This window comes from Filicampus tigris, chromosome 5, assembly GCF_054856515.1.
Source record: "Filicampus tigris isolate MCC_2025a chromosome 5, RoL_Ftig_1.0, whole genome shotgun sequence".
NCBI lineage: Eukaryota > Metazoa > Chordata > Actinopteri > Syngnathiformes > Syngnathidae > Filicampus > Filicampus tigris.
This window is the reverse complement of record NC_141221.1, coordinates 1,922,501-2,197,500: the sequence shown is the minus strand read 5'-3', so window position 1 is coordinate 2,197,500 and position 275,000 is coordinate 1,922,501. Positions and strand designations below refer to the sequence as shown.

At 43.1% G+C, this 275,000-nt stretch overlaps 14 protein-coding genes, 1 long non-coding RNA gene, 1 other non-coding gene and 1 pseudogene across 40 annotated transcripts in view; 5 read left to right on the top strand and 12 right to left on the bottom strand.

Moving 5' to 3' along the window:
• The window catches only part of adgra2 (adhesion G protein-coupled receptor A2), a 42,987-nt gene extending 697 nt beyond the window's left edge, over window positions 1-42,290 (bottom strand). Inside the window, exons 1-19 of one of the 2 annotated variants that reach the window (XM_086031785.1) lie at window positions 41,969-42,290; window positions 21,269-21,340; window positions 10,671-10,742; window positions 8,563-8,634; window positions 8,397-8,468; window positions 7,471-7,634; window positions 7,167-7,380; window positions 6,903-7,067; window positions 6,205-6,403; window positions 5,968-6,117; window positions 4,205-4,366; window positions 3,909-4,109; window positions 3,625-3,814; window positions 2,810-3,018; window positions 2,599-2,726; window positions 2,358-2,481; window positions 2,127-2,275; window positions 1,420-1,509; window positions 1-1,277 (exon numbers count right to left, since the gene is read on the bottom strand). The exon at window positions 1-1,277 is cut by the window's left edge and continues 697 nt beyond it. In XM_086031785.1, the coding sequence (XP_085887911.1) occupies window positions 1-1,277; window positions 1,420-1,509; window positions 2,127-2,275; window positions 2,358-2,481; window positions 2,599-2,726; window positions 2,810-3,018; window positions 3,625-3,814; window positions 3,909-4,109; window positions 4,205-4,366; window positions 5,968-6,117; window positions 6,205-6,403; window positions 6,903-7,067; window positions 7,167-7,380; window positions 7,471-7,634; window positions 8,397-8,468; window positions 8,563-8,634; window positions 10,671-10,742; window positions 21,269-21,340; window positions 41,969-42,213 (3,955 nt within the window). In that variant the 5' untranslated portion in view covers window positions 42,214-42,290. Of the gene's footprint in view, window positions 1,278-1,419; window positions 1,510-2,126; window positions 2,276-2,357; window positions 2,482-2,598; window positions 2,727-2,809; window positions 3,019-3,624; window positions 3,815-3,908; window positions 4,110-4,204; window positions 4,367-5,967; window positions 6,118-6,204; window positions 6,404-6,902; window positions 7,068-7,166; window positions 7,381-7,470; window positions 7,635-8,396; window positions 8,469-8,562; window positions 8,635-10,670; window positions 10,743-21,268; window positions 21,341-39,407; window positions 39,534-41,968 lie in introns of those variants that run through there. The other variant, XM_086031786.1, reaches the window with a different exon arrangement.
• A 5,888-nt stretch (window positions 42,291-48,178) lies between these two features.
• On the bottom strand, window positions 48,179-77,485 carry pdlim2 (PDZ and LIM domain 2 (mystique)). 2 transcript variants are annotated; one of them, XM_086031738.1, is made up of 10 exons: window positions 77,106-77,479; window positions 72,262-72,385; window positions 70,066-70,217; window positions 67,045-67,114; window positions 66,572-66,723; window positions 64,646-64,709; window positions 56,260-56,372; window positions 51,438-51,583; window positions 50,739-50,850; window positions 48,179-49,198 (listed from the first exon to the last, which is right to left on the bottom strand). In XM_086031738.1, the coding sequence occupies exons 2-10, from the start codon at window positions 72,352-72,354 to the stop codon at window positions 49,006-49,008; spliced, it is 1,095 nt and encodes a 364-aa protein (XP_085887864.1). In that variant the 5' UTR covers window positions 72,355-72,385; window positions 77,106-77,479; the 3' UTR covers window positions 48,179-49,005. The 2 variants fall into 2 exon arrangements, with proteins under 2 accessions (XP_085887864.1, XP_085887866.1); XM_086031740.1 differs by lacking the exon at window positions 48,179-49,198 and adding an exon at window positions 49,584-49,795 and having other exon boundaries at window positions 77,106-77,485.
• Window positions 77,486-78,146: 661 nt separating this feature from the next.
• sorbs3 (sorbin and SH3 domain containing 3) lies at window positions 78,147-108,504 on the bottom strand. 9 transcript variants are annotated; one of them, XM_086030999.1, is made up of 24 exons: window positions 108,401-108,504; window positions 104,915-105,032; window positions 104,750-104,840; window positions 104,149-104,546; window positions 93,036-93,094; window positions 91,882-92,055; window positions 90,884-90,950; window positions 90,661-90,761; window positions 90,430-90,493; window positions 90,105-90,143; window positions 89,845-89,929; window positions 88,389-88,491; window positions 86,673-86,726; window positions 86,477-86,587; window positions 85,848-85,903; window positions 83,160-83,230; window positions 82,552-82,610; window positions 82,422-82,468; window positions 82,111-82,225; window positions 81,885-82,010; window positions 79,805-80,341; window positions 79,613-79,698; window positions 79,419-79,525; window positions 78,147-78,768 (listed from the first exon to the last, which is right to left on the bottom strand). In XM_086030999.1, the coding sequence occupies exons 5-24, from the start codon at window positions 93,045-93,047 to the stop codon at window positions 78,749-78,751; spliced, it is 2,034 nt and encodes a 677-aa protein (XP_085887125.1). In that variant the 5' UTR covers window positions 93,048-93,094; window positions 104,149-104,546; window positions 104,750-104,840; window positions 104,915-105,032; window positions 108,401-108,504; the 3' UTR covers window positions 78,147-78,748. The 9 variants fall into 9 exon arrangements, 8 of the variants coding, with proteins under 8 accessions (XP_085887125.1, XP_085887127.1, XP_085887121.1 ...); XM_086031001.1 differs by having other exon boundaries at window positions 78,147-79,231; window positions 80,240-80,341; XR_015086837.1 differs by lacking the exon at window positions 78,147-78,768 and adding an exon at window positions 79,203-79,231 and having other exon boundaries at window positions 79,605-79,698.
• Window positions 108,505-109,426: 922 nt separating this feature from the next.
• On the bottom strand, window positions 109,427-114,027 carry LOC147146835 (E3 ubiquitin-protein ligase NEURL3). The gene is made up of 4 exons (XM_086030885.1): window positions 113,585-114,027; window positions 110,425-110,937; window positions 110,049-110,174; window positions 109,427-109,950 (listed from the first exon to the last, which is right to left on the bottom strand). The coding sequence occupies exons 1-4, from the start codon at window positions 113,604-113,606 to the stop codon at window positions 109,760-109,762; spliced, it is 852 nt and encodes a 283-aa protein (XP_085887011.1). The 5' UTR covers window positions 113,607-114,027; the 3' UTR covers window positions 109,427-109,759.
• Window positions 114,028-114,623: 596 nt separating this feature from the next.
• nkx6-3 (NK6 homeobox 3) lies at window positions 114,624-119,800 on the top strand. Its single transcript, XM_086029947.1, has 4 exons — window positions 114,624-115,945; window positions 116,035-116,510; window positions 118,397-118,563; window positions 118,919-119,800. The coding sequence occupies exons 1-4, from the start codon at window positions 115,932-115,934 to the stop codon at window positions 119,144-119,146; spliced, it is 885 nt and encodes a 294-aa protein (XP_085886073.1). The 5' UTR covers window positions 114,624-115,931; the 3' UTR covers window positions 119,147-119,800.
• Window positions 119,801-122,830: 3,030 nt separating this feature from the next.
• On the bottom strand, window positions 122,831-140,606 carry inpp5l (inositol polyphosphate-5-phosphatase L). Of its 2 annotated transcripts, XM_086029944.1 has the most exons (16): window positions 139,872-140,602; window positions 137,210-137,251; window positions 136,716-136,816; window positions 135,947-136,034; window positions 130,833-130,896; window positions 130,283-130,386; window positions 130,055-130,107; window positions 128,855-128,974; window positions 128,380-128,464; window positions 128,199-128,291; window positions 127,135-127,209; window positions 126,639-126,712; window positions 126,424-126,535; window positions 124,997-125,065; window positions 124,864-124,920; window positions 122,831-123,874 (listed from the first exon to the last, which is right to left on the bottom strand). In XM_086029944.1, the coding sequence occupies exons 1-15, from the start codon at window positions 139,929-139,931 to the stop codon at window positions 124,879-124,881; spliced, it is 1,182 nt and encodes a 393-aa protein (XP_085886070.1). In that variant the 5' UTR covers window positions 139,932-140,602; the 3' UTR covers window positions 122,831-123,874; window positions 124,864-124,878. The 2 variants fall into 2 exon arrangements, with proteins under 2 accessions (XP_085886070.1, XP_085886072.1); XM_086029946.1 differs by lacking the exon at window positions 124,864-124,920 and having other exon boundaries at window positions 139,872-140,606.
• A 603-nt stretch (window positions 140,607-141,209) lies between these two features.
• Window positions 141,210-151,764, bottom strand: gpat4 (glycerol-3-phosphate acyltransferase 4). Its single transcript, XM_086029943.1, has 13 exons — window positions 151,615-151,764; window positions 150,446-150,985; window positions 148,561-148,630; window positions 148,174-148,474; window positions 146,236-146,310; window positions 145,954-146,043; window positions 143,486-143,579; window positions 143,259-143,374; window positions 143,079-143,134; window positions 142,884-142,969; window positions 142,664-142,792; window positions 142,510-142,589; window positions 141,210-142,381 (listed from the first exon to the last, which is right to left on the bottom strand). The coding sequence occupies exons 2-13, from the start codon at window positions 150,611-150,613 to the stop codon at window positions 142,273-142,275; spliced, it is 1,374 nt and encodes a 457-aa protein (XP_085886069.1). The 5' UTR covers window positions 150,614-150,985; window positions 151,615-151,764; the 3' UTR covers window positions 141,210-142,272.
• A 1,635-nt stretch (window positions 151,765-153,399) lies between these two features.
• Window positions 153,400-160,603, bottom strand: LOC147146831 (uncharacterized; annotated as a pseudogene).
• ypel1 (yippee-like 1) lies at window positions 155,149-170,268 on the top strand. 2 transcript variants are annotated; one of them, XM_086031111.1, is made up of 6 exons: window positions 155,149-155,827; window positions 157,354-157,669; window positions 160,437-160,718; window positions 163,099-163,142; window positions 164,310-164,418; window positions 165,257-170,268. In XM_086031111.1, the coding sequence occupies exons 3-6, from the start codon at window positions 160,602-160,604 to the stop codon at window positions 165,344-165,346; spliced, it is 360 nt and encodes a 119-aa protein (XP_085887237.1). In that variant the 5' UTR covers window positions 155,149-155,827; window positions 157,354-157,669; window positions 160,437-160,601; the 3' UTR covers window positions 165,347-170,268. The 2 variants fall into 2 exon arrangements, with proteins under 2 accessions (XP_085887237.1, XP_085887236.1); XM_086031110.1 differs by lacking the exons at window positions 155,149-155,827; window positions 157,354-157,669; window positions 160,437-160,718 and having other exon boundaries at window positions 162,405-163,142.
• Window positions 170,269-184,824: 14,556 nt separating this feature from the next.
• Window positions 184,825-197,210, bottom strand: ppil2 (peptidylprolyl isomerase (cyclophilin)-like 2). Its single transcript, XM_086032013.1, has 20 exons — window positions 197,045-197,210; window positions 196,778-196,827; window positions 196,358-196,403; window positions 196,206-196,268; window positions 196,081-196,132; window positions 195,671-195,722; window positions 195,440-195,531; window positions 195,128-195,217; window positions 194,975-195,050; window positions 194,728-194,888; window positions 193,346-193,421; window positions 191,810-191,916; window positions 188,575-188,664; window positions 187,628-187,661; window positions 186,259-186,376; window positions 186,071-186,127; window positions 185,778-185,850; window positions 185,527-185,589; window positions 185,315-185,463; window positions 184,825-185,033 (listed from the first exon to the last, which is right to left on the bottom strand). Exons 1-20 carry the CDS (start codon window positions 197,074-197,076, stop codon window positions 184,934-184,936), a joined length of 1,581 nt encoding a protein of 526 aa, XP_085888139.1. The 5' UTR covers window positions 197,077-197,210; the 3' UTR covers window positions 184,825-184,933.
• A 1,395-nt stretch (window positions 197,211-198,605) lies between these two features.
• Window positions 198,606-205,569, bottom strand: LOC147146828 (STAM-binding protein-like A). Its single transcript, XM_086032105.1, has 10 exons — window positions 205,406-205,569; window positions 203,503-203,719; window positions 203,338-203,413; window positions 203,165-203,260; window positions 202,179-202,545; window positions 201,271-201,395; window positions 200,312-200,449; window positions 199,626-199,738; window positions 199,444-199,543; window positions 198,606-199,229 (listed from the first exon to the last, which is right to left on the bottom strand). The coding sequence occupies exons 2-10, from the start codon at window positions 203,703-203,705 to the stop codon at window positions 199,173-199,175; spliced, it is 1,275 nt and encodes a 424-aa protein (XP_085888231.1). The 5' UTR covers window positions 203,706-203,719; window positions 205,406-205,569; the 3' UTR covers window positions 198,606-199,172.
• A 595-nt stretch (window positions 205,570-206,164) lies between these two features.
• On the top strand, window positions 206,165-206,236 carry trnap-ugg (transfer RNA proline (anticodon UGG)). Its single transcript has one exon. It is a non-coding gene; the product is annotated as a tRNA-Pro (tRNA).
• A 179-nt stretch (window positions 206,237-206,415) lies between these two features.
• Window positions 206,416-225,449, top strand: slc39a14 (solute carrier family 39 member 14). Of its 7 annotated transcripts, none has more exons than XM_086030731.1 (9): window positions 206,416-206,685; window positions 214,439-214,767; window positions 217,454-217,631; window positions 218,202-218,371; window positions 219,888-220,010; window positions 221,377-221,547; window positions 222,097-222,337; window positions 223,109-223,293; window positions 223,395-225,449. In XM_086030731.1, the coding sequence occupies exons 2-9, from the start codon at window positions 214,465-214,467 to the stop codon at window positions 223,545-223,547; spliced, it is 1,524 nt and encodes a 507-aa protein (XP_085886857.1). In that variant the 5' UTR covers window positions 206,416-206,685; window positions 214,439-214,464; the 3' UTR covers window positions 223,548-225,449. The 7 variants fall into 7 exon arrangements, with proteins under 7 accessions (XP_085886857.1, XP_085886855.1, XP_085886851.1 ...); XM_086030729.1 differs by lacking the exon at window positions 218,202-218,371 and adding an exon at window positions 219,118-219,287 and having other exon boundaries at window positions 206,417-206,680; window positions 214,443-214,767; XM_086030725.1 differs by lacking the exon at window positions 218,202-218,371 and adding an exon at window positions 219,118-219,287 and having other exon boundaries at window positions 206,417-206,680.
• On the bottom strand, window positions 206,475-217,303 carry LOC147146826 (uncharacterized). Its single transcript, XR_015086817.1, has 2 exons — window positions 217,165-217,303; window positions 206,475-206,906 (listed from the first exon to the last, which is right to left on the bottom strand). It is a non-coding gene; the product is annotated as an uncharacterized LOC147146826 (long non-coding RNA).
• Window positions 225,450-225,901: 452 nt separating the features above from the next.
• On the top strand, window positions 225,902-233,461 carry ascc2 (activating signal cointegrator 1 complex subunit 2). Its single transcript, XM_086031556.1, has 19 exons — window positions 225,902-226,058; window positions 226,755-226,846; window positions 226,917-227,075; window positions 227,516-227,689; window positions 227,921-228,050; window positions 228,139-228,206; window positions 228,772-228,885; window positions 228,947-229,059; window positions 229,165-229,239; window positions 229,590-229,694; window positions 229,761-229,829; window positions 229,920-229,994; window positions 230,365-230,593; window positions 230,696-230,892; window positions 231,497-231,616; window positions 231,779-232,015; window positions 232,625-232,718; window positions 232,795-232,886; window positions 232,971-233,461. The coding sequence occupies exons 2-19, from the start codon at window positions 226,763-226,765 to the stop codon at window positions 233,140-233,142; spliced, it is 2,307 nt and encodes a 768-aa protein (XP_085887682.1). The 5' UTR covers window positions 225,902-226,058; window positions 226,755-226,762; the 3' UTR covers window positions 233,143-233,461.
• rnf215 (ring finger protein 215) lies at window positions 233,257-236,967 on the bottom strand. 3 transcript variants are annotated; one of them, XM_086031559.1, is made up of 10 exons: window positions 236,227-236,966; window positions 236,013-236,150; window positions 235,396-235,467; window positions 235,229-235,299; window positions 235,117-235,171; window positions 234,927-235,031; window positions 234,618-234,734; window positions 234,428-234,556; window positions 234,243-234,345; window positions 233,257-233,731 (listed from the first exon to the last, which is right to left on the bottom strand). In XM_086031559.1, the coding sequence occupies exons 1-10, from the start codon at window positions 236,437-236,439 to the stop codon at window positions 233,709-233,711; spliced, it is 1,026 nt and encodes a 341-aa protein (XP_085887685.1). In that variant the 5' UTR covers window positions 236,440-236,966; the 3' UTR covers window positions 233,257-233,708. The 3 variants fall into 3 exon arrangements, with proteins under 3 accessions (XP_085887685.1, XP_085887684.1, XP_085887683.1); XM_086031558.1 differs by having other exon boundaries at window positions 235,229-235,314; window positions 236,227-236,964; XM_086031557.1 differs by having other exon boundaries at window positions 235,229-235,467; window positions 236,227-236,967.
• A 691-nt stretch (window positions 236,968-237,658) lies between these two features.
• The window catches only part of LOC147146822 (uncharacterized), a 69,469-nt gene continuing 32,127 nt past the window's right edge, over window positions 237,659-275,000 (bottom strand). Inside the window, exons 10-50 of one of the 5 annotated variants that reach the window (XM_086031821.1) lie at window positions 274,868-275,000; window positions 274,494-274,581; window positions 263,853-263,896; window positions 263,687-263,762; window positions 262,298-262,372; window positions 261,903-262,122; window positions 261,600-261,827; window positions 259,980-260,121; window positions 259,737-259,906; window positions 259,392-259,507; window positions 259,154-259,317; window positions 258,003-258,156; window positions 255,524-255,592; window positions 254,968-255,057; window positions 254,329-254,469; window positions 253,668-253,900; window positions 252,296-252,381; window positions 250,933-251,059; window positions 250,758-250,854; window positions 249,581-249,724; window positions 248,738-248,815; window positions 248,566-248,643; window positions 248,419-248,439; window positions 247,883-247,918; window positions 247,722-247,766; window positions 247,594-247,620; window positions 247,425-247,451; window positions 247,275-247,289; window positions 247,112-247,132; window positions 246,965-246,982; window positions 246,255-246,281; window positions 245,865-245,953; window positions 245,107-245,244; window positions 244,917-245,040; window positions 243,727-243,771; window positions 243,581-243,661; window positions 242,704-242,851; window positions 242,566-242,622; window positions 241,675-241,755; window positions 241,439-241,598; window positions 237,659-240,146 (exon numbers count right to left, since the gene is read on the bottom strand). The exon at window positions 274,868-275,000 is cut by the window's right edge and continues 122 nt beyond it. In XM_086031821.1, the coding sequence (XP_085887947.1) occupies window positions 239,864-240,146; window positions 241,439-241,598; window positions 241,675-241,755; window positions 242,566-242,622; window positions 242,704-242,851; window positions 243,581-243,661; window positions 243,727-243,771; window positions 244,917-245,040; window positions 245,107-245,244; window positions 245,865-245,953; window positions 246,255-246,281; window positions 246,965-246,982; window positions 247,112-247,132; window positions 247,275-247,289; window positions 247,425-247,451; window positions 247,594-247,620; window positions 247,722-247,766; window positions 247,883-247,918; window positions 248,419-248,439; window positions 248,566-248,643; window positions 248,738-248,815; window positions 249,581-249,724; window positions 250,758-250,854; window positions 250,933-251,059; window positions 252,296-252,381; window positions 253,668-253,900; window positions 254,329-254,469; window positions 254,968-255,057; window positions 255,524-255,592; window positions 258,003-258,156; window positions 259,154-259,317; window positions 259,392-259,507; window positions 259,737-259,906; window positions 259,980-260,121; window positions 261,600-261,827; window positions 261,903-262,122; window positions 262,298-262,372; window positions 263,687-263,762; window positions 263,853-263,896; window positions 274,494-274,581; window positions 274,868-275,000 (4,196 nt within the window). In that variant the 3' untranslated portion in view covers window positions 237,659-239,863. The remainder of the gene's footprint in view (window positions 240,147-241,438; window positions 241,599-241,674; window positions 241,756-242,565; window positions 242,623-242,703; window positions 242,852-243,580; window positions 243,662-243,726; window positions 243,772-244,916; window positions 245,041-245,106; window positions 245,245-245,864; window positions 245,954-246,254; window positions 246,282-246,964; window positions 246,983-247,111; window positions 247,133-247,274; window positions 247,290-247,424; window positions 247,452-247,593; window positions 247,621-247,721; window positions 247,767-247,882; window positions 247,919-248,418; window positions 248,440-248,565; window positions 248,644-248,737; window positions 248,816-249,580; window positions 249,725-250,757; window positions 250,855-250,932; window positions 251,060-252,295; window positions 252,382-253,667; window positions 253,901-254,328; window positions 254,470-254,967; window positions 255,058-255,523; window positions 255,593-258,002; window positions 258,157-259,153; window positions 259,318-259,391; window positions 259,508-259,736; window positions 259,907-259,979; window positions 260,122-261,599; window positions 261,828-261,902; window positions 262,123-262,297; window positions 262,373-263,686; window positions 263,763-263,852; window positions 263,897-274,493; window positions 274,582-274,867) is intronic. The other 4 variants (XM_086031823.1, XM_086031824.1, XM_086031825.1 and 1 more) reach the window with 4 other exon arrangements.

Sequence of the window (275,000 nt, the reverse complement as noted above, 5' to 3'; positions counted from 1 at the left end):
CTGCGGCAGCGGCGGCGGCCAGTTTCAAATTGTCCCTGCTGGTGCATCGTCTGTGCGGGCCGTTCACGGCCGCCCTGCTGGCCACCGAGGGGAGCAGAGGGTAGGGCTTGCGGCCGCCGCTGCTCCCCCCGTCGCTGCCTTCTGAGGGGCTGGTGGCCACCGACTGACCGGCGCGCTTTCCGTTTGCCAGCGGGCCTGTGTGGCTTTCTGGAAGGCTGTGATGGATGCTGCCATTCTCACTGGCGCCTTGTTTATGGACCGCATGCGGTGAGCCCAGGTGCTCCGAGCCCGTGGGACCCAAAGCTCCGAGGCTGCCCCCGCCTCCTGCTGTCCTTAAAGCTTTGAGACGATAGTGACCTCTGCCGTCGCCCCGATGGTGGTACTGGCTACTGCCTTGTTTAGTCCTGCTATTCACTTTCCTTCTCTGAGGATGCACTGGCACTGAAGCGTTCATGCTGGGAAAAACATTGTTTGAGGGCTTGCTGACATTGTCGGTACTGGTGCCAGTGTTGATACCAGCAGCAGCAGCAGCAGCAGAAGCAGCAGCAGCAGCAGCAGCAGCAGCAGCAGCGGCCCGAGAGGTGTTACTCGGAGTGTCTTGCGCCACCTGGAGTAAGTTGGTGAGCTTGCAGGGCCCGTGTCCGACACTGCTGACGCCACTCGGCGTGGATGACGACCGCGTCGATGAAGAGTTGTGCGAGTCACCGGCTTGGTGGCAGTTGATGTAGAGTTGGGATCCCTGCTCAGAGGCTTGGGCGCCGCTTCCTGTTGCGCAGGTGTGCGCGTAGCTAGCGGCCGGATGGGCGCCGCTGTGACCCGGGCAGCACGGCAGCCACGAGGCCTGCACATCCGCACGTCGGAAGCAGTGGTGCGCCACCAGGAGCACCCCCAGGGCTATGGCCACCATCCCATAAAGGGAACTAAACCACAAGCTAGCGTGCCCAGTCAGGAACACCGCCATGGCGCCGCACCACCACAGCACCACAAACAGGAAGTGGGTGGCCACCAAAATGAAAAACTGCGTCTTCAGCGAGTACTGGTCCTCGTTGGAATTCGCAGGAGCCACGACTGAGTCTGTAGACAGGAGGCCCATGCTTCCTGCCAACGCGGGCTGAACCTCGCTCACGGGAGAAGACGGTGTGGTTCCCACGCATTCTTTGGCCGCGCGGTGCCTCAGGCACAGCACAGTGCACAGGAAGTAGATCCAGGTCACCAACACCACCAGGCCCGCTGGGACAAAGAAAGCCCCCAGGCTGGGGCGCCACACCAGCCAGCAGCTGCGAGAGGCAGGGAAGAATCCGTGAAGGCTCGTTGCACAACAAGGACATCATTGTGAATGTGACCAATCACGCGAGGCTCACTCACGTTGCCGCTCAACCCAACAAAATCGAGTCAAGGATGAAGAAGTCTAGTACTCACTAAGGGCTGTTGTCGCCATAGTTGCTGACATTGACAGCTGCGGTGATCCCACAAATGATGAGAGGAACTCCACCGGCTATCAAATAGAACCTTGAATGAGAGTTAAAGCACATGGGTTTGACCTTTGGCTGCGACATTTTTAATGTATGCAAGCCTGTGTCATAAACGTCGCCGGCTGTAATATGAATAGAGCTGTGTGATCCTTTATTTTCCGAGCGGACGGAGGTCAGCAAGGCTGCAATTTATTGCGGAGTGGTGAAATATATCTGAGTGGGCAACAAAGAGGCTCCGGAGGAGCAGCACTGCGTGTGATCTTTGTGGCGGGTTCACGGGGGCAAGACGAGGCCAAGGAGAGGAGAAGCACAAGGGATTATTTGGGAGGAAAGTGCACCCGCTGAATCGCCATTCAGATTTGCCGCGACCCCTCCCTGCCCTGTTATGCTGGAGTCATACATTCGTCTCCCCTACTTCTCCTTTTTTTTCCTTATTGCGTCTTACAGAAAAAGCCTTCGAGCTTTCGTCCAAAAAAAAAAAACAAAAAAAAAACAGAGGGACTTTGGTTGTTGGGCACAATGGCGCCTTTAACGCTGCACAGTCCGGGCGGTCGGGCACGAGAACATCTGCGTCGGTCGAGAACATAAACCGTATTGACACCTAACGACAATCTTATGGAACGAGAGGAGGTGAAGGTGAGTTCTCGCTCTGACCTGAGCATAGGTCGCTGAGTAGGCGGAAGAGAGGAATCCCCTTCTGGTGGCAGCGGCATTCTCCACATAGCTTCTTTATAGATGACCCTGGCGCTGACGCCGATCCACAGCAGGGTTGACAGTGAGGAGTAGTGCAGGGCGATGCCCACCTGTTGCACAATGCGCACACGTCAGGCCCGCGCAGTCCTAATAAGAGCATCCTAATAAGAATTCAATTGGAAAAGCACTTACTGCTTGACAAACAATTGGGTAGCTGGTCAAACTTATGCCCCCTACGTAGATGGCCGTTGTCATGGCGATGTGGAAGCATGTATTCAGCAACGTGTGCCAGCTTTTTCGTGAAATGTGAATGGAACTGATAAGGGGGGCCGGGGGGGAGAGAAAACATATGCAATTGCAATTTCTTATTTAATCCATTCAACTGCACGAGCAAGTGTGTCCAAACATAATTTGCCGCATGTATACGGAGTACCTGTGGTGTAGGATGTGAGTGATGATGATGGTGAAGAGGCAAAGGAGCAGCAGTGCAGTACAGGCATACGCCACAGGGTGGAGCACCCTCACGGAGATGGGTGAAGAGTTGGGGAAGTCTGGCACCTCCTGGTGAACCAATAGAAATACTGGAGAGTCCCAAGATGGTCTCGTGAGCATTGTGCAGGGTCAAAGTGTGTCATGATTCGTACCTGCAGCACAGCATAGTTGCTAAGCTGAGAGCAGCGCATTGTGGAGGTTCTGCTGTCGCTGTGGACCAGCTGGCAACCCTCTGGGCTCCAGCCTCCATGTTTGTTCAGTGTATTCGGACTCCACTGGGCCGCCACAGCATCACTCCCTGGGGACAAGTGTCGGAGTGACACCCACACGGGCTCTGAGTGGTTCCACATATTGCAACCATCTGCGTCACGGGAAGGAAGGAAAACCAATGGTTGAGTCATGTCCATGGATTTAACCATGAGCAAAAGTGACGGAATTTTTCTGTGTGTTAAAGCGGAAGTCAACCCAAAGATATTTTTTTTTTCAAGAATATGTTCCCAGCAGTCCCACTAGTTGAAACGCGGCATTCTGATTCATTTTGCATTTGCGGAATAAGTGTTAATCCATTCGTTTTTAGCCATTTCCGCGGGCGGACATTTTTTCACTTCTGTCGACTGAAAATGACATCACAACTGCTCACAACGACCAACCACGGCTGGCCTGTTTTCCGAACCAGAGCCGTGATTGGTCGTGGTGAGCAGTTGTGATGTTATTTTCAGTCCGCAGAAGACAAAATGGCCGCCCCCGGAGATGGCTTACGACGAGTGCATTAACACTTATCCCACAAACGCAAAATTAATCAGAATGCCGTGTGTGGGCCTGCTGAGTTGACCTCCGCTTTGAGAAAAGTGCATTATGATTAGAACCTCATTGTTTTGAGTTTTCTTCACGGAAAGAAAATGGTAAGAAAGATTATTCAAAAGGTGATGAAATTAGGGGCACGGAGGTAGAGTTCATTCTTCCTCACCCAGGCCCACATAGATGACCGGAGTGTTGACACTGCGCCTTCGGGAGTGTCCTGCACTGTTACTTGAATTCCCAGTCAGAGGGAAAAAGCTTCCAGTTCGGAAGGCCACAAACTGCAGCTTGCAGTCCGGAGGCGCATCAGAAGGAAACAACGTCGCAGGGAGCGTCACAGAGGCCACGGCTACTGAATTCTAGAGAAAAGAAAACAAAACAAGCGTGCGATGTTGACGTTGACACGCACAAGTTGGAATAAATACGGATGCGCGGATAACGCCCGAAGCTCACCTTGAGGGGAAAATTGCTCAGAGATGTGTTACGGGAACCTGTGCTGCAGCGAAAACGAAGTTGTTGTTCATGTGTGAACTCTGGCATTTCCATTCCCACAGCGGCTGTCGAGAGCTCACGGCGCTCGTACGCAGTGCACGTTATGCCAGTGAAGTGGGCTGGCCGAATCAGATGAGCTTCCATAACGATGTTCCTTGAAACCTGTACATAGGCTCAACGTTAGACTCTGATCCGAAACGAAAGCTACAATGAGATCCCCCCCCCCCCAAAAAAACTGTTCAGATGAGAAATCCTACCATGGAAAAGTCCTGAGCATGGCTGTGCAGCTGAGGCCAGGCCAGAGACTCCAGAGAGCCCACTATGGAACTGCAGGCTCTCTTCTCTCTCTGGGCCAGAGCAAGGATCTGGTCATCCACCTGCATCAGGTTACTGCCCATCTCTACCAACACCCCTGGCAACTGGGGCAAATATACACACACAACACATGTTACAATACCTTTATGTATGTATACAGTGCACCCGCTGGGCACTTTTGCTGGCTCAGTCTAAGGCAGGGGTGTCAAACTCATTTCGCATTGTGGGCCACATACGGCCTCGGTAGATGTCAAGTGGGCCGGACCATTCAATTGATACCGTACTCTGCTATAAATAATCGAATTATCATGTATTTCCTCTGTTTTGGTGTAAAGGAGCACAAGAACGTGAGGAAAATGTTGACATTTAGTGAACATTCCTTTTACAAAACATTTCATGAAACACCTTAGATTTCCTTAGACAAAATGTGCAATTTACTTTTACCATTCACATACATGCATTGCAACTGATCCCACTGATTGTACAAAGGCACAAAACTTGAACACGTAATTAGTATTGAAAAATATAGTAATGCACTTAGCAAAGATTAAATGAGATTTATAAAGAGAGGACTTTTTAAACAATGTTGTCTTCTACTCTGATCAAAACAGTGTGCCCCCTATCGGGTAATTCATGAATTGCATCGTATTCAAATATTAATTCTGTGTCTTTTATGCATTTTTTCACATTGAAATGATCCCGCGGGCCTGATCGAACCTCCTTGGGGGGGTCGGTTCCGGCCCGCGGGCCGTATGTTTGACACCAATGGTCTAAGGTAACACGTGAATGCATTGTAAGGGATCATCGGGTGTGCCAATTATTAAATTGTGGCCTATTTGTTACAAACAATGCATCTTTCTTTGTCTGAAAATCTAAAATGCTCTGACATAAAGTGGCATGCAGAAAGATGAAAGGTTCTGCCACAAGATGGCAGAAGGTACAATCAACCTTTGTATCCAGGGTGTGCGCCTCTCCCAAAAAAAGGACAATTTGTTGGATACAATTGCTACGCCCTTACACATGGGCTACGATACGTTTCAAGAACGGTACAATTTCCAGTGGAGCGAGTCGGTTCGATTTTGCCATGTTCATTAATATGGAACAAAGTCCAATCAATTAAAGTTAACTAACTTAAAAGAAACAACAAATCATCAGCAACAACAAACCGGTTTATACTGACCTTTAACTTATTGATCGGCCGGTTCAAGCTATATTGAGACCGATTCATTGCTCCGCGTACCGTATGGCGCGCATCTCTCGAGTGAAAGACGATTTTACCATACGATTCGTGGAGTGCGATATGATTCAAGGAATGTACATTTGAAAGTGTTACGAATCGATTCAACTCCACAAGCATCCGCCTGTTGCCATCCATACGCGAGAATAATAGCTCATGTTCAACTAAAGAGGCCAAGATTTCACTCTGCATAAGAACACTTGTGAGTCGATTAAGGATGAAATGTTTGTAAAATATAATGCAATAAATGTGTTCAATAAAGGATGGGAACCACTAAAGTGAGCCTGACACCACCTCTAACTGTTTCATTCGGTTACGTGCGCTATAAACCACAGACCAATTCGATTTGAAATAATAAAAATACATTTGACAAAGTGACTTATAGCAGCCGTCATCTTTATGTAATGGTGATAATAAAATGAAAAAGGCCATGGGCATGCATTTGACATTGTAGTAAAAATGTCAAACCTCTTCCAGCTGTCTGACAAATTCCATAAACTTCTCCATCATCTGTGCAACATAGAGCACATCCACTGAGTCAGTGAAGCCCGCAGCCTCCAGGGTGTATTTGCGCACTTGGTGGGCCAATGTGACAGCGTTTGATGTATTGATGGGCCGCTGCAGTCCAAGTGTTTGGAAAACACATTTCAGTTGACCAGGTTTAACATGCGGGACACGTTCAGCACAGACGGCAGCACCACTGACCAGGATGAAGGTATGCAGGACCCGGGTGATGCCATTTGTATAGTGACAGTTGGTGTAGTTGCCCTCCTGCCACTTCCCATAGCGGTCGCATAGGCGAGAGGCCTTTTTCTGCTCCACATCCCCCTCTACGGGCAGGGTTGGGTAACGCAGCTGCAGGCAGTACTGATGAGAGGTGATGCCTGCCAGAGTTCTCGGCCACCTGGAGTTTCCGCCAGAGAAGAAAATGAACGATGCACATTTAAAGAGGAAGTCAAACCAAACATATTTTTTTCAAGAAGGTGTTCTATGCAAGCCCGCTAGTCGAAACACGGAATTCTGTGGAATAAGAGTGACTCCACCCCTTTTTAGCCATCTCCGGGGGCGGCCATTTTGAAAATGATATCACAACTGCTCGGGGCTCAGGTAACGACCAATCGCGGCTGACCTGTTTTCTCAAGCTGAGCCGTGATCGGTCGCTACCCGAGCCCTGAGCAGTTGTGATGTCATTTTCAGTCGACAGAAGTGACAAAAATGGCCACCCCTGAGATGGCTAAAAAGGGGTGGCTCTTGCTGCTTAGCTCATATCCCACAAACGTGATATTCATCAGAATGCCGCTTTTCAACTCGTGTGCCTGCTGGGAACATATTCTTGAAAAAAAAAAATGTTTTGGGTTGATTTTCCCCTTCAAACATTTAGCGTTAATATGTCTGTAACTTACCTGAACTCGCCCCGGTTGTTAACAACTTTATCCTCCGGGCAGAAGGAGGCGCTGTTCTCTAGCACCACTATTTCAACAGCGCGGGACGTGTTTCCCCTGCCGGTTGTAACCACACACTCCCACTCTCCACTGGCCTCCACATGTACGTTGAATAGAATAAGCTCACTGGATATCAAGCATACACAACGTATGGCAGGCTTTAGTGCACCGCGTCACCCAAAACGTTTGAAGATGGCCTGAAAGCACCCGAAGCAGCTTCTTCACCTGGTAATGAAGGTGCAGTCATGCACCACATTGCTCTCCAACTGGACACCCTTGTCTGGGTCAGAGGTCACCGGCTGGCCATTGTGATGCCAGTGCAATGCAGTGACTTTGTCCACCAGGGCGGCAGTACAGTGGAATGGCAGCCGATCCCCCTTGAAGACCACCTGGCGCTGAGAGGGCAGCAGTGTCAGGGTGTGCAGGTCCAGAGGGCCGTCTGGCGCAATGGAAAAGACAACGTCTGAGATCGGCCCACATCACGGCGAATGTGGTGGCTCGCTAGGCGAGCGAGGGAGCAAATTCTCACCGCAATTCAACTGGCTTTCCCGAAGTCCCCGTAGGGGCTTTCCCCTCAAGCTTCTGGGATAAGCGCACAAGGTTTCATCCCCCAGGCGAGCTGAGCTGCTGCGAAAGAAGCCCGGGATCCAGTGCAGCCCGCAGTCGCATGAGAGGTATTCCGAGTTGAAGTTGCTGGTGACAAAAAAAATCAATGTCATGATGCGTGTTTCCGAGAGACGAGACTTCATCGTCATGCCGCGTTGCCAAAACATGCATGTTAGATTAATTTATCTTCAAGTGGACAAGTCATCCCCCATAAAAATCTTGACAAAAACACGAGCCTCCACTCGTCAAAATATGACATTCTGATTAATATTGCATTTGCATAATATGAGTTAAACAGCAAAATTCAGCCATTTTTAGCCATCTCAGGGGGCGGCCATTTTGTCACTTCTGTCAACTGAAAATGACATCACAGCTGCTCAGGTAACGACCAATCACGACTCACCTGTTTTCTGAAGCTGGGTCGTGATTGGTCGTTGCCGGAGCCCTGAGCAACTGTGTCATTTTCAGTCAACAGCAAGAAAATGGCAAAATGGACAAAAACGGCAGGGGGGGGGGGGGGTTACCGTATTTCATATTTCCACAAATGCAATATCAATCAGAATGCCATGCTTTGACTAGTGGAGGCTCATACAACATGTTTTGGTAAAGACATTTTTTGGGTGTCAGGTGAAAATGTATAAATATATAAATATACAGTAATATAATAATGTCTTCACCAAAGAAGCCCTTCAATTCAATTTTTTGGAAGTTTGGCTTAAGGCTTTGCATTTACAGTACACACAGTTTATGAGAGAATTGCAATTCCTGATCAACATCTGTCTACAGTAAGTCTGCAATTAATATGGCTATTGAGCATTGACCAAAAAAAAAAAAAAAAAAAAGACTCACACAAGCTTGAGGGATGACAGCTCCTTAAACACGCCTGGATTCAAGGTTGATATGATGTTCCCGGATAAGTTCCTAACCAAGCACAAAATGGATAAACAAGATATGTCGATAGTTTTCCCAAGACGCAGAAAATGCGGAAAAGTACACCATTTGAACTTTCTCTTACAATTTAGTGAGATTAGTCAGCCCTTGGAACATGTCTGAAGTCAGGCAGCCAATGCGGTTGTTGGATAGGTCACTGAAAGAGGGGAAAAGACCAAGAAATGGACTTGGTTACTTTTGATCCATTAGATGCGTCTCAGCGATCAATGATATCGGGGCTCCTTCGCGTTCTATTTCTGTGACGTCGGATTGAAGTAGCCCGCGTTTAAAGGACGGCCTCCTTTTGAACTCTGCCTCGATCATCAGCATATTAGCTCCCGTCCTTTTGAGCCAACGGAAGGCCTGCAAAGTTGGATCTAAAGGAAATGGGTCTGAAGTCTCCGCCTCGCTTATCTTTACTCCATGGCCCCATGGAACACCCGTAAATGTTTATCGGCAAAGGCAGGGCCCCTGGCTCGAGTGTGATGCATTGCCACAGCCAGAGAGATGTGCTCTGGTGCTACTCTGACACGACCCGACAGAGCACCGTCCAAAGCATGTGTTTATCTCCTCCTGTTTGTTTTGAGAAGCCCCAGACCTTGCAGGGAAAACACAAGCAGGGGGCGGAGGGAAGGCGAGTCACGCGGGGGCAGCGCAGATGACAGCAGCTCCGACCGGCCTCTCAACTCACAAGTAAAGCAAACTTGACTTGTTCTCGGCTGTGGAGCCTTTCTTGGGCGCCTTGAAGATGACTGACGAAATTGTGGATGTCAGTAACTTCAAAAATATGAGAAACCGAGACTGTTTCTCAAACCACTCAAATTGAAATTGGCATTGGCTGCTCGATAATGTCAGCATTTTCTGTCCCCTGATTGGATGGTCAGAGCAAAACATCAGCATTTCTGGTGAGTGCGACGTATATTATTGAAGTTGTTATTGCTGTTGTCTTGTATTATGACAGATATTAAGTGTGGCTATCAAATGAACATCCTGCCACTGAGTGTGAGTCATGATGGAACCATGACCTCCACTCCAGAATGCAAAAGGTGTGGTCTTGTCTGTCAATTCCTAATGACAAAAAAAATAAGTAAATCGTAAAAATTCCCCACAATGGAAGATATGCATTTTCTCTTCAGCTCGTTTTGAGTCATGATGGAAATTAAACGTAACATAATATGATGCGGTCCTACGCCATCTTCCATGAACCAGAATTGCCATTCAGATGGACACAAATGCAGCGCTCCTATTATTTTGGACCCTTGGAGTGACATTCCACAGTATTTTGCTCTGCCAAACGTAAAAATGAGAGCGGTGTTGTTTTGAGAATCATTTGTTGGTTTGTATGTGAATTTACTTTCTTTTTTTTTTTTGAGTAGGAATGGAACTTTCTCCTGCCCCAAAATGAACCCTTTAAAATTACCTGGATTTCTGATCATAAAATGACATCTGATCTCCATCGAAGCCAAAACAATAGACAACAATGGACACAGTCCCAGTAAACACAAACAATTGTGTTTTCATGTTTGTTATTGAACACCATGGCCAAAACAAAAAAGAGGAAGTATGCCAAGCCCTCTCGCCTAGGCCACGTACAGAAGATCAAACACTTGGACCTGTGGGCCGCAACCGTTTGATATAAAATGGTTGGCATGAAACTGGCCCTCTGAGTGAGTGCTGGAAAGCTGTTGACATATCGCCGCTGTCATGTGAAAAACACTTATCTCCATTTTTTTTTTCATTTTCCTATTTTTACATGAATCACGTTTCCTCGTAACAGACGTCGCGATAAAGTGAAAATTTAAAAAAAGTTTCCAAAATTGGGGATAAGTCTTTTTCACAGGACAGCGACGATATGCTGATTTTACCGCTCTTGATGACACATTCTTAATATTTATTAATGAAGATCAGATCACATACTATGAGCAATTTCTCCAGGTACTTCCAAAGGGTTCACATCCTTTTTCTTGCAACTGTATATATATATATATATTTTTTTTTTACATTCCCTGTCATGGCCCGCAAGATGAATCACTATGATGAGCATCACATTTGCTATGCACTGCCAGACCAAACCTGCGCCATTTAAAAAAAAAAAAAAAAAAAAGACAGATAACACCTTGTCTTTTAACAGCTGCAAAATTCTTCTTATTGCATTTGCTGCTGTGAAATGGAAGGTGAAGCACATCCACTTACAGTTTGCGGAGCTCAGAAAGGCCTTGGAAGGCTCCGGGCTTGATGGTGCTGATTAAATTGTGCTTGAGATCCCTGCGGAGAGAGAAAATATCAAATGATATAATACACACAGGGGCAATGTTGACACGTCTTCACAGAGACCCTTCACAGGAACGTCTGATAAAAAACAAGAGAACCACGAGAAAGTGATTCTCATGGCCTAGCCCGGTTCCTCGAGCAGGACACAGCAGGATACTGCGCAGCGATAGGAAATCTTATCCCAGCAGCCACCTGGGCTTGAAGCGAAACATGCCCCTACAAAGACAGGATAAGTCTTCTTCTCCTTTTCCCAACGAGTTCATCCCATGATTTTCTCAGTGACGCCATAAATATTAATTATTTCAGCTGCTTTTGAAGATCTAATTTCGTTCTACCCACTGCACAGTTCTCCACCCGCTTCCCATTCCACATCCACACCCATGTGGTAAAGGATTTAGCAAAACCCTCAACGCTGTCCCGTGTTTGATTTCACATCCAAGTTTTTTTTTGTTTTTTGTTTTTTTTAACTGCTCTTGTGGGAATAGTGAGGTCCAAGCAGGTCAGGAGACTGATAGTTATCTGCAGGACATGGTCGGCGCAAGTTGGAATGTCCTCTTTCTTTCGACATGAAAAATGTCCATTTACATCACACTTTCATCGCACGGATTTCCGCGCACGAGCACACAAGCATTAACAGCAGCCCATACAGGATGTGGCTTTTATCTCTTCCAATTCTATAAAGGATGCCACTGCAGTAGGCACGTCATCGGGGGATTCTCGCTCGCAAAAATCTGTCTTTCCTCACTATTCTCCGCGGTGCTGCCTTACGCCATGTGCAACCTCAGAGCTATTTTTTGATCAAACTCTGCTTTCAGAAAACATATTCCGCAAACAAAAAGGTGTGGTACATCTGGGAGTGGAACTTTTCAAGACAGACACAGACACCAGCAACGCATAAAGTATCCGGTGTAAGTACACTATATTGCCAAAGGTATTCGCTCGCTCGCCTTGACTCACGTATGATCTTAAATAACATCCCATTCCTAATCCATAAGGTTCCAAATGACGTCAGTCCACCCTTTGCGCCCATAACCGCTTCAACTCTTCTGGGAGGCTGTCCGCGAGTGTGTTTATGGGACTGCATTTGTGAGGTCACACACAGATGTTGGCCTATCTCTCAATCTCCACTATTTCATACCGAAGGCGTTCCATCGGATTGAGTTCAGGACGCTGTGCGGGCCAGTCAAGTTCCTCCACACCAGACTCTGTCATGCATGTCTTTATGGAACGTGCTTTGTGCGCTGGTTGCACAGTCATGTTGGAAGAGGAAACTGTACCCACAAATTTGGGGAGCACGGAAATGTCCAAAAACTCTCGCTATGATGAATGCTTCAGCATATCACATTTTCCGGATCCTTTCCAGTGATTTAAAGTGCATCCGTGGTTTTCACTGTTGGACCTTACCGACTTCAATGAGCAAAAGTTCATGAACTCGTTCATATTTTAGGCGAATGTGCACGGAGCGTGGTGTATTTTTGCGTGGTGAACGTTTTTATGAACGAGCTTATTCTGGGGCTAATGAACAATTTTTGAATGGCAATTCATTTTCGTCCAGGAGTGCCAGGTTTTCTCTACAGAAACGTGCTGTAAATTCGTGCCTTCAAAAAGCCCGGCCACCAACAGTCACGCAGCGCTTCCCGCTTCATCAAAATGCGATGCGTGTTTGGAGATTAAAAAAAGATAATAATAAATCAGCACTATGAGCAACCCCACTCCTCGTCTCAGGAAACAATAAGGTATTCTCCTATGGGAGTATTCAAGAATTTTAAAAGAAAGTCAGCGAGGATTAAGGCAGGAAAAAAAAAATTTTTTTTTTTAAGCTATTCCTGCCCAATTTGAAAAAGCAAATACAGACTTCACTTTCATCAACAGCGAACCTGAAACAACACATTGATTTAAAGCATCCTATTAGCCTTTTGAGGTTATGTGCAGGTGACTAAAGAAAATCAAATGTAATAGCAACGGCAAGTCAAAGCGGATCATTTCCCACCCAAAAAACATTAATGGCGCACAATAGTGTCTCTGTTGTCATCTCCCATCTGCAACCGGCAGCCTTCCAGTAAAGTGGAATCCCCGGCTTTCATCAACTTTATTGGCGGGTTACAGCTTGGCTCTTTGGGCAAACACATGAGGGAATGCTATACATTCACAAAAAATTAAAAAGCGACTTAAATAAATATAATGTTACCCAAATGTTTTTTGCACGCTGAATAATGCACTTTGAGGTACATCCTTAATTTCTAATTTTAGCAGATTATGTTTATGTTTGTCCATTCAGTGCCACCTTCCTGTTTTTGTTGTCATTCGTGAAAAAAAAAAAAAGTCAATTCAAGCAACAGTTTTCCCCTCATGTTTGTGATAGCTCCACCCGGCATACTACACTGTAAAAAAAAAAAATCCTTTGGTTTCATTGGATTTAATTCGGACATGGGTTGCACATGATTAAACATAATGGATAAACTCAGAGGCGGGCATTCTGTCTGATTGACGGACCAGTCCGTCTGTCTGTCACCTTTTCTGAAGCTGAGCCGTGATTGGTCGTTACTTAAGCCCTGAGCAACTGTGATGTCATTTTTAGTCGACATAGCAAAATGGCCGCCTCCTGTCATGGACAAAAATGGGTGGGTTTTACTGTTGAACTGATATTCCACAAACGCAATATTAATCAGAATGCCATCTTTCGACTAGTGGGCCCGCATAGAACTGATTCTTGTAAAACACAATTTTGTGTCGTCTTCCACTCAATATAGAAATGTGTCAGTGGGCAGCGCGGCTCTGCACCAATGACTTTACAAGCATAGTCTACATACGATCTAATTCCAAAATAGGAACCATTTAAATGTGACACATCCTTACTCCTAGCACAAATCCCTTTAGCGGCTGCTCGCAAACTCAAAGGTTGATATTTATATAAGTGATGAGTATCAGCGCGCCCTTTTGAGCAGACCCCGAAAAGAACTTCACAGCTCAGTGGCCTCGACTCTTCTAGACTGACAACAGCTGTCAACAAGTAAGGATAATTATCAGACCATAATACACTTCAAAGCTTCATGCATCCTGAGCAAGAAAATGAAAAATGGACCGCGGTTGTAGCTATGTGTTGCTACATCCTTGGGTTGTGTTTGTGACAAGTTCTCTTCTGCTTGACCAATGGAGCCACTTAATCTGATTTTGTACTGTAAAGGCCAAAGACCTGAGAGGTTTCCAATAAGAAGGAATTCCGCCTCGGGCCGTCTCCAGAGGTGGAGAACGCGCTTGGAGGGTGGCGAGAGGCTACTAATGAAGTATACGTAAAGCAGTCCAGACATTTGGAGTTGCCATTCCAAAGAGCAGCGCGTCGGGGACGTGACATTGTTTAGGGCCCGGCCCCGGAGGGAGCTGGAAAAATGACTGAGGCCGGAGAATGGCCGCTGATTATCGCTAGACTGGAATCAGGAATTTCCTGTTCCTGTCATTTTCTTATGGAAAGCCATCGCAATCCTGAGGCAAATTTCGTCACTGTAATTCTAGTTATCTCCCGTTGAAAATCTATCTGCGGGTTGGAAGTATGTTTTGAAAATGGGAGAGCAAGCGTTTACTGGTTCCCAGTTTCCTGACAAAGGTCAGAGGAACCATTTTTGTTCCGCGTGTCATTTCCTGTATGGTTGCCGTCTTAGCAGAGGCCCTCGCTCGTTTATTTTTACAGTTTCCTTTTTCTCCTTTTTCACAAGCTAGCTTTCCCCTCCAGGGAGGGGCAGGTGGTTTGGGGCATTGAGCGCTCAGCAAAATTGTCCCTGTGTATAGTTCAGCCCCCACCTCCGTACTCCTTAACACACTTATTCACAATGGGGTCTCTGTACCGCACCCCCCAAACACACTCCTGCCTTTCCCCTAAAACAGGAAACCGGCATCTGCAGAGCTCTTGTTTTTCTACTAATTTCCTGCTTTGTTACCCATTGCCCTGATTATTTTCTTTCTATTCTCTCTTCCCCTAAGGTTGGATACCTAATCAACCTTCGTCAGTGTTCTTCTGGAAACTGATTGCTTTGTAAATAGTAAAACATAAGCCAGTGAAACAAAGTTATGGTATTGTGCAAGCTCATGATGTCATATTCTCCAAGTTTCCATTTGAGTGATATGCTTAAAATGATTGGAGCAAAAAAAAAAAAAAAAAATGGAGACGTGAAGGGGGGTGGAGGGGTGCACAGGAGTAACACTTTTATTTTGTGCAACATTTCCTGAATTGATTATGTTTTATAGTCTGCAGCAACAGGAGTGTGATGCTATCCTGCCAAGAAAAACTTTATAACCCTCAACTTGTTGTTGACTTCATTTTTGGCATTTGGAAGGACCAAAGAAGCAGACGATTACCGCTTTAGAGCTTGTGTCGGCTTCACTGGATCAACTAGCAAGCACGGTGTCTACATTTAATCGTGTTATAGGTGACAAAACATTGAATGCACTGGGAACAACGGCTTGGACTGGAAATGACCAATGAAGAAGGAGCCTCATTTTTGCAGCTATATCTTTCGCAATAACATGACTTACTACCTACAGTGGTTACCTCTAGAGCCCAATGCCCCAAAGTTAAAGTGGAAGTCAACCCAAACACATTTTTTTCAACAATATGTTCCCAGCAGGCCCACTAGTTGAAACACGGCATTCGGATTCATTTTGCGTATGTGGAATATGAGTTAAGCAGCAAAATGCACTCGTTTTTAGCCATCTCTGGGGGCGGCCATTTTGTCATTTCTGTCGACTGAAAATGACATCACAGCTGCTCAGGGCTCTGGTAACGACAAATCACGGCTGACCTGTTTTCTGAATCGGAGCCGTGATTGGTCGTTGTGAGCAGTTGTGATGTCATTTTCAGTTGACAGAAGACAAAATGGCCACCCCCAAAGCTGGCTAAAAGCCAGTGCATTTTGCTGCTCAACTCATGTTCCACAAACGCAAAATTAATCAAAATGCCGTGTTAGTGGGCCTGCTGGGAACATATTCTTGAAAAAAAATATCTTTGTGTTGACTTCTGCTTTAAGTATAATTTGGAACTAGACCATGGAAAATATTCTGGAAAAAAATGAAGAGGTCCAAAAGCAAGTGATCAAAAGACTTGATGATGACCATAGAACCGAATCCGGAGCATATTGTTATTAATGCGATGCTTGTATAGCAGCAAAAAGCAGTTCATTTACGGCAGGGTTGTCAACAGCAACAAACAAACAAACAAACAAACAAACAAACCGTAATCTCACTCTGCTCCTAGCTGGCGTGATGGAGCAACATCTAGAAACTGCGAGGAAGGCGAAGGTTTTCGGGAAAAATACATTTAAGTTGTGAGTCCCGAGAGATCTTAGCGCTTTTATACCATATCAACCGTTCCCAGGAAGTGCGTAAAATAGATTTAGTGACATAGAAAGCATTCAATTTTGTAATTGGCCTATGAGGTGACTAGCTATGTGTTTCAATAAAGCCCCAGAGCCATGACGGAGCTCGGCCTGTAACACAAACACCCCGCTCCTCCAGTTTATCTGCAAGACACATCTGGAGTCTATCAAGTCCAGCAGCGCCCCCCCTTTCTGTTTCCCCTCTCCGGCACGCTTAACCCTTTCCTCACCCGACCCGCTCCACCCCGGCACGATAAGCACGAGGTTAGCCAAGCCGGACGGCGCAGGGAAATGTGTTGACGTAAACGTTCATTTTTCCGACGTGCGGCATCCACAGTCCTTTTAAAGTGGCGGTCCGGTGTGAACCCAAGACTGGGCTGGACAGAGGGGCTCCGTTATGTTTTTTTTTTTTCTCTACTTTTTTTTTTTTTCTCTATGTGCTGCCCACCTCTTCTTTGTTCCAACTCATCAGCGTCATTCACTTAGCCTCTGTGGAAATCTCTTGCTAAGGAAAACAACCTCACATTTATTTAAGACAAATTGCAGGGGCATGCATTCGCTCTCTCCCTCGCTCGCTCTCTCTCTCCAGCCACCATACCATCTATAGCGTGGCTTCTCCTCCCTTGTGTTGCTAAGCCTGTTTAAGTTGGACAACTTCCTAACCACTAAACGCTCAAGAGTCGCCTGTCTCCCATTTAGCAAAAGACACAAAGTGCGCTCACTTTCATCAATAAACATAAAATGATAATGCCGCCTCGACTATATAGATATATATATATAACATGGATGTGGCCCAAACCGACCCAACATGCGAGCTAAACGTTGCATGATGTGCTCTCGTCCGTGAGGCTCATTTTAGACTTTTTGAGTGGAGGACTGGCTATAATGTTGCCAAGTTTCCTGAGTCGCCGAGCTCACTGCTGCCGTTCAGGCCGGTCCACTGCAGCGTCCTGCTGCTCCTTCATCCATCATCACGGCTGCCCTCTGCTCTCGCGCCCTGCTCGCGCTCTCCTCCCCACGTCAGGGTGAGCAGAGCGGGTAATGAGGGCCCCTTGCGCCTTGCCTGCCTGTCCTGCGTGTCCCAGGGTGCGGCGGGGGCCCAGTTGGACGAGAGCCAGGCAGCCTCGGCCCGCTTCTGCTCATTATTCTCATTACCTCGCCTCAAATCAGCACAGGACAGGCTGCTGGGATCTGTCCACAACTCATAAAGGTCCCGGCTCGCTAGTGGACCTGCCCGCATCGGCTCCCGTCCGAGAGGGTGTCCGCAGGGGTGCAAGGTACTTGTGGCGGCCTGTGCTGTATCTGCATGTCAGCTTTAGATCAATATCATGTACTTTTATCATGTCGCAAATTTGCGCATTCCTAACATCCGCCAAAGTTCTAACGTGAAAAGCACTCCCGTAGTCCGTGCCTTGCTCAAGGGCATCTCAACACGGTATGTTCCCCTTTACCATTGAAGTCATTGTAGAACTGCTCTTCCTCTCCCGGAATTGAGAAAAAAAAAAAAAAAAACAATGGTTATGTTATCCTTGAAGATTGAGAACGTGGCCTGCTAACTAACAAGCACAAAGACAAACAAACACTTACACCGGGACTTGATGGATGTATTTTCTCGTGTTTCCAATTGTGTCTCCGCGGAACCTTTCCCTCCAGCGTCAAAAGTGACTAATTGGCCCCACGATCACGCATTATTTTCCACGAACCAAGGAATAACCGGCTAACATACAGATGAACAAACCAACACAAATATAGTCCTTCACTATTATTTTCATGAACAGCTCAACACTATACCCATCTATGCATGCATCTGATTGTGCGTGTGTGTGTGTGCGTGTGTGTGCGTGAGTAACAACGCTACATATAGCACTTTGGCACATTGTGCCAAAGAAGCCAGGTATGATTCAAGCCCAAAACTGGAAAAGAAATGAGGCATTCCGACATCCGAATGTAGCTGTTGGACGCCGCTGCTATTTAAAAGAGCTGCAATAACACAGTCTCGAAAGCAAAAAAACAAACAAGGCTAAATTGCTCCACTGCACTTGGGTGGTTTGGCCAGTTATGAAGGCATCCGTGGCTTAGAGGAGGTTTGTCCCAATGAAAGGGCCAACTGTGTAGATTTCTGCAAAGTCTGGACGATGGCGGCTGAGCTCTTCGTTTACCCGCCCTGCTAGCAGCAGCGGATCAGATTGCGTTCACGATGAACGCGCCCGGTGTTCGCCTTTGTCTTTACCAGAGCGATTCCAAATGCTCCGACGGGAGCCGAGGGTGCCCGTACTAGGAAGCAGGCTCGGCGGACACAGAGCACTCCGGCGTGGGGGCAGCGGGGGCTCATCTGGAAGGCTTTGAAACCACAATTAACCGTTTAAGCGTCCCGTCCCGTCTGCTTTCTGACTACTGCCGAGGTGCCCTTGAGCAAGGCGACGACTCCCGCACACCACCCAGCTCCCGAAAAATATATATTTTTCGATGCTTGAGTTGAATTTCAACTCAAAGGATTATAATGAGTAAAATAGACGTTAAAAACGGTCAAATGAAACGTTTATGTGTGTGTGTGTGTGTGTGTGTGTGCGCCCAGTCAGTGTTTGTCTCGTTCTAGTAGTGGAAGAGATGCTGCGCATTTCCCTGATGTGTGTTTACTCAGCCCGAGTGGGCTTGTCCTTTGATTATAGTATTGACCACATAATATGACTAACTGTTCACTACTGCTCCAAATGACAAGCATATGGAAATGACATACTGGAAGCAATGAGACGAGCAGGGAAGCGACGGCAGGCCAAAAAAGAAATGAAAGCTACAAAGGAGGAAAATGTAGCATAAATCGCTGCGACGGTGAATTTCAATGTCACATTTCTTACCACCAGACAGCGATTCCCCCCCCCCCCCCATGTGCTCCCATGCAATGACGAGCGGCGCAGCTCAACGAAAGGCTGAGTGAGCGGACCTCCGCTGTTGTGTGTCACAGAGCCAGAAGAGGAATGAAGTGAGGCTTGCAGGATTTTCTATGTGTTCTCCCAACAGCGGACACGCACGACTCCCTATGTGAAAGCCTCCTACGTGTTGTCAACATCTTCCAGTCTCCAAGAAAAACTCCACCCCTGTTGCCTCCCGCTGGTTTCACCACTGCTGCGCGTACAAGGTCGGCCCCGAGTGGCCGAGCTCGGGTTTCCTCGACCCGGCGACCCTTGCGCTTTACGGGGAGCCCGGTCCGCACGTACAAAAACAAGCGCGTCCAGCTCATTTTACATTCAAAATGTTTCTTTGCCATGTTCACATTCGCATCGGTCCTTTCTTCGCCGGCAACTTTTCAACTGTAGCCCCGAGATAAATTGGGTGACAACTTGGCCTAGCTGCCGGCAAGGCTAGCAAACCGATTTGGGTTCTCCACTACATGGGTACAAAGAAGATAATGACAACAGCAAATGACCTCTTCTAACACTTGCGAGATGTTTGCTGAGCTTCCTGGGTGGCAGATCCGAATAGCATGTGGAACTAATATTCCTCTATTGTGCGTTTGCGAAACTGCAGTATCCCGACAGAGAGAGCGTGTTTGTTGTCAGCTACCAGGATGCCGTAAAAGCTTTACTGGCATCATCAGTTATTTGAGTGCGGGGTAAAGGAAACCTCTGATGGAGAGCCAACGACAGAGAGCCAGACGTGCCAACATGTCCCTTGTAAACATTTGGCGCACCTGAGTGATGCCTGTGCAAGGATAACAAGCCTCGCATTTGATTTGGTTTCCACACCCCTTTAAGGAGAAAGCAAATCAATCAAAGACGATAATAGCGCAGTGGGATCACTCAAGCGAGACAAGCCCGAAGTCTTACAATTTTGAGTCTGACCAACATTTTGGCGGAAAATATCGCCTCTGAAGTTATCACATAATGGGAGACTTCAGGCTACCTTACGAGGCCTCGGGTCAAAGAGCCACAAATGATGGACTGAGCGTTTGGATTGTTCTTTCTTTTTTTTCTTGGGCGGGGGTTAAGAGAAGAAGAAAGTACAACCATTTATGGAAGATAAGCAGAGCAGAGCAAAGTTATGATTGAGTACAGTATGTAGTTGTATTCATGTTAGGTTCTCCTTTTTACTCTTGTGTGACAATTAACGTTAAGTTTTTAAAAATTACTGGTGTGTGAGGCAAAGTCACAACATTGCACCATTATCATTATATGTCATTGTGTTAAAGTTTTGACTTTTGGTTGTATTTTTAATGAATAATATCAACTTTTTCAATGGGTTGTTTTTCATGTTGCAGACCGTTCCATTTCCATCGTAATTTAAGGGGAAATAATGAAAACAATGATACTCTACTAATGGAGGATGATGATGATGACGACGATAAATACAATACATGTAAACCTTATAATGATAAGCATGATAGGTCACTGTATCAGTGGGTAAATTATTATTTTTTTTTTTTTCAGGAAAAAAAATGGTAATTTAGTGTATCAAATAATTGTTCACTGTTGACATTAAGATTTTTCCAGTATTTCTTCATGTTTATCTCCAAAGTTATATTTTACATACGTCCCTCTCAAAGAGTGAGGCCCGTTGTGATGCATGCTGAAACTTAACTGTGTGCCTTTCAATTGTTTGCCAAACAGTCCGGTGTGTACTCCGCCTCTCGCCTAACGTCAGATAGAATAGGCTAGATCTCACACATGACCCTATTGAGGTCAGTGCTATAGAAAATGGATGGCTGGCCTACACCAGATTACGACACAACTGTATCCTACCTTGATCCGCTAGAAATGAGTCCGGAGGGTCGGCCCACTCATAGATCGGACAAGCCAATAAAATGTACTGTTTATTCCACCTGCCTATCACCCATCTAACAGCCCATCGAAAGAAGAACGATGCAACTAGCGATGGCTAGCGATGAGGGATTTTCCTGACCGAGAACGATTGAGGTGAAACCATGAGAACTTGTCGGCGGAACGAACACGTATGAAGCCCGAGCGGAGGATCGTCCTCCTTGCTGGGCTCAAGCCCACTGAATGGAAGCACACAAGAGCTGCTCAGTTCTCCTCATATCCCGTCTGATTTGCTCTCCGCAGGCCCCCCAAAGTGAACTAGCAGCTCACACATATGGTGAACGACGCACGCAAAACACATGCCAGCCTGATTATTGATAAAGATTGATGAGCTACTCACAGTTTCTCCAGGGCATTAAGTCCAAAGAAGGAGCCATTGTTCAGGACTCTGATTTTGTTGTGGCTCAGTATCCTGCAAAGAAACACAACGAAAATGTGATGAATATTCATTCCTCAGAGGATACATTGAAATGCATTTTATTCCGCTGACAATTGTTTTCGTGAAAGAGGAGCAAGTCGAGGCTTTCATCAGACGCGCAACGCGACAAGTGACCAGAGGCAACTCACCGTGCGCTTGTTGCGACAGTCCCACGTGACACTACCCTGGCCAGACGGCAGACAAGATGGCTCCGATTAAAGATCGAAAAGAACGTCAAGATTATAAGGGAATCTTGATCATCATTTCGCATGCATTTTGTACATGAAAAGCAAGTCTGTCCGCATCACGCACATGGCAACACGGGCCGCGTTCATTAGGCCTTTTCCCTGGCTGGCCTGCACACGGTATAGTCTCATCACTGCACAGGCACACTGGAAGTGAGACTGAGATAAGTGACAAGGGATCATGGGAAATTGACATTTTAAGTCAACAAGGCTCTTCACTCGTCACAATGTGAGAGTGAAGTCCAAGTGGCAGGCGATGTGACTCGCATGATGCTCTTATCGTGGTGAAGGGAGGAAATGTGGGCGGGCTATATAAACAGGATGTTTGCTTTGGCTTCATTAAGGTAGACAAGACTTAAGCAGCGAAAAAGATCATTTTTGCCCCGTCGCAAGTCGATTTGATCGCGTTTGGGAATTTGGCAGACCACGCTGCGCCAGGCGAGGCGTTTCGGCCGACCCAGGGCATTTTCATTCATTTACACGCCTCAGCACACCCGGTGACTGAAAGTAGGCTGCTCTTTAGACCAGCTAAAAGTGGATATCTTCTTGCCGTTACTTATAAACGTACTTTGCACACATCGATCTAATGCATTGACCCCAACGAGTCAGTTCTTCTTCTGCCATGTAGAATGTGCATGCATCTCTCCCGCAACTTTAAGGGAATGAGAGGAGCTCCTTCCACCCCCACGATATTTGAAACAAAAGACTCAACGTGGCCGGACTAAATACGTCTCCCTTTAGGACCCGTTAGGACCTTTTTGGACCTTCGAGGACCTCGGCTGCGGCCAACGGGAAACGGAAGCCTCACCGCGAAAATAGACGATAGATGATTAGATGGACGGAAAAAGTGGGCTTCCGACTATGTTCAGGCTGACTATTTTTTCCAAGTTTCCCATCGAATGTTTATCGCCTGCAAAATGGGAGTCCGTCTTAGGCGGACGGACGGGCCGGTACGTCATATGGGCGGAATGCCCAGCTCTGATGTGAAGCACTTTGTGTGTGAAATGTGCTATGTAAATAAAGCTGCCTTGACTAGCCTAAACTACAGGTCAAAACAAACAAACACAAAAGTAGTGCTCCTTATTTTATTATTAGGATTTTTTGAGGCGGCACGGTGGACGACTGGTTAGCACGTCCGCCTCACAGTTCAGAGATCGTGGGTTCGATCCCGGCTCCGGCCACCCTGTGTGGAGTTTGCATGTTCTCCCCGTGCCTGCGTGGGTTTTCTCCGGGCACTCCGGTTTCCTCCCACATTCCAAAAACATGCATGGTAAGTTGATTGGATACTCTAAATTGCCCCTAGGTGTGATTGTGAGTGCGGATGTTTGTCTCTGTGTGCCCTGCGATTGGCTGGCAACCAGTTCAGGGTGTCCCCCGCCTACTGCCCAAAGACAGCTGGGATAGGCTCCAGCACGCCCCGCGACCCTTGTGAGGAGAAGCGGTACAGATAATGGATGGATGGATGGATTTTTTGAAGGTATGGTCATCCTTCATGAAGCACACATTATGATGCTCGTTATTGAGTTAAATGTGTTGTTTATGTTTACTTATGTTGCGTTCACACTTAGTACTCCGGTCCGGACAAAAGGAAAAAAAAAAAAAAAGAGATACATGGTGCGTACATTTGATCCGGTTCACGGTTCAAGTCGCAAAATGGCTGTTCCGCTTTTTGAGATGTACTGTTGGATGAAAAGTCAACTAATCCTAACCATGCCAGAGTGATCATTTAGTTTGCATAGCTGCGCACGAGCTTGTTGACAGTTTTTTGGGGTTTACAGCCCAGTACGCTGCCTGGTGGTGTCTCGCCGCAGGACGCCGACCCTAGCGCCATCGTTAACACACCTTTCGGGTTTCACAACATTTTCCCCCGTACCACCTGAAGATTAATGGGGTGTTTGCGACATTAAATGCGCCTTAATCGAGACAGTCGAGGCATGGGTGCACTTTTAAAGGGGGGTTGGCTGTGAACAGTCTGTGAACCCCCCCCCCCACGCCCGCCACCCCACTTGTTTCCTGCTACATCAATAAAAACACTGCCTTCAGCTCGACGCCTTCCAAGTCAGTTAATGACCTGATTAAATCTTCCAGCTATGGTTTACTGGAACAAACCGGCCCAAGCTCACTTCTGCCCTTCCTCAAAAACTCTTTCAGGAAGAAAAGAAAGGCAACACGTAAGCAAAATATCTTTTGCCTGTCAACGTCTTCCAGCAATTATCTTCTTTGACTAGGACATACAGCAAATGTTGTTGCAGAAATGACGAGTGATAGCAAAATGAATGTAGGTTTGATTCAAGCTGCGGTGCTGCTTGCTTCCCAACCACTTGCAGCAATGCTGCTGTAAGGCGAGCAAAATTGAACAACTTTTATTATGGTTGGCAACGGTGTTTAAAACCTATACGAGGGGGAGCAAAAACTGAGTGCGAACAGGTGTTGCTATATGCATCAGTCCAGACAGTACGTGCCTCTCAGACAGACTTCATTTGCAAAAATAAAACGTTAACGTTTCATACGTATGCAATTTGTGACTTAGTTGCCTTCCTAGTCAATTAAAACTAGTTAACTAGAGGCTAGTGACCAGTCCAGGGTGTGTCAGATGGGACAGGCTCCAGCACACCCGTATCCCTAATGACCCTAATATAGTATAAAAACTGGACGGACGGACGGACGTTAATGGTGGATACTCCAATGATGCATTCAGTCAAGCCACCAGTTAGACTTTTTAACTGGAAGGTTGCCAATCCGATCAACGGTAATACTTTGATTTTAAAGCAACGCTTGAATCGTAATCATTTCGGGATCAAAGCTTTTGGTAGGATTACTTTGTCGACTCTTCTTCAGTCACCACAGCGCACAGGACAGGTGCAACCGCTTCGCATGACACAACGGAAAGGTGACTCGGAGTTCAACAAAACGTCACGGCGCCATCGAGAAGTTGACTGAATGACATTTTAACACGGATGAATGATGCAAGTTGTAGACCGAATCTGAACCTCTGACTCTCCACACATGAGGTCTCTCACTTGCGTTTGGGCGCAGTATCATTGCTATAACAGAAAGCAGCCACGACATGAAAGCTATAGACATCCGGAACAGGCGGAATAATTCAAAACAGAAAAGGAGAAAGTCCCATCTGGCGAAGGAACACGCCATTTAATTCAATGCAGACAGTTCAAATACGGATTACTCTTCTTTGACTCAGTTGATTGTGAAACCCCAAAAAAAAAAAAAAAAAAAAACATGAGTCAGAGGACTGACCATATGTTTGGCTCAATACGCATATGTTACCTTTTGTAGCATTCTATCATCTACAACAAAATATGCTTTAAACTGTAAGAATAAGGTTGTAATTTATACCCCGCGCGGGGCTACACCAGGGCTGGGGGGCGGGTATTGCCCATCGGAAATATGTGTAGCCCCAGTTAAGCCGCTTCTGCATTTTATTTGATCATGTAAAAATATATTTAGAAAATATTTTCTTAGCCACGTATCGGTCAAGGCCTCCTTTAGCCCCGGGAAGGAAAAAAAATCCTGGTGCCAGATTCACACCAATTTATAATAGAGATAATTCTTCAAATTAAATGTTTGCACAATTATGTTTGCAAAGTGTGAGACATTTATAATTTGTAGATGTTGGCTTTAAACCTGAAAAAAATGAAAATGAACATTCACATACCAAATAAAATATCATTTTTCCATTATCACGTGCAATGTCAACATATGGCCGTCACCATTAGAAAGTCTTGGCTGCTTAGTACGGTAATTCAACACGGCAAAAGTGACAGGATTTATGGCTCGATCTCGGACGTTCCGGTGTACAGTATATGACCGCGTGTTGCGGACATGTGGAACTTGCATTTATTCGAGTCCAGCAAAGACTGCGAAATCCACCAAAGAAGACCACAAAAATGAGTTATGCCAAACCCTCCACAGACAACAAAAGTAGTAGATTTCCCAAATTTTGGAGCACTTCCAGACTTTGCACCCTTGTGCATGTGTGTGATGTTTAGCTAGACTGAGGACATTGTTCTCTTATAAACAATAAAGGGAGAGCTACTCTGAGAAAGAGAGCGGCCGACCTCTGTAAACAGACAGAAATAGTCTGCGTTCCCATTAGGCTAAACAGGAAACCCAGCCAATTAGCTGTTTATTCAGAAGCCGACTTCCAGGGTCAGGCCTAGGAGAGAGAGCACTTCCCGGACGGCCATTGGGCAGACGGATCGGAGCAGTGTGTGCGAGCAGGTGGCCGCTGACACACACACACACACACAAGGCCGAAGAAGGTAAACACAGCTATGGAAGAAATGTCCTCAAAAGATCTGCCCGGTGGTGAGTCAACCGAGGCTTTGTGACGGATTAGCAGACGGAGTACATTCATCGAATTAGCTATACGACACATGGCAGAGAGACGCTCTAACTCAGTCCAGACCATCTCAGTGCTGTATGTAGCATCTTTGATTCGCTTAAATATCGAGGCCCCGCGTGCTAATTGGGTCCGTGTCATCGATGTGACGAGCGAGGCTTCACGTCAGCCTCGAGAGACTCATTCGATGACCTCTTCTAATCCGTTTACACATCATGCACCGTGAGATCAAAACACTGGACCGAGGCCAGTTCTTCACACGTCGCGGTTAAACTGGTGAACAGCATTGGTCACACATTTCAACCCTTCATCCTTAGACCCTTACATAGTTTCTGCGACTCGACCATTGGAAATTTCAGATTCATAAACTGTAGAACAGTTCATGAAACAAATATTTATTCCCTCCAGCCGACCCCAAAAAAACAAAACAAAGAAATCAAAATAGAGAATCGTTCAGAATCGGAATCGCCCAAATTCAAACAATGCCCAACCCTACTTTTGAGGGATGAAAATTGACTTCCTTCATTCCTCATTCCATCATTTTTAAAAAAATGTCCCGTCATTCGTCAACGGTCAACAGAACGGGCGTCCGTCGGTGACGGACTGAAGGAGCGCTCTGTCCATCAGACGGAATCCTCACGTCTGTCAGGAACAATGACATTTTTGTAGTCCATCTCCATATGTGTCCTGTGATTGACAGACGACCGATCAAGAGTACAATCCACCTTTTGCATGAAGTCATCTAGGATGGGCTGTAGCACTCCGAGACGCTGAACAGGATAAGCGGTTTAGAAAAGGGATGGATAGATGTTCTACATAAGAACAGTATACAGTAAGAAACACTGCATTATGCACAGGAAGTTACTATTGTTGTTTCTAAGGTAGTTTTTTTTTTTTTTTACAGTAGCAACATAAAGGAGCACCGGAAAGAACAACAACAAGTCCAAGCTTAAACTTTGTCGACAGACTAAGGATCGGGGGAAAATTGCGGACAACAAAGGTGAACAACTCAATGTGTTTGAGTCAATGCAATGCGCACCAACCCAACATCTTTGCGGTACCGCCCATCATCAGCCACCATTACTCAGGAAGTAGGCAGCTAGCTAACAAACACAAATATGCCGCTTCAATCATTTCAAGCAGTTGTTGGCAACAGTTGGACATGTGTTTTGCAGCCTGACGTCTCATATAGGGCTAAGCAATATATGCTCCATATTACATTTCTAAAACAGCAAGACTTTTGCAAAATATTGTTTATGTAAGGTTTGGATGTTCTGCACGTCATTGAATCTGTTTCTCAAAGCCAGGTCCTAAGAGACCGAGTTATTCTGCTGCACGGTTCATTTGCACATGTGGTCGATGCTGCATGACCCCCGTGTATGTGTATACCTGTCAGTAGTGTACACTGCAGCTGCCTTTCATTTTTTTTTTTTTTTTTTTTTTTTTTTCTCCACAGCTGCTTTTGGTTGTGGGTCATTATGTGTGTGGTGGAGTTGCGAAGTGTGGTGCACAGCAGCAGCAGCAGCAAGCGAGCGAGCGAGCGAGCGAGCAAGCAGCAGCTCTCCAGATCACAACCAAGTGCAGAAGTGCGGCCCGTCCAAACCGCAACCAGAAGGTCGAAAAGCCAAACGCAAGATGGTCTCCTCCCTGTTGTCACTACAGGTCCGGTGACAAGAGTTATCCATCTTTTTAGTATTTAGAATACAATACATCGACAGGAAATGGTCCATCACGGCTTGCTATTTGTTTCAGGACGTGAATGAGGTGCGTGAGTGTTTAAGTGTGTACTCCAAATTGGCCTGTGTGGCCCTTAAATATTTTTGACATGCTGCACGATAGTTTGTCCCAAGGTGCTCTGCAGCCGAAGGGCTCAGAAGAAAGTTTTTAGTGGGGGATTTGGGATGCTAATTGGGTTGTGAGGGCAGCACAAAACGCTGTAGCGGTTTGGATGTCTGCTTCACAGTTGAGAGGTTCGAGGTTCAAATCTCTGCTTCAAAATTAAAAAAAAAAAAAAAAACAAGCTAGGTTAATTGAAGACTCAATGATTTTTTTTTTTTTTTCCCCCAGAGCTGCCCTGCAGTTGGCTAGCAAGCAGTCCTCCTTGTCACCCAAAATCAGCTGGGGTGGGTTCCATCTCAACCCTAATGAGCCTCTTCAGAAAATGGATGGATGAAATTTATACGCTAAATGAGATATGGTGGTTAAAGCATGAAGGTAATGACACTTAAACACTGCGCCCTAAGAGTTATTTCGGCAGAGACAAAGTGGCGCAGCTTTAGTCTCATAAAGAGTGTCAAAACAAGCCGGCGGGCCACTATGTAAACACCGTTTAACTCCAGATTTGGTCTTTACACTGGAGGACCACACGTGAGGTGAAAGAGCGAAACCCTTGAAAGAGCCGTAAAAGAAGCCTGAATTGGGAGACCAATGGGAGCCGGATAATGAGAGTGATTTTCCATGAGAGTCTCGTGGCTGAATGAAACTTGTTTTAATTAGACGACTGACTCCATGATGCACAACAGCGCCTGTGTCCCACTCCCACCGGTGCTTATGCGCTTGTAAATTAGTTTCCAAAGAGGTGATTCAGGTCTGCTGAAAGCCATTCAGGCCTGCATCGCGTGACTACTTTGATTTGTCTATGTTATGGCTCGGAAGGTTTCTACGGAGCGCCGTCCATGTTTTTACTGCTTTTCTTCTCCTCCCGTCTTATTTCAAGTGCACCGCAGATGAAAAAGATACTCGGTTTTATAAATAGATATACATCACGCACTTTGCGCTCAGAGTAATGAGGACAGACATGGTGGAGCAACAATGCAGGGCTGCCAAACCAAAGATGGATCCAAACGCTCGGTGTTTGTTGGATAAGAAAAATCGTTAGTGAAATACATTTCGCTGGAGCTAAACATTGCAGAATTTATTACCGAGTAAGAGTTGACTGGAAGTACAGTCGAACCTTTCAGGCCAAACACTACTCATTTTAGGACGTCGGTCCACGTCTTGATTATTAATAATTCATTCTTGGGCCAAATTACCACCGTGAAGACTTTAGAAAAGTAAAGGCAACATTTTAGCGTCTTACCCCACAAAATTCTACCATTGTAAAACACAAGTGTAAAAAGAAGTTCATGACAAAACATGTACACACTTTTAACATCATTTAACGATAAGGACATCATGTGAAGATGAGTCATGTGCAGCTTTTAACGTTTTTATTTGCGAACGTGATGACGCAGAGATAGTTTAAAACTGTTTTCAGGTTGTTCTTTTTGTAACGAAGAAGCCAGTAAAAAAAAAAAAAGTTTGATGCTTGCTGACCGCAGCTACGGTGATGTACACTGACATCATACACAGAGGTGGGCACATTACTAAAGTGTGCCAGTCCGTCATCTGTCAGAAGCCTGGACGCCCGTCCGTCTTTGTCAATGAGTCAAAATCCGAAAATTGCGGCTGGAATCGCTGACAGAAGCCCGTTTAAAATCAGAGGCGGACTGACCTATGGACGTGTTTACCCACGTGGGAAGGGTACCGAATAACGGACACTCCATTTTTAGTTAAATGCCCGGCTCTGCTCCCAAACCGACTCTTTCCAAAAAATAGAAATGCAAAACGTAACTCACAAGAACGTCTCTGTAAAACTGTCCCTGTATTCAAAAGTACTTTATTACTTCTTAGCTAATTTATTAGTTAGTCTAAGTCGTGATTCTCTCTTTGGTGCATACCGCCCCCTGCTGTGCATATACGAACAATGCCGTCTGGGTCTCGTTTCTCTCGTCAGCAAAACGGACGTCCGTCAATGATGGACTTTGAGGTCCGTTCGGACTTGATCAGGTTAGTGATGAATACGCAGACAGACGAAAATCCACATTGGTCTGTGTTTAGTCTGTCTTTTTTATATTTTATTTTTCCCATCTATCGTCTAATGTCAGCAAAACGGGTGTCCATCAGCGACGGACGGACGGACCGATCCGTCGGAATGCCCACCTCTGATCATTCCACGAAGAATATTACATCTGTAATGCTGTCTTCATAACGTTTGATTCATGCATAGCGTCGATAGCGCGATGATAAGATGACTTTTTTTTTTTCCCCCACTTGCAGTTTATTCATGTTCATCTGTACGCGACTCAAAGACAAGAAGCAATCTGCTGTTGAATTTAGAAGGAAGATAACATGTTTAATTTTGCCTCTGATGTCTGAGGTTTGGCCAGACATTGTGTGGCTTTTTGGTGATTATAGTTTCGGCTTAGTAAATTGTCATTTTGGGAAACTGTGTGTGAGTTAAGAGTAGAAAAAAAAAAAATGTATAAAAATATCACACTGGCGTTTTTGTGCCAAGCCAGCAAAATGTTGTTGCTTTTATTGCCAGTGGCTATGCCTTACGTGATGCTAATCTCAAAATAAAATGGGAATTTGATCATCCCATTTGATGATGATGTTTACAATGATTGTCTGCAGGCCTCCAAAAAACTGTGTCAGTTGAATCCTCATCCCTCTTACGGACTCTCGCAGAATGGACTAAGTGGGAGCGCGAGCTGGGGATCTCTCTCAGAACTGGGAGTCGACTGTGTCGTCTTTGTTGCAATAAGTACTTTTGAAGAGGCCTCCAGATTGCACTCCACTATTCAGTGCCCGGCTCGTCCAAATTTCTTAACCCTCTGTTGTAAAAATACAACCCGAGCCCCGTGGTCCCGGTGGCCCTCTTCAACCCCGAGCTCATCTTCTGAGAGTCACCGTACTCAATGCAAAAGAGAGACTAAATGCCCGCGGGCACAACAAGCACTTTAGCGGCAAATGCATGTCAAGATTTGAATGTCCTCATTGTCTGCGAGCCATCGGCGGGCTTGTCGCAACCACCAGAGAACACTGCCTGACTACAAGGCCCGTCATGGGAAGGAGCGTCCATGTAATTGCACGCAAAACATTTTTTGTCTTTGTGGACTGTGATCCAGTGAGTCAGTCCTCCGAGTGACCGCGTTGAGGAGTGGAAGAGATTATTGACTCGTATCCTGAAGTGGGGAAAAAAAACAAAACAAAAAAACGACTAGCTTCAAAAGCAAACTAAAAGGCAGACAGTCGAGCAAAAACAACTCAGCCAGCCGAGGTGGAGCTGTTATAGAAATATATACAAATTAAAATCGTGTGCTGTCAGAAGATTAATCGCGATTAATCGCATTTTTCAACTACATTTTTTACAAAGCTAATTTGAACCGTTATTTACTTGAGTAAAATCTAGGAATTCATGTGGAAAAAAGTAGATTTGAATTCAAAGACTGTTCTGATAGCTTTCTTTGATCCTTGAATACAATTCTTTTCCTGTCAAATACAAGAGTATACAACGATACACCAAAGAAGTACAACAAATATGGTATTTGGATTTGGCTGTGCAAAGTGTGCAAATTATTTTGGATTTCTCCAACGAGCCATCAATTAACTTTTTCAGTAAAACGACGTAAAAGTCCGTATTTCCGATTAATCGCGATTAATCTTTTGACAGCCCTAAAAATATCAATGTAGTGCCATACGTTGCTTTGTTGTTTAGCGGGATTACACACCTAGTCTGCTCAAGGACCCATTCCATTGATTTCATTTCCCTTTTTCTGTTGCATTCTACTCGCGCTTGACTTTCCTCGTGTAAACCTTGAGGCTCGCTATAGGGAGCGCGCGCCTGCATTCGATACGTGCCCCCACTTCTTATAAAGCGTGCGGCATTGCGCTGGGCGATATAGGCAGCGAGGCTGTGTGGTTTGTGGTCTGTAGATTTAGATTCATGTGCGACCTATCAAATGTGTAAATATGGAAAGTGTGCAATTTTAACTCCGAGAGGCTGTGCGAGTGTGTGCGCGCGCGAGCGGTCCAAACGCTACCGGTCTAAAATTAAAATCAGGGTTTTAGAAACGTCTCTAATTAAGGTGGGGAGGACCAAACGGCTATTTTGAGAGCTGCGGCCGTGCACGCCCTTTCCACATGAGTGTGTGTGTGTGTGTGTGTGTGTTTGTGAGTGTTCGGGCAAGCTGATGGATGAACCCGCACATGCAAAAACACACAGCGCATACACAATGGGCCTTTTACTTGGCATCGGTTATATCGGACAATGTGTGCGTGCGTGAGGAGTTGGAGTGACCAAAGATGGCCGAGCAGCGAGGCCAAAACAAAATAGCTGCTGTGAATCCCAACAGTCGAAATTGCGCAAAGTGCTTAAAAGTCAAGAGACCGACCAAAGCGGGAAATGTTTATGGCTGGCTCGCACGAACGCAATAGTCATCTTAGCCACAGTGTTGAGGCTTTCTACACCTCTAATGAGGCAATTTGGTGAGTTTAGCGTCTTGAATCAATGAGTGGAATGCGGTGGATGGCTGGTGGCACATTGTCTCATTGTTTGCTCTCATAACCAAGCCTCTGTTTTCTGCTCCTGAGCAAAGGCTCCTGCTGGGAAATGTTGCACGTACAAAAGAGTGGAACAATTTATCCCACTTTCTCTATGAAGCATTTGTCTTCGCATTGTTTCGAGAGTGTGCGATTAGCACAACTAGACAGCAAAGACCCAAAATCAAAGAATTGAAACTCCACAGCAACTTCATCACTTTGACTGATTGAGTCATTCGTTTCGATGCCTTCATAAGGGGAACTGGAAATTCACCATTCCAACCCCATTTATTTTCATTGTATTTCAATATAAATGAAATAATGGTCCTTTAAAGCAGGGGTCCCCAACCACCAGGCCGCTGACGAGGTGCCGGGCCGCAGGCCACTTTGGACCGGGCTGTATAGATGAAAGGAAAAAGAAAAAAGAAAATAAAGTACAGTACTTCCGGTTTATTTATAATATCCGAGGCTGAAAAACATTTTATTTTAAAAAGTGACCGGATTCTCTCTGTTACATCCAGTGGTGTTACCAGGATGCCAGGTGTGGGTGGGCATTAGCCTTACCTGGGGGGGGGCTGTTCGGGGGGGAGGGCCAAAAAAGTACTACAATGCTCAAGTCGGTCAAAATAAAGCGTAGGGCTACTGCACCTTAAAACGCGTTTTGTTTTCTCCTTAATTGTGATAACTGTTGTTGTGATTTGGGCTAAACAAATAAAAGTTGATTTGATTTTTTTATTTTTTTTATTTCCCATTCATCAGAACTACATCCACTTTTCTTCCGCCGGACGGGGAATAGTTCCACGGCCGCGAAGGGTATAGACTTGTATGCGCCGGTCGGGCTCTAACCACTTTTAACATTATGCTCATGTTTTTGGTCAGTGGGACGAAGTGATAAGAAAGTAATGCACGCATGGGAACATCCATACAGTACAATGCAAACGTCTTGACTTATGACCACCATGCTGCTGAAAGAGTAATGGTGAGAGGTGTTCATTTCCGTGGGATTGGAAAACTTTGCAAATGACAAATGAGAGAGCGGAAAAAACATCGGAGATTGCCATGTTGATTTGCATGCAATCAGATCTTTCCAAAAACTGAAATGAAGCTATTTATGATTAAGCAGGTGCTTAAACAATGTATGTTTTCTTTTTCCGGCGATTTTCTTTAAATTGGACGATCCTCGTTGAGATATTTATTTTTCCTGAATCCCTTTGAAACTCCGCTGTTGTAATTAACGAGGCCGTTGGCTCACACGCGGCTTTCAATGTGCAAAATGTAGCCGAACTCGCTGAAAGAAACGTGGTGATCTCACCGCGCATTAAATTCCTCAACAATAGCTCTTTGTTAGTTTCCAAAAATAAATCATTTGTATCGTTCGCCATGTTTCTCCCCCCCCCCCCCCCCCAGGTTGGAGCCTTATACGCCGTGCCTTCAAAAGACTCGTTAGATGCTTTTGCTCAAATGAAAGCATTAAATGTACAGAGTTGTGTTTTACCTGCAATTGCTTGTTATTAATATCTGGCAAGTTGTTAGACGTGCTATTCATGTGAATGAGCAGGATTGCGTTTAAACAAATTGTAAAAAGGAAGCATGCAGACATATGTTATTGTAACGGCAGATGAATGCACCATTGTCATGCATATCTCACGCACGCACACACGCGCGCGCGCGCGCGCACACACGCACACACAATATAGCCACAGGCATTCCCAATATAGACACCCATTATGTCCCTGCGTCTGCATCCATGTGCTTGCAGAGCCAGAACGGGAAATTCGGGGGCCGCTGTGGTCAAAAACAGGGAGAGGGAAGTTAGCACTGGCAAGGAAACGTCAAAGTCAGGCATATTTGGAGTAAGATAAGAAGAGTCTGGAGCGAAAGGAAAAACTAAAACAACACCCCGGCCCAGTCGAGAGGACTACAACGCATCTTTGTGTTCTTGCCAAGGCTCGGAAACATCACAATGTTTTAATCAACATGTATAGCCGAGTGTTGAGGGAATTCATGGTCAAGATATGGCACGGCACAGTAGGTGCGCATCGATGGTGCCGGGTGAGGGAGGGGGGCGGGGTCGCATTACTTTGACCTACAAAATATATATATATATATATATATAAAATCCCACCCCTGTGTAGCATTGGCAGGTGCTCTAATGGGCCGTAAGCTCAGAGTATCCAATGTCGGGCCTTTGTTTGCTTTTTTGATTTATTGCTGACCGCTGTCCCAGCTCACATGTGGGGAGGAGCACCCCCTCCCCCCTCCTCCTCCTCTCAACACCTTTCCCTCCCCCTCCCCGCATAAATAAACTGCAGTGCTGCAGGAATGCCTCGGCCCGCCGCCCCTCCCGCTATCGGGATCCTCCCCGCTGATAAGACGACTGCTCGGGACATCTCGTTGACGTGCGCGCACTCCCGTCTGGACGCTCGCTCGCGCGCTCGGACGCCATCTGCAAGCGCGAGCTCGGGCTCAACAACGGAGCCCGTGAGAAGAAACGTGAGCCCGAGGGCCACGATTGATACAGACGTAGACGATCGAACATTCTGTCAGTCGAGTTGGCTCTGAGTGAACGGAAGCCAACAGATGAAAGTAATAACACGCAGGTGCGGCGTGGATGCGTGGCACCAAGAGGAGAAAAATGATACAAAATTGTACGAGAACAACATCTAAAGTTATTCAATACAGTCTTCCAAACTCAGACAAAAAGTCACATGTACAACGTGTGTTTTGCTTTTCCTTTTCAACACGTAGTCCAACCCGGAAATAGCGGAAAAGACCAGAATGCAGACCACAAAGTCAGATGCATTTAGCTTTTCTGTGAAGACATTCACTTGCACGTGAAATAATCCTCGCCTCTCACTTTGTTGGATGGCATTTTAGATTTATTCCAAACGGCAACAGAGAGGCTACAGATGATGTTGAATCCAAGAGGAGAAAATGCGATTGGCGACAGAACCAAAAAAAAAAAGGCACAGATCACTAAATGGTACAGGCACCTCTGTCATTGCTGCGCCGTACAATACAGCTTTAGATTTAGTCCAAAAATAACAAAAGAAGAACAGAATGTACTGCAAGTCAGAAAGTCAGCTGCATTTAGTCTTCACTTGTACTTGAACTAATCCTCCTTCTCCATTTGTCATCAAAGGTGGGCTTGAACACACATTTTGTGGTTTTTAAAGCGGCACCATTAACAACTTTTACTTGTATGAATTTCAAGAAGGCTAAAAAATTGCTTCAACACTATGTTTGCGACATTTTTCAATGATTTCAAGGGCATGTACAGGTCTCTGTAGGGCTTCAATGCACTAAGTCACAATTTGTTTGTCCAGGCGAGGAGGTCAGGAGTCAAGTTGTGGTTGCTTCCGAATAATGTTTCCTAATGTCCAAATAATGCTTTCAGATAACGCTGAGCTCGAAAAACCTTATCTGGCCGAGGCCTGCTTGCATGCTTAGCTCTTTGTCCACACACACACACACGCGCAAATCCGACTTAAGGCGGCCATCTTGCTTTTAACCCTTGACCTCACCAAGGAGCGCACGCCTCTAAATGCAGTAGCCACACCTGGCCATTGAGGGGCGTACTAAAATAAAATGAGCACATAAAATGTCAAGAATTCAACAACAGAACTTAACTAGAGTACAACAAAAATACAACTTCTACATTAATTCATCTCAACAATAACAAAGCAATTTACTTTCATTCCACGAACAAAAATAAGTGATTTACACAAAAATACAACCGCTTTCAGAGAAAGTGGCGCCAACACACTATGTTTTGAGTTATTCGGGGTTTTCTAATGGCGTCTTGAGGAACGCGTTATTTCCATTATGTCTTTTGGAGTAACTTCACAAATCAGACCACCACAACCGCATTGACTGAGCTGTTGTGTTCAGCTTTAACCGTTCGACTCTATTACAAAAAAATAAATAAATAAAACTTTGTCAGGGTGTACGGCATGCCATTTTCAAACGTTTTAAAAATAATCCTGATGTTATACTCAACAAGTGGGGCCTTAGTTTTTGAACTAAATCATCGCAAGAATCTCACTGCAAACAATATTTGGATTGCACGGTCGAGCCAACGACATTGGCAGTTTTCTGCTGAAGAGCAACCTTGCACTGCAGCTGCCCTGGACGAGGGGGGCATCAGCCAAAGACGACCATGTCGACCTCACAGCATGCGTGTCCTCTAATTTGGGTTGACACCCACCGGGCCGACACCAACAGTCGGAACGATGATGACAGAAGGACGACAAGCACGGGCGGGCATTGAGGCACAAGGTGACTGGAGCGCGCCACGCCCTCTCCTGATCACCAGTCCATCGCACGGAAATTGGGATTACGGCCGCAGGCAAGGAAGGATTTACCGAGGGCTTTTTGATACATCTATTCTCCAAACAGTATACAGTATCGCTTTTTTTCAGGAGGGCCATAAAGGGCCAAGTCAAGTTTACAATTTAAAATGTTCTATGCACCCCCACTGGTCTAAACGGTATTCTGATTAATATCCTGTTTGTGGAATATGAATTAAGCGGAAACATACACCCATTTGATATAGTATAATATAATATAATATATTTATATATATATAGATATATAGATATTTTTTTAATTCAACCATATATATGTGCATATATATATATATATGTGCATATATATATATATATATATATATATATATATATATATGTGCATATATATATATATATATATATATATGTGTGTGTGTATATTTAGCAATTTAGCATTACTTGGAAAGGACAAAGAGGAAGAAAAGGTGAGATGGTGTTTAACTTTCAGGACTGAAATGAACTGTGTTTCATGAACTGTGTTTCATTTCAGAACGCATACATTGCGCATCCATCTTCAAGTTCTTTTTTTTTTTCCACCCCTCCGTCACGCATTAAGGCTAATAATAACAAAGTCCCGGAGAAAATATATGCTGCACTGAAGAGCCCTCTTTCTCGCCGTTTGACAGGGGGTGCGGGGATTTGGACTCCCCAGAGGCACATCCGTCTGAGCCACCAGCCAAACCTCTCTGCTTCCTCCTCTGTTTTCTCTCCTTTTCTCTACCTCATGTTGCACTTTCCCTACTTCTTCCTTGCATGTGCGCCGTCCATCATTTGTCCTCGGTCTGTCCTTCCTGACGAAATGCACTTTTCACTCAGCTTATCTGCCCCCGTCTCTCCTCCTCCCCCAGAGAAGCAGCTCCTCTCTGCAGCCGTGCATAATTAGACCTAAACACAAGCCTACACAGGCTCACATCTGGAAGGAGTTTGGACATGGCAGTTTCCTACCAAGACGCCTAAATATTTAGGTTAAGAGTTACTGCGTGTGGATGAGCCTGTGATAAAGGGGTGGGAAAGGGAGAGAATCGGGGAGCTGGAGATAAAGAAAGAGAGGGAAAGTGCGCCAGATGACTGGAGCGCATGGCTGTCACTTGTGTAACGCGCCCGCTAAAGCCGCGATAAGAGTTTATAGGGAGAAGGGAGGCTGTCTCGCAAGGTGTTCATGCATTTCAAGTAGCGGAGGCGACGTCGAGTCAAAAGGAGGAGGTGAAAATATTGTGGCTCCTTTTGGGCTGGCAAGGAAAACAATCAGCGAGCAAATAGTTTTAATAAACAAATCCACATTGGGATTTCCCAGGAGGGTGAGGGGCCTCAGCTGGAATGTTCACGGGGGCCAGCTGTTGTGCGTTACACGTAGAAGCTGGCCCTGGAAGCCTCTGGACCTGCCGTGGCCCCGCGCTCGCTCGGATAGGAGGGGAGAGGCCTGATGCGGCGCTCGCCCGCCGCACCTGGAATACTCTCCGCATTACTGTGAGCGGATCCAGGAATGTCGGGAATAACATCAATATGGACACGGGATCTCGCATTCCACATCTGGAGCAATTGTCACCAGAGCCCACTGGAGCGTGGCCACCACGCTAACTCACTGAACGCGCAGCACTTTCTAGGAGGGGCTGTGAGTGGCATCCTTCAGGGATTACCTCTCATACGCACGCTATACACTCATACGCAACCAATGTCGCGCGCACAACTAAAGTGCACCCTGTTGAAATGCTCTCATGCGCACTACTGATTATTTTCACTCATACGCGACCAAAATGCTTGCATACACAATAATGAGATATTTGCTCATCTACTTTACTGAAATACAATCATACACACTAACTGAAATCATGTCGTACACACTATTGATTTTTTAAAAATTTATATGCTTTACTGAAATGCTCTCATACACACTACTGGATTATTTTTCCCTCATTTTCACGACTGAAACCCTCTCATACACGATACTAATGATTTTTTTCAATCAAACTCTACTGATTTTCTTTCACTCACAATCATACCTAGGGAGGATTTAGACTGTTCAATTAACCTGCGATGCATGATTTTCTGGACTGTGGGAGTACCCGGAGAAAACCCACGCAGGCACGGGGAGAACATGCAAACTCCACACGGGAAGGCCGGATCCCGGGACCGAACCCTGCACCTCTGTAGTGTGAGGCGGACGTGCTAACCAGTCAACCGCCGTGACGCCCGTGTTGCAGTCGTGTATGAGTTAAAAAAAAAAAAAAAAAAAAAAAATCTGTAGTGCGTATGAGAACATTTCATCAGTTTCCATGAGCACGTTTCATTCGTGAGCGCATGGCAGAAAAAATTTGGGAGTGTGTATGAGAGTGTTTCGGTGGTGTGTATGAGAGCATTTAAGTTGTGTGCATGTAGAGGATTCTGTAATGGGTATGAAAGCATTTCAGGATTGTGTCTCAGAGCATTTCAGTAGTACAGGCAGTCCTCGTATTACGACGTTTGGACTTTACGACGCCCGTGCCTCCTCCTCCTCCTCCTCCTCCTCCTCCTCCATTTTGTCCCCAGCACCAGAGTGACTACGTTTACATGCAGTCAATATTCGGGTTAAAGTCCAAATTACGATTTCTGAAACATTCTGAATAACCCTTTTACATGATTGAGCGGACAGAGGTGCTCCGGCATTTGAATAATACGGCGACGCACTGCGTCGTGACTCAAATGAACGTCATTTCCGCCTGTTACTTTTAACCGTCAATAAAACACTTGATATTCATGTCACTCACCACATGAATGAAGCAGCCAGTTCCCTCCTCGCTCCAAATGTGTGCTTTTGTGCTGCGTCTCCGGAGTTGTTGACCTCTGCTTGTGTATTTGCGATGGGTTTCGCGCCAAACAATGCACTTCCGCATACAAGCGCTTTCTGTACTATAAAGACCAGAATTCCTTGCGGTTGAGCAATGAGCACGCGCAGAGTGTCTCGATCAGTGTCTGTCTGCGCGCCGGCAGTATCTTTGCCTTTTTTGCCTCTCCTCCTTCTCGATCCACTTCTCAGCAGTAATGCTAAGTACAGCATCTTATGCTTTTTATTTTCGTTTTTTTTTATACCAAGCATTTTGATGTAAATTTCGACGTTAACGCTGATATCCGACATACGTTGAAATTCAGGTTACATCGCCAGAGTAAGAAGGCAACTCGTTCGTAAAATGAGGACTCCCTGTATACACTGTATGAGCGGGGAAAAGAAAATCTGTACAATGTATGAGAGCATTTCAGTCGTACAGATGAGAGCATGTCAGTAGTGTGTATGAGAGCATTGCATCGTTTACATGCCATTGTCCATAAAGGAGACGTCAATCTAATCGTCTAATAAAGGGCTTTTTGTCCACAGCTGCATGTTAAGAATTTGTACCAAAATAAGGCAACCATAATGAGTAGGTGTGGCCACAGAAATTATCTTCAATCACCTCAACCACTGCTATTTTTTTTTCCCCTCCTGTTTGCAGCAATGTGTTTACCAGATGTATAATCCTGACTTTATTAAGCCAGAAACATACGGCCCTATAAATGGAGCACTAGCTGACTTGAGCGCTCCCGGGGCACAAATCCACTTACTTTACCTCATGTGTTCACTCCAGTGGAGCCTTTTCTTACAGTGCAGCGACTCTACACACACTGTGGGAACAAAGCGTCTGAGAGCAGCTGTGAAGAAAGTATTACAACTAATTCCTGTTGAGTGTACACCAACACCGCCCAAATATGTGTCACCGATAGATTATGAGCCCATTCATCACGTAAAATTATATGTTTTGGCGCAGTCGGCCGTTCTTTCAACTTTCGTCCAAATGGACCACACAAATGAGTGCATCCCTGTATGAACAAATCCAACTAAACTGGAGTTCAATTCTCATGATGTCACGCCGCTTTCGCAGGCTACATGTTCCTTTCCTCAGCTCAAGTAATTGGGAGCCGTATTTAATGGAATCGGTCAGAGAGTGAAATGTGTTTGTGTTTATTCTCATGCAAGGGGAGGACCGTTTAAAGTGACAGGCTTGTGCGGAAGAGGTGGGGCCACATGAAGCTGTGGTGATGGTGATGATGATGATGATGCAGTTGGCTCAAATTAAGGCCAAAGTAGTTCAAGATGCCCACTTTGGGTCGTCATGTATTCTAATTGTAGCAAATCCTCGATACAAACTCGGTTCAATAGGTCACAGTTGTGAATGGGCCTCGTGCAGAATATGAGGTATACTTGCAAAATCGAATAAGATCCGGTCTGTATAATAATTGTATGGAAAAAAAAACTTGCCTTTGCCAAAGGTAATAATGCTGAGGTAGACAAAGAGGAAGTCATTTAACAGCTGGGTTATTATGGTGGTTGTAGAAATACAGCCTTATGCCACCGCGTTTAGCACTTGAGTAAAAGACAAAATAGCCTGAAACGAACTTTGCCGCCACTTCAATAACCTCAAGAGAAGGTATAATTAAATATGGTCACCATCACACGCAACATATGCCCAAATGTATTGTGTTTTGTCATGCCGAGAGGGTTTTATAATACACTACAGTCTCTTCCAAATTCCCAAAAAGTCTTTGGTGTGCAAAGGATGAGTGCATTTATGTATCACTGCAAACAGCAACAAGATGCTAAATTAAAACCTCTCTGACATTGTCAGCCATTAGTCAATTCATCAATCGTTAAATGAACTGATGGGATACTACACTCTAAAAACATTTGGGTTAAAAATAACACAATTTTGGGTCAAAAAAGGAGCGATCCACTACTTGGGTCAATTTGACCCAACTTTCTGGGTTGTTTTTGCAGGAAACAATCCCCAAAATGAGTAGTTTTGTATGAAACAATCCCAAAAATTGGGCTTTTTTTGTACAAAACAATACAAGAAGTTGGGTCAAGCTGACCCGATTTGTGGGTTGCTCCATTTTTTGACCCAAAATGGTGTTATTTTTAACCCAACTGAATTAAACTATAAGCCAAGAAGACCACCGTACGCGTGGGTGCAAATGGAGTCGTTCAGTTGTTACATTTTAAATTCTTGATTATTGACTGTAGGTTTCTTGACTAGAAATTTGATAATGAGACGATGTATTGGCCGGTGAGTGAGTGAATGAATGTCAAGAATGAATTGTCAAAGATAAAGTACAATAAAAAAAAATAAATAAATAAGCATGCAAATAAAAAAAAAAATAAAAAAACGATGCTCTACCCAATTTCGCCCTCCTCTGTATGTCTAATCAGTATAACACGTATTGTTGAATTTGCAAACACTTAAAGCAAGCAGTGCCTCCGTGCTACAAGTGACAGCAATAAAGTAAGTGTTGAACTCACAAAGTGACGGTTCTGTTGGGCAGCAGGCTGGCATCGGGGGGTTCGGACAGCTCCTCCTTGCCGCAGCTCACCCTCCGCCCAAGGGGTTGGGCTCCGTGCGCCTTGGAGCGCTCCTCCGTGCAGCTGCAGCCGAGCAGCCCGCGGCACGCCCGCGTTGGCCGCGGCCCGAGGGCGGCCAGCGCGAGCAGCAGCATCAGTACCACACCGCCCGGCAGCACAGGGATGCCAAGGCCGGGCGCGCTCATTGTCCTTGGCCTGGATCTCAGCTCAGCCTCAGGTCAACCCATATCTCCGGCATGAAGCCTCCAAAGGGGTGTGTGGGGGGCGGGGGGGGGGGGGTGGTCGGTTGTGTGGAAAGTTATTCTCGATCCCAATATGACAAACGTGGGGGGGGGGGAGAGTTCGCTGTTAAAACGCACCGGCCGGTCCTGTTTTTAAAACATTCAACACTGGTCCCGTTATGAGCGTTCTGTTATGTCATGGCGGGGCGCTTCGTCCTTTTCGCTCCAAATGTTTGGTTTTTTTTTTGCTCCGCTTTTTTATTTTTTTTCAAATTTTAAATCCGATGGAAAATCCAACTTCTGCTTTCTACTTACTGCAAGTCTCCCATCACTCGCGTAGACTTCTCTGAGTGTCCAGATGAGAGTACAGTCCTTTCTCCAATTTAATCCAGCGGTTTTTGAAAATCACGACTCGGCACTGACATCTGTATGAACGAGTGAACCGGGGACGAGAAAAGTTTTGCCCAAACTTTGCTTCGCGTCGTTTAGTCTTTTTTTTTTTTTTTTTCCTTTGCTCTTGCGCAACTCCAGCGAAGGAGAAGGTAGAGAAGTGGCGGTGAGCCGGTGTTGATGGCTCGAGTGTCAAATCCTAATCCAGCGGTTCTTGCCTGCCCGTTTGCCACGCTCCCTTAGTGCGCCGCGAAGTGGTCTCCCGGGTCCTAGCGCTTCCCTACTCTTAGAAATACAATTCACAATCTGTGCAATAGGCTCAAGTAGAAAAGTGCGGATACTAAGTAGAAGATAGCAGAGGTACTGACAACTTTTACTTCATTGGTAAAATAGTATAGACTCTGAAATATACTTAGACACACTTTCTTCACAATAATATCGCTGTGGTTGGGTTGAAACCTTACACAGTAGCTCCAAAGTAGTAATGTTTGTGCAACCATAAAAGGAGCAAGCCATTTTCAACACTTTAGATTAGGCAATAATTAAACAATATAAATAAATAACACACAGACGTGTTGACTGAACATTAGTAGGCTATAGATTTTTGAAAAGGTGTGAAATTGACCAAATTGTCATTTATGAGATTTCAGCCCGACGCCAGTGAAATGTTCTATGCGGCCCAACTCTTAACATGGTACATAGTAAAATTGCTAGAGTTATCTTGACTGAGTCATTGGGTTGTATTAAAATGTTGTTATAAACATATATTAGCATTTTTACTCCTATTAAATACAGATATTCAAACTTGAGATCACTGTAACAAGTACAATATGAAGGTTAATTTTTAGGTTAGGTCAGGTTTAGTCAAATTTCCCATTTGGGGCAATAAAGTTTTTTTTTTTTTTTTTATCTTATCTTATCTTATCAATTGCAGGCACCATTTCCATGATACCGCAACACAACTGAGGCACTTAAACATTTGCGGTTGATATCACGGTAACGAGCTGCTTGGCTAGAGCTACCAATATGACATCCAAGGAGGTATCAATACAAGCAAAGGATTTCATTACCGGGATAAAAAATAATAAATAAATAAAAAACCACCAAAACCAAAGAGTAATAGTAAATCACCTGTTTTCTATACAAAAAAAACATGCACAAAAGTCCCAGATATTTTGGAGCAGGTTGATCATCATATCGAGTGAAGAAATCGTAATGAATGAAAATTCAGTATCGTTTTTTACTTGCACTAAACAACTTTGAGGAGGATGGGAGCAACCCTGGCACACCAAAAAATACAAATGTCCCGAATTGCTTTACGGCATACTCACTTCCTCCTTTCGCAAAAAGGAACTCGAACGTCTACACGCTACTACTGGTGTCATGGCACAAGCCCCAAAACAAAGAAAAAAAAACAAAAGTATTGTTTGAACAAAATTCGATTCATTACCTCATCGCTATTTATCTTTCACATCGCCACTGGAAATAGAAATGCAATTCAGTCCAACTTGCAGGCCAGCGAGAGCTCAGGATTTCACGACTCTACGCGCTGGCCTGGCGCGCAGGGGATATGTGGTTGACGTTTGTCAAAACACTACCACCTTTGTCCACATGGCGCCGCCATAATCAACAAAAACTCGACATATGACACAGTGTTTTTTTTTTTTTTTTTTAAATACAATTTCATCGAACAAATATTAGAATCTAGCTTGTAAATGTAGGCCAGCGTTTCTGAAAGTGCTTTGGCCACGGAAGGCCTTGCGGCCCACCGGTGACCGAAGTTAATCATTTGCTCGCTTTTGTGGCAGGATGATGGTCATTCACTGACTCACATTGAGGTCCTTGTTGACGATCGAAAATGATGAACGACGATGATGGCGGCGGCGACGAAGATATTTGTTATGACCTGACTAGAATGAAATGAATGACTCCATTTTCTACGCTGCCTCGCTGCCATTGTTTTTTGTCGGAAGGCGACGTGAATATTTTTGATAGCATCAGTAAGCGGTGAGCGGACCGCTGGTGAATAAACGCTGAGGTTCTCACTTTGCAGCATATTGTGTGTTTGTACGCACATCAAAGCCTTTGCTTTCAGGCGCAGTGCCGGAGAGGAAGCGCAGACTTGAATTTATGTCGAGACTTCTCATGTGACATGAAAGCTGCGCTATTACATCATGACCACGCGTCACATTTTGTTGATGGTTCCATTTGACGGTTGCTTAAGAACGCTGCTCTGAGACTTTACACAATTGTACTGCGCTGCTTAAGACAGACAATATGTTAGTTTTTACATTTACAGTGCATTGGCCTTTGTAAAAAAAAAAAAAAGACACCAAATTGATTCAAGACATGTTACGGGTGTTTGTACTTTTATTGTGACAGCAAATTGCATTTTCTAACAACTTTCCGCCAAACTGCTAAACCGGCATGTTTTAATACACAATGCAAGTCAGGGGCGGAGCCAGAACGTGGCTAATGGGTGGGTGGGCCTGCAAAAAAATCAGGGTGGGCCTGAATATTTCTATCACTTCGCACAATCCTCCTGTCCCGGACACATCGCATGTTCAAATAAAACCACAAAATTAATAATATGAAGCGCGCATATTCCTTAGCAGCGTTTGTGCGGCTTTCGAAGCACATTCGAGTCTCGACAAGCAACTGCTGCAGTCCAGCGATCTGTTTATTAAACATCAACAAAACCGCGAATTAGTCTTTTGAGAGGGAGCATTTGAGCTCCCATGTTGAAAGGAAAGGCACCGAAGTCACGCGAGCCGGCGGAATACTGTAACGGAAGAGTGTGTTCTGCCTGGCGCAGGTTTATTATTTCTCTCTGCGATAAGTGTACGGCGAGGAGGGCACGGGCGCCTACTCGCTCATGAAACAGAGGGCTGTTTATTCAAGTTGTTAAAAAAGGCTTCTCGTCCAACACGCCAGCGCCGCCAGTCCACAAGGGCCAAATGGCTCTCATCTGAGAGAATGCTGCAGTTTCCATTGGAAATGTCATGTCCCCAACTACACATTACATCAAATTGTACTTAATGGCATCCAGGCAAACTTTAATGCCGTTCCAACAAAGCCCCCCCCCCCCCTTTTTTAAATTTTTTTTTTTTTATGACCAAGCAAGCAGTCAATAGTTCTCTCTCCCAGTTCCACATCTGGGCTTGATTCCAGGTGCGGTGTTGAGAACGTGGAACGCGACGAGCGGAAGAGGTGCAACTGTGAGCGGTGCCGGGAGCTGAGATAATGTCGGGGAGATGCGGTCGAAGTTACGCAACATTTGGGAAACGGGAGAGACAATCTAAGCGAGGACAGATGACACGCCAGACAACAGATGACATGGACGAATGCATCGGTGGGGGTGGAGGGGGGGGGGGGGGGGGGCAAGGGGGGCGTTCTCGTTGGGTTTCTCGTCGGAACAAAAATAGCTTCAATTAAGAATTTGACCTCAAGCACGCTGGCCCTTGACGAACACATGACATCCAGTGGCGTAATCGCACACCCCCTCCCCCCACCAACACACGCACACACACACACACACACACACACGGGCGTCTCTTTACGAGTTGCTTATGCAGCATTTCCTGGCGACATGCTTTTAATTCAGAAAAAGACAAAGCTCCTTAGTGGCATACTTTTAGCAATCAATATTCCCAATTATCGAGAGTTACGAGTGGTAGGGGATGTTGCGAAACAATGGAATCCTAATTGCTACAAGAGTTGAACATCGTGTGTGTGTGTGTTTGCGTGTACAAAAGAAAAAAAATCTGGCATTTGTACTTCTACTGTAGTCCTTCCATCCCTGGAGGTCTTGTCGTCTTTCGGGTTGCCGCCTATCACGTCGCAAGAGAGAGAGGCAGAGTTAGGCTACAACCTGGCCCGGTTTCCACTTCATCACGGGACAAACAAGACAACCAATCGAGTTTTTGTTGTTACGACCCCTCCTCGAGATGGCAACGAGGCGGGATCGAACGTAGGTGTCAGAGTTGGAAGGGGAAAAGGAAAAGTGCACTAACGAGCAAGGCCAACACCAACACATCACACTACAGGACAGTCGCATTTTTTTTTTTTTTTTTTTTTTTTAAGCAGGGTAGTCTAACTAATGAGATAAAAATACAACAGTTGAAGACTAGAACAACAAGCGGTCGTATTTCAGCAGAGGATATTTTACCTGTGTGGCAGGGATCCGAGCAAATCGAACGTCGTCGGAGTTTGGTAGGTTGGCTCCGTTTATTGCAGCAGAGCCATGAGTCGTCTTCTTATTTCACTTTTTTTCTGGGCGTGCGATCACTTTCGGGAGTCTGTCGAATCCTTTTGTGCCTTTCCACCCCCCTCGATTCGTACAGCCAACAACAACAAACGTTAACAAAGTGGTAGAGGAGAATGACGTCCAAAATGGACACGGGCAGTGCATTCTGGGTGACATTTTATTTATTTTTTTAAATTTTTTTTACGGTCTAAATGACCACTGGCCAGGAGACGCAGGTTGACGACAGCAACCAGTGAAAGTGTTACTGTAGTTATGACATTTTTTTCTTTACAGCACTTTAGGCAAGATTTTTATGTACTCTACCAGTAATGTATGGAAGTGAAGTTAGTAAGTTACTTTGTGCGTTGTGTGTGAATAAACATGGCTACAAGTTCCTTGGCAGTATGAGTGCAGCGTGTGTGACGTCAAACTTTGGAGGCTGCTCATACGTGTTTTGTTTTCAGCTGGGAAGTTCTTTTCTCCCCCTTTTCTTTCAGTTTTATACATCAATGTATTCCCTTAGCTAGACAATGCCAAAGGGATTCTGCATTTTTGGGAACGCTGACTATTTGAGAAAGGAATTTAGTTTGGACACATTGGTAAACCTTTTTTGGGGAGAGATATGAGCATTTGCCGGTGAGCCATGTTGTTGCGCTGAAACCGTCCAGATAACTTTTGGCAAAAGCACGCAATGAGAAGGATTTTGGTCGTACTGACTCCAAGCATGTGTGGCGTTTGCAACCTTTTGCTAATGAGCTGTATTATTGCGCAGAACTGTCAGACAGCTTGGGCAAATGATCTTTAGTTTTTAAGAAAGTCATTTTCTGTTTCAAGAAATGAGCCGAACCCACGGAGAAAAACGATTAAGCAATTAGCTTTTAAGGTAGGATCATACATGTCAAAATGATTGCTTTCATGTATTTAAAAGAAACATCTTCCTGGAAGACACGATGCACTTTTAATCCCAAAGTTATAAATAATGAATACCATATACCGTACGTGCACATCAAGTTGCAAATTACCCAATGCTGACCTCTTGTGGTTAACTTGTCACGGTACAGCCGGAAAAGATTGAGTTGAAACTCGGCAACAAGCTAGTACTGCCAGCAGTCTGTTAAATACATTTTGCAGACCTGGGATTTAACCAACATATCAAGAGCCACATCAATTAGCTCCAGAATTAAGAGGGGGGGGGACAAAAACAAAGTTACTATGTTCCACAAGCATGTTGGGCCACAAAGTCGACTATGTGTTGGAGCAAATAAAAAATTTCGCACACACCACACAAGAAGGTTCAAGTTACTTATTTAGTGCCACATGCAGAGTTCACTTATCACTTATTTTCACTCTGCCTTGTGCATACATTATGCATTGAAAATTGTGTGTTTGTATTATATATATATATATATATATAATAGAATACAGTTCAATCACACAAACATCCAAAATCTTTGTATATGGAAAGAATTAATAATCCCTCATTAGCAACGCAACAGCAAAAGAAGTCAGCAAATACATATTTTTGTTGTCTCCTATTAAATTCCATAAACAAAGAGATGTAGACAATGCTGCTGACTAAGCGAGAAAAAAAAAAAAAAAAAAAAAAAAATCAAAATCATTCAAGTCTGCAATCATCAACGTAGCACTTATTTCTCACCCTCTCATTCACGTGCACACGCGCACACACACAAACGTGCAAGCACACATTGCATACTGACTGCGTGGCATGCAGTGCCGGTCAGATTTGGTCCCTTTGTAATTAAGCAAACTATTGTTTTATGAATGAATTACCCAGATCTTGTAGAGTAAAAAGAGTCGTGGCAATGTTAAAGTTTGGCTGTTGTGGTACAGTCACCTCAGCACATGCGTCAAACATGGACTCACGGAGGGTGTATTTGTAGAGCTAACAATCAACAGTGGCCGCGGGCCACACGCAAAACCTCCCCAAATTGTCGGAAAAGAAAGTCAAGTGCGGGCTAATGCAGTATCGCCAAAACGCCGTTAAATGTGTGAGAAAAGAACATTCGTGCCAGGTTGTTGACCCCGTCCCACGTGCCCATTGTCCGTCAGGGGGTCCGATGAGGCGGGGGTGGGTGTCAGGCGGCCAGCGGGGGTGCGGCTCAGTGGCGAGGGGACACGCTGGATGGCGGCGAGCCGGCCGGACCTCGGTAGCGCTGCTTGGCGTGTTTCTCACAGTACATCACGTCGCCCACCCAGAAGTGACCCCTCATGCGGAGGTTCAGGCCGCAGTCTGTGCACGTGTAGCACTCGGGGTGGCGGAAGCGGTCGTCCGCGATGCGCACGGCCTGTGTGCTGCGAGTGGGGAAGATGAGTGGGCGGAGTCAGTGGACAGCACCGTGTGGCAAAAGCATTGCGCGACATCGAACGTCTCCGGATGTGAGATACGTTTTCACCTAGTCCAACGGTGACGACAAAGACATTTTCGGTGGCATCCGTGGCCTTCACATAGTCAGCGAGCGTTTGCGACAGAATAGGGCTGGGCCGAGTGGCATGGAAATAAAATACCCAATTCATGATTATAATTGTTTTTCCCACAAACAACGATATTAGAAACAAGTGCTAAAAAAAAAAATTGTCTCCCTGCCCCTTCCCCGGGATTAATTGTAGTCCTCCTGATATCAAACAAGCATAAAACCTTCCCCCCCCCCACATACCAGCATCAACAATTACAGGAAGCTCAGAAAAATAGTTTTGTTTTTTTTCTTTAGATATGAAAATGAGCACTTGCCCTTGGCAAAATGTAACTTTTCGTCAAAATAAGCACATCAAATGTTCAATAATTTAACAGAAAATGAGCCATCAACACTGCAATAATAACAACTCTGTTCCCCCGCAGCTCTCTTGTGCTCTTTTCTCATTCAGAGTTGGACAGGTGAGGAAAGGCGACACCTGCAAAATATTTGTAGCACTACTTAACGCGGGTCAAAAGCTCCCAACATGGGGAGAAATCACAACTTTTGCAACACACAGTATAAATCTTCGGACATGTTGAGCACAATTGACTCCATGATTGCCTTCCTTTCGAGATACTTTCTTGCTTTCTTGTCATATTGGGGGGGGGGGGGGGGGCTGATTGCATTTTCAGTATGGGGACTGTTGCTTAGTGCTTCTTTTATAAATTTATTTGCATAATTTTTGTCAGCACAAGCATTTAATGTCAGCGAGTACACACTTTGAAGTACATAAGCCAAACATAAATCAATTTAAAAAAAAAAAAAAAATTAAAAAGTCTTGCACGAGAAATTTGAAATAATCAATAAAATTGATTGATAACCCAGCCCTATTTCAAAATATAAAACTATGGTTTTATTTACAATTCGGTCATTGTGGTTGTGGGTTTGACTTCAAGGGGAAGTCAAGCCAAACATTTTTTTTTTTCAAGAATATGTTCCCAGGAGTTGAAACAAGGCATTCTGATCAATATTGCGTTTGTGGAATAAGAGTTAATCCACCCGTTTTTAGCCATCTCCGGGGGCGGCCATTTTGTCACTTCCGTCGACTGAAAATGACATCACAGTTGCACAGGTAACGGCCAATCACGGCTCAGCTTCAGAAAACAGCTGAGCTGTGATTGGTCGTTACCTGAGCAACTGTGATGTCATTTTCAGTCGACAGACGTGACAAAATGGCCGCCCCTGAGTAAGCTAAAAACAGGGTAGATTTCTTATATTCCACAAACGCAATATTTTATTTTATTTTATATTTTATATATTTTATTTATTTTTGAAAAAAAAATGTTTGGGTTGACTTTGTCTTTAAAAAAATAAATAAATAACTGTGATTGCAGTTCTTGGTCTTTCAATAAAGTTAAGGAGAGAAAATGTGACCTTACACAATGCTGGTGCCACACTTCTCACAGGTGTGGTATTTGCTGACTCCTCCCACGGGTGCGCTTGGTTTGGGAACGTTGGGCGCTAACTTTCCCGGGAACTTCAATGCTGCCTCTGGAATAACACACACAGTGAGAGGCGCCAATGCCGAAAGTGGACAGCGATGCGCTCACTGCCATTGACGCTCATTTGTGTCTTTCACTCGTAGTGGCACACTTTGTTTTGCAGGTCATTTTTTTCATGTCATAAAAGAATGTTATTCATCCAAAAATTCATTGGCCTCCACAAGCATTCCACCATCTGCTGTTCACGGAGTAAATTAAACTCCGGTGAGTTTGTCTCCTCAAAGCTGCGCAGATGTTGCCGTCCGTCCATGTGGAAGTATAAGTTGCACGATACATTTGGGGAAAAGGGATTTTTGAAAATGAGAAGATGCCAACAAGCAGCTTCAACAAGTGACGTAAATCTCCTCGCGTTGGACAAAGCGACTGAAGTGCTTCCAGGCCGTGCTGATGTAAACCACGCACGCCGTCAGACCCGCTCCATCGCTCGCCTGCGTGTTTAGTCACTGCTTTCGCATCAGCTTGCGAACATCAAGTTTCAACCGTCCACTGCTCTTCATCATGTTCGCAGTAACCGTTGCAGACAAGGTTTGCTTTTAAAAACAAAGTATACTTTGGTTCAAGCGGTGTCGTTCCAACCTTTCTCGTCGGCCTCCAGAACCTCTTGCAGCATTTTGAAGGTGTTGGACTGACGAGGTGCTGTGCGAGTCTCCTTATTCTCCTGGATCATTTTGTACACCTCGGAGTCCCTGTCAAACTTCTGCATGGCTGCTTCGGAGCTTGAACTGGTGTTTTTAAAAAAAAAAAAAAAAAAAAAACACTATTAGTTTACGATATATATATATAAATTTTTTTCTCCAATTTTTTTTATTAGACGTTTTCATGGTTCACATGTTCAGCAATTTCTTTTCCACAATAATCATGCATAGCGCGGTACATTCCAGCCGTGTCCACACAATTGTTAACTCACAGTACCTTCATTTCTCAGCAATGACTATTCTGTCCTTCCACCATCTTGTTAAAACAACATTTTATAGTAATTAAAAACTCACTGGAACAAGAACCCTGGGGTGCATTCTTAAGTGTCGACAAAAGAACACTAAAGAGAAAAACCAAATTGTCAAAATTCATCTATCGCAGGCCTGTCTGGTTTTAAGCACCTCTTTGTGATGGCCTTCCTGCCTGCAGCACTAAGAATCGGAAAATGATATTTGTCATCTGGGGAAACGTTTCCTGGTGGCAATGCCCCTAGATATAAAGAGAGTTTACGGTATTTAAAAAAAAAAAAAAAATCACTATTAATAATTCACATCCACCAACAATACCAGCACTGCAAGATAAGATTGGTTAAAAAAAAAAAAAATATATATATATTTTCGTGAGTAGTTGCGTGTATGGAATGCAGAGGAGATGAAGAAAGGGGCAACAGCTGGCTTTGGAACTTTGACCTCTCCGCATCCAGTCTAAAGTGCACGCCACAGGCTTGAGACGACATCATTTTCAACACGGGCTGCAGCGCACAAACACGCACAAAGCGGGAGGCCGGCCTCCCTGCCTGCCTGCACGCACGCACGCACGCACGCAGGCCATTCCAAGCGATCACAGCGCCTCTGTGCGGTTACTTGCGCCTAGTCAGCGCACAGCAGGGGTGCGAGTAAGCTTTCAGGCGCACATGGCAGCTCATTAAGGAAGGCCAAGCCACGTGAACAGTAGCGCTGTTTACGAGCGCGTTCTTTGTTCCCGGTGCGGTGGGGAAAAGAAAAACACATTTGCTGGCACTTGCGCGCTTGACATGAACGCACCCCCCCCCCCAAAAAACATGAGTTGAAATCTCAACCGAAAGGCAAGTGTGTGTGTGTGTGTGTGTGTGTGTGGGGAGTGAGCCGGCCAGGGACGGCTGCCACTAGGAACCGGGTCCACCGGTCGAGCCGGCTGCGCGATGAGAACCATCGAATGAATAAGATCCCTTAAATAAGCAGAGGCGCTCGTTTGTTTGTTTTGTCCGGTGCAAACTTCGTTTCAAAAAGGTCCGATACGACAAACAAGCTCAGCGAAACATTTGAAGGATTGACAGAAGCGCAAAGGCCAGTACAAAAAAAAAAAGAAAGGAATCGAGCGGAAGCCTGATTCTCTAAAGGATGATGCGAAAAAGGGGAATCGCTCGTCCACAACGAAGTCTGAATGTACAAGGCCAGATGTAGGAGCCTAAATTTGATCTAAGTTAAATCATTATTTGAATAAGCAATTATTGATGTTTATTCTAATCGGAGACTTTTTGTTGTAAACAAGTTGAAAAAAAAAAAAAATCGCATTTAAGTGTACCTATTTAAGTTCCTGATGCGGCCGGTCAGGCAACACGCAATAGAGCCACACAGTTTTTTGACCTCACTCTCTATATATCTTTCTCAATCTCATTCTCTTAAACCCCCCCCCCCCCTTTATATCGTGGTTATTTTTACATACGCCTAGTTCTTGGTTTTCTATGATCGATTTAGTTGCCAAAGGAAGCGTATGGAGTTTAAGTTCATCGACGAAGTTGTGGACACAAGGAGGTGAGATTGGAGCGTCAAACTAACGCTTTACAAACTACGAACCGACGCCAGACATCACATGTTGTGTAGTGTGCGCGCGCGCGCATGTTGTTCCTACAAGATGAATGTGGCTGAAACCAGAGATGGCAACTGGACAAGACAACAAAAACGGCGCCAAACAAAGCGAAGGCTCAGACGCTTTTTTTGCTCGGTATCCCGGAACACGGCCCAAATCAAAAACAGACCACGCCGGCCCAAACGCCAAGTTCTGCGCGCGCTCGCTGGGCTCCACCCTCAGCAACTCCGTTTCCTTTCCTGCGTCCGTCGCCGTCCCCTCGGACATGCAATCTCGGAGCAAACGCAAACTATTGGTCGGGTGGGAGCAAACCAAATGCCAGCGGATGGCGTCGCGGCCAGAAGCAGGACAAGGCAGGAATGCGTCAAAGACATGGCTTGGGCAAAAAAAAACAAAAAACGTCAGATTGAAATGTGGCCAACGGTTGAAGTTTGAGGGCAGCGTGTTTTCATGCACTCATCCTGCACAGGCAGTTCAACATCACACTTTGGGGAGTGCTGATAAAACTATGAATAGTGCAGGTAAACGTCTCTTAAAGCAGCCGCCTCAAATGATCTTTAGGTGACAACCTCTCCATAAACTAAAAGAGAAAACTTGAAATGGTGGCACTCACCTTGGAGAGAGCAAAAGCTACACAACAACAAGACGCATTCCCGGTGACGTATCATGCATAAAAGAACATTGCAGCGCACACAAACACACACACGCACGCACACACAGCCAGATGCAAAGCTGACACCTCGAGTTTCTAAAGCGGACACGACTGAAAAACAAAAGTTGGACTGAAAGGTGTGTCTCTAGTCTGCAACTCATTGGCCGCCATGCACAAATGGGCGGGTGAATGGCGTCAAAGTGGGCGTGATTGGCTAAGGGGAAACCGAGAGGGGCTTCAAACTGGAGGCCAATTAGGGGAGATCTGATTTTTTTTGGGGGGGGGGGGGGGGGCGTTTTCATTGGATGTTTGCATATGACTGCATTTGTTGACACATCAACTGTGGTTACCCAACCGGGGCAAAAGTCCATCCTGCTCCATTGTGTAAAGACAAGAAACGATGGTCACAAAAGAGAGCAGAAGTGACAAAGTTTCTTCTCAAGCTCTATTTGTTTTCTGACAAGACATTTGGTTGAGCAACACAACGGTCAGCACCAGCACACTGAAAACGAGTCACGTCAGAGCTATCGGAATATAGTGAGGAAAACTATTAGTCGGACAGCCCGTTTGCGATTTCAACACGGGCCTTTGAAACTAGGGCGCAATCGACAATGATACAAAAGGAATATCTGTGCATTTGATTTCAAGCCAGAGGGATTCCGGACATGGGAAACATTAAAAACTCTTTTAAATGAACGATTAGCGATGAGAGCAATTATGCAAAACTGGAATGGGCCGCTGGAGAAAACGCTCCACGGGGTTCGTACACCTTTTTCATGGCCAAACTTAAGCACTTTTTCATTAAGGACTTTGCAGATCAATTTTCCAGTAGTCTTCAAAAGGCAAAAAAAAAAAACATGTGAATCAATCCATAGCCTCGTTGTTTGAGGTCAACAAATGCTGTATGTGGAAAATCTGCAAACACCGAAGCCTCCAAAATCAAGGGGGGGGATTGTGCGTAAGATTTAGGGGGAAAAAAAATAAATTGTCAGATTGCATATATGTTTAACAGTACCAAGTGCTTGTGGAAAAAAAAAAGTGTACTTTCATTCCAATATGATATTTAATGTTACAAAGGTACATTTGATAAAGTGGTGGTTTGGACATAATTCCTCCAAAGAACTAAGGACGGATTATTATGTTCCACACGTTTTGGTGTCGTGGACTTTCGTGTTACTTCATTATTTATATAGTCGGAGCAGAGCCGAGCCTCACATAGTTTCGAGAAGTGCTGGTAAAAACGATTTTCATGAATCACAGAGCATGGCAAGCGCCGCCATTTAAAAGCCGTTATCATATCATATATCATACATCTGTTGCTACCGCACCCGTTTGAAAACAATATGGCTGCAGATTTGGCGTTTTAGATTACAAGCCGTGAATTTGTAATATACCTTGCGCACGCGTAATTATAATATTTATAATTACATGCATTACAAAAGAATTCCTGAGACTAAGTAACCGCTTCCATGCGCGGAAGTATCAGTGGCGTCAGCGCGTGCAGCAGAGAAAGGTCGCCATTTCTGGTTACCCGGATTCCAGGCAACTTTGAAAATTCTTTGCCGTCATAAAATACAAATGAGTATGTGACTAATACTTTTATTGTTGAGCACTGAGCCAATGTATACCACATTGTAACTTGCAATGCGTGTTAAACTAACCTTGCGGCCGAGCCGGAGCTCACGAAAGTGGGTCAGTGGGCAAGGCAATGCTGATTCAAGTGGCCAAAGTTTGCCTGCAGTGTCAACTCTGCACCACTTGAGGGTGCTAATACACTGCAACACGTTCATTGGGAGTTATTGTGACTACAGTTCACAGTTGGATGTCGAATGAAAAAGTATACTTCTTCTTACATGTAATGTATGTCTGTCTTTTTGTATGCACTTAAATGGCACTCCTTTTTGTTGTTTTTTTTTTCTTCTTATTTTATTTTTATGTATTATTTTCTAATATGTTCGAAATAAAGCAATGAAAAAAAAAAGCCTTGTGCGGAAATAGTTGTCTGACCGTGTCCCTTCTTTAGGTGTACCGAATGCCTTCTTCATCCAGGCTGTTGGGTCACTGTACCACCAATGTCAGAGTTTGGTCCGCATTCGGAGCTGAAGTGAACTGACTTGAAATCAACTGGACTATAGATTCGCCTGAGAATAATGGTCAATGCATCGCACAGCCAAAAGCAGGTACAATGTAAACGGTGATTACCTGCGATGAGGAGACATGTCCTGATCAAGGGCGCTATGAGGTGAGTAGCGTCCCGGTGGGGTCGGGGTTCTGCTGGACAAAGAACTGTTTCGGTAGTCTGAAGGAGAGAAGTCCTGTCAACAAGAAGCAGTCAAGAGTGTTAGGCAGCAGCTAAAAATCAAGTAACAGTTATCCGTGACAAAGAGCTTCTGGCCACAAATGTCTACTTGGTGAACAATCACTTCATTACCTCAGGAAAAAAAAAAAAAGAAACGGAACAAAATTGAATTACCAAAACACCTTGACGGTCTTATAGGGGAAGTCGACCCAAATATGTTCTTTATCAGACTACGTTCTATGCAGCCGCACTCGTCTAAACACGACCTTCGGATTATTATTAAGGAGCAAAATCCACCCGTTTTTAGCTTTGAGTTTTTATAAACTCACAATTAGTTGCAATGCTTGAGCAAATGTCCACTTTCACAGATCAGAAGTTGCACTTATAAGGAATATTGGACGAGTCGCACCTCTCAAGTTTTTTTTTTTCCCTTCATGTCATTTGGACAGAAGAGGGCGCCGCAGGGCGTCGAGACAAAAGACACTCAAAACAGCTGAGCTGAGGCGAAATGTTTTTTTTTCTTTTTTTTTCATTTTATTGTAGCTGTAAAAGCAAAAAAACAACAACAATCACCTACAGAGTTACATGAGCAAAGGTTGACTGATTAAGCCATAATTATGGCATCAGCGACTTCATGAGCGAGTTGACAGCCAGCACGCTTGCGCTAAAACTTTGCATGGCACACAACTCACGACTGACACTTGCAGGAAGTCCAACAAATAAAATTCTCAACCACAAAATCTGTTGACCTCATTTGTCTATGATTAGTCCACTGCAGTCACATTTAGACTCGATGCAAATTTTATTTTCAAAACCGTTTCCAGATCCTTGCCCACAGGAATGGAAAGCCACTTTTTTAAAAACGAACAACGAGCAACTAACAAGTGCAGCTTTCATATGACTACCTATCGTAAATTCCCTTGTCAACCTTCAACAGCTGACATGTTAAAAAAAAAAGAGGGTGGCGATTTCACCTTCAAGATTTCCACGCATCAATTTAAGACGGTGGGAGTGCGTGTTCAATGCGCCCACCCGCTTTCAACCCAACAACTCTTTCAACAATGTTTCGATTCTCAAATCGAGAGCACTTTTCTCTCTTCTTTTCCTGTTTGTGAGAGCGCAAATTAGTTGGTGGGGTGAAGTGCCGCGAAGCCTCGACTAAAAACGATGACGGAGGCATCTCCCTGAGATTCCTCCCCGGATAATCCCAACAAAATAACTGCAGGCTCATAAAGTGAGACCACTTACTCCATCAAGCAAAAGTACAATAATGTCGAGGCACCCATGCGCTCCCCTGCTGTGAGCCCCCGAAGGGCCTGCGTATACCCGACAGACACGCATGCTTTAGGCATGCATCCCTTCAGGAAGACCCGATGAAACCAGACGAGTCCTCACTAATGCAAACAAATCGTACGTTATGTAACCGTCTGGCTGCTTAGTACGAATCTTCGTGCTCTCGGCCGGCAGCCGTTTGTTTCTTTGTTCCCCCCCCTTCTCAGTGAAAATCCCAACAGTGATCTATGAGACTCAAGAGGAATGCAGCTCAGTGTAGCAAAAACAAAAAGAATGAGAAGAAAAACAAACCAATGGCCTCTGAAGGCTTTAATTGCAGTGAACGGAGTACAGCTAGTTAGTACTTTAGATTAGACTCAGTAAACCGCTTGGGGGTAAAAAAAAAAAAAAAAAAAAAAAAAAAAAAAATCATTGCTTGGCCCATTGTGCATCAATCAAATATGCATGATCTCAGACCTGCAATGCAACATACCACCATCCGTGCATCATCAATCTTGCGTGTGCGCACGAATGCGCCCAGCTCGTACGCACACGAGCATGGGCGCGTCGGGCTGCCAGACGCTTTTTGGTTTCCGCCAATGACTGCAGGATAAAGTTGGGGTGCTTAACAGAAGTGCATTCAGAACCTATGATGATTTTATGCTGCGGATTTAGTCCCAGGATATGCTCAGCGTATGACAGAACACTTAAGCACAAGCACCGACTTCCCAAATGAGTGAATTACTGGCAAAAAAACGGCGTAGTCCATCCGGCAGTACGATTGGAAACCTTCATTTGTTCAGTGGGCCACTCTTTTCCAATTATGTCTCGATTACAAATAAAGCAACGATCTATTGTAAAAGCAAGGTGTAAATGTAAACCAAAAAAAAAAAGATGTCCACCTAAAACTGTTAATCATATACACAACGCAATCCAGTTGGTTCAACTATTTTCCCAAGTTCTTTTGAAAGGGGGGAATGCAACAAAAAAATGCTTGCAATTGCTCAATGTTGTGAAAATTGAGGAGAATCTGCAATTTTGGTATTTTAGCAAGCAACATGACGTCGACATGATTTGCCTTCGCGGGCCACATAAAATTATTTGGCGGGCCGGAGCTGGCCCCCGGGCCTTGAGTTTGGCACCTTTGAGGATCTGAATGACTGAATAACAAAGCCGAGCTAATTTGTTAAATAAGAAGTACGATTATGAAGAAAGGCCTTATAAGTGAACAGATTTTTGTGTTAAGTGCTAATTAAGGCTTCAATTTGGTTAAAAGTTCTGTTACTGTTACGCATATACTGTAGATAAATTAGACTACTTTTGGTACCAACATTAAAATGATTAATATACAAAGGGAAAAAAAATGGTCTGAAGTAGGGCGGCCAAGATTAGTCAACTAGTCACGACTAGGTCAACGATCAAAATCATCGACAATTAATTTAATAGTGGCTGAGTGTTTATTGTACGTAGTATTTTGTGTTTTAATTTCTTTCTTTCACTTGTTATTGCTGTTTTGTTGTTGTAATGTAAAGGGCTTTGTTACAGCGGTGGCTGTTATAAAAATGCGCTGTAAAAATAAAGTTGTATTGTATCGTATTGTATAAAACACAACAGTTGAACGATACACTAAAGACGTACAACTAATATGGTATCTGAATTTGGCTTTTCAAAGGGTGCAAATTATTTTGGATTTCCCCAATGAGCAACTTTTTAAAGTAAAACTACGTAAGCGTCCGTCTTTGCGACTTTGTGACTCTCCTCCAAGTTTGGCTGCACAGTGAGCAGAGGTCAGCTGCTACAGGAAGTAAATTAAAATGAGTTCCACCCATCCATTATCCAAAGCGCTTCTCCTGACAAGGGTCGCGAACGTGCTGGAGCCTATCCCAGCTGTCTTCGGGCAGTAGGCGGGGGACACCCCGAATCGGTTGCCAGCCAAATGGCAGAGCACACAGAGACAAACAAACATTTGCACTCACAAACACACCGAGGGGCAATTTGGAGTGTCCAATCAAGCCTACCGTGCATGTTTTTGGAATGTGGGAGAAAACCGGAGTACCCGGAGAAAACTTAAGCAGGCACGGGGAGAACATGCAAACTCCACACAGGGAGGCCGGGGCCGGCATCGAACCCACGGCCTCTGAACTGTGAGGCGGCCGTGCTAACCGGTCGCCCGCCGCGCCGCCCTTAAACTGAGTTAACCGAGTTCATTTTTTTTTTTTGTGCATTATCAAATTTGAATTAATCTCCATAGTTAATGCTTTAACTTTGACTGCCCTAAAATAAACAGAATACATTATGACATAATGCGGTATGGCATACAATTTCATTTGAGAGCAGGTGGTAATGATTTGGATTCAAAAGCAAACCAAGTCTCTGATTATTGACCAGCTCAAGAACCAAAAACAGGAAATGGCAAACTGTAGTGAGAGCAGCTGTTTCCGATCACGGCCTACGGACATGCCGGGGACGGGTGCCATGCAGCGGAGGGGCCTTTGGTCTGGCTCCAAGCAATCCAAGCAAGCCGCTCGGCATCATCATTACCACGCTGCGGATTCAATTACAGGGCATGGACCGGCACCGCGCAGTACAGATGCCGAGGAAGATTTATTTTTGGGATAGTTGGCGTTGCCATCAAAAAAGTGCAATATCTGTTCATCCACCGTCTCACCACACAATGTGAATGATGAACAACAATGAGGTACGGCCAACTTACTAGGCCAAACACTAGTACTAATGAAAGTTTGAATGTACAGCGTTTATCATCCACATCTCCTCCAGCCAACGCCCCCGCACAAGACTTGCAGGGCCAGTGCCCCCATGAGCGTGCCACGGGCTGCGCAGTGGGAGCAAATGCCAAGCTCCACAGTTTTCCTGCTCGAGAGCAAAACATTCAAATGAACGAGACAGGCCGATCAATTGCTGGGGTTTGGGGAGAGGAGACGCACGCTGCCTGCAGAGGCTACAGTGGCTCCCCATCTTTTAAGGCTACAGGCTACAAGTCCGTGTGAAAAGGCCTTACGCAGTCCAGTCACAGGGCTCACTGTGCACAGAGGAAGAAAACATCCCTTCAACGTGGCCACTGCCAGCTCAAATTATGACACTGGCTCGGCTTAGGCAGCGCGAGGCTGCCAAATCGGCAGTCTCACTCCAAAAAAACTGAACACGCGTTCCTTCATTCCAGAGTGCGAGCTAAGCTACGCATCATTACAAAGGTGATAATGGTAATTGTATTGGTACGGAGTTATATTATCATCACGTTACCTAAAAGGGGACAGGGAGTGACACTGAAGACTTTCTGAAAAAATATGCACTTGCATAACAAAATAGATGGACACTTGAGGAAAAGACCCTGCTCCATAACTCACAACAGGCTCTCCAAACTCTCAATCAGAACACAAAAAAAAAAAAAAAAAAAAAAGTAACGAATAAAGTGGATCACCATCTCGAGACGGAAGCAAAAGTTGATCTTGTCCTGCCCCCTCCTTGCAATCCAAATCTTTACCTATAAACAACTTGTGTTTATGTATGCAAATGTTCGCTCTCGGGCACAAAGAGCACTTCTTCACTCCAGCAACGTCTTTGACGTCGCAAATTGGTACGGTTTGGCAAAGCGGGCGGACTGCTCGGTTTCCGCAACCGCCCCCCTCTTCCTCCCGGCTCTGGTCACACAAGGACGAGCCTTGTAATGCATCGGGAAAACCAGCAGCGGTCGTACACAGCCCGGACCATCGCAGCCTCAATTGTACACTGAATTTTCCCAGGATACCCGACACCCTGGAAAACGGGGGATCCTGTTGCGCACATCCCACTTTGCTCACTTGAGGGACCCAAAGAGAAGTGTGGAAAAGCCTTTGAAGCACTTTTCAGAACGGGCCGGTCACCTGATCCGGTAGTGGCGCTCACCTCTCCGTCGGGACAGAGGTCCCTGTCAGGGAGCTCTCCACAACTCACATTTACTGAGCCGCAGTGTTCCTGCCAGCCCAAGCAGCATAATACACAGGGCAGCCAAGGCAGGCCTCTTGCCGGCCAGTTCCCCACGGGGCGCTCTGAAAGAATTCAACTCGCTAATCACAGCGCTGCAGCGGGACGCTGATCGTTTTAAAACCTCGCTTGACAACATTCATGGAAAAGGGTCAGCCAAAAGCCCGCAAGTCATCCACCCGGCGAAATGATAGTAGACACTGAAGCCGTCGAGCGCAGTCGGCGCTCAGAAATCGCATTTCATAAATCGGCTTGCGGACGCAAACGCGTGCTGCACGAGGCAAAAATCTCAAATCGCAGGTCAGCTCAAAACTGGGACTCATCGATTGTACAATTCTGGCAAAGTCACAATTTGACTCGGGTTACAAACGAGACGGAAAAAAAAAAATAGATGCCAACTATGATCTATTGACTCTTTGTTTCTGTCAAAGCAACCAACTCAAGTTCAAAGAGGGAAGTGGTGATTTAAGCCAAGTGAAACAACAATTACAAATATGACCAGGTGGAGCTATAAATAAATGACAAACGTGAGCTTGTTCGAGTTCATTCCAACAGGCTGAGTGGAACGGAGTGCGAGTCAGCCGGTTGAGAATTTTGTTACGAGAGTAGATTGAGAAACTTTCAAAAGGAAATGCATTGTGACTTCATTCAAATGGAGGTCAACTACAGCTTGAAGACATTTCATCATGGCATCCAAGTCGAGTTAAAGTCAAACACAAGCAACCAGTACTAATGCCACCAAGGACTCTGCCTAGTCAGAACCACGCCTGACACCGATCGCATTAAATCGACGCACACAGCTTCGTTTTCCTAATGGTATCAACTCCTCAATCGGAGCAGTGAATGGCTATTAGCGACGACTTAAAAAGCCACCGGTCCTTTATATCGCCTTGTTAAAATTCCTGCCTTGCAAAAGTCCATTCTCTTCCGCTAGCCTTAACCCCGGTCAGCTCCGTTTCAAAGCGTCGCCTCGGGCATCGACGGTGAGCGAATATCACTTATCTCACTTGTTTCAACCGTGCCCAGATTCAAGTAACCGCATGGACATGTTAAGTCGTGAATGTCCTAAATCCACTTGAATGTCCGGACGAAGCCTCAAGGCTTCGCACTTGTGTCAAACGTGATATCAGGAGGGATTCCGTATTGTGATTTCTAACGTGTCGTTACTTTCTGACCGGGCACTGCTACAACACAAGTGGCAGTAGACCTCTTTCGAGCCGGCCATCTAAGCCCGCATTTTGGCAACTTTCCGTCCCGTGTGTGAAAGGCACTAAAGCGGGAATTGTCACCGTCACGCTGCGCCTCGTTATCTTATTGGGACACACCCAACCGCTGTTGTAACACGCACTTTAGCAACTTCTCTGCGGAAGGCTCCAGCAAATAAATCTCGCCTCTACTCCCCGATGGGCCGACTTGCGGCGCGCGAAAGCGGCTGCCGCGTCAGGATCCCGTTTCGTTCGTCGAAAACAAAGCAAGCGCTCCAACTCGGGAACACATTTTTCAGACCAACCTTCTTAGCCTCAAGCCTCCTGGAGGGAACAGGCAAATGTTTTGAAGTCCAAACCCGGGCATATTTATCTAACTTTATGAAGTGTCCACAAGAGTTATAAAAAGCTCTGGAATGCATTCGGCCATTACAAGGGGTCTTGTGTATGTTTTTCCTGCTCCGTCGTCTCGCATGTTCAGTCTTTGGCGAAGCCAAGCATGCGCACATAGCTGAAATCATTTACAATGAACTTTCCCACAACATGTTCCCTCCAAAGCTCACTGAAGGCTCAGCGGACGCCCGTTTTGGGTTCGTAGCTGGAACTGTAAATAAGCACAACATTGTTTGCTGGCATTCACATGATAACCCCTTCAAATATATTTGACGGCTTAAGCTCTTCTTGCAAACAACCGAAAGTTAGGGCCATTGATTTTACGACAAATATTTTCCAACTGCCGCCTGGCTTGTATGTGAAATATTTTAAAAAAATGTTTTTAAAAATGTGAAAACTGTTTTTGTATCCTGTCATTGACAGTAAGGTCCTCATATAACACATTGACAGTTTGGCATCATCCACAATGTGCTGCAGTTCAAGAATAAGACATTCTCAAACACTTCTTTCACTCCTAGACCAATTTTTGACCATTGCAGTCAAAATAATTGCATCTCAGAGTGATAATCAAGAGAGACACAAAAGCCTGAGATTGATGTACATGTTATGATGACAAGAATACAGTGGGAGCATGTCCAGCACAATGTACTGTACAAACTTGCACCGCAGCATCAGGCCAAAGATGGGGACAAACGTCAACGTTTGATTCATATCGCGCCTTAATGACGGGCCGCCCACACTCTTTCAACCTGAGAGCTACTTGCGACATGACCGAGTCAAAATGATCCGCCGCCTACTAAAAATGCAAAACTGGCGTGACTGCGTCAACCTATATTGCACAATACAACAACAACAAAAAATGTTTTGTAATTAGCTTACTCTGATGACTTGCACTGAATGGAATCGGCCAGGGACGCATAGTCCGGACAGGAGCTGCTGATAGGCAGCCTCAAGCAGATTTGCAGCAACAACAATCCGCCCATTTGCTCCATTCGGCGCGTATAAAACAAGTCAACTTTTTTTGCACGTGAGGACGGATGATAGGCTGGCGATCGACGTAATGGGCAGCCCTGCCTTAATGGATGAAACGGTATGTTCGGATCACTGAAAACAAACCATCCATTCATCATCTGCCACTTATCCGGTGGAGGGTCAGGGGTGAAATGGAGCCTATCACAGCTGACTTTGTGCGAGGTGGGGAACATCCTGAATTGGCTGCGAGTCATTCGCAGGGCGCATACAGACAAACATGCACGTTGTTTGGAATGCGTGAGGAAGCCGGCGTACCGAGAGAAAACTCAGGGCGAGCTCCAAAGACAAAGGCCGGAGCAAAGATTCAAACCAGGAGCCTTTTGGCTGTGAGGAAGACGCACCGGGCACACAGAAAACTTCAAACGGGACGCAAAAATGTTGACAACAAAAAAAAAAAAAAAACGACCTGTGAAAGTGGCCTGGACAGTCTGTAGCTCTTCTCCTCTGGTGACCATGAGCGCAGCTGGACACTATAACACAAGGAAAGAAACGGGTGCTTGAACATTTAGACACAAATATGGACAAGATATTTCATGTTTGGGTACATATTTTTTACTTTTGGATAAAATTTTGCAAACGAAGAGTGCATGACAGCGAGAATGTCGTTTACGAAGTCAATGTTTGGAGTATTCATATTTGTATGCTGTCCAGTAATATGGTAACCAAAGTGACCATTTCCCCCCCCCTCCTCAATGTATTTATACACATGGCCACCTCAAACATTTGAGAAAATACTCATAATTAATTATGATAAAAGTTAAATGCGTTCGGAAAAAAAGGAAGGGCTCAAAAAGTTGACCTGTGACCTATAAAAATGGTCATGGGGAGTCCACCAATGGCCAGCATACAATAAGTGTGGTGAATGTTCCACATTCTGCTTTTGTTAAAGCGACTGCAAATGGAGGAATGTGATTTCCGATGCATATCCTTTGTCACTACAGTCAAAGCTTGCGGCTCCACTTTGTTATCCTCATACCGATTGACACTGGATGCTGCAGCGTCAAGAGAGCACTTTGTCCACTTTTAATCCTATTCAACTTGTCAAACAACACTTTCCACAAAGACTCAACTAGCGCCAGATGGATACAGCCAAAGGAGCTTTAAATAGACGGACGAGCAACATTCTTTCGGGATAATTATACCTAGATTGCTTGTCATTTTTTGACCATGATCAATTAATTCAGTCCACGTTAAAAAAAATTATGAATTCGGAGAGATCAAATGCACAGCAATTAGTTCACCTTCTCTAAACGCCAGTTGTCCTGCACACAAGATTTAAAAATGCCTTACTTTACCCGGACCCTAATTTCCAGATTTATTTTTTAAAATAAATAAATACAATATTTACGCCATTTGCGGAGGAGTCCGTGAATCATTGCTAACCACCTCAAAAGGGCATTAACCTCCTGCTTAAACCGTGGACACTTGGCAACAAAACCAATTAAAACGACCAATTCATAATTTCATACATTTTGTAGTCAAAATAGAAAGTTTGACTCATTTTCTTTTCCCTTAGTAGCGCCTGACGTCTTGACCATGAAGAGTCACTCCAATCCCATAACATTCAAAAGCAATATAAATGCTATTCAGCAGAGCTGAGAATTTTACTAAAAATTGAGCGTTATTATTTGTCAATTAACATTCGTCATCCGTGTACAGCGCGGGTACCCTTCCGTTGTCCATCATTCGCCTTTTTTTCAGGGGCCTGGGGGGGGGGGGGGGGGGGGATAATAGTAAACTATCTGCCGGTGCGCCTCTGATTTTGAACGAGCTTCCGTCAGTGATTCCGACTGCAAATTTCAATAGCGCACCGCCCACTGGCCGACATTTGAACAGAAAGAGTGACTCACAGTGACTCTGCGCCATGGAAGCCTGTTGACAGTCTGGTCCCTCACTCAAATCTGTCCCCCAAGCAACAACAACAACTGACTATTGTTCCTCGCGGCGAAAAATAGACTAAAGACGGACTACGGACGAAAGACGGATTAAATGCGTGGGTTTCGGACTACGTTTATTCCTGTCGTCTATTTTAAAATTTTACCCAGCCCTGAGAGATTTTGCGTCGGACGTGACAATATCCGTGAATGAATCGGTTGGTGCGTGATGTGTTGACCTTGCCGTGTAGTACGTTCAAAACCGTTATACCCGTGAGTTTTTCTCGTCACGTGTGGAGTCTCTCAGAGTTTGGAAGTCAGCCGACAATTTTGAAATCTTGCCGCGTGAACCAGGTTTAAAATCTGCTTTCTGAGCACAACCTCCATACATCAACGGTGACGCAAGTGCGCTTTAAGATACATGGACACATTAAATTTGGGATTAGGGGATCTACTACCTCTTGTTGGTGGTGGTTGTCGAGCTCTCCCTCTTGCCATCAGGACTGGCCGGAGGTTGTGGTGAATACGGCACAGGTGACAGCGATGCAGGGCTGGATATGCTGTAATCTCGATAGTTCTGGTTTTCGTCTCTGCTTACCATTACTGCTTCCTACAAAAAAAAAAATACCGTTGCAGGGCAGAGCGTAAGTATTGGATTAATATTCTGTAATTTCATTGGTCATCATTGCATTTGGATTTCACAGTTGTTATGCACCCGCAACGACGTCAAAACAGTACTCGATGTGACCGAAATGAAGTGACTAAAGCAGCACCAAAATCAGTTGACCAAAACTCACTCATCGTAATGGCAGGAAACAGTAAATCAAACGGATTTGTGAATGATTGTGGAGATCGAGTTACACATCAGAGTATTGTTTACAAGATAAAAAAATTCCAAACAGACAGATCGCAGAACAAAAATAAACCTGACCTGAAAGCGCCCAGTAAGCTGTTCAGGGGTGCCGATGCCATTTGTCTGCTTTGGACTGGAAAGTTCGGGCCTAGAGAGACAAAAATCCACAGCAGTAATCAATCGAAGAGTAACATATGATTTAACCCATTAAGAACGGAAGCGCATAACCGCGTTCCGACCAATAGAGCGCTGTTGCGTCTTTCTACCTTTAAAGCCGGGAGAGCGGATACGTCGGTGTCATTTTTTAATCCAATTCTCGGTTTCTTAGCCAATATAATCACAATATACATGTGTTGGCGATATTGACGTTTTTGTAACAGAATAGAGGATGGTAATTACCACTCCATTTTTTTTTACATTCAAAATAGTGCTTCTCTTACACTGACACTTTATTTTTACATCTCCAATTGAAACAGTAAAGATGAATAAACTCGGGCCTGTGTGCAAGCCACATGTCTAAGGTCTAAAATTCTTTTGGAATGATGTTTCTGTCTGCAACAGGGGCTGAGATATTCATTATTTTGTCGGTGTTGAATTTCTGGGAAAACTTCAGGTTTTCAAGGGTAATTCCAAGGACGACCGACGGTTTCGGGGAGCTGTTGAGCCAGGCGCTTTAGGCTTTAAAAGCTACCTTTATTTTCAATCCAACAGTTTTTAAGTACATCAATGTTGAAACAATTACTGCCGACTAAAAAAAGTAAAATAATAAAAGGGCGTCAATTCATATCAAACGCTCGCTGATGGGAATATATTGTTTAAAATGACAGTATGGAAAATCTTCGGACTGCTTAGGATAATGCTCAAACAAGTCTGTTGGCATCTGACTCTTTCGAAAACACTCCTCCGATTGCTCTCCTCTTTCCAACTACTGCAGTCACTTTCGCTTTAAAGGAAAACACATTCTGCAAGCAATTTGATGATTCAATTTTGAAGGGGGAAAATGGGCAGCTCAGTGTCCAATTCAAACAGACACACACAGTGCCCCCCTAGCTGCGGGGCTGGAGGACGACTGGCTCTTGGTCAAGCCTGAGGCACTGTAATGAGGCACACAGGAAGGCTCGAACGCCTGTGGTAAATCACGCAGAAACACAGCAGCTCCCATTGCCCAGGCTTGCTATACTGTGTGTAGGAAAGCGATGACAAGACAAGGAAGAAGCACAGAAGCTGAAAAACATTACTTCTCCAGAGGACTAGAAAGGAAAAAAAATAAAATAAAAATCAGTGCTTTGAAATGGGATCTGCATGACTGAGAATTACTCACTTTTTCCCCCCCGTTTACCTTTGCCAGTGTGTGGTGGCCATCAGACAATCGGATGGATTACATCAGTGATGAGCACTGTCCTCTCCATTACAAACATGAATGTAAATGTATGTAAACACAAAAATACTGAGTGTGACTTTCTATGAATTTTTATCAACAGAAATCAGCTCTCATTTGGCTCGTGTAACGTCTTTATAACTGTCATCAAGGGCACCTGCCTAAAGCAGAAAAAAAGGTGAACTTCTTGCACTCATTTTTGTGCAAGAAAAATTGTGGCCCTCTCCAGCATTTAACTCATTGATCGCCAGACATTTTCAGACCGTCTTTTATCCTAATGTTTGAAAAAAAATAAAATACAAAAAAATTCCTGGGATTGAATGGCTGGACTGCGAAAAGACAAGTCAATTCATCAATGGCAATGAATGAGTTAAGTTTCCCGGTCCCGATATAAATCATTTTTTCGTTTGAAGCAGTGGTTAAAATTCAAGCCGATGCAAATCAGCCCATTTTTCCACTACGCAAAATGTAAACGGTTTTAATAATCGTTCACGGTTATTGCAACACAACCAGATCTGCCAGAATTCAGCGCAAACAATACATTTAAAAATGGGCTTGTGAACACACCCTAGGAAGTGCAAACAAAAAGGGCAGCAACCTCTTTAACTCATTCACTCTCTTTTACCCTAGCGTTTGAACAGAATAGAAAAAAAATGTTAATAAATTCCCGGGTTTGAATGGCTGTACTGTGAAAAGACGAGTAAATTCGTCAATGGCAGTGAAAGAGTGACAGTGTCTCCCCAAAAATATATTATTTTTGTGACACAGTCACAATCTATATGACAACCTTGGTATTAATACACTCCAGGATTGACTTCAAAATAAAAAGCCCAGAGACGGTATGTTTCAGAGAGTTGTGTTGCGGGCAAAGAAAATCACCAATTTCAAATGAAGACGCCTCACCCACCTGCTGTGTTGCTGTCAAGGGGGATCTCACAGGTCAAACGGCGGTGTCACTGATTCAGTGGCTAAAATAGTCGGGCATTTTTAACATTTTGCCTCAATTCGCTCACGCTTGGCAGTTATTCAGCTGCAGTTTAGACCGACTATAAAAATCACTCAGAGAATGACATCGATGTCTTAAAAGTTGAATGTTTGTGCTACAGACTACCGCAAACAATGGCATTGTCCCGGGCATGCCACGAGTAAGACGAGTGTGTCTTCTGACACACAGGTTTAAAATGCACTCACATGGACATTGGACATCCAAGGAGGAGACATGTGAAAGCACTGCAAATGTGCGTGACAGCTTTTGAATGTCTGGCTGGAACCAACAAGAAGGCAAGACAATGTTGGAGAAGGATCGGGGGAGACGGTGACTAGAAATGGAATGAAGGGAAGACCCTCCGCTAAATTTCCAGCCAAGAGCAGAACTTACTGAAAGGAAACCTTGTTGGGGTTCCAAACACGTTTGCTGGACACCCAGGGAAAACAACAATGTGGCTCCAATTCACACTGGTATTTCCCCTTGATTGCGATCACTTGTTTTGTTTGTGCAGTGTTTACATGATAACCAAAACACAAAACCATGGAAGGACTGACTGTGGTGATGACATTATGAAGTGAAAAAAAAAAAAAAAAAGAATCCCACTGCATATTATCCATGCATTTGAAATGCTAAAAAAAAAAAAAAAAAAAAAAAAAAAAAAAAAAAAAAAAAAAAAAAAATCAATCAACCACAAGAATGCGGAGATCGCAATCTTTTGATTCATGGCGCATACCTCTCCACCATCAGCTGCAGCTGGGTCTTGGAGTTCTTGATTTTGTTCTGGGCTTCTGCATTTAGCATGTCAGCAGTATTTTCCCCATTGATGGCCAAGATGACATCACCTGGTTTGAGAGCTGCTTGCTCCGCTTTGCTGCCTCCGTTGACCTGTTGGGAGAAAAGAAACACAAAAAAAAAAAAAAAAAAAAAAAAAAGTATTCATCAACAGAGGCCCCATTTACAATATTTACAAAATTTACAATAGGAACAGAAGATAAGCAATGACAAGTTTGGAAACAAAAATGATTAAGATACACGCTACTGGCTCATCTAATGGCCGTATCATCATGATGACGGCGCGCATAAAAAAAATGCAACGTCAGTTAACGCGGAGAACGATTGATCGACATCCTTTTGGGAGAAGTTCTTAGTGTGGCAGACTTGACGGTTTGACCTTTGCAAACTACTGTACACTCCTTCAACATCAAAGCCATTGTCGCACCGCCACATCAGTGGAGATTCCACTTTAAAGGGAGCAAACGTCAGTTTCTGTTTTCAAGCCTCACATACATTTATCTGACAAAAGCTAAGATCGAGGACCTGAGCGTAGGATTCGTCAAATTTGTGGACCGACATTTTCAGCAAAATGTAATCAAAAAAAAAAAAAAAGGGAGAGAGGGAGAGGGAAGAAAACAAGGAATGCGAAACACTATAAAAAGAGCTGGACAGTGTGAGCTTTCAGTCTCCGGAGGAAAAGTGTCCGCATGCAGAGAGAATGCCAGTCAGTCGCTTTAGCCAAGCAAGAGGGCAGAGAGGCCACGCCCGTGGCCCTTCAAGAGACAATTAAGTGTTGCTGCGGTGACCCACAAAGGCGCTTTTGCCTTTTCTGATCAGGACCTGCCTGGATTAACATCAACTACGGGCAGTTGAACAAGTTATTCTCAATTCTTTGCCCAACCGAAACAAGAAATCAATCAACTGCCCGACAGATTCTAAACTGTAAGTAAATGGGGATAACTAGCAAGACCGGCTATTAGCCAAAACCGGACGCTGCCAATCGTTTCGAGTCGGACTACTTCGTGAGACTTCAGAAGAGACGTTTGATATTTTGAGACGAGCAAACGCACTGCTCTTGCCCACTGGGCAGCGGTAACGAAATGCAATGAGAGCACAATACTTATGTAAAGCCACGAAAAACGTTTGGCAAATACATGCTTTCGAAGTCAAAGGAGACTCGGAATGTTGGAAGCATCACCTCAGTCACAAGTTTCTACCAAATTTATACTCTGTGTGCTTGAAGAGCTGCCGGGCATTGTGGGTAAAAGCAACGCCGTGGGAGCAGGATGTTCCCCAAGAATATCTTCTATGCAAGTCCACTAGTTGAAACAGAGCATTCTGATTAATCTTGCGTTTGTGGAATAAGTGTTAATCCATTTGTTTTTAGCCATGTCTGGGGGCGGCCATTTTGTCTTCTGTCGGCCGAAAATGACATCACAACTGCTCACAACGACCAATCACGGCTGACCTGTTCTCTGAATCTGAGCCGTGATTGGTCCTTGTGAGCAGTTGTGATGTCATCTTCGGTCGACAGAAGACAAAATGGCCGCCCCCAGAGACGGCTAAAAAAAACCGAGTGGATTAACACTTATTCCGCAAACAAAATATTGATCAGAATGCCCCGTTTCAACTAGTGGGCCTGCTGGGAACATAATCTTGAAAAAAATTCATTCCCGCTTTTAAGCGGGCAGAGCTGCGTGTGCCAAGAATGCAGACATAGATTTCTGCAAAAAAAAAAAAAAAAGAAGAAGAAAAATAAATAACTTGGTCTGTGAACCAGTCATGTTACGTCAACTACAGGTACATGTGGTACGTGCATCATTGACAGAAAAACATATCCGTATTCAAAACACATTTAAGTGTGCACTCCAGACCAGGAACAACTTCACCTCCCACCTCAACTTCCACTGTAACTGTAATCAGTGGTTTCCTTCTAATGTAATCTACTTCCATTCTATTCGGAATGGGTTTGGCGGGCAAGGAAATAGGTATGAGACGGCCTGTGGATGCAAACAAAGACAAGAAAAGGGACGCAGTGAGGAGGAAATTGACTTTGCATGGCATGCCATTACCGTGCGTGTTTTGACAAAAAACAGAGGATATGGTTTGATAAGGCGAGAAGAGGTTCAGCAGCAGGGCGAGTCTGGACAAATACCTTAGATACAGTTAGGGCCTTTTTGAAGTCCCTTCCTCCAACTATTCTGAAGCCCCATGGCGATGGACCAATCAAGTTCACAGTCAGTGCCATTGATCAGTCTGGCGCGCACACGCTTGAGAACCTTAAATCAAAAACAAAAGACTGTTCATTAAAAGGCATACGTGTGCATGTGTACTTTTTTTTTTTTTTTTTAACCTCGAACATCTGCAGACATTGCTTGACATTAGAGCATCAGGTGAAGACAATGAAACATTGAAATCTGCATTTCATCTCCACTGGACTAAATCCTTTTGACACGAACTGCATACCACATCAAACAGGAATGGAAGGAATCTGGGACTGAACTACGAACACATGACTAACATAATTCAAGAATCTGCAAAGGCAAATAGTTTCAATAAATCATTTGAGACTAGGAAAATAAATGCATGTTGTCAAAGCACTGGAGCATCTTTCACTCTGTAGGGCGACGATATTGCCAATTATTTATTTACGGATTTATTCATCCATAGTATTACATGTGTTGAACCACTAGAGGGCAGACTATGCATGTGCAATGTGACTACTGGGAAGCACATAAAAAGCGTTGAGCGGGCAATTAATGAAAGCGGCTCCGGAGACGAGAACATGCAGTGGTCTTGCTTTTTAAGACAACCCAACACAACACGTTCATCGGTACTTGACCCGGTTAGGGACGAATAGAGGGACGGACGAAAACTCACTTCCGTCCATGCTTAGTCAGTCCTTTTCAAAATAGATTTTTTTTTTTTTTTTTAAAACCCTCGTTGTCCGTCTACAAAATGGGCATCCGTCCGTCTGTTCCGTCCTGGGGACAGAATGCCCAGCTCTGCAAATTTGTGAAAATAAAGTTTAACTCCCCCAGGATTTTGCTTTTTCAGTTTCAATTTGTTAAGCGATTTTAACACAAAATGGCATAACACCAATGACGACAAATGGGAAATTTGAGCCACTTATAATTTCTTTAGGGTAAAATCATTGTATTTTTTATTTTTCCCCCCAAATTGGAGGTTAACCAAAAGCCGGAATAAAAAAAAATTGTTTTGAATGACAGAACAAGAACAAGAGTCCTCTAAACAAGTAATATACCGTAATGATTTGAACATTCATTATAGTGAATTCCCTATGACCGCTAGCCACTTAAATAATTAAAAACAGTACATTATAAAAGATGAGTCATTACACACAGAGTTTGTTGAAGTCCATGTTGCTACTGTGTGTAAAGAGCAGGAGCGAAAAGATGTTGCACAGGTCCCCACTTTGCTCCACTCATGTCACTGGCACATTCGGACTTCCTTAGAAGAATTTCAGTTGAATGAATTTACACTTGCTGTGCGTAAAGTCATTTTGACATAATTATGAGGGATTTGCCCTTCAGGGTAAAACATGGAGGAGGTGCGAGGAGGGAACAGCAGGCTAATGTGAAAGTTGAACTTTTTCTGCTCCAACATGCCGAGAGCCTTCAGGACTCTACAAATAAGGCTACTCCATTAGAAAAATGTGCGCATTCATGGTGACGTCGCTTCATTTGAAAACAGTCAAACAAATCACAACGTTCTGTGTATTATTGTACACGCAATGCTTGGAGGGAATTACTGTATGTCACAGAAGATACAAAAAATGGGTGAGGATGAAAATGCTTTGAATGGTTTGAAAAAAAAAAGGTTTGACACTGATAGTCCTTGTAAGTAATTTTGTTGACACTGATAGCAAATCCAAGTAAGTCACTTTGGCTGATGCTCACAGTAACGCAACACTTAACTTAATAATTTGCTGGAAGGTGTAATGGGTCTAAAATGAGTGAAACCCGCAAGCACAAGTCACTCGGTGAGTGTGTAATTGCCACGAGCGGTCGGGATGATAACCGATTTCTTCAGAATCATTAACATCGATTTGAATGTCACGCATAAAGTGTTTTGGAAACAGCCCAAAAAATAACAATAAACTGCCGTTTGCAGACGAATGTAGCTACACGTGCCGAAGAGGTTTTGACGGATTCTTTTTTGGAGTCATTTTAACAGCCTGTCAAAGAAGATTAGGCGGGTCGGTGCATGCAAATCACCCGTAGTACAAATCCATACCTTAAAGTGGAAATCAAGTCCAACATTTGCCTAACAATAATCTGATCTACGCGCCCCCACTAGTCTGAAGCACAGCAGTCTGATTAACATTGTGTTTGTGGAATATGAATTAAGCAGCAAAAATCCAACTAACAACAGATCATCTTTCATCTGTACGGATCACACGCCAGTTTGGGTAGAACATGGTCCCGGATTGGTAGGTGAAAAAAAAAAAAAAAAAGTGCGTGCTCACGTGAAGGATTAAGCAAACTTTGTCCTCATTTATTTGATCAAACCTCTGCCCAATAATAAAAACATTCCACTCAAAATGTCAAAAATGGCTGTTAGATTTTTACGAACATAACTAATTCCAAAATAAGGCAGGAATTGTTTATAAAATTAAGACAAGTTCTATTTTTCGTGTTTTTTTTTACTGATCCGAAAAACAATCCGATGCGTGACTCAAATCCGTGATGCAATCTGAAGAGTATATTTTTAGCCATTGCGCCACTAGTAACGACCAATCGCGGCTCACCTGTTTTCCCAGTTTGGTCATGTGACATTCTCAAGCTGAGCAATGATTGGTCATTACCCGAGCAACTGTGATGTCATTTTCAGCCGACAGCAAGTAGCAAAATGGCCGCCCTCTGACATGAATGAAAACGGGAGGATATTTCCATTTTCACAAACGCAAAAATAATCAGTATCAAGCTACACTTTATCGATAAACTGAATAGTGGTTTGGGTTGAAAATTGTGAATGAGTATTACACAATGTATCAAATGTATATATTAAAACAGCACTGACATGCGTGCGCTGCTACAAAAAAAAAAAAAACAGAACAGTTAAAAATAGGAGTTGTTGTTGAATTACAATAGATTTGACGCAAAAGGAGAAAGTTCCAGGAAATTCAAATGCAATCCAATAAGCTAATTTGGAAAATAATGGTTTGCAAGGGTACAAGATGGGTTCTGCAAAACAAAAATGACGCAGGGTGATGCAGAGGAAAGTAGACACAGCCAGAGAGTGAACAGCGTTTGAGTGACTTAGCAGACATCCGTATAATATACTCTGCACATTTTAAAACAAGGCAGCCAAAACACAGACACCTACGTCAACACTTTCACCTTCTCAGTCAAGGCAGGGTGTTTGTTTCTTTATGTTTGCACAAAAAAAAAACCCCACTGGGTCAGAATAACCCAACATGGCTGATTAACAAAACAGATGCTTGATCGTCGAGCGCCAGGCCTGTCTGGGCTTTGACAGCGGAGCAATGTGTCGTTGCTGCGCTCCGACAGGTCGAAACCTACCTGCCACTACACACACCCACTGAATAAAACAAGAGGAATGTAACCACAAGCCTCTCCCTGGACTGTGTGAAATAACATTCATTTTATTCATTCATCACACCCCTTTGCTCATATTCAGCGGCAGTCGCCTTGGAGCCCGGAAAATATCAAACACTAACAAATCAAGTCTGAGAAGGTGTTGATTGAGGTGTTTTCTCACACGCTTACTACGGCTTTTATCACTAATGGGTCATGTGTCATCCAGAGCAATCTCAGTCAGGGACAGCTCTATAATTTGTGTGGCCTACGCCCTTGTAAGACAGGGAGCGCATGCTACAAGATGCCATGGTGCAAAATTATCATTGGGCCTGAAGCGCTCCTGCCAGTGTCATTTTTAACCAGACTATGACACATCTTGGCTCGAATGATTGGCACCTTCTTCCCCTCGTTTCCACTCTTCATTGGGCAAACGCGCAGCGCTGTAGCGCTCAGCAATCTGCCTGGTTCACCACATCCTCTGCACGCGCCATCCCTTTGTTCAATACGCGAACCCCTCTCGAATGATCCAGTATCGGAGGGGACACTCGGCCCATTCACTCATGTTTGATGCTGGGTGAGCAAAAAAAAAAAAAAAAAAAAAAAAACGTTGTGAAGCGGTGGAAACATCCTTGGCATTACGCGATGTGTTGTTTCTGGGGAAAAAAAAAGCCGTGTGACGCGGAAGAAAAACAAACCTAAACTGTAGACGGAAAGAAACTTTGATCATTCAATTCTGTACTGATAAGACTGACTTCCTGCTAGTAAAGCTCAAGTTCCACCCAAAGAAAAGCCACAACAACAGGTCTGCTTTGACACTTTTGGAGAGTGATTCTTCACCTGCTGCACACTAACACGGAGATTGTTCATTTTCAAACACGAGCTGCAGTCATGTCTAGACACTTTTTGGTAAGGAATGAGAGAAAGAGAAGCAGGAAGAGGCCACCTGGACTGCCTGCTATTTGAGAGGTCTCACCACCGGTATTATAGGGCGAGGAGAGAACGTACCAGTTAAGTGGTCAAAGTGTCAAATACTGCCATATATAACTCGTGCACCTGGTCCAAACTCCATCCCCTCCACAAATCAATTTGACTGCCTAAAGAGCACAGGTAGCCCTGGTGCTCATCGTTGTGAACTGGAAAAAAGTGGTGGCTGGCAGTCGCACCCTTGCGTGGGCAGAGGTGTTTTATTATTCCGATAAATTACAGCCATTTACCAAAAAAAGACTTCCTTGTTCACAAATTTCGTGCCATGATCTGAACAAATGACACCCTTCGTCGTTAGTAAAAATCAACACTTTATGATTAACAATGACAGCATGCAAACAACACATTGTTATCAAATAAGAACCTAATGGCAAACCGAAATAAATACTTCCGGTACAATGAAGACGTTTAATGACGTAGAGGTTGAGGCATAGGTGTAACGTTTACTCACCTAGATTAAGTGCTGCGTTTCTGTGCGGTGGGTCTTCTCCACCTGTTGACTATTTGCGTAAACAAGCAAGTCTGTTCAACAAAGTGGACTCAGGCGGCGTACAGCTGGCGTAAAAGAGCTGCTGTAACGGAAGTTGTGCAGTGCAATATACGAGGGAACGTCAAGTCGGACTCCACCTGTGGCTGCCTGCGGGACGTTCTCACAGGGATGAGCTCTCACTGCCATGTGCTACGACCAAAATAAAGGCTTTGTCAAAGGCAGCAACCCGGGGCGTGTCGCGCCGCAGGGGCGGGAGGAGACGAGGCTGTCGTCCGGGTGACGATAATTGAGCCATTTCGCCTAAAAAAAAAACTAAAAAAAAACGCCACGTCCGCTTTTCAGCGACCTCGCGCCACCTGCTGACGAAGAACAGAAACGCGCACGTGCTTCCTGAATGACTCACTTCCGGCACGTCATCTAACTGGATGATTGTGTTCACGTGACCCACAGTCACGGTTTGTTTTGGAGAGCGTTCAAGAGGAAGAAAACGTTTTTACTCAATTACATGTAGTAAAAATGACTATGAATAATTGTGACACAGTCATACTGGTCATTGTCAAGTGCCAGTAAGCATGATTATGAATAATTATGACACAGTCCTATTGGTAATTGTCAAGTGCCATAGGAATCATTTCTGATTCTTCCTCTATTGACCCAGTGTTTTAAAACCTGTACTTTTTATTCAGAAAAGGTTAGGGATATATAGGTGACATTTAGGATGAATCTACAATGCACTACTGGTTGATTCCCTCTCAGCATGCCATGGTCATCAGGTCATCAATTAATTTCACTTAATTTGTCAGGACATTATTGTGTGAAGGCGAAGGCACATATCTTATTCTACACCATTCACCTTTCTTCTTCTTCTATTTTATTCCTTGCACTTTTTCGGCGTGCAACTCCTTCCATGTTTTTCAACCGATTCAACTTCAATGTATTGAAAAAAATGTTTTATTTTCTTAATGGCTGTGCACAATAAGATGTACAAGAACAAATGAGTCATTTTGCAACACTCCACATTTTTTTTTAATCGTTTAAAAAAGAAACTAACATACCAACGACACCGTGGATTGAAAAAGCAAATAGTTCTTCAGCAAATATATATTACACTTTGTAATTTTTTTATAAAAGCTGCTTACACGCTGTACAACGACTTTCAGGTTACATGGTTAATTTTACAGCGACAATGTCAAATGTCCGAAGAAAAACCAAAAGTTGTAAAGATGACACATAATTCTACCGCCGGCATGAGGGATGTTTTTATATTGTAGTTCAAAGCAGGAAAGACATTAAGAAACAGCTAATAGCGTGCAAATAATGTGTGCTGTGAGTTTTTAGTGGCAAGACGGACATCTTTTAAAACAGAACTCGTCTATTGGACTACTAGACAGACTTCTTCCAAACAGAAAAAAGTTACAAAACATGAAATAAAAACCAGATAAGACATTTACAATCAACAGGAATAGATCAGTGCATGTGCTATGAAATTTAACTTTTGCTTGTCCAAAAAGCCTTGCGAATGGATATAAAGCTAATAGCACATATTGTCCCTTTCTAACTTATCGGAACCTTTCTAGAGAGTCAAGTTACGTCTTCAAACTTCTTCAAAGATCTGAAAAATAATCTGAGAAAGACATTTTATGGAAGTGTTAGTCATTGATTCCACAAAATATTGGAAATTCATACGAAATTCTTTCAGCGGTTTGTGGTGGCTGAATGCATGACATTATAAGGAACGGTCCTAATTCTGGAAAGAAAAACACATTTGCTGCAGCTGCAAATAATTGTGGGACAAAATCATTCATTCTTTGCATGTCTACAGCATTCGCTCTTTCTTACGCTGGGCTTGTATGAAGCGCAAAGCCAGTGCAACACACTCATGCACTTGTGCAGGGAGGTGAGGGCTTGTCTCGTATGCACGGTCATGGAAAAGGGGTGGACATGCATGCCCGTTGTAAGGTCGGTGCTGGGGTGGTTGTTGAGCTCTTGTGATGCGAATCCATGTGAATGTGATCAAACAAAAAGTCAAACTGGTGTCACATAATTCCCGGGGAAAGTCCCAAAAGCGTGAGTCCTTTCTGACGTACCTGTGGCATACACACAGAACGTGCGTTCATTCCATACCAGAAAAAGTCACGTAAAGCCTCGCTCAAATAAATTCTGTAGTGTTTCATATTGACTGCTAGATGGCAGCGCTGACACACGGATTGCGTTCTAAAACGTTTGCGCTTTTCTACTGTTTCAGAAACAAATAGTCGAGAGTCGACCGCTCACCTACAAACCAGCCATCATCGCATTTCTCCATTACTTGCACAATGTCGCCTTCTCTGAGTTCCAACTCATCTGCATTCTGCGGTTTGTAGTTGTAGACGGCTTTATACCTGGAGGGACATGAAATCACCAATCCTGCACAGTTGGAACGCTGCATTCTTTTATGACGCTGAAATGAAGTCGGTGTACTGTATTACGGTTGATGTTGCGACACTGCGGAGCCAGCGGTGTTTGGCACTTGTGCAGGCGGGAGTGAGTTGGCACTGGGATTGGAGAGAGCCCCCTAGAAAGGAGAACAAATATTTCCCGTCGGCAAAAGGTAAAGAAAAGTACATCGTAATAGACGCGGGCATGCATGTCAGGCTCCACAGGAGGCAGCGAGGGCGAACCTGTGAGGAATCATTGTGTCTGGGAGTGTTCACCGTGGGGGCCCCCCCGCTGTGCACGCATGCGGCCGCAGAAGCAGGAGGTGATGCGGAGCTGAAAGTGTTGTGGTTGGCGGGTGAAGCGGGTGAGGAGGAATTATGCGACCGGCGATTGGCATATTCTTTGGAAAGAGACGTCTGAACGGGTGAGTGCGACTGTGCTGCGGCGGCAAAAGGCGGAGGTGAAGATGGATTGCGGGGGGAGTGCTCTCGTTTGGGGCTGATGCACGTGGGGCTCAAAGGGGACAACGGTGACGGCAGGCAAGGTGAGTGGAGCGGGCGTCCTGGACTCTGGGGTCCAGGAGACATGGGAGACATGGGAGACATGGGAGACATGGGAGACATGGGGCTTGTTGCGTAGTCGTCGGCGCAGTATTTGGTGCGGGGCATTTTGTTGACCTGAACATAGCTGGCAGGGAAAATGCCACTCCGGTTAGTTCCTGAGATTCTCCCCTCCAGCCACTTGTCGTTGACACATCTGGTTATACTGATTACTTCCCCCTAAGGAACAGAATGAACACAGTTGCTTATTAATAAAAATTCCTTACTTAACCTGAAAAATTCCATCTTCAAGTTAATACCATTACAGAGACAACAAAATATCTGAGGGGAAAACTGAAGTTTATACCACAATAAAACTTGTTTTCAGTCATTGTCACATTTTTTTTTTTTTTTTTTACTAACAATTAAATGGACCCACAGGTCTACAGGCCACTGCGATCACAGAGGCTGAATTAGGTGATAAATATCTCTTCAGGCTAACACCACATGGAGCCTTGGCTGACTGGTGAGCTGATTCCCGGTAACGCTCACACATAGCCGAACATATCCTCGTATGCACTGGCGAGCATCTGGTGCTCGCTGGCAATTCTTACAAAACCCAGCTACATAATGTAGCAGCGTGACAGGCAAACTGAATCCACGAGCCCTACACTGGGGGAACTCTTAGCCTGCTTTAAAATGGAAGTCAACGCAAACATTTTTTTTTCAAGAATATGTTCTATGCAGGCCACTAGTTGAAACAGGGCATCCTGATAAATATTGCATTTGTGGAATAAGTGTTAATCCACTTGTTTTTAGCCACCTGTGCGGGCGGCCATTTTGCCTTCTGTCGACTGAAAATGACATCACAACTGCTCAAGACGACCAATCACGGCTCAGATTCAGAAAACAGGTCAGCCGTGGTTAGTCGTTGTGAGCAGTTAGGATGTCATTTTCAGTCGACAGGAGACAAAATGGCCACCCCCAGACATGGCTAAAAACGAGTGCATTTTGCTGCTTAACTTATATTCCACAAACACAAAATGAATTAGAATGCCGTATTTCAACTAGTGGGCTTACTGGAAACATATTCTTGAAAAATATATGTTTGGGTTGACTTCCTCTTAAGGGAAGACAGACAATAAGAATAATTTGTTCCCTGTCTGTTGCGTCCTTGGTTAAATAAATTGCCCTGAATGGCTCTGCTATTCTGCCTAACACTACATAGTGGAAGAATAATGAACTCGTTGGAGTTTGTGCAGGAGATCGCAAAGGCATGTTTATTAGCAATTGCAAGAAGGTCTCCGCTTGCGGATGATGTAAAGGTGGTCGCTGCGAGCTGGGCACGTCCGTCCCACCCCCCCCTGCCCATGCGTATGCGTCTGTGTGTGACAATCTATGGCCTTCAATGTTGTCTGTAAGTTTATGTTTACATGTTCCGATTCAGAGTAACTCATCCATGTAATAATGATTATCACGCTCATCATCATTACCAGGATTCTTATTTATGTATCGTTATAAGTATAATACGTTATTCTTATAATTAATTTAGAGAACAAGATACAGTTTCCAAATCCAAATAACGTGGAAAGTAATGTGTAATATGGTTGACGAATTTCAGTGACTGCCCTCTAACGCTTTAAGATACCTTTCTAACACCAACTACAGTAATTTCGGCCATAACAAAATTTGCCACAAAAACACAAAGACTGTATAATGCCAGTTTAAACAGTAACATGATCAATACTACGTATGTAAAGTCTGTATAGAGTACCGTACTCACTTTTCGAAAGGGAAGCTCAACTGGAAGGTCAGCATTGAAATTATAGAGTGCCACCGCTTCACCGTACTCCAGCACCTGCACACTGGGAGGCTTCACGGGCGTTGGCTTCTCAGATGGAGGCAGGATCTGTGAGGGGAAATGTGAAAAGCTCAGCTCGACTGTGTTGAAAGACAAAGTGACAAAACAGCATGACCTGGGCGCCGCAGTGAACTAAGTCCTTCTTTACCTCCACATATGTGGTGGGGAAGATGCCTGCTCTACCATGATGTTCTCCTTCCAACCAGTTGGCGTCTACTTGCCTGTGGATGTAAACAATGTCGCCTCTGTGCAGTGTGAGCTCCCTGTGTGAGGAATGAATTGAACAAGAAACAAGAGCCCTCATCGGTTACAACGGCAGGGAACAGCGGACATATACTGTACATCTTAATCCTGTTGTCCTACCCAGTTTACCAATTCTGTGTGTGTGTGTGTGTGGTCTTGGCTTTATGAATTATTTGGTGTTTTTTTTTTATCAACCAGATCAATGTAGGAACTCACTTTGGCGACTGAGCCTTGAAATTGAATTTGGCCCGAGCTGCTTTCATCTAAACACAGAAAAACGACTGACTGAAAACAAGATGACAAAAGTTCAAACAGCCAAGTTGAATGACGCGTTTCACAAGGATACCTTCTTTTCTTCTTTCTTAGGAGAGCGTTCCATGGTGTCATTGGAAGCAGAAAGTCGATCTATTGAGCAAAGTGATTATACAGCAGGGTTAGAGGAGCCGAAAAACTCCTCTGTTTACTGTATTATAATTAAAAAAAAAAAAAAGCAAGTGGGATCTTCAGAAAATTGACAGCATACTGGACTTAAGTTATTAGGCTGATCTCATATAAGTAAAAGAGGACAACGAATGCGATAAAACTAATCTCAAACAAGTATTTTAGGCTCTACTTCCTCCTTTCCAAGGTTTCCTCCTCCACACCGTGCACTGTTCAGCCACTTTTTATAATATTTTTTTTTTTTTTTTACAAAGCCACCATTACAACTGAAAGTCTCAGCAGCAAACAAAAGACACACTGGAATACAATCATGGGACCTCATATTAAATTACTGCGCAATTCTAGTCAGAGAGTCACAGGAGAGCTCATTGAGAGTGTGCAGTCTTGTGGTGTGAATTGTTGTCTTAAATCAAACGGCAGACCTTGATCAAACCCAGCAACTGCGATTGGCATCAACACCACATTATACATTGAAACATTTTTTGCAGACTGACATGAAAGAAGATTGTTTACCAAATGTAGGGGCGGAGACCGATGTCGGGCCAACAGAGTGATGGATGGGCTGCTTTGGCGCGGATGAGTGGCTGAAAATAATTGATAAATATGAGGTATTTGTTACTACTGAAGTACATTGTCAGCTATCTATACTTTACTTAAATATATATTTTTCCGACCAAACTATTTTCCCCATCCCAAAATGGCCTTATTTAGGAGAATTGTTCGATGCTGTCGACTACGAGAAGGATTCGGACAAATGTTTTGTGCCAGCCGAAAAACCACAAGCTTCTGGCATTGAAAAATTCACAGTCTAATCTAGAAAAAACAAAACGAATCAAAAACAGACATACAGGTCAGGTTTATGTTTTTCCAGTTGTTATCCCAGACGGAGGCTGAAGGGTACCCAGGCTGCAGACGGATGGCGATTGACGGACCCGCAAATTTGAGTAAAATGCCCACCGCGGCGCTGATCATTCGCTACTTTAGCATTTTTTGCTTGACACTTCACAATGGCCCAATCCCAATACCCACACTTGCATCCTATGCTCTTCGCTGAAGTGCACATGTAGTTGAAGTGGGTGAAGGGTTCGAGAGCGCAGGTTACAAATGTACAAAAATTGCAGAATTTGGGACACTGAGTGTGACATCATCGACTTATGCCCCTGCGTCAGCGAGGCCGGCGGCACGGCTTGTTGCTTTGGCAATTTTGCTGTTTATAATTGTATTGAAACCTCAGTAAAGTAGTAGTAAAGTAAACTCGGGCTCGGTCTTCTACTCGATGGGAGCTATGGCTCCATTATTTGGACTATTTGCGGCTCCTGCACGGTATGTGGCGCATGCGCAGAAAGTTGCTAAGTACGGCAGCTAAACTAGGAGGAAATACAAAGGTAAACGGTAACGGGTAAACGGTGACTTTAAAGCAGGGATTGAAAAACACATATACATATCATAAACTCTATAATAATCGGATATTTACACTTGAAGAGGCTTTTTTTTCGGCACAGGCAGAGGAATTCCACCAAATGCCGTCAGTTTCCCGCTATTTTGGTCAAATCCGCAAAGAATTGTGGGTAATATGCTTCGGTTCAGGGGCCACGGATGCGGGCTAAGCCGAAGTGCGGGCGCACACGAGGGCGCAAAGGGGGCGGGGCGACAGAGCACTTCGCAGAACTGGGTCACCCTACACCAGGGGTGTGCAAACTTTTCGCAAAGAGGGCCAGATTTGGTGACCGTATAAACCGAATAACATGAAGTTCAGATCTTGCTTAGACAACCATAATTAATATTCAATCAAATAAAAAACACAAATAATTTCACAATTTACTAAAAATGTAAAAATCTATATTTTTTCGTGAATCTCATTAGGTGGGCCGTCTGTCAATCTGGGTGGGCCTATGCACACCCAGGGCCACCCATGGCTCCGCCCCTTGGGAGAGCGCGCGCCATTTCCGAAAGCACCTGAGAGGGCAGCCACAGATCTGCTGCCATCTGGTGGTTGAATATAAAACAGCTTTTTTTTTTTTTACATGTGTATTTTCAACTGTGGTCAACACGACTGCCGGGCCACTCTTTATGAATTTTATTCCAGAGGCTGCGGGCCGGTAGAAATTTGAACTCGGGCAGCATTTGGCCCCTGGGCATGCCTGCCCTACACACTCGTACCCTCGGCTGGAATGTGCAAATGAGGGGCACAAGGGTGCAAGTGTGGGTATTGGGATTGGGCCAATGTCAGCAAAACTAAGGGAACACATTGGTTTGGTAGCATGTCCAGTAATTTGTCTGTCTCAGCCCTCGCAAGTTAATAAAAGAATGAAACTATATACCGTAATGTGCAGAGAAGTTTGTGTTGCTGTGCCAAGTTATCAAAACGGCTATTGTATACAGTTGACTTGACAGTCAATCTATGACAATCATTTTGACTTTTTAATTTTGAACTTATGTACATTTCAGTCCGTGCTCTTTTTTTATTTTTCCATAAGTAAAGGAGTTAAATCAGTATTTCTACTTTTACGAGAGTCTTCTATTTTACTACAGAGTATAAAAAACAGACCACTTTTTGTCACTTCGTCTTGTAATTTCACACATCCACAGCAACAGGCTCTTTAAATAATACCACAGAGCCACAAGCTTTAAGAGGTCATTCCCCGCGAACTCGACTCAGCAAACAACAGCAAGAATCTTCCGAGAATGCATTACACGCACGGTTAGAAATGTGGAATGCCGTCTGAAGTAGTAAATGTACTGTACTTCACCCTGTTGAAGTTCTTTCCGAAAAGAATCTTTAAGTGTAATAACGTTGTCTTGACAAATCAGGGAGAGAGAACAAAAAAAGCTAAAAGTGATGAGACTGATTGTTATTGATCCTGGCCTTTGCATTACTCTGGAATTTTTTTTCATTTTCATGTCTGTCACAGGTTGACTCAGGATGAGCAAGACTGAACACAAAAGGCAACATCCAGAACTTTAAGTGTTAGCTAACGATTCATTCCTAAAGACAACAAAACAATTTGAAAATGTAGATGCTAGATGATTTTATCTTTTTTTTTTCAAACATGCATAAAAAAAAGCTGCTATATGTGTAAGTGAATGGCAACATGAATGAATTGGATTGGAATCTGGCAAAGCTTGTTTGGCTCACAATCACAATTTAAAAGTAAATCAATTGTAGTTTTATCTGCTATATTTTTCCAAGTGGTCACAGACCTGTAGTTTGTGTTTCCAGCCCTTGCGGCAGTCACTGGCTCCCTGGCCCTGGTCTCCTGGAAGCAGAATACACTTTTATCAACGTTTGCTCCCCTTGCCGCCTCCACCGTCTGTCTCCCAGCTTGGAGGAATTCTCTGAGCAACACATGCAGGCAACACGGTGGTGCTGACCACTCCCAGGGGGAGTAAGAAATTAACTGGGTCCTAGGCTCCTTGGCTCAGAAACAAGTCCACTCATGATTGCAAAACATTCAGGAACAGGAAGAGCAAGACATCAGCACAAAGAGAGAATCATTCCAAAGAATATTTATAGGACAGTGAATTTGGGCGCTCTACACAAGTACGGCGGGCATGTATAACTTTGCTGAAGTGGGAGCATGAGGTGGAGGGCGGGAGGGGGGTTGCAAGGCAGATGATTTAACAGATGAGTCAACGTGCAAGATGGGGAGGTGATTCTTTAGGTGTCATCCAGGTCAGACAACAACAAACGCAGCCAAAAGTAGCAAGCGGCGAGGCTTGGATATACAGTCGAGATGGGAGGGGGTGGCTGTGTTGTGGGGGTGAACAAGGAGTCTTCAGCTGAGACAGTCAAGGTGGGTTTGGGGCAGGAGGGGGGGGGTGCTCAGTACCTCACCCCAGCCTCGACGCTGCTGCTTCTTCTGCGACAGTCTCTTTTCCAGACCCTGGATATCTGAGTCCAACTCGGCCTCAAAGCGACTCAGCTCAGAGACCAGACTGGCCTGAGGCCAAGTATTGAATCATATCACAGTTGGCATCGGTCGTTTTGGAATTGGGTTCACAAGGTTAAAGAGTGAGATCGCTCACCTCAACGGAAGGAGACTTCGCCTTCTCAGCCTGTTTGTTGGGCGGCCGGTAAGCCTAGAATCAGAAGAAACAGCTGATTGTTGATAATCGAATGCAAGTTTCTCCATTGCGGGACTGTTCATATTTCTTCGAACACAAATTGAGTAAGCTTTGAGTAGTCTGTGCTTCGTGTATGGGTTCCATTATCAAAGAGAAGTATTAAAAAATGCAATTGATTTTGAACTGGGGGGACAGCAGTGCATAAGTAAAAACATTTTTTTTTTGTAAATGTAGATTGTGATTTCTTTTTCAACATTTCTCGCAGAAAAGCTGATGGCTGATGAATCCATTCATTCAGGGAAGGACACAGAGCCACTTGAATTATTTAATGTATACAACATTTATTATTGTTGTCATGTTGTTGTTTGTTGTGACGATTTGGTTAGCAGTCACATCGATTTTGCAGTTACAATATATAAAACAGCATCATTTCATACACTCTAAGAAGAGTTGGGTTAAAAATAACACCATTTTGGGTCAAAAACGGACCCATCCACAAATTGGGTCAATTTGACCCACCTTCTTGCGTTGGTTTGTACAAAACAGGCCAGTTTTGGGGGTTGTTTTGTCCAAAACTACCCATTTTTGTGGTTATTTTGTGGTGTTTTCATGTAGAGGTCTTTTCATCCATATTTAATTGAGAATGAATGTATTTTTTTTCTCTATTTTGCTTCATCATCACTGTCCAATTGTGTAATTGTCAATTTATATCCTAGATTGGCATGAACTATCTCATTATTGGCTTTTAAATAAGCACATGCGTACCTATCTTATTAGGACCCATCCATCCATTGTCATCCATTGCGCGTGTCCTTATTCCGATCACCTGTGAGCTGGAGGCTATCTTAGCCTATTATTTCAACTATGATACATATATACTGTATGTAAAAAAAAACATGTATGCCCATTTTCTCTCACAACGAAAAACGCTGAGTGCTGACTGTGAACCAGATAACGGCACATTTGGTGCTCTCAAAAGTTGTTTATGTTGTGATTAATGAAACTTGCAACCATTTTTACGTTACAAGTGAAAATAACCGAATCTTACTTGCGAACAGTTGGATTTAACGAGGCAAATTTCCATCTGTTTCCAATCCTGTCTATGTGTGACTCTAAATCTTTACTGGCAAAAAAACAGAAACTTCCTTCCTCATTGTATGCCAAGACCTTCCTCTCAGCTGGGCATCGTCTTCATTCCATTCACAGACATGGTCTGTGCACGGTTTGTCTCAGACACTCTTGGCTGTCAATCGAAAACGGGGAGAAATACGCCGCACCTCAAAAGGTTAACGCCATAATACAGATCACAAGACACCTCGGCTCCTGTTGGGGGGTTCGATAAACATTCCTTTTTCCCATGATTCCATACGCAGGGCTTTATATGCACTAAATCTCGAGGATTCGTCTTTTCTAAAGAGCGCAAACTCCCTCCAGTCCTTGCAGAAAAAAAGTCTTATCTGGCACAACGCTGAATATAAACCTTCGTGGAAATGCTAAGATCATGAACGCGTGAATTGAACAAAGCTTACTGGAGCTTTTCAATAAGAGCTGCAGAAAGTTACTCATTAGCTTGTTGTGACACAAAGACAGTAGTGGTAGGCGAAAGAATGTGGCAGAAAACATTTAAAGTGGTAAGCTGGTTACAGAAGCTATTTCTACATGTGTGACGCATTGTACCTGGCTTACAGGAGAAACTTCTTTTGCGGGCTCAAAGTCAAATATGCTCTTGGGTTTAGGTGGCTGCTTCCCTGGATCTGACAGCTCGCTGACATCACGGCTCCTGAAACATAACACCCGAGTGGATGTGTAAAGACACACACACACCATGGGCAGCAATTTAATCATTGCCTTATTGTAAGCGCTGTAACAACAAATCCCAACTTGCAGCCCACCCCACCCCCTAGTCCTGACACGAATGTTTCTTTCACACGAGGCGTGTTACAGAGAAGTCCGAGAGAGTGCCCGCCTTTCGAATTCCACTGAAACTTGCTTGTGAATTCTGAGCCACGAGCTAAATTGCCATAGAAGATGCTGTGAGCAGCAGAGGTGTGGCGTCATACTCAACGAGCTATATTTTGCTCTCACCGAGTTCAAATCTGTTCAGAGTCGTAAGGTACTGCTGATGCGCAGGACAAAAAAAAAAGACATGTAGAAGCAGCATTAGCGAGAAGAAGAGGAAAATTATTCAGGCGGTCAACATCATGGCACTTGAATGCAACATGACTCGTGAGGAATCCTCAGGTCATTTGTCATTTTGTTATTTCAAAGGGACAGTGTGCATTCATGAACATTTACATGTAAATATTCCAAAATAAGACAACGGCTACTTTCCATCTGCAGTCCCAGAAGAAGTAACATTACAATAACAGCAACAATAAGGTGTCCCACGGAAATGTACAAGTAAATTATTATTATTATAATTGGTCTGAAAATGGACTTTGTTCATCTATTTATCACAGTTGAGGTATAGTGACAGGCAGAACAAGTAATTGCTCTTCCACTCGATGGCTGAGGGTACATCATTTAATTTGTGTGCAAATTGAGACGAGAGTTACTCTATTTACTTTTTGTGACATCTTTGTTTGTTTGGTATGATTTTTTTCCCCCATATAAAATATCTACCTTGGCTCAGTAAAGTTTTTTGCCACCGCTGGGGGCGGCCATTTTGTCTTCTGTCGACTGAAAATGACATCACAACCGCTCGGGTAACAACCAATCACGGCTGACCTGTTTTCTGAATCTGAGCCGTGATTGGTCGTCGTGAGCGGTTGTGATGTCATTTTCAGTCGACAGAAGACAAAATGGCCGCCCCCAGAGATGGCTAAAAACAAGTGGATTAACACTTATTCCACAAAGGCAATATTTATCAGAATGCCCTGTTTCAACTAGTGGGCTTTCATAGAACATATTCTTGAAAAACAAATGTTTGCGTTGACTTCCACTTTAAAGCAGGCTAAGAATTGGCCTGCTTCAAAGAGGTCCCCCAGTGTAGGGCTCGTGGATTCAGTTTGCCTGTCACGCTGCGACATTATGTAGATGGGTTTTGTAAGAATTGCCAGCGAGCACCAGATGCTCGCCAGTGCATACGAGGATATGTTCGGCTGTGTGTGAGCGTTATTGGGAATCAGCTCACCAGTCAGGCAAGGCTCCATGTGGTGTTAGCCTGAAGAGATATTTATCACCTTCTTCTGCCTCTGTGCTCGCAGTGGCGTGTAGGCCTGTGGGTCCATTTAATTGTGAGAAAAAAAACAAACATATATATATATAAATATTTATAAATATAATATGTGTAAATATTTTGAGAAGTTACAATGAATTGATTAAATAATGTAGAATTGTCCCCAATGCGGTTGATGAAAATCTGGTCAAAAGCCCATCCCTAGAAAGACTTACGTGCAGCCGACCAGCTGTCGGCTTCGTCCTGCTCACACTCTGCTCAAAAAAAGGGGGGAAAAACAATACATCATTAGTTCCCATCTAAAATCATTTCAAAGACTTCAATTTTGTGCCGTGTGATACATGAGCAGAACTTGTGCTTCATCTTTTTTTTATTTATTAATGGAGCGTATACTTGCCAGAATTGCAGAAGGCAATAATAATAATAATAATAATAATAATAATAACAATAATAATAAAATATGTCATCATATCAGATGTACTGTGTGTCTCTGTGGCACTGTCAAGGGCAAGTGTGTGAAAGGAGGAGGAGCAATCATACCCTCTGGCTTCTTATGGATTTGTTTGAACATGCTCTTGTACCAGTCTCTGGGCTTGTTTACACTCTAGTGGAAGAAAAAAAAAAAAAAGAGGTATGGAGGGTAAACAGATATTTGAGCTTCAGTAAGAGCAGCTAGTGTTTAAAAGGTTCATATCAGAATGAAATGACATAATAAGCAAAAGTATAGCAAAATAAAAAGACGTGTATTTTAGCACGTTTCTTTAGTCTTACAGATCTGGAGGCAATAGGCATCCCCGTTTCATCCACTGGGCCGATTCCTGAGAATTTGATGAATCTTTCCTCCCTTGTGGGAGAACCATTGGTTAGCCCCCCTGGGTGACAATTACCACGTTAGTACTGTATTAAAACTTTCACCCATACTATAATTTCTTCTTGTTTTGTTGAAAATATAGAATTTTGATACGAATGCTCAAAAAATGAAGTTCAAATTTACCATGTGAGGGGCCATAATATGATCCAAAACTGGGAGTAGTTGGGCCACTTCCATTGACATCAGATGCCTTGAGACAGATAGAGATTCGTCAGTGTGAATAAGGGTTTGTGTCATTCCATAACACACACACATTATATATAAATATAAACATATAAACTATGGGCTTGTGCCCTTGAAGATGCTTTTGTGATTAAGGGCTATATAAATAAACTTGACTTGACTTCTGTCAGTTGAATAATCATTGTAGGTGTTCAGTAGAATGCAGTGGTGTTGAGAATAGAATAGAATTGAATAGAAAGGCCAGCAAGACCCTCTCTGCTAGCCTAAACACTGAGCTACATTCACAGCCCAAATTCTATTACCTGCTACATCAAATAGTCATAATTGATTCCCATTTACCAACAGTATATTCTGTTGTTTTTGCGGCGCATTTCTAATCAGATGTCAGATTTCGGCCCTTCTTTGCTGTCATATTGATCTAATAGGCGCAGGCCCTTCAGAATCAATAGCGGTGGCCGGTGTAACCGCTACTCATTTATTATCACTTTTATTACACACACTTTTATAGCTATTACTTTTAACAAGCACATTTACATTTTTTCGTCACAGGTCCAATTGTGTCATAATGTTTCCATCCCATGATTGGTTGCTAGGAACAAAACCCGTTGCAGCCAAGTTTGACTTGCGCAACATGTCTGTAGCGATCTGCACACTTAATCAACATCTGTGGTGAGTGGGATGCATTTCAGTTACATTTTTGTCATGTTATTAGATACAGTAAATGTTGATTATGAAGTGATCCAGATGATGTACATGGCACAGCTCTGTGGTGTTATATTACAGTTTTGTATAAGATTGATGGTTTTAGTTGTGAGATGATAGTGCTGGTATTGAGAGCTATAGCTATTGATAAAAACTGTAATGCTACATTCGTCCACATGGAGGGGCACTTCTCCTGAGAGAAGATAGCTTTCTTGCCATTTCAGGACATACTGTACCTTGAACTCTCCAGATGGAAACCTCGCTGAACGGAGGGGACTGAGTGGAGGAGTCGGCAGTCCAGGGGAGATGACCACCTCTTTAGTCAGATCTGGAGATGTTATGATGTGCTGACCAGAAGGACCCCCAGGCTCCCTGGAGAAGCCATTTGGACAGCCAGCCTCTTCAACAAGCTGCAATAATAACATTCATATTTATAAGATTGAAAAAAAAAACATTTAAAGGGAAATGAGATGGCATGCATGAAGAAGAAGAATGAGAGAAAATTTGCTCCTGTTAGCGCTGGCTGTGGGTAAAAAAAATAAACATTTAAAAAATTAAAAAATAAATAAATAAATAAATGAATAAATTCCATGGGAAGTCATATGGACATGTTTGGAGCGGAACTGTTCCCTCAACAATAATGGAAGAACTACATTGGGTGAAAAGGCCCCTGATTTATTTAAAGCGGGACTAGTGGGCAGTGGAGTTCCACCCACTTCATCATCTCATTCTGCCACAAGTGCAGAAAGAACTCATTGAAGGTGCAGAGCGGGGGCACAGAAACAGGAGAGGACCATTATGAGCCCATTAACTCCCCATTCACCAGGCCGCCCCTCATCCTGCAGCCAAGGGGTGGAGCTCGGCAAGAGGGGTTGAGAAGGGGTCATCGATGTCAACCTCGGTCCAACAAGCTAGCTGTCGTCTTACGGTCGCCATGGCGATCTTTTTACCGCCGCCTAACGATGGTCAGTCCGACTCTACGATTGGAACTTTGGAATCAGGTGGTTTGCTCTCTGTGTGTGGTAGCTGAGGGTCATGGGAAAGCTGCACTGCTTCATCGTAGCGCCATAACTCACTGGCTATAGCATTAGGCACAATGCAATGAGCTCCAATTCAAGAACGCTAACAAAAATGTGCCTTAGGTTATGGCGTTCACTTCTGATTGACACATTCAAAGAGGTATTCATTTGAGAATTTGGTATTCATTTGAGAATTTTTAGGGTGGTTTTTTTTTTTTTTGTATTCTCGTGTTCTTGAGGAGTTGTCAAAGAGCTTGCTTGAGTTTTTTTTTTTTTTCTTTTTTCAAAACATACAGTTCCATTCACAGGTTTGAGCACTTAATCAATGTCTATACTTCAAGAACTGTAACAACAAGTAAGAAACATTTTACCTGCGACTGCATGTGCTCACTTGTCCGTTCTTGTATGGCAGAGTCTCTCCAAAAAGTAGCTGCAGACAAACACAATTTAAAACAAATGTCAATATACATGGGAAAGCATACACTCCCGAACTAAAAAGAGATGCTATCATCGGGCGAGTCTTTTATTTGAGTTTTCCTGTTGGCCGCAGTCCTTTTAGGACCTTTTTGGACTGTTATGGACCTTTGAGGTCCTCGGGGCAAATGATAGTTTAAAATGATAGATGGACCGCCGGCCAACAGGCGATTACTATTTGGTCCGGCGCTGACAAAATGGCAGATGAACGGACGGCGAAAGGGTACCCCGGCTATAGGCGGAAGCTAATAAACGGACTTTGAATTATTAGTAAAATGCCCAGCTCTGATAACGTGTGACATCATCACAGGGCTTCAATCGCCTCAAAGTAATGAACAGAAATAGTTTTAACATTTTCTTCATTGTTATTGCTCCCTCGCGGATAGTGAAATGTCGTTGAGTTGTTACTTCCTTCGGATTTGTCACTTGTGCAGGAGACGTCTGTTCAAGTGATTCACACAGGAACACTGTACATTCGATTTTGTGTACTGATTTTTTGACAGTAGAATCAGGCCTTTTGAACCCTTTAACCTTTTGAATGTGGGGTCATTATAAATCAACTTGTGCATCCAGTCAGAGTTGACAGTGTCCCATTATCTAGCCCCCCCAGTATTCCCACGGAAAGTCAGCATCAGCCACTTTTCTTGTTGCTAGGGAAAAATCCACCCAAAACAGCCAAGCGCGACTCACATCTGTTCCCAGTCATACGGTGGCAGAAAAAGCCGCACTGATGAAGCAGGTCAGCTACTGAAAACATTCAATAGCTTCTTATCAACCGATCCTCTTCAATGTCATATTTCGTCGCATTATCATACGCTGTGGAAATGAAGCAGATGCTCAATCATCCACAATAGCCCATGTGACCCCTGCATGGCAACATTCCTGTCAAATGATGACAACATTCATTTTCAGACTACTCCGGAACTGATGTCAACACAGCGCGGCACACAGGGGGACCCTGTGTAAGCAAGATCAGGAGTGATATTTGGAGTAATACGGACAATTGACAATTTGACTGTTATCGTGTAACTATGCAGAGAAAGAAAGTCCATGTATGTGGGTGGAAACACAACAGGCTGGGGTCTGTCCGACAAAGTTTACACTGATGAGTTTTCCGTATGGAATTAGCAGCTTTTGCAGCTGTGGGGATGGCGGAGCTACAGCCCCGTCAGAAAATCTGTGTAGCCGCAGTTACACCCCTCCAGCATTTTATTTGATATTCTAAAATATATTTATAAATAATTTTCTCGGCCCTCCTATGTATCAGTCAAGCCCCCCCTTTGGCACCAGGTGAGAAAAATCCTGGAGCACGGAACGCATGAGTCCCATGTTTTCTTCTGTATGGACAACAATGCCACTCAGGCTCATCATGTCTTATACACTCTAAAAACAGTTGGGTTAAAGATAACACAATTTGGGCTCAAAAGTGGACCGATCCACTACTTGCGTCAATTTGCTTTGTACAAAACAACCCCAGAAAATGGGCTGCTTTGTACAAAATAACGCAAGAAAGTGGGTCAAACTGACCCAAACAACCCTTAAATGTGGGATGTTTTGTACAAAACAACGCAAGAAAGTGGGTCAAACTGACCCAAATAGTGGATGGGTCCACTTTTGACCCAAAAGTGTGTTGTTTTCAACCCAACTGTTTGTAGAGTGTAATAAATGTGATTACATAACAGCAAAGTTTTGCTTGTCTTTTTCAAATCACATTTCTGCTCGGTGATGGGCATTTCATTGCCAAAAACGATCACAGCCAGCTGATTATCTGTCTGTTCAACAGAAAACAATGCACACAAAACACATCACTTAATCAATTTACAATGTGTTGGACAGTGGAGTGCTGTGTCACTCTCAGCAAACTGCAGCTGAAGGCGCATGACCACATGAGTAATGTACTGCCATTTGCAGAAAATAATGTCTGCACAAGCCTTGCTCAGATCGCAGTCCATCATAGCTTTTGTTTGACCAAAGCAAAAGTAACGTTCATTTTAAACCCATCTAAAATATGTCACTATACCTTTTCGTTTATTGCTCCACGGCTCCCCCTATGATTACGAAGTAACTTATTTCCTCTGTAGCGCCATCCATCCATTTTCTATCGCGCTTATCCTCATTAGATATTATGCCAGGTGACTTTAGATGAGAGGCGGTCTGGTCGCGAGCCATTTGCTGGACAAATATTGACAACAACCATTCACTCACATACAATCTAACAAACCTAACATGTTTTGGGAATGTGGGAAGAAGCCAGAGTACTCTGAGAAAACCCACGCAAAGAGAAAATATTCCAACTCCACATAGGACGGCCAGAGCTGAGATTTGAACCCCTGACCTTAAAACTGTGAGGCAGACATACCATAGCAACCACTACTCTGCCTTAAAGCGGAAGTCAACCCAAACATATTTTTTTCAATATGTTCCCAGCAGAGTGCGGATGTTTGTCTCTGTGTGCCCTGCGATTGGCTGGCAACCAGTTCAGGGTGTCCCCCGCCTACTGCCCAAAGACAGCTGGGATAGGCTCCAGCACGCCCCGCGACCCTTGTGAGGAGAAGCGGTACAGATAATGGATGGATGGATGGATGTTCCCAGCAGGCTTACTAGTTGGAACGCGGCATTCTGATTAATTTTGCGTTTGTGGAATATAAGTTAAGCAATAAAATGCACTCGTTCTCAGCCTATCACAGCCTTTTATTGTTTTTTTTAGTGATTGCATTGTTTGTAAAGTGCTTTGTCACAGTTCTAGCTGTTATGAAATGCGCGATATAAATAAAATTGTATTGTACTGTAATGTATTGTCTCTCTAGGGGGGGGCCATTTTGTCTCCTGTCGACTGAAAATGACATCACGACTGCTCACAACGACCAATCACGGCTCAGATTCAGAAAACAGGTCAGCCGTGATTGGTCGTTGTGAGCAGTCGTGATGTCATTTTCAGTCGACAGAAGACAAAATGGCCGCCCCCAAAGATGGCTAAAAACCAGTGCATTTTGCCGCTTAACTCATATTCCACAAACGCAATATTAATCAGAATGCCATATTTCAACTAGTGGGAACATATACTTGAAAAAAATGTGTTTGGGTTGACTCCCGCTTTAAGATGACACTATGGTAAATACAAACACTAAAAAGTAAAAAAGTTCCCCATAATATACTGTATCCGGTTTAAGGACAATGAGAGACAGTATACAGTACGATATTTGTATTGCTAGGACAACGGAAAAGGTGTTTATTTGAATGAAGGCCATCAAACAAATTTTGAAGTTGGCATGGTAATCTAATCGTATTCCGTATTATTGTTTTGCACATTTTTTCATGCAGGCCAATTGGGCTCCACTGGTGAAAGTCCAAGTAAGCTCATGTGGTAATATTTGCCTCTCATTTCCCCCGGGGCCAGCATCCAGCACAGCATGAGTTTGCCTCTCGAGTAGGAATCGATGCTTCCTAATAAGGAAAAAAACTCAGTTGATATCTTAACAAAACAGCCAAGTGTCTGGTTTTGCCTTTGAATGTGCGGTGAATTCTTACATAACGACTGAGTATCAAGAGCAGATGCAGAGCTGTAGCACGTTAATCCCCCACTATGCGAAATGTCCGTTATCACCCCTGGATCCGTTTTTAGGATGGAAAAGGAAAGCGCCATAAAAGGTCCAGGTGCACCTCAGATGAAGATAGAATAAACCGCTTGAGATAGTCCTTGCAAAGCAGACTTCCTGCTATCTGCAGCTCAGTCAAAGAGCACTCGTGGTTTTTCTTGGCGTTAACACATAGGACATGCAAGATGAGAAACTTGGGAGTATGGTAATGTGATTCTGTCTGCAGGAAACTCATTCTGTTACTGCGAGCAATGGGCCAGATGTTCGGAGAGACTACAAAGGGAGCCTAAGTATGAATCCGCAGTGTTCCGTTCAAGTAGGCAGAACCATTTATCACACATCTGCATTACGACTCACAGGCTAACTGTGAAAACGTCTTGAACCAGAACTTGAAAAGGAACCAGACTATTATTAGAATTTGCTGACTTCAGCAGGTCAGTCGACTTGGCCACACCCATGGGATTCTGGATCTGTTATCACATCACAGCACATTAACGATGTAATGCTCAAAATTATTAATTAATAACACTCGTCAACAGCAGCAAATTTTAAACAGAGATGTGTCCCTAAATGTATTTTTTGGCGATGATTTTAAAAAATGTCTTTACTTCTTTTTTGTAGCACGTTAAGTTTTTGAGATGTTTCCATTTTTTGTTTTGAAAATTAACCTATAAAAGCTTGTGCAGTACAGATTTTACCATGTGTCCTACTTTATAGCAATAACGTTTATGAAAAAAAAATCCCCCTGTTGCTGAACATAACCCTTAAAGTAGATGTCAAGTCATTAATGTTTGGGTTGACTTCCCTTTAATTCTGAAATGTTACTTAATTTATGACTATATTACATTATTATTATTATTTTGAAAACCTGATGTGCTACAAAAGAAATGAGGGCAGACTTGGAATCAGAGTAAAAAAAATCATCTGGAAAAATGTACTTGCATCTCTTGATTAGAGAATTTAGTAAACATTTGCTGACCAATGTAATTAGTAACTACCAAATTACAAAATAAAGCACTTTTTATTTCTTTACTTTGCTTTTCAATGTTTTTAACTCTTTTGTTTGTAAATGCTCTTAAATGTTGTATTTCTAGTTATGAGAAGCACAATGAGTTACCCTGTGAATGAAATGGGCTAAATAAATAAAGTTGCCTTGCCTTATTGAAGACACAAGTGCCATATGCTTGAATTTAGAGTTTGTATTGAATTTCACAGCAAATTAAACACAACGCGCCTCTGTTCCTAAAATCACTTGCTCCTGGAAAAGGATGCAATCACGTCAGCACACAAGTCACTAAATTGCACTAACTTGCAAAGGTGACCGCACAAAGCCCAATGAATGGCATGCGCGGCGGTGACCCCGGAATTTCTCCAACGTGAGGGTGACGCGAATGATTTGTGGTCAGAGGGAGGATCCTGTCATTCATAAATCATCCACACAGTCAAGTGATGTTGTGAGCCGAGACAATGATCTAAGGTGTTTAAGGGGACAAATTAAACTGATACTTGATCACCCATGCACAACCTAAGCCTTGGACCTGCACAAAGTTAATCATTGACTCCGTCGGGTGGACTGACTGCACACAATCTGGTGAGTGGAAATCTTGATCCAGAAAAAGGATACTTCCCAAAACAAACAGTACTTTTCGTAAGGTGGCAATATTATGAATAAACACACCACTTTACTAAACACAAAATTCACATGGATATGTTTATCAAATTGTATTTTGATTTGAATTTGTTTTGGACATGCAGTCCATTCAAAAACAAAAACGAAAACAAAAATCCACAATATAAATATTCCTACCCCAAAAAATACATGCACTGCTAGTCCGAAAGGAGTAGGAAAGAATTCAAGCTTATGATTCACTGATAATGATTAATAGTGAAAGTCAGAGCGCTGTCACATGCACAAGAGGAAAATACACACGATTGAAATTGTTGGCACTCTCCTGTCACAGAAAGCAAAATCCACAATGTTCACCGAAGTAACTTAAAACTGAAAAAAAAAAAGTCACCATAAATAAAAATGGAATGAAAGTTAAACTATTAAAAATCTGTCTTTATGTATGTGGTCCAAAAGAATGATTTCAATGTTTAACTATGTATTCTCCAGATTGCATGTTTCAGCTCTTTTCATATAATAGAAGTGAGATCAGGGCTTTTCAGAACACAGCAATGTAATCCAGTATTTTCTTTGAAGCCATTATTGGGGTTTTTTTTTAGGGGCATGTTTTGGGCCATTATCCAGTTGGAGGACTCATGACCTGCAGCTGAGAGCAATCTTTCCAACACTGGGCGGCATGCTTCACTCCAGAATACTTTGATGGTCTTGGGATTGTATTGTACCATGCACAGATGCAGCGAAACAGCTGGAGAAAGTGAACCTCCCCCTAGTCTTAATTTACTACAATTGGCAACCCAATAGAAAATGTCACGAGACCTCATTTGGGTTTCAACGTAGATTAGGAAAGGCTGATGGGGAACAAAAGAAGATAACGGAATAGAGTGTTGCAGCCATTACGGTTTATTTTTGGGCCTGTGGTGAAGAAGACCCCAATGTCAATGTACACTCTAAAAACAAACAGTTGGGTTGAAAATAACACCATTTTGGGTCAAAAATGGACCAATCCACAAATTGGGTCATTATGACCCACCTTGTGTTGTTTTGTACAAAACTACCCATTTTCTTTGGCAGTTGTCTTCTGCAAAAACAACCCAGAAAGTTGGGTCAAATTGACCCAAGTAGTTGATCGGTCCTTTTTTGACCCCAAATTGTGTTATTTTTAAACCAAATGTTTTTGGAGTGAAACATCTCGGCCAAAAATAAATATTCTGTACATTGTGACATTGTATAAGCTTGTACAAATGAGACCAAAACAAATGCAGGCCATTAATATAAAAGGCTGTCGGGGAGTTTAAATATTTGAATATCTTTCATTTAAAGCGAATCGGGGCGCTGTAATCTTGCTGATGCGGCTGACCTAACATAGCCGTAAGACTGAAGAAAGCCCGCATTTTGAAACTGATGAGATGATAATGAGCCCATTTGGTGACCGCAGCTTACTTCCAAATGTTAGGTGAGTCAGCCTGCAATTATGTGAGAGGTATTCGAGGGCCTGCAGGATTGATCACAAACTGTGCTGCACCAACCCACCGCGACGGAGCCCATACAAGGATCTGCAGCGCATGTTTATGATATGTAGTTATTGGCGGACACGCTCATTTATCAGTAGAGGAATAGTCGCCTCCTTGTATGGTGCTTCTCCAGTGTGAGCGGCAGCGCGACTGGAGTGTTTTTCTTGTCAACGCAAAGGAGCTGTGAGGCACTAAATCAGAAAAACGCGCCCGCCTGAGACGAAACCTGAAAAGCCTTCAAAACGAGTGAAAAAGTGAGCGCGGATAAAACGACAAAAACTGCAGATTTATTCAATGGGTCATTTTCGACTACTTCTCGCGTCCAAGGCGGAGCTGGATCCTACCCCAGCTGGATTGGACAACAGTCCATCACAGAGCAAAATAAACAACCATTTTCTGCCATTTAGTCGTCATTGTTTTTGGAATGTGGGAGGAAGCCACAAGCCCGCAACGGCTCAATTATGAGGCAAACGCACTCACCAAATGCTCCACCATGCGCTAGATTTATTCCCCCTGTTATTTCCCATTAGACGTGATCATTCCATCCATCGATATTGTCCTCTCCTAAATAGAGGAGCGCATTGGGGGCAAACATCCAAAAGCAACTAATCGCTGTAATCTGCTGCTTCCAACTTTCCCGGAACATTTTGAGGAAGGCCCGCATCCTCAACACCTTGAGGAGAATGTCACAAATCCTCTCGGCTGTCATTGCGCATATCTAAAGCCGATGGCGAATTGCCCTCATGTGGGCTGACAAGGGGACCCTCGGTAATACTACAAAGGGAATCAGAAGCGGCAGTGGAAATGGATCTGACAGTTAGGGGAGCCTTGGGAGTGATGCTTTAAGCCCCTGGGGAACCTGGGAAAATATCCTTCTTTTGGAGTTGCCCTTTCAATGTCTACCGGCCAGTCAAGAGCAGATGCAAGGAGTGATGAGACTTGTTTGAAAGTGCACTGTGACCGCATCCCATTGTTTCCTGAGTAGGCTGCTCTAATGCTGCAAGCTCGGAGCAGGCAGACAGGTTTCTCAACATTTAAAAAAAGAAAAAAAAAAAAAAAAGACAGTCTCTAACGACACGCAATGTGTTTGTACGGATTGATCTTTAGGACAAGGAGTGTACTTACCTCCCAAGTGGACTCTGCAAAACTTCCCTGCTCTCGTCAGAATACAAGAGCTCTCTCTCTCTTCTGTCTCTCTCTCTCTCTCTCTCTGTATTTCTCTCTTCCCGCCCCCACCCCATTCTCTCTCCGCCGCTCCCTCCCTCCCAAGATCTCGCCCCGCATGCCTCCGCAGACGACTTCCCAGATGACAAGCATCACCATAGCAACCCCTTCGGCCCTGCCGAAAAAGCACCGTGCTCTTGGCTTGTCAGTTCGGCCCACCTGACCCCGTGAAGAAGGCCTTTTGTTGTGATAAGGTGCTATTTTACGGCCCGGGGTTAACCAAAGGGGAATGAAAATAGTTGATCACCTCCACCTCCCGGACACTGCCCAGTGACTCTGTGACAGCGCCACTTAGTATCTTTATCCGTCTCGTAACTCTGAGTAAAGGCCAAAAGCGCCAGAGGGGAATGGGAGTTCTTTCTCTTCGACTGGCTCATTACTTAACACCACGTCATCCGCTCTCGATAAAGTAGAGTGTCCCATGAGCTCACACAAACACGTGCGCGACAAACAAAGACTGGGTGACAGTTTGTCCTTCGGGTGGCAAGTTGTACATTTGCGCACTCCAAATTCCTGATTCGATTGCGCCTGGTAGGATGCCATTGCCCTTGCGCACAATGCTTGCCCAATTAAAACTTGGCTTTCGAGTTCACCCCACACGTCTACAAAACCTAGAAAATGAGCATGCTGACAGGTTCGACGTTGGTGTCGCAGCCAAGTGATCCGGTTGCATGTCGCAATCTGATTGTTTGTCTTTCTCAGGTGCACTTTCATCTCTGGAGTAATAAACGAAAGGCACGCAAAGGAGAGTTGTGTTTGTTGTAACGTTCTCTGTGTATTATGTTTGGTTCCGGGCAGAAAGTGAACGACTCCGCTATTTTAATAATTCAGTGGTCTGGCTTTGGCGGTGCTTTCCGAGGCACATATCCATTTACTGGGCCAGCCCTCTTGTTTGTTTTTACCAAATAGTTGAGCCTGTGAACCTGAGGGACAAGCATGCGCGGCATCGCCTCTCAAATGTGTGCATCGGGGCAATAACATATATCCCGCCACGAACGGACTTTGTTCCCGCTGTGAGCACATCTATCGCCCTGTCACTACGTGGCAAATCATGCCAGAGGTGATTGACACTTTGACCCCCCGAGCATCATAACACTTCCTAGTTCATGACGTACCTTTTCTGTGTTTTTTTCCTGAACAATGTAAGCAAACGTGTCTTCCACTGGGGCTTTCAAAGGTGACATCCGGACACCCACGACTCGTGTTAAAAACTGTACTTTATTTCAAAATGTGTCAGGTAGTTAAACACTATGGGCTCTATTGTTTTGGGGGTTTTTTTTGTCCAGTGCAAGTCCAGCGCAAAACGTGGTCTGAATTTGCACAGAGGCAGGCTAGACTAGGTTTCGGTATTTTGGCGGAGAAAGCGGCTTGGCGCATTAAAAAGCAGGCATTTTGCGCTGTTGTGGGCGTGAAAACAGCTGACTTGATTCCCCGCCGATCAAAGGAGTTTCTCTCATTCTATTTAAAATGGGCACATGAGAGGCACAGTCCTTGACGTGGCGGAAGAAGAAAGTGATTTGCTAGAGTCCATGCGGGAGCTCAAATGATGCAAAGTAAATTCATAAGGAAATGTAAGCGGATCTCAACTTGCGGATGACGTAAACTTGGCCAGGGCACTCGCAGATCTGCGCTGCAAAGTGTGCACTTGGAGACCGCCTTCCACCTAGATCGTTCACTCATTCACTCGGTGTGTGTGACCCCCTCCCATGTTCTGCAGGAAAGTGATTTTACAATAAAAATGAAAATAATAGTAATGTAGTTAATGAATTGATTTCTTCAATGATTCAGAGGGTTTGATGCATGCTGCTGTCATATTTATGAATGAAATACGTTGACATCCGCCACACATGGCCGCAGAGCTCAGTATCACTGCCTGTGCTCCAATCAAGTTCACCAAAATCATGTTAGGATGACCTGCACACACATATATATATATATATATATATATATATATACATATATATATATATATATATATATATATATATATATATATATATATATATATATATATATATATATATATATATATATATATATATATATATATATATATACACATATATATATATATATATATATATACATATATATATATATACATATATATATATATATATATATATATCAGTTATGGCGAGATGGTAGTTGAACAACATTATAGCTAGAGGAAGAGTTTATTGTTGTAAAGACACAATTTGGCATTGCCATCCAAACAATGTGCTTAGTCCACCGCGTTTGTGTGAACACTTGGCAACTGGTTCTCATTGGCTGTCAATCAACAGTAAGCCATAGTAGCGACTTTTACAGGCGCAGGTGAATACACCTTGAGAAAAAAAAAAAAAGGTTATGTAATCACCCTCGCAGCACCACAACATGTCCATAAAAAACACCTGATGAACTTTTGACCAAAGTTGTGATGTCATTTGCGAGAGTCCACAGGTACAAAAACTGTCACACGAACAGGTAGCACTGGTTACAAATGGCCGCAGTTACCTTCTTTGCGTCACATCTTGTTCTCTGAGATAGCACTGAAGGAATGTAAGCGTGAGAACCAACATGGAAGCACTTGGGTGCATTTGTTTTAGCAGTAAATCACATTTGGCTTCTCCATACATGTCCCACAACGATCCTTATGAAGCCTCGGGGGACCTTTAGCGTGGTAAATAAATACATTTTTTGTCAAACGCACGCAGGATGAATGAACAACTGCTTTCTGTGGCCCTCGCACACGGCACCGCTGATAAACATCACGACGGTCACATTTTCTCATCAAGTGTTGTGAAACGTCCGACATGAGTCATTTCCCCATAAATGGGCTACGCTTATTGTCGAGTTTGTTTCGGGCAAAAGCAATCAAATCAAGCTGTCCTAATACACGGAGACACACTTCTAATGGGGGCTCATCCCTTTAACTTGAATCCCTTCAACATCGCTGCTTAATCCCCAGTCAGAAGCAACCACGTAAAGCCCGAGAATGTCATCATATGTTTTGATCTCCGATGACCCGCTACCGCTGCCTGGTCGCGGTCAAGACGTGTGCAGTACTTACGGACGAATGCAGGCTCGCCGGGCTGACTCTCCTCAACGCAGACGAGCGGAGTAAGGAAGTGGCCGGAGCAAGAAGAGGGAGGGAAGCTCTGCTGCTTTTCTCTCTTTCTCTTGTCCTCTGTCTCCAACCAGCAAGCGGCGCGTCTTTATCTTATGTTGAACCCTCCAGCGTGGCTCTGAAAGTAGGCGAGGGCGTTTGTGTGAGTTTGTGTGTGTGTGTGTGTGTGTATATGGCTTATGTTTGTATGTATGAGTGTGAGCGCACGCTTCGGAGCTCATCAGGGAGATGGCGCTCACTAATAGTTTCCATCCACAGCTGGAAGTAATAGAGCTTCCCATTCAGGCCAGTCAGGCTCTGCGGTACGGCCTTTCAAGCGAGACACGATGAGGTGACTTTCTCTGAAATGAGGGACATGTCATGTAATTGCACCGTCTTATATGTCATGTGTCACATTTGTGCAAGGCACAGAAGGGAATAGAATAGAACGTCTTTACTGTCATTGTATGGCGCAACTCCCAAGTTTGTTTGCAGAATAATAAGACTTAATGCAGTGTAGATGCCAGTAAGGCACACATTCTATATTGCAGCAATATGGACTCACGTTGGTGTTATTGCGAGTTCACTGCATTGGTGGGTTGCAGGAAAAACAATCTCGGAGTCTGTTTGTTTCGGTCCTGATGGACCGGTAGCACCTGCCGGGGGGGGGGGGGGGGGGGGGGGGCAGTAGGTCGAAGCGGTGGTGCGTGGGCGCAGTGGGCGTTGTCACCTGCGATTGAAACAGCTCTTCAGAGGCGGCGGGGCGTTAAGGACATTGACCACTCTCTTCCGTTCTGCCTCAGTGAAGCGGGAGAAGCACACTGTGACGCAGGACGTCAAAATGCTCTCTATATGGTTGAAGAAAGACGAAAGGAAAGGGGACAAAAGTACTCAGTCTCAGTATTTCAGGATAGAAGTACAGATGTTGGTGTAAAAAAAAAGACCCAAGGTAAAAGTAGTAGTATTCCTGTAGTTAAAGCGGAGGTCAACCCAAAGATCTTTTTTTCCAAGAATATGTTCCCAGCAGGCCCACTAGTTGAGACGGGGCATTCTGATTCATTTTTGCGTTTGCGGAATATAAATTAAGCAGCAAAATGCACTCCTTTTTAGGGGGGCGGCCATTTTGTCTTCTGAAACATGACATCACAACTGCTCACGACAACCAATCACAGCTGACCTCTTTTCTGAATCTGAGCCATGATTGGTGGTTGTGAGCAGTTGGGATGTCATTTTCAGTCGACACAAGACAAAATGGCCGCCCCACGGAGATGGCTAAAAACAAGTGGATTAACACTTATTCCACAAACGCAATGGGCATGGTTGGCCGCCGGACTGATCGGGCCCTAAAGGAAAGCAGCACCCATTGAGTGTGCGAAGGTGGCATTGAAGAAGCCCGGCCGGGCAAGGGACTCCCATGGCGCCCAACAGTGCCCTCTTTCTAAAAGACTGGTTTTACTAAACATTTTCACATTGGGCTAAAATAAATAAAAGAAGCAGATTGCTGATCCTCTGTATCCAATTGATGTGTGTGTGGCCTAGCACCCCCCAACCGGTCACAATTGAATATCTCCATTTGGGTCTTTTTGATCTCATCCGCCGAGATTACAAAGTAGTCGTGACAAAAGGAGTAGAAAGTACCGATGTTTTCAAATGCAGGGCCAAAAAGTTGTCTTGAAAATAAAGGACGGATATCTGAAAAATCTAATGAAAGGAATACTCAACCCTCTTACCAGACTCTTGCTCCACCTCTCACTAATATTTGAAAGCGGCGCTCACCCTGCCCCCATACCCACGAGTCCGCCAGTCTGTGTAAATGCATAGGTGCGCGTTGGTCTACTATTTGCAGCATTGCTTCTTCTAAGAATATCTTCCCAAATTGGTAATGTGAGAAATCGTTAATTGTATCCGTGTAATCGTGAATTGTACCTTTCATCAAACCGGGCCCTAATGAACCGAATCGATTGGGAAATGTGAATCGATACCCGGCCCTAACTCTTACTAAGGCAACCGGGTGGCAAATTTAAGCACGTCACAGCGTTCCCGTCGGCAATGTTTCGGCATTTGTGTGTGCGTGTGTTTTGAAGCAAGGCTTATCATGATGAACTCCTAGCTCACTGCAAACAACACATGCATGCACATGTTAAAGCACACGCACACAAGCGCGATGGGGCCTCAGGGAGGTGTCAGTGTTTCCATGTGGTGTTCCAGGATTGCCTTTGCAGTAAAGCCAAGCGTGGAGGCGCTGCAGCTTTCTTTTGCTCGCCCCTTGCGGCGTTATCAAAGCAGATCATCTGTATTTCTGCAACTACACAAAGCTCCTGTGTAAAGTTCCCTTTCATTGGAGTTTATTTCGGTCACTTTGGTACATTTCTCGCATCCGGAATTGACATTTGCCCAAGCCATTTGCAAGTGCATTTCTCCAATAGCAAACATCAGGGTTGCCCTAAAAGACATTTTCTTTCTCAAAATCCTTTGCTCAAATCTCAAAAGTAAATCTTTGTGTCACCATCAGAATGTCAAAAGTCTTGCAGTCATTGTGTATGGATGAGACAGTCAAATTGCTTAGTCGTGTTTTCGTCATGTCACTATAGCAGTGCACTCTGAAGGGATGTTCTGATTTCAACTGCGAAATTTTGATTTTGTAAGTTACACATCAGTGTGTGTGGAAGAATGAGTGCAAGAGACTGGGCAAGAATCACCTTTCACTTTTACTGTTTGCACTGTCATTTGTTGAAAATTCATCTGATTGTTATACAGGAAGGAAAAGAAAAAAAAAAATCCCTAAACAGTTGAAATGTGAAAATGCGACAATCTCCTTAGGGAGAAATTGTCCGTGCAACACTGTAGGATTTTCCTACTTCCTTTGGGTAGGGTTCTTGACTTAATTTTTTTTCTACACACAGTATTTTATACAACAGACGTACGAATTGTATTACATCTTCTTACACACACACGCGCGCACACACACCATTACGATGTGCAACATTGGTTACGTTAAAGGTCGACTGACGTCCGCAGATGAAGCCCAGATAGCAAAATAAATAGCAAAACCCACCTGCAATTGGCCCACATACCTCAGTAAATTACGGTCTTTCGTGGTCCACATCTGGTTTGCACAAAGTCGGCCACACACAACATTCATTCATTGTACCTCAATGAATGTGGGCTAAGTGCAGGTGTGTTGTGTGGCCCATCACTGGGCCACACCAATTTTGCTATCTGGGTAATTGATAATGGCGGAAACAGCAGAGAATTGTACATACAGGTAATCATTTGCATGGATGAGCCAAAAACATTTGCAACTTGTTCAAAGAAATGACAAACTTTTTTGGGGATGTGCACAAGTGACACGATGATGAAAACTGAACAAGCAGTGTTGATGTTGCCCGGTCTGGCTCGGTGGCTAGATGGGCAACTGGATATTTCTTGATGTCTCAAACATGTGGTGAAATGCTGTGGCAAGAATAGGAGAGGCACACGTTGAGCTGCTGTTGTCATCTCAGAAGGAACATTTATTCTTCTCTTTCAGGGCATATTTCAGGTTTCAACAACAGAATAAAAATCGAATTATTTTCAATTCCAGTCTCGTTTTACAAAGCATAGCCATAACCTGAGTTCTAAAAATACATTAAGTCTAATAAAGTTAAATTCAATAAAACAAGACCTCTCTGTAAAATGTCTTCATAAACTATTTTCACATGAAATAACGTCAAGCGAACATTTTTACTATTTCACATCTGAAAAACTCAACAAATTAATTACATTTTTAATACTTTACAAACCCACAGGAAATGTATTTTTTTAATACAACTGATTATGTTTTACATCCTGTTGTTTAATCATCAGTATAAAATGATTGCATTTACTAAAGAAATACCTTTATCCGTAGCCTTTCTACAACAACAGTCTCACAATAACAAGTGCAATCCTCCTTAACTTACGCTTTCCCCCACTCCAACTTTCTACAAAGCGTCCATAGCTCAATGTACAAAATTACTACACGAAAATGTTGAGTAGTTTCTTCATTTCTCTCTCACTACTCCACGTGCTGAGGCCGCTAGCTTTAGCGCGATTAGCATCAAACTTATGCTCACGTTTACGCACTTCTGCCTAAAAACTATCTTTACCATCAATTGTACGAACGATAAAGGCTCAGTGCTAATGTTTTAACCCCGTTGAAGACTGATTTTTATGACTTTTAGTGTATTTGACTAACCTGTGGCAAAGAATTGGAGAGACACACGTTGAGCTGCTGTTGTCATCTCAGAAGGAACATTTACTTTTCCTGTGTGCTCAACCGCTACTCTATGCCACCAGTGCCACTGCACCTCCTAGTGGATGGCTGTGGAATAGCTACCTATAAATTAGTGAGAAACTATAGAAATTAAACTAGGGAAAATAAACAAATTAAAAAATATAGTACAGGGGTCTCTTTTTTTTAGACATCTGATTTCAGCTCTCTACATTGATAAATTCAATTCTGATCTGAGAAAAGTTACCAAAGGCAAAGTAACTGTGAAAAGCTGTATTCCAACTCACATTTCTTCTTCCTCTGTGATATATCCTTCTACACCCACACTAACACCAGCAGCATATTTCCCTTTGGCGACCCAAGACAAATATTTAGCAGTTTTACAATAGGATCAGAAACGGTTACCAAATGTCAATCGTACTACCTGTCAAGTTGTTTTCCTTTTCTATTACTGCAGTACGACTTGGAATCCAACAGATGTCGCCAAACACCATAAAACCAGGAGCCTTTCCAGACTAGAGAACTGATAGTTATTAATCACATTCATTCCAAATGTACCTTTTTTCCTTTTTTTGGTCTTTATTATTCAAAACCAGTGATGCAGCATTTCTCGAGAAAACATGAGAATTCCAAACAAACTGAGCACACCGACAACATACACTGAACTGAACTTTCTCCCTCAAATACTAAAGACAATTTCAATGCGGTGAACAATGACTTTTCTGTCAATAAACCTATACTAATTAAAGATAACTCCAAATACACACAACAGAATGCCGTTTTGTTGAATTTTATTTTAGAACCATTTCAGCTTTACTTATTTCAAAATGCAAAACAAAACAAAAAAAAAGTGAAATCAGAAACGGCTATAATATTCTAGCGAGAACAAAGTGAAACAGAACGAGCTAGTTCTTTTTTGATACACTAACTTCACTATCACTATCTTGTGGTAACTACATATAGAGAAATCTCCAGACAAAGATCTACCGGTACTTTATTCAGCAGCAGCTTCATTTTGTGCGTCAGGTTTTTATTATCATAAATAATAAACACATACATCAAATCACAGTGCTTTACATACACACATGCATACAAACATTACATCATTAATACAAAAACGATTGCATGTCTGAGAATGAACGGTGCAATCCAAGCTCCGCCTTCCAATTCAAAGCAAAACCGAGCAACTAAAACAATAGTACACAGATAATCCAACGGGTATTTGTCGGTGAATCAAAACCAAAGCGCATTTCGTTCATGTTAAAAAGTTCAGCATCAAATTACAGAATTTACAGAACAAGAAGGTGCCTTGGCAACAGACATTCATTGTCTCTTAGAGGCAGCCATCCAAGTTATCGATGGCTTCCCCATGCTCTGCCTGCACAGGGGGCACGTGCCAAAAGCATGATAGACTTTGAAGGAGCACTTGAAACACAAACAGCGGTGGCCACAAGGTAGAGCGATGTCAGCTTGCTTGGCCATGCACACCACACAGGTCGTCGCTTCTCCTCCATCTGTCATCGAGAGACAGGAAGCACCGTGAAAAGAAATCAGTTTGTGCTACAATCACGGCAATTGCTTCTATGAAGACAGGCATCTGTCAATTCTATACCTGTTGTCACCGGCAGGTTGAGGCAGGAGAAGTCAGCAGATGTCAAGGAGTCTGTGTCTAAAGCGGGCCAGGGCGGGACTATAGGACATGACTTCCTGGTGAAAAGTCCCGTGCGTATCTCCGAACCTGTGGCAAAAAAGAGGGGGTTCACATAAATAAGGTGGCTTATTCAAACAAATACACCAGGGGTGTCCAAAGTACGGCCCGGGCCGCTATTCACGGACCGAGCGGCAAGGAAGGAGAAGAGTCAAAGAAATCTCTTCCCATCTCTCATTTCCTTGTTTTCCACTTTGAAGGACGCGGCCATCGCAAGGCGAAAAAAAAGTTTGGGCACCCTTGAGCTACATCGAGGCTGCTGGGCAAATATGGAACCTACCCAAGAGGAGAATGGAGCACGTCTGTCCATAAACGTCAATCATGGCCCACAGAGGCCACCAGGTGTTGATTTCTTTGAATAACAGCCTGCGCTTATTGCCACTCTGGTCTGCAACATACAAGCTGCCTGAGCGTGACAGCCAGAATTCCAGCACGGTTCCCGCCCTGCAGAACGGCGCGCCCACAGGAGCAGCCCAGTGCCCGGGGGTGTCAGTGAGGTCAGGGATGGCCAATTGGGGCAGCGGTAGACATCGGGAATCTGGATTCACGTTGGTGAAGCCCACTCGCAAGGCTCCGTGCCATATGACGTTGTCGTGCTCCACCCGTAGCCGAATCCGCTCCAGGACCCTCACGCGGCGATTGCTGAACACCAGACCGTTGTTGAAGGTGTCTTTTGACCTCGTCGCATGGCGAAACCCCTGACTCAGGTGGATCTTGGCTCCTACGGCCTGGTGATGGAACATCATTGGACCGAGGCAACGGATACCGCATTTTGAATTCTTTGACTCATCACCTGCAAGGTAACATTGTACAAGATGCATGAAGTTCTTTGTGTACCACTCGAAAGGTTTCACTTTGGAAGTTTCTTTGAAAAAATATCAATCAGCGATAAGAAGAAAGTAAGTTCTCTCTTCTTTCAAGACAGAACATTTTCGACTACTGGACACTTACCTTAAAAATATTCATCACTATCAAGAAGAAAGTAAGTTCTCTCTTCTTTCAAGACAGAACATTTTCGACTACTGCACACTTGAACTCTATGCTCGCTACTAAACCATAAAGTGGTGCATAATGTTAAACCATAAAAAGTCAACCCACAATTACCCAAAGGCAAATTAGGAGACTAATCGACTGATTTGTAGTAATTACAGCAACATGCTGACAAAAGCTTCACATGGCTCGATCCTGCACGTGTCCAGAAACACTTTGGCTGTTTTAAGCACAGCACTCCAGAGCTGTCTGCCGTGCATTGCAAATGTACACTATAACATTTGTTTTTGCTTTTTATTCAGGTTCCATTTGAATTAAGCAACAATAAAGCTGTCTCAAGACGAGTAGGCAGTTTCAGTCATCACCCTTTATCACCGACATTACTACACAAGCCCTTAATCCAACTGACAGCCTTATTTTTTTTATTTTTCAATGGCCTGGCTGAATTTTATGATGACAAGAATGCACTGCTGCTGTTTGTTGTTGTTTTCCCTTACTTTATATGCTCACTGGCCACAACATACAGGTAAGGTGCACCTCCAGTCGGATTCTATCCAACACAAAAGCTGGCTACTGGAGCTAGAGCATTCATCGAAATGTAATTGTGATTTAGATTTTTGCTTCTCTCCATCTTTAAAACGTTATAATTGAAGAAAAGCGATTGATGTGCGGTAATGTGCGCGGTTCATATAGCTTAGCTGACCTCCGAAATAGAAGCAGTGGGTCAGGATTTTATCTATTTATTTATTTATTTATTTATTTATTTTTTACTATTGTCCAGGATGGGGTGGAACGGGATTTTTTTTTCTGTGGGAGTGGGATGGGACAGGAGTGAAAATTCACTGCCGTGTCACCCTCTACTCTGTAACATTTTATTTACGTATTCATTGATTTGTTTTTTACTATGTTTACAATTTGTTGCAGCTGGTCGAGAGTTGTGAACAAGTCATGCTGTTTCGCGTCTTTTTTGAAGAATTGAACAGTCATGCAGTTGAACAATTTAAAGGAAGCTTGTGAAATATAAATAATCAGCAAAATGATGTGGGCCCCACAAAAATGAAAGTTTATGGCAAGGATATGAGGTTAATAATAAAAAGAGCTACAAAATATATTTTTTCAAACGATCAGTTGGGGTTACAACCAAGGAAGGTTCAAGGATTGAATCTATATAAAAAATAATAAACAATGTTCAAGTACGGCAATGACTAGGAGTCTAGGAAACACAAAGTTACTGGACTGACATTGCCCGAAGGGTCCCAGCATACCGCGCGTTACTTAAGAACACAGCGGTCTGGTGTGCATGACAAAATGTGCACTGAAGTTCAGGTAAAAAGAAGTGACGAACTGACATAATAAATCAAAGAGGCGCCATCGTGTGGCGTACCACAATAACTGACTGTTACAACCTCCAAATTCCAACACATCACAGTCAACACATCACGCTTCACGGCCAATCCACTGTAATTCCGGTAAAGGAGTTTATTCAAGGCAGGCCCAGACTTCCTTGATTAGGCCATTTAGGCCCTTTCTACACGTAGCCGGGGTTTTTGAAAACTTCTGCGGTTATGTGTGGATGCTTTATTTTAATGCGTATTCCAACGCAGGCGGGAGGGCGGGGGGGGAATACGGTTGTTAACAAACCCCGGCTACGTGTAGACAAATCAGAGCCATTCACGGCAAAATAACTCCAGCAGGTCGGCGGTCACAGCAAAATAACCACCGTTTTTTTTTTGTTTTTTTTTTCGTCGTGCCAACACGCATTTCCACATGACATGGCATGTAATCCCAGGCTAGCCCATGAAGTCCAAAGATTTGTGAAAATAACACAAGCTAAAATGAATATGATAAGGAGAGAATTGGTAATGCTTTTTCAAGGCTTCATTGTGTGTTAAATTAAGCCAGGCATCAAAAGCGTGAATGCGTCAGAACGAAAATGTAAGAGACTTGAATTTCACATGATGGTCATTTTGCATACTTGACAAAAAGTATAGCGTGTTCAATGTGTTCAACGTGCAGTGATGAATCAGCATGAGGCAGTGATGAGAGATTTGCGTAGTTGAGTTTTAGTTGGGTAAATACAACGTTTTGAAATCTATAAATAACCCTTTTAATAATCGTGATTTAAACCTCAAACAAAATAATTGTGATCATTATTTTTTTTCCATAACCGTCCAGCCCAACTGCCTACACAAATAAATGTTGTTTGTTTTTGATTGAGATTGTCAGAAAGTTATTCATTTAAAAATGTTTATTATTGCAACTGTACAGCATCATACTGTGTGTTTTGTAACAGTTGAGAGGAGCAAAAAGCTAAATAAAGGTTTTGTAAACAATATGCATAGATCAGATTACAAATCAATTCAGATCTTAACAGTATGTATTACTGATATGTAAACTTTATCATGTATTTAACTATCTACTTTCAAGTCAAATGTAACGTGAAAACTCACCAATCATCCTGATTGCCATCATGTAGTTCTCGTCTGGGTGAAGAGGTTTGAAGAGCAGGTTCACCTACTTTAATGAAAGTGTAGGTATGGAAAGTGCATCTATAACGATCGAGCGCATGTGAATTGGAACACAAACATACGAGTTGAGAAAGTAGAGGGGAGGGAGGAGATGACTCAGAGACTTGACTACATTTTGGAAATTTACTTTCTCCTCCCATAGTTATCATACAATACCAGCGCACGTGTAAATTGTATGTGGAAGGAAACGGATCCAGGTCAAATCCGTGCGCTGTGCTGTGAAAGTCGACCGAAGTTTACTGTCGCAATCGCCAACGGACGCTCCGGATTAGAGCCGAAATGGGCAAGACGAGATCGGTCTCATAAAAAAACAGTTTTTTATTACCCCCCCGTACAAAAATTGTTATACGGCATACACAAGACGAGATCGGTCTCATAAAAAACTAGTTTTTTATTATTCCCCCCCCCCCGTACAAAAATTGTTATACGGCATACACAAGACGAGATCGGTCTCATAAAAAACGAGTTTTTAATTATTCCCCCCCCCCCGTACAAAAATTGTTATACAGCATACACAATTTGAAATATATTCAAAAAACGTATAAAATACGGGGAAAACGTATAATTTGAAAGGTATGATGTTGAGTAAAACACATGGCCAAGAGTGACGTGGTTTCGAAAACGAAAGTGGAACTGCGGAAATTCCAGGAGCCAACCTCTTCATTCTGATTGGCTGGCTGCTGAGAGCAAGCTGTGAATATCAATAACACTCCTTGCAGTCGGAAAGTTACAAGTTTATTGTGTCATTGACTTTTACTGTGATTAAGAGTCACATGACTGTTTCCAGGAAACAGCGGCATTCTGCAAAGAAATTGATTTCGTTTGGATGTGCCGAGCCAAATTGTGTCTCTAAGAGAAACAAACTGTATCGGCATGTTGTGGGTTTGTTGGATGGAGATGTGCCAGTGTTGGGAGTTTTGCTCCGTGGAAAAGAGTGTTTGCCAAGTCAGGTGAAGTACAACACTAGCAATTGAACAATAATGTATTTATTATTTCACAGGCTTACGTTGGCTCAGCACGCAAGTTGTTCCATCATATTTTCATTTTGTTTACCTGCATTGATTTTATTCACTAATCGTCTCGGTTGCCATTATGCAGTTGTTATTTGGGTGAAGAAGTTTGAAGAACAATCCGAGTTAAGCTTTTCTTATGAAAGTGCAGGCGTGCAAAGTGCATTTCTAACGAGTGCATGTGACTTGAAACACAAACATACTCCAAATCAGAATGAAAATGAAAGGGGAGGGGCTGAGAGAGGTGGCCACCTTCCTTCTTTGTTGTCCAAAATCCCCAATTCATTTTTTTTTAAATTTACTGCCTGTGGAAAAAAAACCCAAAAAAAAAACACCAGGAGCAATAGCAAAATAAGCTTGTACTAAATTGTGGACATATAGTTTGTGCTGTATGTACTTAGTCCCACACTTCCCAGTGTTGTTACGACTGTCAGAGAGAAGAGAGCCACAAACACAAAAAGAAATAAAACTAAGCTTTTAAAAACATTTGAAACCTTCTGCATGCATTTACACCAAAAACACACGTTTTCCACAACATACAGTTAACATGATATTTTCCAAGTGTAACTTCAATGTCAATTCATGCTCAAACTGCACCCATTTTTTCCCCCTCCTAAAACCTTGAATGTGTCTTCTGGTCGCACAACGAAGCAAACAGCCGAAGGAGTCATTTTCACTTTGCCAGTCTCTGGTTTTATGATACAAAGATCTACATGCTGATCAATTTTATGGCATAATGATACTTAGATCAGATATGTTTTTTTCCAAATCCCTCTGGATTTTGGTGGAACGCAGCGATGAAAGCAACCTCTCTGGTGCACGGATGTAACAAGAAATGAACAGTACAGAAGAATCATCCGTACGGAGTGTCTATGGTGCACAGCGGTGCACTTTAAAGTCATAGCAAAAGAACTACACGTCAAGTACATTTCCCGAGAGGCAAAACAAGGCTCAAACGTTTCTCCCCCATCACCCTTAGTCAAGCACATCAGGCCATCAAGAAAAAAAAATCAACTTGTTCCCACTCCACCTGTTCAAAAAGTCATTCATCAGCAGCCGTCCAATTACAGGCCCCCTCGCCTCTCGCCGACCGACCAATGGCGAGGCCCGGTGGCTAAGACCAATCCCAGGCCGCGTTCGAACGCGGCCTGCCGTTATCAGTGTGCTCGTCCCGATGTCCACACGCTGCTTATGGATAATACGCAAGGGGAGCCGCATCGGTGTCTCATAGCGCGCGCGCACCTAGGGCCTGGCTCAATATGGCTGCCGAGAGGTGAGGGCCAACAGTGAGCAGTTGATCTCATCGGTCAGCATTGGCAGCTCACGGGAGGAGCGCGTTAAGCTAGCCTGCTTGTGTGGTAGGTCATCGAGGAGCTCCCGACGGGATCTTCCTGGAGTTTGCCGAGACCGAGCCTTTCCCATGGATCCAAACATCCAAAGTTCATTCCTGTTCAACAACAGCCTCAACCAGTTTAGCGGCGAGATCAAGGCGCCCGTCTGCCAGTACTCGCTACCAAACTCTTTCTACAAGCTCAACGCGGGCCTCGGCGGCCAGCTGCCGCCGGGCACCCCGCACGGCATCAGTGACATTCTGAGCCGCTCCGTGGTGGGGGTGGGCTCGGCGGGCGCCGCCAACGCCCTCCTCTCCGGCTACTCCGCCGTGGGGGGTTTCGGCCCGCCCGTCTCCAGCGCGTCCATGTATTACGGCCGGGACTACGGCTCCACCTTGGACGGTTTGGCCAAGACCGGCGGCGAGTGCCCCGTGAAGGGTCGCGGCTTGAGCTGCTGGGCCGAGAGCGGCTGCGACTGGAGAGGAGGCAAGCAGCAGTGTGCCGACAGTGAGTCCCTACGCCACATTCAGGAGAACGCGGCGAAAGCAAGAAAAGTCATCAAAGGGAATATATTACTTCATTTCAGCAAAATGATCTGCCAATGGCAAGGAAAATTTGACCCCCCTAAAAAAATCCAACGTCTCAATTCGCGTATTTATTGGTGCTGTCAAACGATTAATTTCTAAAAACGAATTAATCGCAAAGTTTTCCATAATTAATCGCGATTAATCTTATTTTTCACCTACAATTTTTTTTACGAAGCTTGGAACCGATATTTACTTACATTCAAGTAAAATCTTGGAATTAATGTGGAAAAAAATTAAAGCATATTTCTATCCAAAGACTGTTCTAATAGCTTTCTTTGATCCTTGAAAACGGGTCTTTTTGTGTAAAATCCAACAGTTGAACAATTACACCAACGACGTACAACTAATACGGTATTTGAATTTCAGATCCCTCCAATGAGCTGTCGGGCAACTTTTTAAAGTGAAACTATGCCAAAGTCCGTCTTTGCGACAGTGGCTCTCCTCTAAGTTTGGCTGCACAGGTCAGCTCCTACAGGAAATAAATAAAACTGAGTGAATTTTTTTTTAGTGCAATATCAAATTTAAATTAATCGCCATAGTTAATGCTTTAACTTTGACTGCCCTAGTATTGAGACTTCCTGCAATTATAAACGTATATTGCGTCCTATTATAAGATAAACGTACTCAATGCCAGCAAGAAAGTCTCAAAAAGTTATTACACCTTTCTTTTTTTCTTTATCTTTTTTTTAATGCTTTTACACAAAAACTGCCTGCTAAAAATAAATATATCTTAGCTGACAAGCATATTTCAACTTGACTGCAGGCATTTAATCTTGGCTGGGTTTTAATTTTTGTGTTTGTGTCTCTTCCAACTATTACCGTACTATTATGATTTTGTATCATTCTCTGAGACTGCTTGCTTAAGATGAAGCTTTGTTAGGCACAACATACTGTAATGAGATCCGATATACAGAACTGAATATTGTTTAATGTCACAGTTGTTTTTTGCCGTATATACGTTGCTGTCCTGCGAAAAACACGTATGTCCATTTTGTTTTTTTGTTTTTTTAATTTTCACGTTAATGCGACATATGCAACGTGGAAACACCATTCAGGTAAAAATAAGAAAAGTTTAACAAAAATGGATGCAAGCGTTTTTCACAGGATAACGACGATTAATCGTATATCAAATAGCAAAATGCATTCCAAAGACATGCTTTTAGGTACATTGAAGACTCCATAAGTGTGAATGTTTGTTTTGTTTATGTGCCCTGAGCGACCGGCAAACAGACTCTTGAGTTTTCACTCAACCTGCTTTGTGAAACGGACCCCTAGACTGTATTGCACAAAAGATTGGCTCTCGCGGACCCGTGACAGGTCAACAGCACATTTTAATCAGAGATTAAGCTTTGTGTGTTCCAAAATGTATTTTTCACGCTGATTTCAAAAGTGTCTTTCCTTTTTTTGGAGCGCGTCAGGTTTTTGAGATATGTTCATGTTTTGTTTTTACATTTGAGCTCTGAAAGCTTGCTCAATACGAATGTCACCATGCGTTGTAATTTAAAAAATATTACTCGATATATTATTATTATTATTAAAAACACATCACCCAAAAAAAAAAAAAAAAAAATCTCGAAAAGGCATCTCTGATTAAAACATTTTGCAAAAAATTGGTGAGCGGTGCTTACTAATATTAGCAGGGCAGCATATGGAAATGTGTTTAGTAAATGTGCGACAATTTTTTTTCTTTCCAACGTCATTTGCTTTCAAATCACTCAGAAATGATTTGTAATTAAATTCAATGCTTGCCTCATAACTCTATACGGCGGAAACATGAATGATAGTTTCAGTTTTGTGTGTTTTCAGGTGGTCCCCTTGGGGAGATGTCGGGTCGAAAGAAACAAACCAGGCCAACCTTCAGTGGACATCAGATCTTTGCTCTGGAGAAGACCTTTGAGCAGACCAAGTATTTGGCCGGGCCTGAGCGGGCCAGACTGGCTTATTCTCTCGGCATGACTGAATCTCAAGTCAAGGTGAACTTGACATCTGATGCTTAATTCGTTTGATTTGATGCTTACAATTAGTGGCCCCCAAATGTGACGGGTTCATGTGTTGGTTATTATTCCTTAGCATATTAAAGCATTTGGGTTATATAAGGGGTATGTAAATCTTTTATGGGCGTTATTGGGAAGCGGTACCATTTTATTTTGTTTTTACATTATTTCAGTTTAAACTTTTATTCAAATGAGTGATTAAAAAACTCAAATAAACTGGGCCGGGGTGTGGTAACTGTGTGGCAATTACGCACCATGATCGACAAAGTATTGGCACAAATGACTTCAAATCTTGTGCGGGTCGTTATTACATAACCTGTCCTTTGCTTTGTAGGTTTGGTTCCAAAACCGCCGCACCAAGTGGAGGAAGAAGAGCGCGTCAGAGCCGAGCTCCACGCAGGCCCACGCGGGGCAGGCCGGCGAGGCCTCGGACAACGAGGTGGAGGACGAGGAGTACAACAAGCCCCTGGACCCGGACTCTGACGACGACAAGATCCGCTTGCTGCTGCGCAAGCACCGCAGAGCTTTCTCGGTCCTGCGCCTTGGGCCTCATCACGTCTGACGCTACCGGTGGCGCGCAGGAGGGGCGGGGTCAATGGGGCGGCAGCCCCCGGAATCCGCCGGTCCACGAAAAATTTCAAAGACAGTCTGCCGGTGCAAATGTTGGCAGTTTGTCATGGAGATGGAGCATCCTCATAGTTTTCTGGGGCTTAATACCTGGGAAATCGTCGCTCAATCGACACATATTTGCATGCAACGCCGTTACCTGTGCACAAAGTGTAGAATGAATACAAGCATGTTCAAACATCCATGCCCAAACAGACTTCAAAAAGGTGCATACTGAATATTATTTCCAAGTTTTTCCATGGTATATACAAATAAATGTTGTCTGCTTCATTTGCTCAATTTCAGCAGAACAGGGTCGATATGGCAATGAGAAAAATTTCCCAAGAAACCAACCTTCCGATGTATTCTGGTTGTTGTTTTTCAAAATGTAACAAGAGAAAAGACGTTTGATACGAATCTTGTATTGTATCTTATCTGATTGCGCGGTTGTACCAAATGTGTTTGGTGATGTAGATTATATAAAAAGTCAGATATTTGTAAACCTTTGGAATAGCCTGCCAGAGGATGTCAGGTCTGCAGAGACTGTTGATATTTTTAAGAGGAAGCTCAAGACACACCTTTTTAGTTTGGCTTTCAACAACTTTTAAATAATTTATCTTTTCTTTTGATTGAAGATAATTCTATGTTTTGCTTTGAATGTTTTAAAGCACTTTGAGTTGCATTTTTATGTATGAAAAGTGCTATATAAATAAAATGTGATTGATTGATTGATTGAAATAAAAAAGACAATGACAAGTATTGAATGTTATTCTTTAAACAAAAACAAAAAAATTTGGATGACTGAAAACAAAACTGGGCTACAAAAGTAGGACACGTATGATAGAAAATGGATGGATGGCGAAAAGTTTCGCCATCATTTTGAATGTGTGTATTTTTGGGCAAATTGTGTCATTTCTCACATTTTTTAATGCCTGAACACAAATCATGTTGTGCTGGCAGGTGACAGGTAAAATAAGTGAGCTTGCTGTTGCCCATTTGGGGAGTATGGTCGAATTTAAAGAAATCAATAACAGCTCACTAGCTCATTGAGCAAATAGTCTCCGTGATTCCACATTGCTCACAATGCTGTACGGAGAAGAAAATTCTGGAAAACATACATTTTAAATCCCATAAATGAATTTTATGGGCGGTTTTACAGTAAATCCACATAAACATAATAAATTGTCTTTTGAATGATTGACTGTTTTAAGATTTTTAGTGCTTTTGGCCGTGGTTGTGCTTACTTGACTTGTGAGTTTGTTCATTCATGTGAGGATATGTAAGCACAAGGCGACGTACGCAGTTAGTCGTACCTTGAACACAAACCTCCTCGCAGGCTCGTAATTATAATACAATGACTTTGACATCCAATATAGCTGAGGGGGAAAAAAATAATCCATTTTTAACACCTGTCAAATTAGCGGTTTTCTGCATGACCTCGCAGGCTGCAGAACCACACCCAGAAGCTATTTTGAGGGTAAGGAATAATTTGCAGGTGTTTCAAGTACGTAATTTAGTGATTCGACTAGAGCAGTGTCTTTCAAACCTTTTGGAGTCAAGGCACATTTATTTCATTGAAAAAAATCCCGCGGCACACCACCAGATGAAATTGTGGGGAAAAAAGGCTTATTTTAACAATATGAGTGTTATATTGTTCATATAAGCATTTTTTTAACATTGAAGAATGACGTTGTATCATAACGTCATGAATAGGAATTAAATAAACACAAAGAAAAAAGTATTTTAGAATGTTTCATATTGATACTTACTCAGTGTGAAACATGGGCCTGTCTGGATAAACACGCGTATATTAATTCGCTTGTCACTAAACAAAGACAATTAGCTACCTGCTGCTGCTGCTGCTGCAACCTGCTGGTATGGAAGAGTACTACAATGTAGTAAAAACACGATTACGGTGCCAGGCGCTAGACCGTCCAAATTTGATAATTTCCCACGGCACACCCGACAATATAGTTTGGACTAGAGTGTGATGACATTGAAGTTTTTTCGCAATATTCAGATTTTATGATTTTGTTGCAGACAGCGTGGGTTGTTTAACCACCCACAGACTACCTTGTCTGTAAGTGAGCAACCACAGCGGACTTGCAGGTTGATCGCCATCACTTTTAGAAGGCAACTTGGACAAAGTCTTCTTTATTGAAGTCATCTTAAAATAAATGTACAATCCCATCGGTTTTCCTAGCCCATTTTTGGGGCGCTCCAAAACCCCTAAATTGAATCCCCGCATTCCTAAAATGTAGATCTATTATTGTATGTGCTTTATAAACCAGCTAAAAATGTGTATAACCACACAGAGCATGGATGAAACTTAATATTTTAATAACAAATATACAATGCTGCACGGCCCCATATACTATTGCACATCAACCTCACTCAACTTCCTTCAAAGTCGTGACAACCTACAAATTCCCTCACTCATTTAACACACACTAATTACTAGATTTGGGTAACAGGTCAACAACGTATGTAGTTTTTAAATCTGATGTGATGAAACACATTTACACCCTCACTCAGCATATTCCAATATTTCTCAAATTAATAGTGCGCCACTCATAAAAGTTGGTATGAAACAATAACATGCATTCTTCTAAATAGTTGACGTTCATTTTACAAATTGCTTTTCATTTTTACAGATGTAAATGTTCATTACATTTTTCGAGATAATGTACTTTTTTTAGTAGGATCAGTGAAAAAATATCACTTTAACATTGTAAGAATAATAATGTATATCATGATTCATGTGTTCGATTTTTATTATTAGGCTTGTTAGCTTTATTAGCTTGTGGGTTTAGCTTTAGCTTTTTCCATATCTAGGCCCAACTTGCTTGGTGTGCTTTGCTTCCATATATGTATGATAATGGCTCCCTCCCACACACACACACATAAACAAAACAAGTTCAGAGTGTTTCAGCTGCTTTCGCTCCCCTTTCCCTTAGAGCTGGAACACCTTTGTAATCGGGGACTCCGAAGAAAATAAAAAGAAAGGAGGCGCAGGAGCCGGGCAGAGGGTTTTAGGAGCTGTAATATTACACTTCCCTGCGCTCTCCTTGCAAGAAAAAAGACAATGTTGTGACGAGTGTCTTCTCTCCTCATTGTGTACGTTGTTTACTAATGTCTCACTTGGTGTGAAGCCGACAAACACGTTTTACTGAGCAAGACTATAACTTGATTTACGACTTAATAGCTTGAATCAAGTATTGACTTGACTTGAAATTCGGTGCCGACTCGAGACTTGTGACTTCCGCATGTATACGTCATGTGCTCCCACCTCTGGTAATAAGCAGAACAATCAAATGTTCTTCCACTAGATTACGTTAAGGCACATAATTAACCTGTGTATCTAGACTTTGTGAATCAGTTTGGTAAGTGTCCGAATTTTTTTCCCATCGTCAAATATGTGCTGGCTCAATAAAGGACACGGCCCTAAACAACAGCATACTTTTATGCCAACCCAAAGTATCACAATGTTTCTTTCCAGCTGCCTTTTCACACACACACACACACACACACACACCGGTATATATTATTGTACTTAGGTGTAACAATACAGAAGAACCCTGTTGGGTAATGTATGACATGAGTGACGTTTTAGTGAAAGCAACCATATAGAAAATCCAGGTGAGTTGCAGAACAGGCTGTATTTGGCAAAACAAAACAAGGAAGGTGTGCACTTGCAAAGACGGAGTGTAGCTGAGTTAGCAATCAGGAGCTGAATCCTACAACGCTGCTCGCGGTCACCCATTCTTTGTGCTCAATCCTGAAAGCTAGTTTCAACATGGTGTCACGGAGCGCACTTCACTTTTTCGTGAAAATACAGTGGAACCTCAGGATGATGTTGACGTATAAAAGTTTGCGTCTTTGCAAAATGCAGTCCCTTCATTGGGATACGGCTATCTAGACTGAGCACAGACAACGAACACGAAACATTTTGAAAGCACAGCTTAAAAGGATGAATTAAAAAGAGCATGATGCTAAGTGTTATGGATAATAAAGCACTTAGTATGCAGGGTTGATTGTCACCCCCCCCAAATGGCGTCACTTCATGCAATTTTAGCACCCATTTTCAGATGGATCCAAACAAATTCATACAGCGCATATACATACAGTACATATCTAGTAACCATGACTGTTTTTCTTGATCACATTTAAAAATATTGTTAATTAAGATATATTATATTTAAAAATGCAATCATTTGCAATGGCAGAGGAAGAAACGAAAGGGAAAACGCAGTTCCGTGTTTCAACACGTGTCACCTGTTTGACAATTTTGAGCTCTTGAGAGCAGTTTTCAAACTTGAAACTGCAAATTATGAAAAAATGATACATGCCTTTCAGTGAATTATATACATAGTGTCTGTCTGCACACCACTATGCTCCTCCAAAAAAACATACAGTACATATAACATCTGTCTGAAACATTTTTTTGTGAAGTGAAGAGAATAAAAACAAAATCTGAGTTAAACAGCTAGAAATATAAAAATCCAAAACAAAAGCACGTTTTACAGTTGAAACAAAAGCACATTAACAGTTAAACTTTCTATGGATCATTAAATAAGTTCTGAACACACGGTAATAAAGTTGCCTGACTCTAAGACAAGGTATTATGGTTCCAGATTCCGTGGTGAAGTCCAACATGGGGAGAGTCAGTTGATCACCGCGTATACTAAAAAAAAAAAAATAAAAAAGTCACATGAAGGTCCTGAACTTGACAGATCAGGATCAACAAGCATTCACTTGAACTTGAATCAAGCTTTCTTTCGTTTTTTTCCGCTCTGGTGCTGTGCCAGTTTTCCGAGCTGAATGTTGTTTGCACCTTTACAGAGACACACCCACACAACAGCAAAAATATTGTTTGTGAGAAGTTAATTCAAGTTAAAGTGGAAGTCAACCCAAACATATTTTTTTGTCAAGAATATGTTCTATGCAAGCCAACTAGTTGAAACAATATTGCGTTTGTGGAATAAGAGTTAATCCACCCGTTTTTAGCCATCTCTGGGGGCGGCCATTTTGTCCCTTCTGTCGACTGAAAATGACATCACGGTTGCTCGGGGCTCAGGTAACGACCAATCACGGCTGACCTGTTTTCTGAAGCTGAGCCGTGATTGGTTGCTACCTGAGCCCTGAGCAGTTTTACCGGCATGTAGAGTACGTACCCTGCTTTACTTGACTTTCTTAAAGTATTTAAATCATTTAATGAGGCCACACATTCATGAACTTGTCCTGTTCTGCCCTACACACCAATGAACTTGTCCTGTCCAATCGAACATAAATTGTCTCTTTAAATGCCTCATTAAAAAGTCTTCCGTCCTTAGCAGTGTTAATTTAAACAAAAGGAAATCGTGGCCATAAAAATGCCAATATTCTGTCGGCTACTTCTCCCCCGTTGGCCATCGAGAGGGGAAACGTGGGCGGTGCACTGCGTTGTGGATCCAGATTGACAGCGGAGAGGATGTAAAAGACATCAGTGAAAGGTGTTGACGGCACATGCACACAAAGGACTGCCGCTGTCCCGCTGGTACTTCATCTTAGCTGATCCGGCAACACCGTGGGCTGCGTCTAGCTAATGTCCCTCTGGGGATCACAACAAGATTGCTACTCTCACGCTCCCCATCCCCTACACGTGCCACGAGCACAATATGGACACACACTCACTCGAAGATCCCCAAGTCAATGTTCTTTTGTCTTCAGTGCGAAGAATAAAAAAACAGGCTGTTGGAGAGAGACAACGACACGTTATCACATGTCGGTTGGTGGCCACAGCATCAGTGTTTCAAACAAATGTTACCTTATGATCCCCCATACAAACGTTAGGGCCCACGGTGTCGTAAGTAGCACTCGTCTCTCCATCGGTGCCCTGGGAAGACAACATAAGCGTCGGTCGCTTTTGGGGTTTATTACATTTTTTTATTTCGGTATTATTGTACGGCATCAAAGAACAAGGAAGGTTGAACAGTCGGTTGGGGATTGTGGTTTACTTTACTTGTTTACAGAATACCTTTATTTATTTATTTATTTATTTATTTTTTTTACTCAAACTGAAAAAAAAAAACAACAACCTAAACTAAAATGTTGCATTTTTGAAAGCGAAAAACTTCAAAGGACGAATTAAAGGTAACGGAATTTAAAAGGTAAAAATTCTAGACTATTATAACCCTGGTGTGTTCTCATTGCGTTTGTGTTTTGATGTTTTCCCAAAGTTGAACCAACAGCAACTTTGGCTGTCCTTTCCTACACGTGAGAGCATTACAGTAGGTAAGTATACAGTACTAAAAAAAACATTGAGAAATAAGATTTGTAAGCCAATGATTTCCGTAATATAGCTGGGATTTATTTCCCCAATGGTCGAGAAGGTATATTCGACCAAAAAAAGAAATCCACACGTAGTTGGGTGGCGTTAACACTGTACTCATTTTATTTAACTGGTCCCTCCAAACATTTGTTAAATGAGTTTATCATTTCTTCAAACGTAATCTTGATGTTTAGTTCATTTCTCTGTTTGAATTGAGTCTTATTTATTCATTCATTCAGTAAGTTGTTCGAATTTGTGCAAATGTCGTTTGTTAGTTATGTGCATCCCTCGGGCGGATAAGTCAGTTGGTCATCTAAAGAGAAAGCCAATCCAAAAATGTTCTTTGCTAGAATATGTTCTACGCAGTCCCACTAGCCGCAACGCAGAATTCTGGTGAATATCGCGTTTGTGGAATATGACTTTTAAGCAGTAAAATTCACCCGTTCTTGTACATCTCAGGGGGCGGCCATTTTGTCACTTCTGTCGACTGAAAATGACATCACAACTGCCCAGGGCTCAGCTAACGACCAATCATGGCTCTGCATCAGAAAACAGATGAGCTGTGATTGGTCGATACCCTGAGCCCGGAGCAACTGAGATGCCATTTTCTGTCAACAAGAAAGTGACAAAATGGCCGCCCCCTGAGATGGCTAAAAGGGGTGGATTTTGCTGCTTAACTCATATTCCACAATCGCAATATTAATCAGAATGCCACATTTTGACCAGTGAAGCCGCATAGAACATATTATTGCACATATTTTATTGGGGGGGGGGGGGGGGGGTTGACTTCCCGTTTAATGAGGTGCATATCAATTCCATGCTTGGTAACTGCTGTTGGCCGTTGTCACCCAATGGTGCTGTTGCGCCGGTTCACCAAACCTGACCCGACTAGACCCGATCGAGGGCAGCGGGCGGCGACTTACACTGCGGACGAATTGTTTTGCAGTGTGTGACATCAGAATCCGATCACACCATGCAGGACAGCGAGTGTTCATGTACTGGGTTGGTTTAGTGTACTCTTCACTGTAGGGGTAGCTGGCAGAATGAGAGACAGACAGACAGCAGCATCAAAAACGAGGGTTTGTTCAAAACAACAAGAGAGGGAGTAGCGTACGTTGCAGTAAAATACAAATCTCACCTGGGTGGAAAGTGGATTTCCTCTTCTCTAACAACATCGTGGAAGGCCGTGACTTCTTTGTCATATTTTAGCAGCTGCAAGGAAGAGGGCTTGACTGTAAATGAACGCTCAAAGTTTCTCTTCCGACGGCCACGTGCGGAAATATTGAAAGGTGCTCGGGTCAACTTTGATTTGTTAATCCATCTATGTATAAATCTGATCTACAAAGCAATTATTCCTACACACATATAGTTGATTCGATCAACTGTTGTATCACAACTTTCTATTAAAGCGACTAAGGCAAATAATGAAGGATTGTTCAGGCATTTTGGGGTGGGCCAAACTCCCTCCGCATTTTCTTTACCCACCCGTTCCAGTTTATATGCGGTTTATCCGTCCAATGTTTGTGGTATGTGCCAGGAGCCAATCAAAACTAGACTTTTCCCTGGCTGTCGTAGGATTAGAGGAGGATTATTAGGCCGGAGTAGTTGCTCTGTGATCGCACGTAAAAGCTCACCGCTTTGCCGTTGTCTTCTCTGAACACCGCCTGATGCAGGTAGGCAAAGAGCTTGTCCTCAATCAGCAGAAGTACCTGCCAATGAGAAAACGACATGAGCTGCATCGTAAAAAGTATGGTCAGTGAAGGCTGTGGCTACGGCTGAACGATTTTAGGGGAAAATTGCACTGCGATGTTTCGGACAGATATTGCGATGCCGATTCGATTTGCGCTTTTACTTCAAATGACGCTTCAGTGCATTTACAACATACAACATTTACAAATAGGACAGAAAATGAGATCATACCATCAAATACATTAAAACTATTACTTTAATAATGCAAGTGCACTACAGAGGTTTTGTGAGGGAGGCTGTCCTTTTCAAAAAGGTTTTTAAAAGGGTTCAAGTAAGGCAAGGCCTACTGTACTACTTGCCTCAGAAAGTATCGTATTCGTTCTTCTCTCTTCTTCTTTTCATTCAAAATTTGCACTGTAAACATGCTGCTCTATTTAAAGCGGAAGTCAACCCAAAGATATTTTTTTCAAGAATATGTTCCCAGCAGGCCCACTAGTTGAAACGGGGCATTCTGATTCATTTTGCGTTTGTGGAATAAGTGTTAATCCACTCTCTCTGGGGGCGGCCATTTTGTCTTGTGTCGACTGAAAATGACATCGCAACTGCTCACAACGACCAATCGCGGCTGACCCGTTTTCTGAATCGGAGCCGCGATTGGTCCTTGTGAGCAGTTGTGATGTCATTTTCAGTCGACAGAAGACAAAATGGCCGCCCCCAGAGATGGCTAAAAACGAGGAGATTAACACTTATTCCACCAATATTTATCAGAATGCCCTGTTTCAACTAGTGGGCTTGCATAGAACATATTCTTGAAAAAAAAAAATGTTTGCGTTGACTTTCCCTTTAACAAATTTTTACAAAGTCCCTTTGCAACGCCGAATTAAATTTTCCCTTTGGAAAAAAACGCAGGTTTGACGATCTTGAAACGGCGTGGTCCTAGATCGCGATTTCGGTCGCAAAACGACATCATCATTCAGCCCTAGTCGTTCGTAACCAACGTTTTTAGCACCTGCCGGTCAGCTTTCTCCTCGCAGATGATTTTCTCCACTTCATTACTGCTGTCCTTCTTTACAGTCTGGACTTCAGCCGAGGTAGACAGATGCTGCTCACGTGCACGCACAAGGGTGTCGGTCAAATAGCAACGGCCGTCCGTGCAAAGATACAAAGGCAACAGCGTCGTTCGAGCGTACCTGGACTAGACTCAGAGTGTCCAAACGGAAGTTAAAATCTCCAAACAGGAAGAAAGGCATCGGTGTGTGGCAGTTGTCTGATATCCTGGAAAAAAAAAAAACATAAGCTTGTAGATGCCAAGAAAAATATATCACAAAAACATCGGGAAAAAATCGTCGATATACGCCATAGCCTACACGAATGAAGCATTGGCACGCACGTTCCAATCAAAAATATGCAAGCATCAAAGATGATTTTTCACTTAAAACTGATTCACTTCTTTTTGCGTTTTTTTTTTTTTTTTTTTGTAGCAAATTAAGAATGTAACATTTGTCATATCACACCAACAATTAAAACTAAGACTGTGGCCACTTAAAGCTACTCCGCATTTTCAATTCCCTAACACAAAACAGGATAATCCTCCTCATTAAATTGCGACAACGGAGAATTGACTGTTGGCAGACGGATGTGTTTTGACGTAGCGGCAAATCAGACCTATTGATGACGTGTCTGAGTGCATTTTTGCGGTTGGCAGAGTAAATGGAAGGACTGGAGTTGCAGGCAATGAGGTTGGAGGCATCGTGAAACAGGTGGATGTTGACTAGGTCCAGCCCTCTGAGAAGACAAACATCACACACGCACGCGCACACAAACAAGCACGCAGACACTTGCAATCAGAGGCATGTCGGAGGAAAACGGAAAATACTGTCAGAAACGGATGTTACGTCGACGTTGGGGAATGTATGCGCATGCCTCAGGCAAAGGTTCAGGGTTTGAATCGTGGCGCCGACCTTTCCTTGTTGCGTTTATTTTCTATTTTTCTTATGTGGGGGCTACACGAGTTTGCCTAGCTTTTCCCAGCTTCCAAAACATGCATGACAGGTTGATTGGAGACTCTCATTTGATTTGTCTCATTCAGGTTTCTGTATCAGAAAGATGGCGGCAAAACGTCAGCCTCCTGTAAGGTGAGGCACGACACACGTAATATAATTAGCAATTGCTAGACTTATGATTATATTTTAAAAAATGTACGTTGATGTGATAAAACGTTTTTTTTTTTGCATATTAACTCATTCGCTGCCAAGGACATATTTATTTGTCTTTTCACAGTCCAGCCATTCAATCACTGGAACTTATTTATATATTTTTTTTCTTTTTCAAATATTAGGGTAAAAGAGGATCTGAAAATACCTGGCAGTGAATGAATTAAAATTGCAAAAAATTCTACACACTGTCTCTTTCATTTTGTTTCCATTCTTTAACAAGTCAATATCTGGCCTGCTGTCAAACATGGATCACAATTATCTAGCAAGCATTTTTTGCTAGTTTTTGACCTTTTTGGGCAGTATGACCCATTCTTATCCTCATTATTATTTGAAATATTCAGAACACGACATGTTCCGGCAGTCGTGTTCAGAGAATTGTGTAACAATCCCGAACAGTTGGCAGCTCTGGTAATAGAAGTCATTTTCAAGTGAAGTAGCTCTAAATGAATATTAGCGAGACCATCCGGTGTGGTGCGGTGCTACAACACAAACATATTTGGAATTGGATAGCTCTCTGACATTGTCACTCAAAACTGACCACGATAATCTCCGACCGGGTTTAAGAAGTACCTAATGTTGTGGCTGGCAACTTGGCAAAGTGTACAATTTCTGTGTATAAATCAGATCAGCTGGGATTAATGTGATGTACCGGTCGTGGATGATCCAGCGGGTCCTCATGAAGCCCTTCCTGGACCACTTGAACTACGACGGAGACAAATTAGCAAGAGTCACTAAACAGCAGCCAAACAGATCATTATTGATCCTGTCGCATCATTGATCTCATCTCCCTGTCATCCCCCGGCAGACTCATTTGTCCAAACATCTCCCTTTGGGCCAAACATTACTCCCACCCCAACAAATACACACGGACACTCACATCAGGCCAGAAAGTCTTTGGGAATTTTTCTTTTTCCACCGTGGCGACCGCATCCAAAGAGCCCACGTGCTTGTCCAGTCCCGGCACTGCTTTAAAGTCCTTAACTGTGAGGGACAAAGACGAAGGAGGGAGGGACAGGCGGCTGTCATATAAAAGAGTGAGGAAAACATGCCAACGGCGATCAATAAACTGGTGTTAACCTCATCAGTGCGGCATACGTGATGAGGGGGATCTATAAAGGAGCCATTAGACTGTGTATGGTGAGCGACTATCACTTTGGGCCAAACAGCCAGTGGCAGCTCCGTGATGTTTATGGTTCTTCCATAAGCGCTTTGGAGGAGCTTTTTCACGCCTAACGTGACCGGACTGCGCAGGTGGAAAAGGACGCCTTTAAAATTCCGCCACTTTGCAAATGTACGAAGAGCTAGTGGCGGCTTTGGCAAAGTGGGAGTCAGGCGTTCGGCTATCAAAGGCTCATCGCATGCCGCATGTTCTCCTGCGAAAACGTTTCACTTCATCACAATCAAGGTTGATTTTTTTTTTTTTTTACCACTGAAGTCATACTGCCGGATGTTCTTCAACGACTTGTGGATGAAGTACATGCTGCCCAAGGCCTACGTGCAAAAGAACAAGACAAGAAAGAGTGGATTTAGAATGACTGAAATGAAAAAGAAACAAGAACTACGGTAATGACATCCTGCAGAATAGATATACTGTCATAGAAACAGACTTGTTAAAGCAATGCAGCACAATGAAGCTTACAATTCATCAGTTAGGAGAGGTAGACCGATATGCTTTTTTCGGGGCCGATACCGATAACCGATTATTAGTAGTTAACCGATATTTGGAGCCGATATTCATTTTCAGTAAAAAGGAAAATACGTCTCAAAATCTAAAGAAGCATTTACTCTTAATTTTGTTGCAACGTCTTTAAGCATTTTTACTGAACCATGTTTCAGGTTAGCATAATGTTGTTTTTTTTTTTTTTAATTACAAGAATTGTTGGTGATTTTTCAAAAATCATTAGGACAAGACATTTTTGACAGCATACATCTCTATTATAAAATTCAAACAAAACGTTCAGGGAGCACCCAGGATTGTCAGCATGTCTTAAAAAGGATAAATGAAAACTTAAACAATAGCTCCATGTAGTTCTCTACAGTAAATGAACATTTCAAAATTTCAAAATGACAGAAATGTTAAAGTTTCACATATCTTTGTTTTGATTTCCACAGTTTTAAATTGATTTACTATGTCCTTGTCTGGGACTATGGCACATATCTAGATTTGAAAAATCTCTCTAATTCGTCATTCATGTCAGCGCAGTACAATTCAAGTTACGACCCGGAAGTGGAAGGACATTTGTACTACTTCACCTTTCAGTAATATGTGATAGCGACGCAAAATAATATGAACATGAGTAGAAATTGTTTTCATGATCATAGTCATATACTACAGTGCTTGGATTACAATTCGGACGAGACAACTTGCTATATATTTACTGCAACGCTCTTGGGTTAATCGTTATCACTTTGCTGCCGTCGCAAGTGAATTTCACAATTACCGGTCAAATAAAGGCTTATTTCATGTATCAAGGCATTCACTCAATGACCAAAACAAAATTGGCCACACCTGCACAATGATATGGAATATGAGTTCCTGAATGAACGATTAGTAAAACCTTTGAAGCTAAAATTGTTCAGTTTTGATCTCTCAGGCTCTGTGTCAGAGAGGTATTAATGTCACTTTTTTTGTTTTTTTTTGACCACACTACACTGCAACATTTTGGTTATTTAGCTACAAGATATAGCAAAAGTTTCAATACGATGTAGTGCCGTTTTCTGCAAAACAAAGTGTATAGTTAGTAGTTAAAGGCACGCATACACACCGTGATTAAATTACTCAAAGCGGAAGATGCATCTTCGATATCGGTCCGGGTATTGGTTTGTGCACTTGTGCCTCATGGAGTGTCTTTTAAGTGAGGTGACCATCGGCATATGATTGAAAGGTGTCAGGTTGTACACATTTCATGAAAGGCAATAATAAACCCGAGCGACAGTATATTGCGGTCTCAATCCAGCAATGCTCGGCCCTCACAGACCGCAAAAGCATTGACCCACAAACAAAAGGCAAAAAGTCCGCGGAATGTGGTGACGAAAACAGCAGAAATCATCCCAAGACGACAGCCGTGGCAGATGAACTGAGACGTTTGTTTCGCCATTGTGTGAGGCTCGCGCAGTGACTGATACTGTAAGATTGTTTGTTACACTGCCAAAGACACCTATAACTTAATACAAGAGACTACCACTAGACCCCCCCGCCCCCACCCTGGAAGTCCACTTCAGCACCCAATCATCCCTAACATGGTCTGACAATTTTTAATGTACTAACTGCCTGCTCCACTGATCTGATTAATCATGTCCCGCGAGATCAATAAAGACAGAAGATTAAAACAATTGAAAAGGTATTAAGTAGAGGGCCTGCCGCTGTCCGCCAACACCGCTGGAAGGGACTGGCGGCAAAAGAAAAAATCAGCCATTGCTCAGGGCGTGACGAAGCCACTGTGCAAGACGGCCCCGGGCTCCCAGAAGACATCATCACTCTTCCGTGCCAAAGTCACGCTCATTTAACAAAACAGAGGTGGTCTCTGTGCTTTGCATCACTGAGCAGCAATTAGGGAGCAACTTGTCCAAACTCATGACTGGAGCGTGGACAGAAAAAGGCTTGTTCATAAAAGCGAAACCGAACATTTGCGTAATACATTTCCTTTCATAGTTAAAGCAGAGAGGTCACGTTGCGCAATAAGGTCTATATTTAGCCTAGTTGAGTTTTAATTAGGGATAGACCGATATGCTTTTTTCGGGGCCGATGCCGATTATTAGTAGTCAAGGAGGCCGATAACCGATATTTGGAGCCGATATTCATTTTCAGGAAAAAGGAAAATATTGGCATCAAAATCTAAAGAATAATTTACTCTTAACTTTGTTGCAACGTCTTGAAGCGTGTTTATTGAACAATGTTTCAGGTTTGCATAATGGTGATTTTTTTTTTCAAAGTTTCAAAGAAATATTTCACAATATCCATCTCTGGTATAAAATTCAAACAAAAAATTCTGGGAGCACCCGGTGTTGTCAGCATGTCTTAGAAAGGACAAATGAAAACGTCAACAATAGCTCCATGTGGTTTCCTACAGTAAATGAAAATTTCAAAGACGGAAATGTTAAACTTTCACATATCTTTGTTTTGCTTTCCACAGTTTGAAATGGATTTATTATCGGCCAGCAGAGTTTTTTAAAAAAAGGCCGATATTCGTCAAAAAGCCAAATATCGGTGCCGATAATCGGTCCATCCCTAGTTTTAATCGTGCAAGCGAGGCGTACGCATTTTGCTCCATGTACTCTGGCCAACACCTATCTTCATCAATCAGGTGTGTGCACAGTTTAATAAAAAATATTGACTTACAAGTGATTTTTTTATCAAAACACCATTTGTACTGGAAATGCATGCAAGTCTGGCACATTTACTTTTGCAGCCCGTCTGAAATGAGAAAGTCCCCCCCCCCCCGCCGCCCAACCGCCACACACGCACTCCACAGCCCAAGCGCCGGCTCTCTCTCGGCCGTGTAACTGATGATCTGCAGCCCACGGAAAACAAATTGAAAATCAATACGGGTGGCGCGGACCTAATGAGAATGAGGCTACACAGCGTGGCGCGGCTGGCGGTGCAAGCTCCCTCTCGGGGCGAAGAGTGGAGGCTGCGAACACTGGAGTGCAAGGGGGAAGGAAACCAGCTCAGTCCCAGCTGCCACCCTGGCCCCGCGCACTTTATTTATTGCGCGCAAATGGGCTGGGATCAATAAGTTTTAATCTGGACTTAAATGTATTGACTTGGCCCTGTCACCTGCACACCTGGCCATTCACTTTGTTCTTTTGACTTCTGGTGCCTCAACCAACAAGCGCGGCCACTGACCCCCGCTGTCAAGATGTCGGGGGCAAAGGGAGGAGTATGGGTTAATAGTTGAAGAAAGACATTGCCACTTTCCACTGAAGTGGGGGCTGAGGGGTTGGACTTGCAGTTGAGCGTGCGTAAAACGCTTCAAAGGGAAGTCTACGCAAACATTTTTTTTTTCCAAGAATATGTTCTATGCAGGCCCACTAGATGAAACAACATATTAATATTGCTTTTGTGGAATACGTGTTAATCTCCTCGTTTTTAGCCATCTCCGGGGGCGGCCATTTTGTCACTTCTGTCGACCGAAAATGACATCACAACTGCTCACGACCACCAATCGCGGCTCGGATTCAGGAAACGGGTCAGCCGTGACGTCATTGTGATGTCATTTTCAGTCGACACAAGACAAAATGGCCGCCCCCGGAGGTGGCTAAAAACGAGGAGATTAATTTGTATTCCACAAACGCAAAATGAATCAGAGTGCCGTGTTTCAACTAGTGGGCCTGCTGGGAACGTTCTTGAAAAAAATATGTTTGGGTTGACTTCCGCTCGGGGACATTTTCAGTGTTACAGCAAACAGCTGAACAAACGAGTGTGCAGGTTCCATGCTGCTCGGCGATCATGCTGAGGATCTTCAAGAACCAAATAAACCCATTGACCAACTCTAGGTTGAATGTCAGACGATTTGAAATGATGAAGGCCGTGTTGGTATGACTCAAAGCACTTCTGCAAACGTTGAACAATCGGGGGTTAGGGGTCTCCAAGTGGCCACTTCATGCCGCGGATGTTGGGGATCCCCATGTGCCTATTTTTGCCCTTGTCAAAAAACACTTCTGCCCTCTGCCGTGTCCAGACTGTCAGCATGCGACTAGTGCATTGAATTTAGAGGGAACGAGAGGAGCTGCCTTGATTGGCCATGATTGGACTCAGCTGTGCTCACTCCCACAGCAACGCAGACCTCCCTCTCTCAGCATTTACATTTTTATTTATTTCAATCTTCTCCAATTGGTTCTCGGTTACATGTTGCACAAATAGTGAAAAAGGGGGCGACCAACTGTTCAATAAATGAGTAAAGTGCAATTTTAGTTGTTTTGGTTTTTTTTAGGTAGCTGACCTCCAAAATGGGAGCAGTACGGGAGTGGGAGTCATTCTGAAAAGGAGCAGGATGGGAGTCTTTTTCCACGGGACAGGATTTTTTTTTTTTTTACTATTGTCCGGGACAGGACACTCCCGTGTCACCCTCTACTTGTCGCTCACCTCTTGCTTGTGCCTTAATATTGTCATTTAGATTCATACATTATTCATTGAAAAAATAACAGCAAAAACATTTATAATCCTTGTAGCATTTAGGTGTACACGTTGTAGCGTTTAATTGACATTTTTATTGACGGTTTATAAAGCCGTCCTAAAAAAAATTCCACTGTAAAGGATCACTGGACCCAAAACAGTTGACAACCCCTGAAGTTAATCCTAAACGCCGTAAAGATTATGACTGTAAATGATTAATATCAATGATTTGAATGCATATGCCTTAATGCTTTAATAACTGGGATCTACACACTTGATAATAATGACAAACCATTAAGGATTCAGTTGCACTGCATGACACATCGGATCCTGCACTTCATTTTTCTACCCAGGATGAGGGCTCCATCTAGAGGAAGATCCTGAGAACTACGGCACTCTTACAGCTTTCACACCTTTCGTTCTCACCGTGAAACGCTCTTCTGCTTGAAACTGGTTGTCCACGTAAACGCAGCGCCTGTCAAAATCTTTTAGTTCTTCACTGGACTCAATGCTCCTGGAAAATAACAGAGCAATTATCAGCAAACGTGCTGCGCTGTAAAGCGGCGGCGGAGCCACAACGTGGCCAATTGGTGGGCTTGGAAAAAGTTTGTTTTGAATAGTTCTCTCGCTGAGCACAATCCCCCTGACACATCGTACATTCAAATAAAATGACAAACTGAATCATACGAAGTTCAAAACCGCAATGATGCCATTCTTACTATTCAATAACATAAAAAATAAATTAAAAGATAATTCAAAAATATGTTTTTTTTTTTGTTTTTTTTTTCATGAATGTGACTGGGTGGGTAGTCTGTCAATCTGGGTGGGCCTGTGCACACCCAGGCGCACTCATGGCTCCGCCCCTGAACTGTAGCTTGTTTGTCCATCAAAGAACTTGGGAAAAAAACTTTTTTTTCTTTTCAATTCATTCAAAATATTGCATTTTTGGCAGGCCCTTAACCCTCGTGAGGACAAGCGGTTCAGATAGTGGATGGATGGATGGATGGATGGATGGTTGGGGAAATTATTATAACGAGTTATTTACACTTTTGAGCAAACGAGTGGAAGGACGTTTAATTGATTGAGAATGGGAAAACATTTGAAGCTGCCGCCCATTTGGATGCGAGACAACGACCACTTCTCTGTGATCGGAACAAACACAAACAGACGGATTACTCATAGCTCATTTTCCTACCTAAAGAATTCTTCTGCGTGGCCCATGTTGACCATGTACTCTTTCCCTCCCACCTCCTGGAAGTGCAGGGCGATGAACTGTGGCCGGTAGGTGCGGATGGTCTGTTGCACAGAGAGCAAAAAGTGACAGCATTATATTACGTAATAATCAGGGGAGAGGAAAGCCACATTTGTTCGTCACAGGAGCGGGGTCATTTTCCACTTTGAGTCAGCCAGGTGGAATTTTCTGGTCACTTAGTTTACATACCAGCCGGGCCATGTGTTCATTTCTTATCAATGGTCAGCGCGGTATCCATTTTCCACAGTGCATGAAGTAGTCATGTATGTAGAGTGTGAGTCCTATCATATGGCAGTGATTCCCAACCAGGGTGCGGTGAGAAAGTACCAAGGCTATGTGGGAAAATTATCAACTTTCACCTGATTCGTCAACCAATTTGAGACTGTCATATGGAATGAGGTGAAGAGTCTACAAGTGCGAGAGCTATGCTAATTTACCTTGTATAACTCTTGTAGCCATTCATTTTGTATTTCACCCACCTGAAACATGAGATGCAATGCAATAATTAGTTGGAGTCAAATCGCTCATTGTCATGCAAACATGGGGCAGCAGTTACATCATTACAATCCAATGAGAGCCCAATGAGAGTTGTGTCAACGATAAAGTTCACTTTTGATCAGCGCTGTCCGGAGATATTAAGATTGTACGAACTGTATCATTGTTGTATCTTACTGGGAGCCGTTACCAAAATATTAGTGACGCAGTACAGCTTCACACCACTGCACTACAAAACAAAATAGTAAACATGCAAAGAGTAGTTAGATTGATAGCTATCTAGACAGTGTCAATCAAACCTGTGCCTTGATTAAAGGCAGAATGTTGCAAGCACCTTGACGACATTATATTGTGCAACTTAGAATAAAAAATAGATAAACAAATAATTAAAAATACAGAGGCCGAGGTTTTAACCCTAACAAGCACATTTACCGTACTTGAGTTACATACAAATGACCTGTACTTAAAAAATGCACTTATACCTGAGAAGTAAAAAATGTACTGTACATGCAGGTAAAAAAAAAAAAAAAAGTGCTATCCTACACTTTAAAAAATGTCATCCATCTATCCATTTTCCACACCTCTTATCCTGTTCAGGATCACGGGGTGCTGGAGCCTATCCCATTTAACTTCAGGTGAAAGGAGGAGTACAACCTGAAGTGGTTGCCAGTCGGTCAAAGGGCACATATAGAATCGGAGATGGGCAACCATTTACCGTACACTGAGTGGGAACTGAACCCACCGCTGTATCTACACAAGTCAGGCGAGTGGACCTCCACACCATCAGTGACTGCAATAAATGTCCACAATTTCAAAATGACTGCCTTAAATTGTACTTATAAACCTGAGATCCTTAAAGTTGTGATTCTCATTCTTTGCTAACCCCCTTGTGTTGACCTATGAAAGAATGATCATTATGATGATGACCATCGCATTTAGCAACAAAACTATGAAACTGTGGCTGGATGAATCTTTTGGAGTGTTTGTTTACATGAATGGAGGCGTGTGGTATTTGACCAGAAAAGCACAAATCTCTCAGTAAAGATAATCATCTGTTTACATATCTCCCACAATGGGATCTAACATGTTTCCACTGAAGTTCAATCTGGCACCCGGAAACATGGGCCCCAGCCAAATTTCCATGAGTGTAGAGAATCACTTGACCTCACCTAGAACTTTTCAGTTCAACCAGAACTAAAAGCTACTGAAAATATAGATGAGAATGTTTAAACCTAATTATGCTAAAACTGGTATGCTTGTTGTATGAACAACATAATGTTATAACCAAGACATGCAAATAACTACTGTATTAGAGAAATACGAAAACACTTATAACAAGGAACATATAGAACCTCAATTATTTACAGTGACAAAGGTATTGGGACACTTATCCATTAAGTGTCCCAATAGCCAACTAAAGGAAGTGGAAAATGTTTTGATTGATACTATCTGAGAGATATTCATGCAGAATAGTTTGGATTAAAAAAAAGACTTAAAACAGAGTGCTGGGCCAAGAGTGTCTCATTTATTAAACTTTGTAACTCCATTTGGAGTGGTATCTCTCAAACTATTTGAAAATAAAAATATATAACTTTAAAAAAGAGAGCTAAATTTACTTGTAAATCAACATTTATGCATACAAAAATAATCATCAACAAAGTGTCCTCCTTTGGATCATAATATAGATTAGTTCTCGAAAAAAAATTATCTTAATTTAAAATTAAAGCAGAAAATTCTTTTTTTTTAAAAAAAAAACACCCATTTAATAATTAAAAAGATTAACATTATCAATTGTCAACACTGAATATTGTATTGTTGCACTGAACAGTGTTTTTGCATTTAATACGACATTTTACTGAGTCACTTGGGCTTGAGCTTCGCTCAGGAACTTTGTCATAATTACAAACTTTTTTTTTTTTTTTTTTTGCATGGAGGCTACTTATCTACTTTTTTAAACATAAAAATCTCACGTACCCCCAGGAGTGCGCACTACCATTTGAGAACCACTAACCCAAACTATTCACAAAAATTTGGAAGCATACAATTCTCCAAAATGTCCTAGTTAATGAATTGATTTGGGTGTCCTAAGAGTTTTTGGCCATTTTATATCCATGTTACAGTCAGTTTATGAGATTTCTAACACTTGCTAGTTGTTACAGTAGCACTATAATGTATAATAATTCAAACTGCAGAATAAAAAAAATGTGTTCGGAAATCTTTGCCGGCACCACAAAATGAAGAGCCTATATCAGGAACTTGTGACGTACACGAGTCTTGACGTGTCAAACCCTCTCACGTCAACCAGGTCATCGAGTCACCAGCGACTTGATTAATATCGTCCTGCTACAAAAGATTAACTCTATCGAGTGGAACCTTATTGCAGAAAAAAAAATTGGAACTGCACCGTGATGTGAAAACACCTTGGATGGGCGGAACACGTATAGGTGTGCGTGTGACGATAAAATCGTGACGTATCAACGAAATGGCGCCCATTCGAAGTACAATTGGCCTTAGTAGTAATTGCAAACATCAAACAAAATCAACATGTTCGAACTCTTTTGTGTAGTTTTAGTTGTAGAATGACAACAGCTGGGTTATACTTACATTGTCGAAGAGTGACCCCACATTTGCGGTGACAAGAAGCACCTCGGTGTGTGTCTCCATAGTCCAGTCACATATAACGCACGCGCGCGCACACACAATTGACAATCTCCTTCACGATCAGGCCTATAAGCGACTTCCTCATCAGCTTAGAAAGGCTTATTGTGAGAACCAGAGTAGTTAGCGCTTAAAATAAACTAGCATTCCAGTATAAAGGTTCTGAGTCGCTTTCTGGTCCAACTTGTTTGCTGACAACGGGCTTTGGTCGTGGTGTCCGGTTGTCAAACGCAGCAGAGGCGCACACTGCCATCGTCGAGCGCAGCCGGAGCCCCTAAAATACTCAGTATTCTTCTTGCGTGAATCTCCAAGTACCCCACAAGTAAGCTGGCTAAGCCAAAGCTGTGAGACTCAGCCTGTTCGCACAAACTACAGTACGAGTAGTAACAGCAAGATCAAGTCGTGTTGCGTTATCGAACATTGGCGCTCCGCCCTTTGCGCTGGGCATCTTGAAGACGTCTTAGAGTCACTAAAGCTAATTTGTACACAAAACACCATATTACGTGAACTTGCTAACAGTAAGCGGCAGCTAAAGGTGTCACGTTTAACGTGCCTCATTACAACCGGACAAAAACGTATGGTATCGAACACGTCTACGGTTTACCAAGTGATTTCGAAAATAACAGAAGAACTTGAACGCACCACTCCCGCTACCACAAACACACCGCTGATCTGAAAAAAAACAGGAAGTAGTAGTGTAATTTTCTTTTACTAAGGAGATTTGAATGGAGCCTTCGCTACTTTCTTGTTTACCTGATTAACATTGCAACTCAGTGAACCAACAGATCACCATCGTGTGAAGCCCAAGTGAATATTAAGTGTTTTAACGAATTTACAAAAGTTTAGTGATTTACTGCTAAAAACAGATTCGGGTAAAGCCTGCCAAACAGCAAACGCCTTAGTATTCAGACCAACTGGTAGCGGATTTAATAGCTCTGAAACCCTTGGCTTACATGGATTTTTGCAGTTTCAGCTTCAACAAGCACACCGTGACGGTTTCCATGGTGGTGTCGGAGAGCTGTTCAACCACGACCATTTCCATCAGCATTTTCCCCTTCTCCAAGCTGAGTGCACTTTATTCTCTTCTAGTGGGAAACGAATGAAGGAAGTTTTGTTAATCACCAGACTGAAAACAGTGCTTTGACAAATGGTTTGGGAAGAGTCCCGGGTTTTCAGACGTGAATTATGCAATACAACGCAAGCATAAGTTAGACGTCTTATTTGAACAATTAAACAAATCATCACGAGTTACGCGTTTCAAGTACACTCACAGTCAGACGCAAATACTGCAGTGACATTCTTGGTTTATTTTTCATAAACATGTTTGGTGTTTGGTGCAATCTAAATGCGGAGGGAGCTCATGTTGGTTGACTCCAGCCTGAAAGAGACCAGACTACAGCGACACTTTCTCTTCTCGAAGAGTCTGCCAAGTAGGACAAATATCAGCAAAGCAAGGGAAGGGAAATTAAGACAATAGCTGTTGGAGTTCAGTTAAAATAAATTCAACAAACATGTTGCTCTGCTACAAATTGGTGGCCAAAGAAGTGTGTAATAAATATTAGCTGCTTCCCATTCCAAGCATGTTGTTTAGAGACCCGTTGTAATTGTTTAAACCTGCATGATTACCTGTTCACCATGGGCACTGATTTGAGCATCACAAGTATGTTCTTTCACTTGTTATATGCCGACTTTAGATGGAACAGGTGCAATATTTCCACTTCATAATGTGCATTTACACATTCCACGGAAAAAGAACCAGCAACAAGAGTTCAATAACACAAGTTACTGCTGTTGTAATAACAGGTTGATACAAGTCTTCATGTAAGACACAAAGCTTAGAATACAAGATTCTTTCTCTTGGAAAAAAAAGCTCATAAAAATAGTTTTAAATGTAACAAAGTCTGGCATCATGTCAAACACAAAGCCAGTCATGCAAACCCTCAAAACATTGGCTTTTTTTTTTTTTTTTTTTTTTAAATCATCTATAACTCTGTTGTTATACACCCAGCTAGAACTGGGGTTAACTGAAAACATGACTGAAATACAAACATGGTAAAAGAATCTTACAAAACAAAAACTTCATGACAAATATATTACAAGTTTTTCCTCAAACACAAGGGAGACATGGCTCCATCACAGAGCATTTCTACTTTTTTCCATTCTAATGCAGGCGAGACTTGTTTCATGTAACTCCAACGGACCTGATACAACGCTGCAAACAGCAAACGTCTGTGTGAGGCAGAGAAAAGTCCTGGAACCCCAACTCAAGTGGGTGCACAGCTGACTTCATTTGCAGTCAGAGCTTCCCTGTGAGGGTTTTGAGCCGATCCACCTCCTCACAAGTCTTTCAGGAGCGACTGCGATCCTCTTGGGTGCCCACCAGCATTTTACTGTAGAGCTTCTGCTGCTCTTCTTTAAAGGTATCTTTTACCTTTCCTCTCTTCAGCCCTCCATCCCTGAAAAGAAGGATTTGTTCATCATTTTTTTGGGCTGGGTCTAACATTCGCTCATTGACTCACAAGTGGTTGAAAAACGACAAGTGATTAAAAAAAAAAAGAAATGCATATTATTGACATTGTCTTACCACAAAAGGTCCACTAATCCTCCTTGTCTGGCAATGGCTGCTTTTACCCGATTGGCAAACTGTACAGCATCCTCCCCTTCCTACGGAAAATATTGATATGTGAAACTAAGCAGGCATATTTGACTGAATATTACAGTCAAAGTCAGAGTCGTACCTCTCTGGACATCGGAGGAAGGTACCACACACTACAGACAATGGCCCAGCTGCTCATCATACGTAGCAGGTAGTTGACCATTCCGAACTTGCTACTATTCCAGAAGGCGTCTCCAAATCTGGGATCATACTGCACAGGACATGAACATCCAAATGACATTGTCAACACATGGTTGCCATTATAGGAAGTACGTATAGTAAGACAAAGACATTTCTCCTACCTTGATAGCGACAGGGTACACTGTGCCGCCAATTTCAAAACTACCTTTCTTAAACATCATAACTGATGTATTGTTAATGCATGTACCTGCCAGCAAAAAAAAATAAAATCTTGTGACTTTTTTTTTTTTTTTTTACAAACAACAACACTCTTGTGCTTTTAAGAAACTCAACGTAATAAAACAAATCAAACTCACCTTCTGGGAATATGAGAATGGGAAGTTTAGATTTATCTTGTGCATGGTCACTCAACCTATATTGCAGAGAGAAGAATATGGCTCACTATCTTCACTGGATTCTTAAATTTAGCTTGTGTATCAATTACAGTTACTACCGCTTTAAAAAAAACGTATAGACAAAAATAGTAGCAGTTCTACCTGTTGGCCACTAGATGTCTGTCTTTGACCTCTGAACGCTCAAACCAAATGTGAGGGCAGGCCTTCACCATGGATCTCTGAATGATTCCCATCAAGCCACCATGTATTTGGCCCACCTGACACACATACACGCACAATGTTAGAGGTGCAAAGGCCTCCAATTGCAAAGCTTTGATAAATTCCCCACAAGACAAGACAACTGATGTGGAAAAAGAGTCAACACTTACCATTGCATAGCAGCCATCACTGGCCAGAATTATGACATCAATGGGCGACGTGTGATTGGCGACGCAAATTCCTCCATTTTTGGGTTTGTTCTCACTACAAATAGAAAAGTAGAGATGGTGAGAACTTCCTCTAGCAGATATCAAGAACCATCAAGTCAAACCACATGCGGTTGAAAGTCATCATGATGCAGTTACGCATCAATTCAGTTTCTTTTATATAAAAAAATAAACGGCCCGTTCTTTCTAAAGAGCAAACAAAGTAAATCTTGTTGACGCTGAAAATCATCTGACGTGCAGCACTTGCACATACCGAGACTTCAATCCAGAGATTGAGTTACAAAAGAGCATCACTGACTAGTTTATTTTTATCACCATGCCACCGAGAATGTTACTACTTACAACAGGCCCGATATCTCATGCAACAAAAGTAGTGACATTGCTGCGACTGGTAACCCCCTCCGCCTTTTAATTTTCGACAGTATATACTTTGATTCCCATACCCTTACCCAATAAAGTATTCACTTTATTTGGGGAAACAACAATCGTTAGAATGACTCCCAATCGTGAGACATCATCAGGTGTAGTATTTTATTCTTTTTTTTTTTTTATGTAAAATACAGTTTGGGCCTTGGCACAATAAAGGCTTGGGAAAAACACCTACGTTTGAAGTCCACAATTCCTCCTTACAGAAGAATGACATCTGCTACATTGGCTAAATCAACATCTTGCGAACGGGCTCAAATCAAATGTGATTTTTAAACAGTTAATAGAAGGGACATTACTAGTGAGAGTTTTGCGCATTGTCTAAACCACTAACATCATAAATCTAAAAGAACAAAGTTTGCGCCTCTGGCAACCGCTCTTTCATAACCATTCTCATTTTTCTGACTGAGTGCTAACCTACCCTTGCCTCCTCACGTCTGAGAAAAGACATCTGGTATTATGTAATCTCATGTAGAACGTAGTGGATTAGGTATAAGGAGGACTAGGTAGGGGAATGTCCGCGGGCAAAAGACAATATGACATTTCCTCCCCAAAATCATTTTATGGAAATTGTAATGACATACATTTTTCTTTCCAGTAAATTAGAGCATAATTTAAATTAAGTCAGCACAAGGAGATGACTGTAAAACTCACAAAAGAATGCCGCAGTCTGAGAGTAAACATACATTGACAAAGTTATGGAAACAAAAGTATATGGCCATATAAGTAAAGCAATTAATTAGGACTTTTTTTTTTTTTTTTTTTTTTTTATTTATTGATTTTTTTTTTTTTAATAAAAAGAGAAAGTCAACCCAAATATTTTTTTCAAGATTACGTTCCATGCAGGCCCACAGGTTGAAAAACGGCATTCTGATTAATATTGTGTTTGTGGAATATAAGTTAAGCAGAAAAATCCACACGTTTTTAGCCATCTCAGGGAGCGGCCATTTTGTCACTTCTGTGGACTGAAAATGACATCACAACTGCTCACAACGACCAATCACGGCTCAGATTCAGAAAACAGGTCAGCCGTGGTTGGTCGTTGTGAGCAGTTGTGATGTCATTTTCAGTCGACACAAGACAAAATGGCCGCCCCCAGAGATTGCTAAAAACGAGTGCAATTTGCTGCTTAATTTCTATTCCACAAACACAAAATTAATCAGAATGCCGTGTTTCAACTTGTGGGCCTGCTGGGAACATATTCTTGAGAAAAAGATGTTAGGGTTGACTTCCGCTTTAAGGACCTCAAATGTTCCAAAAGTATGTTATAGAACGTGCAAAAACATAACATAATGTATCAAAAGTATCAATATTTCATCAACAAATTGATACTTGGTATCGGCATAAAAAGTATCATGATACATCGTGATATCATATTTTTTTTCCCAGCCCTAGTAATTGTAATTGAATTTAGAATCATTGCACAGCCCTAATTTACAAAACTGTAATGCACGTACAGGTTGCTTATGCATGTAATGTCTAAAATCCTAATCAATATCAACAGTGATCAAATATAGCATACATAATAAAATAGATTATGCACCTCTATAGAAACAACTGTTAAGCTATCAAGTATAAAGTCATTCTTTCTTTCCTTTAACTTCCTTACTGATAAGACTGCAATACGCAGATGACTGTCTCGTAAACACATCGCCGATTAGTGCAATAAAAATCTGTTGTAAAGGGCAACTACACGAGCACCGACAATAAACAAGTAGCAATATGACCGACACCTTCCACAACATATGGTTGGGCAATAAATACTCTCTCTTTTACAAAACAATCCTATTCTAAACAATTTCCCCCTTTTCTTCTCATACAAAAAACCCAACCCAATGACTTTCTTAAAAACCCGTTTTCCTTTTTTTTCCTGCTTTATTTCACCTGATACCAAACAAGAGGATAATGAACAAATAAGTGCTTTGTCTTCAGGGGGGGGGGGGGGGGGGAGATGGGTGTGGGGGGAGACAAAAATGTCTCCTTACCTGTCGTGGTATGTTATGATAGCAGTCAGAGCTCTGACACATATCCTGTTGCACATAAGGTGGGCCTTTTCGCTCAGGATGCTTTTCATCCTGCAAAGAGCGCACAACAGTCACGGTCACTGGAGTCGAGTTTCCACAAAATAGTACCGCTCGGTTTGTTTTGGCGTGCTCCATCAGCTGAATCAAACGTGACAACCCAGCCGTGCAAGACGCTGTAACTAGCCAATGAATGCAGCAAAAGATGGGGAGATCGGTTTGATTTGCTGAAAAGCAGACACGTACCGTCCATTGGGCAGTAAGCCTATAATAGAAGTGAGGAATACCAGGAGGCCAACACCAGTGAAGGCAAGGGTTACCCTGAAACAAATAGGACAGATGCATGTTATTCAACAACACTGGGACACGTAAGACAATTTCTACAAAAACAGGACAGGGACTCATATGCAAGAAGCTTTTGCTCCATCAGACCGAAGTTTCTTACAGACCGGGGCTTCGACCGAGCTGGCCAACAGACACATTTAATCTGAAAGAGACGATTCTACATTCAAAGCGGTTGTTGATTCAAATGCGAGATATGAAAGATATGAAACGAGTGATAAGACGCCAAGCTCGCATTTGTGTGGAAAAGCACACCGACTAAGAGAACGGTGTGCGGCTGTGTTCGTGTGGCCCGTTTTGCCTCCCCGCCGGCATATGGACGTGTGCGAGCCAGGCTCAGCAGTGAGTCACTACGTGTGGCGCATTAAATGTCTATCGCGCGGATACTCAACGGCAACATTTTATGCGCAATCATAAAGTTGACACGTTATTCACACATCTTTAAAGACAGTTGTATGCTGCTGCTACTACACTTAATTTCTTCTGCAGACAGAGAAAAGCTATTAGTCTCGGGCAGAAATCTGAATGTGGGATGTACTCCCACCAACGTGGCCACAATAGGTACGCTTCACGATCCAATCGGGCTTAGCGCGGAGCAAACTATCGAAATGTGCGCCTCCTGCCTCCAAATATTGGTCATTTCAATTCTCATTCATTTATGACCCTTTTTTTTTTCTGTAACTAATGGTCTCCGCTCCACTGGGCAGCATGCCTCATTAATTGTCAGATGCATTGTGCATTGCAACACATAAAAGCATCCTTTCCCCCTTGGGAAAGCAACTCAATTGTAAATATTTTCACCACAACACACAATGCCCGCAAAGCAGCCAATCTTGATAGCTGAACTTTACTGTGGAGCAGCAGTGCGAAGCAGTGTGAGAAAAGCGCTGCTACATGCAATATGGAGCATTCCAGAGTTAAAGAAATGAAGCTAAACATGGCAACGCTGACCTGAAAACCGTTAGTGGGGAAAATCAGTCTCTGATCAAATAGATATTAAATGCCGCGTTTGTACAGGTGACCACGACTCCAGAAACGTATTACTACGCCTGCAGGATGTGTCTTTTGAACATTCGCGCAGGTATTGTGTCATAGTCAAGTCATCTGGTGAAAATTCTATTTTTAACATCGCAATGTATAACGCAAACCCCCCCCCCAAAAAATCGCAATGTCATTTTTTTTCTACGTATTACGGTACTCCTAATCAAGGCCACTTACTGCAGTCAAGTAAATAAACTACCTCAGTTCCATATTGTGTAGAACTGCAGCGAGATGCTTACAATGTTGAGCTGGTATTGTACTTCATTACAGTCTACAGGTGTACTGAATCAACTGTGTGATTGAACTTGAGAAGAGCAGCAAAAACAGTCACTGACAGATTGCCACTCCGCTCGACGGTTCAGTCGCTTTGGGCCACGTCGCTCGGTGTGCGGGGTACAGCAATTCCTTTTCATGAGTGGCAGACTGTCAGCGACTGCCTTTGCTCATTTTCACTTTCGATGCAAAGCGAAGGGCGCATAACTTAATAATGATAATGAGACGGCAGAGTATCTCAGTAGACAGCACTGTTGCATCAACAGTGTCCCAAACAAGCATGTGGCTTGTATTTTTTTTCGTTTTGTTTTTTTGCTTTCGCCGAAATGATGTTTACTCCTTCTGACAGCAGCTAGGAGTGGCGCAATTATATCAGTTAGTGTCACTGTCAAAATTGATTTCAAGTTATTCCGGTGCTAGTCTGACAATGAAGACCGGCGTTAGCATTAATATGTTAGCTTGTTTGCATGTTCTCAGTGTTTCCAACGACGCTTGAACAAACATTTGTGTTATTTGTACAGTGAATACCTGAGAGGCAAAAGGATGCCATAGCGGATCAGAAGGCCCAGTCCCCACAGCACGGTCAGCCTCAGGCTGATGTAGTGGAAGTTATAGTTGCTACGCGTCAGCAGATTCCAAGACTCCAACTCCTCTGCCGAAAACCGCTTGGTCACTTCATCGTCCATGATGCTCTCCACTCCTCTTCGAGCAAAATAGAAAATGTCCGACATCTCAAACTCGGGCGCTGAGTCCAGGTCTCTGTTGCTGCCACTTCGCCGAATTTCTTTAATCTCTTCTTCCAAGGAAGTGGGATGTTTTGCGATGATAGCTAGAGCCATCCAGAGGAGGGAGTTGTCATCAATAAACACACCGAGCATGAACACGGAATGAAACCCAATTAATATTCCACCTCACCATTTGAGTAGGGTTTATACAAGGGATGATTCTTTTCTTTGGCTCCTCTCTCCATCCTCAGCGTAGCCCACTAAAAAAAAAAAAAAAAAAAACAGATCAAAGAGTACAGAAGAGTTGAAAGTTTATGACGCATCTTATTCAGAATCAAAGTAACAGTGTGAAATGACTTCTCCTTTCTTTCTTTCTTTTTGGACCTGCTAAAATGTTTACAGGTTGTAATCACGTATGCATTGTTGCAGTCTACTTCAAAGCGGAGGCTTTACTTTAAGCAACAAAAGCCCAGAGGTACTTCTTGCTGAGAGAGGAAAAGTACATAATGTTCTCTTGAGCGCGAGCCAAAAAAGTTCATGAAAAGGATTGGAGCGGGAGGCACGTCAGCAGCCCACACAATTACATATGATAGCACAACATAACACGGCGTGATACAGCTGAATGCAACAATTGTGAGCAAAATCTGTAAATATAAGGTCTAGACGGCGTGCCCAAAAACACTGGAATTAGCCTTCAGATCTGATGAAGAATGTTTGGCATTACAGAGGCTTTGACTGATCTGAATTCCACGAATAAGGTCATCATTTTCACACGTGTCATTAGCGGAATCGATTGTCATACTTGAACAACCCAAAACACCTTGAGTCAGCTGAGTACAGCTCGTGTCCTTTCAAGTTTCCACATTCCTCATGTTTGCTCAAGGAATTCCCAGATCAGGAAATCTCCACCAGTTCCCACTGGCTCACTTTTTTTCGGGTATAAGATCTGCTCCAAGTTTTGTCAGCTTTCCTCCAGAATTTACCTCAGGAATTTCGGCTGAGTGATCGTGATAATTGACAATTCCCAACATGCGGGCATTTCATGATGCAACGCGCTTTGTTGAAAACAACCCACCGCGTATTGTATTATGTCTGTGACTAGCATGTAAAGCTCGCAGAAAATCATGCCTCGACGTTTTTGTGCGGTTCCATCGTCCAACCATAACATGACGGAAACTAAATTACCGTTCCATATTACTGTGTGGACCCTGAATGTCGGAAAAAGTCGGTAAAGGGAGTGAAGGGAGTGGAACTGCACGGTTCGGAATGGAAGCTAACCAAGGCCGCGGTGCTTTGTAGTGAGCACTTAACTGGTAAGAATCGTTCTCGTGTGATAAAATGTACTGTTTTCTTTCCTCCGTATTTTAGTCTTTAGCTTGCATCATTATCTTTGCAAATGTAGTTTTAAAAAAAAAACACACAAATCAAACGACAACGACCCAAAGTTCAATGCTTTTCAATGAGCGGAGAGGTTTTTTTTGACAGACTTGACCGCCATCTTGACTTGTGACGTCATTTTTGACGTAAGCTCGGAATTGTCAATAAACTCATGTACTGTAGGTGTCTAAGTCCCATTATGGAGGAAGGCAACAGTTTGATGTATTTGAAGCAGCTGGATCTTTGACAGACTAGAGTTGGCGACAAACTAAACCCCCCAGGTTACATAACAGCAGGCTGTACTGTTAATCCATAACCACCACTGAAACCAATGAACCACGGTTACATGCTTCATAGTACAAGTACAAGTCAAACACCCTTCCTCAAACACAATTTTTTATTTTCAGAAAAATACACCTCATCACTACATTTTGAAAAATCACAGAACTAGCAATTAAACATACAAAATGCCACTAGGCGACAACATCCCTCTGCACTTTCCCGTTTGCTCTCCATTACATGTCTGTCAGGCATCTTCAAATGGCGAGTAGCTTTACTTTATATTTTAGTTAGTGTGACACTTAGGAATGTTAAAACTTTACTTAAAACTTTGCCTTTGAATCGAAGGTTGGATTTTGTTACACTTTCAAAAAAAAGTCCTTATTTCGTGGGTACAACATTTCAGCGACAGCGCTTACCTCAAAGACCTTTAACAAGGATTTCATGTAGAGTCGTCTGATGCCAAAGGACACCCCCAAGATGGCGGGCACGATGATGAAGACGAGCAGCAGGGTGAACCACACTGTGAAGGAGATACCCAGGAGGATACACACCAAGCTGTCGAAGGGGTTAAAGAACAGCACCATATTGACGACAGCTGAGCAGTGAGGTCTTCTGGATTGTCCCAAGTCAAGATGGGTAGAGTAGGAGTCTCAATTTCCACGCCTTGGCCCCAACTGGCCTTTATCTGGCGTCAACACGAGGTCTTCATAAAGACTATTAGAGGATGGATCTCCCTCTCGCTGCACAGATAGTGGGTGGTCATCTTCACATTGCCATCATGTGCAATATTGAATAAGAAACAGGTCCATCAGTCTTTTTAACTGTATGTGGTATCCAGATGTCCTTGTGGTTATAGCAAGGGTCCCATTGGGAGGATGTGAGCATAAAAACAGGTGGACTCAGTAGGTAGCTCGCCTGTGGTGAGGATCCGCTCTGTTCCTCAGTGGGAAGTTGGCCTAGAAAGAACAAAAAGTTGATCATCATCACAATGTCCGACTTACATTAGTCATCTGAATGTTTGTTAAACTTGGCATCGTCGATGTTGTTTGTTCGTACCAGTCGAGGTTTAACTAGTAACAGCGCTGTGGACATTAGGTTGTTTGAGTTATTACGTTTGCGGTGTTTTTAGAGCGCCTTCATTGTAACTAGCTTTAACAAGACTTGAGGACTTAATAGCGTGCCGGGGGCCTGCTTCGTCCCTACTGATGATTCAGCGGGACAGCTAACGACAAGCTCAGCCACCGCTAGCTTCTTCACCAACAGGCACTCAGCTAATGTTTTACATCATTTCTAGCACGCACCAACGTCATTTATGTTCTTAAACGCTGCTAGATATGTTGCTCGAGAGTCTATAAGGTGCCCGTTATGCCATCATCACCATGGACTCAAGACAAGTTTAACGAGCTGTACGCTATGTCGTGTCTGATCCCAGGCACGCTCCAGCTCATTGGGTTAGCTTTTGCTATCGGCCGCCACTAAGGATGAACTGCTGAGACAAGCTTTTGTTGTCAGCGTGGATTGAGAGCTAGCCAGATAACCATCAAAACGCGTGTAAAGTGGGGAAAATGGTGGGCGATAGACCCACCTTCGGTAGCGACACCGGCCCATCTTTTGTCTCTCTCCGGCAGACTGAAGGCAAACTCCACCCGGCGGTGAACGTGAACAGACAACAGGCTACCAGTCGGAGCCAAGCTGCGTGTTTTTACAACCAGTCCAGGACATGCCTAACTCTACAGCGACACCATCTGCCTAAAAGGTGCTACTACATGACATGACATGACATTACATTACGGCTGATTGAACATTTTGTGGATTGAACCTTGTGTGCTGTTTTGGTGTTGTTGCCATGTCAATATATTCTGCCCAGGATCTTCAGAATCAGTAGTAATTACTAGGACATTTGTGCTTGTTAGAATTTTTGAAAATGCTTCTTGACAAAATAAATAAATAATATTGCTGGGAAGGGGGGGGGGGGCTGATAGTCTCTTCTTTCATTTGGGCATTCCGTTCCAGGGACGGAACGGTGCAACTTTGAGGATGGAAGCAACCCTGGCTCACAAAAAAAATACAAATGTCCTGAGTTGTTTTACGGCATACTCACTTCCTCCATTCGCTATAAGGAACCCGATCGTCTACAGCAGGGGTCTCCAACTCCGGTCCTCGAGGACACCTGTCCTGCAGGTTTTCCATCTCTCCATGCCGCAACACACCTGTTAAAATGATCAACTCATCAGCAAGCTCTTGAGAAGCCTGATAATGATCCTGATCATTTTAAAAGGTGTGTTGCAGCAGGGAGAGATGGAAAACCTGCAGGACAGGTGCCCTCGAGGACCGAAGTTGGTGACCCCTGGTCTACAGTCACGCTATTACTGGTGTCATGGCAGAAGCCCCAAAACAAAGAAAAAAACAAAAGTGTTGTTTCAACAAAATTTGATTCATTACCTCATCGCTATGCATCTTTCACACAGCCACTGGAAATAGAAATGTTACAGTAATTCAGTCCAACTTGCAAGCTAGCGAGTTCTCAGGATTTCACGACACTACGCGCTGGCGTGCATATGGGAAATGTGGTTGACTTTTGTCAAAACACTACCGCTTTTGTCCACATGACGCCGCCATAATCTACAAAAACTGGCATGACACAGTGTTGCTTTAAAAGTCGTGTATTTGTCGTGTGTATTTGTCTATTCCAAAACTTGTTAAAATGCGAGAAATTGGTGGGGCTAAATTTTAGACCGTGGAGCCGGAGACCGATAACTTTCAAAAATAGACATTATCAATGGTTTGGATCCCTACAGTATTCCCAATACTGAGTGGAGCTATGACCCAGAGCTACTTCTTCCTTTGGTTTTGCCCTTCATGTCGATAGATATCATAGCGTCATCTTTCTAAAATAATGGCCTTTGTTGGTATTGCACAATTTATATTTTACTTGTACCTTGACACTTTAAACATGTTGTGTACATTTGCACTATTCAATCAATACTGTTTACATTTTGAGATTATTGCATTTGAGGGTTTTTTTTACTTTATTTTAACTATTCATTTTGAGATTGCTTTTGCATTTTCAGGTTTACTTGTACTAGTATGTTAAAGCTAAAAGTCATGTACTGTACAATTGTACTATTGAGGCGATATTGTTTACATTTTGATGTTTACACCAACCTGCAAGTATAGTCTTAGTCCTTTTGATTCATTTGATAAAGTAAATAAATAACTTTTCCAACTTCATCTGATCGTTGTCTGTAAAACACACCTTCAAATTCCGGTAAATTTAGTAAAAAGGCAGAAACAATTGACAAGGGGAAAATGGCTCCTTATGACAACTTTTATTTCTTACATATGAAAAACGATACAGCATGCAGTATTATTAATGTTGCACAACATCACTGGGGCTAAGGTTGGTTAGTGCACAACATACATTAACAACCTTGTCAAGGAATGTTATGTCCTCACCTTAGCATGGTAACACCATGCTGATGGGTATTTTTTTTTTGTCAGTATTTTGTACTTATTCCGGATACTGCCAATCACCCTTTCCACATGAATTCGAAGATGGGCGATTTTCCGTGTGCTCTCCACATCTCTTGCACCCAACTGGCAGCATCCATTTGTGAAAACAGGGATCGTTACTTCAGCATACATGAGTCCTACACTGTCCCCAATGTCAAAGCCACGGTCTGCCAGCACCAAATCACCTGGTAGCAACGTCTCTAAAATGCCACTATTTCAATGTGCCAAAGGAGTAAGACGTGCATTCAAAACATTTAAGGTGTCATTAAATGTCCCTGACACTGTTGCTCTGTCTATATGAAACAAGTAAACAACATGTTGCATTGGCAAATTTAGCCGACACATTTTTAAAAGAGGGCTGGACTAAGCATGGCGGAAAGTGAATTTTAGTCCGGCCCAGTAATCGGCCCTCATGTGGATATGGATGGTATGGATATATATACACATACAACACATATATGTATACATAGATACGTGCGGGCGTATGACATACATCGATCGTTGATCATTCCTTCTTTCCTTTTATCTCACTCACTGTGTGCATGCACGTGTGTGGCTAAAGGAGAGAAAGGATGAGGATTCTAAACTTTATTTTTAACTTACCGCTGTGAAAATGTACAGAGCACACTCTTGCCGGTGACGGAAGGCTGTTTAGGGTGAAATATTTTCGTCTAAGGCTACGTTCACACCGCAGGTCTTAATGCTCAATTCTGAGTTTTTGAAAAAAAAAACCTTTTTTTTTTTTTTGTGTAAGGGTTCATATTACATTATAAATGCGACCTCGGCCTTGTCTGCTGTATGAACACATGCGTCGTCAAAGTGGCCCGCATGCGCAGAAGAAGAGACGATGTCAGAAGAAGAGAAGATGTCACACCCGACGTGTTTGCGGAAGCAAATGTGGTCCAGCGTGTCGGGGCATTTATACAGTCAAGCAATTAGGTAGCAGGTAGAAATAAATACGGTATTTGGGGGAAATTATGAGGCGAGGCTTTAATATCACATTTCATGGAGACATCACTAACGATGACGTCACGTCTTAACCGTGCGTAAAAAATGAATCTATCTGAGCCGTGGCTGAATTACTACGATCGCCATAAATGTCCAATTTATGCTTCATGTTTCAAGGTGGATTAAATTAAAGTAAAATATAAAGTCAATAGTGTTACTCAAAACAACGTTGTAGATTCGATCCCCTGCTGCCAGCAGTTTTCTTCTGCCTGCGCGGAGCACATTTTGGGCTCCGGATGACATGTCAATGTCGGATATATGGCCGTTCAGACCGCAAACGCATTGGAAACGATCGGATACGTATCCGATCTAGGACCACATATGAAAGCGACCCAGGTCGCATTTGAAAAAATCGGAATTGAGCCGTTCAGACTGTCATAAAAAAATCAGATACAGGTCGCATATGGGCAAAAAAATCTGATCTGGGTCGCATTTGCTCGCGGTGTGAACCTAGCCTAACAGCCGACAACCAAGGCACCCGACGTCGTTTTGAGATGTCCGAAACGAGGGTTCCCTCGGTCTTCCGCCAAACGGGAAAACTATAAAAACTAAGCCAAAGCCCGTTGTTCAGTTTTTTTCCTTTGCGATCGTGGGTGGCATTGCGGCACCCCCCTAACACAGCAACGTTTCACCACAGAGAAACACAGTTCGTCTTGCGAGTAAAAACAATAATCACGTCGCCTCCAGTAAGCCCCTAATATGGCACCTACACTTGTAGTGACGTCAGCGATGACGCGGCTTGCATGGGCTACGTTAGCACGACATATTCCGGTTAGTTTAAGTGTCCTCTGAAGTGACTCGAAATCTACATCCCTTTTGATATCGAATAAAAGTTTCTGTTTACCATTAAGAGTTGGTGATTAAAAATAAATCCCCATGACACTTAAAGGCAGCACAAGCATTAGGAAGAAAAGCTACTTTATCTGCACTTTTCCGCCAAGTTTAGCGCCACAGCCTTTGCGTTATTTTAACTTCTCGACGCTGTCACGATGCGCTTCATTGCTGTTTCTCTGAATTATTGATAATTGGAGACCGAAGCAGACACCAAACGAGGCCCGCGGACTGCGTGGCAGCTCATGGCCGAGAGAGAGGCGTCCTCGTCCTGCCTGACAAGCCGCCGCCGCCCGCCCGCGAGAATCCGTCAGATAACCGAGTATCATCCAACCGCCAGGACGCCTTAGATGGACGCTCAGTCGGCCTAGACGGGCTGCTGCAGCCTGCATGGGACGGTGATCCTCCGTGCGGGCTGCCCGGGAGTCAGCGAGTTGTTTTCGGGGGTGAGTGACCTGCTTTGGAGGACACGCTTGCCGGTCCTTGAACGCATCATTATGATTTCAGTTCGTTTTGATTCACGATGTCCTCTCTGTTTTGTTTAATAATTCATGCATGTTTTGTTAAGGTACGATCATTTTGAAGGTGGTTAACACGAGGGACAATTCAATGCCGCAAAAGGAGTCGATTTATTGCTGTTTTTGTCACATTTTATAAGAGATGCAGACCGATGCCGTGTCTGCATGTTGTGTTGATTTGCAGCTCGTCCCTCTCGCCACTGCTGTTGTTTTCGTTGAAGTCCGACAGCCAGCCAGCTGCATTTAAAAAAAAATGTGCGCGTGCCCGTATAATAGTGACGTCATCGACACTAACCAACTGAGCTCAGCTGTTTTTTGTTTTATTCGAAAACCGATTCTGTACGAGACTGATCCTTTCTAAAATTAACCCAGTGTGTTCATGCGCGTGCGCGTCTGACTTTAAAGTGACCTTAGCCAGCTCTCTGCTCATATGAGGGATATAAATATGACTGCCTATCCTCGTTTTTTAAGCAAAGGCGTTCATATTTTACTGCATTAATTTGGTTTCTGAACCAAATGACGAGCTGGGATTTTAAACGAAACTGCACGAGGCGGGAAAAACAAACGTTAATCGTGTATGTGTGTTTTTTTTACACGTGAAATTCATATTCTCGTCTTGTATTTATTTACACATCCGGGTACCTGCTTGCCTGCCTAGCCTCCTGTCTCACTTGGCGCGTTCATGTCACATGGGAAATAATCCTACCAGTAAACACGACGACCTGGAATGCTCGAAAATCTCACTCTGCGACTGAATTATGTGTATAGAACCAACGACACATCTAAAACGTATACTACTCTTGATCATTTTAGCAGGAAACATGTTATAGCTCTTCTATTGGCCATTTTTAGTCAGAACATGTTGAATAATTACATCCAACCCCTACTGAAAGTCATCATAAAAACAAACATATTTAGCAATACCACAAAATAGAATCAATTTGCAATTCACCCTTAAATAATTGACCAGGATAGGCGAAATGAGCTAATTAAAAATTAACAATCAGATTTTCTTCCTTCTACGATAAATGATGGTCGTACTGAGGCGATTTACAGTTGTGACTATGTTAAATATTTTTATGTCTATTTCTTTCAAGTCTCGATGTGTAGAAATATTATCTCAATATCAAAAATATCTATCCATCTATCTATCTATCTATCTATCTATCTATCTATCTATCTATCTATCTATCTATCTATCTATCTAGTCTGTCACACAAAAGACGAGGTTAATCTTACTAATAATAGCAATCAGGATAATCAGATTAAGAATAAGGTGCACGACCGTCATTTAAAAGTAATTGTAAGTAAATTAATACTATTAAATGACAGTCAAATCGAGCTACATTTAATGCGAGCATGGTAGTCGAACTCGGTCGTCTTAAATGTGGCAAAAACAAAGCAGGTTATGTCGAATAAAAACATGGTAATACGTAGTTTCCCATCTTTACCAGGGGGACGTGAAGGCACCGCCGCTACTGATTGGCCAGCGCGGCCGTCAATCACCGTCGCATCGCCCTCCCGCGTGGGTGACGTTTTCGTGCCAAAGCTGGCAGGCCAGTGCGAGACGCGCACAACAAAAGACAACAAAAGCTCGCATGGGGGCCCCAAAATGCGAGCCGTCGGTGGCCTAACATTTCCCCGGCACACTTACACACATGGACCGGAATCTAACACGATGACTTTTACCAGGAGCTTGTGACGACAACAAGGAGCTTGTGTTGTGTTTCCGTGCTCGACAGGCTGTCGTCCTTCTCAACTAACATTCAGGTGCGTGACAACACTTTTTTAATCAATGATTTTCGTGCAAGCATTTGAGTAAAATCACCCAAGAGATACAAGTAAATGTATGTGCTGTCGTGGTGGCATCATCGGTCAGACGACAAGTTGTGAAAAAGGGCCACGCTGTTGCTCCGAGCTGATTTGTCGTCGAAGAGTTGAATCAAAAGAGCCACGAAGCGCAAATTTTGGTCAAAAACACGGGAGTTTTGTGGGTAAGAGTCTTGTTTGGTGTCGAGGAGGCAGCGAGGCTTTTGTCTGCACTTCCCATGTGAGTGATTTTTCTTTGTTGTTACTTGAACTGCCTACTTCCTCTTTTTTTGCCTTTCTCACCTGTGCTACAAAACAAAAGAAGCAAAAAGGCATCGAAAAGAATGAACAATTGTTTGTGTTAAAAACATTCACATTGTTGTTTGGTGACTAAGTAGACGTCGACACAACCTGCCAAATTTGTATAGCATTGAAACGAGCAATGTCAGTGTGACAATATAATTAAACTTTAAAAAAAACTCGGCAAATAAAGGTGGTGTGGGGTCGTGGTGGCTTCAGGTACCCAAACCATGCACGGAAAAAACATTGTTGTTGTAACTTTTTACAACGTCACCAGCTCACTTCCTCCTCTTAGTTTATTGATTACCCGCAAGACGAATCAAAGGCATATTTGAACAATTTGTAGTACCATAACAGCAATTTAACTCCGTGGCAATTTAAATAAACTTAAACAACGACAATATAAGGTGTCGCGAGGTCGTGGTGGCTTCAGTTGCCTGAATTGTGCTGGGAAAAAGCAATGTCTGACTCTTTGTTGCCACTTTGGCAGCTTACTTCCTTTTGTTTTGTATTTTTTTTAATCACCTGTGGCACCAAACATTGCATTGTAGTTTGTTGGCTAATTTAACGTAGACGTTGGCAAAGTAACGAAAATGCGCCTTCTCTCTTAGCACGCTCGAATTGTGCAAACAAAACAATAAAATGTGCGTCGTGATGGCTTCAGGTGCCATAACATTCTTGGGGAAAAAGCATGTGTACTTTTTTTCTGACTATTTCCCCCCCTTTTCTTACCACCTGCGCTGACGAAGAAAAAAAGAGCGTGGCGACGAATAATTACTGCGTTCAAAATGTTGTCGTTTGGTGTCGATGTTACACGCGTTTTCAAACGACTAGTTTGAGGAGCGCAAGGCACGCGCGTGATCAATTAAGAAAACAAAGGTGTTGTGTGGCTTCGTGATTAAAAAGGGAAAAAGACGTCTGCAGCTCTGTTAACAAAACAGCAGACGCGTTTTCAACGCGTGTTTCGTGTCGAATGAGCCGTCAAAAATGTTGCGTGTGTTTTTATTTGAATTGAGTTTAGTGCCACATTGTTGTTGCGAGTGGTATTGCGCATGCGCAGCAGCTTTTATAATCGCAGACGGTGAGCAGGAGTGCGTGAGGCTTAATTAAAGTGGGCTAATTAGATGAGGAGACGAGAGCTGTCTGACACACATGGGCACGAAACACGCACACACACAGACGTGGATAGACCACTGGGGGTGCGCGCGCGTGTGTGTGCGCGTGTGCCTCATGCGCGCCACATGTCAACTTCCTGTAGAGCTCTTTGTTTGCTGTCTGGCTTTTTTCCCCTTTGCAACTCGTTGCGACGTCACAGTTAACTTGTGTTTCTTGTGGTGTCACGCACAACAGCAACAATGTGACTTATCTAAAAATTTACTTTGTGCAACAGCGAAACAGTATTTTCCCCTCTCCACACGCTGGGAAATACGTAATTTTCTCCCATCTTAAAGTCAACTTTAGACTAAATCAACAAAGTGGAGACATTTACGGCCGTCTTTTGTCCGAAAAAACATGTTTTCTCATTTACACAAAAGAAGAAAGGAGAGAAACAGCACCTCCTTTAGACGGCTGCGCGCCAGTCAACAATAAGATGTCATAGTCCCGCCTCCATCGAGTTTGATTGACAGGAGGTCCGTGAAGGCCTCGCAGTAGCTGTTTGTGTTGGGACGTCATGTTTTGTTCCCCCCCGATTGATTACCATTGAGTAGAACATGTTCAAGTCCACTTGGTGATAAATTTAGTATCTTCACACACTATCGTACTCTATATTGTATTGTGATATATTTGATTATTTCTTGCAAAACGTAATTAAGAATAAGGACAGAAAACATTCGATGATTAAACAAAAGATCAATTCCCGGATCTCTCAGGATTGCTCGCCAGCTTGAAAGTTCTTCTTTTGGTACTGATAAATTGCCACAACATCAAATTTGAACAATAGTTCCCGTCCAAACACACTCCCAACATCATATAGTTTACCTTTCCAAGGCTTTTTAACGTTTTTAGCTCTGGGACCAAAATGTTGCAATCAGATAAGTTCAGGAGTAGCCAAAACAAGGTACCTGGACTCACAGAAGTACTACCAAACTGACAAAGTTCTCCTTTGGCCCTGATAAGTTACCCTGGAACTAAATGAGGACAATAGTACCCGCAGTCCAAACACACTCAAACGCAACTCAATTTAAACTGCAACTCAGTTTCCATCTTGCAAGCACACAATAGCCGTTTAAAGGTTCCAGATACTTTTAGATCTCGGTGCTTGTCGTTCCTGGAACCCGGCACGCCAAGTTTCTGTGATGTCAACGTGTCATTTGCGATCTCACTGAGGCGCCGGGTGTGTTTTGCGATGTCGCGTCGCGCGTCACAGCGACGCGACAAAGTGGCTGAAGGCGTCACGCGCTCCTTGGTCTCCTCCCCCCCGGGGCAGGCGCGATTTCCTGGCGCGGCGTCGGCGTGGAGCTGCCACGCGCCCGAGCCCACCGGCACCACGACGGCCCTGGCTTGCATCCTCCGGTGTCTGTTCTGCCAGCAAGTCCAGCGGAGCTGCAACCCGTCCGGAGCGGACGCCGGCGAGGAGCTGCGGCCCTCGGACATGGTCAAGATGACCAAGTCCAAGACCTTCCAGGCCTACCTGCCCAGCTGCCACCGCACCTACAGCTGCATACACTGCAGAGCGCACCTGGCCAACCACGACGAGCTCATCTCCAAGGTATCGCCTGCAAAGTCGGGCTTCAAGACGCCCGCGAGCTGGGGGGCGGGGGCTACGGTTGGACATTTGCGCGCTGTGGTTTCAAATGAAGGGATGCGCTTACAAAATAGGCCTTTCAAACTCTGCATTCGTCCTTTTTAAACAAGGGCTGGGGTTCCTAATTAGAGTTTCAGGACAGGATTTGGGGTGTGCAGCCAGAGCTGGGGTTTTAAGCCTAAATTTGGTTTTGAACTCGGGTTTCAGGCCGGAGTGATAGTTTCAAGACAGATTCAGGGTTTCAAATGAAGGTTTCAATGGTTTTAAACAACAGTGGGTCAGTCCTTCAAAGTTGGTTGTTCAAACCAGGGTTAGGGTATCCAAAATGTGGGCTGTGCAGCCAGGGTTAGGGTTTAAAACAAGAGTTGGGGTTTCTAATTAGGATTTTGAGAGTGTTGGGTCGAGGTGGGCAATATATACCGTTATCGATATCATTGTCAATCTTGCTTTCACGATGTGTAATTTGACATCATCGAGTATTGATACTGCCTCGAAAAGCGAGTCAGCCGACGGCCGCAAAGTTGGAATAGCATTGTTAGATGTTACCAAATCGGTCACCGTGAAGAGCAATTCCGTGAAAAACAAAAGCTTAAACACGCACACTCAGACAACAGTCGGCGAGTTGAACCAACAAATATAAACGCACGCACTCGGTACTTAAGCGAGCAAGGCAAACGTGACATCCTGGATGATCGGCTCGCATTCAGTTTACACGCTTTTAGTCGGCGTCATTCATAACTAGCCTGTATTCCTCAGACGTGTTACACAAACTATGACGGTTTATTAGTGTGATGCCAGCTTACAGCCAAACATGAATAAAGTCACAAGTCTACATGTCACAGCGACGAATGAGCGGGAAAATGCACTTTTCGGTAAATTGCAGTTTTGTTATTCAACTTTATTCTGGATACGTTGGCCAATGTATGAGAAATGGGTGTTGTCATGACGACGTCTTTTTTCTTCGTCACACGTCACATATCAAATTTTTTTTTTTTTTCTCATTCTGATTTCTCTAATAGTTGGCAGTGGTACACCAGTACTTAGTACAGCTCAAAATGTCACATCATTATGGAATAATAGCACAGACATTTAAGTGACATAAATATTCTTCACATAATTTTTTGTTTTTTATTGTTAAATATTGTCGCAGAATATCATTGTTTTGCAGAAGCTTTATTTAGCAATTTAAAAGAGATGTTGTTCACAAACGCCGTCCATCCACAATTGGTCATTGGTCAAGCAAGTGCCGATTTAAAATATTTTTTGTAGAATATAGTCAAATTATCGTTACCGAGTTTTTAAAAAAAAATATCGAGATTTATTTTTTGCCCATATCGCCCACCCCTAGTGTTAGGGTTTTAAAGTGGAAGTCAACGCAAACTTTTTTTTTTTTCAAAAATACGTTCTATGCAAGCCCACTAGTTGAAACAGGGCATTCTGATAAATACTGCGTTTGTGGAATAAGTGTTAATCCACTCGTTTTTAGACATCTCCGTCTGTGGCCATTTTGTTTTCCGTCGACTGAAAATGACATCACAACTGCTCACAACGACCAATCACGGCTCAGACTCAGAAAACGGGTCAGCTGTCATTGGTCGTTGTGAGCAGTTATGATGTCGTTTTCAGTCGACAGAAATGACAAAATGGCCGCCCCAGAGATGGCTAAAAACGAGTGCGTTTTGCTGCTTAATTTATATCCCACAAACGCAAAATTCATCAGAATACCGTGTTTCAACTAGTGGGCCTGCTGGGAACATATTCTTGAAAAAAATATATGTTTGGCTTCATTTCCGCTTTAAGACAGGTTTAGGGTTTCAAGCAAGGTTTAGTCCTTCAAAGTAGGATTGTAAACCAGGGTTAGGGTTTTAAATGAGGGTTCCGGGCTGAACTGATCATTTAAAGCAAGGATTAGGGTTTTGAGACAGGGCTAGGTCTACAAATCAAACCTGGGTTATGATTTTAAACAAGGGTTAGTTTTTTAAAAATGTTTTCCAGACAGGTTTAGGTAGGGTTTGAAGTCAGGGTTAGGCTTCCATTTTTTTTTTTTCTTCTAATTTTTGTTTATTCTTTAATTAATCCAGGGTTAGGGTTTTACGAAAGGCTTAGTCTTTCTATTGTGTGTGCGCTGTGCATCCCGATGACAGTTGGGAGGCGTTTTGGTGTCAGCGTGTTGTTTGCACGTCAGCCCCATCACAACAAATCATATCACACCACCTCACGTCACAACACATCACGTCGCATGCTGCTGTCAATCGGTCCAACCGGGGAAACGGGCCCGGGCGGACCGACGAGTGCGCCGGGGTGGGGGGCGGACATTAACGTCAACCTCTTTTGTCTCTTTCAGTCATTTCAGGGCAGCCAAGGGAGAGCGTATCTCTTCAACTCGGTGTAAGTCTCAGATGCACGTCCATCACCATCTCGTTTGCCAAAAGTCAGCCTCCGAAGCCGCTTTCGCTCGGCGACATGAGCGGACGCTCCAAAAAGTCTCGAGAAGCCATTCACGAAAAGACACAAGAGAGCCGCCATTTAGCCTCAAAGTTGCACTTTTAGGCTAACGGCGGACATTTCCAGGCAGCCTTCAAATAAGCTACAGAACTACTGGAGCATTTTTGAAAATTCTGCCCCTGTAGCCACTTAGTCGCATGAAATTTGGTCATCTTGTAGACGCTCCAAAAAGTCTCGCGACACCTGGTTCGAAAATACACAGGAGGACAGCCATTTTGGTTTCATGTCAAGTCAAATTTGTTTATGTAGCCCTTAATCACACCAAAGTCTCAAAGGGCTTCACATGCCCATAGCGGACAGCATATTAACAACATCCCCTGATCTTAATCCCCAGGAGGGCAAGGAAAAACTCCCGCCCCCCCCCCAAAAAAAAAAAAAAAACTTATGGGGAAAAATAAGAAACTTTGAGAAGGAGCCACAGAAGGGGGGAATCCCCCTTCCTTCTTAACAGCTATTTTAGACTAATTTCTACCATCCTTCATAGCCAGACTACTAGTTTTTTTTTAATTCACTATTCAAATCCAGTTCTACATAGCAACATGAAATGTAATAGTCATGTCTGTCATGGTTAGACCCACAAAAAAAAGTCTCAAGAGGCCATGCCCAAAATACACAGGAAGACGACGTTTTGGTTCATACTGGCAAATTTCGACTTATTTCCAAGGTCCTTTAGGCTACTATATACAAATATCAAATTTGGCGATCATGAATTGACCCGCAGAAACATCTCAAGAAGCCAGACCTGAAATAAACAGGAAGTTTGTCGTTTTGGTTAGAAGCTGCCATTTTAGGTTCGATTTGGTCCCTTTCAGGAGTCCTTCCAAATCAAAAGTTTTGAAAATTCAGCTCCCATGAAAACATAATATTTGGTATCTGTCTTTCATGCGTAGACCCACAAAAATAAGTCTCCAGAGGCCATGCCTGAATAGGCGCAGGAAGTCTGCTTTCAAATTCTTTGGATAATCAGCCCCCAACCCCAATTTAATTTGCCAACAACACGCTTAGCTTGACTGACATTGCCTGTGGTGTACTTCCTGTGTGGCGGCGCAGGGTGAACGTGGGCTGCGGTCCGGCCGAGGAGCGGGTTCTCCTCACGGGTCTTCACGCCGTGGCCGACATCTACTGTGAAAACTGTAAAACCACCCTGGGCTGGAAATATGTGAGTTGTCATGGACATTTTGTGCATGGGAAGCTTTTTCTTATTTCTACTGCAGCCTAATTTATTTTTATTTTTTTTAATTATTTTTGTTGTTGTTGTTGTTTGCCAATTTATTTCCACAATAACACATGACAATAGAAGGCAAAGGTGTCATTTTATTTTCAGCTGCCACAATTGACACCTTGCACATGGACGACAGTTGGAAACTAGCTTTTTGTCTGATTTGGTAAAGTTTAGCAAATACTAAAAGACAAAGTCATGTAAAAGTATTTATTTTATATAATTAATCTTCCGATTAATCGGTTATCAAAATTTTACAGAATCTGCATCAGCCGAAAAACTTGCTGGTGTCGCTAAGCTAGCGTTAGCATCCATATGTTTTTAAATTAGTTGTAAAACAAGCCAATTGCTAGTGTGGCTAATGTAACATTAGCATCAGTGTTTTTTCCCAAATTCTTTGTAAAACGAAAATTTGCTAGTGTGGCAAAGCTAACATTAGCATTTGTATGTTTTTAAATTCCTTATAAAACAAATTGCTATTGTGGCTAAGATAACGTGAGCGTATGTGTTTTTTTTTTTAAATACCTTACAAAACAAGATAACTTGCTAATGAGGCTAAGCTAACATTAGCATCCATGTGCTTTGAAATTCCTTGCAAAACAAGAAAACTTGCTGGTGTGGCAAAGCTATCGTTATCATTCATGTGTTTTGAAATTTTGTATAAAACAAAATTTGTTACATTGGCTAAGCTAACGTTTGCATCTGTGTGTTTTTAAATAACCTTGTTAAACAAGAAAAACTTTAGTTAGCGTGGCTAAGCTAAGCTAATGTGTTTCAGGAGCACGCCTTTGAGAGCAGTCAGAAGTACAAAGAGGGAAAGTTCATCATCGAGCTGGCTCACATGATCAAAGACAACGGATGGGAGTGACTCTTGGCGCGCTTGGACGCTCGCTTGTAACTGCGACCAAACATGCACCCCCCCCCCTGACCCCAGAGACACATCCCCCGCCCCCTTTCATGCTCTTGTGACATCACACTGCAGGAGGCAACCCTGCTTGAAAGAAACTCATTGCGTCACCGTGGCAACCGCTCGCAGGACAATGATGGACCACTTTTCCTTAGCCGCTAGGCGGCTAGCATCTACTCGCTGTTTTGTTTTTGATTTTCATGTGACGCGTTGTTGGCGTGGATGCGGTTTTGAGGAAAAATATGTAGCAGTGGCAAAGGAGCTAGCAGGTTAGCGATCTGGCAAGCCAGCAATTTAGTAAGTGGCGAGCTAGCAAGTTGGTGAGCTAGCGCGCTAACGTTAAGTTTTTTGTTTGCTATATTTACCCCATTTTGGATTCTTCTTTGGTGTTTGCTTACCCAAGTTTCAGATCATGTTACAAAAAACGTCAAAGCAGTATTTATACACCATAAATATATGAAATTATGAATATATATGAAGAAAGTAGCAGGTAGTTTGGTTAATTCGAGAGTGGCTGGTCCCATTTGATCAACTGATTGCTGTTCCATAGAAAGAAGAGTTATATAGTGCGTAGAGATTATACATTATAAATGAATGAAAATATTTATATTATATACACTCAGTCAATGTCTTTAGCCGTCATGCACACGCGTGTATTTGCGTATGATGTGTGTGTGTGTATTTTGCACTTTGTGGAGGCTTCTGCTTCACGTCAGCTTGGAGGTCAAATCACAACAACGTTACGTTGACGACATTTTCTCCTTTTTTACGGTTTCTGCGATGATTGACAGTAAACATTCGCGTTTTACACCTTTAGTGGCGGACATTGACATTTTCTTGTTTTTAATTTTTTGTTTTAACTCATTTTGCTTTTTTTTTTTTTTAAATGATCGATGACCCAACAGTTAGGATTTTCTTATTTCAGTAATGATGGACAGTTGTAATATTTTGTCTTTTTGAGACAGTGAAGGTGTTTTGGAGTAATTACGGACAGTTTATAAAATGGAAGTTTGTGTGATGGACAGCTGTGTTTTCCCGTTTTCTTTGACGGCGCTCACGACATCTTCTCGTTTGACTTCTGTGACGGACAATCTTGGCCAACACTTTTTTTTAAAACGTTTTAATTATTGCAATTGGAAAATACATTTTCTGGTCGATAGTTCTGATCTTTTTTTTTTTTTAACTTGGGTGATAACGTCCAGTTAAGATATTTTGTTGTTGTTGTTGTGCTGTGGGCGTTTTCATATTTTACTGGCGTGACGATGAGAGTTTGACTTTTCTGTTGTGTCTTCGAATGTTTTCTGTAGTGACGGACATTTCCATTTTCTCATTTTTACCTGTGCGATAATTGACAGTTTTACAATGTTTTCGGTTTTTTTATGTAATGATGGACAGTTAGGACATTTACTCGCTATGACTGATGGGTCATTTTATCGTTTTACTGGTGTGATGGACAATCACAGTTACATTTTGCAGTTTTTTTGGTGATCGTGGGTAGTTGCAAAAATTTTCTTTTTCCTTCCGTGATGAAGGTAGATTCTTTTGTTCTGTTTTTATTCTTTTCTTTTTTTTTTTATAATGTGATGGACTAGCAATGGATAGATGAATTGGTTTGGTTTTTGGACATTTCTGACTTTTTCTCATTCTATTTCTGTGATGATGGACAGACACTTGTTAAGTTTAATTTTTGGGATGATGGACATTTTTTCAGTTTTAGAATGGACATTTTCTTGATTTCTTCCGTGATGGACAGTTTCACCGTTTTCACATATTTTTTTTTTCCTGTAATGATGGATGTTTATGACATTTTCTGTTTTAGCTTTCAATTTTGGCGTATTCTCATTTCACTTCTGTGATGATGTCCAGCCCAGTTACTGCATCATCTCATGCGTTAGATTTACTTCTGTGGTGATTAGCTCCATGTTTCAGTGCACTTTACGATCTCGAGGTTTTAATCGCCTTTGTCCTCCAAGCTGCAACCAATCACACGCCTTTGCAAAAAAAAAAAAAAAGCGAAAAACTCCTTATTGTGTTGTGCAGCGCATAACTCCGCCCCCCCTCCATTGAGTGAAAAGTAAAAAGAAAGACGCTGCATTTACTTGTGCACATTTGGCGAGATGAGAAAAAAGTGATTGATTACTTTGCCGGCGAAGGTCAGTCCGATGATGCCGCTTTTTTTTTTTTTTTTTGCTCAAATCCTCAAAAATTGTGTTTAGCATTAGCACCATCTACTTGAATGACAAACTCCAGAGATATTGTCCCCCTTTTTTGTACATAGTGACATCATATTTAAGCTTTTATACCTATATTTCTACCGGCTTTTTTTTTTCTGTTATGGCCCCAACTTGAAGCACTTTGGTGTGTGTGTGTGTGTTTGTGCGTGTGTGCGTGCGCGAGCGCGCACGCTCGTGTGTGGAGCTAGGCCACTTTTGTTTGCTTAGCCTATTAGCTTAGCTTGTTTATTTAGTGCTGTGTTTGGACGTCAAGGGCGAGCTGGAATCTCCCGCCATCATCTCGCCCCACCAGCCATTTTGGAGGTCCTTAAGTTAGCTTTTTTTTTTTTTTTTTTTTTTTTTCTTAAGCCGCACGCTTGATTGTATTTCCTGTTATTTATTAGCATCTTGCTGGCCTTAGCAGTTACGTTCCCAAATCAGGGCTGCTCGCTGTATCCTCTTTTAAACAAAAACAGCTTTCTGGACAGAAGCATTTGTTTTGTCCACCCTGGCATCCCTACTTGACAGATAGCTTTCCAAACTATCAACATTGCATTCAAGTGCTCGTGTAGAGTCGGGAACTGTCTCATGGCCTCGCTGTTTACATCTGTGACTGGAGATTTTCATGTTGTTGTCATTTCAATGACAACGTTCCCATTAAGCTGCAGCTGTCCAATGGGTCTGGAAATCTCACTCCCAAAACAAGCTTCACGGACTTGAAGCTTTATTTTTATTTTATTTTATTTTTTTATTTTTTTTTTTGCAGCTTTCCAATCAGTCAAAACAGGGCATTCAAGTGCTCATGTAAAGTTGGGAACTATCACATGAAGTTGGGTGTTTACCCCAGCGACTGATAACCCCCCCCAAAAACGCTTTACTGACAAGCAAAGTGTTTGTTTTACTTACCTTGGCATCTCCCCCAAACTCTCCTCAGCGCATTCAAACTGCTTGAGTAAAGTCAAGAAACTTCCACAACTTGAATGTTTACACATGTGACTGACTGGAAGCGTTTGTTTTGTCCCCCACGCCCCCGGCAATGCCACCGAGGCACTCACGTAAAGTCTGGAAGTGTCACGTGACCTGGTTTACAGCAGTTACTGGCTGTTTTTTTTTTTTTTGTTACTCATTCACCTGCCAACCCTATCAAGCTGCAACTTGCAACCAAGTCAATGGCATGTTCAAGTGCTCACATAAAGTGGGAACTCTTGCTGTCACCCAAAGAAATCATGGACAAGAGGAATGCCAGTTTTGTTAGCCGCAGCTTTCCAATCAGGCAATGGTGCGTTCAGGTGTCACTTGAAAAAAAAAAATGGGAAATGCCTCATGACCTTGTTTGTCTTTGCAGCTGTGAGTGGCATCTGAAAATAAAAAGCTTAATGAACGGGAGGAGTGTTTTAGTTTAGCCAGGTGTCCCCTCGAACCAGCGGTGCATTCGAGCGATAGCGTTGAAAATAGGCAAACATTACAACAACCTTGTTAGAACTGTATTCATCCCCATAAAAGCCCGAGAGCCAATCAATGTCAACGGTGTGTTCAAGTACTCGCAAAAAGTTGATTTGTGATCTTACTGTTTTGCTTGTTTTTTTTTTTTGGGGCTACACAAAAATGAAGTTTGTTTTGTTCACCCTGCAACAAGCTGCTGCTTTCCAATCAGTCAACGGTGTGTTTGGGCGCTCATGTAAACTTGAAACTTGTCACACGACCACTTGTGACTGGCTTCTCATCCAAAATAGCTCCCCGGACAAGAGAAGCGTTTGTCGAACTTACCCTGGCGTCTCCCTTCGCTCACGCCACCTGTGCAGCAGCTTGCCAAACTGCCAGCGGTGCATTCAAGGACTCTCACGTCGCTGGGAAACGTGAGCGTATCGTGTTGAATCTTCTATGAATACCTACATGAAAAAGTTTCACGGATGAAAAGAGCGCTTGCGCCCCCACCGAACCGCATCAGCGTTTGAGTGCTTGTGTGTATAAATACTATAATTATCCTTGCCCCCTCCAAAAAAAGAAAAAAACCTTCATGGACGGGAGGAGCGTTGGTTTAAATGTATTCACCCTTGCGCTCCAATTGTTGGCACTGGTTTCTTCTCATGGGTGGATTGTTGTTTTTTGGGTCACCCTGGCGTCTCTGCCGAGTAATCAAGGAATTGGTTTAGAAGTCGGCAACTGTTACGTCCAATTTGTTCAGATTTCACATGATGTTGCGTTTGTTGGGTTCATTCTGGCAATAAAACAGACCATTTTGTCTTGCTTCGAAGGACCTCCATCTTGGGCAGCCACCATTGGTGCGTACCAAAAAAAAAAAAAAACACAGCTCGTCCAATAGCAAAATCCCAAAAGGTGTGCAATGTTTATTTTGACAGCAGCAGTGAGGACGGTGGGGGCAGCAAAAATGTGTCCTGCCGCCGCCGCCTACTTGTTTACTTGTCGGATGTCACGTGACAGCGGCGAGCGTCGTTAGCGTGTCGTTGAATTGAGGTGGGCGAAATGTTGTGTTTCTCTACTGACTCTTCTTTTCTTGTTTGTGCCTGTTTTCTTGCGTTTCTTCTTGGGATTGTTCTGATGCAGCTTTCGATTTGCTTTGCATTCTGCCTCTGTAGACCGATGATGTCACGCGTTGTCTCTTTTCACTCGTGTAAATCTGATACCACAATAAATTTTCAATGCTACTCACTCGCTGACCTCAAGAATGTTTGTCTTAACATTTCTTTTACGAGGGTTAGGGTTTCAAAGTAGGGTTTCAAACTAGGGTTAGCGTTTCAAAGTTTGGTTTCCAACTAGGGTTAGGGTTTCCAACTAGGGTTTCCAACTAGGGTTAGGGTTTCAAAGTAGAGTTTCCAACTAGGGTTAGGGTTTCAAAGTAGGGTTTCCAACTAGGGTTAGGGTTTCAAAGTAGGGTTTCCAACTAGGGCTAGGGTTTCAAAGTAGGGTTTCCAACTAGGGCTAGGGTTTCAAAGTAGGGTTTCCAACTAGGGTTAGGGTTTCAAAGTAGGGTTTCCAACTAGGGCTAGGGTTTCAAAGTAGGGTTTCCAACTAGGGTTAGGGTTTCAAAGTAGGGTTTCCAACTAGGGTTAGGGTTTCAAAGTAGGGTTTCCAACTAGGGTTAGGGTTTCAAACTAGGGTTGGGGTTTCAAATTAGGGTTTTAAACTATGGTTAGGGTTTCAAAGTAGGGTTTCCAAATAGGGTTGGGGTTTCAAAGTAGGGTTTCCAACTAGGGTTAGGGTTTCCAACTTGCGTTTCCAACTAGGGTTAAGGTTTCAAAGTAGGGTTTCCAACTAGGGTCAGGGTTTCAAACTAGGGTTAGGGTTTCAAATTAGGGTTTCCAACTATGGTTAGGGTTTCAAAGTAGGGTTTCCAAATAGGGTTAGGGTTTCAAAGTAGGGTTTACAACTAGGGTTAGGGTTTCAAAGTAGGGTTTACATCTAGGGTTAGGGTTTCAAAGTAGGGTTTACATCTAGGGTTAGGGTTTCAAAGTAGGGTTTACATCTAGGGTTAGGGTTTCAAAGTAGGGTTTCCAAATAGGGTTAGGGTTTCAAAGTAGGGTTTCCAAATAGGGTTAGGGTTTCAAAGTAGGGTTTACAACTAGGGTTAGGGTTTCAAAGTAGGGTTTACAACTAGGGTTAGGGTTTCAAAGTAGGGTTTACAACTAGGGTTAGGGTTTCAAACTAGGGTTTACAACTAGGGTTAGGGTTTCAAACTAGGGTTTACAACTAGGGTTAGGGTTTCAAACTAGGGTTAGGGTTTCAAATTAGGGTTTCCAACTAGGGTTAGGGTTTCAAAGTAGGGTTTCCAACTAGAATTAGGGTTGCAAAGTAGGGTTTCCAACTAGAGTTAAAGTTTCAAAGTAGGGTTTTAAACTAGGGTTAGGGTTTCAAAGTAGGGTTTCCAACTAGGGTTAGGGTTTCAAAGTAAGGTTTCCAACTAGGGTTAGGGTTTCAAAGTAGGGTTTCCAACTAGGGTTAGGGTTTCAAAGTAAGGTTTCCAACTATGGTTAGGGTTTCAAAGTAGGGTTTACAACTAGGGTTAGGGTTTCAAAGTAGGGTTTACAACTAGGGTTAGGGTTTCAAACTAGGGTTTACAACTAGGGTTAGGGTTTCAAACTAGGGTTTACAACTAGGGTTAGGGTTTCAAATTGGGGTTTTAAAATATGGTTAGGGTTTCAAAGTAGGGTTTACAACTAGGGTTAGGGTTTCAAACTAGGGTTTACAACTAGGGTTAGGGTTTCAAACTAGGGTTTACAACTAGGGTTAGGGTTTCAAAGTAGGGTTTCCAACTAGCGTTAGGGTTTCAAAGTAGGGTTTCCAACTAGGGTTAGGGTTTCAAACTAGGGTTTACAACTAGGGTTAGGGTTTCAAACTAGGGTTAGGGTTTCAAATTAGGGTTTCCAACTAGAGTTAGGGTTGCAAAGTAGGGTTCCCAACTAGGGTTAAGGTTTCAAAGTAGGGTTTTAAACTATGGTTAGGGTTTCAAAGTCGGGTTTTAAACTATGGTTAGGGTTTCAAAGTAGGGTTTCCAACTAGAATTAGGGTTGCAAAGTAGGGTTTCCAACTAGGGTTAGGGTTGCAAAGTAGGGTTTCCAACTAGGGTTATGGTTGCAAAGTAGGGTTTCCAACTAGGGTTAGGGTTGCAAACTAGGGTTTCAAACTAGGGTTAGGGTTTCAAACTAGGGTTTCAAACTAGGGTTAGGGTTTCAAATTAGGGATAGGGTTACCAAGTAGGGTTTCCAACTAGGGTTAGGGTTTCAAAGTAGGATTTCCAACTAGGGTTAGGGTTTCAAAGTAGGGTCTCAAACTAGGGTTAGGGTTTCAAATTAGGGTTTCAAACTAGGGTTAGGGTTTCAAAGTAGGGTTTCCAAGTAGGGTTAGGGTTTCAAAGTAGGGTTTCCAACTAGGGTTAGGGTTGCAAAGTAGGGTTTCCAACTAGGGTTAGGGTTTCCAACTAGGGTTAGGGTTTCCAACTAGGGTTTCAAACTAGGTTTAGGGTTTCCAACTAGGGTTTCAAACTAGGGTTAGGGTTTCCAACTAGGGTTTCAAACTAGGGTTAGGGTTTCAAATTAGGGTTTCCAACTAGAGTTAGGGTTGCAAAGTAGGGTTCCCAACTAGGGTTAAGGTTTCAAAGTAGGGTTTTAAACTATGGTTAGGGTTTCAAAGTCGGGTTTTAAACTATGGTTAGGGTTTCAAAGTAGGGTTTCCAACTAGAATTAGGGTTGCAAAGTAGGGTTTCCAACTAGGGTTAGGGTTGCAAAGTAGGGTTTCCAACTAGGGTTATGGTTGCAAAGTAGGGTTTCCAACTAGGGTTAGGGTTGCAAAGTAGGGTTTCCAACTAGGGTTAGGGTTGCAAAGTAGGGTTTCCAACTAGGGTTAGGGTTTCAAAGTATGGTTTCCCAATTGGGTTAGGGTTTCAAAGTAGGGTTTTAAACTAGGGTTAGGGTTTCAAAGTAGTGCTTTTAACTAGGGTTAGGGTTTCAAAGTAGGGTTTTAAACTAGGGTTAGGGTTTCAAAGTTGGGTTTTAAACTAGGGTTAGGGTTTCAAAGTAGAGTTTCAAAGTAGGGTTAGGGTTTCAAAGTAGGGTTTCCAACTAGGGTTAGGGTTTCAAAGTAGGGTTAGGGTTTCAAATTAGGGTTTCCAACTAGAGTTAGGGTTGCAAAGTAGGGTTTCCAACTAGGGTTAGGGTTTCCGACTAGGGTTTCCAACTAGGGTTAGGGTTTCAAAGTAGGGTTTCCAACTAGGGTTAGGGTTTCAAAGTAGGGTTTCCAACTAGGGTTAGGGTTTCAAAGTAGGGTTTCCAACTAGGGCTAGGGTTTCAAAGTAGGGTTTCCAACTAGGGCTAGGGTTTCAAAGTAGGGTTTCCAACTAGGGTTAGGGTTTCAAAGTAGGGTTTCCAACTAGGGCTAGGGTTTCAAAGTAGGGTTTCCAACTAGGGCTAGGGTTTCAAAGTAGGGTTTCCAACTAGGGTTAGGGTTTCAAAGTAGGGTTTCCAACTAGGGCTAGGGTTTCAAAGTAGGGTTTCCAACTAGGGTTAGGGTTTCAAAGTAGGGTTTCCAACTAGGGTTAGGGTTTCAAAGTAGGGTTTCCAACTAGGGTTAGGGTTTCAAACTAGGGTTGGGGTTTCAAATTAGGGTTTTAAACTATGGTTAGGGTTTCAAAGTAGGGTTTCCAACTAGGGTTGGGGTTTCAAAGTAGGGTTTCCAACTAGGGTTAGGGTTTCCAACTTGCGTTTCCAACTAGGGTTAAGGTTTCAAAGTAGGGTTTCCAACTAGGGTCAGGGTTTCAAACTAGGGTTAGGGTTTCAAATTAGGGTTTCCAACTATGGTTAGGGTTTCAAAGTAGGGTTTCCAAATAGGGTTAGGGTTTCAAAGTAGGGTTTACAACTAGGGTTAGGGTTTCAAAGTAGGGTTTACATCTAGGGTTAGGGTTTCAAAGTAGGGTTTACATCTAGGGTTAGGGTTTCAAAGTAGGGTTTCCAAATAGGGTTAGGGTTTCAAAGTAGGGTTTCCAAATAGGGTTAGGGTTTCAAAGTAGGGTTTACAACTAGGGTTAGGGTTTCAAAGTAGGGTTTACAACTAGGGTTAGGGTTTCAAAGTAGGGTTTACAACTAGGGTTAGGGTTTCAAACTAGGGTTTACAACTAGGGTTAGGGTTTCAAACTAGGGTTTACAACTAGGGTTAGGGTTTCAAACTAGGGTTAGGGTTTCAAATTAGGGTTTCCAACTAGGGTTAGGGTTTCAAAGTAGGGTTTCCAACTAGAATTAGGGTTGCAAAGTAGGGTTTCCAACTAGAGTTAAAGTTTCAAAGTAGGGTTTTAAACTAGGGTTAGGGTTTCAAAGTAAGGTTTCCAACTAGGGTTAGGGTTTCAAAGTAGGGTTTCCAACTAGGGTTAGGGTTTCAAAGTAAGGTTTCCAACTATGGTTAGGGTTTCAAAGTAGGGTTTACAACTAGGGTTAGGGTTTCAAAGTAGGGTTTACAACTAGGGTTAGGGTTTCAAACTAGGGTTTACAACTAGGGTTAGGGTTTCAAACTAGGGTTTACAACTAGGGTTAGGGTTTCAAATTGGGGTTTTAAAATATGGTTAGGGTTTCAAAGTAGGGTTTACAACTAGGGTTAGGGTTTCAAACTAGGGTTTACAACTAGGGTTAGGGTTTCAAACTAGGGTTTACAACTAGGGTTAGGGTTTCAAAGTAGGGTTTCCAACTAGCGTTAGGGTTTCAAAGTAGGGTTTCCAACTAGGGTTAGGGTTTCAAACTAGGGTTTACAACTAGGGTTAGGGTTTCAAACTAGGGTTAGGGTTTCAAATTAGGGTTTCCAACTAGAGTTAGGGTTGCAAAGTAGGGTTCCCAACTAGGGTTAAGGTTTCAAAGTAGGGTTTTAAACTATGGTTAGGGTTTCAAAGTCGGGTTTTAAACTATGGTTAGGGTTTCAAAGTAGGGTTTCCAACTAGAATTAGGGTTGCAAAGTAGGGTTTCCAACTAGGGTTAGGGTTGCAAAGTAGGGTTTCCAACTAGGGTTATGGTTGCAAAGTAGGGTTTCCAACTAGGGTTAGGGTTGCAAACTAGGGTTTCAAACTAGGGTTAGGGTTTCAAACTAGGGTTTCAAACTAGGGTTAGGGTTTCAAATTAGGGGTAGGGTTACCAAGTAGGGTTTCCAACTAGGGTTAGGGTTTCAAAGTAGGATTTCCAACTAGGGTTAGGGTTTCAAAGTAGGGTCTCAAACTAGGGTTAGGGTTTCAAATTAGGGTTTCAAACTAGGGTTAGGGTTTCAAAGTAGGGTTTCCAAGTAGGGTTAGGGTTTCAAAGTAGGGTTTCCAACTAGGGTTAGGGTTGCAAAGTAGGGTTTCCAACTAGGGTTAGGGTTTCCAACTAGGGTTAGGGTTTCCAACTAGGGTTTCAAACTAGGTTTAGGGTTTCCAACTAGGGTTTCAAACTAGGGTTAGGGTTTCCAACTAGGGTTTCAAACTAGGGTTAGGGTTTCAAATTAGGGTTTCCAACTAGAGTTAGGGTTGCAAAGTAGGGTTCCCAACTAGGGTTAAGGTTTCAAAGTAGGGTTTTAAACTATGGTTAGGGTTTCAAAGTCGGGTTTTAAACTATGGTTAGGGTTTCAAAGTAGGGTTTCCAACTAGGGTTAGGGTTTCAAAGTAGGGTTTCCAACTAGGGCTAGGGTTGCAAAGTAGGGTTTCCAACTAGGGTTATGGTTGCAAAGTAGGGTTTCCAACTAGGGTTAGGGTTGCAAACTAGGGTTTCAAACTAGGGTTAGGGTTTCCGACTAGGGTTTCCAACTAGGGTTAGGGTTTCAAAGTAGGGTTTCCAACTAGGGTTAGGGTTTCAAAGTAGGGTTTCCAACTAGGGTTAGGGTTTCAAAGTAGGGTTTCCAACTAGGGCTAGGGTTTCAAAGTAGGGTTTCCAACTAGGGCTAGGGTTTCAAAGTAGGGTTTCCAACTAGGGTTAGGGTTTCAAAGTAGGGTTTCCAACTAGGGCTAGGGTTTCAAAGTAGGGTTTCCAACTAGGGTTAGGGTTTCAAAGTAGGGTTTCCAACTAGGGTTAGGGTTTCAAAGTAGGGTTTCCAACTAGGGTTAGGGTTTCAAACTAGGGTTGGGGTTTCAAATTAGGGTTTTAAACTATGGTTAGGGTTTCAAAGTAGGGTTTCCAACTAGGGTTGGGGTTTCAAAGTAGCGTTTCCAACTAGGGTTAAGGTTTCAAAGTAGGGTTTCCAACTAGGGTCAGGGTTTCAAACTAGGGTTAGGGTTTCAAATTAGGGTTTCCAACTATGGTTAGGGTTTCAAAGTAGGGTTTCCAAATAGGGTTAGGGTTTCAAAGTAGGGTTTACAACTAGGGTTAGGGTTTCAAAGTAGGGTTTACATCTAGGGTTAGGGTTTCAAAGTAGGGTTTACATCTAGGGTTAGGGTTTCAAAGTAGGGTTTCCAAATAGGGTTAGGGTTTCAAAGTAGGGTTTCCAAATAGGGTTAGGGTTTCAAAGTAGGGTTTACAACTAGGGTTAGGGTTTCAAAGTAGGGTTTACAACTAGGGTTAGGGTTTCAAAGTAGGGTTTACAACTAGGGTTAGGGTTTCAAACTAGGGTTTACAACTAGGGTTAGGGTTTCAAACTAGGGTTTACAACTAGGGTTAGGGTTTCAAACTAGGGTTAGGGTTTCAAATTAGGGTTTCCAACTAGGGTTAGGGTTTCAAAGTAGGGTTTCCAACTAGAATTAGGGTTGCAAAGTAAGGTTTCCAACTAGGGTTAGGGTTTCAAAGTAGGGTTTCCAACTAGGGTTAGGGTTTCAAAGTAAGGTTTCCAACTATGGTTAGGGTTTCAAAGTAGGGTTTACAACTAGGGTTAGGGTTTCAAAGTAGGGTTTACAACTAGGGTTAGGGTTTCAAACTAGGGTTTACAACTAGGGTTAGGGTTTCAAACTAGGGTTTACAACTAGGGTTAGGGTTTCAAATTGGGGTTTTAAAATATGGTTAGGGTTTCAAAGTAGGGTTTACAACTAGGGTTAGGGTTTCAAACTAGGGTTTACAACTAGGGTTAGGGTTTCAAACTAGGGTTTACAACTAGGGTTAGGGTTTCAAAGTAGGGTTTCCAACTAGCGTTAGGGTTTCAAAGTAGGGTTTCCAACTAGGGTTAGGGTTTCAAACTAGGGTTTACAACTAGGGTTAGGGTTTCAAACTAGGGTTAGGGTTTCAAATTAGGGTTTCCAACTAGAGTTAGGGTTGCAAAGTAGGGTTCCCAACTAGGGTTAAGGTTTCAAAGTAGGGTTTTAAACTATGGTTAGGGTTTCAAAGTCGGGTTTTAAACTATGGTTAGGGTTTCAAAGTAGGGTTTCCAACTAGAATTAGGGTTGCAAAGTAGGGTTTCCAACTAGGGTTAGGGTTGCAAAGTAGGGTTTCCAACTAGGGTTATGGTTGCAAAGTAGGGTTTCCAACTAGGGTTAGGGTTGCAAACTAGGGTTTCAAACTAGGGTTAGGGTTTCAAACTAGGGTTTCAAACTAGGGTTAGGGTTTCAAATTAGGGGTAGGGTTACCAAGTAGGGTTTCCAACTAGGGTTAGGGTTTCAAAGTAGGATTTCCAACTAGGGTTAGGGTTTCAAAGTAGGGTCTCAAACTAGGGTTAGGGTTTCAAATTAGGGTTTCAAACTAGGGTTAGGGTTTCAAAGTAGGGTTTCCAAGTAGGGTTAGGGTTTCAAAGTAGGGTTTCCAACTAGGGTTAGGGTTGCAAAGTAGGGTTTCCAACTAGGGTTAGGGTTTCCAACTAGGGTTAGGGTTTCCAACTAGGGTTTCAAACTAGGTTTAGGGTTTCCAACTAGGGTTTCAAACTAGGGTTAGGGTTTCCAACTAGGGTTTCAAACTAGGGTTAGGGTTTCAAATTAGGGTTTCCAACTAGAGTTAGGGTTGCAAAGTAGGGTTCCCAACTAGGGTTAAGGTTTCAAAGTAGGGTTTTAAACTATGGTTAGGGTTTCAAAGTCGGGTTTTAAACTATGGTTAGGGTTTCAAAGTAGGGTTTCCAACTAGAATTAGGGTTGCAAAGTAGGGTTTCCAACTAGGGTTAGGGTTGCAAAGTAGGGTTTCCAACTAGGGTTATGGTTGCAAAGTAGGGTTTCCAACTAGGGTTATGGTTGCAAAGTAGGGTTTCCAACTAGGGTTAGGGTTGCAAACTAGGGTTTCAAACTAGGGTTAGGGTTTCAAAGTAGGGTTTCCAACTAGGGTTAGGGTTTCAAAGTAAGGTTTCCAACTAGGGTTAGGGTTTCAAAGTAGGGTTTCCAACTAGGGTTAGGGTTTCAAAGTAAGGTTTCCAACTAGGGTTAGGGTTTCAAAGTAGGGTTTACAACTAGGGTTAGGGTTTCAAAGTAGGGTTTACAACTAGGGTTAGGGTTTCAAACTAGGGTTTACAACTAGGGTTAGGGTTTCAAACTAGGGTTTACAACTAGGGTTAGGGTTTCAAATTGGGGTTTTAAACTATGGTTAGGGTTTCAAAGTAGGGTTTACAACTAGGGTTAGGGTTTCAAACTAGGGTTTACAACTAGGGTTAGGGTTTCAAATTGGGGTTTTAAACTATGGTTAGGGTTTCAAAGTAGGGTTTACAACTAGGGTTAGGGTTTCAAACTAGGGTTTACAACTAGGGTTAGGGTTTCAAATTGGGGTTTTAAACTATGGTTAGGGTTTCAAAGTAGGGTTTCCAACTAGCGTTAGGGTTTCAAAGTAGGGTTTCCAACTAGGGTTAGGGTTTCAAACTAGGGTTTACAACTAGGGTTAGGGTTTCAAACTAGGGTTAGGGTTTCAAATTAGGGGTAGGGTTACCAAGTAGGGTTTCCAACTAGGGTTAGGGTTTCAAAGTAGGATTTCCAACTAGGGTTAGGGTTTCAAAGTAGGGTCTCAAACTAGGGTTAGGGTTTCAAATTAGGGTTTCAAACTAGGGTTAGGGTTTCAAAGTAGGGTTTCCAAGTAGGGTTAGGGTTTCAAAGTAGGGTTTCCAACTAGGGTTAGGGTTGCAAAGTAGGGTTTCCAACTAGGGTTAGGGTTTCCAACTAAGGTTAGGGTTTCCAACTAGGGTTTCAAACTAGGTTTAGGGTTTCCAACTAGGGTTTCAAACTAGGGTTAGGGTTTCCAACTAGGGTTTCAAACTAGGGTTAGGGTTTCAAATTAGGGTTTCCAACTAGAGTTAGGGTTGCAAAGTAGGGTTCCCAACTAGGGTTAAGGTTTCAAAGTAGGGTTTTAAACTATGGTTAGGGTTTCAAAGTCGGGTTTTAAACTATGGTTAGGGTTTCAAAGTAGGGTTTCCAACTAGAATTAGGGTTGCAAAGTAGGGTTTCCAACTAGGGTTAGGGTTGCAAAGTAGGGTTTCCAACTAGGGTTATGGTTGCAAAGTAGGGTTTCCAACTAGGGTTAGGGTGGCAAACTAGGGTTTCAAACTAGGGTTAGGGTTTCAAACTAGGGTTTCAAACTAGGGTTAGGGTTTCAAATTAGGGGTAGGGTTACCAAGTAGGGTTTCCAACTAGGGTTAGGGTTTCAAAGTAGGGTTTCCAACTAGGGTTAGGGTTTCAAAGTAGGGTCTCAAACTAGGGTTAGGGTTTCAAATTAGGGTTTCAAACTAGGGTTAGGGTTTCAAAGTAGGGTTTCCAAGTAGGGTTAGGGTTTCAAAGTAGGGTTTCCAACTAGGGTTAGGGTTTCCAACTAAGGTTAGGGTTTCCAACTAGGGTTTCAAACTAGGTTTAGGGTTTCCAACTAGGGTTTCAAACTAGGGTTAGGGTTTCCAACTAGGGTTTCAAACTAGGGTTAGGGTTTCAAATTAGGGTTTCCAACTAGAGTTAGGGTTGCAAAGTAGGGTTCCCAACTAGGGTTAAGGTTTCAAAGTAGGGTTTTAAACTATGGTTAGGGTTTCAAAGTCGGGTTTTAAACTATGGTTAGGGTTTCAAAGTAGGGTTTCCAACTAGAATTAGGGTTGCAAAGTAGGGTTTCCAACTAGGGTTAGGGTTGCAAAGTAGGGTTTCCAACTAGGGTTATGGTTGCAAAGTAGGGTTTCCAACTAGGGTTAGGGTGGCAAACTAGGGTTTCAAACTAGGGTTAGGGTTTCAAACTAGGGTTTCAAACTAGGGTTAGGGTTTCAAATTAGGGGTAGGGTTACCAAGTAAGGTTTCCAACTAGGGTTAGGGTTTCAAAGCAGGGTTTCCAACTAGGGTTAGGGTTTCAAAGTAGGGTCTCAAACTAGGGTTAGGGTTTCAAATTAGGGTTTCAAACTAGGGTTAGGGTTTCAAAATAGGGTTTCCAAGTAGGGTTAGGGTTTCAAAGTAGGGTTTCCAACTAGGGTTAGGGTTGCAAAGTAGGGTTTCCAACTAGGGTTAGGGTTGCAAAGTAGGGTTTCCAACTAGGGTTAGGGTTTCAAAGTAGGGTCTCAAACTAGGGTTAGGGTTTCAAATTAGGGTTTCAAACTAGGGTTAGGGTTTCCAACTAGGGTTTCCAACTAGGGTTAGGGTTTCAAAGTAGGGTTTCCAACTAGGGTTAGGGTTTCAAAGTAGGGTTTCCAAGTAGGGTTAGGGTTTCAAAGTAGGGTTTCCAACTAGGGTTAGGGTTGCAAAGTAGGGTTTCCAACTAGGGTTAGGGTTGCAAAGTAGGGTTTCCAACTAGGGTTAGGGTTTCAAAGTAGGGTCTCAAACTAGGGTTAGGGTTTCAAATTAGGGTTTCAAACTAGGGTTAGGGTTTGAAAGTAGGGTTTTAAACTAGGGTTAGGGTTTCCAACTAGGGTTAGGGTTTCAAAGTAGGGTTTCCAACTAGGGTTAGGGTTTCAAACTAGGGTTGGGGTTTCAAATTAGGGTTTTAAACTATGGTTAGGGTTTCAAAGTAGGGTTTCCAACTAGGGTTAGGGTTTCAAAGTAGGGTTTCCAACTAGGGTTAGGGTTTCCAACTTGCGTTTCCAACTAGGGTTAAGGTTTCAAAGTAGGGTTTCCAACTAGGGTCAGGGTTTCAAACTAGGGTTAGGGTTTCAAATTAGGGTTTCCAACTATGGTTAGGGTTTCAAAGTAGGGTTTCCAAATAGGGTTAGGGTTTCGAAGTAGGGTTTTAAACTAGGGTTAGGGTTTCAAACTAGGGTTAGGGTTTCAAATTAGGGGTAGGGTTACCAAGTAGGGTTTCCAACTAGGGTTAGGGTTTCAAAGTAGGATTTCCAACTAGGGTTAGGGTTTCAAAGTAGGGTCTCAAACTAGGGTTAGGGTTTCAAATTAGGGTTTCAAACTAGGGTTAGGGTTTCAAAGTAGGGTCTCAAACTAGGGTTAGGGTTTCAAATTAGGGTTTCAAACTAGGGTTAGGGTTTCAAAGTAGGGTTTCCAAGTAGGGTTAGGGTTTCAAAGTAGGGTTTCCAACTAGGGTTAGGGTTGCAAAGTAGGGTTTCCAACTAGGGTTAGGGTTTCCAACTAAGGTTAGGGTTTCCAACTAGGGTTTCAAACTAGGTTTAGGGTTTCCAACTAGGGTTTCAAACTAGGGTTAGGGTTTCCAACTAGGGTTTCAAACTAGGGTTAGGGTTTCAAATTAGGGTTTCCAACTAGAGTTAGGGTTGCAAAGTAGGGTTCCCAACTAGGGTTAAGGTTTCAAAGTAGGGTTTTAAACTATGGTTAGGGTTTCAAAGTCGGGTTTTAAACTATGGTTAGGGTTTCAAAGTAGGGTTTCCAACTAGAATTAGGGTTGCAAAGTAGGGTTTCCAACTAGGGTTAGGGTTGCAAAGTAGGGTTTCCAACTAGGGTTATGGTTGCAAAGTAGGGTTTCCAACTAGGGTTAGGGTGGCAAACTAGGGTTTCAAACTAGGGTTAGGGTTTCAAACTAGGGTTTCAAACTAGGGTTAGGGTTTCAAATTAGGGGTAGGGTTACCAAGTAAGGTTTCCAACTAGGGTTAGGGTTTCAAAGCAGGGTTTCCAACTAGGGTTAGGGTTTCAAAGTAGGGTCTCAAACTAGGGTTAGGGTTTCAAATTAGGGTTTCAAACTAGGGTTAGGGTTTCAAAATAGGGTTTCCAAGTAGGGTTAGGGTTTCAAAGTAGGGTTTCCAACTAGGGTTAGGGTTGCAAAGTAGGGTTTCCAACTAGGGTTAGGGTTGCAAAGTAGGGTTTCCAACTAGGGTTAGGGTTTCAAAGTAGGGTCTCAAACTAGGGTTAGGGTTTCAAATTAGGGTTTCAAACTAGGGTTAGGGTTTCCAACTAGGGTTTCCAACTAGGGTTAGGGTTTCAAAGTAGGGTTTCCAACTAGGGTTAGGGTTTCAAAGTAGGGTTTCCAAGTAGGGTTAGGGTTTCAAAGTAGGGTTTCCAACTAGGGTTAGGGTTGCAAAGTAGGGTTTCCAACTAGGGTTAGGGTTGCAAAGTAGGGTTTCCAACTAGGGTTAGGGTTTCAAAGTAGGGTCTCAAACTAGGGTTAGGGTTTCAAATTAGGGTTTCAAACTAGGGTTAGGGTTTGAAAGTAGGGTTTTAAACTAGGGTTAGGGTTTCCAACTAGGGTTAGGGTTTCAAAGTAGGGTTTCCAACTAGGGTTAGGGTTTCAAACTAGGGTTGGGGTTTCAAATTAGGGTTTTAAACTATGGTTAGGGTTTCAAAGTAGGGTTTCCAACTAGGGTTAGGGTTTCAAAGTAGGGTTTCCAACTAGGGTTAGGGTTTCCAACTTGCGTTTCCAACTAGGGTTAAGGTTTCAAAGTAGGGTTTCCAACTAGGGTCAGGGTTTCAAACTAGGGTTAGGGTTTCAAATTAGGGTTTCCAACTATGGTTAGGGTTTCAAAGTAGGGTTTCCAAATAGGGTTAGGGTTTCGAAGTAGGGTTTTAAACTAGGGTTAGGGTTTCAAAGTAGTGCTTTTAACTAGGGTTAGGGTTTCAAAGTAGGGTTTTAAACTAGGGTTAGGGTTTCAAAGTAGAGTTTCAAAGTAGGGTTAGGGTTTCAAAGTAGGGTTTCCAACTAGGGTTAGGAGGGTCTCAAATGAGGGTTTCAAACTAGGGTTAGGAGTGTTTAAAATTAGGGTTTCCAACTAGCGTTAGGCGTGTTTAAAAGTAGGGTTTCCAACTAGGGTTAGGAGTGTTTAAAAGTAGGGTTTCCAACTAGGGTTAGGGTTTCAAAGTTGTGTTTCAAACTAAGGTTAGGGTTTCAAACTATGGTTTCCAATTAGGGTTAGAGTTTCAAAATAGGTTTTCAACCTAGGTTAGGGTTTCGTAGTTAGATGTCCAACTAGAGTTTCAAACTAGCGTTAGGGTTTCAAAGTAGGGTTTCAACCTTGGGTTAGGGTTTCAAAGTAGGCTTTCAAAGTAATGTTAAGGTTTCAACGTAGGATTTGGGTAAAAGATTTCCATGTTCATGTTTCCATATAATTCAATCATTGATTGTCATGTTTCTTGATCATGTGACGCGCACCCCCCTTGCCCCCATACCCACCACACCTCTCATGCATTGATGCTGTCACCATGACAACGGGATTGCCCCCCATCTGGTTCGCTCATTCGCTTTATCTGTCAACCCTGTAAAAACCCCAGTAAACACCACCCACCCCGCCGGACCAAATGATGCCGCTGCTATTTCGGGATGCTTATGACGTCGTCAGCAGGAGGGGTTAGTCGTCATGTCCGATGGCGATTTGTCACAGCTGTAGGCAGGCGGCGGGGCGGGGTGGCTGTTGTGAGGGCAGCGGAGGGGAGGTGGGGGGTCTGGGCTCTGGTGGTGCCGCAGTGTTGACTCCCAACACAGCACACACAGGAAAGCCGAGGCCATATTGTTTTGATTCTCTCAGCGGTGACGTCACAACACCCACACAGACAGTAGCCGCTGTGCATCCACCGTCGCCATGGCGACGGCCCCACTGCATCAGCCACGATGGGTGGGCGGACCCCCTGTTGTGTGATCGCCAGTCGCGCTGACCAATAAGAGGTGATTACAGTGACGTCATTTTGATGGCCGAAGGTAAACAACCAAGACGCGCTGTCCCAACAAAACGAAACACACGAAGTACAGACGTTTGACTCCAATGCTAATGCTAATTGCTAACAACAATATGCGGATCCCACGATTCTGCTTGTTAAAAAAGTTGCTCCGTGATTTTTAATTTATTGAATAACGAAAGAAATACTATAAATAACCGATTAAATAAAATGTAATACAAACATTTTGAAAAATTAAAAAGACAAAGTAATTCTGATTTGTAACGATAAAAAAAAAACGTTCTTACTTAGTTTACTTGTTAAAAAGTTTCATTAAAATTTAGTTTCATTACCATTGGAAAAAAATCTATTTTTGAAAAACATCTACTTAATTCACTCAGTGACAACAAAATACGAATAAGTGACTGTCTTGACATTTTTGAAGACCACTAGAAGTGACAATAAGTATCATTTAACTGAGACAGTGCTGTATTACAGAAACAATAAAAGAGCAGATTTGTGTTTATGCCAACAAACCCCAAAAATATTTTTTTTGGACTCATGATTGGTGTGTTGTCTTTGATTTCACAATGGTCTCATTTAGAGACACAACGTGATGCTTTCATGGCCTTTTTAGAAGCAACAAATGACAGCCGGGAGCCTTTTCAGGCACACCAAATTTGTTTTGCTTTCTTTAAAGGAACAGTTCAATGACAACAGGAGTTCAAACCTGATGAATATTCTCACCTTCATCAGGCCCACTGCGATTTAAAAAAAATGTCAGCTTCATCTACAAAGTGCCGCTGAAAGCCTTTTTTCACGTGATTTACATTACAGTTAGGGACAGGTAAAATAAAGCAGAGTGGACATAAAAATAAAAGTATTTATTGGACGACAAAAACAGAACCGATAAGCTAGCAAAAGAAGAAAAAAAAAAAAAATGAGCACGTTGAGGTTGCTTGTGTGACGATATCGCTGCTACCAGGAGCTGAAGTCTCCAAAGGTGCTCTTTCCTTTTGGCTTCTTGGCGGCGCTGCTTGTAGAAGGTCCGCTTTCTTCTTCTGTGGTCGGACGTTTCCTAGACGACGACAAGACTAATTGTCACACTCGTATTTATTAGACCAGGATACTCTGGTCTCATTTTCATTGTTGGGGTTTGTGTATGGCTTAAATATAACATAAAACAGTTAAGGGACCCAAAAATAACTTATTCTACCCATAACATACTTTTTAATAATTTAGTTATAAAATTGTATCCCTCCTATTCTTCTAAATGATGGAATCAGCATCGGCCTCAAAAAAATCGGTAATCGCTGACGGGCCCGTTTGCTTGCTCGCTCGGCCCACTGCTGCGCTTACGCTGCGGCGGGGTTGATGTATTTGCCCACGCCTTGCTTGAAGGCCTTTGGCGCCTGTGCTTCCTTGGCTTTCCTCAGGGTGGCGCTGGCCTGCTGCTGTTCCTCCTCCTCCTTCTTCTTCCGATGCTCCTTCTCACGCTCAGCCGCGATCTGACACGCAAATGGAAAATCAAATCCCGCTCCATTCCCAAACGCTGCCAAATGCGAACAAACCTCCGCGTCGGCTTCTTCGTACGGGTCCACAAACACGGTCGCGCTAATGATCTTGATCTCAGACTGTTGAACAGAAAAACACTCAATTATAATATATAAGAAAACACAACACACAAAAGTATATACTCAAACTTTTAGTGTAAAAATTGCAAAATGCTTGAATTTTGCTTCCCCGCACCACTTCAATTTTTACTCGGTTCTTCCAACAAAGTGTTTTTTGCTGACCGAGTCTACAAAAAAGTGCTTCTTGCCTTTGGTTTGTCTGTTTTGGTGTCGCTCTCCACATTCTCCATGGCTGTCAACGTTTCAAACCCACCAACAACCCTGTTGGATGAGAAAATGTGGAAATGGCTGCAATTTAATTGTGAAAATATTCACTGAGGTGCCCTGAAAAGCCAACAAGTTTGCCCTTAAAAAGTACCCCTAAAATGGTCGCTTTAAGCCAAAACGGCAAATGTCGGCAAATGCACGCCTTCTTGAGACTTTGGCATCTATGTTCCGCCCTCAGCCAAAGACAAAAACTAAAGTGTACACAGGCTTTTACCTTCCAAACACTGTGTGTTTCCTGTCCAGGTAGGCGCAAGAGCGGAATGTGATAAAGCTGATGGAAAACAAAAGAAGATGTTACATTATTGTCAACCTTTTAAATGTATGAATTTACAGAAAATGTGAAAAAAAAAAAAAAAAAAAAAAAAAAAAAAAAAAAAACTATGGAGTTGTGTGATGTCTTACAATTGGGACTTGTTGGTGTTTGGACCCGAGTTGGCCATGCTCAGAATCCCCCGGCCCGTGTGGGACAGGTTGGGTCGGAACTCATCCTTGAAAGGTTTTCCCCAGAAAGATTCTCCACCTGGAACGACAACGGAAACGTACGTCAACACTTGACAGATAGCAGGTGGAGAAAATTGAAATATTGGGGCAGCTACAGGAAGTGAAAAGTCAAGATCATGTGCTGTTAAAGGCCTTTTCACACTGCACTTAGCAACAGCCAGCTAGATCTCGCTTTGGAAACGTATTTTTTTTTTTTTTTTTTTTTGTAGTGAAAGTACATGTAATATGCCACGGCAATTTTTGGATTGGCCGTTACAACTGTGACGTCGTTTCGCCTGCCGTTCACATCTGAGCGCAGCAAAACTGCTTACTGCGAACAATCCTCAACTGATTCAACAGGGGCGAGCCTGAATGTAAACATACGCTGTAGCAATCAGCGGCTAACAAGTCGGGTGACATTTGTACATAATTGATCAGCGGGCTGACATTTCGCCTCCACGTGTCAGGAAGGAGAAAAACAACCTCAGTAGGAGATCATTTTCTCGTAAACGTCCCCATGCGGCGTCTCATGTTAAGATAACGCAAAATCAGATTGTCAAAGTGTAGTCGGGCCGGCCATGTTCACGTCTGTGGTACTTTTCACAGTTAGAGGTTAACTTCATTTTTTGGGCAACTTTCTTCCCATACTTATTTGTGGCAAAAATAAATGATGTCTTGACTTTAGAGGTTCTCCTGTATTTGAATTGCCACAAACCGCCAAGGAAAAGGGTTCAAATGAGGTGTTTTTTTTTTCTCCCCGCTGATGATGTTGGAAATGATGGAAAAAGACTAAAAGCGGAGACGTTTTACAGTAAAAGCTGCTACTTTCTACGTGTTGCCCATCTGGCAACAATTAACGACATTTTCATCTTTCGCCGTGTTTGTTCTGTTTCGTGCGTGTGTTGTGGATGTTGTTTCCCAGGTGACGAGGGGAATGTCAGCCACCGGCCTGGAACTCAGCACCTTCGTAAATCTGTCACTGTGCCAGCGTTTATGCGAGGACAGACATACTTTGTGTAACTGGCTGCCCTTTCAGCTCGGCGGCTTTATAAATATATATATATATATATATATATATTTTTTTTTTAAAAGGCAGACCCTGTATGCCGGCGGCCTCGCACCGTGCCCTCCCCGCCTCCCTTTGCGTCACGCGTCTTGAGTGCCACTTTTCTCCGGAGTAAATTTAGACGCATGTGGCCTCTCTGTGTTTACACACTCCCAAAAAGGAGCTGTGAATAATTGAACGCAGAGGGGATGTTATGCAAGGCTCTGAGTGTGCCGCGGACGGTACCTGTGCCCGTGCCGGTCGGGTCGCCTCCTTGAATCTACAAGAGACAAACAAAAAAGAAGAAGAAGAAAAAAAAAAAAAGAAACCTGACAAGTTTTGCAGCAAGTTTCAAACACTTTTTCCAACTTGGAGACTTGGTCCTACTTTTTACAAATTATACATTGAGCCCGAGACGAGATCAGAAAAGACTGGACTGGCTCATTCTTATTGTGTATTCACTATTTTAAAAAAAATAACCTGCAATGAGAGCTAGCAAAAACAAAAACGATAATTGTTTATTTTGATATCAAAACAATTCATTTTCATGTTCAAACTTATTAAATTGCTTTCATTTTAATTAACATTTTTTCAATACATATATATTCACATTGACTCAACCAACTCAATTATTTAATCAAATAAATAAATCAAAACATTTTAAAAATGTCAACGTGCAAGTAAAATTGATTTGACCAACATTTGTATGATTGACAAAGATCAATCAATCGATTTTTAATTTTAGTAAATGTTACAATAAATCAACCAATTACTGAATCAAAGACAGTCAATTTTACCAGTAAGAAATGATCAACGAAGCTGTTATCTAAAAAAATATACGAGACATTCTACTTGAACCAAATGCATTTCAATTTCTATCAGGGCGCACCAGCTCGCCCCTAAGAAGCACGTGAGCAGCCCGCGAGCCTAATCTGAAAATTGGGACATTGTGATTTCCAAGCCATGTTGCAGAAGCGATCCTTTGAACACGTACACACTTGCAAGAGCTTTATAGAAATTAAGTGTTGCGTATTGATAGTTTTCTGTTTCCTACCTCATGGAATCACCGTGGATTGTTGTTGCCAGAAATCTTTTTTTTTCCTCATGGCTGAATTATCAATCATTCATCCCGAACAATGACATGATTTAGTGTTTGATGGATTGCCGCCGGAGGAGCCTGGTTGCGTCCTTACCATGAAATTGCGAATGGACCTGTGGAAGACGGTGCCGTCGTAGTAGCCTTTTTTGCACAGCCCGATGAAGTTCTCACCCGCTTTGGGGATCTGAGGACGCACGAGGCACACACAAACGAAAGTTGAGTCGCGGCGCAATGTGTCATTTTGTCCACGCCGTGGAAGGGAAAAGTGAAAGCGAAATAGGCGCGCATTTGAATGGCATACATGGGAATAACATGTCATTTCCGCAACAAACAAGTCATTTCTTTTGTTGTCCGTTTGTGAAAATGTGTGAGAGAGCCTTTCCAGAGGTTATTATCCATTTGGGCTATTTACATGATCCTGCCTCCACACAGCCTCCTTCCACCCATGACTTGGCAGCAAGGCTGGGTGAGGATCCACAATTTCAAAGTCACAGCTGGACTGCACTGAGCGAAACATCGTGTCGAATTCAAAAGGTAAGCAGAGCTGCACTGAGCCGTGTCTGATGCGCAGATTAGCCTTTGCAAACCGTTTGACCGTCCGATTAGCATCGCGTACACGTGCTCGATGAAGCTTGAACGTTGCGTTTTATCAATCAAATGTGTTATTTTCCTAAAAAAGACACACTATAATTTTTTGCGAGGGGGGAGGTGCTGTTAATGGCATATCCATTCGTTGAAATGGGGAAAGATGACTAGAGGTGAGTGTTTTGAGTTCCCACGGCACCACCGTGTAGCTTAAAAAGTCACAAAGATGTCAACACTGCATCACCATGACGCCCTAGCTCCGCCCCCAAGTCCTCACATAAACCATACACTGCACTCGTATGAGACAAAACGTCCCCCTACAAAACTGTCATTTTAAGACGAGTGTGACAAGGGGCTGTTAAATGTCTTGCGATTTTTGACCCGACCCAAAAACGCAAGAGAGCTTTTGTGGGGAGGGAAAAAAAAAAAGAAAGAAAAAAAGCATAAGTCTCATTTACTTAACTTCAATATCCTTTTCAAGTGGCTGTCTGCAACCCACACACCAATTTTGAGGTCCTGACCCACCAATTAACAATCAGCGTCCAAAACGATTTGTCTAGACATTTTCAGTCAGTGTTAAAAGGAGCTTTTATCTTTCCAATAGGGTGAAGTGCATTTGTCTGCCAAGAAGCTTCGGTCCTAAAAGAACAAGCGGCGGGGCTGACGTCATTGCTGTCACATTTTAGCCTTGCCCAAGGCATCAAAGCCATTTGACAATACTCGCCTTTTGTTCGCCTTAAAACCACATGGCCAGGTTAGGAAAACTCCACACTGGCTGCCTGAACATGACTCTGTGTGTGCGTGTGTGCGCGCGCCTTTGTGTGGATCCGAGCTCCAGAAAGCTCAGCAATCAAATTTTCGAGACGCGCGGCGAGAGGCTGTGCATCGTGATCGGCGATGTCAGCGTGGGAACAAGGTTGGCCCGTGGCGCCCGCTCACATGCCGAAAGGCTCTGCCCTGAGGCGAGCTGCACAAAACCGCGACAACAGTGGCGACGGCTCCAAATTTTCGTCACACTTTGTCAACAAAGTGGGCTGGCTCCAATATTTGTCGTTTTTAAGTGAAGCAGAAATGCGATGAGGGGGGAAAATGTCCGGTATTGTCTTTCAGATGACTACTGCTTGAAAGCAAAGTTTAGTTCCAATTTTGACATATAGGGGGCAGACCTTGACGGCACTCAACACTTTTCCTGATGTATTTGCGCAATACTGGGCCAACTCCCATTTCCAAGATGGACACACCCATGAGTCTTCACTACCCGCAAAAAACATGATTGTTTTTTTTTTTTTAAGGGAGTGGGTGGAGAAAAGTCTTGGCTAACTCTGGTTTGATCATTAACTCAAATAAACGTTTGAAAAATATATAAAATACGTTCCAGGGATTGAATGGCTGGACTGTGAAAAGACAAAATATCTCCTTGGCACTGAATGAGTTGATTAAGATGGAAAAAAAAAAAGGCATTAAATGTGGCCAGCAGATGGCAGCATTGGGTCTCTTTTGGATGAGATCGCCATATCAATGGAATGCAGAAACCAGTGAACATGGCGGATCTTTGGAAATTTGACCACTGCAAGCAGCTAATGATCAAAGTGTTTGTCATGTTAAATCTACTACAAAGAGTGTCACAAAAGAGAGAAAAGATGACAGATTATTTTAGTTTACAAGTAGAAGCGTACGTGTACATACACACACACTACTAATTACTACTACAACTTGATACTAGTGTGCAAATCGTTTGTGAATTTTGTCAAATGTAAAATTGTTACACCGTTGCTTGTTTGTAAATGCATTATTTTGCTATCAAAAGCACATTTTCATTGTTGCTGCTGGTATTTTATAGAAGAAAAGGACTGTTCAGATGTCTGAGGCGTCACTAAAGCAAAAATGATTCTCATAATAGTGACTTGTTTCCACAAAACGCTTGCTTTCTGCATTTTTGGGCCCAACAAAAGGTTATTTGGGTAAAACCAACTCGTGTTCTACTGCCGATTACCAAATTACCAAATGGAAAAAGGTTGAAACTGAAGCTTTTTTTGTGTGATGAAAGGAGTCTAACCTTTCATTTGGTAGTTTCTGTGTCTACATAAAACGAAATATTCTTTGAGCCTTGACAGATCAGTCAGAATGCTCTAAATTGTCTGGCACTCAGTAGATTGTCTTTTTTTAATTATTATTTTTTTAAATGGCTGCCATTGAAAGAGTTAACTATAAATACACTTGGGCGATGTGGCAATTAGTCTTGGCTTTTCGCGGCACAGCTCAGGTTTCGTCTCTTACTGCCGATGCATACCAAGTCCTGTCCTTATGAAATGATGCAAAACTACTTGTAATTATTCCAATGAACCGAAACATGACACCGAGTCAGGCGACCCAAACCGCCCCCTCGCACCCGATTTCATCCCACTCAGCTGAGGAGTATCCACGGTAACGTGGATTGCGATGTCATGTTACGCCGTGACCAATGAGTGGTGCTGGAGGGATTTGTCACATGTCCTTTCAGAGGGGCGGGGGGTGTGCAGCCGGAGGGTCCGAGACATGCGGAGGAAGGTGAGCTGAGGATCTGTGTGATGGAGAGCGTATGCGACATGCAAGCGCCGCTCATTAATTCCTAAACAGCGGGACGCAAATAGAGCACTGTGGAAAGCGCTGGGGGAGCAGGAGGGGGAGTGTGTCCAAGCAGCATCCTGATTGGCCAAAGTGATGACCAATCGTGAAAAAAAAGAAGAAAAAAAAAAGAAACATACCTTGTCACAGTGTAACTCGACGTTGATGTCTCCTTTGTTGGTGTGCAGGCGGACGTAACCTTTCTTCTTGATGTAGCTGTAGCGCACTGTGTCGTCTGCGATGGCATCTGCGTCACGAATAAAAGAAAGAAATACAAATTGAAGTCAGGCGTGTGCGCTTGATTTACTCCACTTCAAATCTCGCACGGTTTATATGTCCTTTTTTTTTTTTTTGGACAGATCAACATGGAACTTTTAGACATGTGGAAATTGCACCCAAGGATGACTCGTGCAAGTCCGCAATTCTTCTTCCTAATGTCTTGGCGGAATTCTTTTGACTTTATACGAAGAAGCAGTTTGTTTCAGGTGTGCCTTCAAATACATCCACTGGTGTGTCTCTACTAAATAACTTCAATGTTGTCAATTAACCTATCCGACGCTTGACATCATTTTCTGCATAGTAACCTCTTTGGATGTAAACTTTGGACTTTGAAGGAAGCAATGGAAAATTGTTCCCAAAATATCCTTCTCTCTTTAGTCTGCCATTCAGCAAATATAAAAAATTTGGGTAATCCCAATTCACCTAGAATGGGAAAAATCAGAGCAAGAAAAAAAAAAAGTGTATGGGCCTTTTAACTCATTCACTGCCAGACATTGTCAGACCGTCTTTTACCCGAACGTTTGAAAAAATTTGAAAAAAATATAAATAAATTCCTGGGATTGAATGGCTGGACAGTGTGTTTCATCTTTTGTACTTAAAGCGGAAGTCAACCCAAACATATTTTTTTCAAGAATATCTTACCCAGCAGGCTCACTAGATGAAATACAGCCTTCTGATGAATTTTGCGTTTGTGGAATATAAGTTAAGCAGCAAAATGCAGTCGTCTTTAGCCATCTCTGGGGGCCGCCATTTTATCTTCTGTTGACTCAAAACGACATAACTGCTCACAACGACCAATCACAGCTGACCTGTTTTCTGAAGATGGGCCGTGATTGGTCGTTGTGAGCAGTTGTGATGTCATTTTCACTCGACAGAAGACAAAATGGCCACTGACGGAGATGGCTAAAAACGAGTGGATTAACACTTATTCTATTATAACTCCCTTTATCAGAATGCCCTGTTTCAACTAGTGGGCTTGCATAGAACATACTCAAAACAAAAAAATGTTTGCGTTGGCTTCCTCTTTAATTCAAATATGCCACAAACGCAACATCATCACAATAACATGTTTATACTAGTGGAGACGCATTGAACATATTATTATAAACATACATCACGGCTCAGATGCAGAAAACAGGTCAGCTGTGATTGGTCGCTGTGAGCAGTTGTGATGTCATTTTCAGTCGACAGAAGACAAAATGGCCGCCCCCAGAGATGGCTAAAAACGAGTGCATTTTGCTGCTTCATTTATATTCCACAAATGCAAAATTAATCAGAATGCTCTGTTTCAACTAGTGGGCCTGTTGGGAACATATTCTTGAAAAAAATATGTTTGGGTTGACTTCCGCTTTAAGTACAGAATGTGAGCACGTTTTCCAGCTACTTAACTGACTTGCCTGCTTGGTTGGTGGTGGCCGGCGTCATGGCCGTGGACGTGAAGGAGGCGGCGACCCTTCCCGTCGAGTAGTGAGCCTGAAGGACAAACACTGATTTCCACTTCTGAATCATCACCGACTACTACTACACCTAAAAACACACTTTGCACATAAGGTAGAGCTCTATGTAACCTGATGAGTGCTGGAAGGGGAGCGTCATGTGAATGAATGCCCAACACTGGGGGGGAGATGATTGCGCACTCTTGATGGCTTCAGGGGAAGACGAATACTCCCAAATCTTCATCGGTAAGTGGATACGTGCTCTAGCTATCGTGCAGACGTTAGCTCGCGCACTGCGCCGTCTTGACCTAAATTCTCTTCACTTCCTCCGCCAAACACGAGACACCCATATTATAGACACCTCTGCCACTAAGAGAGCACACGGATGGTGGCGCTAGCACAGCACACAGGCTCATATTTAATGAACTCTTATCATCAGTCAAAGTGCACCTGTAGAAAGGCTTTACTAAAAGAGTCGAATACTTTTTTTATGCAGAACAGATAATTGGTGTTTTCTTGACTGATAAAATTGAATTAATTTCTCAGTTGTGTGCAAGTTAAGATTTAAAAATCAAGACAAGTGAATTCATTGAAGTCAAAAAGAGTGTTTTCTGGGGTGTGGTATTTTTTTCTCTCTCAGATTTGTAGAGTCTTCAAAAGCGTGTTTTTAAATTATCTTTGTATTTTTCCTACCGCTTTCATTCAAATATTTGTGTAGTTTGTGTTTTTTGTTTGCCTAAATATTTGTGTGTTTTTCTAATTTCATCTATCAGCGTCATATGGTTTACATCATTTTTTATCGACAAATAATTCTGTTCCATTTTTATGAACAATCCTTATTTACTGAGGATTTACAGCATACAAAAATGTAAATTTTCTATCGTTTGTACACAAATAGGAACAACAGTTCACAGATCAATGCCCGAATTTTCCATGTCAGCTCAAACTAAGACCTCAGGCAAGCTCGAATTTTGAATTTTTCCTAATACATAATTTTCATCAAATACATTTTACATTTGTTTTTTAAAACACTTTTTGTAATGTGTGCATTTTTGTCTTGTAATTTTGCAATGTTTTCAAATATTTTTTTTTAAGTCCATTTTTTTTGCATCTTTCAATTTTTTTCGCAATATTTTGAGCATCGCAGCTTTAGCTTTTGTTGGATTTCAGCTTCTGGCGTTTTTCTGCCATCTCTGAGCTCGTGAGCTAGTGTTTGGCTCCCTCGTGTGGACACGTTGCACACGACAACCTTCATCTTCAACATGGCTGCCACGTACAGCCTCAGCCTCTCATGTCGCAAATCTGGAATCAAACAAACTTCAGTGTCTACTACATCTACTTACCGTGTTGAGCTTGTCCGTCTTCTTGGCCTCTGGCTCCTTCATGGTCGCAGCCAGCAGCTGGTCCCCCTTGTAGTCCTTATAAAGCTCGGCCAGGGTCTCCCGGGTCTCCAGGTTGGTGGTCTTCAAGTGGTACGAGGGATCCAGCTTGGCCTTCTCCTCATCTGGATCACAACAAACACCCTTATTATTTTTTATTTTTTTTAAATATACATACACAAAGAATAGAAAGCTCTGATGGAAATCTGACCCGGATCCAGCACTTTGAGGTCGTTTTTCACGTGGAAAAAGTTAGAGACGTTGAACTTGTCCAGGTTGGTTGGATCCTAGCAGGGAGAACGACATGGTCATCAAGTTTCTCATTGATCAGTATTTCAAATGACACACTTCAAATTAAACCGACCTGAAGTGTGATGATGTCTTTTCGGGTAAATTCTTCATCAGTCAGCAGATCTTTGAAACTTTTGGTCTTGATGTTGAGCTGCTCCACTGCCTGAACACACGCAAGCACGCACGAGCACACACAGCAGACACGGATTTTCAGCGCTAGTGGAATTTAGCATCAGAGCTAATATGTTTGTGTTTTTCTACTAACATTTGAATATTCATTCCTTAAAGTTTTTGTATTTGTTTCGTAAAATGTGGGTATTTTTCATCTACTACTAGTGTATTTTTTTAATTAGTGTGTGTGTGTGTGTGCACTGTTGTGACTCACTTCATGGGAGAAGACATTGCCAGTGACCTTGTTGGCGACGATGTGAGAATTGTTTGTGAAGACAGAGTACAGAACGGGACAGTGATATTTGCCTGGTGAAAAAGCAAGGAAATGTTTAAAGTCTAATCAATTCACGAATAGGTAGTAAAGATATTTGAGAAGAAAAGAAAAAGCATGTTTGCTGGTTGTATTGCATTCATAAATATCAAACGTTTAATTGTTGACGATTACCGTCATTGTTCTTGGAAATGTTGAGCTTGACCAGCGACTTGGCCTCCAGTTTCTGCATACAAAAAGAATGTCACACCACAACAGGAAATCTCTACGAAAACAAAGTCAATGTTTGTATTGCCAATATCATTTTTTATTTTTTTAAATAATTTTGTTAATATTACAAGTTTAAAGTTGTGCTTTAAAAAATGTGTACAATAGGTGATCTTTTAAGTATTTTTTTCCAAGATTATTTTTCTGATTATTTTTGTCAACATTTATTTTGAGAAATTACTGATTTTTTTCCCAAAAGGTTTTGGTGATATAACAATTTATAAGTCCCTTAATCTTCCCCCAAACACATTTTTCAGTATTTTGGGCACGTTGAATATGCAGGGGTTCAGTGTATTCCCCAAAATGTTTCATGTTACCTCTCCAGATATGGGATTAGTCCCATACTTCTTGATCCAAGGAATAATGCTCCTAAAAGAGAGAAAGGATCCATCTTAAACAATTCAAAAATAAAATCTGCTCATTCAAAAGTGAACATACTCACAGCAGGTCAAAGACGACGCCATCTGCAGTGCACACGGGATAAGAAAACGGCTGAAGGGACAAGCTGAGAAGGAAGAAAAAAAAAAAAGGTTTGTGTTGTGAGTGTGCTTTGGTGTACATTTCAACATAAGGCCAGTTGACAAAATGGCTCACCTGCAGTGGTCGAAGGGAAGCCGTCTGAAGTTGTTCTGCGGGATTTCTAACAACCAAAACGAAACAAATGATGACAAACGCCACAATTAATAGTTACATATTCAGCATAATAGACTGGAATTCAAATGGACTGCAAACAAAGAGGAAGCGTCACAAATCAGGAAAAAGGTTAACATTATATAAATATTATCAATGAGTGCCATACTGGAAAGAAAATTATACAAATTCTATTAAAAACTATAAGTAATATTGTAATATATAAGGAAAAGGCTTCTATTAGTATTTTTATTTCAGGAAAATCTCAATTAAAAAACACACCATTTAAGTAGATTAAGTGTAATCATTTACTAACCCGGCGTACATTCAAAAAAATGTGATTAGTTTAAAAGTTAATTTAACTCATCTAAACACTACATTTACCTGCCCGCTTGCCTCCATAGAAGTTGGTGTACTCTGTAGACGTAATGTACCTGTGTGGGTGGACAAGAATAAGTAAACGAGGCTTTTAGTCGAGGTAAACATACAATTCAATGACTGTTAAATAGGTTTGACCAGTACGTGAATTTAGAGATTTAGTCAGCTCGTTAGCCTGTTAGCATTAGCCACGAAAGCTAAAAACAACCGGCGCGTTTTGGCTGTGTGGTGACTGTACATAATGTAACACAATTACACGTAATGTAAACTTACATTTTGTCCTTTTGGTGCTGTCGCTTCCCCATGTTTTCGTCTTTTTGTAACTAAACGAGCTAAATAATGCTTTTAGTCCACGAAGTTCCGAGTGCTGCTTAGCTAACTACAGAGAGACCCAGATGTTGATGCGCGTCTTCTTCTTCTTCTTTTTCATCGTCTTTCTTTTAGCGGGAAGACACTCAAGCGCCCTCCACAGACAATCAAACTTACTGCTTAAATTTGAAAAATGATTTTTAGCTTTTTAATAATTTTTAGCATGGTTTTAATCACTAATATAGGTCATACCCATCATAGCACATAAGCGAGAAATATTTTTGGGGACATTAATCTCATCTTTGTATGAAATTAACATTGACTTATGACTTTTTTTCATATTGTGACATGACATGACTTTTTTTCATATTGTAAATCATTTTACATTTTGATAGAATCCGTACAATTTATTATAGAGGAAACATATATTTTAAATAATTTTAAATCTGTTGATTATTGTCATAGTTTGTTGTGAAATATTTTTGATGAAGTACTTTGAGAGTACGTACAAATGAATTTACTATAGTGCAAAATGTATGATGAATGAATGAATGAATTAATTATTTATTGAAAAGGAGACTTTATAACAAGTCATTTTGGGTACATTGATAATGGTTGTGATTTTAAATCTCCGTCATCTTTGTCTGAAACAATTTGGATAACTATGGTTTCAAAATGACATTTTTGTGGTATTCAAACAAATTAGACCACAAGATTTTCTACCATTAATGTGCCCTACAACCTGTGCAACTGAATGGAAAAAAAAATCTTTTGGACTAGGGTGACTAAAAATAGAAATACTGTTTGCGTAAGTGTGCACACATTTTATAACTACTCTAGTTATGTGGGTGTGTTCAGAATTGTTCACTTCACATTCCACACAAGTCTGCACACAAGTGCCGCTGATTAACCCCAAATAAAGTTCAGATGTTCTAGTAGGCTTTCCACTATATTTTTTGTTTTTAAATCAGGTTTTAAAATTCAATCTTGTCTTGTGTCTCACTTTTTTTAATATCACAATATATTTAAAATCCAATGTATACATTTATTATAGTCCACAATTCATATTAAGTGCCTTATTTATATTCATGTTCATCCTCATCTTTGTATAAAAAACATTCTAATTACCATTAGAGCATCTGTACTATTACCATAACACATTGCCTATTACTATACAACATTTTCAAATACATTAGTATTTTTAAATGGCATCTTTCTCAAATCATTTGGCTAAATATTCTATATTATTTAGCCTAACCTATAAATTGAAGTACTATTAACTAAAATATGTACACTATTTATAATAACACACCATGTATTCCTATGCATGTGGTCATCAAATCCTTACCGCAAAGAACAGGTCCAAATAGAGTGAGTTATTCTTTATATGAAACAAAACACACATTCAGTATATCTTTGAATACAAAAAAAAAAAAATAGAACATCACAACATTTGGATTTAAATATGTAAACATTGTTAATTCACGCTGTTTATGACAGAGGCAAGGAGACAAAAATGCCCAACTCATGTACAGTTAGTTTATTTCATCTTGGCATTTTATCAATGGAAGATATTTGCATATGCACATGGGGGGGGGGGGTATAATTCTTCACAATCTCAACACGAGGGTCGCAAACCAGGGAAGTTAGTGGAGTTTTACATTCACGCTTTCTGAAGCAAGGATACGCGAGGAACACAAGCTTCTACTGACGCCCTTAACAAAAAAAAAAGTTTGAGATGTTTGATGGGTTTGCACCTGAGTTCCAACCGCCTTGAACAAATCAAATATGCAGTCTGAGCATCCAATGCCATCCACGTTGTCGTCCTTGGCACTTAAATCAGTCAGGCGGAAACTTGTAGAAGAACACAAACACATTGGAAATGCGGACACAAATGCGATGAGGGTGATGATGTTTGTTTTTTGTTGTTGTTTTCGTTCCCTTGGAGAACACTTCTAGTCCGCAGAATGATATGAACACATGTCTCGGAAACAAATAAAAACTCTCTGGTGTCGTAAAAAAACAGTCTTTGAGTGTCGTCGGAGGAGGAACAGGAGGAGGACAAAAGAAAAGAAAAAAAAAATTCCTAAAATCACCGCAAATCCATCACGGAGACGGCGTCGTTGGAGATGGTGACGTGGCCGGCGTGCTGCGTTCAAAGGGAAACACACAAACTCATTACAAATCAAGAGGGCACATTTGTCATTTTTCAAAATTCAAAACAGTTCCCAGGTGTCTTAACATGCGTAACCGCTTGTGTTAATGGATTTCGTGCACCAGGTCCCAATAATCGGCACGGTTGTATCCGGTTAACTGGAAGTTCGAACTCTATTCCTCGCGTTTGTGTCGTGAAGTGAACTCACTGTAAAGAGAGGCGGGTCTTTACTGTGAGGATGAAAGCCCTTCTGCTTGCATGACGAGATCTCACTGGTTCCCCGATCTGTCAGTCTGAAGTAGCCGATCCTGGAAGAAAGGATATTTTGTTCTTTGGTCCACACGACAGGTTTTTTTTTTTTTTTTTTTTTCGTCGACGGGCAAGCCTCACTCGTTGAACTTGGGCGAGCAAACGATGGCGATGGCCTCGGGCAGCATCATCTGATACGAGCAGTGCGTGTGCAGGTCCACGCTGGACAGGAATGCCGTCTGGGTTGGGTGCGTCTATAAAGACAAAATAATGAAGAAAAAAGAAACTGAAATAATTTCACAATTAAATCAATACAATAAAACACAAATAAAATATGAAAAAGAAATAACACAAATACATAAACAAATCAAAATTCTGCGATCTGTAACTGCTTTTATTTTGGTAGGTTTGGACTTCCTTCCTATGTTGATGTTTAGCGTGTTTTTGTCGTGAGTTGAAATAATCATTGCATATTTGTATCAAGTTGTTTTAATTTTGTTTCATTGCTAGTCACATTAAATGCACACTTACAGGTAATAATCCGGAGCAACACGCCTTCAACAACCAACACTCACAAGTGAATTTGGCTGACTATTTTATTTACCAACTCTTCGGAATAAAGGACTTCAATTTGTGTGACCCATGTTTGGCGAAAATATATCACTACTGGACTCCCGCATGAGTGACAGGAAGTAGGTGAGCTTGAAGTCAAACGTCTTGTCTGTGCGGCGTGCTTCACAAGGCGAATGTCAGCGTGACAGGTTTTTCACGTTTGCAGTGGAGCACGACTGCACCGAGAGAAGTTTCTGATTCAGAGGTTGACTCACATGGATCCAGCCCAGGGTGATGAGATCATACTGGTCCTGTATGAGGAAGAGCTCCTCCTCGTTCTCTGTGTCGCAATAGTCGGGGCCGCCGCACTGCTTGGGGACGATGACGTGCGTCACGGTGAATGTGTCTCTGGTCTGGAAAGTAAAAAAAATGGGAATACTTGGTCAGACTTTTAGCGCCGCTACCACCCCAAACTCATAACAATTAACTGTGAAGTGAAGTTAATCACTGTTAAAATTATGATGTCGAAAAGCAACAAATGTATTGGTTTGAATTTACTGACAAGTGGTGGAGGTGCCAAGATTTGCAACAAAGATTTAAATATCCTTTTTTTTTCTTTTTTTTTTGAATGCTGATAAGAGTAAAAAAAAAAAAAAAAAAAAAAAAAAGAGTAAAAAAGAAATAAATAAAGGAAATTTAACCAATGTAAATGTTAATACGTACAAATAAAACATGCTCCCTTAGCTTTAATGGCAAAGATGTATGGCAAAGATTTATGTTACAAATGCGGGAGGATTTTTCGCAAATAAAGTTGTATTTTTAATGAAGAAAAGAAGCCTAATTCACAAAATCAAAGTTGAACTTTTTGAGAACAAGTATTTTTCCTTTGAGATAAAAATACATCATTTTGTATATAAAGAAACGTAACTTTTTTTTTTTCAAAATGAAATTAGATTTTGAGGGGGGGAAGTGGATTTCTTTGAGAAAGTCTTCTTTTTTGTTAGAGATAAGTGCAAGTCTTCAAGATTTACATAAATACAATAGTATTTTTGAATAGAAAAAAAAATGGTATAGTATCAAAGGCGTAAAAAGGCAGAATTTGTTTTGAACGCAACTGTCGCCGTTTCAAATCACGTCACTTAAAAATATTTATCGACGAAATTGGGGACGTCATATCTATCGTATGCATGTGCCGCTATTGCAAATTCCGACTTCGAATGTTTATCTTACTTACCAGTTTGCCGCAGAGGATGCCGCAGGTTTCGACCGCCCGGCTGGTGTTGGCCTCGGCCAGCCGCAGGAAACTTCGGCAGAGTTCCGACGGCACGAGCAGCTGGCGGAGGGCATCCACCGTTAGGTCTGCCGACAACGGGTGGAGGAAAATGGAGAAAATCCCGACATAACATGAATCGTCACATAACACGGGCATTTTTGCTTAACGGTGGCCACGATATAGATACTGTATCATGTGCGCACAAAATTCCATTTTGTGTCCACAATATACCAATTTGTGTTCACAAAATATCTATAACATCATTCCCATCAATAACTCTACGTCTCTTCTAGTTTTACGAGCCGGTGTTCGAGTGAACTGGTAGTGACAAAGAAATAGTTATATGCTTACTCAAATATCGAGGAATGATAATAATATAATACAGGACTGGGGGAGAAAAAAAAAAGTTGTCCCCAAGCATTGGTCGACACAAACAATTCTGCCTCGAAACTTCTTGCCTTCCACTAAATTGTCATGACCAGTTAGTTAAACTTGTCTTGGTGCATGTTAAAGCTTATCCAGCTAACTTAGCTTAGCGTAGCTTGGTCTGCCAAGGCATCGCTAAGCAGTGATTGAGTCCGAGTATAAAGTGATAAAGTGCCGTGATTATTGTGAGAAATGTGAATGAAATTACAAGAGTAATCGGTGGAGTAATCAATAGCATAACCGATTCTAAAAGGATTTGTCAGTGACAGCTCTAATATAATATCAATTTTCATTTTCTGGCCACAATTTAGTATTTTGTGGCTATAATTCAGAATGTTAAACTCGTTTTAAATTAACTTGCTGGCCACAATTAAAAACATTTTCCCCCCACATGTCATCTCTGGGGGGTCCATAGAAATCATCTCTTTATGTCCATGACTCACCGTTGTTCCCAGGGCTGACCAGAGAGCCAGGCTTAAGGGAACGGTCGAAGCTGGGCGGGGATACGGACGAGGGAGGGCGGTTCCCGGACGTGTCCCTGGGGCTGTGCGGCGGGGTGGGCGAGATGACGGGCGGGCCCTGGATGCCCGGGATGAGCGGCGTGTCCGGGGGAGGCGCGGAGGGCTGGCCGAACTCCAGGAGAACGCGTTGGCGCTCTCGCTCCAGGTCCTGGCGCCGGATCATCTCCTCGAAGGCACTGAACTGTTCCTGCTCCTGCTGCCGCCGCTGCATCTCGGCCACGCGTTCCCGTTCGGCGTCCAGGGCCCGTTGACGCGACTGCTGCAGAGCCAAAGCCTCTTCCTCCGCTTTCTGGAAGGGCCACAGAGTCATATTAAATCTTCTATGCACTTGTAATGAACCGTACTTACATCGTTATTCATGTCAATAGCACATCTACTGTACCATCATATTTCATGTATTTCCACCTCTAATGCACGGTATTTAGCGTATACCCATCTGTGGTGCTCTGTATTATTTGTGAAGCGAGCAGACTTTTTTTTAAAAGGGGAAACCATGTGTTTGATTAAATATACGAGTACAGCAGCAAATCCACATCGTATTTCCTGTACAAAGACATTTAATGTACCATATCCACCCAAAAGTCAATGTTTGTTTTCTTTCCCATTTTTAAGTTAGTTTTCTGTATGCACGCTTCTAATGCACCACATTTACATCATGAAAAATGTCCTACAAACCTGTAATGTACCACATTTACACCAAATGTTATGTCTTTACTCTCATGTGCCTTAATTTATGTACAGTATCTTCCTAAAAGGAAGCAGATTTAGAAACTTAACAAGTCACTTGAACCGTGTGGTGTGGATCCAGCCGGTTTGAATGAGGAATGTGGTCATTCAAGGTGATTGTTTTGCCAACTATTAATACCCGTCTCTCTTTATTAGGAGTGTAGTATGCAAGTCGTGTTTACCTTCTTGACGCGATACTGATCGTAGTCTTGTTCAAATCTCTTAAGAAGTGCTTTCTTCAGGATTTCAGCTTGAGGAAAAGCCACATCCTTCAATTTCTGCAGGATAAAACGAATGAGAAGAAAGCATAAAGTAAAAAAAAAAAAAACGTTTGAGAGAGACATTTTGTGCGTACCTTCTGCGTGTCCTTTTTCTCTGGAATATTCGCTGTTTTGTAATCCAGATGCTTGGGAAGCTTTTCTACGAAGAGCCTATGTGGGAAAGGGGAGGGGGATTGACAACGAGAAGGTCAAGATCCCTGGGGAACACCGCCACGCTGTCCTGGGGAAGCATCTCTTACGTGATGTACTTATTGTAGAGGACAAAGGCACGCTCGATGTTGCCCTCCTCGGCGTAGATGTTGGCCATGCGGATCATCTCCATGCCCGAGCGGAAGTAGCGGCGCAGGGGCACCTCATCGTTGATGTCCACCCAGCTCCCCTTCTTGGTAAGGATGCGGACGCGCTCCTCCGGTGGCAGACTGATGTCGCTGTGGTCCGCCATGGCCGTGGCCCAACCTGGAACACGAGAAACATGAATGCTAGGGCTGCAACGATTAAATTGAATAACTCAAATAATTCAATTAGAAGAAAAGTATGCCTCAAAGCGTTGCAGGGATCCTTTTGCCACACGGGGACCAATTATACAGTCTCATTTGCTGACACAAATGTCACTCAAGTCATCCACACTCAAAGTCACAGATACTACAGCAGAACGAGAGGACACGAGACCTCATGCACGTTAACGAGGTTAATATGTTTTTCCTTTTTTAAATCAAATTACTTGATTAATTAATGGGATAATCTGTTGACTATTTGATTCTGAACATGTTTGATAGATGCAGCTCTATTTTGCCCTAATTTTGACACATTCAAAACTGAGCATTCACATAGGATTAGGGTTCTTAAACCTTTTGGGTGCCAGGACCCCTTACAAAATGTTCCCACAGACCCCCTTACAATTTATTGAACATAACTACTACGTACCACTAAATGCCAGAGAAATGAAAAAGTTGTAAAATTGCGATTGCAAATTATTTTTATATGAGTTAAATTGTATTTTGTCTGGAGGAAGTTGTACTTTTCCAAGATAAAGTTGGAATGTTATGTGAGTTTCAAGTTTCTTTTGTTTCGACAATGACAATGATCTTTTTATTTTTGTGAAGAGAAAAACTCTCTTACCGTGCTGACAGTTTCGTCTGTCACTGCAGTCGAAGCTGTCAACACGGTAAGAGAGTTTTTCTCTTCTCAAAAATAGGAAGATCATTGTCATTGTCGAAACAAAAGAGACTTGAAACTCAATTAACGAATAAGAAGACAAGATGAACATTATCGGATTGGAATGTTATGATATTTAAATCAAAATTTAACAAGGTGATAGACATTTTAACAAGTGAATTACAAAAATATAACTTTATTATTTTATATATTACTCTATCATTATATATTAACATACTTTTTACTTTGAGTATATATGTTAGGATGAAACAATACTTTTACTCTGCTACATTGAGCTAGATTCTATGATGTACCTTTGTTCATCTGTGTTGGCAACATTTCCTAACAGGCAGAACAATAAAATGCTCTCTCACTAGATGGCAGAAGGTACAAACTGTTGTTTCCAACTGTTTGCATTCATACGACAGAAAAATAGCTTTACCAGCCCAGATTCCACGTTAAGTAAGTAAATTGAGAAGATTTCAACATTACTTTTTAAATTGAGAAGATTTCAACATTACTTTTGCTTATATACTCTTTGTGGAAGTTTTGTTTGGTGGTGAGCTGTGAGGTTTTTGTAATGTGAAATGTGATCCATGGCTCAATGGGAAACGCTTATTCGTACTTCGTAACTTTTGAATAACAGACCTTATATGGCACCTTTTCACTGCTCGAAGTGTAAAAACACAATTAGAACCAGAATAGTCTCATTTAATTGCCACTTATCATGTGGGACAAACGACACAAGGTCAGTTTAAACGTCATTTAATAACACCACAACAATCGAAGTGGCATGAATGTGTCCTACATTAAAATATGCTACTTTTCTCTCTCATACTGCTCCGAAATGTTTAATTTAACATAATCAGATGACTACATGCCATTGATGTCGCGTTAGCCGCGCGTAGCTAACCTGGCTATTTTCAACATAAACGGAACAGAAAGAGGAACAAAACGACCGCATAGGCACTTGAGCGACTTCCTTACCTGGTCGCGGTGCAAAAAGGAGATCCTACATATATCTAGCCCAAATGGGGATCCAAATACGGACTCGCAAACTAGATTAATGGAGGGAACTGCGACTACGAGACATCCGAACACTTCCGCAATCACATTAACTTCCGGATGACGCATCGTCACGTGTGTACGTGTGTACGTGTGTGCGTGTGTGTGTATGTGTGTTTGGGGAAGGGGGATTAGGTTGCATGACACGGAGCATGCGCTGTGTGTGCTCGAAATATATGCGGAGAAAGATGGCATCCACGACACAGAATCTCATTTTTCTGAAGTTTTTTTTTTATCTATCTTTATCGTTTCAGTGTTGCCATCAAAACGGCTCCCAGAAAAGGAAAAAAATGCTTTGGACTCCAAACATGTCAACTAGTTTATGTTTCATGTAAAATACTGACTACACGTATTTTCATAGAAGGTGGATTCCTATGGTGGCCGTTAAACGCCAAAACAAGTAAATATACGTTTTAACAGAAATACAAATTATACAAAAGTAATAGCCAGTGGGAGACAAACTAAGCTAAGTAACCAAAGAATTTACACTACGGAAACATAAAGAACACATAAATACAGTCTTCTGTCCTGGAGCAGTACTTTTTACTTTGATTTGAATTATATTATTCCAAAGTAACCGTACAATTTTGGCTACTCTACGCACCTCAGAGGTAGTCCACGTGGCTTAGTGAAACCAGAAACGAGTAGAGTAAACCTTCAGGCCTACCAGGTATCTAGAGTGGCTCGTTGGTCTAGGGGTATGATTCTCGCTTTGGGTGCGAGAGGTCCCGGGTTCAAATCCCGGACGAGCCCAGCTTTTTTTGTACCACCAAAATGTGTGGTTTTTTGGCGACAATAAAGTGCATAAAAACAATGCATTTCTGAGTGACTATAATACATACATTCATACATGCAGCAACACGAAACATACATTTTAGTTATAATTTGTTTTTTTTTATTTATGAGGATGTTGCAGTACCCGAGTGAACCACGCGGGGCGTACGTGTGACGTCACACCGGAACATAACTCCAGCGCTGTCCACCAGGCGCCTTTGCTCGCCGCTGAGTGTTTCGTTTCAATGGGAAGATCAAAGTGAGAAAATGAAGCGGCGGAATCAGACCATCGCCGCTGTCTGACACATTCCTACTTCCCTGCCGTTCGCCTGCAAATCAAATGTGATATCGCTGGCGTGTCCGTGCGACTGCTGCCGTGGACTGGAGCTGACGTCAAGGTTGCTCTGGTGGAAGCATCCGCGGGTAAGGTAGGAAAGCTAATGAAGGACTGGGAGCTAATGGACGCTACCTGCTCGCTGAGCTAGCCGCACAACGCCACCGAGCGGTCTTGTCAACCGAAATTAATATCGTTTTAAGACACCACGTTCAAGGGGGAAAAAAAATCAGATAGGAAGTCGTGATCGTAGTCCAACGCAGCGACGACTCTTCAAAGGCGTTCCTTTCGATCCCTTCGTATCATCTGAAGTGACTGAACATCAAAAGTCATTATGTAGAAGTCAAGATCAATTCTTTACCGGAGGTTGAAATCAAAATGCCTCCTTAAATCGACTTTAATTTTGTTTTTGTTCAAATAAAGGACCCAAGGATACATAGCTATGGATTTTACATTGATTCAAATCATACAAGTTCATTTTAAATACAGTTAGTTGGATATTTTGTAGCGCTGTTCAAATGTGAAGTGAGCCACAAACAGTACTCAAGTAAGGGTACTGTTACTTAAGAATAATATGAGTAAAAAAAAAGAAAAAAAAAGTAATCCAAAATAACTAAAGCGATGCCCTGGAATATGAATCTAATTCTTTTTGTGACCACAGTGGTAACTCAAAACACTCAATCCAAAATCACATTTTCTCCATTGTAATAGTCTGATAGAGGTTTATCAACAACTAATGATTTTCTATGTAATGGGTAGCTATTTTGAAAATCCTTTAATCGTTTAGAGCAATGATGATGAAAGTGTGGTAGGAGTACCAGTCTTGGTACTTTTGCCTTTCAATGTTCTGTTTGTTCTGTTGTTCGTGCCTTGGTCACCTGGGGGCAGGATCACCTATACAGAGCTGCTCTCTCTTTCAGTATGGCAGTAATATTCATTCTTTGGAGAGGATAAAGAATATATACTACATCACTTTTCTGCTTGTGTTGCCTCGACGTCATGGACGCACCCCGATTGAGTGCAATTTGGTCTGAGATTGCTGATTATCAATTGTTTTTTCTTTTTCTTTTTCTCTTTTCAGAAATAGTATGGAAGTCATCTTTTTCCGCGGTCCATCTGTCGCCAGTCGTAAAATCTTTATTGACTTTTTTAAGCCACATTTGAACTCCCGTAACTGTCGTCTAAAAGAAAAAAGGACTTTGTGTGTCACCTGAGTGAATGTTAACGTGTACCCTTTTTTCCCCCCAAGCGTTTATAGACCAGCTGTGGGCAAACCTTTGTGTTCAAAATGGACAGATGGGGTAAAATACAAAAAAAAATATTTGAAAATGTGTCTTGAGTTTTTTTCTCGAGCAAATCTGGATTGTTCTCAATGGTGAATTGGGGTATTCACCAATTGCTGTATTTGCTCAAAGAGAATGGACAATATCATGAATGAGCAAACTTTTTGGGTCCTAAGAACTTTTTCGCAGTAGATACACGATTTATGATTAAATGGGAATGGACATGTAATGGACAAAAAAAAAATGGAAGATGTGACGTTATGTTTCTTGGCACGTGAATATGTTACTTCTACGATGGAGGAATTAGGAAATAAAGATGCAATAACAAAAAGGCAAAAAATTTTTTATATATATATATATATATATATATATATAACACAATGGTTATCAAAACTAAGCTCTTTGTGTTTTCATCCTCCGAATATGCGGTCGTGATGTATTGTAAACAACTACTTGGCTGTGATGTGAGCAACAGTTTGATGGTTGTTTTTCAAGAAAAGTCTGCATCGTGCCTTGTATGTTACCTGTGGCCCCCCGAGGTGACGGTGGTGTGGAAACGCCTCTCATTTCACCATGAGTGCTCCTTTGTGGGGATGACAATGTGTTTGCTGAAGCAGCGTGGTGGCTAATGACAGTCCTGCTGCTGATGACTGCAACGCTAGCCCATTAATTAAGGGGGGGTGGGTTCACTCAATCATCCGGCAGCCCACCGGGATAAAAATGAGAGGAAGAGCCAATGATAGTCTTATTATGAGAGTTTGAAAATCCTGTGAGCTGGGTTGGCAACTTTTCACGTCTTCTCAGAACTTGTTTGGCAGTAAACATTACTATATTAAAACGGTGATACATTTTCACCCGTCACATTGAATTTCGCGCAACTAGAGCGACTCAACTTGGCACCAAAGCCCAAGGTAGGATAGTTTGTGCTCACCCTCTTCTAAATGTTATTTGTCTTTGAAGGCAATGGTGATGAAGGACATACCTGCCCATGGTAACTTCAAAGTGCTCCAAGATTGTATTGTGACATTTTTTCCATATAAAAAAAAAAAGTGACTTTATTCTCGTAACATTGCAACTTTATCTAACATCTCCAACTTTTGCTTGGGGAAAAAAAATTCAGTCATCATGTCATTATCCAGATGAAAACTATGACTTTATTTACATAAGATTGCAATTTAATTCCCGTAATCTTGCGACTTTTATTTTGAAAAACAGAATGTCTTATCGAAAACAATGAATGTTTTTTAGCTTAATAAATTTAATTAAATTTGGTATTTATTCACGTAGTATTATTACCATAGTATTATTACTTTTTTTCTATAACCTTTCTATTTCTCAATCACAAAAAATTATGAATGTATTCTCTTAAGATGATGACTTTATCCTCACAGTGTTACATTTTTTGGCTAAATGAATATGAAATAGAAAAAAAACTGTGAAAATCAATTTGGCTTTTTACAAAATATACAAGTGTTTATCTTGAATAAAAGGCAAACTTTATTTTGGTAAGGGTAAGACTCGATTCCTGGATTGTGACTTTTATTTAAAAAAACAAACACATTTTTGCTTGAATCAAATATGATCAGGGATCTCAAAATTCATCCCCAAAAAATGAATTCAAACTTTTTTTCTTTTCCTTTTTTGCTCAATAAATTTAGTACATTTGATTTTATTTTTAGCATTATTGGTTTTTCTAAATAATTTTAAAAAATCTAAAAATTAAGAAAGACGTGACTCTTGTATCACTATAACTTTTTGTTCAAGAATTAAAAAAAAAAAAAAAGACGTCTTATCTCGGCCAGAAACTGACTTTATTTCGTAAGGTTACAACTTAAATCCTGTATTATTATTACTTATCTAAAAAAAAGAGTCATAAATTAGTTTTTGGCTAACAAAATTAAAATGTAATCAAAAAATGTAATCTTAATTTTCCTCACATTGCAATTTTTTGTTCAAGAAAAAAAAAATATTTTTCAAAAATAATCGCTTTCTTTGAAAAATATGACTGTGGTGAACTACAGTATTTAATTAATAAACTATATGTTCTTCATGTAACTTTTTTTAGGGCGGTGGGGGGTGGGTGGGGGTAATTTAGGGGGTTCATCAATGACCTGGCTCACTATCAGTTCTCCCAGCCACCAGCTTCAAATGTTGACTGAGCAGAAAAAAAATGAAATTGTTGGCAATTTTGAGGCATTTGTATTTTTTCACAAGCTCCCAGAGTGAAATGCGTTAGTTTTAAGCTCTGCTTTGTGCTTTTTTTTTGGTTGTTGTTGTTGTTAGTACACGAGTTGTGCGGTTGTTTTAGTCTGGTATCTGCACATTGACGACTGCCAGTCTGCCCTCAGCGTCCGTGTTATCTGTCCGCTCCAAACAGGCCTTGGACTCTTGGAACGGTCACGCGTAATTGGACACGCTGACTGCCCCGCTGACAGTCATGACATGTTGCCGTTGGCATTGTTGTTGATGGAACGCAGATGCAAAAGCAAAAATCTGCTTTGATTCTCAAAAGATGACAATTTTATTCTTGTTTTCTTTGCATTTCGGCTTGTCCCATTTGGGGTCGCCGTAGCGCGTCATCCCTTGACATCGAAATGGTTTTATTCTCATATCTCAACTTCTTTTTTCTACAAAAAAATGTATTTTTTCTTATTATCCAACCTTTTTCTTTTTCTTTGTTTTTTTTCACTACCATATGTTTCTCTTGAGATTATAATTTGATTCTTGTAGTATTCCAACTATTTTTTTTTTTTCATGACTAATCTTGTGAGTTTGTAATTTTACTGTGCTAGCTAACTGGTCAGTCGTCTGGTAGGTAACTGTTCTGATTCCTTTTGGACTTTGGGTACTAGCTGAGTGCTGCCCTGCCTGTGATGTTTTTTGTTGTTTTTGAAGAGTGCGTCCTAGCCAGCGGCAGAATCTTCCCAAATGTTTTGATTCTTCCAGTGATGGTTACTTATTTCTCCACATTTCAGCCCCGTCTAGTGATACCGGTTCAACAGTTGTGTTGAAGAGCCTTATCGTTGACCTGAGCGATTATGGTTGAATAACATCAGATATTGTTTAGCTGGTTGAAGGCTGCCCTTGCAATGTCACGAGGTGTACTCTTACATCTGCGCCAGTCCTTCCTGATTTGTCGACGTTGCTTCGCGGGTAGTTGAAGCTTTCCATTTCTTTTAAAGATCTTGTGAACTGATTTCACTGATTGGTTTCTTAATACATTATACACGTTTAAAGATAATTTCTGAAAATGTGCTAAGACTGAGCACTATGGAGTACTCAACTGTGGAGATATTGGGCCCTGTTTTGGTAGACTGGCTCCCACGTGCCTGACATAAAAAAACACATTAACTTTATTTTCGTGCCAATGCAAGTCGAGTCTAGCGTGTTTGCGGCCATGTTGTGCCGGTCTGGCTGTTCCCAGTTGCCTCAGCCTCGAATGATTCGACAATTTGGTAACAGAAAGTAGTTTTTGGTTACAAAAAGTACACTAGGATTCACCGGATTTGTTTTTACTTAGGGTGGTATGGCTAAAATGGCGCCGCATGATGCACTTTGGACTTCACATGTTTGACATACGTGCACTCATGGTCAACAACAAGGCACTTAAGAGTGGCCACGCCAGAGGAGTATCCAAAGGGAAGATGTATTTTTGGTGTGTAGGCTTAGCGAGCGACAGTAGCTAGCTAACTGCTTGTTGCAGTTGCGCCGGAGAACTGCTGGTGCAAATGAGGGCGCTCAAGTTCTTACGTAGTTCGAGGGGTAGCGACTCCTGCTAAATGTCAAAGTCTGTTAGCAGATAGTGGTACCATTTCAGCCTCACGCATAAAATTACTTTACACGGCCTTTACTTGGCTACATGCAATTTGGTAGGCATGTCTATCATGAGTTGACCCACGAAAAAGTCTTGAGAAGCCATGCCTGGAAAGTCTGACAGTCTAGTCACAGTTCCTTGTAGTGTCGTCACAATACCGAAATTCTGACTTTGAAACTATACCTGCATGAAGTACTTTGATACCGGTACTGAAATGATAATATGGCCAAAAATGTAATATATCAGAGTTTTTTTGCAGAGTTCTTTGGCCACATGAAGGTTCTTTGGCAGGAAAGGCAGGATACCAGTCATTGAGGCGTTTAGCCATTCGTTCGACACATTTCTACTTCTTGCCAGAGTAGTTTTCTAAAAAAAAAAAAACAACCTTGCAGACAACTTTGCCCTGGTTGTTGGCCATGTCGGAAAAATAATTCCATATGACGCTTCTCTGACGAGTGGAAAGTCTGCAGCGGTTCAAGAGTTGTAGCTATCTAGTAATCATGGTCGGGTACTAGTACCTACTAGTGCAACACTACCATGTTTACCTTCTGACTTGTTTAAACAAAAGAATAAACATACCCAAGGCTCAGCGCTAAATGACCTCATGTTCAAATAAACAAGTCAAGTTTAACTAAGCTAAGTCAAGATGAAGGTTGATAATAGCCGGTCAGATACTTTCTATTTTCGGGGGGGCAGCCCGTTTAGGTAGCGAGAGAAGTCACACTTGGTCTACTCAACAACTCGGTTGCATTGATAAAACTTCTTCAGTTGAAAGACGCATATAAAAAAAATCTGTTGTTTGGCAGCCCAGTAAAGTAAGACTTGGCTTACTTAACACTTGTCCTCCACACCAAATTTGCATTGATCAAATTCCCATCTTAACTGTCAGTCCAAAATAGTTTTCAATTCTCTGGCAGCCAGTTGAAGCAGCCATCTCAATAAGTACGACTTGGCGTATGCGACAACTGAACACAAATTGCACTGATCAAATTACCCACAATTGACCTTCACAATCAATATTCAATGAATCATGCCGGTCCTTGTCATGCAGAACATCTGCAAACAGCAACATGTTTTTTCTTCCAGGCTCTTGGGCTCGCTCCTCACTTGTGTTTGCTTTGGATTCATTTCAATAAGTTTGATGAGCTGAAGGTCACCGTGCTCTGTTGTTAGTTGCGCCGTTTGCACCCGCAAAACGAAATCAAAACACAGAATGTCACTAAAGAAAGCCTAGCCCCAAAAATGCAAAGTGCGTCCATGTGCTCTATAAATGTCCTTGAAATGGCCAAGGAATGCGCCAATGTGGTTGCAGAGGAGGAGCTTTGACTCTGCTTGACTTCATTGCCTGAGTCAAGAGGGCAGTCGCCGCACTCCTTCGGCCGACGTCCTCGTCGACTCGCCGGTGAGTGGGGCCTTTTGTCTCCCGTGTCCCACCTGGTCCAAGCCGCTGAAGCGGAGACAACCGCCGCCCACCCCGCTCCCCGTCTCCCCCGGGGGTGAGCCTCTCGCCTGTGACTGAATGAGCCCGTTTGTCAAGTGCGAATCAATGTTTCGTATGTCTAAAGTGACCCAATGTGCGTGTGCCAGGTGTACATAACATTTTTGGCATGGCGCCAAAATGGGGGAGTGCGCGTTTGTGAAGTGGCGATGCCGTTGGGAAGATCAACAATGGTTCCTCCCACCCATGTCACTCAAGTCGCGCTGTCAAGTGCAGGAATGCGATGGGATAGAAGTGTAGTACAGTACAGTGACTGGAAGCGGGAGCGCTGAGCCTTGAGTCTAGAATCGTCCTTGTAGCACTTCGTCGGTGGGCTGGATTAATTTGGTTCACTGATTCATTCATTTGGTTCACTGGTTCAAGTTTGGGGACTTATCAGAAACCCTGACTCAAGTTAATCATGGGCAGAAAACGCAGATTTGGATGATCTGTCAGGGGATTCAGAGGAAACTCCCTCGACTCGGATGATTTCACTCGCAGACACAAGTTAGAAAAGTGGTGTACAGTACTTCTTCTAAGTACTGTGGAAATGGTCTCGTAGCACTTCATTTGTAGGTTGAATTGTGTTATGACTCACGCGAAAGGCCCCAGACTCGTTATTTGCTTCACTGATTGAAGTTAGTGGACTAACCAGAAACACTGACTGAAATGACTCACCAGAGACGTACGATTGTAGACTCAGATCGTTTTTGTTCGTCGACTTGAGTTGAGGGCGGCACGGTAGCTGACTGGTTACCGCCTGCGCCTCACATTTCTGAGGTCATTTGTTCGAATGTGTGGGGTTTGCATGTTCTCACCGTGCCTGTCTGGGTTTTCTCTGGATACTCCAGTTTCCTCCCACATTCCAAAAACATTGAGGACTCTAAATTCTCCTTAGGTGTGAATGTGAGTGTGAATGTTTGTTTGTCTACTTGTACCCTGCGATTGGCTGGCGACCAGATCACCAGACGCTCTGGAAACACCGTGGACTCACCACATTTTGTTCACTGACTCACGTTAACGAATTTTAGTATCTTAATAGTCAAACTAGCTCAGGGCGGAATCCCACTGACTTGAGTCTGTGAAGGTGACATATAGTGGTCTGATGCACAAAGCTTTAAAACACATACTGTAGAAATATGGTTGCTGTTTTGAAAAATGTTCTCTTGTCGCAGAAGGTTCTGGTGTGCAACCCCCGCGATAAACAAGGGACATCCGTGTTCATTTTTGTGAGATACTATATCTCCTCTAACTTTCCCCTTCTTATTGGCAGATAGAAGTCCAGCCAGTGCAGCAGCCATGTTGATCTTGCGCCATCATGGCCACAAAGCTTCCGGCATCCTCCGATCACTGCCCATCTTGGTCCTGGCCTTAGCTTTGCTGCTTTGTCAAGTAGCGGCTCAAGAGGATGTTCAGCGTCAGTCTCCAGCCCAGGTTCTCAAAGACCTGCTGGCCCGCCACGGCGACAACAGCACCATCACTGTGCCACAGCTGCGCTCCCTACTGGCCCTTCTCAGCCAGGGCCAAGGCGATGCTGAGGCCGAGGCGGTACGCCAGGATGTGACTGCCACGACCGTGCCACCCAAACTGAACATCTCAAAGGTGAGAGCAAAGAAGAACTGGATGGTTCCTAAACTACCTCGGTTCATGAGTCAAAGTTGTGTTCAATCGATAATCACCAGTCAGAGGTTAGTTTTAGAGAATTCTGGCTGGGTACTGTTAGGTACATAATGCATGTTGGCCGAGAAGCAGCGGACTCAACGTTGTTGGACTCATCAGAATCACTGTGGAGTCAGGTGATTTAGCTCACTGACTAGTGTTAACTAGACTCACAGGAACTCCGGTGACTCTCTGGAAATAACAAATACAGATGATTTGGTTGACCGACTCGAGTTAACAGGGACAGCAGACACCGCTGATTTGGTGAAGTTAGTGGACTCATCAGAACCACCGCACACTTTGCCAGAAACAATGAAAATTTCCCCACTGTGGGATCAATAAAGGCATTCTTATCTTATCTTATCTTAAACACCGCACACTTAGCTTACTCGAGTCAAGTGACACACTGGAGACGCTGCTAACTTGGATGATTTGGTTCATGGACTGGAGTTAGTGGAGTGACAGGAAACACCGCCGACTCTGATGATTTGGTCGTGGACTCAAAGGAAACAACAAACTTTGATAATAGATATATGGCAGACACACCATAAACACTGACTGAATTGACTCCCACTTCCGGACAACGGTAACACTGCAGAATCCAATAGTTTGGTGCACTGACTCGAATTAGTGGGCTCTCCAGAAACAGACTCCGGTGACTCACCCAAAATATAGCTCACTCTGTTCACCGGTTTGAGTACACAAACGAGAAACGCCCATGGGCTCGGATAATCTTGTTTAGTCCGACACACTGGAAAAAATGTTCACGAGGCTCGAAATAAGATGTTTTGCATCGCTGTTTGCTGATCAAAATATGGACTTGCCGCCTCTTTAATAAATATTGGCTAGCAGAGCTGAGAATCAAACGCCAGAAGCTCTCGTAGTTCACCTCAAGTAGCTGACACATAATTGTCAAATGATCTCAAACTGCCCAGAGCCAAAGCGGCTGACGGCTCTTGCACGCATAGAGGGTTGAGAAAAACAGAACGAGGACAGACAACATGAGGGACAGCAGCAAACAGAGTGACGTGTGATTCTGGACACATTGAAACTTTGACAATACAAAGGCAGAATTAGAGTCTGCAAGTAGAAAAACACGGACAAAATATTATATGCTATTAAAGAAGGTGCCAGTGTCTCTAATGCAACCGTTGCTGCTTGATGCTGGGAATTGAAAGGAACTCCGAGACGATGCCCTTCATCATTCCTTAAAGTGGAAGTCAACCCAAACATCTTTTTTTTTTTTTCAACAATATGTTCTATGCAGGCCCGCTAGTTGAAACAAGGCATTCTGAGAAATATTACACGTGTGGAATAAGAGTTAATCCCCCCGTTTTTAGCCATCTCAGAGGGCGGCCATTTTGTCCCTTCTCTCTACTGAAAATGACATCACACGACCAATCACGGCTGACCTGTTTTCTGAAGCTGAGCCGTGATTGGTCGTTACCTGAGCCCTGAGCAGTTGTGCGCATTGTAGCAATGTCAGCCGCTCCTGACGGAATCTCCTCCAAAACAGGACAGGTCATTTCCAACTGAAGGAAACCGGATCAGGTTCTCAAAGCACAGGCACGTCGTTTTTCTCATTGCCAATGTTAACTGTACGCCAGTTATCTGGATGCTGTGTCTTAAATGATTCAAAGTTCAACTAAAAACAGCTAAGGTTTTTTATACTTTATTTTTTTTATAGCTCTATGTAGAGCAAAAAAATAAAGTGATTTTATTTTATAAAATTACATTACAGCAGAGCTTTTTTAATCAATTCACCTGTGCTTGTAGACAAGGAAATAAAGTTTGCTGAATTTAAGAAATAAAATCTGTTGATTTTATTAAAAAAAAAAACTAAAATAAATGTTCATTCATTATATTGTCACATTTTTTTATTGTTTCCTAAAACCCTTGCTTCATTTCCCTGGGACTAACCTTCATAAAAAAAATAGTGCTTCACAAAATGGTGCTCCTCAAATGAAGTATTTGCAAACCTGCTCTGCAAAGACCAAAAAATCCCCCTCAGAATTTAATGAGCAAAATCACAGAAACAACCACGACGAGCTCAGATGATTTGGTTCACCAATTCGAGCAGCTCAAGAACACCACAAACACAAATGATTTGCTTCAGTGAATCGATTCTCGCCCGATTTGGCTGCAGCCACCGTAGCAGACTCAAGGAATTTGATGCTCTGACTCAAGCAAGCGGACTCACCCGAAACACTGAAGTGACTCGAGTTAGCTGACACACTGTTGGACTCTGACGATTTGATTCAGTAACTCGAGTTGGCGGACTCACGGGAAACGGCACATACTCCGAAGATTTGGCTCACTGACTCCATTTAGCAGACTCACCTACAGGCGTGGCGGTCCACTCCCTTAAAAAGCAGCTTTGGATCTCATCGTAAGAAGCACATGTCACTGCATATTTCTCCGGCTTAATGTCGTGGGGGATCGCCTGGTGTTGGCGCTATGAGCTTGAGTCTTTCATGCCGTGCCAAGAGCACAAAGTGATCACATCGGAAGGTCATTCCCAGTTCACATGACTTAACGTCCTGTTTTTACCACTTTGTAACCGGCCATCACAGTCATATTTAGTGCTTCCTGTTTTGTTGTTGTTGTTGTTGTTGTTTTTCCCTCCCAGTGCTTGCCGGAGGACAAGCTGGCCATCTACAGCATGGGCGAGCAGTCTCGTCTGGATGGCCAAGGCTTGCAGGAGTTGTGCCCCATCATGCTGCAGCAGTTGGATGCCGGTGCGTGCCACGCCCGCAATCAAGACGAGCTGAGCAGCGACATCTCGCCGAGGCCCACTTATGCTGAAGGTACATCATCGCTACAACAAAATACAGCTTTTGATCTGGGTCTACATCTATATATGCAAAAAGAGGCGGATCCAAATTTCCTTGTTTGTGTTTTTTTTTTTTGTGGTTTAGAGGCTAGGAAAGTTAAAAGAACACAGCAAATAGGAGATGCATGGTTTTCATTGGACGGTTGAAATATTATTTCTCAGATTTGAAACACATTCTCATTCCAGGTTTCACGTGGTCTCATTTTAAGTGAAACCCCCCTGTTTTCCGAATGTCATGTATTTTTGTCATAATCGCAAAGTTCACGGTGACAATATTAAGTCTCATTCTTGTATGTGGTTTCATGTCAGTTATTGCTGTCCAGTGAAAGTTCATATGCTATGATGTTGTCTTGGTTTATCGTGTCCCGATACAAGATTTTCTACCAGGTCTCCCACTGGCAACTGGAGGCGGCTCATTGTCTTCTTGGGTGTTTTTTTGTTGCAGAGCTTGTCATCTAACTCTTTTTACAGACTGTAACTAGCATGACCTTGTATCGTTTGTTGACAATTTAATGCCTTAATGCCAACGACTCCCTCGCCCCAGTGTGGGGCTTTTCTTTCCTGAGCGTGTCTGTGGTCAATGTCTTCGCCCTCACCGGAGTCTTCATGGTGCCTGTGATGAAGACGCGCCACATGAAGCACGTCTTCACCTTTTTCATCGCGCTCGCCATTGGCACGCTCTACTCCACCGCAGTCCTGCAGCTGCTGCCGGAGGTTTGATGCACTGACCCCCCTCCCATCCTTGCATCGCACGTTACACCGCTAAGTCGCACAAAAGGCTGCAGAGCTTCACGCAAAAAGTTGCGCGCACCCCTCAACCTTCCCTCCCTCCTGTCTTTTGTTTGTTCAATGGTGGCTTGCTGCACGGGATTCTCTCTCTCTCCTGCTACTATTGGGTGACAAAAACACTGGGTTCTTCATTTGGGCATGAATGGAAGTCTGTCTACTGCTCTTGAGTAATTACAGCTAATTTGACCCCCTTTTTTTGTCTACAGGACCTAAGGTCAGAGCGTGGTGCAAACGCCTGAATGGATAAAAGCATCAGTGTGTGTGTGTGTGTGTGTGTGTGTGGGGCAAACTAGCAGCGGTGACTCAAGTGTGTGGAAATGTTTGACTAAAAATGAGCTCATTAGCATGGCCACGAACAAAACCTGCCAGTCTACCCTCAAACATAGTACAAGAAATACTCGCCTGTTTGAAACTGCGTCCTAATTCACCTTTGAAATGTAGTGTGAAAGGGGCCAGTGTGTTTGTGTGTGTTTAATTTCACCTTTTCCTCTGTAGCAACATAAATGAGTTGAATTGAAAAGTGGAATGGGAGGCGCAGAACAACAAGCCTGCTGCGAGGCCCGCCGCCACTGTTGTCGTTTGCCCTTCGGGTGGTGGTTCGTCCCGTTCGCGCCTTCAACTCACCCCACTAACGTCTCCTCTCCCGCCTTTTCCCTCTCTCCGCCGCTCAGTGTGGGGCTATGGGTTCCTGTGCGTGACGCTCATCTCGCTGTGCTCGCTGGTGGGGGCCAGCGTGGTGCCCTTCATGAAGAAAACCTTTTACAAGCGTCTGCTGCTCTACTTCATTGCGCTGGCCATCGGCACGCTCTACTCCAACGCCCTTTTCCAGCTCATCCCAGAGGTAGTGGATTGCCTCAAACAGACGAGGCCTTGTCAGTGTTAATCTAATGTTACAACTAGTCCAATAAGAGTTAACAGAAGGTAGTTATTGCTCCTCTGGGTCGCAATTCGTTATAACCGCCGGGTTGCACAATATAGCTTAACAGAATGACTCCATATGATCCACAAAGTAATTATAAAAAAAAAAATCCATGTCATGCACTGGCACATAAGTTATAAATGATTACTGCCACCCTGTACAATAGAAATAAACAGGTCTACGTAACTCAGTTTTGTATCATGATGCTAATGCTAATTGAGCAGTGTGAGCGTTGGAGGTGAAACTTCAGCACGATTCAAATTGCCTTGAGTGAGTACGTCATCAGATGAGAGTCTTAAACCGTACCGCGCAACCCGCTACCTGAGCTATGCTGTACCACATGGTGCAAACACGACTTCTGACGAGCAATTCTGACTGCTGTTTAAAGAGAGTGAGTTGATGGACTAGTGTCCGTGTTAGTGATCATACATGACACTGGACCCACTTTAATGATGTCACCAAACACATTGTTGATGTTGTTGTGTTGAAGATAGGTTTGATGTTTTTCTCTCCCCGCGTCAGGCCTTCGGCTTTGACCCCATGGTCGACTTCTATGCGTCCAAGTCTGCTGTGGTGTTTGGAGGCTTTTACCTCTTCTTCTTCACCGAGAAGATCCTTAAGATGCTTCTCAAGCAGAAGCACACAGTGAGTGATATCAAGTTAGAATTACTGGAGGATATCCGTTTAGAGGCACCTTAATGATGTAAATGGTAGCAAAATAAAGAAATATCGGGGTGCATTCATACGCGAGCTGCTATGACCACAACTGACGCCCACGTACTCAACGCTACACACAATGGCTAACGGTTAGCGAGCTAAGAGCCAGCCGTTAGCCTGAGCGCACAACCGCCAACTCCAAATTCATTTGCTGGCCACTCACCAGGCAAAATCCGACTAATCAGTACGATAATTGGTAGGATGATCGATTGTGAAAAGATTCAATAGCTGCGACCCTAGACCGCATGTCTGCCCTCACAGTTTTGAGGTTGTGGGGTTGAGTCTCGTGTCTGGCCTGGATTTTCTCCAGCCTTCATCCCACATTTCAAACTCTTTTACATCAGGAAAGCAGCAATAGTGAAATTTAGCTTTGTGGCGCCACCTTGTGCTGAGTGCTGCCCTTAAATTCAAACTAATAAATAAACAAGACACACACCTGCTAATCCACCAACAAACTCTCTAATCAGATCTACGGCCACTCCATAGTCGCATTAGTAAGAGTAATTTTTTTTTAGAAAGAGTGGAAACAAAATATTCTAAAATCACTCGTGAAAGTGTACAGTACACAGAAGCATCGATTCACCCCTAGAAAGAGTCTAGAAGATATAATACAGAGTCGTTTAAAAAAATGTGTCAACCCCAGAAAGAGTGCAGACAAGATTGGGAAAAGTGTATCTGGAAAAAAACAAGTTACTCCTAAAAGGGTATAATCCTAAATTTTTCTCAAAAAGTGCAAACGATATAATCCAATCACCCACAGTGAAAGCGTAGAAAAAATATAGATATTTAATAAAATAAAGATATTTATTTTTAAAAGTCGTTTTATGAAAAAATGCAATCATCTCTCAAGAAGTTTTGCACAATGACTTGACAAAAAAAAACCACACAAAATAAACCAGAATCACATTTTTAAAATTTTAGAAGTATTTTCTAGGAAGTGCATATGAGGTAATCCATGGTCATTTCTACAATATATTGACAAAATAATCCAAAGGAAATCCTGGAGAAAAATATAATCCAGTCATTTGAGGAAGAGGGGAGACGAAATGATCCAACATCACTTCCTAAAAAAAAGAAATGTGACAACAGTACATCTTTCAAAGCAAGATTTCTTTGGATTAAATAATCCAATGGCACCTAGAAAAATTGCAGGTAAAATAATCCACAATCACTTCTGGAAGGAAAGAAGGTCACGGTCTAGTCAAAAATCATACTTTAAAATAGAGTGTAAATTAGATAATCCAGATTAAGGGAGGCCCTTCATTTGGTTGATGACTGGTTGTCCGCCTTTCAGGGTCACGGCCACAGCCATTACTCCAGCGCCGAGCACTACTCTGCAGCCGACCGAGACATGGAGGAGGCCGAGAAGCTGCAGCAGAACGGGGAAGTGAGCGGCGGCCATGCTGTGGGCAAATTGGATGCCGGCGAGGGCGAACTCATGCTGCGACCCTTGCAGACCGCGCAGGTAACTCTTCAAAATCCAAGACTGCTTTTCTTTAAAAAAAAGAAAATTGCATTTTGGACTCAAACGAGCACGATGCACCTGAAGCGAGTGGAGACAAAATAATCCAGCGCAACTCCTGGAAAGAGCTTCAGCCAAATAATCCAGAGTCACTCCTCGGAAGACTATACTAGAGACAATAATCCAAAATCACTCCTGGGGCGATTATGATTCTGAAAGAGTGTAGATAAAATAACCCTGAGGGGAAAATAATTCAGTCACTACTCACTACGAAAAAGAATCATACTTTGAAAAACTTAAACTAATTCAACAATTTGAGTTTGGAAAAAAAGGTAGGAGAAATATTTGTGTATGCTGGATGGAAAAAGTGTAGTACAATATAATCCAGGGTCATTCCTAGGCGTAATCTAGGAACTGCTAAAGAATTCCTAAAGACTGCACAAGAAATAATCCAGAAGAGCGTAGATAAAGCAATCCAGAGTCACACCTGGAAACAGTGTTGACCAGATAATCCAGAGTGCCTTTCCCCCCCCCCCCCCCCCTCCATCTCAGGACCCACAGAGTGTGGATGGCGGCGGGCGGGCCAGCAGGAGCGGCGGCAGTGGCGGTTGCCATTGGTTTAAGGGGAGGTCGTACTCTGACATCGGCACACTGGCCTGGATGATCACGCTGAGCGACGGCCTGCACAACTTCATCGATGGCCTGGCCATCGGCGCCTCCTTCACCGCTTCCGTCTTTCAGGGCATCAGCACCTCAGTGGCCATCTTGTGTGAGGAGTTCCCTCACGAGCTGGGTGAGTACTAAGTCCACGGCTGTTTTATATGCATACATTTAGACTAAAGTCAATAACAGAAGTTGCATGACTGTCTTATACTGCCCCTGGTGGCCAAATCGTGCACACCAGTAGGAGCCGCAAAGAATTGAACATGATGCACAAACTGTTTGATTCTTTTGACGTACCATACAATAGTATTACTTTATTAATAGAAAGTACAATATTGTAGCATGCTATTTTCATTATCAATAAATAACATTACCAGAGCTGGCGAATTCCGTCTATGTGACAATAGTGAGTTGTTGTTGCTTGGGGGACAGATTTGGGTGAAGAACCAGGCTGTCAACAGGCTTTCATGGCGCAGAGACTCACTGTGAGTCACTCTTTCTGTTCAAATATCGGCCAGCGGGGGGTGCTATTGAAGTGTGCAGTCGGAATCGGAAGCACGTTTAAAATCAAAGGCGGACAGGGCTATAGATAGGCGGGTACTACTTTTTTCTCCCCCGAAAAAAAGGCGAATGACAGACGACGGAAGGATACCCACGCTGCAGACGGATGATGAATAACGGATGCTCATTTTTTAGTAAAATGCACAGCTCTGCACATTACAGTGTTCTGCAATGGATTCATGCCATTTCACTTCTTTTCAATAAATTCACCAGGAACTTAACGTTATCCCTGTGGAAATGGGCAAAAATAAGAAAAAAAATACATACACAATTTCCAGCTTGTTGTTTTTAGACTAGTCGGACTAAATTCAATCCTTTCTGCGGACTTTGCCGCCCCCAGGCGACTTTGTTATCCTGCTGAACGCCGGCATGACCATCCAGCAGGCGCTCTTCTTCAACTTTGTGTCGGCCTGCTGCTGCTACCTGGGGATGGGCTTTGGCATCCTGGCCGGAAACAGTTTCTCCCCCAACTGGATCTTCGCCCTGGCGGGAGGCATGTTCCTCTACATTTCTCTGGCGGACATGGTCAGTACCGACTTCACTGATGAATTTTTTATTATTTATTTATTTATTTTTTTAAATGACAATTTTATTTATTTATTTGTATTGATTTATTTTCTCCGCAGTTCCCCGAGATGAACGAGGTGAGCCGCGAGGAGGAGGACGCCGGCGGCAGCAGCTTCCTGCTCACGTTCGCCATCCAGAACGCCGGCCTGCTGACGGGCTTCGGCATCATGCTGCTGCTCACCACCTACTCCGGACAGATTCAGCTGGCTTAGCCGCCATTTTGCTTGCCGGATGTCATGTGACCGAATGACGACGGCGAGCTTTCAGGAAGTGATGAGAGCAAACGCTCTGGTTACTGCGGCGTTCGTCCCCTTCTTGGGTTTCAGCTCCCAAAGCAAGCAGACTTTCTCTTTTTTTTTTTTTTCGATGTGATGAAGAGGAGAGGCGTCAGATCCTCTTCCATCTTGAAAACTATGGCAAAACTCTCTCTTTTGCTTTGTTTTTTCAGAGAATACTTGAGGATGGAAGAATAAATAAATAAAATCTGCCACAGTGCGGGGGAACATTGTATTAGATGAAGCTCGGCTCACTGATTTGAAGTGACGGCGCCGACCAAAGATTAGAAAAGGTTCACCTCATCGCTAGATTCGACTTGTTTATTTTTAAATGAAAGGTTAAACGGCTTGGCGGCTAATGGTAAAAGCAGTATCAACTTGACATGACATCATTGTCAGTTACACTATGTGTGTGTGTGTTTGTGTGTGTGTTCACCAGCAGTTTGTATGGAGGCCAAGATTAAGTAAATATTTCGATTTGAGATCTAAATTAATTCAAATTTAAGCAATTAATGTACTTATCCATACAATTTATTACATTGTTCAACCTATTATTATTTTGCCGATCAAATTAATCAACAATTTAATGTAGTTTTTTTAATTAATTGGAATTTCAAATCAGCACATTTATTATTGTATAATAATGAGTATTATAAACAATAATGAGTTAAGTTACTATAATATGATGTCATTTGTTCATTTGTATTTGTAATTATATTGTACATATCAATGAATTTATCATTCATTGTGGAAATGAATTAATGTATTACCTCATAGTAATTAAAATAAAACTTAAAGTCATAGAATTATAAACAGACAATAATGATGGACAAGTTGATAATGTTGCATTTGTTATTAGTTTACTCTCATTATCAGTGGTCAGTTGAATTCATTATTACCATTGAATCCATTTATGTTTATAATAATTGCTTCATATTTATTTAATTTTGTCACCCCCCAAAAAATTTATTGGATTTGGACTCCATTATATGAAGACACACACACTTGGGTCACTTGTATGTTGTATGTTTTGTTTTTTTGTTCAATGTTCATTTACTTGGCTTTGTGCTTGACAAAGCTTTTTACCAGAGCGTTACTGATGCAGTTTGTTGATATCACCGAAAGAAGATGCCGTATGATTGTCAGCGGACCCGACTGATAGGGATTGTTTTGAGGATATTTAGCACAATAAAATTCCAGTAACCGATTAATCAGCCGATTAATTTCAAAACCATATAATGAAGAAAAATGACTTTTGCTCCCTAAATGCTTACAACTATAAAGATATGAATTACAGGCAGAACATTTGACTGTTTTAAAGTACTTTACTTTCATATTTCATATTTTTGACCCCCCCCCCACCCAGATTTACAAATATCAGCTGATTAATCGGTCAGGCCCTAGTGGAAAATGGCCTTTTGGTAGTCATGGATTATGAGCTCAGCTCCATCATTGCTGCTGCTTGACACTGAAAATGTACACGGGAGATTATTTATTGCTGCTTTTATGCTTTTTACAGCATCCATGAAAGCCGGACGTTTGCTTTCTTTTCCTTTTTTGAACATTTTGGATTAATGTTGAGTTCCTGTATTACGTTTGAAACGGTGAAAAACACTTGGATTGTGTTACTGTGAATTCCAATCAACTGGATTGATAGTTCACATATGTGATCATGCGAACCGTTAGAAAACACCAGATCTTGTGTTGCTGTTTTTTTTCCCCCTTTCTGTTTCTGTTTTTATATACGTAAATAACAAGAACATCATTTTCCAAGAAAATCAAGACTGTGTGCTATTTAAGATCACTTTATACTTGACCAATAAAAGAAAGATTTTTCCATGCATGTCTGATTTATTACAAATATAATATATATATATATATTTTTTTTTTAATTTAAAAGGCAGACATGCTGCAATTGTGTCTATGAATGATAATTATTTTGAACTATTTCACTTATTAGTGCATAGTTACTTTTCATTTATCGTAACCTATAATATGTTAGTTTCATTCAATTAAAAATAAAATTTCACCTTTGTAACGATTTTTTAATAATTATATAGTGTAGTGTATATCCATTGTCGAGCCGCATGTACCTCAATAGCATTTGTTTTATTTTACTGTCAGTTGTGTGACTTTAATTCCCAAATTTTATGTGGCCTTCTATAAGGAAAATTGGAATCATATTTTATTTTAACAGTCGACCAAACAATGCTGTACTCTACCTGGTGCACACTAGGAGGCGGTAAACAAATAAGATCGGCTGTGTCTCTACGTAATTTTTCGAAGAATGAACTCGGAGCTACGCATGCGTGCTCTACCCAGCTGGAGACACCAGACAAAAATTAAGGAGAGAAAAAAAAACATTTTTGAAAGTGAAAACGGCTCACAAAAACGGCGACATTTGCGCGAGGATGCCTTCCAAGAGTGACAGACGCTGACCGTGAGAAGGTGGGTGGATTTATTGCCTCTTTCTTGGTCACACGAGGAAGTTTTCGGCGTGTTTAGCCACTTTATGCTAACACATTTCTGCCGTTGTCGATTGACGCGCTGTCATCAAATGTGATTTTCGTTTGTGATCTTAGCACTGTACTATACAACCTTCAAATCCAGATTAGTGTTAAAAGTAAGTGGTTTGAATTGAAATCATAGCTACCTCTATGCTGTTATTTTGTGGTATCAAATTGATCCGGTTATTTTTTGTAGTTTAACCCCCCCCCCACCTAAAAAAAATGTATCACAAATTATTATTATTATTATTATTATTATTAATACATTTTTACATTTACATGCAAACTAAAAAAATATTTTCTGTGGTCATCAGATTAATTTTTTTATTTGTTTTAAAGCCCTGTATTTGGAAAGCATGCTTTTGGGCTAAAGGCCATCATCAATTCCAAGGTTTTTGATTTATTTAGTGTTTTTTTCAAATGTATTTATATATTTATTTTTTTAAATATATATGGGGCTAAAAACATTTTTTCTTCCAAATATTTTACACTCATTGTCCTATTCCGTCACGTTACATCTCTAGTTTTCATTTAGCCACTCATATGGGGGCAGACAAAAAGCCGATAATGTCAAAACATACAAATATTTACGAGGTGTAATGTGTTTCGTAGAAGTCATTGATTTTTCTTTTTCAAGGAAGAGCCATGGCCTGTGCCCGGGTACCACTGGACGAGCAGCAGGTGACGGAGCGAGACGCACTGGGCAAGGAGCGTTCGCTGGCCGCTCTGGTGAGTGCCCGTCCTGTTGTTGTCGTTGGTGACGCGCTTGCTGTCCGTCACCGTCCATCTCTCTGTTCAGCACCCGGACAGGAAGGAGGAGCGCCTCTTCGTGCCTTACGTGCCGCTGTCGGCTGATGCCTGTCCGGCTGAGGTGGAGGAGTTCCTGGAACGCGGCAGGTTCATCTTGGAGGATCTGGAATGGCTACTCGCGCTGCCGCATGACAAATTTTGGTGTCAGGTAAAAGATGTTATTTATTGTTTTTATTTGTTGTAAGTCCATTAGCTTAATGCAATGGAAAAAGTCAAAGTAGGGCTAACACTGATGTAGTGGTCATCGTAAAACTTTAAATATGCCTTTTCACAGTTTCCAAAAAAACCCAACAACCGATTAATTTGGCAGATTAGTAAAAAAATATACATAATTAATAGAATGACTTGTTTTGGTCCCTGAATGCTCATAACAATAAATATATGAATTCTAGGCAGAACATTTGACGGTTTACATTATTTTGTCCTTTAGTATTTAAGTTTACTATAGAAAATCTACAAAAATGTTAATTTATTCATTTAATGTGAAATTCATGGAAAAATAATTGAGTTCATCGATTTAAAAAAAAATAATAATAATAATAAATAAATAAATAAATAAATAAAACACAGACCTTTTCTCTTCCTCAGGTTGTGTTTGACAGGTCGCTGCAGAACTGCTTGGACTCGTACGTCCACCACGCCCCTCGCAGCCTCGACCTGGCTTCGGCGCCCTCGTCTCCGGCGGTGGCGGAAACTCAGCGTTCACTCCACCGCGCCGTCTTCTTCGCCTTCCTCAGGATGGCAACTCACAAGGAGTCCAAGGTGGGAGCAACCTAATCATCCAAAACAGACACATCGTAGGAAATAAATTCCAGAGCCAGCACCACTCACCCAATTTATGTGCCGTCACTTGCTCCGTTATTATTGGTATTATTATTTTCTCTCTATTGCGCTGGCTATGGTGTCAGCGAATTGCGAGACTGCTTTAATGTTTATTGAATACACACTTTTGACTGAATTTTCCTTTGAAAACGTGACAATGTTGTTCTTCAGGAGAACTTCATCACGCCCGCTGTGTTTGGCGAAATCCTATACGAGAATTTCCTCTTTGACGTCCCCAAAATGATGGACCTGTGCGTGCTGTTCGGGAAGGGCAACGCCGCGCTGCTGCACAAGATGATCGGTGACCATTGCCAAATCATATCGTTGAAGACGACCTCTTGTACTCCGTGTGGATTATTGCATCCTCTGTTGAACTCGTTTCTGTGCAGAGAACATCTTCATTCAGCAGCCAGCCTACTACAGAGACCTGGATGACACCGTGCCCACTATTTTGGAGGTGAGGCCATACTCTGGCTCGATTCATAAACCCATCACACAGCCACGTATTTTCAAAAAAGGCGAGGGGGGGGGGCAAGCGATGTTTTTATTTCCATCTCAGTAGTCAAAAACTGTTACAATAAATTAAGTTGAATTAAGTTAAATCAAGTTGAGTGGAGTAAAATTGGGCGACGTTGGGTTTGGTATAGATTTGAGGGGAATTCAATCGAGTTTTAAGTTGAGAATTAGGATAAAATGAATTCACTTGAATTGAGTTTAATTAAAAAAAAAAAATAAGCTAAGAAAAATTTAAAACGGTTAAATTGAGTTGGATTATGTTGTTTTTTCAATTAAATCAAGTTATTTAAGTTGAGTTAAATTCAAGTCAAAATTTCCATCCTACATTCCAAAACAGGATATTATTCCAAATTGAGTTGCAGAAAATGCCCAAACATAAAGTTGATTGGGTTAAGATCCCTCCGATAGATCAGCAAAAATGGTGATCAGATGTCCAGTCGCTAGTTTGCTGCTCCTCTTTTTCACGGCGGGCACAACAGTTAATGGTTGATCACGTCGCCCGTCAGGTGTTTGACATCATCTTGGAGAAGTGCGGCCTCCGCTGCAACGGCGCCGCCGCCGCCGAACCGATGAAGCTCAACGCCCACAAGCAGCCGACCGCCGTCGGCATGAGCCAGCGGGTAAGAGCACCGCCCCGAGGCTGTTGAAGGCAAGTTGACGTCACGTGTTGTTTCCACGCAGGACTTTGTGGACATTGTTCTGTACCTGTGTGACACAAGCAGTACCTTGCACGCCTTCCTGGGCGTCTTCCCGGCCGCTTGCGCCACTTTCCACTCGCACAGCTTCCTCTGCAGGTAGACGCGCGCACGCACGCACGCCATTTGGCTACAGGCCACTAAGACGCCACAAGTTGGTGCTCACCACATCGTGTGTGTGCGCGCGCTTTCCTCCCGCTGCAGACTGACTTCGTTTTACGACAGCATCGTGCCCGACCTGGAAAAGGCCTTGACAAAGAGGACCTTTGAGGATAAAAGGTATGCCTGTAAGATGTCTGATTGGTCCGCTTGAAGGCCTCGTCCGATATAAATGTTTTGGGGGGGTCAAATCGTACGTTTTAGGGTCATTCTGGCCAGTCCGTCGAATGTTTTGACAATCGCGACGCCAGTTTAATTCGGCTACATAAAATTTGGCAAGCACGTCTGTCATAAGTAGGCGCACAAAAACGTCTCGAGAAGGCATGTCTGAAAAAGCACGGGAAGTTGGTCGTTTTGGGTTGGGGTGACAACCAGGCTGGATTTGGCATTTTTTAGGGGGTTCTTCAAAGGTGGACTGGCGCTAGAAATTCCATTTGTGACATTTGCAAACACGCCCGACTTGTTTGCAGTCTTCAGGAAGACCTGTGGCGGAGGTTGTCCCACGCGCGCCGCAGGATGCTGGAGACGGCGCACCTGCTGCTGCACCACGCCTGCCTGCAGCCCATTCTGGAGGGGTGAGGCTGCCACGTCGCACAACACGCGCGCGCTAATGCTAACAGGAGCGCGTTGGCGTCCCGCAGGGTGGAAAACACGCAAACGTTCGCCGAAGAGGTGCTGCAACACTTCACTTCGTTTTTGTCGGAGAAAAGGTGGGAGCCGAGCGCTTTTGGTCTTTCCTCAGTTTGCGTCATGACTGTGGATTTGTTTGTGACGCGGTTTTGTTTGTGTTGTCCTCGTAGGTTTTTGTGCGACTACGACGAGCTGTTTCCCATTGCAGACGACGTCAGCCTCCTTCAACAAGCGCTTCCTGCCATGTATCCTCTCGTCAACGTTAACTTCTGTGCTGGCTTCTTATGCTAGCTTCACTGTTACCTACTTGTATTATCTTCAAACTTTAGCTCAAACGTTACAGCTAAACAAGACCGTTAGCTTCCAATGTTAGCTTCCAAAGTTAGCTTCTAAAATTACCGCCAACTTGAGCCTCCAGTGTTCGCGTTTGAAGTTGGCTTCCAATGTTACCTCTTAACATTAGGGCAAAGAAACGGCTACCAACATTAGCTTCCAATTTGATCCCCAACATTAAAGCTAAGGAAGACCAACGTTAGCTTCAGATAACAAGAAAAGAATGTTAAAGAGAGGAAAGGTACAAATTTAGTAGAAGCCTCCTCAACTTGTGCGCCTCAGCGACGAGACCAGGACGTCGTACCTGCTCCAGGGTGTCCACAGTGCCTGGGACAGCGTGGGCAGACGCAAACCGCAACAACCCGCGGCGTTCTCGTCGCAGTCGGCCAATCAGGGCGCAGTGGGCGGGGCTTTACTCTCCATCGCTCGGGACGCGAGGGAAGCGGAAAGTGGCCGAGGGAGCCCCGAGGGAGCTGGGGCCATGTCGGATGCCCCCCGTAGAGGAAGCAACGTAAGCCGTTCTTCTTAAAAAAAAAATAAATAAATAAATGAAAAAACATTGCTCACATGATCAGCCCAAGAAATCGGATTGGCTGTTTATATCGCTCCCCAGGGTGACATTTGTCCAGTGAGCGAGGCGGAGCTGGAGTCGCTGCTGTCGTGCATCCGGGACCTGCTGCCCGACCTGGGCGAGGGCTTCCTGATGGCGTGCCTGCGGGAGTACGGCTACGACTCGGAGGTGGTCATCAACAACATCCTGGAGGGCCGACTGGCCCCCGACCTGGATGCGCTGGACCGCGCCATGCCCAGGTGATCCCACGCAAACAACATCATGTACATAAATAACCACACAACCTGAAGCTTTTTGGGACTACGCCCCTTGGTTGGAAGAGGAATTCAAGTGTGTTTAGTCTTATTTGAATGGAATGTGCTTCAAAAATTCTCAATATGGACTTGTGTCTTAAAAATCTCTATTCTGTGTCTTCAAAAAGTCTTGAATTTGATTTACGTTTGCTTGAAAGTGTTTACGTTTGAATGATGTGCACTATAAGTGTAAAATTTAAATTAAATATCCTTTATAAAGGCTTTAAATTTACATGAAATGTGCTAAAAAATTTTCGAATTTTAAATGTTTGTATTCAAATTGAAAATGCTTAAAATGTCTCATATTTGAATGAAGAATGCTGGAACTCTTAAAAGGTCCCAAATTTGAAGTGTGCTTACCCTAAAAAAAAAAAAAAAAATAGTTCAAGTCCAAAATATGACTAAAGTCTGTCAAAATCTTCCATTTAGTTTCCTCTTAACAACATTCCACACAAATGACATGACAATGTAAACTTTTGACAGAATCACTGATCATGTTGACACTGGTGCATCGTTTCAATTTGGATTTTTTTTGCGTTTGCGTTTTGAGGCCGGTGAAAGCGGCTCTCCCCGCCGTCTTGAACAGCAGATCCAACGTGTTTGACGACGACGAGTTTGACGTCTTCCGCAGGGATCGCATGGACATGACGCGCATCTGGAAGGGAAGGAGGTGTGCGACCGCTTGACCCCGTTGTGGCTGAAAACCTCGATTTTGCAAACCTAATCCAGGCTTCCAACTCAAATTTGAAACCCCGAAGTCATGGCTTCAAAACGCCCTTGTTGGAACCCAAAATATTTCATGTCCTAAACCCCCGTACCAACCCTCCAACAGGAAAGGCGAGAGCGCGGAGGAGCTGCTCAACGACAAGCAGCACATTTCCGAGCAGCGCGCTCGCTACCGGGCCTACCAGACGGTGGTGGACGAGGTGGAGCTGCAGGCGGGAGACGCGGCGGGGGCGTCGGCCAGCTACGGCATGGGCGACGACTACGACGACGAGTACGACGACACGTACGACATGAACCAAGTGGGAGCCAACGACCTGGACGGAGACAGCCTGCTCAACAGGAGGTACGGCCCACATATTCCTGGTTTGGCATTCGCAAATTTGCGTGTTTGTGTGTGTGTGTTTTAAAAAAAATCTTTTTATGAACCTATCGTCCATTTATGTTGCTGTTTTTGTGCAAGCAATAGCAGTATTGATATGGTGTCATCTTGGTGGCTTCATTTCTCAAATGAACTCAATTTATTGACCAATTTAAAAAAAAAAAAAAAAAATTGACATAAATGCTAATTGAAAATATAACATAAGCGGTCCAAGAATTAAACCCTGTGGAACCCCATAAGGCAGATTTTGACAATAGTAGTCTTTTACTGCCATCTTGTGGCATCTATGGACGATTACAGCATAAACCTTTTGGTTTGGTACTTATGTCGTTCTAACATTGGAGAGAGATTGGGGTGGGGGGGGCAACGGTTGGGAAGTTACGGGGCGCTCCCTTGGAGCTCGGCGTAAGAGGAGACTTAAAGGAAAAAGACGGAAAAAACAAAAGAAGCGAGGAGACACTCATTTTCCACCGGTGCTTGATGCTTGTTTGTTGTCCGCTTCGGTTCCCTCATTTCAATGAGTTCTTGCCACCGGTTTAGCCTCCGATGCTAACTGACGAGTTTCCGCTGCAGACCCTTCACGCTGCCCAGGGTCCTCCAGAGAGCAAATAAAGCTGAGGAAGCAGAGAACCACGAAGAGCAGGAAGAGCAAGACCAGGCACTGCAGGTCAGTGTCAGGAGAGGACGTCCTTGCGTCATTGCGGCCTTCAAGCCCTAACCCGGGCTTTGTTTTGTGACCACAGAGCAACGCCAGCAGGGACCAGTTCATTCAGGACCCGGCGCTGCTGAGGGAGCGAGCCGAGGCCAGGCGAGCCGCCGTGCAGCAAAGGAAAGGGTAAGGCACTCGCAGCGGAACCCGCGGCCACGGACGCACACGCGTGCGGCCGTCTGCTAAGCGTCGCCCGGTCCTCCTCCTCAGCGTCCAGCCCGAGCGTCCCAGCCACGTGGTGGGCCGTCCCAAAGGCCAGGGACAGACGCTGGACACATTCCTGGACAGACGCAAGAAGGAGGCCAACAAGGGCCGCGGGGCCAACCACAACCGGCGCAACATGGCCGACCGCAAGAGGAACAAAGGTATGATCCCCTCCTGACGGGATCCCGTTCTGAAGAAGAGGAGGACTGCTGTTTTCTTTCTTCTTTTTTTTTTTTTAAATGACTGATGCTCTCTTCTTGGGACAAATAATTTATTTGATTGGAAACCAAAGTGGCGCAACCGTCGGGAGATGTTTATTTTTTGCAACCAAAAAGCAAATCCTGACATTTGGAAGAAGTGGATGTTTATCGCGTTGACCGTTTTGCGCCTCGGCAGACCACAAATCAACAACTTTTGTACACGGACTTGATCCGTTAGCACTTTGTAACCGCAGCACATGAAAATGCTTACAATAAATACTTGAATAAGGTCTCCAACCCGCATCACAAGTTGAACACGCTCGAGGGCGTCATCTGACATCCTTTTGGACCCACCCGTGCCCGACTTGGCCGCTGAGGTTTTCGTGGTTGCGGATGCAAAAAGCGCAAAGTGTCAAAAACGCTGTCCTGCTTGCGAGGGAAATTCCCGGATGAAATGCTGTGCGCACGCAACACTTTTCTGATCCAACAGAGGCGGCACTCGGGTCCTTCAGACAAAAAAAATGGAGTGTTCCCACGGTGACCGCTAACTGTCTCTGTGGACGCCACCTGAGGGGAGGGGGGAAAGATTGGAAATAAGACGCGTGTTACTTTCGATTAAAAAAACAAAACAAAAAAACTTCAACCGACTACAGTTGTTTCTTATTTTTTTGACTTTTGTGTCCTGTCATGAGAGACACGTATGCTGAGTTTGGTGGAAATGGGGTGCTTTGGTATTGGATGCTAAGATATTTTTTTTTAAAAGCTGTCACTTTCAAACCAAAATGACCGACATGGCACGGGTTTTTATTTATCTTCGCTTGCCGGACTTGGTATCAATCAGATGCGCTGGTGCTGCATGCTAATATTAATTTTAGGAAATGACACCTTCAAACCAAAATGACCAGTGCATTTCACAAAAAAAAACCCAACAAAAAAAACTGCACTTTCAAAACAAAATGCCCGACTACCCTGGCTTTTCATTGCACAGTTTTTTTATTTGGCTGTCATGCATTATGTCACGAGGGTTTGGTGTGAATCGGTTGCGCTGGTGCCGGATGCAATATTTTGTAGCACTCACCCAGGATGCTGCGCTTGCACAGCGGGCAGGTGTGATGCAGCAGCAGCCAGGGATCCACGCAGTCCCGGTGGTACTCGTGTCGGCACGGCAACACGCGAAGACACTGAAAACACGGACGCGCGCGTCAACCCTCCGCTTTTTTTTTTTTTTTTTGCTGCATATTCAAGTAGCTTTGCCCGTCTCACTTGGTTGTGGTTGAAGGCCTCCAGACAGACGGCGCAGTTGTCCGTCTCGCCGCGGCGCACTTTGGGCCTTCGGTACGTTTTGGTTTGGAGGGAGGACATGGTCTTCAGGACATCCTGTTTAGGGAGGGACTGAAGGAGACGTGGTCATTCGCGATGGGTTGACACATGTCAAACGCGACGTTGGACTCACCTCCATGTTGTCGTGGAGATGGCGGTCGTGGTTGTGCCGGCGGGCCTGCAGGATGACGCCGGTGCTGAGGATGAGCGCCACCCATAGGATGGTGTCCCACAGCTGCTGCAGGTACTTCTGAACACACGCAACAGGACGGAGCATTTGGAAACCATAGAAACGCAACTAATCGGTTTCATTGTTAAACTGGTAACGTTTCAAAATTCTCGTGTGAAAGCAAGTTAAGCACTGTAAGTATTCAAATTTTTTTTTTTTAAAAAAGGCTGATTATTAAAGTTAACGTTAGCATAGAAGCATGATGATACGCACCTGCACCTGCGAGTTGGTCTCCCCTGTACAGATGACGCCCTGCCACTCACCATAGCGCCCCCCTCTGGAGCGCCCGCAGCTTGACCACAGCGTCAGCGTGGCGCCCTGCCCCACAAGACACATACGCGCGCGCACAGTCAGCGAATGAATGTCCTCCAGGGCTCCATGGGCCACCATATCCGACGCTCACCAGGTTGTCGTGTAGGACGTTGGTGAAGGTAATCTTCGCGGTCGCATGGAGGCCCCTAAATAACACACGCGTTAGCATATTGGCATGCTGCCGCGTTAGCACGTTAGCATACCTGAGCAGCGCTCCGATCAGCCTGGTGACGTTCTCCGACGTCTGGATGATGATGACGGGCTTGGACAGAACCTGAGAAAGATCCATCTCAAGCACAATACAAAAAAAATAAAAATAAAAAACACTCTTAATATCGTTCTTATTCACACACACACTTTTTTTCCTTACTTCTCTGACTGTATTTTGGTTGAGAGCCAGGATGATGAGCGCCGACGCTCCGAGCACCAATGCTCGCTTCATCTACACAACAAAATGGACAATATGTTTTTGGGTCAATTAAACATTTTTTTTTTTTTATCAGTCCGCACCCACAAAACATCGATTATTTCACACATTTTCACTGTTGTACTTGTTTCAAATGTGTCCATTGACACATTGGGAACTATTTATCTATTAACTATTATCTCCCCTGATTCACAAGTTTTTCATTGTTCCACATTTTCCATGACAACATTCCCAAACATATATTATACATTTTTACATCGTGCTTCCACATTTCATGACCAAAATTATTTTTTCACCGATTCAAACCATGCCATTAAAATTGTTCAGCGCATTTAGAGAACTGTTTTATCCCATACCCTAAATTTTAAAAATATTGTCAAATTTGAATACATTTTTTACACTTTTACCTCCTTCCACATGGCTTCACTGATTCAAACCATTCCAAATTTCAATTTTACATTTCAGCACTTCAATTAATCCCACTTTTTTTTTTTTGTTACTCTTCTGCATTCACGCGCAATTTCATTCTCTGGAACGACAATGTGACTAAAAGGCCTTACCCTGCTGACTACCGCCTCGGTGAAGGACTCTTGCTGCTTCCCGGCGGACCCTTGGTGGTCCTCCACGGGCATCACGCCGATCCAAAGCTCTCCTTCCTCCTTGTCATCTCCGCTTACCTGCGGCTCCAGGTCGCGAATCTAACAAAACAAAAAAAGCCTTCAGTGCATGACCATAAGGACCATACACACATAGCCGAAAATGGGCTGGACAGACCAGAACTAGTTCTCCTTCCAGGTTCTCCGGGTCCTCACCGGGGGCCTCGGTGTTCTCTCCCCGGCTGGCGGTCATCACCTCCCCGCGAAGCTGAGCGCCGTTAAACCGCTGTTCCGCGTATACTTCCACCACGGCGACTCGCGGAGCAGCCGTCGCCTCCGCGAAAGGCAGCAGCAGCCCCGGCCACAGAAGCACCGCCAGCGGGGACGCCATGGTGGGCCAGCTCGACAGCGGGGGAATAAAAGTCTCTAAGAGGCTTTTTTTTTTGCACCGGGACGGTTAATTGTCAGCCATTATTTTGCTGGCGTTAATCGAAAGAATGTAAACAAACGAATAGCATTTCCGGACCACACCGGAACCTAGGAGAGGATTACTATCGTCACTAGCTCGCGTCGTTAGTACATTAGATATTTCTATAATACGTGTATACATTTTATTTTCACTAAGAAGAATTTAGTGTGACGCATGTATGACATCTGTACATTTAAAATGTCCGGTATTTCACGTTAAACGGCGCTTCGCCACCATTAATACTTTGGATGTTTCAAGGCCTCACAGTAGCAACTCACTCGATCGATGACGGACTGTCTTTCAGCCTTTAGTATGACAACAAGTCAATACCACACTCGTAATCATAATTTAAATATTTTCGATGTTTTTAAAAACATTTAGCCCCCATAACTTCAGCACTTGGTGATGTCTGAGAAAGGATGATTCGCAACGTAAGAGGGCGCCGTTATTTACTTCCGGGTTCGTCTCTTGGCTAAAAGACGAAGGTAACGATTCAGTTACCTTCCGCTTCCCGTTAGTAACCCAAGTAACGGTTTAGTACGGCCTATATTAAATCTATATCACCATATTTAGAATCTAGCTCGCTAGTTTAGAATGTTCGAAAAAAAACAGCAGCAACACAACATAATTTCCTTTATCCACTTCTGGTTTCGCATCGAAGCTGAAAGACGCCGACAGACTTGAATTTTTGTCTCCAACAGTCACCTCACAAAATAACCATCCCAATACTGTGCCCTGACAAGCATTTAATCACCATTACTACTTTATTTTAACGAATGTCCAAAAGTTGTGTTCTGCATTCAATTTACATTTTAAAGTAAGCATAAAGGTGGAAATTATTTTTATACCCCCCCAAAAATCACCCACTTTTGACTTTTTCTTTTTTTTTTCCCCTAATCAGATTTCAGCCTGTGTGTTGCTATGTCAGTGTAAAATGCACTAGGCCTTCACAATCAATATTGCGGATTAGTATATATGGGACTGTTTCTTTCACCAATCATATTTCAAATTCCTCCGCACAGGGCCAAAGCACCGCCCAGTTGAAGTTTTCTGTCAAACTATAAATAAAATTACAGGTGTACCTAAAATGACACAACTGCTCCATAAAGCTGAAAGAAAAAGAGAGAGACCACACTTTGACTTCATTCATAAATATTTTATGTACAAAATATTCCACTGTTTATGTCACACGATTTGTTGACTAACTTAATTACATATTTGATCAGTCTCCATATGTCACATTACCTACATGGCAAAAATGTTCACCGTTGAAACATCAGTTTGTACACTTTGTTCAAATACATGCTTGTATTTCTTTTATCTTCATAATGTACAGACGTGTACCAAGAGGAGCTCTTGGATGACTTGGCACGTTGTAAACACACGGCGTCGTAAATATGCAACAAGTGGTTTAACTAACGTCACGCATTGACATTCAATTCAAAACGTCCGCTGAGACCCTTTGAAAAGTCAGAGTTGAATGCGCATCCTCGTTTTGCCAGCAGTCGTCGCAGTTTAAATTCAAGGCAGCAAGAAAATGAGGATGTCGTTTTATGTCCGTAACACAACACAACTATTTGCTTTCCTGCCTTTTAAAATCCACAAGTGTTGTCGTCAAGCACCAGTTTTAAGGACACCGAGTGAAGAAAGGTACTCAGACTAGCCGCCGGATGCGGACTCTGCTCCTCGTTACAGACGTTTTTTGTTTTTTTTTAATATATATATTTTTTATACAATTAATGGTAACTCGTTCCATCTAAAAGGCTTTCACATCAAATGACACTTCAAAGCGCTCGCGAGCTACTATGTTATTTTCCACCAACAAAATGGCGGCAAAAGTTTGCGAAATGGTTGCCATTCAAGGTGCGATATGTAAGAGCACAGGTTGAAGCTAACAAGCTAGCATTCAGCTTCTTCTAATAACGCAGAAATCAAAATGTTTGTAAACATCAGGATGGGCATTTTGGAGGAATGCCTTCATTTTGGCCCTGATAAATTACCCCGGAACTGACGATACTTTCAGGAGCTTTCAGTTGTTGATACTTCTCGTTCAAGGACTTCTCCAAAATACTTTTTTTTCGCTCATGATAAATTACTCTAGAATTATTTTAGACAACATTTCCCGAAGTTCTAATATAAAGTTCAGGAACTTTTAGTTTATGGTATCTTTAGTTTCTGGATGTGTGTTTTTCCAAATTTTCCCAAAAGTACTAGCCCTGAATAGGGTCTTTTTTCTTTAGCACGCAATGACTACCCTGCAAGTTTGTTTTCAGCTAGGGAACTAATTGGTGGTAACTGGCATTTCCACCATAAGGTCCAAGGAAATTTGAGTTGTTGGTACCCGTGTTTAGTGCTCAAAAGCACACTACATGCCTCACCAGGATCTTCTTTTGGCCCCAATAAATGACCCCAGAACTACAAGTAGTCAATAGTTCTTGCAGTACAAACACACAATTGGCTACATCAAGAACTAAAAGTTCCAGGAAGTTTTAGTTCTTGCTACTTGTAGTTCGTGGAACTAAAGGATTCCAATCAGAAGTTTTGCAGGGTCATCTTTTCGCCCTGATGAATTACCTCAGAACAAAATTTTGACAAAAGTTCCGATGGTCCTCGAAAGCTTGCAAGTTCGACCTGACTTTCCAGGAAGCTTTAGTTCTTATTTTGAGATAGTTCCTGGATCTCTCTTATGGACTAGCTTTCTTGGTAGCGCCTTCTTTTTGATCCAGATCAATTACCCCAGACCTACATTTTTAGCAATAATTCCAAACACCCAATGGTCTTTCAGAGACACCTAAAGTTCCAGGAACTTTTTCTACTTAGTTCCGTGAACTAAAAGGGTGCATTTTGAGGTGTTGTAAGGGTTGTCTTTTAACCCTGTGGCTAGATTATGCCAATAGTTCTAATGCTCCAAACACTCAGTGGTTCTCTAAAAGTTGCTAGTTCCAGTTGAACTTTCTGAAACATTTCGTAGTTGGTTCTTGTAGTTCCCAGAACTAAAAGGTTCCAATCAGAAATGTTGTAGGGTGAGTCTTCTAGTCTTGGAGCTCAATGTTGACAATAGTTCCAAACATATACAGTAGGTCCAGTAAGTTGCTAGTTCCGCCTAAAGTTTCTGAAACCTTGTTGTTCTTGGCACTTTCAGTTCCTGGACCTCTCTGAAGTACCACCCCTTATCGGTAGGACTTTCCTTTGGACTTGATAAATTGCACCGCAACAACATTGAGGCAATAATTGCTGCGGTGCCAGCACACAATAGTCCTCCAAAGCTCCAAGACTCTTGTCGTCGTCGTCGTCGTGGGTACCGGCGATTGGCGGAGCCCCGTTGGGAAAGCGTCGGGTTCCCGCTTCACCTGCCCTCCTCGGGGGGCCGCGTCTCCGACTTGATCCGGACGAACTCCTTGGCCACGTCGTCGTTGGGCCGCTGGGCCAGGATGCGCAGGACGGTGGTGCCCGTCTGGTCGGCGCGGACGGCGGGACCCAGCGGGCACCAGCAGACGCAGGCGCGGCGGCCGGCCAGGTCGCGCAGCTGCAGTACGGCCACGCCCACCACGCGGTCGGCCCGCCCGAAGCAGTAGTCCTTGACCGAGGCTTGCAGCTCGCAGCACTCGCTGCCCTCTTTGCCCAACGCGCTGGCGAGGAGCCACAAAACGCTGGCGTTAGCGCCAAACACACTCGGACAAAAAGCAGCAGAATCCACAAAAGGGACGCAAACTTGCTTGCGAACCTTCATTTCCAACCCTAACTTGAAACCCCAAACCAGTCCTTTTTTCTTTTTTGTTATCGTTAAAAAGGATACAATTTTAGGAATACTTATACAAATTTTATGGATAATCTTAAATGATCGAAAATATATATTTTTTTCCTAGGGTGGCTTTGCAAAAAATTATTGAGAAGCACTGCCCTAAACCTTGTTTAAAACTGTAATTTGACACCCTAACCTCATCTTGAAACCTTAACACTGGCTGGAAACTTTCAAGTGAAACATTCAAACCCTAAACCTTTATTTAAAACCCTAGACACCCTAACCTCGTCTTGAAACCTTAACTTTGAAACCCTAACTCCGGTTTCAAACCCCATCTTGAAACCCTACCTTGTTACCCTAACCCTGGCTTCAAACCTTAAATTCTTATTTTAACCTTAAACCTTAAAAACTCCACTTACAAACCCTAAACCTCTATTTAACTTATTAGATACCCTATCCTAGGCTTAAAACCCTACTTTCAAATTCTAACACAGACTGAAAATACTACTTTTAAAACCTTACCCTGTCTTAAATCCTACGGTCAAACTTTTAACTCTGGCCTCAAACATAACCTAAAAGCCCAAACCTAGTTTAAATTCCTAACCTAGTCTTGAAACTCTACTTGAAAAAACCTAACACAGGCCGGAAACCCTACTTTTAGACTCTAATCCTGACGTTAAACCCTAATTTCACACCGTAATCCTGGCTGCAAAACCTTCAATTGAAACCCTACTTTGAAACCCTAAATCTTTATTTGAAGCCCAAATTTGACATCCTAAACTAGTCTTGAAACACTGGCTTCAAAACCAAGCTTGAAGCCCAACTTTCCAACCCCAACCCTGTCTTGTAACCTAATGATGAACTCCTCATTCTTCTTTGAACCCTTGACTCAGGCTGAAAAACCCTCATTTCTAACCCTAAATCTGTTTGAAAGCCAAAGCCTATCTTGAAACCCTACTTTGAAACGGTAGTGGTGTCTTAAAACCCCGAATTGGCAAGTCCAAGCCTTGTTGAAAAGCCTCATTTGACACCCTGACCTACTCTTGAAACACTAACCTAGTGTTGAAAGCAAAAAGCCAAGCTCCAAAGCCAAAGTGGAACCTTGTTGAATACGTTTGAATAGGGTTTTGTCGAGTACGCGAGTGATGCGGCGCGCGATGTCACGTGTGTGCGACTGACAATTGGAAGCTCTCGTTGAACTTGGCGCTCCAGCAGTTGTTCTTGGACTTGGTGGTGAACTTGCGCTTCTTGTCGGCCAGCGTCGGCCCCAGCAGGGAAACTTCCACGAAGGGCCGGAACATTCCGGACGTCTGCCAGCGCAGGTCGTTGACGCCGATCACTGACGGGCGACACGGCGAATAATGAGTCTCCAACCTCAGCGGCGCGCGCGCAGGCGGCAACGGGGCGCTCGTCACCTTTGACGCTGACTTTGCGTTCCTTGGCCAGCACGTCCACCTGCAGCACGACTTCGCCGATTGGGTTCTCTACTCCCGAACCTCAAGCACAAAAACAGGAACCACGTTTTCAAAGCCCAACCCTACTTTAGAAGCCCTAACTGTAGGTTTAAGATTAGCCTTGACCTAAAAATCCAACAGAGGCTGGAAGCCGCAATCCTGTGTCGAAACACTAAGCAACACGTCAAACCCTAATTTGACACCTTAACTAGGATTTAAAACCCTAACCCAGCCTTGAAATGCTAATCCCGGCTCAAAACGCTGGTTTGAAACCATAACCCATTGATAGCCAAATTTTAAAATCCAACCCAAGCTTGAAACCCAAATTTGCAACCGTAACCCTAGCTTGAAACACCAAGCCTTGTTTAAAACCCTAATGTAGGCTTGAAACCCTCATTTGAAACCCCAACCCTGTCGAATCCCAAATCCAAAACCCTAAACCAGGCTTCAAACGCAAATTTGAAACCGTAATTTTGCTTTAAAACCCTAACCCTGCCTTGAAACACCAATCCTGGTGTGAAACCATAACCCAGACTTGAAAGCCACATTTGAAACCTTAACCCTGGCTGAGAACCCTAACCCTTGTTTGAAACCCTTATTTAAACTAAACCTTGGTTGAAATTGTAAGTTAAAGCCATAAATCTATCTTGAAACCCTAATTTAAAATGCAGTCTTGTTTTGAACACTACACCCATCTTAAAACCATACTTTGAAACCCGAATTCAAAACTGTAACCCTGACTCAACACCCTAATTTGATTACAGCCAAACGGAAGCCATTGCCAGCCTTGTTCAAAGCCCTAACAATGATTGACAGATGACATCATTCAGGGGGCGGGGCCTGAGCACTCACCTCGATCAGGTCGAACCTTCTCATTGGCCGTGATTCTGATGCCCATGCCGCTGTGCACTAGGGACATACGTGCACACGTACGTTAACTGTGTGTGCGCGCCTGCGTGCGTGTGCGTGCGTGCGTGCGTGGGTGCGTACCTTGTTCGCGCTGCGTGGTGACGAAAGTCCTGATGAGGGCGTCCGTGCTCTGCGAGTAAAGCGACAAAGCGTAACGCAGGGTGGACAACTCGGGACTCTTCTCCACAAACGATTTCTTCAGGCCGTTTCCGCCGGCATGGAAATATTGCTGCAAAAAAAAGGGAAATCACATGAATGTATTTTGGGATTAAGATGCTCAAACCACTAAAAAGCCTGATCGCGCAATTGCATGTTTAGCATTAGATGTGAAATGTTAGCACTTGAAATTAGAACCCAAGTTCAAAACCCTTACCCTAATTGTATCCCAAATTTGAAACCTTAAGCCAAGCCAGACCTTAGACAAGTCTCATCTAAAACCCGAACCCAGATTTAAAAAACATAAAATTATAACTTGGACTCCTTATTTTCAACCCCTTACACTGCCTTGAAACCCTAACCTATACTCAAAATCTTACTTTAAAAAGCTAAACTAAACCTAAACTGGACCTGAAACCCTGATTTGAAATCGTAACTAACTGTATTAAAAAACCTGAAAACAGGCTCTTCGAAATCCTAACCCAAAACATAATTTAATCTTCATCCTTGTTTATAAGCCTACTTTAAAATTTGAATCCTTCGATCCCCTCACTTGAAACCCTAACTTAACTTGAAAACCCAAATGCTGTCTTGAAACCCCAACCCTGGCTGGAAACCTCAACATGAGTATTTGGAAACCTAACCTTGGCTCAAAACTCTCATTTGAAACTGCAAGCCGAGTTTGAAACCCTATCCCAGGCTTGAACCCCTTACCCTAATCCCGGGCTAAAATTCCTCAACGAGTCTGAAAGCCACCTGGTTGTTTGAAGCCCCGGTCATGTGACTAGGCAGCTCCGCCTACCTTGAGGCTCTCCAGGCCCGCGTCCACCACAGCGCACTGCTTGGGCGTCAACGTTTTGGCCTCGCCGCCGCCGCCGCCGCCCTGCAACACAAACACGAGATCGACGTCATGGACCTCGTGGTCGACGTCATTTGAAGATGAGTTACCTTGAGGTTGGAGAGTCCTTTGGCGGCAGTGAGGATCTGCGCACCCTGCAAAGTCACCAAGAGCAATGATTGTCATCATCATTATTATTCATGTTGTTTTTGTCATTTTTCAGATCAGTGGAAACCAATGACAGAAAATCTGTTTTTAATGTTCACCAGCAGATGGCAGTGGAGAGCTGCGACTGCATAACCACATACAGTATGAAGGACATTAGTTAAGAGACACTTTAGGGTTTGAGATTCAAACAACGATTAGGTTTTCAAATTTGAGTTTCAAGCATGGACTCCAAATTGGTTTTCAACCCAGGTTTAAGGTTTCAAATGAGGGTTTTGAGCCAGGGTTCTTGTTTCAAATTAGGGTTTCAAGTTAGGGTTAGGTTTTCTATGTAGGGTTTCAAATCAGTGATATGGTTTCAAATGAGGATTTTGAGCCTGGGTTAGAGTTTCAAGATAGAGTTAAAGGTTCAAACGGGGACTTTAAAATGCTGTTGTAATTTCAAACAAGGGTTAGGCTTTTAAATAGGGTTTTGAACTTGGTTTAGAATATCAAATGAGGGTGTTTCCAGTCTGGATTATGGTTTGAAGACAGGGTTAGTCTTCCAAATCAGGTTTACAAGCTTGGGTCAAAATTTCACACAAGGGTTAGGGTTTCAAATTGGGGTTTCAATAAAGATTTAGGGTTTAAATTGTATTTTGGTTTTGGGATGGAATTTAAAATTAGGGTTTTAAGACGTGGCTACCAAATCAGGTTTTCAAGGTAGGATTGGGGTTTTAAATAGGGGCTTCAAACAATGATTAGGGTTTCAAAGTGGGGTTTGTAGCCTAGATTAGGGTTTCAAGACAGGATTAAGGTTTCAAATAAAGGTTTTGAACCTGAATAGTAAATTCAAACAAGTGGTAGGATTTCAAATTAGGGTTATCATTTTAGACTAAGGTTTCAAGGTAGGGTTACAATTTCAATTCGGGCTTCAGAGTAGGGTTTCAAGTCAAGTTTATGGTTTCAAATGATGGTTTTGAGCCTGGGTTAGTATTTCCATTCGGGATTAAGTTTTCAAATGCAGGTTTGAAATCGGATTAGGGTGTCAAGACTGGGTTACTGTATCAAAGTAGGGTTTCAAATGAGGGTTAGGGTTTTAAATCAGGGTTCCGGTTTCAAGGCTGGGTCACGTTGAATGTTTTTTTTTTGTTACCAGGCTGTCGTTACTCTGCGGCAAGACGATGCTCTTCTCCAGCCCGTTCAGGACCGCCTTCCACAGGTCCTTCAGGATCTTCTTGAGCACCGCCTTCTCGCACACGTCTGCAAACACGCTCAGACTGCGCGCGGGAAATCATGAGAACCACATGCGGGCCGTGAGGGAATGCGTAACAAAGTCTGCATACTTGGCATCCAGGAAGTCCATGAGCGGCCTGAGCACGGCGTCGGCTTCCCCCTCGGCCGTGTCGGGGTTGGGGGGGCCTCTCATCTGGTACAGCAGCTCCGACATCTGACGCATGCACGCGCCGATGCGCGCCTGCAAGCTGAAGGCAAGCAAGGAAGAAAAAAAGTTCAAAAGGGCATCGAGTAAAGTGTGTTTGAAAACTCTTAAATCATTTGTGTGTTTACAACTAAGCGCATGTTACATAATATGGTGTTTTAAATTGTATACTGAAGAGTAGTCTATGTTCTTTGCAGGCCCACAAGTCTAAACATGGCATTCTGATTAAGATTGCGTTTGTGGAATGAGTTACAGCGTAAGTCAATGCAAACATTGTTTTTTCAAGAATATGTTCTATGCAAGCCAACTAGTTGAAACAATATTGCGTTTGCGGAATAAGAGTTAATCCACCCGTTTTTAGCCATCTCTGGGGGCGGCCATTTTGTCTTCGGTCGACTGAAAATGACATCACAACTGCTCAGGTAACAACCAATCACAGCTCAGCTTCAGAAAACAGGTCAGCCGTGATTGGTCGTTGTTGCATAGAACATATTCTTGAAAAAACAATGTTTGCGTTGACTTCCGCTTTAACTCATTCAATCTTAATCAGAATGCCATGTTTAGACTTGTGGGCCTGCAAAGAACATAGACTACTCTTCAGTATACCGATAAAGGACATTTTTGGGTTGACTTCCTCTTTAAAAAGTGAGTGTGTGTGTGTACCTCTTAGCAAAGACAACACTGAAGTTGTCAAGTACGCCGTTGAGTTTCACTTGTAGCTCATTGAGGATGTCAGCAGCCTCCGTGTCCAACTATAAAACACACAAATGTGAGTTCAGCCCCCTGAACCCCCCCCCCCAAAAAAACAAAAAAAACTGCTGGGGTAAATAATCTTGTCAAAGGTCAAGGGACATCCAGGGTGGGTTCGGCAGCACTCTATCACTATCACAGTCTGGATGCTCGGCGGGACACGTGTGGTGGTCTACCGCCAGCTTTTTGAAGCTTTCCAATCTGCTTTGCGGTCACGTCCAAGGAAGCAAGGAAGGAGCAAGACGGGGAGGCTAATGGAGGGCGCCAACGTAGAAAACAACACGGAAAAAACAACCAACCAACCTGTTTCTCGTTATCTTTCTTCTCAGCCTGAAACAACACAACCCACACGCGCGTCACACATCACGACGCGCACACACACAACTATGTGGATAATGTAGCGTTATTCATGTGCATATGAATAAAACGATATAATTTCCCCAATACGAATCAATTGTTTTATCACACACACACAAAAACACAAATACATTTATATACAAATATCCATACACTCATGTAGACGTGCAAACATCAAGCGCGCACAGACACAAAGCAACACAAGCATACACAAAAGACACACACAGTAGACATAAGCATGCCAAAGTACATTCTCACACAAATAGAGAAACAAACACACATTCAAATAGATGCACACACATATCGACAGAAATTTAAACAAAGGAGAAACAAACCTGCAAACACACACAAACACACACACTTTTACATACGCACGCACACAACACAAAAAACAAATGAGCAGATTCAAATAGATAACAGACTTAAAACCAAAAAGTTCACACACACAATCCAATGCACACACATACATAAACAATTGAACAAAACAATTTCACACACAATTTCAGAGCTATTTGACACACGAAGCAGACAAACACATTCAAAATATACACAATTTACACTAATCCAGACACACGCAATTATGCAAAAATATACACAAACAGATACGCGCACATACAGACACGCCAACACTCACACGTGCGCACACAGACACACACCTTTTCCTCAGATTCCAACTGTCCAAAGATGAAAATAAGAAACAAACAAATAACATAAAAATGTGAAAATGAAAGTTCACCATTTGTAAGAAAACACACACACACACACACACACACACACGCACACACACACAAACTCACACACACCTTTTCCTTGTCAGATTTCAGCTGTACAAGAGCAAGAAAAAGTGAATGACATATTATTTGTACGGTATGACAGCTAAAAATATAAATACCAAATAATATACTGTATAAAACATTTAAATGTAAAAGAATCTACTCTTGTTCAATGTTCATTGTGGTGGCTCACCTTTTCCTCTTCAATCTTTTGGATGACAACAAAACAAATAAAAAAAAAAAAAATTACCTAAATGTTTGCAATAGAAACACACGCTCACACACACTCCCTAAAAGATTCTTACACTAGTTCAACACAACACATACACACACACAGTCAGACCTTCTCCTCCTTGTCCTTGTTGTCCATCTGAGCGTGCACGTGATCAGTAATGGGGCAGGAAGTGACAAACAGGAAATTCATTTAGTTCTTCTTCCTGTTTCCCCCTTTATCATCCCTAAAGGATAAATGCTAACAATGCTAATGCTAAAGAATGGCCGCCGCCACTTACCTCAGAGCCTTCTGAGTCCGAGCACGACTGATTCAAAAATGAAATGATGATAAAAAAAAAAGACACAGTAATAAAAAGACCAAATAACAAACGCAACGGTGGCTATCTAGTTAGCATAGCATACCCACCACGTCATCATCATCATCATCACGGCCCTCAACGTCATTGTTGGCCTGCAGTGGGCGGGGTGAGCAAACGCAAACAAAAAACAACAACAAAAAAACGTTTGAACTATGAACCCATCCACCGAGGAGGCGGGGTCATGTCATCACGCGACAGATGCACCCACCTCGTCATCAAACTCCTCCTCGTCCTCGTTCTCCAACTTTTGTAAAGAAGCAACGATATTCAACATCAAATGAAAAACAAAAGTGATTTCTGGTAAATTCACAAAATGTGGGGCTACTGGTAAGCAACGGAAGAAGTAGATTTCTGGTAAGTTAAGGAAAGCCACATTGGGAATTGGATGTGTCTTTAAGCTTCAATCGAGTGGAATTTCTGGCAGATAAGGGAAAGGGAGATTGCTGGAAGATAGGAAAAGGAAGGTTGCTATTGAGTTAAGGAAAGGGACGTTGCTAATACATTTAGGAAAGGAAGGCTTGCTTTTGAATTTCGGAAAGTGGGAATGGTGGGAATTGCTGATCATTTGCGGAAAAAGGGTGATATTGGCTGGCTAGAGCCTGATCACATACAAGAATCCACACACATGAGTACACATATCTGCATAACCCGACATTTTTTATCAGGAGTAAACAAACGATTATTATTCGGCTGAAGAGAAAATAAAAAGGCGGCTGGGTTTTGGGGATCTAAGAAGCGACATACCCTCTCCTCCTCAACTGTCAACTGCCAAGAAAATAAAAGACTGAAAAGTCAACTCAAATGTCTTCAAAGCAGATTGAAAAGCATCAAAAAGTGGTCACCCTCGTAACACTTTGTGTGTATGCGTCAATCTGATAAAAGCGAGCCGACCTGCTTTGCTCCCATGGACTCGAACATCCTCTCCAGAAGGACTCTCATCTGCTGGATGTTGTTCATCAGCACGCACGGCTACACAACCAAAACACGACAAGAAAAAGAAAGACGCGATCAAGCGAGCTCCTCCCCAAGACCTCGTTGACGTCGGCGATGTTTGTATACTGACGATTTTCTCCTTGCCGCAGTAGGATGGGAAGTTTTTGGCCAGCAGGGCGCAGTACTGCAGCAGGACTTTGCTGATGGTCTGAACAAACGCAACAAGCAAACGCGCAAAAAAAACATTTTAGCTAAGAACGTTAGCACGGCGAGCAGCCAAGTCGAGCAAGAGGCCTCGTGGCACTTTGAACTGACAACTACAATAACATTCATTTGATCTAACACTACATATGAGATCATTAGCAGACTGACTACAAATTGAGCGTCTGTTACTCGTCATCCGTCTGCAGCGCGGGTACCTTTCCGTTGTCCGTCAATCGCCTTTTTTTCCCGGGGGGGGAAAAAAAAAACAGCAACCGTCTATGGGCCGGCCCCCCCTCTAATTTTAAGCGACCGTCCGTCGGCGAGTCTGACTAAACTTTCACTCATTCACTTTCACTATTTGATCCGGCTTGACAAAAAGGCGGATAGACGGACGGCGCAAGGGTAGCCAGGCTGCAGAGGGATGGCGATAAACGGACGGCACATTTTAGTAAAATTCCCGATGAATTTTGATCTCACAATTATGATGATAAATCTTTAACCTCAATGATAATATTTCTCTGATCAAACAACTGACAATGATAATCCTTTCATCTGAGAACCGAGTTGATAAATTGAGATCCAACAACCTGGGATGATAATAATGCTTTCATTTAACTAGGAGAATAATAATTTTCTCAAACAAAGTTGACAGGCCTTTGATGCAACAAGGCATCATGGGAATTGGGGTCTCCACTGCTTAAGTGGCGTTCATGCAACTTTATAGGGATTGAGCACTTATGACGTATGATATCACAATCGATAAGGTCACCTTGGCGAATCGTTGGTTGTAGTGAGCCAGCACGGCAGGGTCGGGACAGTCCAGTTTGCGGATGATCCCGAAGCTTTGGTTGAGCTGCGTGAAAATGTCCACAACCGAGCAGGAAAACAACGCGTGCTCCGATGTCGATTGGAACTAGGGAGGCACGAAAATATACAAGAAGAAGAAGAAGTAGAATGGAATTTCAGTTTTTTTTTCACAACTTGGGAAAGTCGACTTTGACAGACGGTGTGAAAGGGGTTTCAACTCATGCCTTTTCTTTGCTGGTAAGGTTAGGATTCAGGAAAAGGGAGATTGTTGGTAAATTTAGGGTTAAGGATGATTGTTAGTTTCGGAGAGTGGAATAGTTGGGAAATTTAGAAGAAGGTGGTAGCTAGTTTAGGAAAGAATGGCAAGGATAGGGGCATGGCTAGTAAATTTAGTAAAGTGTTAGCTGGTAAGTTAAAGTGTTAAGTTTAGGAAAGGGAGATTTCTGGTGAGTTTTTGAAAGGGAGTTTGCAGGTAAGTTTAGGAAAGGAGGTATTGCAGGTCATTTTGTTTTGCTGGTATGCTGAAAAAATGGTTTAGGAAAGTGGTGTCAATAGCAGATTTGGGAAAAGTGATTGCTGGTAAATTTAGGAACAGAGGTATTGCTGGGAAATTTGGGAAAGGGGGGTTTCTGGTAAATGATGATGAAATGGGCATTATTGTTCAGGTTAGCAATGGTGGGTGCTGGTACGTTTAGCAAAGTGGGGTGTTGCTAGTACATTTAGGAAAGCAGTTTTAGCTGGTAAATTTAGGAAATGGGCTCCCTGGACAAATAAATAACGCAGATATTGCTAGCAAAGGGGCGGGGGTGCTCGTAAATGTAGGAATGGAGATTGATGATAAATTTAGGAAAGAGGGATGCCGCTATCTTTAGGAATAGGGGATTGCTCATATGTTCAGGAAAATGTGTTTCTTATTCAGAAAAGCAAGAATCACGAGTAATTTCAGGAATGGGACTTTTGTAGAGGGGAGATTGTTGGTAAGTTTTAGAATTGATGTTGCATATAAATTCATGAATGTAGATTTTTTAAAATAAATTTAGGATAGAAGGTTTACGAAAGGAAGAGTTGTCGGTATGCTTTGGAGAGGAGATTGCTGGTATGTTTAGTAAAGGAAACCGCTTGTGTGCGTATTGACTCACTCCTTCCCTCTTGTCCCTCTCCAGTGCTCCGTGCATAAACTCCATGGAAACGTCTTCATTTTCATCCAGCCAGGCCAGGACAAACGGCAGGAACCACCTGGAGACGACAACCACAACAAGGCGTTGAATACCGACACGGGTGGGACGGATCCACACGGCGAAGACGGCGTCTTACGAAGGATACGTGGGAACGGCGTCAGCGAAGGCGGGAAGATCTGAGACGTACTCGTTGTAGAGCCACTTGACCTTGAAGTGAAGATTCATGTAGTCGGAAGGCTTGCACAGACGATGATGATCGTGCTCTGGGGCACACAAATTAACAGCAAACTTGTCTCACATCCGAAGTATACCGGCGATTGCCCTTCCTAAACATGTCAGCAAACCTCATGTACTAAATTGACCAGCAAATAATCCTTTGCTCTAACAGCTATTAAGTATGTGAAATAATCCTTCAATCTCCATTCTGTGGTCTTACCATCCTGGAAGTCTATTCTGCGGATGCGGAAGGTGCCGGGAGCTGCTGCTGCCATGGCGACAGCATGGCAAAAAAATTACCCCAAACAAAACAAAAAAAACAATGACAGCAGAGATGAAAAGGAGGAGGATGATGGTGATGATAAACTTTATGGAGAAAGCGGTGACGCAGCAAAAAAGCTACGATGATGGATTGCTACGCTCCAAACGCAGCCTCAAACACACTAACACAATGTTAACACCAACACTAGCCTGCATTATGAACTGCCTTACAAGCGTAAAAGGAAAAGTCTAACCACTGCGAGATACAATCAATTCCCCAAAACAGGTGGGCTTGCAATTTGGGAAGCGCAAAAGTGCTCGGGCTGCAACGCTAACATTTAGTATGCTAACATAGCAAGACAGCAACCTGAATACAGAAAGCCCTGAGGGAGAGTACATCGGGATTTTACAAGGCGCCTTTTAGACGGGTATTATTTCAAATAGGAACTGATCAAACGCTAACAGGGCAAGAAATGTAGGTTGACATATGCTATCATGCTAACCAACACCAAGAACAAATGCTACCTAAGTACAGAAAGTGCTGCAACAGATCATAAAGGTATACTACATCGTTTCATCTGGTACTACAGGTCTCAAATGAAAACTGGTGAAATAGAAAACTGCTACCAGTTGCTATGCTAACATACATGATATGATGCCTTTATTCAAAATAAGAATTGACCTAATGCTAAGAAGGGACAATGGTTTTAGTGTTGAATTTTAACTGTGGTTAACTTCTTTTTACGCTTATATGACAGTAAAAAAAAAGTTGAAAACCTTCCAAATCTGAAAGATAAGACTAGAAATATGTTCTAGACAATCAAGTGACGGCTAACACGCTAACAATGCTAACAACCAACGCTCACCGACGTTCCTGCGGCCACCTTTAGCCAAAACTGGAGAAGCATCACAGATCATTAAAGATTCAGTGAAAAAAATAAAAAATAAATAAAGAAGTAGACGGAATAGAATAGACAAACACACACGCAGAGACCAGCACAAAACGTTAGCACGAAACTTACCCTCCAGAGCATACTTGACATCCTGAGCAAAGAGCATCCACATCACCTCAGCGCTGACTTTTCCCACGTTCAGTTCCTGAGGAAACCTGAAGGGGGAGCACATGAGTTAGGTGGCAGCTCTTCCTGGCTCTGATTTATAAGCCATTATCTCACCATGGAGGTCGGGGTCACCTGACTTCCTGATCCCACGGGAGACGGAAGCGCCAAGGTTTTTACACGACCACGGTGTTTAGACTTAACTTTACTCAAAGATAAGTTTAGTGTATTGAAATTTCATTTGAATACATCATAACATACACGCTTGACAAGAACCGAAGAGAAGGAATTAACCTTTTTTCTGTAAAAAAATTTAAAAATCGTAAAATATTATTATTATTATTAGTTTTTGTTTTGGAACTACTGCAAAGCTGCATGTTATTATGTAACTTAAAACTGTTGACGGCAGCTGAATTTTCAAAACAATAATTAAAGTGAAGTCAACCCCAAAAGTTTCTTGTCTGTTCGATGCTCCTCCACTCGTCTAAACATGGCATTCTGATGAATATTGCATCTGTGGAATATGAGTTAAGCAGCAAAATCCATCCGTTTTTAGCCATCTCAGGGGGCGGCCATTTTGTCATTTGCTGTCGACTGAAAATGACATCACAACGGCTCAGTGCTCAATCATGGCTCAGCTGGTTTCTGAAGCTGAGCCGTGATTAATTGTTACCTGAGCCCTGAGCAACTGTGATATCATTTTCAGTCGACAGCATATGACAAAATGAAGATGGACAAAAAGGAGTGGATTTTGCTCCTCAACTCCAGATCTGGGCAGCGACAACCCGTCCCCGGTTTCCGTCCTGCATATTCAATCGACCCACGTGGTCCAAGTCGGTCTGAGTCAGCCAACCGGCGTCGACAACGGACTTTACCGATACCGCGTCACATGCAGGTGCCGCACTCCTGACACGCGGTCGAGTAAGGAAACAATAAAAAATAAAAGGGTGGGGTGTACCTTGCGGTCCCACAGACGCGATGACGTGTGTCCCGTATTCTTTTTATTTCACCGATGACAACGCTGTGCATGTGTCAGGTGTTTCTGTTTGATTTTTTTTCTTTGTTTGGCGGCGTGTGTGCTCGTGCGGCACCTGCGTGTGACGTAAAGATTATGTCATCGACGCCGATTGGCTGTCGCCGGCGAAGAGTCGATTGAATATGCAGGACGGAAAGCGGGCACGGAGGCTCGCTGCCCGGCTCTGCTTAACTCATATTCCACAAGCACAGTATCAAGCAGAATGACGTGTTTAGACTAGTGGAGCTGCACAGCACATATTATTGTGAAGAAAATGTTGGGATTGACTTCCCTTGAAGATCAAAGAAGCGGAAAACTGACTGGTTGATGATGGGCGTGTAGGAGTTCTTGTCCTCCTCAATGATAGACACGATGAGCGTGATGAGTTTGGGCCAGAAGTCAAGATTCTGGATGCTCGGGCCTTGCTCCTCTGGAGGCTGGCTCTCCTCTTTCTTCTCTTCCTCCTCCTCTTCTTCCTGTTCCTCTTCCTCCTCCTCCTCCCCCTCTTCACCCTCTACCTTTTCCTTCTTCTTCTTCTTCTTTTCTGCCTCAGGCTGCAAGAAGAAAGATCAATACACGGACTGTGAATTTGCCAGGACGACCAGATGGTGGTCACCAGGGTTTAACCCTTCCATTTCATTTCTGACATTCAAATACTTTCAAGGTTATTTGACCCTGAAATTTGATGTCTTGTCTTAAAGTGGTGTTCACGGGGGAGTTTGAAACACTCCATAGAACTGTCTGTGTTCCCACCACAGGTACACAGGTTCCGGCAGAAACATGCACCTGTTGGTGTTTGAAGGGTCATGGGGGAAAATCTCGAAACAGTGAAAGAGTAGAATGTCATAAGAATGATCATGCTGTACATGCTTAACAAAACAAACCCAAGTGAATGCATTTTTAAAGTCCTGTAGTTTGTCATTTGATAACGAACATACTGTGTGTGCATGCAAAATAAACAGCATGTAAGGTGTTTACTGACGGCGGGGGCCGTGGTCTGGAACTGGCAGTTGAAGAGCTCCAGGCAGTTGTTGAAGATGTACTCATAGGTGGAGTTCAGGCAGGCCTTGACGCAATCGCGGACCACCGACGAGGCCCGGGGCGGGCTCGGCAGCTCCAGGACCTGGATCGGGACCATATGGACAAGACTGCGTCATTCCAATCGTCGAGGTTCTCAAACTCAAATTGTTTCAATGGAAAAGTCGTTTACTGAATGGTCTAAGGCATGAATAAAAATGAAAGCACTCTCAAGGTGTATGGTGCTAACATAAACTAACCGCAAGACTGAATCTCCTGATGTCACTCACTAGGCCACGCCCCTTAGAGGCTCACATCAACATGAATGTGTGCATGTGTAGGTGTTCTTTTCTTTATATTGTCTAGTAGTTAGATTTTACAAGACTGTGCTATTTTTTTAAAAACAACAAATTAATAACTACCGTGATGATACATTTCAAATGAGAAAATCCATGTGGGTAAAAGGTCACTTGAATTACAAGCTTGGTCACAGAATCAATTGAAGTCGTAAGTCAAGGCAACACCGTAAAGTAGAAGAATGAACTAGCATGTTCGCATTTTAGCGAATCAATGCAAGAAAACCAAAGCGCAATTAGATTTGTACCTTCATCCTGAAGAAGGTGATGCTGGTGAGGAGGTCCACCGTGGACTTGAGATCCTGGAGGCGGGGCTTGCAGCTGGCCGGAAAGTTGTTCTGAGGATACACACGTGCACATGTGTAATATGTTTAGGGATTTGAATGCAGTGTTTTGTATACCGTAAAAAGCTTGCTTTGTCACCCTTCAAATTCCTGCTAAACCCAGCCTAAAGTTTGGCTGCACTTCCTCATGCTGTTGGATGAGAAAAAAAAGCGCCCAAAATTTTGTTTGTGATGTTCAATTTGTAACAATTTACTTATTTTTACGTGAATGGTGTTTTCCACGTTAAAATCGTCCAAAATTAGGACATACATTATTTTTATTAGAATTAGATTTTTCAAATAAAAAAAACGAGATACTGATTTCTCACTGCAATATCCATCAATCCATATATGTATATTTTAAATTATTTTGATTCCAAACACCATCCAAAAAGTCATTTTATTGGTTTTGATATCATATTATATATAACAGCATATTTTTCCATATTTTTTCCATTTTTCTTGTTGTTTGCACACTCACTCTGTACATGGAGAGGTCAATCCTCAGGGAATTGTGCAGCTGATCCAAAAGCTTGACAAAACGATCCCTCTGTTAGAAAGAAAAAATATGCCAAAATGTCAGACGGAAGCACAAATTTTCCCCTTTATCTGCAAGGAATAAACAAGAACTCAGTGGTAACGTTAATTATCACATGTCACTTTTGATTGGGCGGCCAAAGACAGGCTGGTTGCTTAGCGACAAGCTGGAGAGGGTTTCCCTTTTCGTTTTACGTCAGGATAAAACAATTGCGATAGCGACATTACCTGGCATTACTCAACACCTAAGCCGCCAAGCTCTTGAAATATTTCCTCTTTGAGTGTGTGTGCCTGCATGCAGCACACAACGTGAGGCATACGCACGCACACAAATAAACCCCCAAAACAAACCATAAATTCAATCTGTAAGGTTCATCAGGCATGTCTTGGTAGGTAATTGACCTGAAAAAGGCAGCTGCAAAACAACATGACTGACTTCCTGTGTCTTTTTGAGTAGGGCTTTTTGGTATCTTTTGTGGGTCTACTCACATTAGACATATTTACCAAATGACGTGTTGCTAACAGAAACTGGTTTCAGGGGCTGAATTTTCCAAAATCTGCAGAACAAATGTTCTGAGAGACTCCTAGAAATTATTCAATTGAGCCTAATTTGGCGGCTTTGAACATAAATCGCCGCCTTTTTGTTTGCCTTGGGGCATGGCTTCTTGAGACTTTCCAGTCGGTGTACTCATAATAGAGATGGCTATTAAATTGAAATTGGCTTCAGGGACCGAATACCAAAAAAACAGACTGTAGAAAAAGGTTGTTTTTGAAGAAAACCTGGAAATGACCAAACTGAACCTCAAGTTACAGGCATGCCATTTTGAGACTTTTTTTGTGGGTTCGCCCATGAGAGACATGTCTGGCAAATTTCATGTTGCTGAATGAAACTGGCTTTGGGGGCTGAATTAAAAAAATCCCACAGACAGAAATTTCAAAATTGACTACTTTGAACTAAAATATTCACCCTTTGCTGTGTTTTAGAGAATGGCTGCCTGAGACTTTTTTGTGGGTCTACTCATGATTAACAGTGCTATTACATTTCACATTCCTGAGTGAAACTTGCTTCGGGGGCTTCATTTTGAAACAATTACCAGTATTGAAGATGACGTATAAGAATTTTGCATTCTGTGGCAACTAATCAAACTTCGCCGCCATGCTCCGCCCACATGCAATGACCACAACCCATAATATTCACAATTTTGTGTTGTCCTTCTGTCTGGTTTCCAAGGCTAAAAATCTGGTATAGCAATTGGATAAAATCTGTCCGAATAGTCTTTGAAAAACTCCCGGAAATGGCCAACAAGAACTTAAAATCAGCAGGACTGTCAAATCTCCCTGCTGTGGACCGGCACACTTCCTCATTAAAAAAGTGTCGCCAACTCGCCTTGGGGGCAGCAAAGGGTCCGCGACAACGCCAGGTCAGCATCAGGACTCCCTGGCGGTGGCCTCCGGCAGCTCCTGCCGCCATCCTCCAGCTTCTGCTGGACTTTGAAGGTTTGTTCCCAGAGCGACGGCTCGCAAATAGGCGCGGCGGGATGGTGCAATTTCACTATTTTACTCGTTAGAATTCAGTACACTTGGCCGTGCCCGATGTGGGTGTGCGGGTAATTGGACTACAAACAGTCGGCAGGGTTCCCAGTTCACAGTGGGACCACGCTGTCGTTCCGTCTTAACTGCAACTTTTTACACCGGTCTCCTATTATACACAGCACGTAATGCAAATCATCTCAGAGCTCTGTGTAAAAGGTGATGAAATGTCAGCGCTTCTATTTGGGCTCTGAAGCATTTCGTGAAAAGAATCACATTCTTACCAGTTATCACAATAATTGAAAATTATAATCTAGCAGAATGATGGAATGTGGAAAAATTTGGAAACCAAGACAATATTACTAGACTAAAGATGCATTCATTTCATTATTTTTCAACAGAAAATATCACTCAATCTCATGAATATAATTGAGGAATTTAGTCAGATATTGGCGAAAAACTTGTAATCTATGTGTATAATATATGTGTTTTCATTTGTGAAAAAGTTTCAATCTAATGAGGAAAAATGTTTTGGAAATGGAAAAATTCCATTTTGTTAAAAAATGGAATCTGAAAAGAATAGAATTTGTTGATGAAAAAAAAGAATTTTATGAGAATAGTCATAATTTTACAGAAATTGCATTCTTTTGTTTTTGGGAGTAATAATAAAATTGTCTATCTATCTATCTATCTATCTATCTATCTATCTATCTATCTATCTATCTATCTATCTATCTATCTATCTATCTATCTATCTATATATATATATATATATATATATATATATATATATATATATATATATCGGCCTTTTTGTTTCTAAAGTAGTTGTCGCTGTCATACAGAATACGTCGGATCTTCCTCTACGGCAATTTGATGGTAATGTCACTCACCCCGAAATTGGAGGCGGCGAACCTGGCGGGTGCGGTGACGTTGGTGGTGGTGGCGCTGGGGTGCGCGTAGAAGGCGTTGATGTTGGCCAGCAGCGTGCTCATCACGGCCGGCACGCCTGACAGCATGTACTTGGACGACAAGCACGAGAAGTGGCTGACCAGACAGACACACACACACACAAACACATACAAAAATCAGTCAAGCACAGTGGTGACTTGATTTCCGAATTGAAGATGTCATCATTTATACATATGAATATAAACCCCAAAAATGGTCACAATTCGGATACAGACTATATGCTTGTGAGTAGGCATGGGCAGTAGTATGGTTTATAAAAATAGCAACGGTGTCACTTTCAACACCGTCATAAAAAAAAAAAAAAAAATGCAGCCTAATATGATATTAGATATATTTTTTTGATAGCACATAGATTAATGCAGACAGCATATTTGGCCCAGTGTTAGCCCCGAATTTCTTCTCCCGACAATCGTAGGTCGGGGCCGACTCTCGTAATGGCTCTAAAGATAATCTTATAAAATAATCCTGCCGTGTGTGGTGTTCAGACTGATCTCGGCCGCACGGGAGAACGTCCGACTTCAAATTGGGGATGTTCAACATGTTGGATTGTTTTGGCCCGACTTCGCCCCGTGTGTGCTGAGTTCCGACGACAAAACGGCACACGGCCGGTTGACAGTGACATACAGCCAATCAGAAAGCGAAGTGACCGGGCGGCGAAGAAGCGCGGTGGGAATCCAAAATGAAAACAGTCATGCCGCAATGGAGCCCAACGTCTTTTCTTTTTGTGTCACTTTTCTCCACGAAAAATTCGCAAACTAGCGCCATCGTCAAGACAAGACCTGAGACCACTTCTGCCTTTTCATGTGTCATGTTTGTTTATTCCGAAGTCTGGTTTAATCTCGAGGGGTTTTGCGAGACTTTCCCTCTGACGTGCGAATATCTGTGAATGAATGCGGTTGGTGTGTGATGTGTTGATCTGCACAACACACACGGTGATTTTTTCTAGTCACGTGCGGGGTCCCTCAGAGTTTGGAAGTCGGCCGACAACTTTCAAATCCTGCTGTGTGAACCAGGCTTTACCGTACGCCCCGGTGTAATGAGGAGACAGACTGACGACAGACGGTAGCCTTACGTCATGGCCTGGTAGATAGGCTCAACGCCGTATCTCATGGAGAACTCGTCCACCACTTCCTGCTGCACCTCGTCAAAGTAAATCTTCCAGGCGTCGTCGCCCTGCGCCGCCGGGAACTTGACCACGCCGCCGCCCTCCACGTCCGTCACCAAGTGGAAAATGTTCTACCAGACCACAACTGCCCCTTAGCTAGCTTTTCCACTTAGGACCCTAAACAGAGGGGGAGCAAGCGCCTTACCTCGTGGAGACAGGTGTACTGCACATGGTATGGCGCCACCTTTTCCTCGCCTTCGATCTCCACGCTGATCTGAAGGCGAATGGCGCCTGACACCGCTGACTTGTCAGTCCGCTTTTCTGTAAACGGAAGAAAAAACACAACTTGCAGTGACGCTAATGGCTAAAGCAGTTAAGTCAAACTTGAGCGCTCTTCTTTGTGTCGCGTGCCAGTGACTTGCGCAGTGCAGCTTGTCTACAGAAGGTTTTGAAGTGACATCTTAGCGTCGGCTACAAGAAACGTCCAGCGACTCCGTCAAGCAGCGTAGCGTGTCGACAGTCATGCCCTGCCGCGGCGAAGCATACGTACCCAGGTTGTACCACACGTCCATCTCGCCACTGAGCGTGCGGACCTCGATGATGCTCTGACCCAGGAAGTCGTCAGACTCCCTCTTGAGCCGCTGCTTCACCCGCGACTTGATGTCGTCGTCCTCGTCCCACACGCGCAGTTTCACGCGGTCCGACGAGTTGTGGCACTCGCTGGAAAAGACGGCGGAGAGTTCAAGATACAAATAAAACATCGCTGGTGAGGACTATAAAAAGGGGAACTGACAAGCTGAACTTCTCCTCCCAGACTGGGTTCAAGTTCCCGTAGATGGTCTTTGTCCTCTTCTTGGTCTTGCCCACTTGGATGGTGACATAGGGGTCACTGGAACCGGTCCGGTCTTTGGCCTGGAGACCCTGCGCACTCACAACTAACGCACCAGAGGAAGCGCAAATAGTACAACGCACACCTACTCAACACCCCACGCACACATTATGCAAAATAACACTGGTGTGACTAACGTAACACATAACATCAACTATTTTCAAAGGCAATGATTGTGACTACTTCCTGAGCAACCTTGTGCAACTATTTCAGCTTCTCTCAATGAAGAATGTCAGTGTGGGAAAAACAAAGTCTGAATATGTCTCCGCCTTTGATGGACCACGGAGACAAGGTGTGATGGTCGCCACGGCAACAGCAACTGCACGCTGCCATGTGTCAGGTTGCCGTGGTAACAGCGACACCCTGGATGCGCGGGAGGTGGCGGCGGGTTTGCAGCGAGGTAAAGTTGGTTCGGTTTTCGGTGACACTGGTGTGCAGATATCTGCATCTGCACTCACGCCTTTATTTCCCCTCACACCTTTTGTGACCTTTTCCCCATTATGTGCGCACACTCATGGCCGATAACAAGGTGCTCTAAAGCGGCCACGCCGGCCCAGAAGCCCCGGTCCACAAGGTGTCTGACAAGTTGGACTAAAAAAAAAATTTAAAAAATAAATAAATAAAAGTATTCTCTGCTTTTCACTCTTCCATCTTTTGCTTTGCGATGTGCGGACACTCACGGCCAACAACAACGAGGCGCTCTAAAGTGGCCACCCTCGTCTAAAGCGCTGGTCCGCAAAAGCTGGCTCTTAGAGCAGACTTTGGAAAAAATATATAAAATGAATATATCTCCCCCCTTTCTCTCTGTGATGTGCGTGCACTCACAGCCAACACCGAGACGCTTTAAAGCGGCCACGCCAACGGAATATCAGAAGTGACCATGAATTTGTGCGATGTAAACATAACTAGCTCGCTAAATGCATAGTACAATTTTGCCGGATAATCACTAAAGGCAAAGGTAGGCACTTAAGTTCTTACACATTGGGGGAGGAGCGACTCCTGCCAGATACCGAAATGTGGCATCGGGTGACGGAGGAGGAAATTGAGATGGTGAAAGAGTAGAACACACATCTGCACAATTGGCTACTACCTAGTTTTGAGTCTTTGCACGTTTTTAGCAGTTATCTGCAAATACGTATCATATATTTAGAAACAAATCTCTGAATTGGCTTTACAGGGTCTTGAAGTGTCTTTCTGACAAACATCTACAGTGCTGCACTTCATTGACAGTAAGTGAAACTTGACTACGTCCTCTTTGATCCTGTTGGCGTCTCCTTGGTCTCGGGTGTCAAAAAGTGAACAGCATGATGAAGAAGATTGTTTCAATCCTAGTTCCAATTCATCCAGGTAATGTTCATGAACAGTAATCATTAACAGATAAAACCTTTCTGGATGATCAAAGTATTGCGATTCATCCTAAAATGTCCCCCGAAAGCCCTTTCTTTCTTTCGTGACTTTCTGTGAGTAGCGCAGTGACAAACAACGTGCATGAAGTGCAGTGATTTCGCGAGGACCCGAACGTACCGTTGATGGTGATCTTGGCCGACCACTTGGAGGTCCCGTCCAGGATGTTCTGCTTAACGTTCTTCATGTGCTGGCCGTGGAGTGTCCTGGACATGTCGAACACTCGGCGGACCTCCTCAAAGATCTCTGGCTTGTTCCTCTCGCGAATCTTCATCCTGTCCTTCATGGCCATGATGATGTGCTGGGTCCGGTCCTCCGCTCCCGTCTTGGAGCTCTTCTCGGCGGCTCCTGAATAAGACGGCAGAAGAGGCTCGTTGTGAAGTCTTGGATAGGATTTGGGCCCAAGAAGCTCTTTCCACTCACGCTGCAGGCAGTCGGCATTGAGCAGCTCCTGGCACTTCTCGTGGACTTTGACGCCACACTCGGCGCAGCGCATGCCCTGCCGAGCGATGCCCCACAGCAGTCCCTCGCACTCGTAGCAGTAGGTGGGCGTGGTGGCGGTCCAAACCTCAAAGTTGTGCGGCGTGGTGCAGGAGATGGGGTAGATGAGAGCCTGAAGCGTCTTCTTGTACACGTGGCACTTCTGTTGGGAAACAACCAACAGGAACCGGTGACTCCAGCGACACTTGTACGCAGCGGAGCTCATCGGTAGTGATGTTCGTTAACGTCCATTGCGGCAACAATGCAAGCGATCGCAGATCTCTTGTGGCACTCGTGTTTGTTACCCTATCGCGACAAAACTAGATAACTTGACTCACAAGCTCTTTGTCCTTGAGGGAGGTCCGCGTGGCCAACGTGTGGGACAGACCGGCCTTCCTGGACTGGATCATGGTCTGGAAAGTAGAATGAAGAGTTGGGATGAGGTTCTTCTATTCTCACACAATGCAAACAGTTGAACATTACGAGTTGGACAGACTAGCCGCCCGATACCTCCCTACCCCACTTTCCACATGTGCAAGTATTCGAGTCGTAGTTTGTTGTGTCTTTTATTCACGCTGTTTGCTGAGGTGTTTTTCCAAACCTATACTGTGCCCCTCCCTTATAGGAGCATAGTTTGGAGTTTGTTTTCCCCCCTCCCTCTTCCTTATGTTTTTCTTTATCATCGAAGAAAATCGGGGCGCCGTCACTAAACTTTATCTGATGCTAATGATGCTCCCGGTGGCCATGGCAATCCCATTTCAGATCATCATGGACAAAATGGGATAGTTGTGAGACAACGCGGATGGGCAAAAGTGACAGGCCGTGATCACCGTGGATGTCGGGCAAGATATTTCAACTGTCAAAATATTGGTGCAGATAAAAAAAAAATCTAATCGGTTGCTGTGAATGCAACAAAATGCGACACAATGTAAGGGACGGGAAGCGATATGAATTTTTTTCAGCATCTCACAAACAGTAGCAAGACTTGAATAATGGCCAAAATCTCACGCCGCACTGTTCCGCGCTGCCGTGGCTACGGGGATCATCACATACTAACCTCGCGTAAACAACTGAAAGGGAGCTCTTTCCATGAGTCAACAGTGGGGAAATCTCCTTCAAGACAAGTGCAAGGACTTCTTTTATGACTTAATATGATTTCATTTTGTTTGCGAGAAGCAGAGCCCGAGGGAGCAAAGGGGTGGGCGTCGCTACGCCAACTATTTCAAAAATCAAAAGGACGCAAAAACGTGCAAGCTCGTCCCACGTGCAAAACACAACAACTTGTGTTTATATGCTTTACTCACCATAGCCTGGAAGCAAGAAGAGGAGGAGGAGGAGGAGGAAGAAAATCAAAGGTTACAGATGAGCAAGCAGCTAAAAAACTGGCTTACATATTTTTTTTGTTTTCATGTTTTTCCAAATACTGTATCTTCCTAGTTGTTCCCACCTTTTGTCTTTATGGATACTGCTCTCTATGTTAGCTACTTACCATTAGCATTGCTATAAAGTAATGGGTGAAATATCAATTTTTGTTACATTATTTAATTATTTTAAAAAAAAAAATTTTAAGTTAGATGTTTTCGTATGATCAATATTTCCAATGTTTGCCTTAAAACCTGTATTCTAAAGAGGGCATACAAAAAAGTGAAATATCAGTTAATTTTGCAGAATTATTGATTTTACACATGTGGCTATTTTTGCAAAAAAAGTTAATGATTTGAACTCACCACTTCACTAACGAGGGGAATGGGTCTCCGCTTTCGGAGGTCCGGCATACTGTCAATGCCAAACGGTGTGTTTTCCCTACACACAAACACACAAATGCACAGATCGATATATAAACGGGTTACATCGTGGATATTCCCGGTCGGATACTACGAGGCCGTCACTGACCCTGGGTTGGCCCATGGTTGCCTGCCGGGGTCGCCATCGTATCTCTGAAACACAAAGTCAAATGTCACAGATTTCAAGGCAGGTGGGATGCATGGATAGCTTTTAGGGTTTTATGGACATGGAAGAGAGTCGGGATTGAGGCGGCTTGGTTGACTTTCGTCACAGCATGCTAACGATAGCATCACTCCAATGGCCAACAGGTTCACTTTGAACCACAATGGCTGACTTCATCTGTCTGTTCAGGAATGGCTTCTTAAGACATTTTTCTGGCTTTACTCCGGATAAACATGTTCCCCAACTTTCCTATTGCTAAATGAAACGGACTTCGGGGGCTGAATTTTACAAAAAAATCCAGGGGTGTGAACAAAACAATTTTCATTAGGGTGAATTAAGAAAATGGATGGATGGATGGATGGTTCACAATAATAATGAAGAAGAAAATAAAAACGCCACATGCTCAGGCCCCACAAAACACACAAACGCTGATGTTATTTGACGTCAATATTGCAACATGATGATGAATTGAACGCAACCGGACACCAAAGAAACATTCCATCAAATTACACATGAACAAGGTCTTGGGGGGATGTAATGTTAGTAATGTCGGGAGGCAGAGAAACCACACAGTCAGAAACCTGATCTCCATCTTGACTTCCACCTGCAAGACAGCACAAGAAATACGGCAAACTGTAAACATATGCTTAAGCTTTAGCGCTAACAGCCGACTGAGCTCATCAGTGTTCATTGACATGTCCATCCGGCTATTAAAAAAAAAAGATATCTCCCTCTACCCCAGGAGGTAATTCATCGGTTCTAATTCAGCAAATGGCCGCAGCTGGAGCGCAAGGCTGGCAATTGGCAGGTGATGGATGGATGATGCTTGGGGGAGTATGAATAGCTTGGCTTTGGCGCAGACGACAAGACAGACGGCGTCAAATTAATATTTGCGTTAGGTGTTTAATGGCCGTACTCCGCAAAGGTGCTTTGAAATGTAAAAAAAAAAAAAGTACTGAAGTTAAGTATTTGACCAAAAATGTGTACATGCGTCTGTAAGCAAGTCATTCTCAATTTTGCAGAATTGTGGCATCATAGTGAGGCTAATTTGGATCAAGAACATCCCCTACACTGAGATTTAGATTTTCAATAGTGTCGTCCCTTTTTTCTACTATATATATTTGGAATTTGGTAGCCATCAGACAATGAATGGCTTCTTGAGACTTTTTTATAGGTCTACTCATAATAGACAAGCCTTCCATATTTCATGTTGCTAAATGATTGGTTTCAGGGCCTGTAATTTAAAGAAATCTCAAGGTCAAGTTCAGTTTTGGAGGACCCTGGAAATGTCCATATTCACACTAAAATAGCTGCTTCCTGTGTCTTTTCAGACATGACTTCTTGAGACTTTTTAGAGGCTCTACTCATGATAGACTCGCCTACCAAATTTCACATTGCTAAGTGAGACAGGTCTCAGCGGTTTAATTTTCTCAAAATTCCTTTTTTCCTCATTTGGGTGATGGATCAGTTGGAGTCTATCCCAGCTGACTCTGGGCAACAGGTAGCCTAAACCCACATTTGGACAATGGTCCTTTTCCTAATAATAATATATGGAACGCTATTTTGACGGAAACGTAATAAAGATTATTAATGATTTCCAGTTGAGGACTACCTGCTTCAAAGCCCTCCCGAGAGGAGGTGGACACACTGGACAGGTTGCGCCTCATCTCACGCTTCTCCCTTAGGATCTGCTGGAAACTCCGGACACACTTTAACTTGCGTTCGTCCATCTGACTTATCTCCAGGTTTTGCTCCTCAGCTTGGATGGCTAACTTGACTTCCACGTTTTCTCCTTGTTCCTCTGGTTCTGCGAACGACAAGGATTCGGTGGTGGTGCCTTGAGACAGTTGGCTCTTGACATTCCGATCCAGAGGCCACTCCTCAGCAACGTATGCGTGATCTGCTACACTGGTGGACATAGATTCGGGGTAGGCTACAAGTTCCAAACTTGGGTAATGCTGGCTGGTGGCTGCAAATTCTTCTTCAGTTTCTTCAAAAGGAATGTTTTGGCTCACAAGGTCCCAGCTAAAAGATTTTGGAGGCATTTCAGAAAGTGTGGATATGTCAAAGTCTGTTGCATCTTCCGGATCATGGTCTGGGGGGACTTCAAGTTTGCGAAGGGCTCCACGCAAAGCAGAACTAAAGTCGGAAACGGCTCGACTTATGCGCCTGACGTTGAAGCTCGTTTGGAGATCTTTCTGACCGGGTTGAGGGAGTCTGTTTTCAGTTTCTGTTAAAAAGGAGTTGTCCTGCGATGTCCACGTCCCTACTGTAGAGTCTTCATAGGGCAAGTAAGCTCCATCATGACTACCAACCTGATTGTTGGATTGGTCATAGTCGAACCCATTGGAGTATCCATAATGTCCATCAAAAGAATGGTAACCAGAACTTTTAGGGTAGGAACAATCTGTGTTGTAACTTCCAAGGTTTGTCTGAAACCCTGGCTGGGATTTTGACCTCCTCGTTTGCCAGTCCTCTCGACGTGAGGATGTCCTTGCACGAGAGTTGGAGTAATGCTGCCTGGATCCAACCAAGTCATGATCTGAGGAAATCCTGGTGGCATAGTGATCCCAACCAACCGCTCCATCATTTAAAGCCTGTGACTTATGATCCTGCAGGTAGGAGGGTTCCCCGTCCCAAAGATGCTCACCAGCAGATTCGTGCGGCAGCGTGGTGGTCGGCCAGTGATCCTTTGCCTGGTCGCTAGGTCTCTCCAAATCCGACTCGGATTTGGAACTTTGAGAAGACAAGGAAGTGGTGCTCAGGCAGTCTTGGCCAAAGCTCAGCTTTCTGGCTAATGCACCTTCTGGGATGTCTGAGCTGAGGTCCGAAGTATCCTCGAGTTCCTCAGGGTCCTGATGATTGGCTGATTCTGCAATTGGAGACACAGAGTAGTCTTTTGCCCTCGGTCGCCGCAATTCCCCTTTGCGAACGTCGGGGAAATGGTTGGACTTTGGTGCTGTGCTCCCTAAACTGCCATACGCACTAGCCGGCCTTCTGCGAGCGGAGGGCCCGTCCATGCGCACCACCCCCGACCAGGTACCGGCCCGCGTGCCTTGGTCTTGATCCCCCTTCCCACTGGAGCGTATGCCCTCAATTTCCAGCAACACAGCATCCACACAGGACGACACCTCCTCCACAGAGCCCTTCACTGAGGTGAGGTAATCCCTGAGGTCTGAGATCTCCTCCTGGATCTTGTTGATGCCCCTCAGCTCTTTGAGAATGTGATCGATGATGGCGCTGGACTCCTCTTCGCCCAGACGCCCTTCCTCCTCCTCTGGCTCCGGTGGTCCAGGGAGGGACGTGGTGAAGTCATAATCCAAGGTGTCCCCGGCAGAGTAAGGTCTCTTGGGTCGAGCACGGGGGGAAGCGATTAGGATGCCATTCCGTTCCAGTTTGGCAGAACCAGAGAGTGGGGCGGTGGTGGGAGGCAGCTCGGGAGACAACGAGGGCAAACCCTCAAAGGAGATCCGCTTACGACTGGCGGGGGATTTTCCACTTTTACGCTGCAGAGTGCAGGGTATACGTAAACACCCTTCCCGAGTCAGCTCCACTTCACCGACACATGGTGGTCCTGATGGTCCTGCATGTCCTTTACCATTTGACAGAACTGCTGAAGAGCAGGCCTCCTCCCTCGATGCCGTTTTCAGATACAGCTGTCTGTGATCCTTTGCATTTTTTTCCTGATCAGCTTCCTCCTCATAGTAAGGCTCGGGATCGGGCACGTGGTGGTCCACGGACCCTTGCAGCAGCCGATGGATTTTCCCCCGGATGACCAAGGCTACCTTGGGGTTGGGGGCTCGTTTCTTGGTCTTGGTGCCTCCCTTAGGGGGCACACTGCCTCCATGTGACCCACCGGAGCGATTCCTGGAGAACATGTTCCTTATGGTGTTACCCACATTGTCGTCAAAAGGCGGCGACCATTTTTCTGCTAATTATACCTGCAGGAGGTATGTGTTTTTATCCTGTTAAGTCAGCGTGCTGTAAATGGGCTAAAAAAAGAGACAAAACATTGGAATATTTAGTGAACAATTTCATATTCATATTATCATATCCAGTAAATATTTCAACGGAACAAGAAGGATTGAGACATTTGAGGAATGATGATCCAGATGAACCTCCAAGCAATAATAAAATAATTTGGAATGCAAGCCTTAATAGATTATCCCTTGCAGAAATTGTACAGCGTATACGCAGACGCATGATTGCAGTATAAAAGGCCTTCTCTCTCTATTACACAGATTTTCCATTCGCTGTTCATCATTTCCTGCGAAGCAAGCAGAAGCCTGCTAGTTAACCGACAGAAAAACACAAGTGATTTTTTTAAACAATATATACTGTATTCTTTTGCTATTTGTATGGTGACAAATCATCCATTTGTAGATTTGTCATACGAACAAATACCTTGTACAAGGGGTTTTATTTGGTCACTAAAGTACTTTTGTTAACATTGTCAAAATATGAGGTTTATTATTTAAAAAAGGCAGGACTGGATTATTCGACTGCATTAGATCGGGATTCCATCTAGTTTTCATTTAGAATCGAACAGCTGGCCACTCTTCTTCAATTGAAATAGTCACTACGTACGACACACATGCATTTTATTTCATTTCATTGCGATTGTTGAAAGCTTCTGAACGTCGCAATGACATGCAAGGAGGGAATATTGGGAATATTTCACGTCTTTTTATGTGACTGTTGATTTACTGCCCTCACACAATACTCTTAATTATGTTTATTGACTGACACATTGATAGGATGTCAGCGTCCTGGAAGTGCGCTAAAGTCCTTCGCTGTCAAAAAAAAGGGCGAATGTAAATCACACCAGTTGGTGTTCCACGCACGCCAAATCCTTCAGCCCCAATTCAAGAAAGAAGCTAAAGCAGATGCTTACAACCTGATAAGAACACAAGCAGCGTTTTTATTCTAACATAACACTAATTTCATATGAAAAGTTCACACACTCTACCTAAGGGGGCGTTGCAACACCCCCACTTTTCCTGGTTAAAGGGTTCAGCAGCTTGGGAGCTCAAAGCACTTTGACATCGTTAAGCATATCCATAACTGCATTAATGTGCTGACTGGCGTTAGCTTCAGGCTAAGTTTGATTCCTGTTGAAATACATTTTCATCTCCACACTTGACGCTCCTTTGATGTTCCACATTTGGGAATAGTTCAATTTGCTGCGTCTGGCACCGAAGGCATTTGGTCTCTCTGGGAGTCGCTCTTAACTTTGGTATGGCAGTATATTGATATGCGCACTCAGTGGCCACTTCACTTTGGCTGCCACGCCAATGGATGATATTAGCGGTGAAGCTTTTTTTTGCACGGGGGAGAGGTGGTGCGCCAACTGTCAGTTTGGGTTTCAATCCTTCACTGCTGGTCATTTTCAAAACAAAGTTGCCCGTTTTCAAACACTTCAACTGATCTTTCGCATCCAATATAATATTGTGTTCTGTGGCAATATGAGCAACAAAAGAATGAGAAGATGCTCTTATTTCAACCGAAAAATAAAGTTTTCTAGCTTTTTCCATTCTTTAGTAATCTGCAGTAGAACATTGGTTGGTTTCACCGAAAAAGTGGAGAAAAAGACTAAATAGTATGCCACCATCAAGTGGTTGACAGTGGTAGAACAATATCCAGTTACAAACTATACAAAAAATAGAAATTAAAAAAATCTGCAAAACACTGGGACTGCAAACCCGTAACCTAAAAATGTCTTTAGCATACTGTTTCTCTAACGCAGTGATTGTCAAATAATAGTACGCCGGCTCCTCTCGTGATACGCAAGAGAACCACTAAATTCAATAGTGAATTGGCGCATGTGACAGCGGCTTAAACATGTTTTCAATCGAGGACAGTGTAATTGTTAAGTCCAGTTCAGTTGTATTTGACTATTACATACATTTGCACTCATACATATAGAAATCTAACTGTAAATGGAAGTTTAATTTGCAGGTTTGAGTGACGACCCATGACAATAAAAGTGCTGTTTTGAGATTTGGGTGCTTTAACAGCTTGTTAGGCTGTCACGCTCTCGTCACGTTTCCCTTTCTTAATGTACCTAAATTGCTGCTGTCGGGGGAAAAAAAACAACCCGCCAACATTTTGACACTCAAGAGAATAGCAACTGACACGTCAATCTGCCTCTGCCCAAGATTTCCTCCTACCGAAGACGTTATTGATCGTTGCTAAACGGCGGCCGTGCTCTTGTGATCGTTTCACGCAGAGACGATCAATGGGAGAGCTTTAAGACGGCACATCCGCTAGCCATCAATCAGACTTTTTCTATTGGAGGCAATAAAGGAAAGAGTGTGTATGAAACAAGGCAGACGTCAATATGAAAACGTCCTCTGCTCACCTTCAACAGAGACAAAAACAGCCCTCGCTGACAAGTGCACAACGTTGTGGAGTGACTACCATGTCGGAGATTGCAAGAACTAAGGGATTATTTCAGAGAAATTGAACCAAAGATGACAAATTGAGGCAAAAAAAGTGGCATAGAGTCTCTACGGGCGCACACATCATTGTGGAGTGGACACTGTCAGAGTTTAAGTGTGGGGGGGTATTAATGAAGAATACAGCAAAAAGGAACGGGTCGAGGCAGGCTAAGTGTGACAGGTAAGGAGTGTATATACACACACACACACACACACACACACATCCTCACCACAACAACACCAAAAACAACCTCCCCACTCAAACACGATTAAGACACTGAGTCATGTCTGCCGCCTTCATTAGCCTGGTTGTCCCACCACAAGCTAATTGATTTAGCATCGCCACTACACACGCACACACACACACACACACACACACACACACACCCACGCACGCCCACACACACACACACTCAAGGCGTGTCCGTCAAGAGTGCATTCTGGGAACTGTAATCCAATCAGCCTTCTTTTCCCTCTCCGTGCCACTCATGTGAATGACAAGCTGTTAGCCTGCTGGCGCTAACGGCTTTAGCTTCCTCTCAACACACTTCGGCACACTTGTAGGACATCTACTCATGTTACTCATGAGGCAAAACTTTGCAGTAGTTGACAACTGTGTGTTACTAGTTCATTCTAAAATTGTACGAGCTAAGCTTCGCTTCATTAGTAATATGAGTAGTGTACAAATCAAGTCAAGTCAACTCATGCGCAGTAATTTATCAGCGGACTCTGCTGGGGGGGCTCGTGCATTTGAAAGTTCCACCTTTTGGGTTGGTTCAGCATATACATGATTGGAACCAGCAACCAAACAGTTCTAAGGACTAAGATGCTTAGAATCGTTATACCAAATTAGGAACTTTGGAAGGACCAATCTGTGTTTGGACCACAGAAAGTATTGCCTCCATTTAGTTCCAAGATAGTTTATCAGAAGACCTTGCTAGGGGGCTAGCACTTTCAAGAGGTCCTGGAACCTTTGAGGCAGATCCTGCACGTTTCCGTACTAAAAGTTTCAGGAAAATTATCAAGAACTAGGAACTTTTGGACGACTACTGTGTGTGACAACCATTGTCTACATTTAGGGTGGTTTATCAAAGCTAATCTAATATCTGATTGGAACCTTAGGCATTGATTTTTAGCGGTCTGGGAACTTTTGGGTATACACATATCCGATTGAAACCATTTAGTTCCATGAACTAAAGACAGAGAATGGAAAATTCCAGGAAGTTCCAGTTATTTGCATGACATCCTATCGCCGCTTTCTGATTGGCTGCCTTCCAAAGAAGTAGTCGTCCTATCAGCACCTGCTAAAAGCCTTGGCAGAGGTCTGTACCCCTTCCCCTCATTTGACTTCCTGTATGTCATGACTTTCTTGCCCGTCTTCCTGACTGCCGGCAATTGGACCTCCGGCCCGTCCGCTGCGGGCCACGAGACGCGTCCGCTGGCAGAAAATATCCCGCCAGGAGGTCTCACTTTGCTACTAAGTGACGGATTTGCAGGCGGGTGAAAGTGCACCGTGATTGGTTAAAAATAGAAAGTGCTTGGCACTTGAGGATGGAGGTTCACTTGGTCGGATTGGGGGTGTTGAGGCCCGGGGGCGGGTCTCCTGTAAAAGCTCCCGGGGGGCCCGTAAAGATATGGAACTTGTGTTCATTCCTCAAACGTCTCCTCTCCCTCATGAGTGAATGGTCGCCATGCACTTACCCGGAGCACGAAGATGGGCGCCAGAGTTGCCGGACAAATCCTCCAAAGTGGATTTTGCGGCATATTTTTGCTGGGCTGTCAATCAAATCCATTTGGTGTTGTTTGTATGTCCAAGCAGAATGACGGCAAGGGCCATCCTCATCCTCATCTTACTCTTCATCGTCCTTCCTCCTCCTCCTTTTCCTTCTTACCAGTGATGGAACCGCTCAGTACTCGCACTTCTCTCCTCGCTCTCCCTCACTCCCTCTCTCCCACTCTCCCGTTCTCTCTCTCTTTTTCCCTCCCTCTTTCCCCCTCTTGCATCTTGTCCCTCCCTCTTGCTTCCCACCTCTCCCCCTTTCTGCCGCCCTCCTTCCTTCACTCATCCCTCCCTCTTTCTCTCGATTCATTTTTCTTCTCCCCTCACCCTCTCTTCCCCCCCTCTATTTGCCTTACTGCATCCACTTCTCCATCTGTTTCTCCCTTTTTCTTGTCTTCCTCTCCCTCTCTCCTTTCCTCCTAACCCCCCCTCTCTTGCTTTCTCTCTCTCTCTGTCTCTGGGCATCTTTGACCACCTGTCTACTTCACTTCCCCTACTCTTGCCTCTCATCCTCTCCCTCTCTCTCTCTCCTCTCCCTCACTTTCTCTTTGACTCTCTCCTTCCCGTTTTCTCACTTTGTCCCTCTCTGTGCTTCTTTCCTACCTGCTCCTCCCTTCGTCCTTCCCACAACCACTTTCCTTCTCTCCCCTCCTCTCTCTCTCTCTCTCTCTCTTCCTCTCTTTGTCTCTCTCCCCTTTTCCCTACCTGCCACGCTCCCCCTCTCACAGACCTTTTCCTCCCGTTTTCTCACATAAAAAAAAAACATTTTTCTTTTTTTCACTCCTGCCAGTCTCACATATGCTTTGCACGGGTCTGCGCCTCCTCGACACCTCCACTATCCTGATAATAAAATATAATACACAAAATCTGTAGGGGAATAAAAAGTTGATGACACGACTTCGTGTGCAATAGACGTGTCCGACACTTGACTTGCATGCCATCATTCCTTGGAAATTGGGAATTGTCATGAAAACCACCATAACACAAAACAGAAATAGACGACAGATAAGCCACAAAGTCCAAAAAGTCCAACACACACATCAATCCAATCATCCATCCCTCCATCAATTAAAAATGAAGACTTCTATGAAGGCTCCATGCCACCCTCCTAAAAGATGGAATCCATCCATCCATCCATCCATCCAGTAAAATGACTTATTTAGAACAAGAGCACTCAGCCGTGCACTGCAGACATCTGCCAAGAGGAAAAAAAAGTTAACAAAAGTGAAAAAAAATCTTGGATCCCCACCAAAATGTAATGTAATGGCTTCTTCCTTGACGCCCCCCAACCACCCACCCTCCCTCTCGACGCACCACCACACTCCTCCTCCCACCTTCCTCCTCTCTCAAAGTTATTTCAGAAAATTAGTAAAGTAATTTTGTGTGTCATCCTGATAAGTCAAAGGCAAAAAAAACACGACTGAAAACTCCTTGGCCGAGGTACTAACAAGGGGATCGATTGTTTTATAGTGCCTTTACTTGCATTCATTAATTTCATCCTGTATGGTTATAGAACACAAGATGTTGACGCCTCCCCCGAAAATAAGTCCACTGCACACCTGTCACATGCCTCAATAAAGCACTCCTCTGGTCAGTTATTCATGATAACCGCCACCTTGCACAATAGAAATAAACTCATTGAAGGAAAACTGACACTCAAGCACAAGAGACAGCAACTAAGAAAGTGAAGCGAGGAGAATAAAAGTATACAAGCTGCCTGTCATAAACAAATTGACGGCAACAGGGACGCAGAAATGTCATACGGTTGCCATGCCAATACTGACCATGGAGACGGAAAAACGATTTCTGAAACTGCCGGGGAAGAAGAAGAAAAAAAAAAAAACCACGATTCTCAAGTTAAGACATAGCAACAAACAATGAAAAATGACAAGAAAATTACAGAGAAGAGCATACATGTACAGCACTGCACTGCAATCAGAATTAAAGCCTGAAACTAGTATCCCCACACTTGCAGCACAACAATCCACATTGGTCAGGAACTATCCGTACACTTGCAGCATAACAATCAGCATTTAAGCCTGGAACAAACTACATTCAAACCTTGAACTATCCCCACATGTACAAAAAAAAAAAAAAAAAAAAAAATCAACATTAAAGTTTGTAACTATCCAGTCGCAGCACAAGCATCAGCATTAAAGCCTGGAATGACCCACCAACTTGCACAAGAACAACCAGCATTAATGTCTGAACCCATCCACAGACTTGCAGCGCAACAATCGGCATTAAACCCGAGACCAAACGTGTGCAAATCGGAAGCAGAAAGTCAACCAAGCCGCAGTGAAGTCGGGATGAAAGCGAAATCGGGCGATGGGGGAAAATAAAGGACAGCAGCGTGAGTGGTCCTACCAGGAGGAGATTGGCCCTGACTTTGTAGTATGCTTTGAGCCAGCGGATCTTTGAAGGAGAACACAGAGGAGGATCGTCGAGCGACACGCTGACCAGGAGGAAAAAAAAAACAACATTATTTAATACTTCACTGGATCCATACTGTACACCAAGTGATAATCAATAGATTGGAAGAAAATCAGCCACCATACATTTTGGTATCAATGAATGTATCAATACCTGATGTCTACGTATCAATACTGTACCATGAGAGGTAATAATACAATGATCAGTCATTCTTTCTCATTGTACAGTATTCATACAATAATAAGCGTTGTATTACTGTTGACAAAATATTGTAGTATCATTTCTCATCGCTAGTTCAGCTGACATACCTGATGTCAATCCTGGTCTTGTTATTGTCGCTGTCCCAGACGGGTTTAGATGGCAGGATGGAAGTGTCCCTCAACTCAGTGGTGTCCGGAGTGGGATTCTCCACCTTGTCCTGTTCCCACGTGGGCGCTTGGC

Excerpts from the sequence above, each read along its gene's own strand:
- ascc2 (XM_086031556.1), top strand. The coding sequence starts at position 226,763 with ATGGCCTGTGCCCGGGTACCACTGGACGAGCAGCAGGTGACGGAGCGA. Across the intron at positions 227,690-227,920 it reads CAACTCACAAGGAGTCCAAG|GAGAACTTCATCACGCCCGC; the intron begins GTGGGAGCAACC and ends GTTGTTCTTCAG. Across the intron at positions 232,719-232,794 it reads AGCAAGACCAGGCACTGCAG|AGCAACGCCAGCAGGGACCA; the intron begins GTCAGTGTCAGG and ends TTGTGACCACAG.
- nkx6-3 (XM_086029947.1), top strand. Across the intron at positions 116,511-118,396 it reads CAAGCAGCAGTGTGCCGACA|GTGGTCCCCTTGGGGAGATG; the intron begins GTGAGTCCCTAC and ends GTGTGTTTTCAG. Across the intron at positions 118,564-118,918 it reads TGACTGAATCTCAAGTCAAG|GTTTGGTTCCAAAACCGCCG; the intron begins GTGAACTTGACA and ends TTTGCTTTGTAG.
- ppil2 (XM_086032013.1), bottom strand. The coding sequence starts at position 197,076 with ATGGGGAAGCGACAGCACCAAAAGGACAAAAT. Across the intron at positions 187,662-188,574 it reads GGTCCATTCGCAATTTCATG|ATTCAAGGAGGCGACCCGAC; the intron begins GTAAGGACGCAA and ends TGTCTCTTGTAG. Across the intron at positions 186,128-186,258 it reads AACACCAACAAGTCCCAATT|CTTTATCACATTCCGCTCTT; the intron begins GTAAGACATCAC and ends GTTTTCCATCAG.
- LOC147146835 (XM_086030885.1), bottom strand. The coding sequence starts at position 113,606 with ATGATGGCAATCAGGATGATTG. Across the intron at positions 110,175-110,424 it reads GTGCTCCATTCTCCTCTTGG|GTTCGGAGATACGCACGGGA; the intron begins GTAGGTTCCATA and ends TTTTTGCCACAG. Across the intron at positions 109,951-110,048 it reads CAACCTGCCGGTGACAACAG|ATGGAGGAGAAGCGACGACC; the intron begins GTATAGAATTGA and ends TCTCGATGACAG.
- ypel1 (XM_086031110.1), top strand. The coding sequence starts at position 162,892 with ATGACAGTTGGGAGGCGTTTTGGTGTCAGCGTGTTGTTTGCACGTCAG. Across the intron at positions 163,143-164,309 it reads GCGTATCTCTTCAACTCGGT|GGTGAACGTGGGCTGCGGTC; the intron begins GTAAGTCTCAGA and ends GTGGCGGCGCAG. Across the intron at positions 164,419-165,256 it reads CCACCCTGGGCTGGAAATAT|GAGCACGCCTTTGAGAGCAG; the intron begins GTGAGTTGTCAT and ends AATGTGTTTCAG.
- sorbs3 (XM_086030993.1), bottom strand. The coding sequence starts at position 92,070 with ATGTTATTATTGCAGCTTGTTGAAGAGGCTGGCTGTCCAAATGGCTTC. Across the intron at positions 90,951-91,881 it reads TTCCATCTGGAGAGTTCAAG|GCATCTGATGTCAATGGAAG; the intron begins GTACAGTATGTC and ends ATCTGTCTCAAG. Across the intron at positions 88,492-89,844 it reads CATGGAGCCTTGCCTGACTG|GAGCCGTGATGTCAGCGAGC; the intron begins GTGAGCTGATTC and ends GTTATGTTTCAG.
- LOC147146828 (XM_086032105.1), bottom strand. The coding sequence starts at position 203,705 with ATGGCGGACCACAGCGACATCAGTCTGCCACCGGAGGAGCGCGTCCGC. Across the intron at positions 203,261-203,337 it reads AGAAAAAGGACACGCAGAAG|AAATTGAAGGATGTGGCTTT; the intron begins GTACGCACAAAA and ends TTTATCCTGCAG. Across the intron at positions 200,450-201,270 it reads GCATCCTCTGCGGCAAACTG|ACCAGAGACACATTCACCGT; the intron begins GTAAGTAAGATA and ends TTTACTTTCCAG.
- pdlim2 (XM_086031738.1), bottom strand. The coding sequence starts at position 72,354 with ATGGCACTGACTGTGAACTTGATTGGTCCATCGCCATGGGGCTTCAGA. Across the intron at positions 67,115-70,065 it reads CTGCAGCTGATGGTGGAGAG|GCCCGAACTTTCCAGTCCAA; the intron begins GTATGCGCCATG and ends TTGTCTCTCTAG. Across the intron at positions 64,710-66,571 it reads ACAACCACCACCAACAAGAG|TGTCCAGCTGCGCTCATGGT; the intron begins GTAGTAGATCCC and ends CTTGTGTTATAG.
- gpat4 (XM_086029943.1), bottom strand. The coding sequence starts at position 150,613 with ATGGTGCTGTTCTTTAACCCCTTCGACAGCTTGGTGTGTATCCTCCTG. Across the intron at positions 146,044-146,235 it reads GGCTTACTGCCCAATGGACG|GATGAAAAGCATCCTGAGCG; the intron begins GTACGTGTCTGC and ends CGCTCTTTGCAG. Across the intron at positions 143,580-145,953 it reads ATCATAACATACCACGACAG|TGAGAACAAACCCAAAAATG; the intron begins GTAAGGAGACAT and ends TTCTATTTGTAG.
- inpp5l (XM_086029944.1), bottom strand. The coding sequence starts at position 139,931 with ATGGAGACACACACCGAGGTGCTTCTTGTCACCGCAAATGTGGGGTCA. Across the intron at positions 136,817-137,209 it reads GGCTACAAGAGTTATACAAG|ACCATCCGCACCTACCGGCC; the intron begins GTAAATTAGCAT and ends TCTGTGCAACAG. Across the intron at positions 130,108-130,282 it reads CAAAGACTTTCTGGCCTGAT|TTCAAGTGGTCCAGGAAGGG; the intron begins GTGAGTGTCCGT and ends TCTCCGTCGTAG.
- slc39a14 (XM_086030731.1), top strand. The coding sequence starts at position 214,465 with ATGTTGATCTTGCGCCATCATGGCCACAAAGCTTCCGGCATCCTCCGA. Across the intron at positions 214,768-217,453 it reads CCAAACTGAACATCTCAAAG|TGCTTGCCGGAGGACAAGCT; the intron begins GTGAGAGCAAAG and ends TTTCCCTCCCAG. Across the intron at positions 222,338-223,108 it reads GGAGTTCCCTCACGAGCTGG|GCGACTTTGTTATCCTGCTG; the intron begins GTGAGTACTAAG and ends TGCCGCCCCCAG.
- rnf215 (XM_086031557.1), bottom strand. The coding sequence starts at position 236,439 with ATGGCGTCCCCGCTGGCGGTGCTTCTGTGGCCGGGGCTGCTGCTGCCT. Across the intron at positions 235,032-235,116 it reads ACGTCCTACACGACAACCTG|GGCGCCACGCTGACGCTGTG; the intron begins GTGAGCGTCGGA and ends CTTGTGGGGCAG. Across the intron at positions 234,735-234,926 it reads AGACCAACTCGCAGGTGCAG|AAGTACCTGCAGCAGCTGTG; the intron begins GTGCGTATCATC and ends GCGTGTGTTCAG.